General features: G+C 44.3%; 9 protein-coding genes across 27 annotated transcripts; 4 read left to right on the forward strand and 5 right to left on the reverse strand.

Annotated features, from left to right (window-relative positions):
* Positions 1-362: 362 nt before the first annotated feature.
* Positions 363-31,631, reverse strand: slc4a2b (solute carrier family 4 member 2b). 6 transcript variants are annotated; one of them, XM_056433466.1, is made up of 24 exons: positions 31,424-31,631; positions 26,125-26,297; positions 17,155-17,323; positions 16,837-17,051; positions 15,302-15,417; positions 14,214-14,434; positions 11,133-11,266; positions 10,282-10,368; positions 9,565-9,745; positions 9,339-9,474; positions 8,557-8,758; positions 8,356-8,461; positions 8,056-8,240; positions 7,615-7,828; positions 7,305-7,511; positions 6,982-7,130; positions 6,004-6,198; positions 5,384-5,602; positions 4,684-4,773; positions 4,419-4,585; positions 3,610-3,863; positions 3,331-3,500; positions 2,762-2,935; positions 363-2,190 (listed from the first exon to the last, which is right to left on the reverse strand). In XM_056433466.1, the coding sequence occupies exons 2-24, from the start codon at positions 26,182-26,184 to the stop codon at positions 2,110-2,112; spliced, it is 3,732 nt and encodes a 1,243-aa protein (XP_056289441.1). In that variant the 5' UTR covers positions 26,185-26,297; positions 31,424-31,631; the 3' UTR covers positions 363-2,109. The 6 variants fall into 6 exon arrangements, with proteins under 6 accessions (XP_056289441.1, XP_056289439.1, XP_056289438.1 ...); XM_056433464.1 differs by lacking the exon at positions 10,282-10,368 and having other exon boundaries at positions 8,563-8,758; positions 31,424-31,630; XM_056433463.1 differs by lacking the exon at positions 10,282-10,368 and having other exon boundaries at positions 31,424-31,630.
* Positions 31,632-41,713: 10,082 nt separating this feature from the next.
* Positions 41,714-50,216, forward strand: si:ch73-173p19.1 (uncharacterized). Of its 2 annotated transcripts, XM_056434787.1 has the most exons (17): positions 41,714-41,843; positions 42,753-42,859; positions 42,987-43,123; positions 43,286-43,446; positions 43,621-43,779; positions 43,872-44,301; positions 44,527-44,622; positions 45,322-45,412; positions 46,070-46,293; positions 46,404-46,646; positions 46,779-46,877; positions 47,047-47,240; positions 47,323-47,497; positions 47,586-47,742; positions 47,859-48,012; positions 48,382-48,493; positions 48,617-50,216. In XM_056434787.1, exons 1-17 carry the CDS (start codon positions 41,823-41,825, stop codon positions 48,784-48,786), a joined length of 2,730 nt encoding a protein of 909 aa, XP_056290762.1. In that variant the 5' UTR covers positions 41,714-41,822; the 3' UTR covers positions 48,787-50,216. The 2 variants fall into 2 exon arrangements, 1 of the variants encoding a protein (XP_056290762.1); XR_008834155.1 differs by lacking the exons at positions 48,382-48,493; positions 48,617-50,216 and having other exon boundaries at positions 47,358-47,497; positions 47,859-47,947.
* A 2-nt stretch (positions 50,217-50,218) lies between these two features.
* Positions 50,219-56,169, reverse strand: LOC130206706 (ATP-binding cassette sub-family F member 2-like). The gene is made up of 15 exons (XM_056434789.1): positions 56,067-56,169; positions 55,052-55,199; positions 54,694-54,906; positions 54,364-54,546; positions 54,079-54,250; positions 53,737-53,832; positions 53,553-53,655; positions 52,916-53,011; positions 52,416-52,535; positions 52,201-52,290; positions 51,998-52,108; positions 51,853-51,915; positions 51,212-51,340; positions 50,906-51,109; positions 50,219-50,822 (listed from the first exon to the last, which is right to left on the reverse strand). Exons 2-15 carry the CDS (start codon positions 55,185-55,187, stop codon positions 50,703-50,705), a joined length of 1,836 nt encoding a protein of 611 aa, XP_056290764.1. The 5' UTR covers positions 55,188-55,199; positions 56,067-56,169; the 3' UTR covers positions 50,219-50,702.
* Positions 56,170-56,501: 332 nt separating this feature from the next.
* chpf2 (chondroitin polymerizing factor 2) lies at positions 56,502-62,940 on the forward strand. The gene is made up of 4 exons (XM_056434788.1): positions 56,502-57,756; positions 58,539-59,103; positions 59,259-59,441; positions 59,860-62,940. The coding sequence occupies exons 1-4, from the start codon at positions 57,485-57,487 to the stop codon at positions 61,135-61,137; spliced, it is 2,298 nt and encodes a 765-aa protein (XP_056290763.1). The 5' UTR covers positions 56,502-57,484; the 3' UTR covers positions 61,138-62,940.
* Positions 62,941-63,392: 452 nt separating this feature from the next.
* On the reverse strand, positions 63,393-96,754 carry LOC130206707 (SWI/SNF-related matrix-associated actin-dependent regulator of chromatin subfamily D member 3). 8 transcript variants are annotated; one of them, XM_056434796.1, is made up of 15 exons: positions 96,479-96,754; positions 79,940-80,133; positions 76,617-76,706; positions 74,704-74,746; positions 73,309-73,431; positions 72,415-72,540; positions 71,869-71,964; positions 69,358-69,459; positions 68,956-69,117; positions 68,521-68,618; positions 67,829-67,964; positions 66,765-66,887; positions 66,156-66,257; positions 65,980-66,057; positions 63,393-65,713 (listed from the first exon to the last, which is right to left on the reverse strand). In XM_056434796.1, the coding sequence occupies exons 1-14, from the start codon at positions 96,488-96,490 to the stop codon at positions 66,004-66,006; spliced, it is 1,461 nt and encodes a 486-aa protein (XP_056290771.1). In that variant the 5' UTR covers positions 96,491-96,754; the 3' UTR covers positions 63,393-65,713; positions 65,980-66,003. The 8 variants fall into 8 exon arrangements, with proteins under 8 accessions (XP_056290771.1, XP_056290770.1, XP_056290767.1 ...); XM_056434795.1 differs by lacking the exon at positions 96,479-96,754 and adding an exon at positions 86,098-86,228 and having other exon boundaries at positions 72,415-72,537; XM_056434792.1 differs by lacking the exon at positions 96,479-96,754 and adding an exon at positions 86,098-86,226 and having other exon boundaries at positions 63,393-63,530.
* Positions 96,755-98,337: 1,583 nt separating this feature from the next.
* nfx1 (nuclear transcription factor, X-box binding 1) lies at positions 98,338-108,368 on the reverse strand. The gene is given in 24 exon segments (XM_056434424.1): positions 98,338-98,748; positions 98,835-98,939; positions 99,035-99,180; positions 100,351-100,417; positions 100,542-100,679; positions 100,955-101,056; positions 101,152-101,225; positions 101,986-102,216; positions 102,324-102,403; positions 102,479-102,598; positions 102,802-102,910; positions 103,365-103,447; positions 103,550-103,580; positions 103,691-103,788; positions 104,178-104,395; positions 104,489-104,588; positions 104,688-104,827; positions 104,962-105,033; positions 105,385-105,490; positions 105,675-105,752; positions 106,089-106,250; positions 106,612-107,190; positions 107,193-107,531; positions 108,156-108,368. Coding segments are annotated over 24 exon segments (3,273 nt in total). The 5' UTR covers positions 108,175-108,368; the 3' UTR covers positions 98,338-98,672.
* A 1,856-nt stretch (positions 108,369-110,224) lies between these two features.
* On the forward strand, positions 110,225-162,399 carry asap1b (ArfGAP with SH3 domain, ankyrin repeat and PH domain 1b). 4 transcript variants are annotated; one of them, XM_056433744.1, is made up of 28 exons: positions 110,225-110,975; positions 129,214-129,286; positions 131,681-131,826; positions 134,018-134,092; positions 134,541-134,590; positions 134,807-134,936; positions 139,291-139,376; positions 141,424-141,499; positions 142,301-142,387; positions 143,257-143,357; positions 143,496-143,565; positions 145,905-145,992; positions 146,225-146,273; positions 147,935-148,101; positions 150,129-150,262; positions 150,495-150,586; positions 150,670-150,856; positions 151,814-151,899; positions 152,970-153,085; positions 153,168-153,235; positions 153,788-153,895; positions 154,518-154,744; positions 156,764-156,834; positions 158,850-158,928; positions 159,054-159,118; positions 159,659-160,239; positions 161,001-161,138; positions 161,260-162,399. In XM_056433744.1, exons 1-28 carry the CDS (start codon positions 110,850-110,852, stop codon positions 161,332-161,334), a joined length of 3,351 nt encoding a protein of 1,116 aa, XP_056289719.1. In that variant the 5' UTR covers positions 110,225-110,849; the 3' UTR covers positions 161,335-162,399. The 4 variants fall into 4 exon arrangements, with proteins under 4 accessions (XP_056289719.1, XP_056289717.1, XP_056289718.1 ...); XM_056433742.1 differs by lacking the exon at positions 156,764-156,834 and adding an exon at positions 157,431-157,594; XM_056433743.1 differs by lacking the exon at positions 156,764-156,834 and adding an exon at positions 157,431-157,594 and having other exon boundaries at positions 161,016-161,138.
* A 276-nt stretch (positions 162,400-162,675) lies between these two features.
* Positions 162,676-164,697, reverse strand: eef1a1l3 (eukaryotic translation elongation factor 1 alpha 1, like 3). Its single transcript, XM_056433694.1, has 7 exons — positions 164,554-164,697; positions 164,288-164,467; positions 163,910-164,206; positions 163,684-163,834; positions 163,336-163,592; positions 163,017-163,251; positions 162,676-162,938 (listed from the first exon to the last, which is right to left on the reverse strand). Exons 1-7 carry the CDS (start codon positions 164,695-164,697, stop codon positions 162,832-162,834), a joined length of 1,371 nt encoding a protein of 456 aa, XP_056289669.1. The 3' UTR covers positions 162,676-162,831.
* Positions 164,698-166,197: 1,500 nt separating this feature from the next.
* Positions 166,198-199,184, forward strand: fam49bb (family with sequence similarity 49 member Bb). 3 transcript variants are annotated; one of them, XM_056433927.1, is made up of 13 exons: positions 166,198-166,323; positions 166,605-166,724; positions 176,238-176,329; positions 184,703-184,785; positions 186,009-186,130; positions 187,332-187,437; positions 191,157-191,296; positions 193,381-193,458; positions 195,793-195,909; positions 195,993-196,072; positions 196,161-196,287; positions 196,855-196,925; positions 198,400-199,184. In XM_056433927.1, the coding sequence occupies exons 4-13, from the start codon at positions 184,713-184,715 to the stop codon at positions 198,461-198,463; spliced, it is 978 nt and encodes a 325-aa protein (XP_056289902.1). In that variant the 5' UTR covers positions 166,198-166,323; positions 166,605-166,724; positions 176,238-176,329; positions 184,703-184,712; the 3' UTR covers positions 198,464-199,184. The 3 variants fall into 3 exon arrangements, with proteins under 3 accessions (XP_056289902.1, XP_056289900.1, XP_056289901.1); XM_056433925.1 differs by lacking the exon at positions 166,605-166,724; XM_056433926.1 differs by lacking the exons at positions 166,198-166,323; positions 166,605-166,724 and adding an exon at positions 176,079-176,154.
* Positions 199,185-288,358: the final 89,174 nt, after the last annotated feature.

Consider the following 288,358-nt stretch of genomic DNA (forward strand, 5'->3'; position numbering starts at 1 on the left):
CCCATCAAAGATGTTTTATTGCGAAGAGCACCACTTCACATTTTCTCCGTGTCCCACTCCAATCTCATAAACGCCGGCCGGCCGGTTGACCCCCACCCTACCCCAAAACAAAAACTCTTCGGATCTACACGATTCACGTGGATGACCTATTTTGATTTCAAAACGGTGAATTTCACCGAATGGTGACAAGTTTGCAGGTATGATTGTGACTGGTGTCTGCGTGGCGACTCTTCGTGTTTTCACTTATTGCATCTCGGTTGTTTTTTGTATTTGCGGCAAATTTTTCTACATTCTGATATCAGAGATATTTTCTCTTCCTGAAAGTATTTTATTCGATACACAAAAGAAAACACGAGCCAGGATAAATATATAATCTTTTATGCGTCATCAATATTTCAACCTTTAATGTACAGTACAAGGACACATCAGCAACAGCCTTTCAGACCGTCTGCTTTTAAAAATGGACACAATATCGTGATCAGCGTGTTGCTACTTTGACAGATACTTTGGCGAACACAGACCAACGCCACGCCATCCACAGGCACACCGAGCACACGTAGAACAGACACCGACAACGACGTGGACGTGACGTCCGTGACACGAGCGGCAGTAATGCCTCATATTGCAACAGATAAATAACGGAGAGCCGCTTGATTTTTTTTTTTTTTTTAGCATCTTCAAAAGTGCAAACTATTGTCGGATGCAGAAACGCTGGCAGCGTCACGGTCCCAGAGGCAATGAGGGTTTGTGCGCCTTTCTAACGCCAAACGGGCTCAAGGGCACAAAGGCAGTGGGACGGCCGAGAGGCGGGGGTGGGGGGGGCAAGAGGACATTCAGTTAGACAGTCAAAGCTTTAACCAATCCGTGTCACACTGATACAACATGACATCAAACACATGCATGTATATATACACACATATCTTTTAAAGCCGTGCCTCTAGTAAAGCATGAATATTGAGATTGTCTACAGTTTATGTGTAAATTTGGTCGACCAAATTCACGTGTGATTCTGAAATGTTTGAATTTGTCGGTGCTCCATTTTTTTTTGATCGAGAAACATAAATAAGAAAGTTAAACACAAAAAGGAATGTTGTACTTAGACATGTTGTTAATTTAGGCTCCTTCGAGAAATATCGGTACGGCAGGAGACGCGAGATGGCTGAACCGCAGTTTATTGTTCTGATCACTAAACTATTTACACGAGACATTTGGCACTTGGACAAAGAAACCAAATAAATCTGTGATTCCCAAAAACCACACCGTGTGACGCAAACTCTACATCGATACATTAGTGCCCTACACGTGTGCGTGGAGACATTTAGAAGTCTTTAAATCTTCTGTTGTGATCAGAAATACGTTTTCACGTCACCTGAACGGCAACAGTCGAGTAGAATATTCTATGTCTCGAAAAAAGAAGGACTAAAAATAAATCACAGGCAACCGTATGAGAAACAAGCTAAAGCAACATCGATATTCAAGGGATTACAGAGGATGCGACGAGAATAAAAATGATCACATAAAAATACAGTCATTGTTCAGATTTGGTGTCATTAAAAAAAAAGTGCCACGAGCTTAGGGAGGCTGGGTAAAGTGATCAGCTGAGGGGGAAAGAAACACCCCGGTATACCTTTTTTCATTCCTTCATAAGGCGCTTGGTGAGCTTAAAACATGAACAAACAAAAAAATAACTTTAACAGACAAGTGTATTAATATATAAAAGCCTATCTCCCATATTCCCTCCACATATTCAATGTGAATCAGAGCGACCTTTCAGGGCTAACAATTCATCATTCTTGCAAATCTATCTACTGTAAATCACATTTAATTTTCAAGCTCGAGATCATTTAATTTGGAAACTCTTGTCCCCTGAAAGATATAGTTTTAAAAACAGACGAGTGAATGCGCGCTGTCCAGAAGAGCCCCGACAATCTGACAAAAAGCTACTTGAAGAGTTGGAGTAACAACCGACCGGACCGCCGGCACATTGTTCTCGTCCCGGTGGCAAAGACCGGCGAGGGGTTCAAGACTGAAGGATCTCATTGGTTGGTCACAATGCATTTTGGGGTTCACTTCGAGGAGTCCCGTGGCGATGTGAGGGGTCCTGGCGGTTTACACGGGCATGTGCATCTCGGAGTACTCGTCGTGACACTCGCGCTCGTCAAACTTCGGCTCGGCGTCGTCTGCATCCAGCTGGAGGAGGAAGAAGAAGACACGGAAAAAAGGAGACACTCGTCATGAGACATCGTGAATAGATTTTGTTCCTCGATGCGCTCCGTGTAGTTACTCAACTTATGAACGAGATATCCTACATTTCCCAGAATGCCTGAGAAGTAAGCTCTATATCTTTGTCATCAGTGGCACTTTCTATGTCACAATAGAAATGTTTCGTCTATTGTCAAAAGTCAGTGCACAACGACCAGAGGGAAATCATATAAAGATTCCCCAAAACAAAACACATCCAACTAAACTGTAGCAACAAAAAAATACATACAAATAAATAGGTGAACAAATGACATCAATTAATAATGAACTGCTTTGCATGATGATTGGCAGAGCTAGTTCCAGCTAGTTCCTGCTTCCAAAGGTTCCGTGTGATGACTGAATGAAAAATAAAAAACAGTTTGACAATGTATGACGCGCGTGACACTAATATCAACGTCAGTGCCGATCAAGCTGTTGGGCGGATGTGTCGTGTGCAGGAGTTTTGACTTGGACTCTGGTGTGTAAAGCAGCTTATTGCGCCCTCTTGTGGCCAACTCACACACGCAATCTCTCTGGGCGTGAAGATGCGGCTCAGCAGGAACATCTTGACGGGGATGGTGAGGATGAGGACGAAGGGGAACGCGATCGAGGCCTGTGTCGACATGACCGCCCACAGAGCCGCCAAGCACACCACCTGGATGCAGGTGAACAGGTGCATGCGCAGCGTGCGCACCTGAAGGACACGGACACGGTTCATGAAAACTCACCGGCACGAGTCAGAGCAGATCAAAGTGACGTTTTAATGAGAAACAATTGTTCAGAGTTAAACAGTAAACCCAATAGATGATTAAATAACAAATAAATCAACAGTTAAGGTTATCAGTTGCAGCCCGAAGACTTTTTATGCGTTTTGTCCTGATGTTGAATATGATGCTCCTGTCAATAAGATATTCTGGTGTGCAAGAACTTTAACATAATTTTATGAATTTGAATTGATGCAGCTGCTTTCCTTTTTATATCTTACACTGCGACGAGAAGAAATATCTAAAAATCTAGTGAGATTTTCTAAATTAAATCAATATTTCTTAAACCTGAAGCCTCCATCACAAACGACGACACTCCTCTTACCTTGCGTACGTAGGTGTGGTCAGGGTGATACTTCGGAGGCATGAGCAGCAGCATCATCCGCTCCGTCAGCTGGATACCGTTCAGGGACATCACGCCCATGTAGAGGAAGATACCGAACAGCACCGCCAGGGGGATCTGACGCAGCAGGTCTCCGATCACAATGGACATACCTGTGGGGGAGGAAGAAGGGACGGGAAATGAAACGCCGAGCATCCTCGATCGATATCGGCTTCAACAAGTGGAAAGAGCAGCGAGGAGAGTTCGGTGTCCGACACTCACCGACCATGATGGCCACCAGGAGCCCGGTGAGCCTCTGCTCCTTCACCTCCTGGATGCGAGGCTTGTCTCCGGGGGCGACAGCCTTGCTCATGACGGTGAGGGCGTTGACGTGGGTCACCGAGCGAACAGTGGCGGCGGCCATCCACGGCAGGCCGAACAGAGCCGAGCAGCCGCCCAGCACCACGATCAGCAGCAGGTCCAGATGGAAGCCGGAGCCCTTGGTAAGCATCCGCTCCTTCTTACTGACGATCAGGCTGCAGGGAGTCAGGAGGAGCTTTGACATCAATGCCTTCTTTGCACCTCTCAAAATACTGTCGTCCAAAATGTATATAAATAATCTTAAATAAAAGTACAAAAATAAAATGTGTTAAGTTGTTTAACATATTTGAAGACGTTACCAAACTATTTTCTATTTAAATATGATCCTGGTGAAAATGGTTATGTAATGATAATTAATTCCTTCCTTACGCTATTTAAATGTATTTAAATATTTTAACTGATGTTCTGATTCTTCTTTTTTTAATGATTCATAAATATTATTTCTGCATATACACACACAACATATATATACATACATATATATATATACACACATATGTATATATATACATATACACACATATATACACACATTCCATTTTATTATTAAACTTGTGTATCACGTGTATCACACATAAATCCAACTTTAAGATAGAGTTATATCCGTTCAGACATAGAGATTAGTTAAACTCAATCCAAAAAAAAAGGACTTTAAAATGTCCCATCGAGTGATTCTGATGACGATCCTTCGCCGTGAGAGTCGTACTCACGTGGTGATCTGAGTCTCCATGAAGATGAGGATGAAGACCAGCAGCGCGGGCAGGCAGCAGGCGAACATCATCCAGATGGGGAATTCTCCGTTGGTGCCCAGAGGACTGATGACCCAGCCGCGCTTCGAAGGACTCGTCACAGAGAAGCCGTGAGGAACGCTCAGTTTCTGCACGGCGACAGAAAAGAAGGTGATGAGGATGATGATGATGAGTGTCCACGTTGCTGTGTATCTCATTTTTAAAAACGCTAGTATTCGAGCGTTACCTGTGTGTAGGTGTCGTTCATACTGTAGTCCAGCAGCACCATGATGAGGATGGCAATCGGGACGCCAAAATCTCCAATCATCCTGCGCAACTTAACACACAAGATGTGACAGTTTGAGTCCAGCTGTCGGCTTCACCTTCATCGAACTATAATATGAAAACAACCGAGATACTGCGGCTTTCTCATTGTACGATAACGTCGACAGATTTTAAGATTGAACTTTCATGTTTTAACTTGAAACAGAAGATGATGAAGCAATTTCCCCATACGGTCCATTTAGTGGCTGTTGATGTCGAAGGAAAAGAGGAAAACTGTGCGACATGATTGAAAAGCTCCAGAACAGGTGAAATTATTGTTTAAACAATAATCTATTTCAATTTTTAAGCCGACATGGATGACAACCTCTGAAAAGGAACAGTTTAATATGTTGGGAAATACAATACCACTCTCCCGTCTCCCACAGCCTGTTAGCTGAGCTTAGCTCAACGACTGTAAACATTTCTCACTAATCAACGCTATATACTTAGTTTTTGCTTTGCGGAGCATTTCCCAAGATGTCAAACTATTCCTTAAGTGGTCCAAAAAAAAAAAATTCAAGAAAGTTTAACATGACAAACAAAAAGGGAAGATGTGGGTGACTTATTAAAAAAAAGGGGTTAATGCTGGAGAACTGGTGTTTTAAAGTGAATGTGGGTCTCACCCTTCCAGGGAAGAATGCGCTGTTCTTGAACTTGCGCAGGTAGAAAGCAATAAAAAAGGTCCCGGCCATGAGAACCAGAGAGAGCAGCGCGGTGTTGGGCTGCCCCAGGACATCCTCCGTCACGGTGCTGTTGCTCAGCGCCAGTGTGATGTTTCCCGTCGAGGCGTCCCCCTCTGTGCCGTTGAGGGAGCAACTTTTCAGCGGGTGCTCCCTGAAAATCTGCCGGACGACACAGACGGTTCAAGTTATCGCGCAAATATTTCACATTACAAATAAGTGCTCGCATGTACAGCAGCTGCATAATCATTGGTCACTCATTGGCAAACACTTTTCTGGAAAATGAGATTACCTCCGAAGCCAAGCGCCTTTCAAGTCTGTGCCATAAAACTCTTGAAAATAGCAAACATTCCAAAAGCGTAAGCCTGGATAATAGTTCAACTTTTAATCCATTTAACTTTTCAAGGCCAATAAAATTACAAAATATTTCGTTTCGACCCCGAGATTTGAATATCGTCCAAAGATCAGTCCGTTGGGTTTAGTGTCGGGGGCGTGAACTCTCAGAGTGGCAACAGAAACATCTTTTCGTAATCAGGAGTGGTTATTTCGAGTCTCAGCTGTACCCTGGCGAGCTTGACGAAGGTCTCGCAGATGAAGATGAGGGAGATGAGGAAGGAGAAGATCTCCTGGGTGAAGCGCGAGAGGAAGCGAACCAGGAAGCTCCCCTCGAAGCCCACCATGACGATCACGATGACGATGAGCCAGAACCCGATCCAGACGCGGCCGGTCAGGTACTCCATGGAGTTGGCTTTGCAGAACTGTGAGGACCCAGAGACAAGAAACTCATCAACTGGAAAATGTTCACAGCAGGCACGAAAACTCAAACAGCCTCTTACTGAGTGATGAAAGGGATGTTTTAATGTGCTCTGCCTTCTGGTTTGAGCTCAGTTGGAAAAAGGGAGACTTCACATATTTCTTGGACCAATCAGCAGTGAGCAACATTTTAAATTCTTTAAATTCTTGTGACCTGGAACAGTTGTTAAGTAGTTTGCTTTTGTTGCAGTTTGAGTGTTTATTGTAAAGTTCAACATGTTTCTGAAGCACGCTTTTATTTGGTATTTACTGTTCAACACTAGGAGGGAAGCAGGAGCCTGGCTCTGTCCAAAGGCAACACATTACACCGTCAAGTGAAAACAACACATAACCCGTCAGACCTTTAACAGGGGGGTATGTGTCGGACCATTTCTTGGCTTCCACTTCCTGGATTCTCCACTGGCGACCCAGCAACCTCACCATGGCAACAAGACCGATGAGGTCACTGCTTGGCCAAGAAATGGCGCAGAACTGTCGGACTAGAGTTTGTGTACCGATTAAACAAACAAGATCACAGATGTTGGCTGTCACCTTGTGTTTGCTTTGGACAGAGGATAGCTGGTTCCCTGTTTTGTGTATTTATATTTAGGGTACAGATAGAGATCTTATCATCTAACTCTCGACAAAGAATGTGAATACGCCAATTTGTTTAACCTCAAAAGTAATCATGAACTGGATGTTATATTATAGGCTGTTGTTATTGTTCAGAACAGTGTTGGTCAACTCACACTGTAGAAAGCTTCTTCAAAGACCAGCAGGGGTCCGGAGAAGCCCACAACCAGTAGCGGCTGCGCTCCGAGCAAGCAGAAGACCACACCCTGCACCGACGTCGACACGATCAGCTCAGAAACACCAATCAGGCCGTCCGTCTTCTCACCTAGCAACAGACAAAACAACTAATTAACACGGTAATGAAGACCAACCAGGTTTAATGGTCCGTTGCTCCATCATGGAGCGAACCATCAAGACAAAAACATTAAAGGGGGCTTTTAGAAATACGAGACGATAAACTGTGAATCCACAGTAACTCGACTCCCCGCGAGCATCTCACCCAGGAGGCCTCCGAATGTTATGGCTGGAGAGAGGGCGGCAAAGTAGATGAAGATAACGGCAGCCATGCACTGGCTGTTCAGCGCATCCTTGAAGTCACTGAGGTACTTTGGGTAACGGCGCCGCACGTCTCGTACAAGCCCCCCAAAGGGGCGCCTGGTGCGCGCCAAGGGGTCGTCTGACTTTTTCATGGGCGTGAGGAGGGCCTCTGTGCGACGGGAAAGAGCAGGTTATTATTGACATCAACAGGAAGTCATAGGACAACGGCGGAGGTTTCCTTCGATACGGCCACAGACGATGCGATTCATCACCTTTCTCTTCGTGGCTCTTCGGCTCCTTGGCCAGTTTGCCCCCCTGCTCGTCGCGCTTGCGCAGCATCTCCCTCTGAAAGCGTGCGACCGAGCGCAGCAGCTCATCGCTGCCCATCTCTGAAGGCGGCAGCACGATGCTGCAGTCCAGGAAGCTGTTGATGGCGTTCAGCAGGTCCTGCCTGTCGTCGGCCATGTAACCCGCCTCGTGGAATTGCTGGATGGAAATTCAGATTTGGAAATCTAGACTATATTTTTCTTCTAAACTATTGTTTTTTGTTGTCTTTTTGCCAGTCTGTGAAATATAAATCCTTTCTAAAAAAAATTTGATTAAATAAAATATAAATAATGAAAATATTATTGCTTCATCGTTTCCTTGTTCCTTACATTTGATGAGATTTAGGTTTGTGGATAAATATCCCTCAACGCCTACAGCACACTCACCTTGTCAGACATGAGTGTGGAGATGGAGCGTCCTATCTGGTGATAGTCCATGCTGGTGGTGGGGGGTCCCAGCAGAACGAAGAGAAACCTGACCGGTATGGGGACCTCGAGGACCGACTCCAGCTCCACGGCCTCCCGCAGTCGCACAAACGCCATGGTGGGCTGCTCCAGGAAGTCCAAGCTGCCTGGAAGATGGGCAGGACAGAACAGTCAAAAAACAGACAGTACTTCACAGAGTACAAGGGAGTTTAAATTGATAAGATATTTTAAAGTTACACGTGTGTGCTTTTCAAGACTCACCCACAAGGACAACAGTGGCCTCGGCATTTTCAGGGATCTTCTCCAGCAGCTTCAGCTCATGTTTGGATTTGGACCGATGCATGCCGGACAACAACACCGTCTCCTTCTGCAAAGCGAAAGCACCACGAGAAGCACCATCAGGATAACGGAGGACACCGGGGCTTTTTTCTTCTTCTTTTTTCTTCAAGCAAAAAGACTCGCCTGCACCTCGTTCTTCTCCATGTCGACGGTCTTCTCAGAGTTGCCCGCGGTGTGGACGCTGCTCACGAGCGGGTCGGTTACCGACAGTTCGGGCTGATGGCTGTGATTGGCACTGTGGTGGTGCGTCATCATGCTGCCCAGGCTGGCCGCCGAGATGTTCCTGGGGAAAGGGCTACTGTTCTCCTTCTCATCGCTCGGGTGACTAGGGGAGGCGGGGAGAGGAAGAGCGAGGGTGAGCAGGAGGAAGAGAGGCAGTGACAAGCCACTTAGTAGCAGGAAGTGTGCAGCAGTAACAGAAAAGTCAGTCCAATTCTCTTTTATCCTCATAATTACCAGTATGGAATAGTTTTACATGATAATAATAATAATAATCTTGCGATGGTAGATTTATTTGAGTAACAGGCTGCAAATCAGTGTGCTCCTCATCCAATTCAGCTGCATATTACCAGAAGTTGCACAGAGAACTCTTTTCACCTGATCCTGCCGTCTGCTTGACTTACCTTTGGACCATTAATGAACATCAGTGAGTATTTTATCAGTTTTCTATGAATACCAAGTTATGTGCAAATTCAATATAACTTTCTAGCCTATAGGAAGCATTATATTTGACAAATCCCTGCTTTCAAAACAAAAAGAGCTAATAACAAGGTAGTGTGGTAAAGCTTTGCCTCAAACTTACTTGAGACTCTTGGATGAAAGAAACAAATCTATCAGTGAAGCTGAACTCCATCACTAGGTTAAATAATATACTCTAGAGGTAAACGCCTGGTGCTGCAGGTCACCTGTGTTTCAGCAGCAGGGCCCTCAGGACTTTGGCTCGGTCCTCAGCTTTGATCTGGTCAGATATGATCATCTGTTCCACCACCTGGTGGGCGATGCCCGGCAGGGTCTTCTGGTCCAGGTCCAGCAGCACTGCACCTGTGGACGGAGACATACCGAGCTCAGCGGTCTGTGAACTGCGTCGCTGACTCCTTAGACTCCAAAATGTACTCGGCTTCCATCTCTCACCGTGCGAGATGGTCTTCCGGAGCTCCAGCAAACTGCGGAAAGACAGCGAGGCCACGTGAGGTTTCCCCCAGCGGTCGGTCTCCTCCTCAACGTCCTCCTCAAACTTGATCCACCGAGCCGTCTCCTTCCACTGCATCTCCTGGTTCTTGTCCATGGTCAGCTCATTCAGCTCCACAAACACCTGGAGACAACGCCACACGGGAACACCGGTGAGACGGAGCACACACACACCGTCCACACTAAACAACAAGCACGTTCAGCACGTGCCAAACACTAAACCCGAGAGCCAAAGCACTTTGTATTTAGTCAGTTGATTCAAGAGAGCATTTTGCACGTCAACCTCAGAAAACAGACTCCATGCTTACCGGTTTACCAGGTGATTCACTCCACACACACACACTCGCATCTTGTCCACGTCATCGCGCCAGAAACTTTGCATAAGAGTTGCATAAAAACAGCCAACAATATCTTAAAGGCACAATAGTCACAGAAGAGACAAAACTCTTCAGCTTTTCCAGCATCAAATATCTGTTAACTAGTTATTAATGAATAACCATGCTGGTCAGTCAGTCCCCTGCGAGATGAGGACCAAAAACTCGAAGAAAGCTTGTAGAAAGCTCGTAGAAAGCTCTCCCTCAACACAGTACATCGCCTGCATGCCCGTGAAATCACGCCCACACGGATCAAACCTGACTCTGGCCGGTCACCCAGCCTCACCTTCTGGTACCGAGCCATCACGAGGTCCTCGTCCAGCAGGACGCCTTGGAGGCGCGAGGCAGAGCGGTACAGAACGACCGGTACCGACTGGAGGAGCGAGACGGTGCAGGAGAGGACTCAAACACGGATACCACGGGCAGCGGCACAAAGAGGACGGGACCCTCACTTTTACACTCATACCCACAGGTGACTCTTCCTCATCACACTCACAACCTGGCAGGGACCTGTTGTTGACGTGGGCTGCTGTGTATGAGAATGCGTGTGTGTTAATAATACATGGCTCTCTCGGGAGCTCTCGGTGTCTGGTTACTAACGCTTCTCTCTGCCCTCTTTTTCTTTTCCGTGTGTGAAAGAGAAAGATCTCAGTCATTCATTTTTAATCGTCACTCCCGTGACAATGGAGCCGTTGGTTGAACAAAACAAGCAATTTTAAGAGACATTTAAAGAATTGTTGTGGCAGGAATGGAGCATGCAACTTAAGAAATCACTGAAGAACTAGAAAAGAAGATATCTAAAGATAGTATGATTTTTATCAACACTTGAACATGTAACTTGCATTTATTTTTTTATCTATTTACCGATATTTTGTAATTCAAACAATTTATTGCAATCAATTCATTGGATAAAAATAGAACCGAATAATTGAGTAAGAATGATAAGCGATCGCCCTCGTTTCGAGTTGACTTGTTTACCTTTTGATCACAGCTTGCGTCTCAAATGTAACCAACACTAGATTATTCTACCCTTTCTAGGAATAAGTACACTTCCAAAAATAAATTTGGTCACCGATGAGGCTGAAAAACGGGGAAAAAATGGCATCTAACTTGGCGGGTCATTAGCTCGTGCCTCACCTCGTGGGGGGTTCGGTCCTGCTTGCGGCTGCGAGTGGTCGGCTCCTTGTGGTCCTTGCCTGTGTGCACTTGTCCCTTGGTGCTCTTTCTGACCAGGTGTCTGCGCATGCCGGGAACGTCTTCAAAACGATGACCTGGAAGAGAAGAAGGGGCGAGGGGAAGTGTGAGATGTGTTGCCAGACACCCTCACACACTAGTTTTGACCAAAAGCAAAACAGCATACAACTCAATGAAGAAGGCATACACGTAATATAACTGGCCCAGCAGTGAACATGGAGTCAGCCTCATGTTGTGCTTCCTCAGCATGCACACGTTGACCTTACACCCCGAGTTCAACTCTCACAACGGGCCGGGTCAGCTTGCTTTTGTCTCTGTGGTCCCTCTACTGGGAGTAGAGTTACTCAGGCTGGCGTCACACTGAAAAGGACGTGGAGAGACACCGGACGGCACGGACGCAGCATAGAGTGGGAATGATCCCATCAGGTGTAAGAAAAAAAGACTCCCCATTTCCTTACCTTTATCAGAGCTTGAACGTCCTATGAAACAAACCGTGATGCGTTGAGGGGTCTTCATCAATGCTTCAATTCATTTCAAGTTCAGAGAAAATTATTTGTGTCCAAACCTAAGATTTTAAGACATCATATTTTACTAAAAGGGTCTCTTTTCAGGTCGCTTCATGGAGTCTGAGGTTTGGGGGCAGACCCTGGAGTAAAATGAGGAAGGAAGAAGAGGGTTTGTAGTGGGCGTGCGGTGACCGCTGGCACCGCCGTCCGACTACGTGATGCCCTCAAACTGGAGCATGCAACTGTTTTAACGAATCAGGAAAAAAAACATTCTGGTTTTTTTTGGGACCGGCGCATGACCCCGCTGAAGCTATCAGACTGCATCAGTGAGCAGAGGTGGTCATTTGCTCAGGTCGCACAAGAGGGGAAGCAGTGATCTAATAATTCCTATTGTTGAGCAGCAGCCAGAGACAGAGACACTTTCCCAGGATGATTTACGGTGGCAGGATTCAGATAAAAGAGGATAGGATACTCAGCGATGGACCTTTTGGGAGGCTCGACTCCGTCACTAATCCCTATAAAGACCAAAAAGCCAGGAAATATTAAGCCCATACCTCCATCCACAGCTTCTTTATTTTGCCTTTGAGTCTACTTAACTCTCCGCCTCATTTCATTCCACTAATGAATGACGGTTGTTCACTGAGATCCAGGTTTCACAATTAGCCGCCATGTTGGCTTGGGCCGGAGTCCAAGGGAACTCAGCTGACAGCGGGAACGGCTAATTTAATAATGTGGGCCTGTCTGCCGCACTCAGATAAACTGCTGCATTCTCCTCAGGGGTCGGCTCCCTTACGTAAATCTCCCCGGCCCTGAACACAACCCCACGCTGGGGCCAGTGGCTGGGAACGTCACAGGGCAGCGGGGAGCCGACCGCAATGTAGAAGGCACTGGAGGAGGCTCCGGTCCCAATGTTTCTGGAGGAGGCCCCGCCCACATCCCAATATTTCTGGAGGCTCCGCCCACATCCCAATATTTCTGGAGGAGGCCCCGCCCACATCCCAATGTTTCTGGAGGCCCAGCCCACATCCCAATGTTTCTGGAGGAGGCCCCACCCACATCCCAATGTTTCTGGAGGAGGCCCCCGCCCACATCCCAATGTTTCTGGAGGCCCCGCCCACATCCCAATGTTTCTGGAGGAGGCCCCACCCACATCCCAATGTTTCTGGAGGAGGCCCCACCCACATCCCAATATTTCTGGAGGAGGCCCCGCCCACATCCCAATATTTCTGGAGGAGGCCCCGCCCACGTCCCAATATTTCTGGAGGAGGCCCCGCCCACATCCCAATGTTTCTGGAGGAGGCCCCGCCCACATCCCAATGTTTCTGGAGGAGGCCCCACCCACATCCCAATGTTTCTGGAGGAGGCCCCCGCCCCAATGCTTCTGGAGGAGGCTCCGCCTACATCCCAATGTTTCTAGAGGAGGCCCACATCCCAATGTTTCTGGAGGAGGCCCCGCCCACATCCCAATGTTTCTGGAGGAGGCCCCCACCCACATCCCAATGTTTCTGGAGGAGGCTCCGCCTACATCCCAATGTTTCTAGAGGAGGCCCCCGCCCCAATGTTTCTGGAGGAGGCCCCACCCACATCCCAATGTTTCTGGAGGAGGCCCTGCCCCAATGTTTCTGGCGGAGGCTCCCGCCCCAATGTTTCTGGAGGAGGCCCCGCCCCTAAGTTTCTAGAGGAATCTGAGCATCAACGAAGCCAAGACTTGCCGTCTAATCACAACACTCGAAAATACCGTCGGTCCCAAATGGCATCACTACCTGCTCAACATTTGTGTTGAATTGCCACAGTTAGATTCATGTTTTTGGTGAGGTCACAGTGACCTCGAGTCCAGACGGTCATTGAAGCTAAATTTGAATACATCCCATCAAGGCGTCCCTGAGGTACCGCGGTGACGAGGACAGACCGTACGGACCCCAAAACACTGCCGGCATCAAAATACACACAAAATAAACGATGGTGTTCGGGCAAACCACGACCACACATTTGGATTAAATGAAACACTTTAGAGGACCGTATCTTTTGGATTAAATGAAACACTTTAGAGGACCGTATCTGTGGGATTAACAAAAATAAAATGACCAACGGCTTCTGTAGTCTTTGCATTTTTTATCAAGATCCAAGAATCACTTTATACGACCTCGTGTTTATACATCTAAATTGTTTTTACTGCAGAATTTATGATAATAGGTGACAATACTTCATCTCTACAAGCGACTCTTTACAAGTACAGCTAGTCATATGATTGATTGTTAGAATAAAAATAATGATTAACAACCCTACATTTTTCAACCCGTAACAATACACACAGACCAAAGGTTCATTTCATATGGAAGTGACCGACTTTTAAATGTTCTAATGGGTGAAGGAATGCTCTCACTTATTCTCAAGCAAGGCACACAATCTTAACTCAAATAATCGACGCGTATCCTTATTGCCCACCGTGTTAACTAAAGTCCTCAAAGAAACTTCTAAGAACATAAAATCCACCCCGTGAGATTTCCTCTGTACTCACTCTTGATGCCGTCCAGGTCGGCGGAGGCCAGCGTCTGCGCCTCGCTCTCGTCGGTCGGGATGCGTTGGTACTTGGCCTGCTCGGCGCCCGTCATGTTGCCGGTGCGTCTGCGGTCTTGCAGGTCGTAGCCGCGGCTGGCGGAGGACACCCGGGCCAGTGGGACGTGTTCAGCTGGCCCCGACTGGGGGGAACCGCTGGCAGCGTCGGATGAGTCCGGCTTACTAGATAAAGAAGAACATGAAGTTGTTTTGCTGAGAAAATGACAAGTGGTTGTTTTGTTATTTTCTTCAGTTGAGCAAAACATTTTCCACGAGAAAGGTTTTACATGTGAAGTTTGAAACTTCCTGCCACTGAACCGTCAACATTTATCTTCATCGGTTCTTTTATAGTCAATTTATTTTCTTTTTTTCCCCCTGACGTTTGGTAATTTGGTTGTTACATCAATAATATTTCCACACCTTAGTCACCATCTTTTGATTGATTTATTAGAACACACTAATGCTGCTCTCTATAAAAACAGGCTTGCATCTCACAGCAGTCAAAACAAATACTTCAAAACACTTTTTAAATAAACATGATGAACTCACCGTCCTTTAAACATCGGTTGCTCAGAGCATTTCAAAAGAAAGTTTCTTAATTATTTCCCCCGTCTATCAGGATGTTTTATGAAACGGATCCGCTGTCATCAGGCTGCTCTCCAATGGATTTAAGCATAAGGTGTATGAACGCCCAGCCAAGATCAGACCCTCATGAAGTGGAACGGTAAATGTCATAGATGGAGCCTCGGGCTGCTGAGGTGTGTTGCGTCGTCAATAGCGACAGGTGATATATGGGTCTCCAACGTGGGGATTCATCTGGTGCATCAGATCGTGCCCAGCAGGCCCACTGGATGCCTGAGACGTGGTAACGCACAGTGTGTACCTCACCGACCAATCAGAAATGCGCCTGAGCCGTGTCACCCAATCAGAACGTCCGTGAGAACTTTCAGCAACATGGCAAAAACATGCGTTGGTCACAGCAGTTAAAAGCATGGCTATAAAGTCTCTCAGGACGCCTTTCTTTCAGTCCGAGAACTCGACTTAACTCACTCTGAGGAACTTTCTTCAGTCTCCACTCCCACCGCGGACTGCGGCACGATGTTGAGCTCACGGGCCGCGTGCTCTTTGCCCAGTTTGTCCACATGGTCTTCATCCGAAACAAAAAACTGTAGAGGGTATCAAGCAAAGCACTGGTTACTGCAAAAACAACCAACTTCAAACCTTTACCAAGAACTGCAAGTTATAAACACCAGGGAAACCAAACCGCCCTGTGCACCGTAGTCCAGGGGTGAGACTTGAGGAATTGTAACGAATTAAAGAAGGAATTGAATCTTGAAAATCCATTTAGATATTTCCTCTTGAAATCAGGGAACATTTTCTAAAAGACATTTATTCAATGAGCAAAAATGGGACATCTAAGGACGATATGGATATAAAGTCTGCAGAAGAAATGTCGAACGTGCTTTGTTTTCGTTTTCTCATTTATGAAAATACAAAAGTGACAAAATGCCGAACGAACACAAAACTAAGAGTTCAATTAAAGCAAAACAACTCATCTCAATCATATACGACAAATGACTCAGCAGTGCAAAGTTAAATCTAGTCTCATTTTGTGAAGCATAATGACAACCACACATGAAACCCACCGATGAATGATTAAGACGATACTGAAATATTCATAGAGGAACATTTGATAATGCTACGCGAGTGAGCGGGTTGTGTACCAGAGCACATTCCTGAACGCGTATTCACCGACTTCTCGATGTCATATCGGACATTAAAGGTCGCTGTGACCCCCAATTACACATTTATGAGCAGTTTTCATTTTAATTGGACAGTATAATGATACCTAAAACCCAGGTCCAGAAGGAAGCAAGACTACAGCCCAACATATCAAATAATGGTTATTATGGTGTGATGAATAAATAGACATACAGCACATAATGCAGTTAAGATATTGTCCTTCTATATTTTATTAGCTAGACTTAATGGTTGACCAGTACTCTAATTAAACAGATGCTGGTTTACATAATATATTGAAAGAGTTAAATACTTTGCCTCCTTTCCTCTTCATGTTTGTCATAACGCTTTGATTAACTAAACAGATGTGTTTTTGGGAGAGTCGAAGCGGTCGACTGATCTTAAGAAACTATTTTGATTTATTGTCTTTTCTTTTTTCAGTAAAAATGCCAAATGCTGATTGTTTCAGCTTCTCAAAGAGGATTTGCAGCCATTTCCTTTTTTATGATGCAGTAAACTGGATATTTTGGGAGTTTTGGTTGAACCAATGAAACATGTAGCACTCAAAAGAAAGGAAATAAAGACAATTTGACCTATTTTGTGACATTTCGTAGGCAAAACAATAAGATACTCGGCAGATATATTGCTAATCCAAATCATTGTTACTTGCAGTCCTAGTTTTTGTACAAACCTAAAGAATACCGTTTTATATATTTTAATGAGAATATCTTTTTACGCCAAATACAGTGTCAAAAGACTCAATTTTAACCAAAACAAATAATGTGTTAACGCAAGGTCAATACTTTTCCACTCACTTATAAGTCAACTTAAAAGGCGAAGGTTACCTCCACGTCTTTCGCTTTCTCAGACTCAGATGGCGCAGACGTCTCCGTCCCCTCGTCCTCCTCTTCCTCCTCATCCTCGATGGGGCCGCTGCTGGGAACATGGCTGCTCTTGTGATCTTTGTCCTTCCTCTTTTTCTTGTTGCTCTTCTTCCTGCGTCCCTCCGAGGGCAGTTTGGACAGAGGTCGGTGGATGTGGTGAGAGGAGTGACGGTGGTCTGGGGCGAAGATAAAGCACAGATACACAAACATGAGCTACTTCCATGTCAAAAGTTGCTCTGCATTTAGATTTCCCTGGTCAGCTGGCCACCACGTGCTTACATTCAATGTCCTCCTCGTGGTAGTTATGGTGCTGTTCATCAGGGACGGCTGCTGCGGGGTTGAGGATCTGCTGGAAGCGCTGGACCCCCAGGGATTTGTTCAAGTCCCCTTCATCCTCTTCTTCAGGGTGCAGACTCCCGTGTAGTGGTGAGGCAGCAGGAGCCTCTGGCTGCAACACAAATACATTAAAGAAATTAAAACAAAAAGATACATCACTAAATCTGAATTTCAGAGTAAAAAAATAATAATTACAAAATAATTATATGAATAGATGCAGACAAATGGATGTTGCTCTCCTGAAGGTTTCTTCCCTTTTTTCCCCGTGAAGGGTTGTTTGGGAGTTTTTGCTGATCCGATGTTATTTGGTTTTGGGACAGGGATGTCTATGTGTACAGATTGTAAAGCACTCTGAGACAAATTTGTAATTTGTGAAAATGGGCTCTAAAAATAAACTGAATTGAATAATAAAACCCTTATTTTGTAAAATAATCCAACAGATAGGAATTTATTCCCATTACAATTAGTTTAAGCATTTCATCCTACTTCTTTCCACAATAAGAGTTAATTTGTTGTCTTTGTGTAAGCAATTCATTTGTCAAATAGTCCTTCTTCCAAAATAGTGAACAAACTCTCCACTGGAGGCTTTTTTAGTCTGCAGACAGACACACAGACACCGGTTTACTGGTGTGGATTTGAGACGCAGCAGACAGCCTGTCACCAAGACCCCCACCAGAGGGAGCTCTGCTTCTCCAAATCCTCCATAGTCAGGACATCATATGACGAGTCCTTTTCATGCATGCCCTTCTGAATATCTGCCTGAAATTGGACACAGCAGCCATGTGCGTTGATCCGTTCCTCTCGTCCACGCTGCGGCGTGACAGCGGTCACGTGGGTGATATCAGATCTGTTTTCTAGCAGCAGGACGCCGTGCCCTGCTGCGCCCTGCGCTGCCGGAGGGATGTTGTGATAAGGATCGGCTGCAGCGACGCGGCGAGCGGATCCACTCCGGCTAACGGGATCGCGGAGTAGCAACCTCATTGTTGCCATGACTACTGCGCAGGCGCCTCAGATCCTGCGGAGAACCCTTCCTGAGGCAAAAGCTCAGGTTCTCAGGACACCCAACATGCCACAAATTATATATATATATATATGGAGGTCTTCTTGATGGAGTTTTTTTTTGGTATCACATCTGCATAATTGTATCTGCTGCCATTAACAAAACCGTCCCCAAGTTCGTCCAACAGAGTGGCATTCCTTAAACCTTTGAATGAAAGAATCAGAATTGATTTGATCCAATATTAACCTGTATAAACTTTGCCTTAATGTTCAGACCAATGTATAATTTGCAGTGGCAGAAAGCAACTCCAGCACAAGTACCTCCACATTTAACTTCATACTCCACTACTTTTCAAAGGGAAATACATATATTACTTCATAACATTCATCTGACAGCTTTAATGAAGCGTTTGGGACGATGTACTCTTATTTATAAGCTTAGACATTTTTGAGGGGCCATTTTTCAGCAAAATTAGTCAATTTACTTTAGAAGTACAGTTTGCTGATAATACATAATGTTACTTGTTACAGAGAAAATGCACGTTATCAGTAACGATACTCAAGTAAAGGACTACTTTTTCTCACACTTAAATATATTTTTTAAGAAAGTGCCACAGATATGAATCTGGTTGTAATATAATATTAAATCCACTCTTTCTATCTACTTAAATCTTCACGTACAGAACAAGAACTTATACGTATGATGTGAAGCAGCGTTGCAACTTAGTTTTTTCCACTTTTATCACATTAAGCGAATCAAACCCATCAAGACCAGAAAATGTGAATGCGTGTTGGTCCTGAATCCATCACTTACGGCTCGACAGATGGTCGTGAATAAACGGCATGTGCATAGAAAGTGTGAAGAACCGATTCCCATGACCCACATTAACATGCAGATTTATACTCTGAGCTTTTTATTCATGTCACACACAGGTGACAGAAACATAAAGCCCTGCATGGAACTGTGGACAGGCTGAGATTTATGGGTAAAAAAAAAAGAAAGACAGGTCAGCCTTTTAAACACACATTCAATATTGACCCATGTCTCAATTCCTCTTATGGCTTTTATTACCTGACAGATCAACAAAAAAGGAGCGAACGAACTATACGTTGACCTCACCGACCTCCAGAACTAACTGCCAAAGACCAAACAGCCCTTTAAAAGCACAAAACACCCTCTAAGTAGAAGAGCGGCTTTCTAAGGACCTACAAAACAAACAAAAAATATTATATATATATATATATACGAGTAGCTTGAAACAGTTATCAGAAATTGTAAATAAATGAATTCCAATTTCTGTATAAATGAGTCGCCCGATGTCTGCGTCACTCTCTCAACCCTTTCGATATTCAACTAGATGACCGATCAGAATCCAGATGTGCGCCGCTACACTATCCAGCAGTTTATTTTTACAGCGCTCTCATTCATATCTTGGGTTCACAATGAATCCCCAGAGGTGGTATTCTCAAAGAGGTGAGAGAATGTTCCACAACCGAAACCATGTGCAAAAAACAAGCCGAGGGGAGTCGAGGAAAGAAAAACGAAAACTGACCAGACACTGAAGAAAGCTTTGACGAAGAGTTTAAGGGACTTACCTCGCTCATGGCAACGTGAGCTTTATTACAATCAGCGTGTTGGTGGCAACAAGCGTCGCTGCCCTCCAACATGACACGAGTGGAGCACTGACCCTCGAGACCTCTATTAAGACCTGCAGACATCCCTCTCCCCCCCAGCTTATCAAAGCCTCGTGACGCCCTAATCAGAGCCCTATCGGCCAACCTGCCACCTTCACCAGTCTGCCCATTGTACCGGGCAGAATAAACAAGACTCTCGTTCTCGCGTTGAGGACAAACGCCGCCTGAAAGGACACGCCGTGTTTGAACAGCCAGGAACAAAACCTGCCGTTGACATTCATCTCCACATCTTAACTTTGACACATGAAGCCTAAATATTGACCAAGCTGCTCCGAGTTAGTGTACGGGCCTCGAAAGGACAATGCAAATGCATAGGAACTAAACATCGATCAAGTTTGTTTTTAAATGGGATGCATTTTTGATGGCCAATAATGCCAGAAGACATGTTAAGCAACAGGCTGAAATTAAATGAGATTAAAATGTTGCATGCGCCAGAAAACATCGTGAGAAACCTCAGAAGACAAGACACAAGAAACTATTTGACCGGTGAACAAAAATACCAAGCTTAGCAATTCATTAAGCTAATATATATATTTTTTTTTATAGAAATAAATTGGGAATTAGCAGGCCAAGAGCTTCTCATTTTCAAATACCCAAAGAAAGCAAATATTGTAAACCCAATTTAGCAATTTATATTTGACCTGCACAACGCAGGAGAGTATATATATATATATATATACACACACACATATTGGTTGTATTTTTTTCTTCTTCTTTAGCTTAGTGAAATGAGAGAAATAAGAGTTAAAGGAGGGTAAGCTAACATGCTCATAATAACAATCCAAACTTCCAGATGTTTACCATGTTAATTCAGCACGTTAGCATGTTCTAATCAGCACAGAGCACAAAGGACAAATGGTAATTACTTTTTTTTGGGGGGGGGGGGGGGGAAATACTTTGTCATAAGCTAAATAAATACAACATGTTGACCCGATGATGCGCAAGATGGGTTAAGGGTTAAGAGATCACCAAAGTTGTTACAGTTCAACCCCCGGGGGCGGCATGCAGGTCCAAACTATTCAACGGATTGCCATGAAATTTGGTATAAAAGAGGAAAACAAAAAAGGTAATTTTCTTCTCTTTTAACTTGAATCATTATAAGCTTAGTGGTGATAATAAATGTAAGTGGAAGAGTGAATCTTGAAAAGCAAGTAGCGTGCATGTGCCGTGGCGGTGTTGGTGCATCGTGAGGTGGACACTCGACTGTGTGCAGGCTGCAGAGGATCATCCGTGTCTTGGAGGAGGCTTAAATCCCACAGTCAGCATGAGCAGGGTGAAGGTGGAGAGAGGCAGAGGATGTCGTACCATGTGACTGATGAGTCACTGCATTCCTGCATATCTCAAAATGAGTCTGCGAGGAGATCCGGGTGCACGGCGTGCTTCGAGTTCCAGATTATTCTATCGATGCGTCCGAGTTGTAACCCAGTTTTGTCCTCAGCCAACCGTGAGTTTTCGATTATGCAATCTCAGATTTACACAACTTCCCGATTACATCATGAATGAATAAGGCATGTTTGCACTGCTTAAAATCAAATACAAATGTTGACGTCACAGCCTCAGTCAATTTAATCGAGAGATCCTCCAGTCAAAAATAGGTCTCCAATGTTTTTGCTTCCTATTGGGCGACAGATTATGTTTGCATTGAAACGTGGGGTTATCTGCTTTAATATTCAATATTATGCAACAGAGTTTCCAGTAGCTAAACACATAAAGATTATTCTCCCGAGATGGTGTTCTCCCACCTCAGTTTTATCTCGGTTGAAGATGTCGAAGCTCAGTGAGGCGGCAACACGCACGTCACAGGAGGTCTACGCGGTAATAAAACATGACAGGAAGGAGGGGGTGTACACGTGGATCCTTCTATACGATGGCTCAGAGTCACTGACACTGTTGCACTGCAATGTCAAAGACACCATGTTTATTTATTGCATGAAGATATATTATGAGGACAGCAAATGTGGGTGAATGTCAAGACTAGTTGGGGGTTAGGGCCCCTCTAAAGCTCACTAATGAACAATGCATATCTTGATTGTTTAAACCGTGCCATCGATGCTAAGCTAACCAGCTGCAGCTTTAAAGGAGAGACATGATAGTGATATGAAACTTCTCATTCAAAGAAAGCAAAAGTGCAACCTGGTGTTTCTACACTTGAGTTTTTGCACATAAACAAATGTAGATGGCAGGAGGATTCTTTGCCTCTGAACAGAGCCAGGTGTTTATGCTAACCAAACTGTTTGGTAAATATGAAGCTGGAACCAAATGACAGACAGAAGTTAGGTCTTGATCTTCTAACCTAGCGCAGAAAGGAAGTTGGCGCATTTCTGATAATGTGAAACTGTTCCTTTAATGTGACGCAAGCCAAAAAGGTTGAAATCCAATAATCTAGAGCGTTTTCATCTCACTGATTGTTCCGTGATCAAATGCCCTGGAGTAAGACAGTGAATCCCTCCCAGCTTCAGTGGCTCTGCACAGCACACAAACCTTTGCAAAGTGTTTTAAACTGTTTTTCTTTAAAAAGAAACGGGCAATATTAAGAACCCTGCTGTGCTGCTGGTTTCTTAATATTACCCGTTTCTTTTTAAAGAAAACCAGTTGAAACGCTGACCAAAAACCAATCAATTATCCACCTGAGAACAGACTGTAACTAGTGACGCATTAAGATTATATCAGGGCGATTCCCTCGGATTTCAAATGCCTGAGAAAGGTCAATGAGCTGTTGACGAAGTAAAAGTTAATCTGAAACTCAAGAACTAGACTGAACATTCACCAGCTGCATAGTTCGTTTTGAGGTCAACATTATCTTACGAAGCAAAGTCAGAAGAAACAACTCGGTCTACATTAGGGAAAATCTCTATTTGCCAAATGTAGGATAATGTGTAATGACGGACTGGAAATGATAAGAGAAACACAGAAACATCACAAATGGAAAGAAGCCACGTTACGGCGAGTCCTCCATTAACAAACCAAACTCACCTTTACAGAATACAGATAGTCCATCAAACTACACACAGGTGTGTTGCTGCAGCCTACAGTGCAACAAGATAGCTGTGTTTGCTTTTACAATGTCAAAAGCAAAAGCCAGGTATGTCCGCCGCTTTTTTGGAAGGCAACCTGCTTCCCTTTTCAGTCAGCCCTCGTCACGTGACCACGGAAGACATGACCAACTTTACCGTTGAGCTTTTAAATATCTAAACAGGATTGCCTGAACTCTCCCTGAACACACACACACATTGTTGAGGGGATAATTATTAACTTGGTAGAGTTGAAGCCAATAGGACCACCAATAAAAACGCTGCTGTCATACAGCAGACATTTGTATCTTTAGGGAGCTTCTTGGTCATCAGGCTGCTGGCCAGTCTAAATATAGCCACGTCGGACCGTCGTCCGCTGGCAATTCATTCATTACGAATTTCTTAAAGGATGTCATCCAACGCCTTCTGCAGGAGATCGATGAGGCCAAAGTGGATATAGGTTCTTATCCCAGTTGAAGACAATGTTTTGCGTAATGTACACAGCTAAACAAGGAAGATCACCTTGGAAACCGCAGATGGCTGATACAAAGACAAAAGTGTCCAACTTTCTGAATAAAGCATAGTATATGTTGGATTATAAAACACTTAAAAAGTTGTACTTCACATTACACACTACTTATCATATTTCGGTTACTTTGGGGAAATACATCTACAGCTAATGTAAATCCATTATATAAACTACAGAAAAGGGCACTACAAATTATAAACTAGAATGGGCACTCGGTAGAGCGCATACCTTCGCATACCACAAGATTGGGCATTGAATTATGAACATGTTGGCATCAGTTGCATGCCAATTGGATAAAAATTGACCGTGCTATGGTAAAAAGATTTTGACCTTTCCATGACCTTGACCTTTGACCCGATTGATCCCAAAATCTAATCAAATGGTCCCCGGATAATAACCAATCATCCCACCAAATTTCATGCGATTCAAGAAGATTGACCTTTTCGTGACCTTGACCTTTGACCCGATTGATCCCAAAATCTAATCAAATGGTCCCCGGATAATAACCAACCATCCCACCAAATTTCATGCGATTCGGTTTTAAACTGTTCTTGTTATGCGAATAACACGCATACAAATAAATAAATAAATACACGGCGATCAAAACATTACCTTCCGCATTGTCAATGCGAAGGTAATAAGGTGGATTTAAGGGTAAGAAAACAGCAGGATTTAAAATGTTGTTAGTTATGTTTAAAGCCATGAAAAGACCGTTAGTGATAAGACCAGCGGATGACCGATGGGAACTTCCTTGTTAAATAAGTTTACACAAACTACATTAAAGCAGATATGCATTTCAGTGTGTTAAGTTAAAATATCAAAGTACTTTAAAGTTGATCATCTTTTGTTTAGTTTAAGAAAATGCATAGAGATCATGTTACATTAATGAGTTTTAATGCATTTGGCTGGGCCAGAAGAGGTTGTTGAAAGAATTTACATCTATGATCATTTATATATTAGCATTATGAAGGGAGATCATTTAAGATTCCTCTTCTTTATGCTCATTTTCGATAATAGAATATACATTATGTTACATATTGTAGCTTATATGTGGTATTTTGTGAGGAAAGTGAAACACTGAGGGGGTGCTTTTCTATCTCTCTAAAAAAAAAAAGTACTGAATAAATTAAATGCGTTTGTTGATTTAGATATAAACTACTACATAATGTGTTCATGACAGTTTTAATAATATGGAAATTTGGGGAAATAAATGTAATCAATAAAATCATCAAAGTAGTTCAACTTAAGGCCCCTCTGTCTCTGCACCTCTTTCATGGATCAGTAGTTGGGTGTCATATATCCAACCTCTGAAATACTCTACACTCTGTGACTGGAGGAGTTCCAGACGTATGATCCAGCGCTCGTGTTGTGTACGCCCTGCATGTAGATGCAGTTGTGCAACACTGGAAAAGGAAGCAGCTGACAAAATATGCAACGCAAGCATTTCCTACATTCGTAATGCAATGCCACGGTGGTGCTGCCAGAGGACCACCATGAGCCCGTCTACGGGAAAGTTTGACCAAGAATCTGTATTCTTCAGTTAGAAATGATCCCTCTGCAGCACAATAAGATCAACCTCATCAGAAGTCAGGCAGAAAGAGACCAATTTGAAAAATATCTTCTTTTGCTTCAACTGCACTATGAAACATCAACATTCCCTCTCACCTACACGTTCAACCCACAGTATATTAAACTCTTTAATGTGGGATGTTGAGGGGCGTTCAGGTAGAAATCCTTCACTTAACAAAGAACATGAGAAAAGTTGGTCATAAAATGCAATCCTGGTAATTCCTTGAATGCAATTAGACATCATTCCTGGAATTCAATAACCATCACAAACTGATACTATCCAAAATGAGGCTTTTCTTGGAGGCCGGGGGGGTTCGGTTAAGCTTCATTTTCATTATCATCTAAATCATCCTAAAACGAATTTGTCAAACCCCTGAAGCTGGGGAATGTAGTTTTCTTTGGCTGCTGCCCAGCTGCCCTGTAGGCAGCATTTCTATCACATCAATCCCACCAGCAGCCACACAATTATGTTTTTCATTATAAGCCAATATTATTTTAGTTTTTTAACACTGGCCTCCTATCGACTTTGAGAAAAGAGGAAGGGAACCGTTTCTTTCTCCAGTGCTTTGGTGAAAAGGGAAACTCACCAGGAGCAGCTCTCTTTGTGCAGAAGTGTTTTTGATCTATTCTTAACGGTTGTATTTTTGCAGACAGAAGTACTGAAGGTTTCCAGGGAATTGGCTCTAGAATATGACTACATGTGTACACATATAGCTGTGGAGGGAACAGCACTGTCCAAAACACACACTGATGCCAGAGAACACTGAGGGAGCTGATGCAGCATAAATCCTGCACAGGGGAGAATATGAAACCAAGTGGAGGAAAATTAAAGCTAAATAGCGACAGACTCGTGCATGAATAGATAATAAACTGATAATTGTGAGCGTAATCTCCTCCTGAGGCGCGTTTGATGTGGTGTGACCACCAGGGGTGCAAACTCTGCCTGATGCGTAGGTGTTCTCAGGCTGCAGTTACCATCTCATGGGCAGATCGAAACCGTTCACACAAACAAAACAAAAAAATGGCATTAATCCATTAATTAATCCCCACCATGCGAAGCCTGATTTCACCGGACGGATTGAGGCTCTGTGTGTGGTCGCGTGGACTTACACTGTGAATAACCGACGCCACGGCGTCTGTGATCTGGTTGGGCGAGCTGGAATTGCTCATGGCTCCACAGTTGTAGTCGCTGCTGGGGAGGCTCTGGAAAGCTGGTTTGGATCGGTGCGGCTTTAGCCCTTCTCTTTCTCACTGGGACTCAGGCAGCTTTTGGGCAGCATAACCTGGAGACGGATACAGATACGGGGTTAGTCCACGTTAAGATGGAGATTCAAAACATGAGGCAACGCCAGGAACCACTGAATATGAAGTGCAGTCAGAAAGTATAAAGACAGCCGAGCACACACACACTAAATTGCCTACAAAACATTTGCAATCAAATATAAAACTTGCAGTTGGTTGAGGTTACGTTACTTTCTTTCCTAAACTGCAAAACTACGTTTTCAGCCACGCTCTGTGAAGCTTTACTTAGACCCTGCATTTCTTCGAGCTGCATGCCAGCATATTCATAAATGACAACGATAACTTGCACTTTAACCCTCGTAAAGTGACGACTCTATTCGCATGTGCTGAAATGCGTTGCCGGCTAAATACAAAATCGCAAAGCAACAGGCTTCACCGGAGGACCATAATAAGGAGTGATGAACAGTTTCAGGATTTCCTGGAAGACACTCGCGTGCCGTTGAGTCCCCAGACCCACTGCACAAACACAGATGGCCTTAACTGGATGTCGTTCTTAATGGTGCAAACAAGTCGACGTTTTACATGAAGCGACAACGGTAGAAGAAACACACACCAGCACGCTACGTCTTCCTTCATTTCAAACCGTGAGGTAATTCCTCACCGCCATTCAAGGTTATTAACCATTAGAGCCAGATAAGAGCCAGATAACAGTGCTACTGTGCAGAGGACCCTTTGATAAGCAGCGGCACGTGCCTCAGCTGACCTCCACCCTCACCACGCTGGAGCACGACAAACAACCACAGGAATTCAAACGCAATCCGATTTCAGTCGGCCCGAGGAAGAGGAGGAGTTCAGTGAACGGAGATGCACTGCAAGGCGACAATAAAGTCATCTTGACAATATGCTGCAATGTAGCATTTAATGGGAGCAATATAGATCTTGATAACGCATATATTGTCAAAATCTTCTTAATTTTTGTCTTTAAAACAAACAAAAAAGGAAGTCGTTCCGTCTCTTCTAATGTGAAAATATGCCGATTGTCATTGTTCTACAGAAATATAAACCAAATATTTTGGCTTTCAGAATGTTAGTCAGCCAAAACAGACATTTGAAGAAGTGACCTTGGTGTTTTAGGGAAACGTTACAATTGTATAGGCCATACAACAAATGGATCAAACAATAAAAGTGTACAATAAAGCTTGAGTGTTTGATGGCAGAGATCAACACATGTAGAGTGTATGAACTCAAATGACACAGGAATGCTAAACATGACGCATCTAAACTAATTGAAGCAAACCAAACCCTTTGCAGACGCTCCTGTTCCACGTTACAGAAACCTCCTGAGCAGCGGCAGCGCTGACAGAACAGCGGAGTTCCTTCCGTCTGAAAGCACAGGAGGGCCCTCTTTGGTTCACTCCACAGTGTCACAGGAAGAAATCACGTTCTGGCTCTCTGACAGCTGCTATCAAAGAGACGATAAGCCTCTCTACGGCCCGACTACAGTCATATCAATGACCTTGTTGACAGGGAGGGATTTCTGAGAGGAATATTTAACTGAAAACATAAATCAACAAGACATTAAATGCAAAAAGACAGCATCTGCTAAAGAGGCTGTCTTTGAACTGAGACGGCACACGGTTCTGGCCACGCTCTCCCTCTGCTCGGCCAGAAGGGTAATCACTGCGCCAAATGTCGATTGCAAACCAGCAGCTCTTCTATTCAGAACGACAACTTCCACTTGTTCGGGACAATCGAGTAGAGGCAATAAAGGAATTAGTTTGGGTGTGTTCGAGGATCACTCTCTGTAAACCTAGACCCCACCGCTGTGGAAGAGGGCGGGCTACACAGGGATAAAGTTACAGAACCCTGGGATACAGTCAAAAGCTTGGGAACCAGCTTATCTACCTCAGGGCATGGCTGTAATAATACAGAGGACAATCATGATCGAGGCGAAAACAATAATGCCAATTGTCTTGGTGAGCAAGCAGATGTCAGAGCAAAAAAAAAGAAAAAAAAAATCGTCTTCAATGATCTAAACATTCTAGTCTGCAACCGGGCACCATCGGTCGGAGGACTGAATAAAAAGGAACTTGTTGTCTCTTATGCAATAACCGAAATGACGAGAAGGACATGGATGAATGCTGACAGTGTAAGAGGAAGTGAGGACAAGAAGCTCTGGGTTTCCCCTGGAGGAACTTTATCATCTTCTTAAAGTGAACCAGAAGCCCAGGGCCTCACAAACCTTTCCTAAAGTAAGACCCCCCCCCCCCCCCCACTTTTCCATTTAAGATTTAGTCACAGCCTCAAATGTGTGCACGCAGGGCTTTGGGGAAACTATCCTACTGGGAGGAAGTAAATATGAAAACAGGAAGAAGGTGAGGAGGAGCTGCAAACTTATTTTAAAAAAGTAGAAACAGGGAACTTTGGAATTCCTTCGAGCATACATAATGTTAGACTTAAGAAAAAGTGAACTGTAAAACTACATGCGTTTTTAAACTAGACTATTAAAACAAAATGTCTCAATGTTTACCCTGTGACATCACAGGTCAACTCAAACTCAGGTTGTCATTGTCATTGTCAGAGTAGACTTAAGACCTTCCTCTTTGACAGAGCTTATAGTTAGGGCTGAATCAGGTTCACCTGGTCCAGCCCCTTGATATGCTGCTATAGGCTTATAGCTGCCGGGGGACGTTTTAGGATGCACTGAGTACCTATCTCCTCTTTTTTCTCTCCTTAAGGATGAATTTTCATCTCTCAATCACACGTTACTAACTCTGCTTTCTCCCCGGAGTCCTTTTGACTTCACGTCTCATGGGGTCATCGGACCCTATGAGACGGCATAGATCCTATCTGCTGATGGATCATCGAGGTCTGGGTCGTGGAATTCCTGCTCATGACTGCGCCACTGGCCTGTTGAGACTCCGCCCACTGTTGAGACTCCTCCTCCTCCACCGCCATCTGCCTGATGGATCGTGGAGGTCTCCATCGTGGAATATGCCTACTATGAACTATTCATACACTCTGTCATATTCATTGAATGTATTTAAACTCTAAATCTGTCCTTCTGTACACATTACATCTATTGCATCTGTCCATCCTGGAGAGGGATCCTCCTCTGTTGCTCTCCTGCAGGTTTCTTCCCTTTTTCCCCCCCTGAAGGGTTATTTGGGAGTTTTTCCTGGTCCGATGTGAGGTTTTGGGGCAGGGATGTCTATGTGTACAGATTGTAAAGCACTCCGAGACAAATTTGTAATTTGTGAAATTGGGCTATACAAATAAACTGAATTGAATTGAATTGTCCCTCCCACAGAGGGCAGAGTATATAATCAGGTGATGTGTGAAGACGCTACCTTTGACCAAGAGAAACGGTCATCTACAGAAAGAGAAAACCAACGACACTGTCGTTTATGTTCAAACCACAGCTGGATCAGGCCTGTGAGCTTTAGATGTCACACATGTTGGATATCAGGGAGGAAAAACTAGCAGCCAAACACTTGCCCTGAAAGGATGTCCTGAAGAGACTTTAAAGCCTTTGAAAGCTCCTCTGTCTTCATGCATCTAAATGCATCACATTTCCATCGGCTGTCAAGTCTCTCCAGAGAGAGACTTGACAGCCGATAGTGAGTCACCGGCTATTTATGATTTGGAGGAACTAACCTTGAAACCTTTGACTGAAATTGACTCACCAAAATGTAAAAATTTGCGTCACATCTTTAGAGGAAGGTGGTAACTCAAGACAACAAGCTTGTTTGTTTTTTATCAGCATTACGATCTATGACGTGGTGACTCATCTTTTCCGCAGAGTGCAATTATACCTCAAAGTCTCCTTGGTATGTTGTAAATTAAATTTTCCTCATTTTATTTGGAATATATGGCACACTACAGAAACCTTTTATGGACCAGGGTGATTAAGAAGGGCGGAACAAGTCAGACATTAGCTTGGCACTCTGAACACACCGTCTTGCTTTCACATTTGAGAGGTTAAATACATTTTTGGGATACTCCGTCGTGTTTTTCTTCGGGTCATAACAGAGACAATCAAAATAGTCAGAGGGGAGAATTGGAGCCGAGAGAAGTAACGACTCACACTATCGACCACCTCAAAAAGGGCCACGGTTTGTTTATCAGAGATGTCAATTTTCTTCCTCAGCATACAGGACTGAAATGTGACCTTTAAGCTTAAAGATACACAAAACACCCACATAATGACATTAGGAGGAAGGAGGGAGACAGTCAGACGACAGGACGGAGGCCATGAGCCAGACTTAAACTCACAACACCACACGAGTGTTAAGCCGGCGATACACCCGGCCGGGCCCGGCTTCAATCACGTAGCTTGACAACACAGACGCCACGATCATCCACACATTGGATCAAAGAGGGCCTCATTTAAAAAACAGTTAAAATACACACGCTGACATTAAAAAATGTCCAGCCAGAAATAGCAGCTTGATCCCAAACTCCAAGGCCTGTACTTATAAAAAGTAGGACTATGACAGGGAGGACAAGAGTCGTGAAAAGTTTCATTAGAGAAACCCAGATAGTGTCTGGTTCATTTGTTACATTCAAGCTGACAATGCATGTTTATAAAAAGGCATCTTCTTCCCGATTGCGTTAATGAGATAGCTTCCAATGACGTCAAGATAAATCGTGGCCTTCGTGTTTATCTAACAATAACATGCTGTAAGATTCTGCCATGAATTCACAGAAGCATTATCGCCTGTGCAAGATCTGATGTAGGAAGACGCGTGCATGATAAACAGCAATAAGTCAGAGACTGGCTCAACAAAACAAGTGTCACTTGTGAGTCAAGCACAGCATTTAGAGGGCGCATCACTTCTCCAAAAGCATGGCCTTTAAAAGACTCCAATTTAGGATTCATAAGAGTATAAAAGCATCTGCGCCGCTAAAATTCAAGTGGGCTCAAAGTGGCTCGTTTATGGCTTTTTTTTCCTGCTGTGTAACCGGTGGAACTAACTAACAGGAACAAATATTGTAAAATTAAGCCTGGCCACTTAATTGAAAACTAACCCACACAAAACAATTATTTGTATATAAAACAGACAATAAATCAAATAGAAAAAAGTGACATTCTGGCAAATATGACAACTTGAAAACATGACAACTGGACGAGAAGTACATAAATATATCCATAATCCTACCGTACCTTTCTGTGCTCACAGCAGAGAGGCCACCGCAGACATTGGAGTGCAATTCTGAAGTCTGTCGTGAAGTGGGACCCGGGCCTGGTCAGAGTGCAGGGCAAAAACAAACAGGGGGAGAAGGGAGAGATAGAGAGACAAAAGAAACGAGAGTTAGAGATGTTGAGCCGATCGACGAGCCGAGAGCCCTCTCGGACAAACGTGCGGGGACCGATAGCGGCCGCAGCCTTCCTCCTCAGGATTAGGTTTCCTCCTCCAGCCTGCTGACAAGGAGCCATGTGACTCCAGCACCCATTCAAAGCTGAGTCAGAGCACACACACACATTGATCCGTCTGTCACACACACACACACACACACAAACTGATCCGTCTGTCACACACACACACACAAACTGATCCGTCTGTCACACACACACACAAACTGATCCGTCTGTCACACACACAGATGACCTCAACCTTAAGGTGGGAATGTAACCCCAATGATCAATACCTGTGCACATTGTAGCAGTGGGGAGTTTGCATGTTTTAGACCAGAGGACCCCCCCCCCCCCCCCCCCTGCTACCACTTGTGGCCAACTCGAAGAAAGAGATTTTCCTCACTTTATTTAATTATTTTTTTGGAGAAGTAATTAATGAGAAATAAAAGGTTGCGAAGTAAGTTCGAAAAACAAAAAGCATAAACGTTTTTCTCTGCTTTCCACATCTATGAATCATCTCTGCGACATTTGACACCTTTTGGGGAGCCTCCACCCAGAGGTGGAGAACCACTTATTTACCCCTGTCAGGTCTACAACAACAACAGTGCAATAGTCGACAGGCTATGGTGATGGATGTCGCCGCAGGCGAACGTGCTATAAACTAAGATGTGAACACGGCCAACGTAATCGGCAGCACGTTAGCGTTTAGGTTTCACACGGTGGGTTTGACCTGCATGACAAAATGCACCGAGCTAAAAGGCCAACGCCACCGTGTTGACATGCTCACAATGCACGAGGCTGACCACGGTCATCGTCTCAGTTTAGCATACCAACATTTAGGGAGCACTCACAGGCTGATGGGGAATTATAAAATCAAAATGTTATTGGAGTTACGGATGGGTGTATGTGAACTGTATAAAGACTGTGGAGATATATAAATGAAAGGAAATTGAGAACCTACAAGGGAGGGGTGGGATGGAGAAAAGTTAGTGTAATATTTTTGTTTTGCCTTGTTTTGTTTTCTCCTTGTTTTCATCTTATGTTAAAAAAAACATCATCCTTGTGTGGTGTTTCTATAAGGTGATACATTTGTGTATTTTCTTTTTTGTAAAATAAGAGTATAGTTTGTTATTTCAGTATAACAAACTGTAAATTCTTGCTATTTCACCATAAATATCCTGTAAAAAATGTTTAAAAAAAATAATCATATGTTATTGGAATTGCATAATGAACCAAAACCACTCAAGGCCCTAGAAGAAAGGTCAGCGGATCTCTGAAGTCATTAGGATGGGAAACATGAATGTCTGCATGAAATTCCATGGCCATCCATCTGATAGTTATTGCTATTGTGGATCAAAGTTCCATGGCTAAAAATAACATACATATATATATATAGTTGTGCATCAACAGTAAGAGGCAAAAACATGCAAATTGTTGGCTGGTCCTTGAAGATTACATTCAGTGTTTCCCATGTGGAAATACTGCATCTATTCTCACAAGGTCTACTACAACCTTTTCCAGTCCGCAAGAGTGAATCAAACTCATGTTGCGGGCACACAGACAACAGGTGGCCAGCTGGTAATGAAAAGGCTTTTGAACTGAAGAATTAAAGGGTGACATGAAAAGGAGTGCCAGAAAAGCCTGCTTAACCATCACACGCAGGACATTCACTGACCGCTCTCTCTTCAAATAACGAAGACGGGGAGTGAGTCATTGCGTGCTGGCTTTCTTAAGAACATTGGACTACTTGACTTCTCATGAAGGGCATTGCAACAGGGAGATTTTAAACATCTCTAATGCGATGAATAAAGTAATACATTTTCTGAAATGAGCAATGCAAAAGGCATCGTGAATATATCAAGGTCCAAGTGAAAGTAGTGCACATCTATTTTAAAACCGCATGTTTACACATTTGCACAGGATGTTTATTAATTTGTAAATATCTGTATGCAGAAAATCAGTGGGAAAGCAATGTGTCTTTTATGAACTGGTAATGACTTTAGATATCACGGTGGTTGCTCACATTATAAATGTGTGCATCACTTGTTGTTCACCTGGACTATCCGCTTGTACTGGCAGAGTTTTAGGGACGTCCTTCCTTCAAATATAGAATATACCCCTGCATGCTACAGGTTCTTAAGGGAAAAAACGAAAGAAAAACAAACTTGTCGTGCCATGGAGGAATCAACACAAACACACAATTAATCCCACCTAAAGTCATAAAAGACGCCAGATTAAATGTGTTTTGCAGCGAACAAAGAAAAGTCCTGTGATCTAAACAAGTTGTTTTAATACGTTCGCCAAATAACAAGCGCTGCATTCCTCATCAGCTTATATGAGCCGTGGCGCTAAAGAAATACCCAACCTCAGAGTGTGTGTGTGTGTGTGTGTGTGCGTCATCCCTGGGGACTATCGTTTGTCCCCAGGGATGAGGGATCACTGTGGAGTCATTTATGTCTTGCGGGAAAAATAACAGTCAAAGCAACAAACGGCTCAGAGTGAAGTCCATTTCAAAGTCTGGGGCTTTTCTCATCCGCACCACGAGCAGCATTATCCACCGTGGTCGGCCACATTAAGAGCTGCGACTTCACGCGTTCACGGTCGATTGTCGATAGAATAGAAATAGTGTCCCCTTTCATGCTGCGACACGTCATATTATTATAATTGAGCCGCTTTTTAAATAGTTCCAGGTTCATTTATTGTCACCCGACATTTATTGGGGCAAAATGTGGTGAAATAAAGGAACGTGCCCCAGCCAAGACGATGAACTAATTTTTAAAAACATATTTTCTCGTGTGAAAGAATAATTTTTTTTTTTAAAGACAAAAATAACATTTAACGAGTTATTTTACTCAACAGATCGTTTTTATGAAGGGTTACCGCCACTTGGAAATCCTCCCTCCAGCATCCCGTTATTATTCTCTCCCTTCGAGTTTAAACCAAGGGTAGTCCTAGAGTCTAGACATTACGGAGTCACAGTGGTCAACCCGAGATAAACTGTTTCCAACAGGGCATCGTGCATTGTCCTCCGCTCTAGAAAAGAATCAGCCATCACCACTCAGGTATCTTTATACCTTGAGGAGGGTTAAGAGTGGAGGATGCCAACAATACACTTTGCAATGGAAACAAATGTCCTGTGGAAACATTGCTTCTGCCTGCAGCCTCGAAATGTCCTGAAGCTCATCGTAACTATGGAGGAGAGTTTGAATATAAAGGGCTTGGAGGTTAAAGATGATATACTTAAGCGTCAGCTCCTCTAAATAAATAGAGTCTGGCCATAATTTTCGTGTTTGCAAAAAAAGACGAGTGAAATATTGATATTTTTTTGTTGTAAATCCAGACTCATCAGTGGACTTATAGATATACAGACATCAGTGTATTCTTGAGATGCAAAATTAGATGTATTTTTTTTAAAGCCGTTTTTTAAATACATGTCTTTTGAATGATGATAAAGTTGTTTGACTGCAACAACAAAAAATAACGTAACGATATATTGTCTCATAACATTACAAGGATCAGGGACACACACATTTACCTACAATAGGTGTTTGTTGACAACACATATGTAGGTGTATATGTACTAGATCTTCAGGTAGTGTAGAGTGAGTTTATGAGAGCTTTTAGCTGGAAACAGCTGCCTCCTGTGGCTGAAACGTATGAAAGTGGCGAGCGGAACCAAAACGGTACACCTCAGCCATGAAACCAAAGCAATGAGATGCTAAGAAGACTGTCGGGCTGCACAGTCGGGTAACCGTGTGTGCTGATGCTCATGAAGGACAGGTCCGTCAAATCCAAACTATAACTAGAATGGGCACTCGGTAGAGCGCATACCTTCGCATATCACAAGATTGGGCATTGAATTATGAACATTTTGGCATTAGTTGCATGCCAATTGGACACAAATGTACCGTGCTATGGTAAAAAAAATGATTTTGACCTTTGCATGACCTTGACCCGATTGATCCCAAAATCTAATCAAATGGTCCCCGGATAATAACCAATCATCCCACCAAATTCCATGCGATTCAAGAAGATTTTTACCTGTTCATGACCTTTGACCTTGACCCGATCGATCCCAAAATCTAATCAACTGGTCCCCGGATAATAACCAATCATCCCGCCAAATTTCATGCGATTCGGTTCAATACTTTTTGAGTTCTGCGAATAACACGCATACAAATAAATAAATAAATGGCGATCAAAACATAACCTTCCGCATTTTCAATGCAAAGGTAAATATGCTCTTGAGTTCAGCGTCAACATAGAGACGTCCAGAAGTGTTAGGTGTGGTTTATTCTCGCCATAAGCTCAGCAGGGCTGCTCAGGTTTCACCAGCTAGACAAAAGACGGAGCCGCATTCTCACAGAAACACTGTAATTGTGGAGCTTTGACCCGGTGCACTTAATTTACTCTCATGAGACGGGAGTGAAATATCTCCTAGGCTCCCAGACTCGAAACAAAAAAGGCCTAAAAAATAAATTTAAAAAAATCATACAAAAGGTCAAATACAAATCAACCATTATCCATTTTCTGGGAAACGACGTGATGTGATTATGTTTGTGTGGCAAACAACACAACCATACTAGGGCTGCAACAACGAATCGATAAAATCTATAAAAATCGATTATTAAAATAGTTGGCAACGAATTCCATTATCGATTCGTTGTGTCGCGCGATTATTACGGCGCTCAATAAGTCACGGAGTGTAAACAAAGTAGATTTGAGCGCAGAGCGGCGCTGGAGAAACCAGAGCGGAGCGAGAGGGAGAGAGAGACTGAACGCTGCGTTGTGAGAGCCAATCAGCGCTGAGCTGCTCCGCTGTTGATGAATCTAATTGGCTGCTGCTGCTCACATGGCGCTGGATGCGGAAGTCCTTCACGTAGTCGGAGACATTCACGGAGCTAAGTGCGGCTCCGGGTGACACCAGGGCGCTACATGTCACGACGTGTGTGGCATTTCCACAAGAGTATAACGTAGAGAACATGGTTATTTATTCCGTGGCAGATGGCTGAAAATATTTGTCCATGGAGAAAGGCAACGGAGATAAGCCACGCCCCCTCGCCGTATTAGGCGTTTAACTCATAAATAGCCAACTCAGGAGAGTAAAGCCGTCAGTCTGTTTGTGACGGGTTCATCCACATGACCAGTGAACAGGGTTCATGCTGACCAGTGGATCTCCAGGACCTTTCCAGGAATTTAAACCAAATTTCCATGATTAAACATTTAATGAAAACTGTGTGTATACATGAACAAGTGAGAAGATGTAGTATTTAAAATAACAATGAGAATTCCAAAGCATACCGTTATATATACCGTGTAAATTAACATTTGAATAAAACAAATTTGCATTACTTTTCCAAACATTTGGGGATTTTATTTTTTTCAATTACTTTTCTAGGCCTGCTAATAGCCATTTAAAAATGCCATGACTTTTCCAGGTTTTCCATGACCGTACGGACCCTGTTTTGAATAAAGGGTTGAAAATTACAGTGTTTTTGTTTTTTTATCCGATTAATCAATAAAATAATCAACAGATTAATCGATTATCAAAATAATCGTTAGTTGCAGCCCTAAACCATACAACTCAAACTCACACCCACATGGGAAAAGATGACGCCCGACTGTCTTATGCAGTCGAGTATAACTAGATGCTCCAAAGAGACCGCAAACTCTAGGCAGCTTACTGGAGTTTAAAGCGAGAGGGCGGTGGGCCACGCTCTGCAAGGTGTACGGCTAAAGCGCTTAATAGTAATCAAATGCAACTTAGTGGGCTCCAGCAGAGCAACAGCCAAGCAAGGAAACTGAATTAAAAATTATTTTGAAGAGTAAACGCACCTAAAATAACAGTGTTTATGTTAGGTTGAGACGGATCGTTGCAGCATGGTGTGTTTAACAGAACTCTGGGTCTGTTTATCTCCAGAGGGGAAGGTAAAATAAACATGAAGACCCAAGAGGCCATGACGAGTAAAAGAAAAAGCTTATCAGCAGCCTCTTTTCCTTCCTTGTCTTCTGCATGACCAAGCAATTCCCAACAAGAATGCGAGAGACACTCGTCTCAACCCGTTTGTGCCTTCACTTTTTTTTCCCCTCCAGGCAAACAAACCATTGTCGTCACGAATCAGTTCACAATATGTCTGTTCGACAGTTTGCACTGAGGCGAAGGACGACGAACGAGAGCCGAGAGAGTGATCTTGCAGATAAGACGGATCTATCCGACGTGTCAAAGCACTACGAGACTAAAAGAAGCCGAACCGCTCTGGAATTTGAGTGTGAATCGAACAAGGTCAGACACACATTGCAGACTGTACGAGTCCTTGAAGAGTTCAAGTTTTGGAAGACGAAAAACATTGCAGTGTTTTGATTTCCTTTTTTTTAATAATCTCTATACTAAAATCGAAAGATATGTTTTATCCTGCGCGTCTCAACTTTATATCAAAAGTCAAATATCGCCTCAAATAACCTGCGGTGCACGTGGTGATGATATTGGCGAGTCAGCAGACGAGACACATCCTTCCTTCCTCCATGCTGCCAGAGGGCATGTCCTGAGATCTAATAGCCATGTGACAGAAACAATGATTAGAATATGGTTCCCAAACTAGGCTGCAGAGACCAGTAGGGGACATGAAGAGAGTTTCAAATGGGTGCATGGCACACTAATCTACAGGGATGTTGTTCAGTATCTAAATAATTATTGTAATAAAAAAGGAGCATTGAATTTTCGCCATTTCTGTCGTGCAAATGAAACTTTCCAAACTGTTTTACGCAACAACATATATATTGATGTTGAAACTGACATCAAAGAGTAAGATACACTTCTATATGTTAGATTTGACAGGCATGTCCTTCGTGTTCCTGTCACATTACATGTCATAGGGCTGACTCAATATTCCTGCTCACCTGAATCTGAAACAATCCAAGTGTCAGAACACTCAGATTCACACTCTAGTTTTGTTGACTTGTCACAACAGGAAAAGCACAGGTGCAACCAATAACGCAAAGCGTGGCTCAGTTATAGTCATCTGAATGCAGCAAATTAATTATATTCGTTTCACCTGTTTGACAAGTCAAAATGTCTGCCGTCAAAAAAATAAAAAAATTACAGAAAATTTGCTGGTTACAGTTTTTCTTCTGTTTTATATCATTTAAAAATCGAACACTTCCAAATCAAGAGATTTAATGGAAACTGCTTTGGGCCTCTGTTAATTGTTTTATCCATTTGTATGTGGACATTTCAGTTGCATAATTAGTGTGCTCCACTGTCATCTCCAACCGCTATGGTACAATAGGACAAAACAAAAAACTGAACTGAAGGTCAACGGTGTAGGAACGTTATCGATGAAAGAGAGAATCCACGTTGATTTCATCTCGTGCGAAAACAATTGACATTTTTGATGTCGGTCTTCAGTTTTTTAATAACTATAATAAACGTAGACAAGTCGACTCCTCCACGTGACCCATCCCATGTCTACACCGTAGCTACCGGGAGGATGAGAAACGCCTCCAATATGGTCGTGGACATTCTCGTTTATCGCCCAGCAGTCTGCGAGGAAGCTTAACCCACGACACAGTCAAGTTCCAGCACATTTACAGGACTTTCTCCCCTCCGATACCCGATTAACTACCCGAGGAACAACGCGAAGTCATACCGCAGCAGAGGACACTTTCGCATGTGTGTGGCAGTTGGTGGCTGTCAATGCCGCCTCTCGTCACAGGAAGACAAGTCAACAGTTGAAGCCAGTTCATCAAAGCTTTCAAAATAACAATAGCGCAAAGTAAAACACGCGTTTATTCTAGTTTTTCCCCTCAAACAAATCGTTCTCGAGGCTTTCAGGCACGCATACATTCTGGCATATTTACTCACCTCAAACTCTCACTGAGTGACTTGCCAAACCGGCATCAAGTCGGGAAAGAATATGAACGCTTCCACTTCCGGTAGAAAACTCAAATTAAACCTCGACGTGACGAGAGTTCGCGAGGGCGTGCAATTCCCACCACAAAAAAACACATTCTATTCAATAATGAGCTCATAATAATTGAAGGGTATAGACAATATTACATGACAGCATGATACAGTTATTGGTTTATTTCAAAACGGAATGTCACTCTTTTATTCTGAAGGCAACGCTTATCGAATTCCGGTTGTACTTTTGTAAATTCCGGCAATTTCTCGCCGTTTTCTCCGGAGAAGTTGTTGCGCCTGCGTGAATGATTCATGCTGATGAAAGCATGAGGGCGTCTTCTACTGTTAATGATGCCCAGCAGGTCCGACAGAAACAGGAAGACACTAAATGTTAATTTAAGCTGCTAGCAGCGATGTACCCCAGGGCTAATGGCGAGATGCCGGTGTTACACTCTAACTGGTATTCAAACCCACTGGTTACCCTTCGCGTGCGTGCGCTGTGTCCACTGAACAGCTGCAGCAGTTGTCTGCCTCGGTCACCAGATTCGTCACACATTCACAAACGGATTGCTGGAGACGTCTACGCCACATCTCATATCCATTGCGGCGATTACAGTCGTATAAGTGAGCATTACAATCACAACCACGTATGAAGAAATACATTTAAGAAAATGTATGTATGGGAACTGGGAAGATCGCAACGACCTGGATTCGATCTCGAGACAAAATGATAATGAAAACAAAACACATGCCACTCAACGTGTTGCCACTTGTTGATTGTTTAAACACAAGTAATTTAGTGAGTCAGACTTTAAGTCACATCTCTTCTGTGTAAAGGGGACGTTTTGGTCGTCTGTAAAAACAAGTCCGCCAAAGACCTGGACCATAAACAACAGCGCTTCAACACGCTTAAGGTACCAGAAGAAGGTAGTTGAGTTGAATACTCAGATCATGGATCTCAGCAGAAGAAATGGGGAAACTCTCTGAGACCAATACGGTTCTGAATGAGAACATGAAGAAGAGAAGCACCTGTGCGGAAGTGCCAATGGAGACAGATCATGCTAACACTACTGTCGTGACGCCTTCTTCAGCCGAAGAGCTAAAGAATCATCATCAGTTTGAATATTCTCCCTGTGTCCGCGTGGCCAGTGCTCCGGTTTCCTCCCACAACATAACCATGGTGGGTGCTCCTAGTGCTGCAGGTTTTCCAAAAAAATACAACACTGTATTACTAATTGGAGATGATAATTTAAAGTGTCCATTTACCCTATTCATTCTGGGTTTTACTCCTGGTGCACATGTTTCCCAATAATAATAAAAAAGTAGTGTGTTCCTCTGATTAAATGTATACGGTATTAATACAATTGTATTTCATGATGGTGATTATAAAGGATAAATATTGGTATCTGTTTAAGTTGTCTGTTTAATAACCTGAAGCTGATCTATAAAATTATCAATGTTATAAAATACTTTGTTTAGGTTAATGGCTGGTGCTGTAATAAAGGCCTGAAGACCGAACTGACCGACTGAGAGGTGTGAAGGATTATTAAGGTCAGAGGCCAGCTCTCCTGCCGAGAAGCTGTAATTTTATCAAGACATTTTTTAATAAACCTAATCATAATAACATGTTTTCTCTCCTTCACTAATTCATCCTCCAAACTAATTACATTTTTTTTTTTTTTAAAGACCAAATATATCAAAATTCCGCAGGTGCAGCATGCACATAATGTATATGTTCTTGCCCTATGCTATATAGAGCAAAAAAATGCATGCGTCAGTCAACATGTGCAAAGGTCACAGCAATATAAATAGAGTACGAATGACCTCTACTGGTGGTTTACTGCAAAATCTTATCAATACAATGCAAATCCTTTTTTTAGATCATAATTATATTCGGTTTAATTTTTGCAATAATATTTGTGAGTCATGTTTAATAAATTATACTGTTAACGTTCCTTATAACATTAACCTAGTCTATTATGTGTTGTGCAGCTAAATAAAAGGCGCATGACAAATAGGTTGATAATGATTACATTTATGTGAGGGCGGTGGTTGGGGGTTGGGTCTGTCAATCACTGAGAGACTGTCTTGATTTGTTGTCTCAGTGGAACAAGCCCCGCCCCCTCGGCTTTCCGCAGCGTTGATTGGCTGCTTTATTGTTGATGTTCTGTCACTTTACGTGTCAAAGGGCTCGCGAACAGTGTTGCTAGTACAGCGAGTGTCGCTGCACACACTAACCAGGAAGTCAACAAAGTTGAAATTTAATACCAGCGTGACTTTAACGTCCACAAACGGTGAACCGACGGGATGAGTTCTGCTGCCCCTCCGGTGAGCTGCACGGTACCGAGCTGCGTTTGACGTGACGCTGCACACAGATACCAGCTTGCTAGCTTCGTCGGCTAGCTAGCTGTTAGCCTAACGTCGTTTGTTGACACAGACATAACAACGAAACTGGCGTGAGCTGCGCGTGAGCTGGTCATCTGTTAGTTGGTTTAGAAAACATACATTTACTCCAGATTCATGCATTTGCCCTGACAGGGCTAAGTAATGGGTAAACACTTTGCTGACAAATGTTAATTCAGAATGGGAGAGTTTCTGTAGCTCAGATTAAATGAAGGACAAATACAAATAATTGTGGGTGTATGTCAACGTTTAAACACAGTGATTGGTATTGGTAGATAGTATGCACATGAGTTCAAGGTTAAAGACAACTATTAAGCCTTCTCTCCTGTACCTCGTGAAGTCATTGTATTATATATGCATTTAATTATTTATTTCATAACAGCTTTACATGCAAATTGCAGATAAATAGATGAATGATGTTGTACTTTATTCATCCCGCACCTGAGGCAAAACCCAAGGATTTAAAAGTAGGAACTAAAATGGATTAATGAGCACATAACCTGTACACCATAATCATCTTTAATGCTATAGGCAACGTTATATTCCAGTGCATCATACATAAGTTCTGTAAATGTAATGGTGCATAGTGAGAAGTAGTGTTCAGGATTGCACATGGTTATAACAAAATAAATGTAATTAACTGGATAATTAATTGATTGATTTTTTGGTCTGTTATTGGCATCGCTACAAAACGGCACACAGGAGCCGGGCAAACTGTACCCCAGTAGCCATTGGTTGGGCATAATTTATAAGCGAAAACAAACAGCCATGGAGGTCAATCCTTTTTCAGGACATGACTTTTTTTTGCTGAGTTTTGATTTGTTTGTTTTGCAGACGATTGGGGAGTTATTCCTCATTCTCGGTGAGATGGGCTTCTCAGAGGAACAGATCCAGGCGGCTGTACAGGCGGGGCATTTTTCTGTGTCGGATGCAGCTGAGTGGTGAGTTTTCCCAGTTATTATCTTAAACAGTTAACATTCATTAAAATGCTCATATAATTTTCATTCAGTGTCTAAAAGACCACACTGTTCAGTATTAATTCTATATCCCTCTCTCGTTTGTGGACAGGCTCTTGCAGGGTCAGTATCCACGGCACAAGTTGGTCAAGCGGTCATCACAGCCGGCGGAGACGGCGATTTCTGCTTTCAACCTACCCAAAGATGCCGCAAGCACTTCAGAGCATACATCTCCCTCTGACAGCAGAGGTATAGTACAAAGCAGTTTGCTTTTAAGGATAAATAGTCATATAGGAGTTCAATTAACCATTGTAATATCTTTCTCTGTAATCCTGTCATTGATGTTTTTAAATAAGACTTAAAGAAATTAATGGTTTAGGGTGCAAAATTAACTCTTTTTTTCTTAAACAGCATCCCCTTCAGGGATGCTGATACCATCACAGTCGGGCAACCTGTCTCCAGAACCACTACCAGTCGAGTCTCGCATCAAAGAGGACAAGAGCGACTTTGAAGAGCAGCAGAGACACCGCATTGCACAGGAGGTCAGAACGGAGAGAAGGCAAAAGAAACAGGTCAGCAGTGCTGAAGAGAACAACTCCTGGTGCCCAACGGCGTCAACTCAGCCGGACCGTCAACTTTTATCCCACAGAATGAAAAGTGTGCGGTTTGTCAATCTGAGAACTGACATCTTTGTGTGTGTGTGTGTGTGTGTGTGTGTGTGTGTGTGTGTGTGTTCTGTCCGATAGGAGCGTGAGTCCGTGTTGAAGCGGATCGCTGAGGATCGGAGGAGTTTGCAGCAGAAGACCCAGACCAGCGCTGCCACAGAGACGTCTCCTCCCAGTGATCAAGGGCAGAAGCTTGGAGGAAAGATTGCGACTAATGTGGATAACAACTGCGTCCTAATGGTGAGGCTCTGAATATGTGTTTCATTTGTATGCACGTATGACGCAGTCAAATTGTAGTTGTTTAAACCTCGTGTTTTGTTTGTTTGCTGCAGATTCGGCTCCCATCTGGCGAGTCCATGCGCGAGCGCTTCCCAGCCGACGCTCCTCTCCGCAGCGTCGTGGAGCACATCGCCGGGCGCCACCCCTCCCTACCCGCCTTTTCTCTCCTGCAGGGTTTCCCACGGAAACGCTTTGGCGAGGCAGAGCTTGCTTGTTCGCTGCACTCTCTCGGCCTCACTCCCAACGCTGCGCTGTGCATTCAGACCACTCCTCCTGGGGCCCCTCAGGACCCACCGAGTCCTGCCGATGAGCCCTCTCCTTGTGATGTGTGTCCTCAGCCACAGATCCCGGTCCTGGCGGGGGCGGGAGGACCGGACCTTGTTCTCCCTCCTCCGCTACCCAACGAGCTGTGGGAAGAGGCAGTGAATTATGCAGGACTTCCTGGAGGCGGTCCTTCTCTTACTGGGCCATCTCACTTCTGGGGTATGTATCAAATACTGTGTAAAATTTTAATTTCTCACATTACATTTTTATGTACACTTTTACCTTTTATTTAATAATGAACCACGTGTTTCTATGGAGACTTGCATGTCATTCCAAGCCGTGAAAATGCTCCCAACTGTGAATCCCAGAGTGTTGCATTTTATTTAAACTGTGATTTGAATCGCTGTCCGGTCATCATATGACATTCCTGTTGCTGTTCCACAGGCCGAGGCAACAAGATGGTGACTGCTGAGGAGGCTGTGGGCATCGAAGTTGATGAGCAACAAGGAGAAGAGGAAGAGCCGCCTTACATTCTTAACGGTACTGCTCCGTGTCTGGAGTTGTTGCCGACACCTCATCCCTCTTTTTGACCTACATTCCCCCTCTCCTCCTTCCCTCTTCCCTCCTCAACCTGTTTCCAATTATTTATCCACATAGAACTTTATTTTCCTCCGTGCCAGAACAGGATGACGATGGCCTCTGACCTGCAGCTGTTGGAGTAACTTTCATTCAGTGTCATACTTTATGGAGCTTAAGTTCCCCAGTGTACAGGATATTTGACCGACGTCCCCAGCGACGTGTTTCTCATCTTAGAGGCTTTAGGATGGAGCTGAAAGCCCCATTCAGTGAAACATACAGTAGACAGGATCAGACCTGCTGAGCCCCACTAGTGAGAACTGAGCTCCCCAAGTGTTTGGAATCTGGCAGCCAATCATATGCAGTCTTTCAGAGCAGGTGGATGTGATGTAGTATTCTCAAAATGTGCCAGACCAGAGAGTGGGAGGAGCTCAATCCCTGTGGAAGCTTGTAAAGAAAAGAATCAAAAATGTAAAACAAAAGATGCTGAGGTGTGTGAGATGGAAATGTAACTTGTTTTCAGTGTAAAGACAGCAGGTCTAGACTTGAATTATTTTCCTGAGGCTTTTACTGTATTTTTTATCAGTTTGGATGTTCGGGACTATTTTTCTGTGATATCTTTAGTGACTACAGCCGTTACGCTCGTTTTCTTTTCTCTCACAGGAATGCCGCCGCTGCCTTTCTTTCCGGATAATAGGATTCGTGTACACTTTGGGCCCCGGCACCACTGGCCAGAGCAAGGCAATCGCCTCAGGTGGGTGTGCTGACAGAAGGGCGCCGGCGTCAGAACTACACTGAAGTACGACTGTAATACTGAAGTGTTACGGATGTTTTGCAGCTGGTTATAATGAATCTTTCTGAAGATGCCTCTGTTTTCTTTATAGATTATTGTTGGGCTCTGTTTTACTCTAACTGGAGCCAAAATCTATTAATTGGTTGACAGACAATTTGATAATAATAATGATAAAGTAATTTTTTTAAGGTAAAAATGCAAAACATTTGCTTGTTCTACCTTTGGATTTGCTGCGTTTGTTCGATTTCTCATTTTTAAATTGAATATCTTTAGACTTTCAGATTGTTGGTTGGACAACATTACATCATTGTTTGTTGAATATTGTGACATCACCCTGGGCTCTGGGAAACAGTGATGGCCATTTGTGTTCACTAGATAGATAGATAGATAGATATATACTTTATTAATCCCCAAGGGGAAATTTGTCAAAATCTAATCGAGAAAGCAGCCGATAAAAGGGAACATTAGTTGCAGGACTACTTGTACTGCTATCCCAATAAAGTATCAACAGTGACCTGCTCTTTATAATCTATTAATTACTGTTTCTGGCATGTTGGATTGAATAGTGGATGTTTATTAAAACACAGCGTTGGTTTAAAAGACAGTCGTGTGTTTCAGGGAGGGTGCACAGGAGGAGCCGGCAGAGCCAGAGGACGTTGGCGATCAGGAGGCTCCCGGAGCTGCAGGCCAGGCCGCGGTGGAGCGTCTTCAAAGAGCTGCGCAGCAAGAAGACCCTCGTGCCTCCCAGGGACAACCGTCGCCCCCTAAAAAACCCTACAGGGCACCCAGCGTGCCGTCCCTTTGTGCCTTGGCGACCCGCGCAACTGTCCACCTCATGTCTGGTGAGACCCAATAATCGCTCCCAGGTTTCTATTTCCACCAGGAGAACGCGCCTCATTGCTCCAGTTCGCTCACCGTCGTCGCGCTTGGCCCCGTGTCTCCGCTCCCTCAGCTCCCAGCATGCAGTACAGCAGCAGTCTGGCGTGCCTCACCCCGGAGCTCGCGGAGCTGCTGCTCAACCACATGTCCCGTGAGAGGCTCCTGCGCCCACGCACCTTGGAGCTCTTCTTCGGCTGCCCCTTGCAGAAGTTTGTCCTAAACTGCTACCCTTACGCCACCAACGAGCTCCTGCGGCAGTTACGGGTCTTCATAACCCTGAAGCACCTGAGTCTGGTCAACTCGCCTCTCATCACTGGTATGGATGTTCATTTCAGATTGCAGTTTTTGGGGGGCTTTTCAGTTATCAACGTTGCCATGTTAACTCCTGCAATATTTTTCGTCGGAGTGAAGTTTTTGTTCTTTAATCTCCTGAACGTGTTTTGTCCAGACTCTGGGCTGTCCATCGTCTCCGGCCTGCTCAAACTCCAGCACCTCAACCTGGCCTCCTGTAGCAAGCTGACCGACTCCTGTCTGCAGCACATCAAAGGTTCGGCTTTCTACAAACTGTCCTGCAAAAAAGGCTCAGATTGTTACCAGAGAGGATCTAACGGATTATGTAACATCACAACGACGTGCAGGATCCCAACGGAAGCTGCTCGCGGCTGAATCCGTTTTGCTTTAAGGGTTATTGCCAAATATCTTTCTGTGTCTCCAAGGTTTAAAGAGCCTGTGCTTCCTGTCCCTGGACCACACCAAAGTGACGGACACTGGGATGGTGTTATATCTCCAGTCGGCTCCATCCAGTCTCTCTCAGCTCAGCTTGAACCAAACGGCTGTGTCTGAAGCCACGCTGGCAGTCCTGCCCACCTGTGTGCCAAAACTGAGGCTCCTCAGCATCAAGCAGACGAAGGTACATCTGCCGTGTGAACCTACCGTCATGGCGTCAGTTTATCATTTTCTACGGATCTTCTCGTGCCGTTTCGTTTGGTCAGGTCAGTGACGTGTCGGCCTTGGCCGGGCTGTCCAGCCTGCAGACTCTCAACCTGGACGGGACGTGCGTGACCGAAGGCTCTCTGGAGCACCTCGCCACACACCCGGGCCTGATGTCCCTCAGTTTGGCCGGAATCCCCGTAGCGGATGGCGATCACGCGCTGCAGATAATCTCCGGTACTTGATGGCAAGAAACACGAGACACATGGGGTCTGTGGTTAATCAAACTATCTACAAAATAAAAGGGTTTGTGCTTCCCTTCCAGGTATAAAGTTGTCTCAGCTGACCCTGCCTGGACGCCACTCGGTGACAAACAGAGGGCTGTCCTTCCTCTCTCGGCTGTCTCTGCTCTTAGAGCTGGACCTGACTGACTACACGCAGGTCACGGACCAGGGAGTCCGCCAGCTCTCCACCATGAGCAGGTTATTCCCACACGTTGCCTCGCACGCGGGTCATCGCAAAAACATGTCGTTTTATTTTGGCGCGATGCCAACGGGGGGGACACTGACGGGAGCGTTGCGTGTGCGTCGTTGTGTAGGTTGAAGAAGCTGTCGCTAAGCAACACACAGGTGACCGACGCGGGGCTTCCCTCGCTGCGCGGCCTGCAGGAGCTGCAGGAGCTCTGTTTGGACCGGACGGCGGTCACCAGCCGCGGAGTGGCCGAACTCGTCACCTGTCTGCCGCACCTGCAGGTGATCTCACTGCCGACATGTCCGCCAACTGCCGAGCACCGGCGCGGTTCTCGTTGTCAAGAACCGAGGTTAAACGCGGCTACCGCACAGCGCCTACTCATTTAGGGTTCCCTTAACCTAACATTGTGATTCGCCAGACTTCAATGCGGGGCTCAGGAAAGTGTCACCTTCTGTAAAGAGTCATTTTGTGTCATGCAACATATTGTTTTGTCATTTATAAAGCTTACTTTTCATTCCCAGTATTGTGGAGACTTGCAGACAAGTTCATTAGTATTTGGTCTCAATGGAAATATTGTCGAACAATTTAAACTCTTTTTTTTAATTAATATGCATGATATTTTGCTGATGTTTTCTGCCTGTGTGTATTAGGTACTGGGGTTAGCCAGCACTCAGGTGGGAGACACAGTCGTGAGGAGAGGCCTGATCCGCTGCAATCAACTCGTGAAGCTCAATCTCAGCCGCACACGGATCACCGACCACGGTACGGTCCAACTCTGAAATCACCCGTTCTTCATCTGACTCCATCACTCCATCTTTTTCTCACCCCGGCTGACCAATCTCTGTGCATCTTTCTACGTTGGTTTTTTTCCCCTCCTTCCCTCAGGTCTAAAGTTCTTGAAAACCATGCGTCTGGCTCAGGTGAACCTGGACGGCACCGGCGTGAGTCCGATGGGTATTGCGAGCCTGCTCTCCTTCATCAGCAGCATTCGGGCCAGCAACACTCGCAGCGTTCCCGCCGACGAGGTGTCGGACGAGGAGTGGGAAGCCCAGTGAGCGGCGACGCCTCGGGGCCGGTCCACGCGTACCGGACCCGAGAACGTCTGCTGCGGTTCCCCCTTTTTTTTATTCCCGGAAAAACGTGCGGCCATCTGGATTGACTGAAGCTCCCATTTGTTTCAACCGCAGCAGCTCGTGCCGCTAACTAGTCACGCGCTACCAAGTCGGAACCGTAAACGAGAGCCTGGTGTTTATAAACTCGCCCATTAATAACGTTTACACATAGAGAAGCAATCTGCATTTATTTGCGTACACTGCAGCCCTTTTTGTTTCTGGAAAAAAAAGTCCACGTGACAAACGTTAAAGCTTTATGCGCTGCCTTATAGGTTGGCCCTTTTCTCAGCCGACTGGCAGGAACATATTACATGTTGGATATGTCACATATAACACGGCATGTATTCTCAGACTATCGGCCTGATGTGTTTCAAATTAAAACCTGAATAACAAATTCAACTAAATCTTTTTTTTGAAGGATGTGAAGTCAGATGACTTCCGGTAAACATTCTGTCACGTGGTTTAAAAACTAACATTTAATCTTTAGCTGTATTCACGTGATGTCGGATTTATTAGAATACATTTCTAAATAGAATTGAGTTAAAAAAAAAATGTTGGGTGTGTGAATTGGCCCAGTACATGCAGGAAACACTGCACGCCAATTAAGAAAGCAGTATTATAGAGTTAGTGACACCATGAGACAAATTTTTGCTCAGTTTCTCATTTTAGTATATTTTATCAAGAAAGTGAAAACTTTAACCATCCTGTTCGATGCGTAGATCAATTATTACATACTTGGTTGAAGTAGGCATTGTTATTCTGGTTATTAGTTAAAACAAGAAATGTTTCCTGTTTAAAGAAGTTGATCAGCAATTAAGTGGTGATTTAAGTTTCTTGTTGAAACTGAAGTATGTCATGTGAAATGAGGACATGGAAAAAGTAAATTAAAATGAGAAACTGGACATGTATTTGTCCTGGTAGCAGTTTGGCCTTACTTCTGTTTCTTTGACATATTTCCTGTCTGGCAAACGCAGCGTTCCTGTAAGAGCTCATAATGAAGAGCTCAGCACTTGCGACGTCACCTTTATGGATGTCAGTTTCAAGCAATCCACAGATCAGTTTAGACTTTGGCGCATTGGGTTCAGTTGACATTTTAAGAATGGCTTGTGCGTTAGTTATGCGACTTTTTAACAGCCAGCTTCAGGTTCCTGGAAGACTGGCTGAGCAGTGTTCAGTAGACTGGAAGATGAAGTAGGATCTATGCAGCCACGGGGCTCATAAGCCAGAATCCAAAGCAACTTTTACTCATGTCAAGTTTTGTCCTCTTGTTTAGATGTAAAATAGTTTATTTTCCCTAAAGGCTTTTGATTTTTGGATACGAGCACTGTATTCGTTAAGTGTAAGATGAATAATAAAAGTCTTTGGAATCTAAACGTGCTGTTTTTATGTTCCGTTTATTCAGACAAACCTTTATTGCATTACATTGTTAAATAAGGAACTGTTTAAGAACTGCTCTTGTACACAGAAACAAAAGACAACTTTTAAATATCATAAAATGACCTAAAAGCTGCTGCATATGTGATGGGCTAAAACAGAACATTAAGAAAAAATAAAACTTTTCTATGAAGACAGCACAATGGAATGCATCCAAAATACACTGAGATGCTTCAGGTGAAGTCAGCCAATCAGAGTGCAGTCTGAGGTGAAAAGAAAGAGGGAGGGGCAGGGGGAGAATTGAGAGTGTGGCACTGTTAAATTGAAATGGAAATACAGTACAACATGTACAAACTGTCCAATAAGAGATGGTTTCAGTTTGAGTAATGACATTTCCTGCAATGCAAAGCCGGTTCATCGCCTCAGGAGCTTGACGGTCAAATCCATGATACAAGATAAAGGAGTGGCTCAGGGTCGTCGGTTATTTAGATGCCATGCACCTTCGCCTTCTCCAGCTTTTTCTTCAAATGCTCCTTGTATGCCAGGATGTCATGATTCCACTTTGTGATGGTCTGATGCTCGCATACCCAGATCTCCTGAGCCACCTGGAGAGAGAAAGACGACACTGAAGTCCTGCGCCATTTCGGAAGCAACATGTTGAATTAGTGGATGAGTGATCGATATTTACCCGTTGGATTAGCCTGAAGTCGTGGCTAACTAGAATCGTGCCCCCTTCAAACTCATTGATGGCGTCTCCCAGCGCGTCGATGGTCTCGATATCCAAGTGATTGGTCGGCTCGTCGAGGAACAACAAGTGAGGGTTCTGCCAAGCCAGCCAGGCAAAACACACCCGGCACTTTTGACCGTCGGACAAGTTCCTGATCGGACTGACCTGGGGAAAAAAAGTTTAAAGAATTTAAAGACCGGTCCAGACTTTAAAGAAAAAGTACTTCTTTCCCACATCGCATCATCTGGGAGAGTATCCCAATCCTACCTGCTGTTTTCCCGTCAGCCCGTAGCGACCGATGATCTTCCTCATATCCTCCTTTTCTTTGATGTTGGGGTAACACTTCATCATGTACTCCAGAGGAGACAGGTCCAGTTCCAGCTGCTCCGTCAGATGCTGCAACACAAGCAGATACACAGAAGACATTTAGTTTCACAGTAAATATACATCACCCGATTTGTCCTGAAACCAATTGACTTTGAAGTTCACTGTAATGTTCTCTGGTCTAGTCTAGATCAAATGAAAAATGCTTCTTTAAAAAAAAATTATCAAAATCTAATTCTCTCTTCTTCCTAAAAAACGAAATGTTAAGTGATTTAGGTAAGCTAGTAGCAACCAAAAATATGACAGACAACAATCTAAATGCAATTTTAGTGAAACGGGAGGCTTGATGAGCCATAGTCCCGTCTCCCTAAACCCACCTACTTTTAAAGCGGTCCAATCATATGCCAGGGATTAGATTAAAATCCCTCTTGTAACTCAAATAAGTAATTTCAATAATGTCGCAGTACAGAAGCAGAGGACGCTCCACCTTCCGTTTCACTGGGACTTTAAAAAGATGACGCTCACACTACTTTTTAAAAACCCACAAGGGTTTGGAGGTGCCTTCAATGGCCTCCGTGCCTTACCTGGTGATATCTGCCGATCTTGACGTGAGAATGTTTGCGGATCATGCCATCGGTGGGTAGCAGCTACGAAGAGGAAAGGAGAATTCATTTAAATGTGACGCCACCTGCTGGTTGTTGTAGGAGCGTGGGGACCAGCTGGGCCTACCTCTCCCATCAGCAGCTTCAGCAGTGTGGACTTCCCTGCTCCGTTGGGCCCCACCAGAGCCACTCGTGTGTCCAAGTCGATGCCAAACTCCAGGTTTTTATATATGTGCGGCTGTAGGAAACATGACCAGAGTGCGCATGAGAGATGTCTCCGCGCGCCAGTGGCCAAAGCTCCGTCCGCGCTGTAATACCAAGTGAACTCACTGTGTCGTCGCTGTACTTGAAGCTCACGTTCTGAACCATGATAACAGGAGGAGGAATCTTCCCACAGGGATGAAATGAAAATGACAGAGTCTGTGGCAGACAAAGGCAGGCGTTAGTACCATAGTATACATGTTCTCTCAAAAAGTGCATCACTGGGACAGAAGTCTCTGCTAAGAGTTTCCAGACCATCCCGGCCACACCGGTAATCACATTACCTTGTCACTCTCAACTTTTTCAGTCAAGCCTGAGGCCACCATCTTCTGCAGCGTCTTCTCTTTGCTCTGTGCCTGTCGGGCGAGCTTTGCAGAGCCGTGACCAAACCTGGCAATGTAATTCTAGGGAGGGGGTGGAAGAAGAACAATGAGCACAAGTGTTGATGTGGCTGCTGACTAAACGAATAATGAGTCTTTGTAAGATGGAAACCGATGCAACGGCAGTCAAATGAAATGTCCACATTCCTGGAACATTGTTCTCTCTTCAAACTCCACAGCATCAGTAAATGCCCTTTGTGACATTTAGTGGTCACAGAAACCTAAACGATGTACATCAAGAGTGTTTTAAGAACGTCTATAAACATGACAAGAGGCGAGTTTGCTTAGTGAAAACTTGTCAAGCGGGTTCAGAGTATGGATTTGGACTCGTTTCAGAAGAGTCTGCTCTGAACCATCCATTCTGAGCAGTGAAAACATTCCAGAGCACGACGTCTCTCGTTTACCTTCATGTGTGTAATCTGGTCCTGTTCCCAGTTGAAACGCTTCATTTGGTTCTCCTCCAGCTCCTCTCTGGTCTTCACATACTGGTCATAGTTACCCTTAAAGAAAAAATAGATTTGCATAGTCATTCAAAAGGGTGGCAGGAAGACACTCAGTAAATGCCTACATCATGTTTCCCTTCTTTCGTTTTAGCGTAATGAGTTCACATAGCAAACATCACGTAGGATTATTTTTGAAAGACATCCCAAGAGATGCTGAGGCTGTAGAAAAATTGCATGTGACCTGATATTTGCAGACAGTAGAATAATGTGTTATAATGTAAACGAATGTCAGCCAGATCAATTGTACAAACACGTTGTGACTTGTCAGTGACATTAAATGACCGGCAAAGAAGTCAACTTGACCTGGACAACGACCTGCTGATGGAAAAGTGATTTGAAGGGAGGTATACAATTCAGAGTTGAGTCTGCTCTAAAGGAAATGTTGAACTTGTACAAATAATTGTGTTCTTGACAAGGCAATAAACAGCTCCCCGCTGATTGCCAGAAATCTGAATCCTGTCTCTCCCATCTTTATTTGGCACAAGTCTCCATTTTACTTAAAAAGGCATCTTCAGTGGTTTCAGTAAAGTGTGTTTACCGTGTAGTTTTTCAGTTTTTTCAAATTCAGGTGGATGATGTTGGTGCACACACCATTCAAGAAGTCTTGAGAATGTGAGACAAGCACAAGGATCCGCTTGAACCTGACAATGAGAGGAGAAGCAGGATGAGCACCACATATCAACCGTTAGCGACTAAATTGAGGAAGCAGGGGGTGAACTTACTGACTGAGCTCCTCCTCCAGCCACACACAAGCATCCAGATCCAAGTGGTTAGTGGGCTCATCCAGTAACAACATGAAGGGCTTGATGAACAGGGCTCTGAACAAATAAAGGACAAGCATTACAATTTAATCTGAAGGGAAACTTTTCATTGTGAAACTCCTTTTCTGTATACTTTAAACTCTTTAATTTCACTCTTATTATCCTCGTTTTTCGAGATTACAAATCAGGAAGTTTAATGTGCGTTTCATTTTGTGTGTTAAATAATTTGCTTCCACAGATGAGAATGTTGTAAAAATAAAATAAAAAATGAGATGCCTCTGCAACAAAGCACTGTATCTGTACCTGGCCAGAGCGACGCGCATCCTCCATCCTCCACTGAAGTCCTTGAGTTTCTTCCGCTGCATAGCAGGGGTAAAACCCAAGCCGTGGAGAAGACGGGAAGCTCGCACCTCTGCCTTGTCAGCATCCAGCTCCTCCAGACGCTCATACAGCTCCAACAGCTTCTCACACTCGGCTGTGTCGGTGTGAAAGAAAGGCATTTACTCTCAATCAATGTAGCTACAACACAACTATATAGAATACATTTCCCCTTTGCAGTTATTGCTGGGTACATCACATTAAACTCACAGTCCTCATGGGCCAGTCTCTCCGCTTCCTTCTCGAGCATTATCCTCTGTTCATCCACCTCCATGACACAATACAGAGCGGTCTTCTCGCTGGGGGCCATCTCTCGGGACAAGTGGTAAATATCGATGTGCTCTGGAATGGGGACCTCACGATGCCCGATGGCTGACAACAGCATGGATTTCCCTGGACGATATAGTTTAGATTAATTTTGCTCAACATAGTACGCAACAGTAGGCAACATTTATCCCACCACTACTTGGGGGAACTGCTGTATACATGAAAAAGTACAAATGATAGTAGTAACATCATGTGCCAGGGAACTTTTCTTACCTGTGCCATTAAGGCCAATGAGACCATAGCGTCTGCCCGAGTTGAGCTCCAGGCTTGTGTCTGCAAGCAGCTCTTGGCCATGGAAGGTAAGCGACAGGCTGGTTACGTGGACATCCGTGCTGTTCGGGTGGGAGGACAGAACACCGGTCACTGCCCGTGCCTCAGTCTTCGCCAGTTCAAATTCATCCAGCTCCTTTGTCAAATGGACAATACCTATACAAATAAGAGAAAAGAATGGCCAGTTCAAGAGGAGCATATTAACAAGAACAATCTAAGTTAAAATAACTCTGGTATGATACAAGTCGAGGATAAATCTCAACCAAGCCTATATTCTTTACTTAAATATCAGTCTTCTCACCATTGCTCTGTGCTACATTAAGCTGAGTCTCTGGCTGGTCACCCTCCTCATCCTCATCAGTTTTCTTGGTACGCTGGCGATTTTTGGCAGCCTCCTTCTTCTTTGCTGCCTTCTTCTTGGCTAAGTCGGATGGCATGGTTGTGAAAGGCTATTAAACGGCAGGAAAAAATGAGGTGGGGGGGGGGATAGAGACACATTTATTAAAACTCTTATTTCCGAATAATATGTTGTAATGCATGTATATCACATCCAGATGTTGTCGTTTGTTTAATTGTTGGGTTGGGGGGGTAAAACGTATGTAATTCCAACTAGTTTAAATGAGTATATACACATTAGGGTGACAGTGGCTAACGGTAATAGCTCACAGATCGCGCCGCTAGGAGAAGCCGGCCTCATAAAATGTGCCGGTAACTAAACTCCGGGTGTAACGTTTACTAAAATCCCAGCTGACGTAAGAAGAATGAACATTTACACAGTTACCAGTAACATTACAGCCTCGGAAACTGTGATGGTGGAGACAATGCGAAACACCGACGGGCATTTTGATTCCTTCCAGTCCCACCTGCACGTTGGGTCCCTCGCGTTACATGAGAGTACGCCGGATAGCCAACGCGTTAGAAGCTAGTTAGCAGTAGCGGATGCCGCTAAACATTAACGGTCGATTTGTCACTTTGGAGCGGATTAATATTCGAAAATAGCACTCGCACAGTTGCCTTCGCTTCGTAAAATAGGATGTCATGTCACCGTATAGGGGGACGATTTCTAACAAATGTGATAAACTAGCCGCCGACTGCGTTAGCGTCAGCGCGCAAGCTAACAACGGTAGCTGGCCAACTTCAGCTGATGGGCCTGTGCGGCTAACGTGACGCAAGGCCCCAAACTAGCCACGACAGCCTCTGAAAGCGGCAAACACGGCGGTTAGTTTTTTTTAAGCCCGTTCTGTAGTTTTAATATACGCCTGTGTATATCAGCCGTTCGATTCTTAGTTTGTCAGATCCGGTAAAATATATCTTACCTTGATTTTATATAACTGTTCTGCGGGAGCACACCGATGTCTCTTGTCCAATTTTGCCGGGTGGATGTAGCTAGACGCCAAACCCCAGACGAACCATATATGGTCGAAAGAGGGCAGTGACGATTCATATACCCGCCCCCTTCTCGTGAGACTGCAGTAACATTTCCTTTTTGCCACTTAAATTAATCGCAGATACAATTTATAAATCTGTGATCAGTTTATTATCGGCTGGCAATAACTAGACATATGCTTAATTATTATCTGTAACGTGTTCTAATACACCTGACAGTAATACGGTGATGTAACCATGGTGATAACGTTTCTGACATCACACATACTTATATATCGACACGTATTACGAGTTCATACACATCGCGGTTATACGACAGGTTCTTCCTGTATTCTGTTTGGAGCCGTCCATAAACACACCCGGCCCCTGATCGGTGATGCTGCAGCAGCAATAGGCTCAGTCCAGTGATGATGATGATGAGGGTAAAACCGCCCTGAGAGGAACATTATTCCTTTACGAGTGTGTGTGTGCGTGTGTTTGTGTGTGTGTGTGTGGCACTCTTATTTTTTGAGGAAGTCAAGAGACTGAAGAAAATGGACGACATTTGCTGTGCGTGACGGATTTTTACCCGCGTCAACGGTGAAGAAATGGGACGAATTTCGAGGAATGAGGAGACGGATCGAGGAGACACATATCTGCACTTAAACACCGATGCTAGCCCGCTAGCTCTGCTCCCTAATGTTTGGTCCTCCGACTCATAACGTAACCAACATTCAGGCACGGAGCTCAACACTTTTGAGTGCTCTCGTTTCGTTTTTTTATTTTTATTAGACTAATGTAGGTGAACTAAAACGGTTAACTTTACATGGGGACGTTCAGCATCTTGCTACATTAGTTAGCTGACGTTAAAGCTAGCCCCCCCCCCCAAAAAAATACTTCGGCACACTAACGTAACGCTCGCTCAACCGTCAATTAATACCCACAGTTTATGTGACAATGACATCACCCGCGGGGTTCGTTACACCGCAATAAACGTGAATAGTGTGAAGCTATTTGCTATAATTTCGTTCTTGCAAAAACAACAAGTCTTCCCTGCACGTTTTTCAACTTGGGCATCTTCAAAAATGAAGTCAAAGATCAAACAAAGTGTCTTACGTTTGCACAATTTTACAAGGTAACGTTTCCCCCCCAAAAAGAATAGTTGTAATAGGTTGATTATACACTTTATCACAACTATGTCTGGGACTAAAGACATGGACACTACGTGACTTTTGAGGCATTTTTCTCTTCGTGTCAACAGACCGGTCTCCCCACACATTAGCTTCTCTTCTGGCTCACATGTGTTGAGTTGGGCCAGAGAGCTGAAGCTGGGACATTCCTTCCAGAGCTGGCCACGACGTGCACTAGAATGCGTCTTTCCTCTGTTCTGGCCGTGTTCAGGCCTGCGTTGCCTCTTATTCTGGGGCTGTCTCTGGGCTGCAGTCTGAGCCTTTTGATGGTGTCCTGGACACAAGGGGATGCCGATGACTCCTGTGGAGATGAGCTGGGCAATGGGAGACTGTTCACGGGCCGAGGCGATGCCCAGAAGGACTCGAGGGATGGAGCTGGAGACGAAGACTTCCAGCCGCGCATCGTGCCCTATCACAAGGACCCCAACAAGCCACACAAGAAAGTCCTCAGGTGAGTGGCTTTGGTCTGGATTTTTCAGAGGCTGAATGAAGTCCAAACGCCACAATAATGTGCAATGCTCCTCCTCATCAAAGGTAGATGGTTTATATAATGCTGTGAATAGTTTGTGTCAGTGTTATAGTGTTATTACCTTCGCATTGAAAATGCGGAAGGTTATGTTTTGATCGCCGTGTATTTATTTATTTATTTGTATGCGTGTTAATCGCATAACACAAAAAGTATTTAACCGAATCGCATGAAATTTGGTGGGATGATTGGTTATTATCCGGGGACCATTTGATTCGATTTTGGGATCAATCGGGTCAAAGGTCAAGGTCATGAAAAGGTCAACATCTTCTTTTTACCATAGCACGGTCAATTTTTATCCAATTGGCATGCAACTAATGCCAAAATGTTCATAATTCAATGCCCAATCTTGTGATATGCGAAGGTATGCGCTCTACCGAGTGCCCGTTCTAGTTGCTTTGTGCAATGACATGCAATAACATAGCTACATGCAGCCTTTTGCAAGTTGCAAGACCGCTTTGTTAGCATGTGTCTCTTCTGGTCAAATCTGCCCTTGCAATAACTTAAATGATGACTTAGATTTGGGATTACATCGGTCAAATCTTCCATTTCATATCTTATTTCAAATCTGACAGGTGATTATTGGATTTATATTGTATCCTTGTCTCATTAAATCTATATTTCATTTGACTGTGATGAGAAACGATCACCTTTTGATTCTGCTTGTGCTTTGACGTCCTCTTTTTATTTTCACCTCACTTCTTCAGAACTCGTTACATTCACACGGAGCTGGGCATCAGAGAGCGTCTGCTGGTGGGCGTCCTGACCTCCCGGGCCACCCTCAACACGCTGGCCGTGGCGGTGAATCGCACGGTCGCCCACCGCTTCCATCGCACCTTCTTCTTCACGGGCCTGCGCAGCCCGAAGGTGCCTCACGGCATGACCGTGGTCGCCCACGGCGACGACCGTCCCGTGTGGCTGATGTACGAGACGGTTCGCCACCTCCATCAGCACTACGGCTCCGACTACGACTGGTTCCTCTTAGCCCAGGACGACACTTACATGCAAGCGGATCGCCTGTCGGAGCTGGTGGGCCACCTCACTGCGGGTCAGGACCTTTACATGGGCCGGGCGGAGGAGTTCATCGGCGGAGAAGAGAAGGCACGCTACTGCCACGGGGGCTACGGATACCTGCTGTCCCGCAGTCTGCTGGCCCGTCTGCAGCCCCACCTCGACACCTGTCGTAACGACATCCTCAGTGTGAGGCCTGACGAGTGGCTGGGCCGCTGCATCATTGACTACCTGGGTCTCAGCTGTGTGGAGGTGCACCAGGTAAAGAAAGAGACGGACTCACGCACGGGTAGCAGCAGAAACGTGCGTGGGATTTATAAAAGAGAAAGCGGTTTGATCAGTTTACTGACAGAGTTTTATTGGTGGGATATCAATACTAACATCTGTTTTCTTCTCAATGTGTGTGCGGCTCTCAGGAGATGACCTATCGGTACTTCGAGCTCGGGAAAAACGCAGATCCAGAGCGTGAAGACGGCGTCCAGTTTAAAAATGCCTTCACAGTCCATCCGATATCAGAGCCCAATCTCATGTACCGCCTGCACAAACGCTTCAGCCAGATCGAGCTGGAATGGACTTACCGACAGATACAACAGCTGCAGGTCGGTCATACGAAACGCCGCTTTCTCTGTTTTTAAACTCTTCCTCTGATCGGACTGGACCAGTGATGAGTTCTGTGTTGTTTGCTCTCCTCTTCACCACCACACCCAGATCCCGAGCCAAGGCAGAAATTCCTAAGTAATACAATATTTAGTCAGAAAGCCAAGATAAGGGAGTGGGTGTTTTTCTGTGGTACATTCCAGAGTCATCATCCTGAGATGCCTGAGAACCCTTAGCTTGTAATTAAAGTGGCAGCGAATGATAGTTCATTCGCATTGTTTTGACATCACTTTAAATGTGCTTTACACCACACATCAATGACGTAAGCCAGGTAGATGTTTACACACGAGACGGCGGCTTCCTTTTGAGTTTTGATTACACGTGACATATTTCTGCGTGCCTCCCCCCCCCCCCCCCCAGGTGCAGATCAACAACCTGAGTGAACTGACCCCGGAGGGTAAAGCCGGAGTCACGTGGCCCATCGGAATCAACCCTCCCTTCAAACCGAGGACCCGATTCGAGGTCATAAACTGGGAGTACTTCACCGAGGAGCACATGTACTCGTGCGTCGACAGCTCCCCCAAGTGCGAGATGAGGGGCGCGGACCGCGCGGACGTGAGCGCCGTCCTGGAGGTCGCGGTGGAGCGGCTCAACGAGCGCTACCAGCCCCGGCTGCGTTTCCGCAAGCGCCGCCTCCTGAACGGCTACCGGCGCTTTGACCCCACGCGCGGCATGGAGTACGTGCTGGACCTCGCGCTGGAGGCCTACACCCAGAAGGGCCACAGCCAAGTCATCGCCAAGCGGGTGAACTTGCTGCGGCCCCTCAGCGCGGTCGAGATCATCCCCATGCCCTACGTGACGGAGGCGACGCGGGTGCAGGTCATCCTGCCCGTCACCGCCCAGGATCAGGACTACGTGGGCAACTTCCTCGACATGTACGTGATGAACACTCTGGACACCCACGACAACGTGCTGCTCACCTTCCTGTTCATCTACGACCCCTTCGACGCGCAGCGGGTCAGCCAGAGCGACGTGTTCGCCGGCATCAAGGCCATGATCGGGGAGGTGGAGAAGCGCTACGGAGACGTGAAGATCCCCTGGATCAGCGTGAAGACGGAGGTGCCCTCCCAGGTGAAGCTGATGGACATCATCTCCAAGAAGCACCCGGTGGACACGCTGTTCTTCCTGGCCGGCGTGTGGACGGAGGTCAACGCCGACTTCCTGAACCGCTGCAGGATGAACGCCATCAGCAGCTGGCAGGTGTTCTTCCCCGTCCACTTCCAGGAGTACAGCCCGGCCGTCATGTCCCGCGACCAGCAGCCCTCCGCCGCCTCCTCCCCCTCCTTCGCGTCGGAGTCGCTGCGCGACGGCCACTTTGACCGCCACGTGTTCGACGAGGCGTGCTTCTACAACGCCGACTACATGTCCGCGCGGACCAAGATGGCCGCCGACATCTTGGACAACGAGGAGCTGCTGGAAAGCATGGACGTGTACGACATATTCGTCCGCTACTCGGGCCTGCACGTGTTCCGGGCCGTGGAGCCGGCGCTGATCCAGAAGTACGTGCGGCGGGCGTGCAACCCGCGGTTCAGCGAGGACATCTACCACCGCTGTGTCCTCAGCAACCTGGAGGGGCTGGGGTCCCGCTCACATCTGGCCATGGCTATTTTCGAACAGGAGCAGGCCAACAGCACCTGAACGCCTCGCGGTGCCTCACGCGCACACGCGGCCTCACGCGCACAGAAGAATGTGAATCGGTACTTTTTGCGATCCCGACACGGAAGTCACGCGGTATTTGTCAGGAAGAGGAGCAGCGTCGTCTTGCTCATGGACACTCTGAACGTCTTCGCTCACACACACACACACACACTCCACCTCGACCTGACTCACGAGTCCACAACTCGTCTCGTCTAGACTCTCGATGACTCACGGAGGCGTCTCAACGGGACTACTGTTGCTTTGCTTTCCTGCCATTCGCCTTACCGGGAGCCGAGCAACGATATTTATACTTCCATTTTTTCGTTTTGTTAAATACAGGAGGTTGTGTCTGAACGCAGAGACTTGAGCCCGAAAGTCTTTCTGAGTGGAGAGGTTTGAAATAATACTGGGAACAAACTGAAGCCTTTTATTCTATTTTCTAAGAGGTATTAAAGAGTGATATTTCTGTTCAGAGTTGTTTCCTCATTCGTACTTCCCATCAGACGAGAGGAGCTGAAGAAAGGGCCGACATGGAGGGGACATCGTGGGCGTTCCCGTGTCGCATTCAGAATAATAGAATGGAGTCTTTCCGGCTTGCCTCACAGCTCTTCACTGCGGCGCCCCGAGGCGGTGAACAGTTTGTTCCACAGCCCCGCCTCGTCTGACCACACGGAGTCACTAGATCCCCACCCCACCCCGGCCCGGGCCTCCCTGGGTTCTGGCGAGTCCTCTGCACACACACACACGTCTTTGGGGAGAGAAGTGAACCCAGTGCCCAGAGGGAGGGTCTCGTCTGGCGAGCCGCGGGGGCCCCTCGCCGCGGTGGTGCGGGTGGTTAATCTTCACGGCGAGGTGGTTGAATAAGCTGAATGGCTCACTTCACACCGCCTTAACCTCCCTCCCTCACACACACACACACACACACACACCTACAAAACGTCTCCATGTGAGGGTGAAAGGGGCTCTTTCTGCAGTCAGCGTTACGGGGCCTCCACCTGCTCCCTTGTGGCGAGGCCCTGGCGGACAATAAGAAGCCTGTTCGCCGCCTTCTGAGGAACGGAGGAATGTAACCCGCCCATGAGCGAGAGAGTTCCTTTAATGGAGGGGGTAGTTTGGGAGGGCTGCACACTTATTTGCATGATTGGGTCCTGCTTCTCCAGGACCAACAGTTAACAGCATGGAAACAAATATGTGTGTGGGGGAGGGGGGGGGGGGATTCATTTGCTTTTTATGAAGTGGAGTGCTTTTGTGGTGGAATATAATAAAGATGTGGATGTCAAAGGGTGCATTCGAGTAATGTTGCATGTTTGAGAGTTCTCACCTTTACCCAGAATGAAAGAGTCCGGGTCGGTTACCCTCCCCGTGACCTCAGGTCAAAGTATTCATAATAATTACGACTTGCAGTACACAGTATAATATGCGTATAAAGTTCAAGTGAACATTTATGTTGTTTTTAATTGAACAAAAGTGCATTAAGACTGCCCCGCCCCCCCCCCCCCTTGCTTTAAAGCTGCTGACGAGTGTCAAACTATAATCAGGTGAAAACAGATAAAGTGAGACAGATGGATGTCTCCATTAGTTTCTGTGATTGCTTTGTTTATCCAGCACTAGTTCACTGTATCACACGAGAGCACACAACGTGTCGTGTATCAGCAAGAGGTCAAATGTATAACACACATTGCATCAAATGTAGATTTAGTCATTTAAGTCATAATACGCATAAATGAAATGGCTAAAAGAGAAGTCTGCACCCTTGTTCAGTTTTGTCTCATGACTTCATTAAAATAAAAATACAACACAGTTCATGTTTGTGTTTTATGACCTTTAGACGTGTAAACAAGAAGCTTCAACTGCTTCACATCTTTCATCTTTCCTTAATGACATTCATTGTTTAGGTGTTTGAACTATTATTGACTGTTGGATTGTTTCTACAAAATGCTGCATCATCACTCCAAGATAAAAAGGAAAGTATAGCATTAATAAAATAGATATAAACCTAAGCAAATCTTAACTCCATATGTTTTAAGGATCAGTTTTCCAGAAATATAAAAAATATATATAAAATGTAAAAGATTTAGAAGTAATGCAGCGTTAAGAGTTAGTTTAACACATTCATGAGTACATTTGTGCAGCAAAGCACCAAAATAAATCCAATAATTTCCTTTTTCTAAGTTTCTATCATGTGCACAACATGTATGCCTCCACATCAACATGCGTTGAGCATAAAAGGTGAAAGAAAGACACTGGATAACCTGGCATTTACAAACTTTGGCAAGCGCTTCTTTATTTACATCCAGGCTGTCTCACAATGTCACAGCTCTTTTCCCTTTTTATTTCTTTTTTCCTTCTTCTTCTTTTGTGTGTGTGTGTGTAGAGTCACCAAACAAGTGTTGCTGTGAACAGAAATACAGTGTTAGGTATACTATCATCTCCCTGTTGGTGACGCTCGGACAACAGTGTGAACGGAGAGACGGAGCGGCTCCCGCTCTTCACAAACACATGCAGGGAGCAGGGGCAACACATGTCGACAGTATGTCAGGGCTTCAGGAGACACAGTAGTCCAACATCTGTCTGTGGTGCTCTGAGCTGAGGTCACCCAGGAGTTGCAGCTGCGAGTGTCCTCCACTAGAGGGTGCAAGTGAATCAGTGACTGTATGACAACAACGTGAATGCCCTGGCCATACAAAGACAAATCAGGACTAAGATACTACCAATGACTACGCGTTCTCCTCTAATGAGTGCAGTTATTATAACTTAGTCCTAGTAATAATAAAAAAACACAGTTCAGAAAAAAATCACACCTACAGTTAGTTGCTGGTAGGGCATATTCATTTTTGGCAAACAAGTTTCCAGAAGGCATTTTAAATTTAAAAAACTCCTTTAGCTCGTCACACAGACTGCTTATGCCAGCTTTTTAATATTTACACACACTATCTCATCAGATGTATTGATTAATGTCCATGGAGCATGCATAGGCCAGCGGTGCTGGGATCATAGAGAGGGTCTCGCCCCCCCCCCTCCCTCCGACTAAAGAACGACAGCACAGTGCAAAGAAAACCAGAAAAGGTTCCAGCTAGAAACTGACTGCGGAGAAGACCGGACAGATGAAATCTTCCCTCTGACGTTACAACATATACATACAAGTCAAGTGTCTTTTTTAAAAAAGGTGTAAAAAGGAGATCGGTGCAGATTCTATCACGTGTTACAGCTACTGAGATTGAACGCAACGGCCTTTCTTTGTTGCAGCTTCTAGCTCCCACGATAGTAACGGGATAGACCCAAAATAAATCACCCCAACCCAAGATAGTACACAGAGGAACACTAACATTCCTGCCCTACTAATTCAAAACTCATGGAGCTCCCATAATGCACCACAAAACTCAGCCCCCCCTCCCCTCTCCCCAAAGCCCCCCAAAACCAACACACAAATAGTCTGTCATATACTGTACAGTTGGCCCTCTTAAGGGGAAAAACATATGTACATTCACATCTCTAGAATAAAAAAACTAAAAAAAACAGTTTTCTTCTTCAGGTAACCGTTAAAAAAAAACAAGTGTAGAATTGGACACAATCCTGCAGACCTGGGGTTTAGCGTTCATTGCAATAACAGTTTTAGAGTTTGTTTACAAAATCCTGAGGCCTAATTGGCTACAAAAGGCAAACAAAAAAACCTCTGGAACGACCCAGATTGTTCATGTTTGGTGTGACCGCCTTACAAGGGAACGCGTTGCAGTCTGACGGTAAACCCCAGGTGCGGATTGCCGGCCACTTCTATTTCAGTGATCATGTTCTCTTCTTCTCGTTGCAACCTTTGGTAACACCTTCAGGACATAAACACACAAAACACGACACGAGAGGCCGCGAGCGACTTCGACGGAACTAATCAGTCCACGAGTCCCGACATGGATCTAGGCATATTTGTCATTTTGCTATGATTAAGGGGAGGAAAAAAAAGCTATTATTATGACGATCAATACTTGTTTCTCCTTCATTAAAACACTATTCTTATAATCATGTGATAATACTGCAGTTCACTCGTCTAACACTGCTGACTGGTGATTAACACTAGAATGAGACGCCCCGGAGGTTACATCTGAAAATGAATGAATCCGCACCTCCGGGTTATAGATAGACGTGATTCCTGTGTCACAGCGTAATCACGACTTTGCTGGTGTAATTAAAATCAATCTCTCAACACCAAAAACTAAAAAAACACTCTCGTCTAATGAGAAAAGAAAGAAAAAAAAAAAAAAAAAGTCACACTCACAATCAAACAATAAATCGGCTTCAGAGTTGGAACACACGACGTATGAAGACTCGTCCGCGGATCGACGAGTCACATCGTCACATCGTCACAAACTCTTTCGAAATGCCCCCCCCCCCCAAAAAAGCTGCACCGTGTGAGCAGCCGGTTTCGGAGTTTGTCTTGATGTGATTGTGACGTATTTACAAAGAGCAGAGAGTCGCGATGAAGAGGAGGTTCTGTTCACCGGGCCGGTGGGTGTGAGGATGCTCGTGGTCCCCGGGGTCTTGACCTCGCCGAACACGTGCGGTTAATGATGACGTCACGACAGTCCTGCACACACAAAAAACGGTACAAATCTGCAGCGGACGCACGTGTGCGATCGGGGGGGGGCCTTCAGTACGGGAACACCGCTGCAGTCGCGAGGAAAAAAACCTCTTCCTCTAATTTCACATTTTTGCATTTTCTCTCGTCACTCTGACAAAAGAATCTTTTCTTTTTTCCCGCCCTTTTTTTTTTTTTTAGGTCAACGGTATTTTTTAGAGGCAGAAGGCTTCACCAGACGACAGCGACGGTCTCGCATACATCCAAACACTCACGCAGAGCCTCGGGAGGGGCTCTGTTTAGGTGTTGCGGACAGCTAAGGCCTGTTCCAGCTCCTGTCTCCTCTGCTGGATCTGTGGAGGGAAGAGGAGAGGGAGAGATGGGTCACCTGGGCATTTGGAGGCGGAGCTACAACGTTGGGGTGACGTGAGCCGAACAGACGATTCCTCACCTTGCAGTAGAAGTAGCGGCTTACGGCCTCCTGGGACCACGGCTCGTTGTAAAACGCCGCCCTCCTCTCCTCCTCGGGGTTCCCGACCACGTCCGTCATTAACTACAATGAGCCAATGAGAAGGAAACCGGTGACGACGGTACTGAATAACAACAACATTAAAATGACGCGTGACAGGAAGTATCCGGATCTAGTCCACGACAGGTCAAAACCGGATTTATTCAAAGTATCAAAGTTCTTATTAGGTCGCATAATGACTTATATTATATATATATATTATGGTGAAAATTCATTAAAATTTGAACATATATATATATATACATATATATATACACACACATATATTTATATATATATATATACTGTTAATAAGTTTAATATATAATTCATATATATTGAATCTATAATGCTTAATTTTCTATTTCTATTCAAAGTGACTTCCTGCATTTTATTATCCCCCGAACATCCAGAACATATGTCCAAATAAAGGCAGCGAGTTGTTTCAATGGGACTTTAAATTACAAAAGAAAAGACACAAGTGTATGTGTGTGTGTGTGTGAATGTGTGTGTGTGTGTGTGTGTGTGCGTGTATGTATATAAATATCAAACCTTAAGATCTCGGCTCTGGGATTTGAGCCAGTCCTGGATGTAGCCCTTGGGATCTCTGGAGAAACTGAGCATGAAGTCCCTCTGGATCTTCAGCTGGTTGATGGACTCGATGGTCTCATGGATCTGGAAGAGGACCAGTTACAGTACATGAAGAACATATGTGCTATACATCTATATAACTGTTAATAAACAACCATTACAGCTGAGTGATCTATTTATCATGATCATAAAAAATATACGAAATCTAGTAAAACATCAAGTATCAAGTCTCAGAACTAAATCCACAAACATTTGAAAATAAGAAACACACAGTTACTCAGAGCATTATAGAAATAGTGTTCTCTCATTAGGCAACCACATCACACCTAGATGCCACTTGCCGTGTAGGACGCGTTCAGTGGATGATCTGATCAGTTTATAGTTTGTTATCAATATTATCAATAAGGAACGACTTGTACTAGACAGCCAGTACAGTCACCAGACAGTTTATTCTCAGAAAGGTGTGAGTTCTTTATAATGTTAGAGGATATTTAAGTTTTTATCTTCATCAATTCGTGAGTTTTATATTGTAGATCTTGTTTAATCTCAAAGAATATCCAAGTTTTGTTCCTCCTGATATTGACAACTTTAATCTCAGAGATTCAGCGTGTATTTCTCCCCTCTCGTGGCTCTGTTGTTGTGATTGTTTTTACCTTCAATGGCCCTGATTCACTGTCGTTCTCTTTGCCACCACGCTGATGTGAAATGGTAGTAAAACATGTATCCACCACGAAGCAGAATAAGAACATTCTGTGCCAATAGATTTAATTAAATCAGCGATGTCCTTGTTCCTTTCTGCTCACTCACAGCAACAAATGTCAGTTTAAACATTACAATTTTATAGGTTTTGACATAAATCACTCAAACGTGGAGGCCAACCGCATGTGAAACAGAAGGCCGTGAAATCCTTCGCACGCATAAAACAAAAAGCTTTTTTAAACATTTACAATGTCCAGCACCAAAGGTGAATCAATCCAACGTGTCCGTTACTACGGTTGCTACGGTAACACTGTGACCGCTCTCACCTTGTTGTCCAGGGAGGCGATCTCCTGCTGGTTGGCGGTGGAGAGGAGGAAGCTGCTCATCTGGCCCTTCAGGGGGTCCTCCACCTCCACGTCGATGTCGTAGCAGGCCGTCTTCTTCTGGTCGTTGGGATCCACGCTGAAAAATAATGATTTAAACTCCGTCTCAAAACATTCCTGTTTACACTGGCGTTTGATTAAATTAAATATTCCATGGCCTGCTTTTTGTCTTCTCTGTTTATTTATTTTATTGCACCATTTTTTTGCTCTTTAAACTGTTGATATGTTTTGGCCCTTGTTGTTGACAATCTTTTTTAATTGACATCTGTACTGCACTTTGTCTGTGATAAGTGCAATAAAAATAAACTTTACTGACTGAAAAGTGTGTGATGGTGCCTCAAAGATGAGTGAATCCATGTTCCCTCATTATGTCTTTTAATTTTTTATAGTAAAAGTGTGTTTGTGTTACAAACCTTAAAATAATTATTAAAATTCGACTGTCATTGCATATTGTTTGTGACGTCCCATCTTCACCACTTGTGGTGCAGCAGTGGTTAAATAAATGTATAATATTTGTATTTGAAATAATTTGACTTTTAAGTTTAGTAATAAAGTTGATTTAAAAACCAATACAACAAAACTTAATTTTTTTCCAGGGTAAATAATAGTTTATCTGCCTGGAAACAGGAATCTACCTGATGACGTGGTTGATGACGATGGGGTCGGGGGGTAAGAGGAGGTTGGTGAGGCGCTGCGGGATCTCAGAGAACTTCAGCCGAGGGCAGTCAAAGATCTGCAGAGGAGGAAGAACATCTGTGTTCGTCACACACACACACACACACACACACACAATGCCAAAACACATTCATCATGGGGTGTATTAAAAAGTAAGGCTCGGTTAGTTTCCCTCTAAAATATATATATTAAAAAAAAGAAAGATGATACTTGCATAGTAGAAGCCTGATTTGTTTAAATGTGTCATGTGTCATTTGGAAGTTACAGAGGTCAGTGATGCAAGATAGATATTGCTACTCACACTGTCCCAGTAATATCAGATTGTATTTCAGCCACACCGATATGAATATCTATGCAACAACAGCGTGATTTATCGCACGCGGAGAGTCCCGTACCTGCTGGAAGTACTTGTCACAGTTGATGTACTCCTTGTCATGGGAGTCCTGCAGCTTGTTGGTCTTGACGTACTGCCACAGGGCCTGGATGATGCAGGAGCGAGTCTGGGTGTGAATGCCAAGCAGGCGAGCCAAGCGAGGGTCCAGCTTGAACTGGGGAGGCTGCGGAGACGACGGATAATCGCATTACAACACTTCCTGTACAACCGCCCACCTCGGAGCCTTCACATCATCGCATCTGGCGTCCTCATCGCATTCCCCCCCCCCCCCCCCCCGGCCGGGAGACGGATGCGGGGTTCAAAGTGGAGTCTTTAATGCGCTCTGCTGGTTATCAGCGATTGCGCCGCCGCCTGCAGGTTGTCACGATAAGGGCTGATTTATTAGCCGCGTGGCGCCCCTCACCTGGTAGTCCAGCATCAGCAGCAGAGTGCAGCGCACGCTCACGTCGCCCGGCCTCTTCACCTGGAAGCCGTCCGTCTCCTGAGTGGTGGGCGTGCGGTGCCACTGAAAAAGCAAATCGCCACAGGGTGACTACACACCCCAAACTGAGGTGGTTTATTCAGACTGAATGGTCTTTTTCTTTTATTATTCTAGTATCACACTTCATGTTAAAGTGCAATACATGCCCACACATTATAAATGACATATTTATAGTTTAAAATACACACTGTGCTTTCACACGTGCATATCATCCATCAGAGTACAATACACATCTTGCAGGCAGACTGTGTATGGACAATGTATACAAGCATATCCTGTACATAACCCCGCTCTTCGTGTGTATATAAAGCACATTTGAATTTGATTAATGTGTCGTGTGCTCATCGCTGTCAGTGTGAGCTTTAGCGTTAGTCTTATTATGTGTAAAACTCTAAAACAATAACACTTAAAGATGACTCTCCCTGAATTAGATATTATTTTACATTTAATGTCGCAGGGAAATACTTCAAGATGTGAACGTTTTCGGGGGCTTTAATGACGCTGCAGGAGATTTATCACAATGATCAAATGCACAAGGAAGTCATTGAGAGCGCTTGTATGCAGCAGCCTTGATCTTGACCGGCAGCGCATATATATGTCTGTGGTTCAGGTGAGAGGTGAAATATCTGCAACTATGCACAGTGCTGAGAGTCTTAGTCCTTGCGTTTATGTATATATCAGAACCTTCTTTGGGTCTAATTATTTTTTGCGTCTCCATTTTATCTTGAAATTGAAAAGAAAGCACAAGCATACATGCAGTACAGTGGATTAAAGTAACTTGGCATGCAATGCTAAGAGTAATGTTTTCCTCCAACCAATGGCTGATGTAGAACACATTGAGTACTGATTTTTAACTCAAGGTAGAGAAACATTTCTTTTGATGGAAAATCATTCAAAGCGATGCACCCGAGTGCGTTGCCAAAATACCCTCCTAAAAGGAGGAACCTTGAGAAGTCATCATTCTCACTCTGGAGCTCAAAAAGCCCCCCCCCCCGACGTCAATACATATTTTTCAGGATACAAAGTGAAGGACAGCTAATGATTGTTTTTAATTTGTAAAAACTTGTTTTCTCCAACACCTGCCGGTAAAAATCAACCTTGCACAGTTGAAGGGGGTGGGTGGGGGGAGTAAAAACCTGTCCTTTCTGTTGTTGTAGAGAATCAAATTATTTAAGAGTGAGGGCACAACACTCTGTCTGTTCTCTTTTATATAAATTCAAAGAGGGTGTTAAAAAAATAATTATTGGAGCTGGAGACTTGACCTAAATTAAAAATAAGAAAATAACAATTTCAAAAAGGGAAGAGGCCGCATACAAAAGCTCCAATACGGATGGATGTGGTCTCAAACTACGGAGGGACCAGCAGGTTGTCGAGTGCAGGGAAACGAGCCACTTGTGCTTCAGGAGAAGGTCTAATCAGGCAACTTATTAAAAACACCTGTGTGGGCGGACGACCGCTCTGTAATGCAACTGAGCCCTCGTTAATGAAATTAGCTTCACCTGTGATACCACTCCACCTACCAACACCGGTAAAGCTCACTGATCAAGATGTTGTATGAGCTAACAGTGGCTGTCGCCTAATGTTTGACTCGTGGGTCAGAATTGAGGCCCACCTCTCTAACGCCTTCATCCCAGTCGAAAAAAGCATTTAATCACCAAAATATTACAACATCAGAGAGAGAAAAGACGGATGAACGCATCGATGTAGATTTTATATTTGTACGTTTCGGGTCTCCGTGGGAGTCAATGTGGCGGTTCCTGGTCACTTTCAGGCTCACGGTGCCAAATGTGTACGTCTGTTTTCTTCCAGAGTTACATCGTGTGAGAGAGAAAATATTTCTCTACGTTCTGACGCTAAAAGTGTGTTTGGAAATATTGTGGGAATGAGATTACGTTTAAGATCTCCTGCCTGGGAAAAGAAATGAGATTTTTCACTAAGTTTAAAATAAAGTTTTAATGGGATTTAAAAGTTATATAACACCCAGAATGTATAAAAGATGCATAACATACTTTTCTGAAAGTATAAATGAGTAGCTAAGAACTCAAAATGCATTAAAAAGTTTGAGAATGTTCTAATCATAAATATTTCGTCCATTCATTTGAATGCAGACTTATTTTTCTGAGTATTTCTGAAGCTATGAAAGGTATGAATGATAAAAGTAACAGACAAATGTGTTGATGTTTGAATGAAAACACGGGGTCGGAGTTATGTGACAAAATGAAGCCGAGGAGGAATAATAATAAAGAGCGAGAAAAATCCAAATATAAAGAAATGACGGCGCCTGGAGCTGACGTTCATTCGTCTCAAAACCAATAATCATCATCGCGACAAACACTAAAAAGTCTGCAATCATTTTGTCGGAGGACGCAAAAGGTCGTCGACACACTGCAGCTCTAAAGCGAGCCTCTTCCTCTGTGGTCAGGATGAACTAACCTCAACCAGGTGGTTGTCAGGGCCGTAGAGTTCTTTGTCCAGCTCGATCACCAGGCTCTTAAAAAAAGAAGAAAACTTCTTCTTCTGCTTCCCCGGCTGTGAAACGGACAGAGAGGGGCGGTTAATGAATGCTCTACATCAGACACACAAGCATCAGTCTTTGTTTATAGCGACGTTACTCGTCAGAAAACCCACAAGAGGCCAAGTGAGATCAGCAGGAGGGAAAGCGAGACGCTAGACATTCTCAGGGTCCACTTCCTCCGAGCTCGACCAGAAATATTTGAGGTTTTGAGAAACCTAAACGCTTCCTACCGCTGCGAGATGACGTCCTCGGCCTGCTAAGACCATCAGAGCTTTTTCAAGGGAAGCTAAAAACCTTCTGCGTTCTCTCTAAACGACTAGGAGCGGGCACGCTTTCATACTCAACGTGAGGAATAAGATCTCCGTTATTTAAATCATTACTCAAGTTGTCTGTGTGTTAAATACCACAGGTAGGAAGCAGTAAATTAAATACACGCTGTTTATCTTTAGATGAACAAAACTCACGTCGTCGAGCAACTTCCCCTCTACTCGCAGTTCCCACGATGCGATGCTGCCGTCGGAGTCGTCGGCGTCGGGTCTCGCCGGGTTGAAGGTGTTGGAGATGTAAAGCCTCAGTTTACGCTTCTGCTGCTGACACAAGGGCATAGGACAACACCACAAATGAAACAGACGTTTCTCTAAAAGGCGTGTTGAAATGTCACGGAGCAGGTGGCCCGGCTGCATCTCATTAGCTCGATATATATATATATATATATATAATTATTTATTATATATATATATATATATATATAATTATTTATTTATTTATATTTATATATATATATATATAAATATATATAAATATATATAACGGCAGATAAAAAATGGGTTTTAATTCAACAAGAGTCAAGCAAATCATTGATCAGTTCAAGGTGCTTTAACAATGCGTGACAGATGGAAAACAAGACAAAATAAAAGGAGAGAAAATGAAGAGACTAATGCACAAGTTAGGAATAAATACATTAATTAAATAAAATAATAAAATAAATGAGCTACACCTCCGAATGAGTCTTTAGTTTAAAAAAGAAAAAGTATTTTGAATACAAAAGTTCAACAACAGTAACATTTTAAACCACCTTTGTGACAGGATATGGTAAAAATTAGAGTATGTCAAGTAATTGTATAAACATTAAAGTCCAGCAAAGTGAAATTAATAAAAGTGGATATATTTGTTAAAGTTCATGAGGCTTGTAGGAGGAATTTAAAAAGTATTTTTTTAATAAATGTTTGTCTTTAAGTCTCTTTCTCTTAATTTCTTTCTTTTAATATGATTTGAATGAACACTTTGGTCATAAATGGCATTCCAGACGGACGCCTGGAGGCCAGCAGGTCTCACCGGCTCCTGACGGTTCCCCTTACCTTCATCGGTCTCTTCAGGGCTTCCTGGATGTCCACACGTTTGCGCATGATGGTCTGGTCGAGCTTACGCTCAAACGCCAGCAGATCCATGTAGGCCTGAGACTCCGGGACCAGCTCACGGATCTGGTGGAGAGGGGCAGACGTTCAAATCTTTAGACCTCACACACACACAGACATCAGATGAAGGACACAGATTTTCTGAATATCACAAAAAAGGCTCAAACCTCTAATTTCTTCTTTAAGAACCTTTATTATTGGAAACACCTCATGCAGGGCTGTCTGACAGTCTCTCATACATATTGTGTATCAACTTCCCAGCTCCCTCAAAATATTTGTGCCAACTGAGATGGTGTTGTATGCCGTTCTACTCTCATACATACACCTGTGACACAAAACAAGCTGGAGAGCACTCAGGACTTAAAACCTTGTCGTATTCAAAAATATTACAGTACACTGTGCAATATTTTCTCTATGTCCTAGACTTATTTCCCTCAGAAACGGCTGCCCAGTCTGCCATTCATACGGCGGTCCACACCACCCTGGGGACACGGGGGGGATAGAAATGAGATGCAGAGTGTGCAGCCAACCAGCCAGGACTCAGACATTACCATACCGATGAAAGTCCTCGGAGCATCAAGGGCTGCTGCTGCTTACTTACCAAACACACACTCTCTCTCTCCTTCTTCTCCCCTCCCTCTCCTTCTCTCTGTCATGTTTCTCTCTAAATGGCTGCCTCCATTGTTCCCTCCCATTCCTTCGTTATCTCCATCTCACCGTCTTTCACCGGGGGCCGAGGTGCCGGGCGGACGGAAGGAGAGTGGCAGACATTCCCGGTCCCTGACTCATTATCGTGGAGCGGCGCCCCGGTCCATGCCTGCTGCTATCTCACCGTCTGGGTTACGTTAGGGGATAAGACCCGAGCCAAGACGCTCACGAGGCTCCGGAAAGCCTTCGGTGTGCTGGCTGGCCCCCGGGTCGCGGTGAGGTGACGGCACTCGGCACGGGGGCCGAGAACTGAGACCACGGGAGGGAAAGCACCACCTCCGACGGCTCAGACTCACCTGTGGCAATGCTCTCCCGGTTCTACTTGTGGTCGCTTGCCGGATCCCGCCGACTCCTCCAATTTAAATCAACTAGCCACCAATAACAACATCCCTAAAACCTCCCGATTGCTCCCCTCACCCTCTCGCTCCTCATTTAGACATTACACATCATCTTCTGGCCCTCTGCGCCTTCCAAGAACCCCTGACATCAAAAACAGACCATGATTCTTTTTCTATTTTTCTTTCCTGCGCACTAAAAGAATCATACGCATTTTTTAAAAACACACACACACACAGACGTTAAAAAAAACACAGCTACGAAAAGGTAAAAAAAAAAAAGATGTAGCCTCACCCTTTGCGGAAGAATCTTGTCTGCCATTTTCCTTCTCTTAGCACTAGAGAGAGGGAGAGGAAGACAGAGGGAAAGAGGAAAAAGAGGCGCATGTTACTATGGTGACTGATAGCGTAGCACCCAGGCCATCTGCTAAAATGCTGGGCCACATCAGCACCCCAGCATCCCAGCTGTGTGTGTGTGTGTGTGTGTGTGTTGAAGTGATTGTGTGTAGTATCTGAAATGCAGCAGTCAACCTGCAGGAGAGCCTCTTACAGCCAAAAAAGTGTCACATAACTCACCTCTTGCCTGACATGTATTCACTGCACACACACACACACACACACACACACACACACACACACACACACACACACACACACACACACACACACACACACACACACACACACACACACACACACACACACACACACACACACACACACACACACACACACACACAGCAGATTCTTGGATGGTGACAGGATGTGTGTTCAAGAGCTTTTATGGAATGATTTTTCTTTGTGTGAGTGTGTGTATGTTTTAATTCGTGAATGTTTCCGCTGTGCGAGAACATCATTTCAAATGAAGTCTTTTTTTATTTCTCATACTTACCGTGGAGGGACTAAGGACAATAAGACAACCTGTGCCAACGTTGTGGCTTTCGTCAGAACTTTCTCCCTCGGTGACACTGGTCACAAGAATAAGGCTGAAGCTTGCGCCGCTTTTTAAAGTGTCCCCGAGTATTCACTCTGTGGACACCTGTGATACGCGGAGCACCTTGGTGAACGCATGCAAGTGTTGTGTTGTTAGTGCACTGCCTATAAAACACCTCCATGGCACAACACTGCAAAAAGAACAATTAAACAAAGTCAGGGGCTTTATTTTGAAAATATTATGATTAAATTGTATCTTCTCTGTGGTCCTGTTTTAGGATATTATCTACTTAAAGCACTTTTTATCGTGAATTCTGTTTCCTTTGGGCTCAGGTTTGTATTATATGGTATTATTATTTATAATATATGATATTATTATACAGGGCAAGGCTGGCTGGCTGCATATTTACAACACAGACATCTCCTCATGTCTCAGCAACAAAGGGAAGAAGCACATTTTCCAAAATGGTTGAGCGAGGATGGATGGACTTTCGTCGTGGTCTGGTTTTAGTGCAAAATGTTTTGCTCGTCTAATTCTTTTCTTTGCTACTAGGTGAGGGCGATATGCATAAAATGACCAGTATCAGTCATTTTACCTGATGAATAGATGTTGGGATTCAATTTAAACTAATGTAAATATAAATGTTTGGTTAATTCACTATACCTGAACAATGAAGGTGCATGTTGGTTAACAACAATGACCTCACAGAGCTGCTGCAGGAACATACACATCATTATGACGAATACAGAGACATCTTGGTTTATATGGTATATATCGTCATATCTCCCGACCGTAGCTGATGTTCTCTAGATAAAGTAATATGTCTTCTTGCTTGTAGAAGGGGATTTATTTTGCAGTGTAGAGAGATTTCCACTGCGGCGGTCTGTGAGGCAGTGTGTGACATCAGCATGCCAAAGACTGAAACAAGCCTGCTGCAAGGACGGTTGAAAGATCTGGGGATGCATCGCAAAGGAAAACACACATCTGCATCACAACAATCCGCCATTTTAAACTATTTTCTAAAAAAAAAGGGGGAGTTTTTAAGATTTGGATTCTACTTGATGTTTCTGTCCTGGCTGAAACAAACGGGTCCCATCATGCCATGCTCCAGTCCAAAGCATGCACCACTACATGTGTTAGGGACTCAACTACCAGGCCTGAACGTATGGTCGGCCAATAAGAACTCATTCAAGGGAGTGCTGGGATCGGGCGGAAAAAAGGGCGAGGAGTCATCAAACGGAAGAAAATGGACATGCAGCAGAACAAACTCCTACTTTGATCCGAGCGTGGGATCTGATTGGGGCTCTTTCATGTCCATCTGCCTCGCCGGGATCTCATTGGCTCCGGGGAATCCGACTGGCTTCCTAAGAATTGGTGAGGATTCGAAGGTTGTCCGATTAGAGTTGTGGCGAGACACACACTCAAGTACGACGTCAGAGGAGGGAGGAGGAGGAGGAGGGGGGGACACACACACCTGGTGGTTGTGGCTGTTGGAGTGTCTGTGTGTGTTTGGATGTGTGTTAAGTTCAAGGGTCTGTTAGTGGGAGCAAACACTGGGGCGGGGCGTGTGCAGCAGAGGAGGTGCCGGGAGGCGTCTCCTGCCGCTCATCCGAGGGACACGCTCATTCAACAATGTCTCTCTGTGAACCAAAACAATCATGCTTCACACACGCAGACAGACAACACACAGACAGACGGACGCACACGCTGGGAATGTGCGTTGTCACGGGAAGAGGAGGAAACGGGGCGAGCTCGGCTCTGTTGTTCGTCTCTGAATCGCACATGTTGGATGTTGCGGAGATGAAGCGTGATACGACGACCACGTGCACGCCGCTCACACCTTTTTTCCGCTCATTTCCCCAAAAGAAAACCTTTTAGGAAGCAGTCCCCCTGCTCGACACCTTCAAATACCTCGCCTAGCAACGAGAAACCCTGTTTCGTTATCGGAACGAGACCAGCGAAGTACCCAAGCGACCCAAAGAGTCCGAGACCAAACGTCGTGAACGCTTAAAAAGCGAGGTTCGGATGTTCATCTCTATAAATAAGGGCTCATAAATAATGCAGTGCTCGTTGGAAATACAAGATCAAATTGAGGAAATGGGGGAAACGGGGTTTCTCCAGAACAAAAGACCACACTGTTGCAGAGTAACTGAACACCAGCCAAAAACCACTCGGGTGGTTACAGTTCTTGTGCGTCAGTGCACTTTGACATCACTGTTGGGTTTGGTTACAGACCGAAACAACGGGTCTTCATCTCGGTGCTCGAGGTGACTCTCAGATTCCAGAGAATCCAGTTATTACCTCATTTCATGCCACTAAAGATGTGTTTCACCCTCAGCCTCTGCGATACAAAGACGCTCCGAGATGAAACGACAATACTAAGCGACAGATTTGCATAAAAACGATGCGAAATATGATGAGAAAAGCTACGATCAATGCCATCAACTCTGAAAATGAGTATTATAGAAGGCAACTGCAATGCCACACAGATGTCTTTGCTTTAACACGCTTTTTAAGACCAGCTGTCCCTACTTCCTGCGAGGAGAGACACACTTACCGCAGACATAAAAGCCTCTCCATTGAAACCTACACTTTTACCTCACCGTGTGCCGCTTGATGCTAAAGTTTACCAACCCTCTCTCTTGAGAAGTTTCCATTAACTTAATGGGAAAACGCCGCTAATGTACTTTCCAAGTGGCTGAAGCACGCGCGGGACCCACGTCACAGTCCTGGGCCCTTCCTCCAGGCCGCAGAGCGTTTCGGTATTTCGGGGGAAACAAATTAGTAGTATATAAACGTAATTCCTCTGACACGGGGTTGAGTATTCATAGGACTTTATGCAAAGCAAGCATGGAATTAAATCCTATTTATGGCAGCGGCTCTGCGCCGGACGCCGTTTGTTCCGCGGAGCGAAAGTCGCCGGGGCCCGCGAGGTCTCGATGACACCGCAAACACAGGTGGCCCGGCCTCCAGCTGGCAGCGCCGTGGTGTCTGAGCCGGACGGAGCGGAGCGGGCGGCTCGAGCGTCAACTTGTTTGCCAGAGGACACACTCTCTCTCTCTCGCTCTCACAAAGCAACAGAGACACCTGGACGGGTCACCCTGGCCCATCGATCAGAGCCGGGGCCTCTCTGGGGGTTGCGAGACAACATTTCCCCCCCGACCTGTTCGACAAGCCTGCTTAATTGTAAGTGGATCAATCGCACTGCAGATACTGAGAGAATGAAAGCGAGAGAGACGGAGGTCCACTGAGGGCGCGTATTGATCTCCTTTTCTAATGACCAGACCGACCGACCGCACACTCGTCTCCTGACAGACATCCATCCACCGTGTGTGTGTGTGTGTGTGTGTGTGGATACTGAGGATCAGATCCTGAGACAATAGATCGCACTGGTCGAAGTAGCAGAGTGTGAGCGCCTGCAGACAGCAGCATGGACGCCACAGAGATGCTACAAAGAGACACAAAGAGTGGAGGAGGAGAGGAGGCAGGGAGCAAGGCGACGAGGAGCGGTGGGAGAGAGTGAAGAGACTGAGTTGAAATGAAAGCTGAACGGAGACACGCGAACGGTCGTGGTTTCACTTCTCGGCAAGGATGATTTCTGAGATCGATTTCTCGGCGATCGCGGGACCGGAGGGCTGCAAGTTTACGATCGATTACATCATCTCTCTTCTTATTAATCCACGATCGTGTAATGAATATATATTTAAGAAGTATATAGGGAAAAGGCTCTTCATTGGTTTTGTCTGATCAATAGAGTCTAAAATCTAATTTACAATGATAGAAAACAGAGGAAAGCAGGAAGTCAATTTCTCTTTTTTTATGAGCCGAGCTAATAACGCGATGAAACGACGAGTTGTAATAACTTGATGTTTCATCTCGCTGCGTCATCAGCACAACATTTTGCCTATTATCTGTAAAACTAAGTGAATCAGCTGTACTTTGCTGCTGATTAACAAACGTCAGCAAGGTAAGCGTTATAATGCTGACGCCAGCATTCAGGCTGGAGACTCTTGTTACTTTATAAACCACTTTCATGACTGATGAGCCATTAACTATAAAAAACAGTTGTTTGATGACCTTAATGATAATTTTAAATAACCAATAGGTTTATTCTAATACTGGTGCCAGTGCAATACCTACGTTTCTGGAATAAGTTCTTATTAAAAAATCAGTGAACAAACTCCTACAGTGTAAATCTGTTAATGACGTCTTAGCACAAGCAGCCTGAATGACATGAAGTCTAAAAGGAGATTTTGACACAATCTGGAATCGTTGGATCAGAAAATTAACAAAATCCACCAAGAATCTGATACACGAATGTTCATCCCAGCGTTTAGTTGTGGTTCAGATTTTTTATTCATGCTAAAAGATGTTGTGGGTCGATGCCCAGCTGGTCATGACTCGTGACTCGTGACCATCTCCACGTTTGTTTTTTGAAGATCTAAGCCCGACTCGTGAAGTCCAAAGCGACCACAGCCTCCTCGTGATCTCAATCATTCCACGCGGAGCAGACAAACCAGGAGCTCTTCAAACAAGCCGTGCGGGGGGGGGGGGGGGGGGGGGGTTCAAGGTCGGCGCCAGAGGTCGACAGACTCACTTTCTGGACCGGCTCTGGGCCCCCTGCTGCTGCTGCTGGCCCTGCTGGGAGGAGGCGGGCCTCTTGCGGCTGGGCTCCAACGCGGTGGAGGGCAGGCCGGGCCGCACCGCCGGGCTCCCGCCGTACGGTGGGCCGGGGGGGCCCATGGGCGCTCCCTGGTGGGGCATCCTCGCTCCAGACGGCATGCCGGGACGCTGAAGGGGGGAGAAGACGGGTCACGTAAAGATGCATTCTCCATATGATCCTTTGTAGTTGTCAATGAGTGCTTCGAAAAAAATATAACAAAGAGAAAACATGACATCAACTGTTGTGCATTTTCTTCGGATGGGTCACGGTGGGCTGAGGAAACAAACTCGTCGTATCCGAGTCGAGTTTCCCGTCCCGATGTTCAAGTGAAACGCTGCCGCAGCTTCTATTGACACTGGAGCGTCTCCCGACTTGTGTAACGTTTGGTAACATTACTCTCATCAAACAACAGCTGAGTAGGTCAATATGAGAGCACGCGCTAAGCAAACGTGTGACGTCTATTCACGAGAAATCTGTGTTTTGAATCTTTTCCACGCAGCGAACCGGAAATAAAGGGCGTACTAAAACTCGACAAAGACCTGGAGTCCAATGAGGGATCTGAGTGCATGAACTTCTGGACGCTTTTAAAGCTCTGAAAGTGACGCCCAGCGGTGGGAGATACAGTTGGAAATAGATACTAGAGATGCGATCTGCATAATTATGTTTCGTTTCGAGAGAACAACTGCAGTGAGAAGAAGCAGCATTGTTCTGTTTATAACACACACACACACACTCTCACACACACACTCACACACACTTCCCGAAAACAATGCAAACAGTGTCGGAGCCCACAGTCTCACACTTGCGACTTGACGCCTGGGAACAACTGGGGAACTCTCACCTGTGCTTGTCACTCCCATGACAACAGCTGCCTCGGTTTAGTGTCTCAGAGCAGATTGGCTTCATAGAAAGAAATCCTTTGACTCCTTTGGACAAGCACACAGACCTACTGTGTGTGTGTGTGTGTGTGTGTAGAGTAAAAGTCAAATTAGAGGAATTCGTCACACTACTGAAGCTTAAGACGCTCTAATTGGAGCTTTATTGTTCCTTTAATACGTTTAAATGTTCTATAAATTGGTCGCGTGTGCATTTTATCGCAAGGACTATGAAAACACTGCTCCAGATATCATTCACGTCACTTTTTTTTAAGGTTTTTTTTGCACGTTGTAATAACTCGATTTTCGAGACGTCGACATTTTACAATCATTTCGTATATTTCCCAGCTCTCGTTGATATTATGCTAACATTCTGCCAGTTTTTGCATAATTTAGAATTTAATAAGATTATAAGTAAAATCAGGGTACCCTGGGGAGCCAGGGAGGGTGGGGGGTCTCATTAGGGGCCCATGGTTTACGGTTGCCCTGCGGCCGCCTAGCAGGTTAATCCGGCCCTGCGGTTTGATCTAAAACAATGCATCGTATTTCATAAACTCAGTGCAGGGTTGGTATATGAAATCTGAAATCTGGAAGGTGACTTTAGATTCCAGATAAATGAAGTATTTTTAGTAGAAGTATAATGTTTTTCATAAAAAAAGTACCTCAAAACGGTATTAAAATAAACTGCTTGAGTAAATCTATTACGAGCACAAATTGATCAAAAAATATGACAATCATTGACAGTTCCTCAGTTAATATCGAACTATAAATACTACAAAGGATCCTGCAGACAGTTTGGCACATTAGACATTTTAAACCATGAACGATGCCGAGTCTGTTCTCCTTCTTCTTTTTCTTCTTCTCCTACCGCCCCTCTATTTTAATGAAACACATCTAAACCTTGTTTTTTAGCAGAGCCGTGACTTAACGGACCCAAATGTTTAACCACCAACAATGTGCTCTTTCAAAAACCGGCACACAGAAACTGCCGTCTACATTTTGTAACAGAGCGAGTAAAAAAAAACGTTGGCGAGGGGACGGCCGGACTTCATAACCTCACGTCACCCCGACACTTCGTTTGTCGCCTCTCGCTGCAGAACACACGTCAGAGTGGCTCTGTGGACCGTCCACAGACACACAAACGAGGTAATAAACTGCAGGAGAGGAACACAAGAAGAAAAGATATATATCAAACAGGCTCCAAGAAGCAGATGCACGTATTCACGGCGAGATTTAATATCTCAGACCCGACTGAGAGGATAAGACCGACGCATCCGTGTACTCTTTGAAATGGTGACGGGGCAGAGATCCTGTGATAAGACGCCCGAGCAGGCGTCGCTGTCACTCCGGCTGAGAGATCTGCCGGCGAGGGGGGAGGGGATGACGGGGGGGGTCAAAGCAACTGAGAGGGGTCTCCAAAACGGGAGGGGATGAGACAACATATGGCCGAGGGGCCTCCCGCTCCAACGCCATCACCCCGGGGAGATTTAACAGAGCTCGTGTTCGTGCCGTTCCGCTTCCGACCCAAGCCGGACCGCGACGCCCCCAAACAGGCCGGCCCGCCGGGGCTTCTGCTACGAGGGTCTGAGCCTTGAAGATAGCGGAAACATGAACACGTAGCTGGTTAGTGTGTCGGATGAGTTTCCCCTAAATCCTCACTCACACACACAATGTGGGACTTTATAATCTGACCTGCTGAACTGACTCCAACACTCTGCCAGCCAGCCGGCAGGCGGACCTGCCATGTAGATGGATATCTGAGAAGCGTGTTGGCATCTCTGGAGGATTTGAAGAGGCCAAACTTAACCCACACAGGGCTAAACATACAAGTCCGTGGGCTGCAGCACGGAGGGTCCCGTTTAAAAGGCTTTGATTGGAATAAAATCTATTCGCAACTGAGGTTACTCGAGTGGGACGAGAGTCGTGTTTGAAAAATCATATTCAAGGAAGTGTCAGAAAATAGTGGAGAAAAACAAAACAGTTTTTAATTGAAGGAATGCCTGTTTTATGGGATATACATGGAAGAATGAATTTTATTGTGTTATTATTACATTGTTTAAGTGCAACAACTAACAATGTAACTCATGTGTATATATATGTGTACACACACATATATACACATATATATACACACACACATATATATAGTATACATATACATATATATACACACAAATATATACACAGACACAAATATATATATTTCCACCATATATATATATATATCATTAAAGAATGAAATCTCAGATTTGACTCTCTGAATACTAAAATAATACTTCCAGATGTATTTATGGACGTAATACTGTATTTCAATAGGAGGGCTGGGCAATATTGCAGTCTCTGTGTTTATTGAATTCCAGTGGCGACGCCGTGGTGATTTGAACATGACATCTTACCCGTCTCTGTAATGTCTGCTTGCTTTGTGATGAAAAGCACTTTTAAAGAGATTCAACGGTGACCTCTCTCTGTCTAAAAACCCGTTCGTCTGAATCCACGGGACAAATTCAAAACAGTTTTCATGGTGATCATTTCCTTGGTGAAAAGCCATTTCAATGATCATGGCAAGGTTGTTATGAATGTCAACCTTCCGCTGCTGTGAGGACGTTTCCTTCACTTCCTTTGTGTTGGGTGTGGAGGAGGAAAAGAGAAGAGAAACAACCAATTCCACGTTTCTGTCATTGTTGTGCCAGTTGAAATGATCCAGATCTCGAGAGTCCAAGCTGCAGTCGATGTCTAGAAGGTGTCTCATGGACGCGCTCTTTCTACACGTGCGTTTTGCCTTATCGAGGTTTCCCACGCACGCCGCTGGAAGCCTTTTCCTTTTCATCGCGCATGGCGGCCCTCGCTGACCTCCAATGCGCACACGTACGAGCCAGAGAAGTAACACGGCGGCGGGGGGGGGGGGGGGGGGGTTAAGGCCGATAATGAGAGAAAGAGAAGAAGAAGAGGCTTCAGTCGGGCCTGCAGCCCACCCATCGGTCCTCAAAGCAGACCTCGGCCAAACACTCTCCCCCACAACTCACACACTGCAGCTGGGAGGCAGGAACACCACGACCTTCGGTAACCACAACAATGTGTGCATGTATTTAAATATACGTGTGTGTGTGTGTGAATGCATCTCGTCTGTGACTTTAAAAGCTTCACGATGGGGGGGGGGGGGGGGGGGGTAAAGGAAACGTAGACTTTCGCCACAAGCCAGCAAACTGCACCGAATCGTCCCCATGTTCCGTCGTGTAAATATTTCTCCAGTCGGCAGCGTACACAACGAGGAGGGAACCTGCCGCAACGATTACAACAAGAGTTTTCCATCTTGAAAACGTGGGGGGGGGGAGAAAGAGGGGACGGGGGAAGAGGGGAAGGCCGAGCAAAAGGAGAGGATGAAAAAAAGAAGCAGGGGGAAATATTTGGCTTGGAGCACCGACCTCATCAAGGTTAATTGGTCTGCTGAGAGGACACACTCACCCGGCTCATCAATCAGCCGGTCCATTGTTTCCTCAAGTCTCCCCGTAATGACCGCTCCTGTCACGGAGACAATGCCTCATCTCGTTTCGGTGGATAAATCTTAGGACGACACGCGGCAGCGCCGATTAAAGCGCCCGGCGAATCGGAGCCAGAGTCCAGCGGAGTCTTTTCGACCTTCTCCGCGCACTCGAAGGATTCGGAGGCGACTCCGAGTGTCAGGATCTCGGCGATAGCTGGAATTCTGTTAATTTTTTTGTTTAAGGGGTTGCAATGGTTTCATTGTTGGGGCAGAAAAAAATGGTTTAAAAATTCCCACCGCAGCGTTTTGTTGGAGCGAGAGCTCGAAACCCCCCAAAATATTCAGTTTACCGTCATATAAAACAACATTTGAGGAGCCAAAACCAGCCAATATTTTGCTTTAAAAAAGAGAGGAGAAGAAATTGCAGATGCAAAGTGATGATGACAAATCGGTTGAGCTGTAGGAACTTTACAACCTGGGGGTCGGGAGCGATGACACATGTTCAGGCAAAGAGGAGAAGGAAAGGTCACATGATCTGTTTCCCATTTTTTAGGACTTTCTGTTGTTCTCTGTTGCAAACCAAAGACAACTGAACATCTTTGTGTTTCGGACAAAAGGAAACACGAGAAGAACGTCACCTTTAGCCTCGGTTGAGATGGAAAGAATATTTTTCTCCCAAATTCTCCTTTTCTTTCAGTGTAAAAATGGCATATTAATTAATTAATTAAACTCAAACTACATGAAACCTGCAGCATTGTTTTCAGGGGCAGCGACTGAATCAACGCCATAAACCACCTTTACATCCACGCACATCTGTCCACACATCTGCTCAAACTTTCAAGTGCCACTGACTCTGACCTCCTCCCTCAACCCTCTCATTCGTTCGGCTCCTCCACCAAGACAAAAGGGCCGCCGGCTCCGTGTTCTGTGCCGTGCGCTCTGGCAATAAGTTGCTTGACCTCTAACCGCGAGCGACATTTCTCGAGCTCGCCTCGCATGAAAAGGACCGATTGTCCCGCCCGGTGTCCGGGGTTTGGCCGTCTGCACACCACTACGTCCGGTTGTCTCGTGACCTTAAAGGTTCCAGTCCCTCCTCCATCCAGCGGCACGCTGCCCTGCGAGGCTACTCTCACTGTGTTGTTGTGAGTGGGCTGGTCATCTCTCCACCCCCCCTCTCTCTCTTTCTATTTCTCTCATCCCTTCTTTCTGTCTGTGACTCTCTGGGAAGCAGCGTGCTCCTCCGTTAGCCGAAGGGGGAGCTGGCTGCTTTCTGCTGCTATGCTTCTATTCCTACATGCATCCATGTGTGTGTGTGTGTGTGTGTGTGTGTGTGTGTGTGTGTGTGTGAGATTGAGTGTGTGTGCGTGTTAGAAATCCTCTGCTCCCTATCCTTCTTCCTGCTCAGCTCCATCCATCCATGCTGCTCCACTTCTTGTTCTCTCAAGCCATCATCTCTCCTAACCGGCTGGGATCCAGGAGAGAGAGAGAGACAGAGACAGAGACAGAGAGAGAGAGAGAGAGAGAGAGAGAGAGAGAGAGAGAGAGAGACAGAGACAGAGACAGAGGAGGGGTGCTGGAAATAACCTTCACATGGCCAGCTTTACCCAGCTATCTCTCACACACAGACCGCTGCTGCCGCTGCGCCGACTCGTGCGCACACGCACACACACACACACACACACACACACACACACACGCCAGCTCCCTTCATGGGAATGACGGACAGCGCCACTCACCACTCCATGGACCAGGAACTCAAACAGTTTGCTCTTGGTGGCTTTCCTGGCTCCCCCCGCCGTCTCCTCCGTGGCCATTTGCTCAGTCCCCTCCGTCCACCCCGCTATGTCTCCTCTCTCCTTCTTTTGTCTTCCCCTCTCCCTTCTCCCAGCCTCCTGTTCCCCTCCCCTGTTCCACTTTCCTTCTCTTTGTGCTCTCCTTTACAGCACTGCCTGTCCCTGACTCTCTCTCTCTCTCTCCTCGCTCCCCTCTCTCTTCCCTCCCTCTGACTTTATTTTGAATGTGCAGCAGCCGAGCTCTCTCTCTCTCTCTCTCTCTCTCACTGTGTGTGCGCGTCTCGCTCACTTTTTAGATGAGCTGCCTTTCAAGAGCCCCGCACGTCGCTTGGAGGTGGAGGGGAGGGGGCTGTGCGGGGGTCTGGCAGGGGGGTTCCAGCCAGCCCACCCCGCCGCTCCCCCGCACAGCTGTTGCATTCCATTGGTAGATAAGGGCGCGCGCGGCGCGGAGAGGCTGCCGTTTGGTCCCGAACGGGGGCCGGGGAGGTTTGAATCAGTTCCTCTGCAGCAGCACCCCCCCACACACACACACACACACACACACACACTGGTGACCAACCCAGAGGCCATGGTCAACGCACACAGAAACTCTGAGTCTCGAGGCTCATTCTCAAAAGAAGAAGAGGACATGTTTGCTCTTAAAGGGCCACGCTGCATCTCATTACCGCGTGTACCCCTGTGACGTGGTGATGATGACGATGATGATGATGAGGAGGAGGAGGGTTGATGTCTCATCTGAAAAGCCCCCATGGAGGCGGGATTAACGTGTCTTCTAATAGCCCCCACTTCACCAGAGCAGAGGGCCACGTCAAGAGCACCTTCACTTCCTGTGATTTCTGCAGGGTGCACTCATAGGTTACGAGTGTTTCCTCCACTCGCCTCCTTCGCTTTTTTTTGGTACCTTTCACCCACTAGTCGGACCCCGAGGCTGTGGCTACCGACCAGGCCGGGCTGCACGGCAAGGTGACTGTGTCACGTGGCGCGTGCTGTTGGGCTGCTTTAAAACAACAAGGTGAAAGTCACGAACAAAAGGAGGTGAAGAGAGAAGTATAAATACTTATTGAGGCTGATTTTTTTCTTAGGTTACAACGTTTCCCACTCGGTTAACACACCAGCCCGAGCTTGGCCTGTCGCCACAAAGGTCATTACTCTGAAGATTAGGACTCTTTCATGTCTCCTGCTGCTCCGGCCCCCTCCCTCCCTTCATCCCTCCCTCCCTCCTCCCTCCCTCCCTCCCTCAAGCCATCAGATCAGAGGAGTGAAATATTCATGAGGTTATTTGAATGACAAAGAAGGTGAAGTGGGCCAGATTGAAAAAGGGGCTTGGCTTTGTGACACATGAGGACATATTTTCGCTGTTAGTGTTTCCTCTTCCTCTGCCGACATGAAAACTGCACAAAAGTGAGGAGCCAGGTGTCAAAATAAGGGAATTGGCCCTCAAGAGGCGACATAAAGCTCTGACACAACATCCGTCCTTCAGGTATCACGTTAAGACGAGCCTGTTCCTTAAAACCAGAATATGGCACAGACGTTCTTCTTCCGACCGACTCGGAGAGGGAAGCTCTGCAGCTATTGTGTGGACAGCTGGTTAGTGGTTCTGTGACATCTAGGCCAAAGGTCATGACCTTCTGGAGGACGCACCATCCCTCAGAGGCCTCTCAAAGGAGCCACGCTGTTTCCCTACGCATATTATGCGTCTATATCTACGACGTAAAGACGCCGGCGCTCACAGAAAAGTTGCATCTGGAGGAGAAGCGGGAAGATAAGATCAAAAAATTCCTTCACACGAACCCGGATTATTGGAATCGATTCATCGATGAGCAGAAGCTGGCCCCTCTCGTGGGTCGCTGACAGCTTCTGGCTTTAGTTTGCGTGGTGGTGACACCTGGCGGTGAGATCGCGGTACTGCAGCTGTCATCAATGCAGACGTAAGGAACCCAACCCTCCTCTCTGCCGCCTCGATCCACGCCGTGGCCTCAATGTAGTCAAATGAGGCTCAACGTATCCGTCCCCACTGCCGCTGTGCGTTACATTAACCGCGTCGCTCCCGTTTCTCCAACAAAGCCACACGTGGGTTCAACGATAACAAAGAGATCCGGCAGCCGGCTCGGGCGATGCAAAAGAGCGCCTTCAGCGCCGGAGTACCCCCCTGGCGGACCCCCACAGCCTCCTTCACCAAAGCCAGTCAGTCTCACCAAATGGTAATGTCCCAGTGTGTAGCAGACAGGGGGGGTGGGGGGGTAGTACTACTACTGACCGACAGAGGGCGCAAACAGCCAGGCACAGGGAGCTGCTGTCTGTTTGAATGGGAGGAGGGAACCATGTTCAGATCTTGGTTGACACACAGATGTGAAGTATCAGAGGGCCGGGGCATAACTCTCATCAATGCTCAACCGACTTTATTTTCTCAACATTTTCTTTTGGGGAAATTCACCACTTCTTCATTTGGCCACAAGAGGGAGACAAATAACTCGCACTAAGATGAATGCTTTAAACTAAACAGTATGCACAGTGTTTCTAACCTGCAGGACCGGCTGCATCTCATCGAGTGGACAGAGGATCCTAAACCAGAACCCTCCAGTGTGGAAGACTGGATGCGTTCACCTCTTTAAGCCTCTCTAGTAATTTAAGACTGACACAATTCTGGGAGGTCGTGCTTTAAATAATTAATGATATCCATAATTTATTACTTTCTCGATCAAAAGATTCATTGTTTTAGTCTATTAAATGTCATGCTGATATATTCCTCATCAATGTACTCAAGTAATCTGAGGTCTTAAATAGACTAGTTTTTGTCTAAAATCCAAATATGATCAGTTTACGGTTATAAAAAAACAAATAAAACAGAGAAAAGCAGGAAAATATTCACAAATGAAATGCTGGGATGAAGCAATGTTTGGCTTTTCTGTTTGAAAAGGGACTTAACATGTGATGTTGTGATAAGGGGTCACAGATAGAAAAGACTGACAACTATTTTCTATAAGCTACAACAGAAAAAATCTGATCGATCAGAGAAAAAAACGATCAATCAATCGAAGTTAAACAAACAACCCTAACGTCAGATTCAGAGTCAACCCCTGATTGGTGCACGGAACAATTTGATGTAAACTTTCTCCAACTGAGCCCCGCCCACTGTAAACCACAGAGAAAAGCAAGGTGAGAAACATGAAATAACAACACTTCTGTAGCTGAATTGTTATTGTAGAGACATTGATTAATACAAAATAACTTGATTACATGAAAGGATGTTCTGCATTAAATAAAGATCCCAAAGTGGTTGAAATATCAATAAGCAATTAAGTATAAATCAAGTAAGTATCATCGCAGCAGGATTTTGCTTCTAGTTTCTCCAAAATGAGACATAATGAAGCTCATTATTGGGGAGAGAAGCTCGGAGAGGGAGAATGAAGTCGATTGTTTTTAAAGGCTGAGCGGAAAAGGAAGGAAGAGAAATCCATACATTGATGGTTTTGGCCCGTTTCTCTGCAATCGCTCCACAATGAGCCCCGGAGAGGAAGGAAAAACACACGGGGAGAGAGAGAGAGAGAGAGAGAGAGAGAGAGAGAGTACAAAGAACAAACATTTACACCGGTGCTGATGTGAAACGCTCAGTTCCCAGTGGCAGCGTTTACATTCCAGAGACCAGGAACCTGCCCTCGTCCCCGTTATTGTCACAGGCGGATGGGGTGCACGAGGGGGAATATGCACTGAGCTGAAGGCCTGGAGTAAAGTCTGATCCCCTCTCACTGCTGGGCCTCTCTCTCTCTCTCTCTCTCCTCTCCTCTCATCTCTCTCTCCCTCCTCTCCGCTCCTCTCTCTCTCACTTTTTCTTTGGTTTAAGAGCTGCACACAAAACCCAGCTCAAGCAGCTTTGATGCCAGAGCCCTCGGAAAGCTACTCAATGGCCATCAGCCCCCCCCCCCCCCCCCCCATCAAAGGGTCTGCACAAAAGCGCGCAGACCTGCACCCTCACTGAGGGGGATTAAGGAGAAAAGTACATTTCAGGGCCAATTTCTTGCCGCTCGGCATGTGTAATGAAGAGGAACCTATGGGGGGGGAAGAGAGAGGGGGGGGGGGAGAGAGGGGCCTCCCCTGGTGCCTGAGCATAATAGGGCATCTGCTGATAGTCGGTGATCAAAGTGGTTTGGTATAATACCCACAATGCACCGAAACAGGCGCATTGGGTTTTGCACAAAGCGGCCTCGCTGTGCGCGCCACCTGACGTGAGAAGCTGCAGAGTTTAGGGTTTCAGACCTCGGATTCCAGGGCTGGTTTGGGGACAAAGCATCTCTATGCAGACGGCGTTTATGGTTCAGATCCTTGGCTGCTCCCAAAAACAAAAAAAAAGGGGGGAAAAAGGGAGGCATTGTGGGAGCAGATGGAAAAGCCGGAGCAGCGGTAATGAGAACAAGCAATGAGCAAACACTCACCAGGCAACGAGGCCCGAAGCTTTACCTGCTTCGGGGCATTTCCTGTTTGCTGTAGTCGTGACAACGGCATAATCTGCCTTGCATCCACAAGCGAGCAGCCAATGGGGGCGACGCCGACTGCAGCGGGCTTCCAAATTGGAGCAGCAGCTGGTGAACTGAGCGAGATCGACCTACTCCAGAGCCGGAGCCGTAAAAACCAAAAATGAATCCCAGCAGGATGTCGTGAAAAGAAACATCCCTCAAATAAACAGACCCAGCGACCATAGACTGTATACACCCACTCCCTCTCTTCTCTCTCTAGCCCCGATCTATCAGCACCGCTCTGGAACAGGAGGCAGAACCCACAGAACCAGGGCAGGTTGGTCTGTGCCGGGCCGCGTCCAGTCCTAAATGAGTGTAATTATATGTTTACATTTTTTTTGATCCACTCCCTCAGGACCATAAGACCCCGTCCATGTAGCAACTAGAGGCGTTCATGGGGGTTAAAGGCCATGTCTGTGCTCCCTTTCTTACATTATGACACGTTAATATGAGTCATGAAAACAGAATGTGGATGGAAATATCGTTTGTTGCGCAACAGACGGATTATTGTTCCATCCAGATGGCTGTGAAGTGACTTTCTTTTTAATTGGATGATTATCTCGGTGACTTGAGAGTTATGGTAATAATACATAAGGCGGCAACAAATTGCAGACTAATCGATTTGTTGATATCTTCGACCGATCTGTAAAACTGAGATGTGACCAAGACCCAAAGAACCGAGTAGCCGACTAGACCGCAGAGGGCTTTCCGAGTTGCTAGTACTGTACTCACATGTGTGTAGTATGTTCATATAACATTAAACCAATAATATACTGTCAGAACTAAAGTGTATAAACGATATCACATCAGCAAAAGTCACAGACGTACTCATCTATAGCGCGGTGCATTGCCGTTATAGAGATAGTGTTTTTGGTGGTTTGTGAATTTGTGTCCGGATGACACAACAAACAACAACAACAACAACATACGTCACCTCACTCCTCCACTCACAATGTAGAGATGCTGCTCAGTAAATTCAAAACAAGAGAGGATGAAGAGTCTGTGAGGAAGCGTTTAGCTGGTGTCGTGACTCCTCCAGTTCCCGTATTAAACACTACTAATTATCTCACGCTGTAATTGGCGACATCGTTGAGAAACAAATGAAAATCTTAATTATTCAGACTAACTGATAATGGAAAATGAGGCTGTCCCTAAAACAAATAATGTCAAACTGGGAGAGAAGCTGCCAGCTGTGGCATCAACATGAACGCATCATACACCATTGCTGCGTGTGTTTCATCGGGTTATCCCGAAGCCCTCCGACAGTCTGTGGTGCAACATTGAGCGTGAACACGTAAGTGGGTCAACCCGCCGCTCGCTGAACTGTCGCACCATCAGGACCCAGACGGCTCCGATCTCATTAGAGCAGCTCTACATTATGAATGGGAGCAATATGCAACCAAACCCCACCGCTAGTGCTGCAGGTAGATCACAGAGATCCCCAAAAACACGGTTATAATCGGTTGGCACAGGCGAGAAGGGCGCCGTGTTAATTAGGTTACAATCAGTGGCGGTGCGTCCATAGAGGGCGCTAGGGCGCCGCCCCTCTTAAAATTTGGAGATGAAAAAAAAGAAGAAGAAGAAAAAATAATAATACAGCCTGTCAAAAAACATATGCCAAATCATTTAAATAGTAAATATACCGTGTTGACGCGCTAAATGTGTGTGGGAGACCGTCAGCCTGTCAACAACCACTTAAGTTAATGTGAAAAAATATAATATATCGCCACTCATTATCACGGAGAGAAGCCCCGCCCCATTTTCGGGGCTCCGGCCCAACGTGTGTGTGCGGGAGCAACAAACATTTCACGGTCGTTTCGGCAAGGACGGCTTCTCATTGGCGGATGAAACGTGAATCTTGGGGCACAAAAATGTGCGCCCTGGCCAATGACATCGTTTTATTATTTCACGTGACTGGACTATTCGGCAGATCAGAGACCCGTATCGTTCCCTCAGCCAGAGAGCTCCACGGAGCTACGCGAGCAGGTTGCTCACCGGAGCTGTTAGCTGGAGCTCAGTGAGTAATGCGCTGTTTAGTTTCTCCTGTCTGTTGTTCCAAAGTCCTGGGACTGAAACTCTCTGGACTACAACGGGGTGAGGGATCTAAAGAGCTGCAGACAAGTGTAAAGCACGAATCTTGCCGCAGTTATCTAGCTAAGAGCATGGAGCTAACTAGCTAACAGCATGAAGCTAACCCTGTTTGCAGAGCAGCAGAAGGAGACCGAACTGGCATCGAAACACAACGAAGAAGTTCTGAAAAACAGACACATTCCCTCAAGAATAATGGAAACAGGCTGGTTACAGACATGATAGACTTTAACCAGAGAGTTATTGAGAAGTTTGACCACTTTAAAGAGAGGAGGCTACTTGTCTTTACAGTAGTGGGTCTGCTCTGTCACCCAATGTAACATGTGATCTCTTTCTGACTCTATTCTGCTCTGAACCTCTTTCATGTGAGGGTGAACCTCTTTTATTTTGCAAACCTCTGAAACCCAACCCAATGTTCCTTAAAGCCGCTCTGAACCTCTCATGCCCAAAGTTACAGTGTGTTGATAGTTGTTATTGGACCGTGTTGAGCACGCTGTTTTCTTGAAATAAAGCTTTGTTTTTTACAATATTCTACTCAAAACCTCTTGTCTTCTCATTGTTGAGTGCTATTTAAACTGCGCCCCCCCCCCCCAAAAAATTCACCAGCCGCCACTGGTTACAATGCGCTTGATTTACAACCATAAAGAAATCTCTCTGAGGACATGAGTCGGTGGAGGTTCAGAGGGCGGCGTGGAAGTGGCGTTTAAGGGTGGGAGATTGTATGAAATTCATCTTCAGTAGCGCACGGTGGATGTCTGTGTGAAATATGGCAGAGCTGCAGCCTTGAAATAGCACAGTAGGGCATCAGCTGCATGGCTACACTGCAGCACTGTGGATGTGATATTGGGGGATATGGTATTAAACTTTCATCACTTTTAGCGGAGCTCCAACTGATTCATATTTTCATGATTGATAAATAATGCAGATGATTTTCTTCAATATTACATGCAAGAGTAAAGCGAGCGTTACAATTTCCCAGAGCTGAAGGTGAAACAACTGTCCACAACTCAAAAGATATTTTCATGTAGGAGAAAGAAAAGCAGCAAATCGTTGCATTCCAGCAGCATTTTATTTTTTTGGGGCTGTTTTGCCTGAAAATATGATCCAAACAACGACTGAATGATCAAAATAGTTGCTGTTAACTCAACTATTCCTCTAATCTCTCCTCGTTTTAGCTCAAATATTTGGTGAAATTAATAGCTTTCCTGTAAGCTGGTTTGTTTCCGGGGTAACAAACCAGCCATTGAGCCAGCACATTCCTCACCAGCCCCAAAAAAAAGAAAAAAGGAAGCGCTCCATTGTGCGTTTATCCCTGCGAGTAACACAAAACACAAAACCGGGGGGACATTTGATTGGGTGGCTCGGCTATTTAAGACACAAAGCCAAATATGTACATGATCGATCTCACTCTCGCTGCAGCAAAATAAAACCGTGTGGAGAAAAAATAAAGTTTGATAAAAAAAATGTAAAAAACCTCTGCAACTCGAAAGACACAGCGACAGATTGATCTTGACTAGAGGCCCAAACTATATTCCAAACATGACTGAGCAGAGTGACTGGGATGTGTGTGTGTGTGTGTGTGTGGGGGGGGGGCAGGGGCAGGTCAAGCCTCCTGCAGACTGTAAAAGGAGCTGATCCTCTGATCCTCCGTGAGACCTCTGGAGCTGTGACGGCACCTTGCATACTGATGCGGCGGCTCTCCTCCCGCCTCCTGCTGAAGGGAAACTCTGTGCCAGCGGCGGAGTCAGCAGGGAAGACCGAGGATATTAATTAAGATGTTTTATACGCCTGTTTTCATAATGAGTGCCGCCTGTATCGCTGAAAGGGTTCAAGCACCCTCTACGGCAAAGACTTGCTTAAAAAAATGCAAATAAACGTTAAAAAAAAAGAAGCAAATCACAAAACCAGTGCAGAGCAGCTCCAACGCCTCCTGCACAGACGGCGTGAAAGCGAGCAGAGAGAAGAGGAACGAGAGGCCAGTTCAGGGTGATTCACTGTATATTCTATCTCGTAAAAGGCCTTTGAATACAGGAAGGGAGTTGCAAAACAAGCACAAAGCAGCTCTGTGTGCAATGAAAGGGCCGATGCCGTATTCTGTGTCGGCTAATTACGCACCAATGCTATTGCCTGTGTTTTCTTGTTTTCGTAAAGAGCATCAAACCGAAGTGCAGAGGGATGCAGCGCTTTGAAATCAGCAAACAGCTGAGTCACCAAGTCCTCCATAACTCAACAGCTCTGCACATGAAACCAGAGCAGGAACGATAACGAGAGAGAGAGAGATGGAGAGAGAGATGGTGAAATCCGAGAAAGCTTTTAAAATGTGCACAGAAATAAGCAACGACACATTTGCGCGACCTTTTACGAGGGCGAAGGCCTCGTCTAAAAGTTTTCAGCATCCTCTCAGCTTTGACTTTTACTGAGCAAGAAGAATGAGATGATAATATGAGCACAAGAACAAACTTTTCCCTCATGTAATAAATACAGTAAAACAAAAACAACAATAAATAAATACATGTTTTCCTTTATTGCCCAAAATCAGTGAAGAAGATTGACCCGTGTGCTCAATGTGAAGCTACGGCTAGCAGCCGGTTAGCTTAGCTTAGCTACAGACTGGGAGCAGCAGGCCAGCAGCCGATGGCCGGCTGCGTCGACCGGTGCATAAACCGGCATGTCAGCACGCAGCATCCTACCGTGTTATGACTGCATATGGGTTGTGTGTTGAGATATGACATGTGTGCGAGATGTAGCTAAAGGTTAGCTCAATATGCTAACTAGGCCAGCTCAAGTCTTAATACACAGATGTATGAAGTCTCTGCAAGAAAATGTCCACATATACTTTTATTGCAGAGTTTAGTGGCTTCTCTGCGTGGACTTTAAAGCTCCATAAAGCCGCCTACAGCTGGCATATAAAAAAAAAAGGAAAACTACATTTTCCTCTGGATCAGCACAACTAGACCTGGCCTCAAATGGACACCCCCACAATGCCTCTGCTGCTGCTGCTGCTGGGGGACCAGAAACTTTCGCTGCGAGATCCAAAGCGCACGTGCACACTTGAGGGGGCCACTAACGTGAAGCACCATTATATCACTGTGCGAGCCCTGAATCCAGGAGGGGAGGGTGATGGAGATGGAGGGAGGAGAGGGGGGAGCATTAAAGGCATGCGTAAAGAGACGAGCGGATGATCCTCTCTCTCTCTCTCCCTCTTCACCGTGCATCCCGTCTATTACTCCTCAAGTGTCTGTTTCCCACACCAGACAAGGTTAATACAACGCGCTGGTGTGTCTGCGTCGGCTTGAAAAAACGGGGAGGGGTGGTGGGAGGTTGGGAGGTGGAGGGGTGAGGTGCTGCAACTATACAGTGTGCTGTGTGATGATGCAGACAGTAGCCTTACAGTCCCCCTCGAATAATAATATCCACCCCCGACCACATCAATATCCTCCAATACATTGTGCACCGGAATAATCCAAAATACACCGTGAGCTGGAAAATAAATCCTGCTTCTATTTTTCATTTTTTTGTTTGTTGAGATGCACAGTAAATTACAGCTATAGACCAGAGGGAAAAAATAATAAAATAAATAACTCCGGCGCGCACTAATCCGGCCGGCGACGCGCCTGCAGGATAAAGAAAATAGAGAAAGAAATAGTTTGAAATGGTGGATGCGGCCACGGAGCAGCGCGGCGAGGCAAAGTGATGAGGAATAAAACAAACGGTAGCATCCATACCTTTCTCTCCATCACTATGCCCTCTTTTTTTTTTTTTAGGCTACTCAACAACAGGAACTGCCGGATGCGTCTCTGCGCGGAGGTGTCCGGTCCAGCGCGGCGCGGAGCTTCCCGTCACTCCTCAACTTCCTCACGGCTTCTGAAGACAGCAGCGTCCCCCTCTCTCTCTATCTATCTCTCTCTCGCTCTCCGCGATCACTTCCCCATTACTGCACGGCTAGGAGACTTATTCGCACTGGCCTGTGGGACGCCGAGCCGGGGATGGAGCCACAGCCGGGATTGGTGAAGCCTCGTTCGGAAGGGCGCAGGAGCGCAGGCGCGGTCTCTGCTGGAGAGTCGATATAATGAAGAATGACCAGCGGCAGGGAGCGTCATCAAATGATCCTCGGGAGCGGGTTTTCTCTGGTTTTATTGATGAGGGCGCACAGTCCGATGCACGCTTCAACAAAAGGAGTGTGACATGATGACTGCAGGTTATTATTACAATGCGCGCTGCAGGAACAAAGACACATTTTTTCCCTCTTCACGTTCGTCCTCAGTGATGTTGAGAATAAAACGTCTCCCCATCCTCAGCTCCCTAACCGCAGCAAGTTGTAACCGCTTTACAGAGCAGTTATACCCAATATTAAAGATATTTGGGGGCCAGGTTGTGAGAATATAAATCTCCTGGCTGCATTGTGGCATCTATTAGTTATAAACATTTAAAACATTATAGTATATTATTTGTTTTTCAAGCTAGATACATCTTTAAATTTGCATATATGTGAGCTGGAATCCAATTATTCTCATGTGTCAACAAACTTGATTCTTCATTATTACCTAATTTAAAGGATGAGCACCAACAAAGGGGATTTTACAACCTGGCAACCCAAATTCTTATAACGGATCAAAAAGGCATCCAAAAATGATCGATTCTCTATTATTTAAGTTATTAGTTAATCCTGTATGTAATGTCTTATTATATAGTATCTAAAGGGCAGGACTGATTTAGAAAATGTATATGAATAAGCATGCAGGTATTATCAAGATTACATTTATATAAAGAATGTTCTAGATAATTAGTTTTATATGAGAAACATCATTTCCTTTCACGGCACAACGTTTTATATCTATTACTGTTCTCCTGTTAAAGTTCTTTTTTGGGAGTTTCCCAAATCAAAGCTCTACAGACTGTGAAAGCCCCTCGAGGGATGATGGGCTCTATAAATAAAACAGACTTGACATCTTTTAATTTAGGCTGTGCAACTCAGACGTCGCTTGCAGGTGAACTTGGCCTCATGTTCTTGTGTCACAACGGAGCAGAAGACACACAAAGGGGGAGCAACGGCCTCTACTTGTTGCCTGTATATTAAATCTCCTGAAGGCAGCACACACACACACACGGTGGGAATGTCCCTGTGGTGGCCCGTTGCTCACGGATCAAGGAAAAATCAAACGTACGAGACAAACTGAGAGTCTCCGGTCAGTCTTCAGATCTCAACTCTTTAACCCCCTCAGGTTCAAAACCATCACTCCTCTAAGGAGACTCGCTGCCCGCCCACGTCCATCAGCTCTGAAACTGAGCTCACCTATAAATTCCTTGAGGTTTTGCCGAGGAAGAGTTTGCAGAAGAGAGCAGCTCTATATCTGGGTCACCGCCGTGTTCCGAACAAAGCCTCCTTACCGCAGTGCGGCCCACAGACCCAATCACCAGAGCAGGACTGCCGAGGCTTTGGCTCCACACCAGCAGGAAGAACAAAAGACTTCCGTCTGCCTGAAAACGTTCTCCAGCTCCAGAAGAGCCTCGATCTGAAGAAACGTCGACCGGCGAGATGATTTTAGAGCGAAGCCGAGGCGTTCGATACATATCGACAACTGTGTCCTTTGAATAAGGAAATAATTACACTTTTTATTAAATTGGGTCCAACGAGGAACCGGTTGCATACAAAGGAAGCAAAGAAAACACTCGGGGGGGGGGGGGGGGGGGGGCGTGCAAAGCTCAATCAACTTTAATTAATATCTGAATTATCCTCTTCCTCCTCCCTCCCTCCAAGTGGGTGATCCCAAACTTAACCATTTAATTATGAAGCCACATTAATTCTTACTGATATCTGGTGGACACAAATTAAATAAGGTGATTCGGGCGTTTTGGCAGATGTCGACTGATGTTTTACGAGTAGATCCTGAGGTTTCTTCTTCTTCTTTTGGCCTCATTCTAGTCTTGGACATCAAAATAATCGATCACAGGCTCCTCCTTAACCATCTTCGACCAGGTGCCTCCACTGACGGCCCTGGGAGGAGAATCAAGAGTAAAATGAGTCACGAGCCGACTGTAGAACCATGAATGTCTCGGTAACACGGGGGGGGGGAGACTTACTTGCTGCTGTGCTGCTTGATATGCGCGATGGGAGGAGGGGCCCTCGCAAAGGACTCTCTCTCAATCAGGGATGTCAGGGTGGAGTTCGGACAGGCGGACTTCCCCCTGACAAGACAAGCGAAACACCCACGCTCTTTAAAAACACGGCCGACACTTCCATCTGCATTCATTTCATCATCACCGCTTGAACGAAGCCGTACTTTTGGGCGGTGATGACCACGTTGCGTTTGGGCTCGCTGTCGTAGCTCACGCTCTCCACGGTGTAGACCTCGGCCAGCTCGTGGATGATCTTGCGGTGTTCCCGGTTCATCGGTGGGAAACAGTGGCTCCTCTTCGGCTGCTTTCCCTGCAGACATCAGAGGCGCGTTGAGACCGACCGGCATCTCAAAGAGTCAGCGAGCCGCTCCGAGTGGAGCTCGGTGCTTCCGTCGCTCAAATACATCTCAAATCCAACCTCAAAGTGGGAGGTCGGGACCTCTGATGCAACACGCGTCTGAGGCGGAGCGAGATAACACAACGTCTGACTAACGCTCTTGTGGCTGATCCCAAATCCCTGAAGCCTTCAGAGGCTGTTAGCAGCAGATTCACCCCATGGCATTGGCGTAATGTGCGGGTGTCCACACATTTCCAGGCTCGTCGTGAACGTGTAGCCGGTTTCCCTTTATAGTCGTCGACTAAACATGGAGAGTTTGGGAACACGACAACGGGCATAAATCAGAGCCACTTCCTCTTCCACGAGCTGGTTAGCATCGAAGCATCGCGGCAAACATTTGAACAGGACTAAAATAACAGCCTCTCCTCCGGGAGCGTCGAGGCCCACACAAGGAGGCCGAGCGCAGACGCGATAACATCTTTCATAAGCGGACTCGGAGGCAGAGAAAAAGAAGCGCTGCCCCGTGATTCATCGTTCCACAAAGAGATTCAGCTGGTCATAAACAATACATCCACCAAAGAAAGCACAGCAGCAGTGACCTTGACGGCATGCGAGGCTCGACGCATCCAACAAAGATGAAAGGGAACGCGGAGGCCCACGAGGCACCGACTCATTCGGTCGGGCTTGTTCCTGAAGAGGCTTCGGCGTCCTGTCGGGAATCGACAAGCAACCACAGCTGCTTCAGATCTCAGAAGTCCACTGGGGAATTGACCGAGCGCCGAAATGAATGCAAGGTCAGCGAATACATAACGTATCCAATGAATGCCGTGATAATTAAAATGATGCACGTCGTGGGCCGAGACATTGGAAATCATTTTAACGGCTGCGTTTCTTGATTGCGTTAATGAGAAGTTCATGCAGGGGATGAGGCAATAGATCCTTTTAAACGGCTGCCTGGCACTCCTCCGCTCTGTGGTCCCGTGAACAGTTTGTCTGTCATCATCAGGCGGTAGGAATTAAAATGTGAAGGACAGACGTTACGGTCGTCAATGAGCTGGAACAAGAGCGAGCGGTGGGTTCCCGACTCGGCCACCAGAGGGCGCACAAGAGGTCATCAGAGCTGTCGTCGCCCTCTCCTCTTACCTTATTAGCGAGCTCGACGAGATTCTTGATCTCCTCTTCGACCTCGGTGACAAATTTCAGGTCTTTTCTAAAAAATAAAAAAAAAAGAGGGGCGGAATAGAAAACCATCAGTATTTTCTGACCCCGGTAACCAACCGCACAGGTGAAGATTAAACGGTAAGAAATGTGGTGAAACAGCATTGCAGTCGGACCTGGCGTCGTCTTTGAGGCTGTCGCTGTACACAGACGTGGAGCGGGCGTTGAAGGGGTCGGAAGACAAATCGATCTCCAATGCCTCCGCCAAACGCCGGTTCCTCTCCAAGGTCGCGCATTCCTGATCACATTCCAGCCTGAGGGGACAAACGGGATCAGACTTAAAAATAATAATAATCTGGTGAGTTGGATGCCGTTCCACTCTACGTTTGTTTGTTTGTTTAAAATGATACATATGATCACATATCCCCGTTTGAATTATTAACGCAACAACTAAAAGTAATCCCTCATGGTAAACAGGAAATCAATTTCGATGCGGGGGAATATTTAAATGCCGTTTTATTATTGATCAAAAAGAACCCGCATCGGGCCACGCCTCGCTGCGATCCCCGCAGAGTGGAAAGCCCTCTACCTGGTCTGCTTCAGCTCCTTCTTGGTGAGGAACGGGCCGATGTCCATCGACTCCCCGAGCTGCATGTCGGACAGTTTACTGGCCATGGCGATGGCCGTGTACCTGCAGCGCAGAGGATGGAGGCACGCTTCAACCACTTGGGATTCAAAATGTTAAAAAAACAAACAGCTGAAAACACAGAAAGCGCTCCAACTGACCTCTGATATGAAGTGGCGGCCTCGGTGCAGGCCACCGTCTCCTTTCTCCGGCCACACTCGCATTGGAGAGCGACCTGTGGTAGACGACAATTAGACTCCACCGGCAGCGGTGATCGTGCGATGGAATGAAGAGACTTTGAGTCGGCTTCTTGGAAGCAGACAAATGTGTCGCTTTCTTAACCCTTGTGTCGCCTTCGGGTCATTTTGACCCGCTTAAATATTACACCCTCCTGTTACCTTTATATTTACTAACATATTTTACCCTTTGGGTTCAATTTGACGCCAGCAATTAAAACCTCCAGAAAATTATTTGAATTAATATTGTTTTCCAAGTTTAAGTGTGAGGCACTTTATGTTTGTTTGTTGACTACCGAAAGAACACCGACATTAAACATTGAATGGGGTCAAATGAACCCGAAGGCGGCAGGAGGGTGTAATATTGATTCGGGTCAAAATGACCCGAAGGCAACACAAGGGTTAAAGTGTGATGCTGCTTCGCGAGAGGAATTCCCGCAGCTGTGAACGATCTCATTGTTTGTCGAGCTTTTTGAGTTTGGAGGACTGCCACTGAAATGTTATAACTTCATCCAAGTTAACTGTGTACGACAGTCGCACACCAATAGAGCAGATTCCCATCAGAAGACACAGCTGCACTGCGGAGCACCGCCTTCGGAAATTAGGAGATCTGACTTTCGGAAACATAAACCTATTTTTCCCCATCGGGGGGGAAAACTATTTATTATTTTGGAGAAACTCTCCGTGGTGAGAATACGACGGCGATCTGCACAAACGACCCCACATGTCCGCCCCCGGGAGTCCAGCGGTGTGTCGTACCTTGGCGCTGCAGGTGGAGCGTGGGCAGCTGGCGCCCTTGTGGCAGGGGGCGCAGCAGGGGTGGCCGCAGTCTGGACGCGGCAGCGCGCAGGGCTGCAGGCAGCTGCCCCCCCCCAGACAGTCGCTCCGGTGGCAGATCCGTCTGCAGCGGTGCATCTCGCACGGCAGCGTTTTGTGACACGTCAGGCCACAGGAGATGTCCTGCAGGTGACACGGGATGTTGCTGCGTTGCTGCGGGCCGAAGAAAAGAGACGCCGCTTTAAAATCACAGGGAGAAAAAAATAAAGAAAGGTAACGGCAACAAAAAAAAGGAGTCGAGCAGCTCAGGGGGACGTTACCTCGTGCTTTCCCATGCACCATTTCTGAGTGAGGTATGTGCAAGGCGGACACTTGTCTTCGCTGTGGCAGTTGTGGAACACTGAACGACAGACACGGGTTAGGATTCTCATTCACAGTGGAGAACTCGACGTTTGCTCTTTTTCGTTCAGCTCACCCGGGTGGTCGCACTCGTGTCTTCTCGTGCACATGTTTTTGCACTCCGGGGGCTTCGTGCCACAGGGGATGGGCGGGTACAAGACCGTGAGCCCGCAGTGACACGCCAGCTCATCAAAACCTGCAGGACGAAGGAATCGTAGGACGCCACGTGAGGCGGAAATCATGGCACGTCAACGCCAGGCATAACACCACAAAAGAAGAAGAAAAAACCAAGCAACAATTTCCAATTAGGTTGTTTTTTTGTAACTATGTGGTACTTCTGCGAATCGGCTCATGAATACAGTGCCGTTGGACCGCAAAACTAAATCCTGCAGGACTCACTGGACTGCCAGCACGGCTCACAGTTTCCACGGTGACAAGAATCCTGGCAGCGGTGGAGGCCACAGTTGAGCTTGTAGCCGCAGATCAGGGGACACTTGTGCTCCACATTCTGGAGGAATGGAGAGACAGAAACCAGTGACACCACCACCACCACCTCCTCCTCCTCCTCCTCCTGCCCAGCGCCGCCCCAGGAACCACATATTTATTGACATTTTGATTCATTGCATGAAGCGCTTTTATCAGATGTGTGCTGCAAGTTGAAATAGATGCGTGCGTGTCGTCTGACTTGCATGACACACTCATAAAAAAGATCATTGTAAGACTTTAATTCAAGCTTGCAAACTTCTAAATAGCATTGGACTTTACGACGCGGCACAGTTTCACTGAAGTACTGTATTAAAGTGAAGCATTCGTCTACAGTGCCTACGATGAGAATAAAAGCACCAACGTTGTTTTGCCACATGCACCAGCATCTCCACAGCTCTTTTGCCATTTTCAACATCAATTTGATGAATTCTATGTAGAGTTGGGAACGTATAAAGTTCCCATCGGTGAAGACTCACCACACAACACAGCTCGCCGCACTTGTGTCGGCCGCAGGAGCGTTTCTTGTTGCAGCGCTTCTCACAAGTGAAGACGAGCTCTTCTGGAATAGAAAGAGTCAGACGTGAGATGGCAGGCGGCGTACGGCGAGCTCCCATTTATCATCCGAGTGCAGATGTATCGCCGTCGTCTGTTTGTCTCTCACCTTCTTTTTGGATCGTCACACATGGCACCTCCTAAAAAATCAAAAGGCAAAGCATTATTTTGAAGTTCTTTGATGTCATAAATAAAGCATAACTGATGACGGACACAGATGACAACGGTTGTGCTGGGGGCTTCTGCCTGCCTTGGTCTTGGAGCCACAGCGACATCTGACCGTGGAGGTCAGGGAGCAGGGGCCACAGCTGTCCTCGTGGCACAACTTGTCACACAGATGGATGGTGTCTGAAGGAAACAGAGTTATTCAAGAACAACGCACGCGAGATCAACATCACGCGCAACACACACAATACAAATGATGGAGGAAAAACAACAACATGGGGATATGTAAGCAAATGACATATTTAAAAATGTAAATATCCGGTTGAATTCAGAAAGAGAAACTGAAAAGATTAGATCCATAACATTAAAAATGAAATATTGCTACTTGACATGTTAAAGTTTCCCTATCCGATCTCTGGTTAGCTTCAGATCTTGTATGAGGGTAGCTTCACTTCCCACCATTAACCTCTTCCACTTTGTTATGAGCAATGAGTCCGTCTCTAGTGGGAGAGTCTGAGGCACGTCGACGGGAACGCAAACTTGCTGAGTCACACTTTGTGCGCCGCCCTTACCGCTGGAGCCACAGGCCAGGGGTTGGTTGCAGGTCTTTCCACAGGAGGGGATGGCATCAGAGCAGACTCGTCGCTCAGAGTAGCCCAGCTCCAGGAGTTTGGCCAGTGGCGTCTGCCTGCAGGGACACGTCTTCACCAGGCTCGGGGAGCGCGGGCACGGTTGGCACGGGCCGCGGTGGCACTGCAGCTGGCACCGGTGAGCTTCGCAGTTCAGCATCCTGATTGGAGCAAAGCGAGCGTGAGGCGGGGGACGGGAACGGTCAAACCGAAACTAAGCGCCGGGTGGACGTCCTCAGTGAGGTTAGACTTACTTCCCGCATAGTTTTTGACAGGTGAAATGTCCCGAACCATCAAATCCGTCTTTATCCGTGCCGCACAGGGCTTCCCGAGTGGTGACGCCACAGTAGCACACTAAAGACAGACAGGAGACACTTCCAATGAGCTGATTTTAAGACCAGGCAAACGTGCGTCGGTCAGAACATCGTATGGAGCGGGCAGCGCGCCACTCACCCTGCTGAACCTGCAGCTGGCAGGGTTGACATGCCCCACTGTGGCACATCTGGGTGCAGCTGTGTTCAGCACAGTTGAGGAAGGCACCACACACCGCGCTGCACCGGAGCACCGCGCCCTGGCCACAGCGCATCGGTTGACTGCAAAGACAGAGTTCCGTCAATACCACGGTGTCCAAAACCCAGAGAAAGGGAGGCTTTGGGAAACACATCAAGACACAACGTCCAAAGATACGCAGATAGGGAGGCGCGAAGAGGAGTCGAATGGAGCGGACCTGGTCTTCCCACAGATACAGGATCTTGTTATGAAGGCCGGACATTGTGGACAAGGTCCAGGGTGACATAAGCTGAAGGGAGACACAGAACACAGTTTGAACAAAAATAGAGAATTAAATACAGGCTGCGATATTAAAATGATCATATGCAACGAGTAAATACATTTAAAGACTATTCTTCATCACAATCAGGACAACTTTGTAAACAGAAAATGTTCCTTCTTGTTGTAATATTGGTGGAATTAGATTCCCAGCTACGATAAAATGATACATTTTAGGATTTCATCTAATGATAATGAATATCTTTTCAACGTGGGATTGATTAACAACACTACTCCTAATAATACCGTCTGTCCAGGACCAGCTCATTATTTCCCTGAAAACATCATCAAACACTGCCCTCCTGTGATGTTCAAGGCTCACATGTTACAGGGGTGCTTGCAGTCCGCTCCGCTTCTTTTCTTCCCACACATGTCGCCACAGCTGTGGGGAATCTCAGTGCGCTGCCACTCTGGGTTTGTCACTTTACCTGCAGATCAAATGTGGAATATACACAGTGATGACCTTGTTTTTCTCTTTAAGTGAAAGAACGTAGAAATGGGGGAGAATGAAGTCTCAGGAGAACAAAATAGACATTGAATTATCTAACCGGACAACTAATAAATGACTATTCATGAAATGTATTTGACTGCATGAATGAAACGGGCACTCACCACAGAAGCAGGTGTAGGAGGTCGGTTGTTTCAGTGCGACATTCTGGCAGGCCGGACATCGCCAACCTTCAGCTGATTCTGAAAAACACCATTTGCTTTTGTATAAATATCTATTTTTTTATATAAACTTTCCATAATGAGAACAACAGATATTCCCACTGGCCTCAAAACTGCAATGCAATACAATATAGTGTTGATGCAGCAGGAGCGTCAGAGCCTGGGAGCTGTGTGTTGTTGTTCTTTTGTTCACGGGGCGACCGCGTCTTGGTATTGTCCATCCCCACAACAGTGTTATGCAATACAGGGGATTATGCTGAGGGTATTTGACTTTGTAGCCTCTCAGAGACAACCATACTGAGGGGAGTGTGAGTCGGCGCTGATAGCAAACATCCAGATGTATTCTAAGGGTGGTACCGTCTGCCTGAGAGGCCGGGGATCGGGCCCACTTCTTGATGCAGTTCAGGTGGAAGACGTGGAAGCAGCTCAGGCAGCTCCACACTGGGGACATGCACCGGATGACGTCACAGCAAACCATGCACTCGTACTTCTCCTCGGACAGCTGCTCAATCAGACACCCTGTGGAGGGAAGAGTGGAGACAGGAGATCGAGAATTCAACTTCTTTAACCTCAAGAACAGGCAGCTCCATCAGAGAACAGTGATGCGCTGACCACAGTTCAAACCACAGAATACGATCAAAATATGTTCTGCTTAATTACAGGATATTGAGTATAGCAGGATGCACAAATCCTCCTAAATGTAAACTATATGTTTCACTTAATAAGGAGCAAATACAAGCAAAAATGGTTACATTTGTTTTGCATAACTTGGAAGATACTTAATGTGTCATGTATGTAAAGCTTCCACACAAATGTCCTTTTGGATACCGCCAAATGATGGGAAACATCGACTGTGAGTTTCCAGGAGTTATCGTCGAACCTGTCTGTGTCTCCTTGCTTTCTGGCACCTTGTCCCAGTTCCTCTGGCCGGGCCTGTGGTTCTGGTGATGCATTCTACTCCCTCCTCTAGCCTGGAGGGGTGTGTGTCGTCCGGAGCCACGTCCAGCTTTACAGGCAGGATCCTGAACTGATCTGCCATAGCCAGGGTCCTCTTGGACACTCGGCCCCCCCTCGGAGCGCGGTTCCTCTTGAGATGGTAACTTGGGTGGTTTAATTGGTCCTTGGCGTCGGTTTACCTCATGGTGTTTCCTCTGATGATCATCAGGTTGGAAGTCTGGACCCATCCTGCTCCTCTGACTTCTTTCCCTGATGTCTAAAGTAGATTTGTCTCTTTTGATGTTGTTTGACCTCTGGTCATCTACTGCGGTGTTGTTCTCTTTTAAGCGAGTAACCTTTTCAGTTTGTACTCCTCTCTTTTGCTCCTGGCTAAACTTCCGGTTCTTTTTCGCCCCTGCGTCCAGGTCGTCATTGGTTTGTTCAAGATTCCTGCCTGCATCTTCTCTTCGCCAGCTGGGTCTTTCAGGTCCATCATCCATGGGATGTGGCCTAGAATGAAACCGCCAGCACCCCTGTCGTTAGCACTATATGGGCCAAAGTCACCTCCAGGTCTTTGGCAACTGTAGCCATTTACACCTCGATTTCCTTCTCTCCTCCCTCTACCTCTCCCTCGCCTTCCGGCTTCATCCTCTCCCTGGGAGTGAGGATGCTGATGCAGTGCATAATCTGAATTATTGTGGCTAAATGGGGGCTTAAAGCCCTGTTGAAAGTGTCCATATTGTTGCGGAGGATCATAAGTATTCAAGTTTCTGTCGTCGTTGTTGTATCTGGACCTGCCTCGTCTGGATTTCTGTGGATATGTTTTTTGATGTGACGCCCCATCTGGATTGAGGTCAGGTGGGTCTGCGAACAGAAAAGGTTACAATGTTAAAAGCTTGAAGCTTTGAGCTTTATAATCTCATCCAAATGCAGCGGCAGTGAAAACAATGACTCAGTCATTTTCTTCCATGATTCACCGGTCGATTACTGTGTCTTTAAATCAGTCTACAACAGACCAATCGCTATTAGAGCCCAGAATAATATATTAAAATGTACATAATATAATATGACAAACTAAAATCAACTAAATAACGTCTTCACTTCAGGGTTTACTACTCAATTAACCTACAACCCATACGGAGTTTATGTAGCCAGCAGTTATACCACAGGACACTAAAAGTCCTTAACTAAGCCAACAATCATGAATAAATGTCATTGGCTCTGAGTTCCGGTATAACATTGGATTCCAAAGTCAAGTGTCACGTGACGGCACGTCAGTTACGAGAAGCCTGATCACTCTAACGTGAAATACAATCAGCATTCAGCTCGCTAATGTTAGCCAACAACGTCAGCTAAGGTCAGCTGTGTGACTAAATAATGTTATTTGCCAAATAAAGAGTGTGTGACGTTAGAAAGCGCGTTTTTTCGGGCAGTAGTAGCTTGTTTTCCCGCGTTATGGACACGTTATTTCGATATCATGTTAGTTACCTGAGGAGCCCTCAGCCATTCAGATTGAACTCTGGTTATTGCTTCTCACGCGCCACACGTTGGATGGCAACCGTGTCCAGGTGCCCGGCAACAATATACACTTTTCCACTTGTGCTCTGGTTGTTAAAACTGAGACGTAGTCCCTAAAAAAGAAAGCAGCAACAATCTCCACCTCCCTTTAACTTACTTCATCAACACTAGCTTAAAGCTAACACAAGCTATGCTAGCTACAGCAAAGCCGGAACTTCCGGTCAATATTTCTAAAAAGGAAACAGGAAACAGAATTAAATTAATGTAATATTAGTTTAATAGAAATTTGATTGCCTTTTGGTTGTAAAACTATAGTTTCAAGCTTCATGGTTTACTATGTATTAGTTATTAATAATTTGCGTGGAAAAGGCATGAATTAAATTTGACAGAAAACAATGTTAATGAACGGCCACAAGGTGGCGCTCCATGTTTGAGTTATTACAAAAGGGAATAAGGTGGTTTCTGTGGGGGAAAGTCTCAATATATTAGAAAGTACTTCATAGTTTTCCATGTTTCTACGTTTTCTATGATAACTGTTTAAAATGTTGGTAGTTAAAAACTGCAGTTACCAGGCTGCTCGTTGAGTGCACTTAATGTGATTTTATAAGATGTATATCTTTGAGATGAACAACATTAAGCAACTGGTTATAGGATCACGACTCCTGTTTTGAGATTGAGGCTCAATATCTCTAAGATTATGACACACAGCTGTGAAGTTGAAGTAAGTAGTATATTTTACTTTGTGTATTATACATATAAATACTGTAGTACATATGTAGGACATGTTTCGGGGCGGCTTTAGCTCAGTGGGGTAAGAGGGCCGTCCTTCAACCGCAAGGTCGTGGGTTCGATCCCCACTCTCCCCATTAGCTGCAAGTCGAAGTGTCCTTGAGCAAGGCACTGAACCCCCAGTTGCTTCCCGGGCGCTTCACCGCAGCCCACTGCTCCTTAATAACTAAGGATGGGTTAAATGCAGAGAACTAATTTCCCCTTGGGGATTAATAAAAGTGTATATTTATTTATTTTATTTATTATATATGTTTCTGGATGCAAACGTGCTTCCCTTGGGGATAATGACAGTTTAAATTAAATAAACTGACTTTTTAAAAGGACGAACATATTTACCATACAGACAATATCATACTTTGTAGATACATAACATTCATAACATTTTTATTTGGACACCTATGACGATATTTACATAGGCTCATATTCTTCTGATGGCACTCAGGACTATACATATTCTTCTAGTTGTCGCTTCAATTCAAACAAACGAAACATTATGCCGCCCTCCCCTCCTCCTCCTCCTCCTCCTCCTCCTCCTCTGTATATCGTTGTTTCTGCAGTCAGCAGGCCCACAGTGGTGCGGGGCTCTGGCAGTCACAGAGTCTAGATCACGCATGCGCAGTGTGACATCTCGGCCCGGTCAACCCAAGTAGGAGGGAGAGAGCTTCCTCAAGTTGCCACTAATAGTAACAAATTGCCGTAAAATAAATCGTTTTTTTCAAAATAAAATTGTATAGCCGCGTCACGACGACAGCGTTCTACATTTTTTTTGAAATGTTGCTTTTTAACTCCAAATGAACTAACTTAATCGTAGTACAATTTCTACAATACAATAGTAATACAAATACCCCGCAGCCTACTCATGCAGCATAAAGCAATGCCTTATCCTTATCAGTATACAAGGCGTTATCCCTCACTATTTTGTGGAGTCATGGTTCATTCAAGTTTTAAAACACGTGCAATTCAACCACTGGATGGTGACACCAATTGGAAGCTATATTTATCAAAAAGAAGAAGAAAGAAATCAATACAATATAATGTGCAACATAGAAATAAATACATTTAGCAGAGTTACTTAATTAGGATACATATATTATATGAACATGATCAATTCAAACGTTTATTTCAGGATTAACAAACTAAAATGAACCCCATGCGTCTTATTTTGTAAATACTTGCCCGGAAATGAGAGCTTTCCTTCCAGCTAGCTTGACACGGGTTCTGAGAAGCTGGAGCGCGGCGGAGCAGGAGAGAGTGCCAGTGAACGTGTCTGCGGCAGCGTTTAGCTTTAAAAAACACAAACTACGGCGGAAGAAAGGAGGACCAAACCCCGCTGCAGCGAGAGACAACCTCGGCAGAGCATGGACTATGATAAATTCTAAACTGAGGCTGGTATCGGTGGGCTGTTTTGACGACAAGCGGTTTATTGAACATCTGTAGAGCATAATGAGGGCATCCGCTATTCTTTACGGTGGTTTTTCCTCCGAGGTTTAGTTAGACGCAGAGTGACACTCTTTATAAATGCGTCGCTTTTAGACCTCCTCGCAAGGAAAAGACACCGAAGGATCACAGCCCGCAGACATTTTTTTAGTTAATTCCCTCCTCCCATGGCCCCCGGGGAACAGTGAAGTCATTTGAGAAGTCACCGGAGAAGAAGACGCGTCTTAATCATCACGATAGTTTCACGCAGTTTCGCGGGGAAAAAAAGAAGAAATTCGGCAAACCCCCGTCCATCGGCTCGCGGTCGACCCAGACTCCCTCTCCCCCCCACACACCCCGCTTTTTTTCCTTCCTCCTTTATTTTGAAATCGTGCATGGTTTTGCCCTTCTGAGCATTCATCGCCGACCCTCCCGTGGGCATTTCCCCCCGTTAGAAGGATGCCGGATCAAATATCGGTGTCCGAGTTTCTCTCGGAGACGACAGAGGATTACAATTCCCCGACAACATCCAGCTTCACCACCCGACTGCAGAGCTGCAGGAACACAGTGAACGTGCTGGAGGAGGTAAGGCCACGGTGTCAGCCTGTCTGATGATGGATGGATGGATGGATGATGGAAAATTACTATGTTATTTTTCTTTAAAATGCATATTTAAAGGAAATACAACATGTTTTTACACGGTGGAATGCAGTTCATATATAACACATGCTTATTTATGCAATCAACCCCCATATTCAACTGGTGAAATCCCTTTCGAGGCCCTAATACATGATTGTGTTGCCCATCCGCCCCAACAGAACATAAATGCACCTGTTGAGCTGCAGTTGCTGTGAAAGTGTTTTTTTTTAATGTACCTGATGCAAAAATGTACATTTCCCGCCCACACATGTCTAGTTGACGCAGAGCTGGTGCGTGGAGGTGACCTCTTATCCTGTGAATCTGCTGCTCTTTCTTCACAGATATGTAGAGTAATACTAGAGGGGGGTGGGGGGGGGGGGGGCTGTGGCGGTGTAGGGAATAGAAGGATGTGCACTCGGGCCTGCAGCTCTCCATGTTCACTATTACATAACTCACTGCTTCAGAGCGTGCTGCCAGGCTGTAGCAGAGTCTATGGGAGAGAGAGAGAGAGAGAGGGAGAGAGAGAGAGAGACAGACAGAGAGACAGAGAGAGAGAGAGATTCCCTAGTCACTGGCAGTCAGATCTGGATTTAACTGTTTCAGGATTATAGAGATTCCTCTCTCCAATGTAGGCCAGATTGTGTTAAAAAAAGAAAATATCGACTCCAAAAGAGGAAATGTTGTGCAGGAACACTCCCAAAGTCACACTGTGATGCTGTGTCACCTTTTCGCGTGTGGGTGGGTGGGGGGGAGGGGGGTATGCGTTTGTTTCCCACCCCCACCATCCTTCCTGCTGTGATTAAATGGAGCATCGGACCAGGGTACGGACACGCCTTCTCTGCTGTCCGTCGACTCTAAAAGTGTGACCTCATTTCCCGCTTTAAAAGGCATTTCGCTGCAGACACGTATGACCTCAGTATTTAGTGTAATCTGACATGCGAAGCAGAAACATCGAAAGTGACCAGATGGAGTTTATTTGTGACTAAACAACTGTGCAGCTCACATGTAAACATGAAGACGAGCGTGACAGTAACCCGATATGTTTGTTTAAAAGGAAAAAAAATCCAGGCCTTGTCTTCTCAACATCCCAACAGCCACTTCAAATAACACTTTGGGCTATTCATCACTTCTATCTCCAGTCTCTCACAAGCCTATCGTATCATGATAATGCAATTCTTCAAAAAGTCCACCAAAACAGGACCGGGGCCGTGTTTATTCTCAAGCCGGAGCCCACTTTGTGTCTGCTGACTGTAACGAGGGAAAGGCTCGCATCGTGAATCACCTCTTTGGCTCCGCGCCCCTGAACCCAGAGACTGCAGCAGCACAAACGAAAAACATCTGTTCGAAAGGGCCGCCATGTGCGCTGGGCTTCGGCAGCCGCTCTGGAATTTTTTTGCAGAGATCACATGACAGGGACGACCATTACACTGGGACCAGAGAGCGAGCGGCGCGCTCTCGGGCCTTTAAACAAAAGGCAAGATGCCCCCCAAACAGTTCCGCCTGTCTGGTGGCTCGAGCTGGGTCACACCCAACAGACGGCAAACACACAAGCAGACAAGCAGACGGCCTAACGATGAATCCAGTTAGATTAGTGTGTGTTTAATAACATTAGCTTCCCCGTCTGATCCTTGCATAGACATGTAAGGGCTCACTTGCATCACCCAAAACTACTGCAGTGAAGTAAAAAGTGCCCGCCGCATCCTTTTGCCTGAAGAGGAGTTTGACCCGGGTATGACTTAACCCCTCCCCCCCCCCCTGAGTCACTTCCTTGGTATGTTGACGAGGTAAATTATGCAGAGAGTGAGCTTGAATATTTAATGCTGTAACTTGAGGCGGTGAATTGACCTGCAAGTTATCTGGCAGTGCAAAGAAAGACGAAGAAGAAGAAGAAGAAGAAGTGTCGCAGCATCATATCGTCCTTATTCAGCAGTTATTGATCAGTGCACACGGTGACATAGAAGTATTCATGAGGGAGTCACCAGCGTCCACCCCGTGACTTTCCTCTCAGAGGAGCACACAAAGGTGTTTACTGGACGCTCGGTTCAGTGCAACAAATATGGAAAACAACGAGCAGCACAATGGAGATGAAACCTGAACGGTAACACACAGGACACAAGAGATTGGGCCTGTGTGTGTGTGTGGGTGTGTGTGGAAGACCGGAAGCCATGTTGGTATGTGTTGGGGGTTTTATTTTTGTCGTCATCGATGGCGCTAAGAAGTCATTGTTGTATTTTTTTCCCTCAAAAATCGGTGTTTTTTTCCTGCTGGCGAAGTTGGAGGGAAGTTGTTGACGGTAAACTTAATTTCTTCATCCAGATTCCAGAGATTATAGCTGCAACTAAAAGCTATTTTCATTGATTGTCGTAAGAAAAGCAGGTAAATGTATTCCCCATATTCCTGGAACTCAAAGTCTCATTTGTTATCCGTGGTATTCAGTTACCAGCGGTATGAATGAGAGAAAACCAATAAAATCGTTGGATTTTTGACACCTGAAGCCTAAAATATTGATGGAAGCATACGGATGACACGGTTGGTCAGGCGAGATATCTTAACAGCTCCTAACCACGTTGCCATGGATTCCTGTTTGTTCATTCATGCTCCTGGCACTTTATTTCTCTTAGTTTAATTGGCAGATTGCCATGAAATTTGCCCAGCACATTTTGTCTGTCAAGGGAAAAAAAGTTTTTATGACCCTCAGAATTCTTCTGGATCGCCATCCTCAGGGCACCATATCCACAATACTGATACAACCACAAAAATAGGAATATTTATTTGTTTTATTTTGTATTTGGTGACACCCAAGACTTTTGTATTGATGTGTGTCTTGAACATTTTGCCCCTGGGCAGCATCTGCTTTCATCGCCTCTGGTTCTCTGGCAGCTTATAACAGTTAACCCCAAAAAGTCATTGAATAACTTTCTGGACACAAACGATGAATTATTTCCGTTGACAGTGGTAACTATCGCTTTCCTCTGGAAATACACATATGTGGTATCAAATTACCACTTACCATAGTTATACTTACAATATTATATAAAGGCATAAGCTAACACCACTACATAATATATGTAGTGATGCATGTATTACTATATATTATATTATGTATTACTATTTATTATATTTATAGGATAGTTTTTTTTCTTTTGTGGTTGTGGATTTTTGCGGTCTTGTTTTCTCGTAAATTATTATTCCAGCAAAATAATGAACCGTTCGTGGGTTGCAGATTCTTAAACGTGAAAACACCGTTCAAAATCATCTCCTGACGCTACGATCGACTTAATAGACGGAAGATTCATCGATAGCGAAAGAGTTAGTTGCACCTCTGCATCAGCTGATAGCAAACACAAACAATGTTCCTCCACAATAACGACAGCAAAGCAGCAAATCTGACATTAGCGCATGTTTTTACTCCAATAGGATCTTCCGCTTTCTCCGATACAAGTTCATATTAGCATCAGGCACTTGTTACCCCCCCGAGGGGCGTGCATTGTCTCCCTCCCTACCCCACAGATGGCCCTTTACGTCATCGGGTTTGCTTTTCTAAACCACGCCGAGCCACAGCAACAGCACAAGGGAAGCCCTCAGTGCGTTGGCATTCCTTTGAGCGCGCCTCTTGCACCACATCACATGGGCCGGACCAGAGAAATGTTGACTTTACACAGTCATTCTATTCAAGCGTGGCTGGGCTTGACCTAATAGGCAGAAAGGCCTTTTATCTTTTTCATATTTATATAAAAGCCTTTTCAGGCGCAGCATTTTAAAGCCCGAGACGCTTTTGATGCCGTCCTGCATTTGATTTTTAAAAAAGCGGAACGAGGAGTTTTATTCCAAACCACAAGCGTAGCTCATGACCTGAAGTCGTCACGCGAGTTATTCAAAGATCGCAAACATATCTAGTTAATAAAACGTCCCATAAATGTTGCTTTAGGATTTAACGTTCCTTGCGTTCTTTTAGAGGCTTGAACGTTGATTTTTTTCGTCAATTTATGCAAAGTTAATGATGCCTTATTTTGAGAGACGCTGGTCTCAAAGGTGCCCCGTGGAGATCTTAAAGGCGGTGAAGCTGCAGAGAAAGATGTCCATGTGCATGCAGGAATGCATATATGAAAAAAATAGTGCACGTCCAACCGAAGCTGATGGGAACTAGGCCGGTCTTTAACCTCCTCTGCTCCGTCATCTTTACTGCTGGTATATTGTTTGTCTTTTCTTTTCTTGGGGGGGGGGGAGATGGCAGGTTGACCGTACACGCCATACGACAAAGTGGTGTAGATCATCTGAAAACTGGGAGCATGAAGATTGATTTGAGATGAAGCTCAGCCCTGTGTGTGTCAAGTTCTACTAAACCAGGTCAAGGGACCCCAGTGAATATGGCCAGGCCAGTTTTTCACCAGCCAACATTTAGACTACGTCAGAGTTTTATTTAACATCTCTCACGACGAGCTATAGCGTGACACGGTTGGTACCATAGTCTCACGGGATTACCAGTACCTCCGAAACCGAGCCTCTGGAAGACAATCATTTCGGCCAAGGACGTCCAAGTGGAGGAGGTTAAAACCCAAAAGAGCACTTCATGCATATGATTTATGCGATGTGGTTTTCCTCGGCTGAGACGAGTCGTATATGCGGTGGCAGAAATCTGTATCGTGTTCCACTTTCTCTGCGTGGCTCGGCACCGCCGGACGAATCCCCACTTCATTCACCCGCTCTCTTTTATTCACCCACTCAGGCAACAGAGGCCGAGCACCGAGCTTTCAAATACAATGGGGCCGCCGCTGCGTTAGAACTGAAGATTTGTGAAACATGGCCCTCACAGTTCCCAAGAACCCGAGGCGGTGGCGTCCTCACAGACCGGTTCTGTTTGCTGCCGTACGAGACAGAGAGGCAGCAGAGCTTCACTCCTAAGAAGCTCAAACCGGCAACATTTCTGCATGTTTGCTCGAAAAATTGCCCAACCGCTTATTTGGCTCGATGCATTTTCGGTTGACTAATTGTCTCAAAGTTTCAGCTCTTCAAAAACACCGTTAGGAGTCACGGTGTTTGTTTTCCATACAGCCCACGACAGATGAAATGATATCTCATACGTAAATAAAGTTTGCATCCAGTGGCAGCGAGAGGATGTTTCTAACTGCCGAATCACACGTATACTATTTATAATGAACCCAGAAACAAGCCAAAAGTCATGAGTCAGCAATGTGAAGGAAACCCAGTCAACACGTTTGCATGAGGAAGGATAGTTTATGATTCCCAAAAGCATCTTCTTAGGTTCCACATGTTCATAGTTCTAATATTACATTATAAATAGGTAATCATATAGTGAGTTGGTAAATTAACAGACACAGTATCTGTTGAATATCACAGTTTCATGTTTGTCTGGAAAGCGCCTGAGGCCGAGTCATGTGAGGGTTTTATCCGGGTCACATGTAACATCTCGTCCACCGACAGGGAGCCTTTCGTAACACAATGTCTACACAGATAACAGATTATATTAGCTTCTCTTTTTCTTCTTCCTCCCTCACATATTTGTTCATTAAGCCTGTTTTCAAAGCTGATGTGTTTCTCTTTTCGGGGAATATCTTCTAACACCGAATACATCCGTGTAACTTGGTTCACTGATTATTTAGCCTCCGTGGCTCCATATTTCGGACCTCTTTTAGACGCTCCTCCACCAAAAGACACAAACGATGAATAACTCAAAAGGACGAGGGAGTTAAAAAAAAAATCATACTTGGCTTTGCATAACAAAACTTGAGTGCTGGCTATTTAAGGCTCCATCCACCAACAGCTGTGTCAGATGTAATTATTAATGAAGTTATGGCTTTTGTTTACATTTTATTCATCATTTGTCCCCTGTGTCACCAAACCCAGTGACTCATACGGTGTGAGAGAATGGGAGCATTTCTCGTCCCATGGCACCGTTACTCACATGACATCTTGTTCCAGTTAAACCGCACTGGGAGGAAACGGAGCCGTTGAAGTGTCCGTTTCCAAGAAGCGTCGTCAGCGCCCTCTAAATGGTGTTTCAGAGATAACGGTGATGCCAATAATTACCGACCTGCTTTCGCTACCTTCAGTAAAGTAGTAGAACTGACCTATTTTTGCAAGAAAGTGTTTGAGACTGTTGCCTAAGTTCACATAGCTGCAGTCAGAAGGGCTGAAGAAAACCACTTGGCTCCTTTGCTTTGAAGCGTTTGCGTCAACAATGGAGCTATTGTACGAGAAAAGAGTGAAAAGGCCATAAAGAAAGGTTAGAAATTATCAAAAGTTTTGGGAGAATTTCATTTGGCAAACTTCTTTGTTTGGCTGCTTCTTTGTGCTCGCAACTAATTAGCGATAATGCAGGTTAAAGTGCGTTAGCCTGTTAGCTTAGCCTCTGCACCACATGTCATCAGATTGGAAAAAAAGAAAAGAAAAGTAAATCTTCTGGTTTTTCAAACATGTCTTTTTTTAGAAATCCCCCCTTTACAAGGCTTGTAGTGACATCACATGAATGTCAATTAACACCAAATTAGCGGGAAATGCGATAATGCAGGTTAAAGTGCGTTAGCCTGTTAGCTTAGCCACTGCACCACATGTCATCAGATTACAAAAAAAGAAAAGAAAAGTAAACTTCTGGTTTTTCAAACATGTGGAAATCCCCCCCTTTATAAGGATTGTAGTGACATCACATGAATGTCAATTAATCCTAAATTAGCTGAACATGTCTGTGTTGCTTATTGTTATCTGAGACCAGACACAAACAGTTGAATACTCATTTGGGAATGTAATAAAAGAGCATCTTAGGGCGATTGTTCCTTTTTCAAATCACTCTCTATAAATACTAAACACACCTCTTAGCCATTTTCTAATTTGTTCTGTCCCCCGCAGCGGGAGGCGAGACTGTTGTGCTGCCTGTTTGTCGGCTTGTTTGTCGTCTGTGGCTGAAATCTGATAATCGGTCCGTGGGCCACAGCTGTTGGCCTACCTTCCTGCCGCAGCTGCACTGCGCATATCATCAAGGGCTATTAGCCGGCAGCGGATTAGCCCCGGACCAGACTCTGATCCCCCATGCTCGACCCCAGATTTAGACCAGGATGAGCGGGTCAGTGTTCACATCTGTCTGAATCCTTCCTCACACAGATAGACGGCGTTAAAGTCTTCCTCCATCGACAGACATTTTGATCTCTGACGGAGAAATCCAGTGTGCCGACGATGCGGCTACTGTTGCATTTCCATGACAATAGAAATATGCTCGAATGCAAATGTGTGATTATTTTCATAATTTACCTTTGTGTGTATTCTTCGGAAGGAAGGAACATTAGGATGTGTTTTATCGTGCAGATTTAAGTGTTTTTAGTTTCAGCAGTCAGCACATTAACACCCACAGATCCTCCTCCTCCTCCTCTGTTCATCATTTGCAGTTCCTCGTTGTTCTTCTTCTGCGATTGTACGGGCGCAGTGCTAACACATTGTTCTCATCATCTGCCCTGCAGAACCAGGAGGCAGCGTCGTCCTGTGACGCCATGCTGCCTTGTTGTGGCCTGAGGGGTAAACAATGCATCTCTGTTTGTGAGCTTTGATGGTGATTGTGTGTGTGTGTGTGTGTGTCTTCTGCAGCTAAACATGTGATTCAGCCTTTCGATGTTGAATTTGAATACTACCTTTCCCAGAACAGCCGAGTGCATTCAAGCCTGGAGGAAAGGAGGCATTGACGCTCCTTCTGGACAACTTGTTTACATTTTCTCCTCATGCCATTAAATGTCAGTGAAAAGCATGACATCACTTTCTTTTCCACATCCTTGCCAGCGGCCCTCACCGCTCCTCACTCCTCTCTGAAAGTACACGGATGGGGAAAGCCAAGTGGGAATGTATCTTTAAGCTTCGGTTGGACGTCGCAGTAAAAAGGCTCATTTCTGTTCCCCTCCATGTCCAGTTGCTCGATATATCTGAACATCCAGATGGCCTGTGGGAGTGGATACACCTGTGGTTTTGGAATTAGCTGGTCTCCACCCCGGCAGAGTTCCATAAAGTATGAAATTCGAGCCTCGTCTGCAGAAAAACTTCAAGGAATGCTGTAAAGCGCTCCGTCTGTGACTTTGGCCAAGGACTCCCGGCCGAGCGCTTGTGCAGGACCGTTACTCAGAGGCTAAGCAAATACTGTTACTTCTGATTGTGCACTTTTATCAAGGGAGCACATTCTTTGGCAGGTTCTACAACGCGGGCGGCTGGTCGGTAGGAAATTGAGCTTGCGGCTTATCAGCTGATCAATGATCAAACGAAAAAGATTAGAGATCGTAGTTTATTTGAGTTTTTCTTTCATCAGCTGGTTTGTTAGTTTTGGTCTTTTTCCAGCTTTTGAAGTATTGTAGTACTGTGTAATAATGATCAATACTCACTTATTCTTGTGTTGTTGATAAGTCAGATTTTCTCATTTGTTACTGATGACGCTTCAACAAAAAACACAGAAATCTCACTTCAAAGTCCACTTAGTAGATTAAGGCCGCAAGTATTGATTATAGATGTTATTGATTTATGCCTCCATTATTTTCTCAATTAATCGATCTCATGTTTTTTTCCATTAATTGTCAGAGAACAGTCAGAAAATACCCATCGCAGTTCCCCAAAGCCCAAGTGGACATCCTGGTTCGATAAACAATCCTAAGCCAAAGATATTAAGTTTAAACTAAACATAATCCTCGGTTGCAGTCCTATTTGGCTGTTTGAGGACTAAATGATGACTCAAAACCATCATCAATAGATACGATATACATAGTTCCTCAAACCCTGACTGAAAGCTCTGAGGTTTGGGTTTCATATTTTTCAGGAACCAAACAACCTCTCAGCATCTGTTAGTTTTCTCGCTGATGTCAAACACTATAAGAAAGAGGATGCTAGCTATCGTTTAAAAAAAAAAAATCTGCGGGTTCCTGCCACTATCCTCCTGTTAATAGAAGCAGCTCCACACGAACAATGGCTTCCTGAACACAGCACAGATATACGGGTCTGCGGCCTGTTTGATGTTCGGGGGGGAAGTGCAGCCCGATGCAGCCGTGTGTGTGGGAGACATTGTGAAAAGATGCACGTCGCTCTCCAGCACGGCCGTGTGGGCTGAGAGCGAGAGAGCGTCGCAGAGGGAAGTCGCCAAATGAAGTGTGAATGCAACGCCGCTGCTGCACGCTCGGTTTGACTCCTCCGCCGGCCGCACGCATGCGCGCCACTTCCTGCCGCAGAGAGCCGGCTTCATCCGACCGCGTGGCCTCCCCCGAACCCACAAGCAGCTCCATTCTCTCTCCGAGAGTGTAGAGACGGATGCTAATAGCAGGACTAATAGCAGCGATGCATAATGGAGGAATCTCCGACTTCGATTGACTTCTCTTAGTAGCCAAGAACATTAGCAGCTCAAGATGTGTGTAACAGATACAAGTGAATTAGAGCAGCTATCGCGCAGAAAAGTGCCAGCGACTCTTGTTTCATCACATTGGTGTCTCATCGGCAGTCAATGTTCTCTTCAACTTGATTCGTCGTCACGGTAACGTTGTTATCGCGTACACAATCCGGTCGAGAGCAGGGGCCGCTTCGTTTCCTTGTGGTTTGCCTTGGAATTCCTCGTGAAACCTCCGAGCGCCTGATCGGAGGTTACGACGAATGGGATGCGAGAGTCGGCTGCGGGGAAAAAAAGGCGACGCAATCGAAAAGCCGCGCTTCCATGTAACAAAGAAGGAGGAGCATAATGTGCAAAATGTGCTTTCATGATGAAATTATGTTGAGCGAGGTCAAATCAGAGAATGGGTTGCCGGGGTAACGTCGCACTTGGGATCTGATATCAGGCGCCCGGTGGAAAAAGCAAGCGTTGGCATCATTTGCGCTGCAGCTGCTTGAGTGTAATATCTGATTACAGATGTTCAGCTCACGTCACGGTCGCTGTCGATCTGACTCTTCACTACCAACTCAACTATTGGATGGATTGAAATGAAATTTGGTTTTGACATTCACGGTGTCGAAAAAATAATGTGAGTTTGTGGGTTCCTTGTCTTCACAAAGAGGCTCTATGGCAGCCAGGCCAAGTTATCTCATCAGAAGGCGGTACTATCTGTATATATAAATGTATTGATTCAACTAAACATACATTTGATTCATTGTCCTTGGGTGGATCACTTACAGTGTATAAAGCAAGTTGTGTTTCATGTCAGTGGATTTATTTGCTAAAGACTAAAGAGGGATCAGCAGTAATGTATGAGGTGTATTCTAAGGATGTGTACAAACTCTGGTTTGACCCTTTGGAACTGCTTTTCTCATTTTTTGATTCGTTTTCCACTTGTAACACCGGTGTGTCATTGGTCTGTGAAGGAACGGTGAGTAGGTGGAGGGAGGGGTTGTTTAGTGGCAAAGCAAAAAGTATGCTTTGTTTTTTAAGCATCAGCTGAAGTGGCCGAGTGATTGCTCAGCTATCGCTATTGATCGAGAACCCCCCCGTTGAAATATGATGTTCTTTTTGAGCGTGAGGAGGTAGAAAACATTGGCTTTTAAACCTGGAAAGACCATTTCATATGGATTGATATTCGAGATCCTCAATAACTTCAAAACCCCTGAAAAAGAAATAGTCTCTCTTCATCTGTCTAATTTTATTGGCCATTTCAGTGTCATGTGGTCATCCTGATACATCTCTTAACCAAAACCAAAACTGGCAGTCGATCGCTCTCTTTCGTGTGTGTGTGTGTGTGTGTGTGTGTGTGTGTGTGTGTGTGTGTGTGTGTGTGTGTGTGTGTGTGTGTGTGTGTGTGTGTGTGTGTGTGTGTGTGTGTGTGTGTGTGTGTGTGTGTGTGTGTGTGTGTGTGTGTGAAATAGGCCATCTGACCTCAGCTGCTTTTGGAAATGTTACATCCTCTTCTTTTTCCGATCACACTTCGAGAGCTGAAGGCCCAGAGAAAGGGATGTGCATTCGTTTCCTGCCAAGGAAAGAAGCTCCCCACTCTTCCTGCTTGAGTCATGCCACATAGACAGACAGACAGACAGACAGACCTACTTACGATGAATTCTTCATCCAGACAGAAATATTATCACGCTTTATTGCTGTTATTTACATGAACATGTACCCTTTTGTTGTCTTTCTCTGGCTGTATTTTTTATACATGTTCTTGTGTAATTATGAGCCAGAAAGGAAGTGAGAATACTTTTGTGAAAAAGGAAGCAGAAATAAAACATAACGTTGGTGTGGAGGGCTAAATAAATGTCACTTTCCCTCTGAAAAAGCCTCTGCAGATGTGTTTTAGTCTCCGGGGAAGTCATTTTGATATTGTGCCCTTTCCTGTCTTCTTCAAGGAATTGATTAATTAGCATATTATTCTGAGAACTCGGGTGTCTGATTTCTGCCGGGTGAAGAGCCGCAGTGGCACAGTTGAGTCCCAAGTGTGCTGCTTAACAAGCAGAGAGCGGGACAGTTAGTCCGAGCTGCTCCCGAAAAAAAAATCTCCACAGGGAAGAATGTGGAGCCGGCGCGTGAGGCGGCGCGACCACGTCGCCTTGGTAACCGCGCTGCCGCAACGCCGGTGCGATGCCAAATTTAAGTGGTGGAGGAGAAGAGCGAGGTTCGGGGAGCCGGATGGGATGGGTTCGGGGAGGAAACGAGGAAGACGACCAACGCGGCGTGAACGTGACAGGCCAGGGATTTCAAGAATGGATCAGTGGATCAAGAAAAGCTTTTCCCAGAGCCAAAGCGAGTCGTTTTTCTAATTCCTCAGCTGTCAGCGGCGAGCAGTCGGTGTCATTAGACGGGCCGCTGCCGACTCCGGACAGGACGCCGACGAGCCGCTTCCTGCATCCTGTCAGAGGACGGCTGCAGGGGAAACGGAGGGAGGGCTGCTGAGGGAGGATAAGGCCTCGGGCAGGAAGCGTGAAGCTGAGACAGCCACCAGTCAGTCATGCCCAGTCACTTACGCCGAGGTTCTGACCTCCTGGGCATGACTGTGTGGTTGTTTGGGAACCAGGAAGTCCGCCCCCATTAACCCCATCGGTCACACACAGGTCACACTTTAGGGGCTTTTTGGACTATAAAATAATAAAGTAGGGCTGCAACAAGCCTTTTTTCTATTTATCTAGTATATAACAAGTCTGAAAATAGGGAAAAATGGCTTTTATAGTTTCCCAAAAGTCCAAGTTGACCAAAACTACAAAGACATTTAAATTTAGAACCGAGAACAGCAAAAAATTCCAAATGTGTGTCAGTTGTCGTAATAACTGATTGATCCCTGACTCGGTGATCTTTCATTTCAAATCATATGTACCACCTTTCCGTTGCTGTAAACCTTTGTCAAGCTTTATAGAAGCAGGACGATCTCGCCCCCACCAGAGAGAAACCTCCGGCCACAAGTTAGAGGTCGGTGATAACACGATCCATCGCACCGCTTTCCTTTTATAAAGCGGTGCTTCTTTTTTTCTCCAGTCCCACACTTCCTCGGCTTGGAAAGGCCCGGGAGGAAGGCTTGCGGCTCTGAACTTTGTAGCCCCCCTCGCCTCACTGCTTCCTGAATCAATGGATTTAGTGCTAGCTGCACCCCCCTCTTCCTCTGTGGGGACGGGCGGGGCACGCTGCTCCCGGCAAGACCGTCAACCAGGGTGGACCGGCCCCAATGCGGGTGTCGGTAGCCCCCCAGACCGGTCTTGAATCCCGGATCCCTTCTTGTCACCACGCTTTGTGGCTGTGAGTTTTTTTGCCGTCTCATCGTCGTTCATATTTATATGAGTTCATGATTACACTGTTTACTAGAGCACACACCTTCTTCATCTAGCCTCTTCATTAAGCTCTCATAGTGTTCCAGATTAATGCTTTTTACTTTAAAACGTGCAAAACAAATGAAACAATGTTTGCAAAGTCAATGAGAAATTGTGTTTTAAATAGTCGTGATCAGTGGCGGTGCGTCCATAGAGGGCGCTAGGGCGCCGCCCCTCTTAAAATTTTGAGATGAAAAAAAAAAAGAAGAAAAAAATATCATATATCCTGTCAAAAAACATTATATACTAAATCATTTAAATAGCAAATATACCGTGTTGACGCGCTAAATGTGTGTGGGAGACCGTCAGCCTGTCGACAACCACTTAAGTTAAATGTGACATATATAATATATCGCCACTAATTATCACGGAGAGAAGCCCCGCCCCTTTTTCGGGGCTCCGGCCCAACGTGTGTGTGCGGCAGTGAGCAAACATTTCACGGTCGTTTCGGCAAGGACGGCTTCTCATTGGCGGATGAAACGTGAATCTTGGGGCACAAAAATGTGCGCCCTGGCCAATGACATCGTTTCTTATTTCACGTGACTGGACTATTCGGCAAATCAGAGACCGGTATCGTTCCCTCAGCCAGAGAGCTCCACGGAGCTACGCGAGCAGGTAGCTAACGGAGCTGGTTAGCTGGAGGCTCAGTGAGTAATGCGCTGTTTAGTTTCTCCTGTCTGTTGTTCCAAAGTCCTGGGACTGAAACTCTCTGGACTACAACGGGGTGAGGGATCTAAAGAGCTGCAGACAAGTGTAAGAAGCACGAATCTTGCCGCAGTTATCTAGCTAACAGCATGAAGCTAACTCTGTTTGCAGAGCAGCAGAAGGAGACCGAACTGGCATCGAAAACACAATGAAGAAGTTCTGAAAAACAGACACATTCCCTCAAGAATAATGGAAACAGACTGGTTACAGACATGATAGACTTTAACCAGAGAGTTATGGAGAAGTTTGACCACTTTAAAGAGAGGAGGCTACTTGTCTTTACAGTGGGTCTACTGTAACCCAATGTAACATGTGATCTCTTTCTGACTCTATTCTGCTCTGAACCTCTTTCATGTGAGGGTGAAACTCTTTTATTTTGCAAAACCTCTGAAACCCAACCCAATGTTCCTTAAAGCTGCTCTGAACCTCTCATGCCCAAAGTTACAGTGTGTTGATAGTTGTTATTGGAGAGTGTTGAGCACGGTGTGTTCTTGAAATAAAGCTTTTTTTTTACATATTCTAAAAAAAAACTTCTTTCTCATTGTTGAGTGCTATTTAAACCGCGTCGCCCAACTGCGCCCCCCCCCCCCAAAAAATTCACCAGCCGCCACTGGTCGTGATCTCAATATTGAATCGGATTTTGACATAATCCAGCAGTCCTAGGTTCAAAACATGCAGTTTAAATGGTAACTTTATACTTTTTTCAATATTTCTATCGACAAAACTATTAATCAGTAATTTAGTAAAGTCATTTTAGAGAAAAAAAATAAACATGTGATCTACTCTAAACAAGACTCAAAAGCTCTCAAATATCAATTATTCAGCGCATAGTTTATTTTTTTTTAATGTTATGAAAGAATATTTATATAAATCATTATGTTTGAACAGGATGAAATGCCGGAAATGCCTTTTTATGTCTGCTGATGTTTAACATTTGCTAAAGTTTCAAGGGCGTTTATTTCTGACCTCGGTGGTTTCAGAATGTGTGCCATGCACCGCCACCGCCCTTCGCCTCCGTGAAGCTGGCCCTTGACCCCTTTTGGCTCCGTCTCTCAGACTTAAAAGCATTCTGACGCTGACATGTTGACTTTCACAGCACCAATGGTTCCCCGAGATGTTTATCTCGCTCAGCGGAACAACACGCCGGGCTTTATCCTCTGCTCCTTTGACTCGGCGACACTAGATACATCGTCGGCGTGCATCGCTTGCTGTTTTTTGGGGGGGCGGGATGAGATGAGCGGTCGCAGATGTTTTGGCATTGTTACACTTTCTAATCCCCCCTCAGGGGTCGCTGTCGGTTCCTGGCAGATAAAAACAATTCGTTCACTGTATTCAATAGCCGACGGCCTTTTGCAGCGCGGCGTTTGGATACATTATTTGCATCTAGTTGCCACGGGTTTGAAAAGAACGAGTGCCAAGACATCGCTTATACATTGATTTCTTTTCCTAAAAAGCTGAGAGAGAAAACCGTTGTAACAAACCATTTCCCCCAAGTTATATTCCTCACATTCGCGACTGAAATAGCTCAGATTTATTTCTTGTTTATCGTCGTTAAAACATTTCCCGGAGGCCTGGAATGAATGTCCCCGGCCGTGTAATCTGACGCGGTGTGAAGCGTTCACTAAATGAGACTTTGACCAACATCTGAATGGGGTGAGAAAGTGAATCTGTGCGAGCGCGTTAATGTTGCGGATGAACATGTAATTACGAGCACAGACAGAGGGGATGACGGGTGACCCTTGGGTGGCGTCGCCAGTTGCTCTCAACACGAGCGCCACAGAAGTCTCGGCCCGCCCGCTCGGCCTCCGTTTCGTGCTCTTCGTCCTAATCGGCACACGCCATCTGAATAATCACAGATTCACTTCGGAGGCGTTCAAAGTGCACACTGATTCGAGCTGCGCGGCCGGGGGCGGGGTTTCGTGTGTCGCAAAGAGGCGAGGAAAACGCGTCCGGTGAGTAAATGTGTCCGCTTTAACGGGGATCTAATGCGTGACTAATGCACGACGTGTCTCATCATTGAGATGGAGTCCCCTCCGACTCACTGCCGTGACGAAAGGAACGCCGTGCAAACAAAGTCTGCTGATCATTCACTTTGTTGAATGATTCGTAGTTCAGTCACTAACCCGTGGCCTTTGGTAGCGTCTTCAAAATAAAAGAAACTCATAAAATGGCCTCTGAGGATAACTCGGTGATTCCCATCGAGAGGCACCTCACTCCTGTTGTCGGAGAGCAGGGGTCACCTCCTCGGTGACCTCAAGTGTTGCGCTCTTTCATCATTTCATCATTTCCTCATTTCCCGATGATCAGAAGGTTTTCATTATAAAGATGATGTCATATACAGAGACAAGACTGGTCAAGATCCTTTTTTACGATGGACTTTTTAAAATCTTGGCACAAGCCTGTGTGGGTCACTGTTGAGCCACACAGGCACAGGGATAAATAATGAGGCATTGTGGGGAGTCAGAGGGCAGCGGAGTCTGTTTGGAGGAGGGGGGGGGTCAAAGGGCTCGGCCCTGGCAGAAAGGGCCCCGCCGCGGCAAACTACTTCTGCCATAATTGGGGAAGAGCCATGTAAAACTGTCCAGGGGGGGCCAAGGATGGCTTAATTATGTTGTGAAATTTAATCAAGCCCTCTGTTGCGCGTGCTTCTGCTCTTAACCGCCTGACCTTGACGTACCGGTGTTTTCTGTTTTCGCTGGTGTTATTCATCTATTACGAGCAGACGCGGCAGAGTTATGGTTACAGTCCCTCTGGTTAAGGTGAACTGGATGTGAAATGATTGTGCTGTCGGAATAAATTATGGTAAAAAAACGGCAATGATGGCTCACGACGGGTCGTTCCGGTGTGCGTTTGTTTTGCTGTGCACTTATTCTGAGCTTGACTCGGCTCCCAATTATCTCAGCTTTTCCTGCACTAGATGAAATTATAATGGATGTCACACAGACGGCCATAGTATGATTATTTTATATATATATATATATATATAAATAAATAAATGTCTCTCTCTCTCTATATATATATATATGTTTATATATTTATATATATATATATAGAGAGAGAGAAATATAGAAATATATATATATCCATATATATATAGAGAGAAATATAGAAATATATATATATACATATATATATATAGAGAGAAATATAGAAATATATATATATATAGAGAGAGAGAGAGAAATATAGATTTATATATATTTAGAGGGATAAAAATGTGTCTCACAGCTAGAATTAATGCTCGACTTTAATATTGCTGCATTCTCCATTCTTCAGGTCAGGAGGGTCCTGTTGCATTTTATTCCCATATTCCCCCAACAAATAAACATCTTCCTCTCATTTCATCACACCGTGATCACACATAGTAATCAGAAAGATACCACAAGAAAATAACTGCTAGAAATGTAATGAAGGAGAAGGTGCTGTGTTCGCATGCTCCAATGATGTCACTAGATTTAATGGATATGGTCAAATTGAAAAAGGTTTTTGATTAATAACAGCATCATGTGCTTGTAAGAATGGACAGAGAATGTCTCAGCATATTAGAAGACATTTCTTAAATAAATAAATAAATATTAGTAGAGTATTTCAAATGGTTCAAACTATCACCAAACATGTAATCGAGTGACTGTCAGACACCCTTATTGTTTCTTTTATTATTTCAAGATAATATTTAAAGTTTTTTTAAGATTTAGATGAAGTTCAAATAAAACGGCAACAAAAACATTTCACGTCTATAAAAAATAAAATAAGTGTGCAATAAAGAGATTTGGAGAGTGTGTTACACCGATGAGGTAATGGGGGGATGCGGTGCTGTAATGAAAATGAAAGGCAACCAGTTGTTTGAAGAAGATAATTATTAGACTGATAAAGACGAAGACATAAAACTCTCCTTTGAATAAAATGTACTCGTGTTTGGGCTGCAGGCCACACGTGAAACCGCGCAACGGGAGAGATGTGCTCCAATGTGGTGCAACATCAGATGCAGTGGATATTTTCTCTGGCAGGGAGTGAGCTCAGCAATAACAGGAGCGCACGATGAGTTTTTCTTCTCGGCGAATGAAGTCTACGATGATGAATTTTCCTTGTGTTTTTTCCTCTGTGGCGTGTGACGAGAAAATCAGTTCAAGGGTCACACAAGCATTGGCTTTGTCTGAAATGTCTCTGCAGGCTTTTCTCCTAAATATGAATACGCATCATCGTTGAATGAGTAACCTCTGGTGTTATGATCGACGGCAGCTTTGAAGGGTTTTTTAAATGTTGGTATTGGTCATTATTTTAACTCCCGGGTGCTTTGGATGCTGAACTCTTGAGCATTAATCTCTAAACTTTGCAAGGCAGTGAGACAGATACTCCAGCTCCCACTAACAATAGGTCAGCGGCAGAGTTTATTTTTTTTCCAGTATTTAAATATTTCAATGTGAATAAATGTAATAAAGCGCCTGACTGTTACAAAATCCGATCTCCTGCCCATTTATTTTACCTATTGGAGAGGACAAAGGCTTTGCTCCAACAGGCAGCAGTGAAATGATGATGTATGCCACATTCAGGTCAAGCACTGTGCTGTGAGCATGTCCACACGAGCTTCATGGAGTACGCATGCTTTAAAACACCGAGCACATATTGTTGTTCTTTTGACCTGTCGTAACTGTCCTTTCACAAGAATGTGTCCAGTTTGTTTAAAAAAAGCGATTCAGAGGTGTTAAGAGCGTCCTCTCCTCTTCTCTGTTCTCAGGGGCTGGACCAGGACCGGACGTCCCTGCAGAAAGTGAAGAAGTCTGTGAAGGCCATCTACAATTCAGGACAAGGTGAGACAGTCTGTTTCTAAATGGAACGCGCCCCAATGTGCTGCAGCTGATTGTTGGGTTTGTGCTCACAACTCTTTTCAAAGATAAACAAAGAAAAAAAACCCGCAGGAGAGCGCCTGATGTCTTTATTACCTTTAATAATAAATGAGCATTGCTTTAAAAAAAAATTCTTTTGTGGGACAGATGGTGTTTTGTGTGTGTGTTTTCCGTCTGTCCCTGAAAGCAACACCTGAGTGTGTTGTGTTCGTAGGGCTGTGACACGATCCTCAGTAACTTTCCACTGGATACCTCTGAGAGACGCCTCCTCCCTGTAAATTGACAGTTTCAGATCCCACAAAAAAAAAGTTTGTTTGTTCTCCACAGAAGAGTTGACTTTACTCCCGTTTTAACTCTCTGGATGAGAAAGTCACGAAAACAACTGTAACAACTCTTTAGTCGAGCGTCTTATCAGTCATATAATAGTGAGTTACTTTGGTTTGATGTAGTTACAGTGAGAGGAATACTGTGATCTAAAAATAGAAACGAGAGTGGGATGTTTGTACTTCTTGCAAATATAATGAATAGTTGGACTCGGGGCCGTAGCCAGGACGTTAGAAACACAGCAGCCCAAAAGTTATAATCCTCATGATTTCCGTCCTGGTTGATTTGGAGACGCCCGTAGTTACTGACGGTAATGACATCACTCGACTACCAGCTACTTTGAGAGGAATACAACTGAAGAGCAATATCTGTTTGCTGTGCAGCCAAACGAACATGTGTCGACGTAATAAAGTCAAGAATTGATCTTTTTGCCTCACGTCTGAGCTCCCGGGATTTGATATCACGGAGCACTCCAAGCAGCAGGAAACGTTGGGTTTGAATCAGCAGTCATGTAATATAGTAAAGAAAAGCTGGACGCCACCACTACGAATACAAACTACTATATAGAGAGGTTTTTTCCTGAAAGTAAAATTCATGAAATAACAGTTGCAGAAAAAAACTGCTCACCATAAACTGAACCCTAAATTACCTTCGCATTGAAAATGCGGAATGTTATGTTTTGATCGCCGTGTATTTATTTATTTATTTGTATGCGTGTTCCTCGCATAACCCAAAAAGTTTTAAACCGAATCGCATGAAATTTGGTGGGTTGATTGGTTATTATCCGGGGACCATTTGATTAGATTTTGGGATTGATCGGGTCAAAGGTCAAGGTCACGAAACGGTCAAAATCTTCTTGAATCGCATGAAATTTGGTGGGATGATTGGTTATTATCCGGGACCATTTGATTAGATTTTGGGATCAATCGGGTCAAAGCTCAAGGTCATGGAAAGGTCAAAATCTTCTTTTTACCACAGCACGGTCAATATTTATCCAATTGGCATGCAACTAATGCCAAAATGTTCATAAGTCAATGCCCAATCTTGTGATATGCGAAGGTATGCGCTCTACCGAGTGCCCATTCTAGTTTAACAAGTAATTCTTTTTCTGGCCGAGATAAAATGAAAACACAGAGGTCCTGACCTCTTTGTCCTCAGCGGTCACTGCAGCGCTGTTCGGGTGGTGTCTGAGTCTCCAGTCTGCAGCTCTACATGCTCCTTGTCAACCGTATGAACATCACCCCCACCCCCCTCCTCCCCCCATCACTCACTACACCACAAGGACAGATGAATGCGGCTGTTTGGCTGGCGGCTCCTGCAGGGTCCCAGAGACCCCCGCATCGCGTTATGCCGACATGTGCTGTGCATGAAGATGACTCACTGCCGTCAAAAGGTCTCAGCTCCGTTTCTCTGATCACAACTCACGGGTCAAGGTCACACGTGTCTGTTATTGTGTCGCTTGTGTCGATGCGCTGATGAAAGCAGAACTTTGCATTGTGGGATTTGTTGATTATTTCCACCACATCTGTGTTATCGTGAACACAACTACGAGTTCTCGGAAGATCTACCAGCCTGTTTGTTCCATGTGTTTAGAACAATGGATGGTTTATCTCTGAAATGTTTCCGTCACATGTTCTGGTTTCCCCACGTTGGCGTTTGGGATTCTCCTGGTCGAGTTGTAAAGCTCCGTGAGACTTGCATAGAGTCAACTTCACCACTGAACTATACGTAGGTGAAGGTCCTCGCTCACAGGTTGATGGCGTCAACGGTTCCGGTGACACTATCGGATCAGAGGAAAGGTTTCAAACCGGATTATGAATCTGACTGGACACGTAATGCCAACTCTTGGTTCTCCGTCACTATTCGGCGCTTCGGGCACACGTCGGATTGGTCATGCAAAGTCTGGAGGTTTGATAATGGCCTGCAGGATATCCCGATGAGGACTTTGCAAAGACTCATAAGGCTCATCGTCAGACTTTAGGGCAGATGAACTCACCAGGCGTCTGATTTTCTTCTTCTCTGTTTCCAACTCAGACCACGTCCAGAATGAAGAGAACTACACTCAGGCTCTGGACAAATTTGGCAGCAACTTCATCAGCCGTGACAACCCCGACCTGGGAACGGCTTTTGTCAAGTTCTCCTCCCTCACCAAGGAGCTGTCTGCGCTGCTGAAGAACCTGGTGAGTTCAGCCAGCCAGCGCTCCTCAAGGTCCTTCAAATGAAGAGCGTCTCCCACAGACTGCTCTGCATGTGTGTGTGTGTGTGTGTGTGTGTGTGTGTGTGTGTGTGTGTGTGTGTGTGTGTGTGTGTGTGTGTGTGTGTGTGTGTGTGTGTGTGTGTGTGTGTGTGTGTGCACTTTTCCACACGTGGATAGCAAGAGTCAAATTCTATATATTTCTTTTCCTGTCTTCACTTCTGTAAGGGGTTTAGGATTTGGGTTTACGTTTAAGATTAGGATTAGGGTTTAAATTAGGTGGAGAAGGTGAAAAGTCTGCAATAGAATAAATGTAATGATATGAGGCGTTCGCGCCGACCAGTTCATCAATCTCTACACTTTAAAGACGGTATCAAATGTGCTGACACAGTCAGACGCGTCATCGCGGTCGGACAACATCGCTGACCGCGGCTAAATCTACCTCCAAAGCTTTGTGTGTCTTTCCCCCGTCGAGGCTCTTATCTTCCTGCCGTGGATTTCCCCTGACGTTTGTGTTGAATAATGTGTCCTGTTTGAATCCTCTGTGAGTGATTGTTGTTGGAGGAAGAGCCAGTCCGGCTCTCTCCCTCTCTTCCTGTGTGGCTGACAGCGAGATTAGACTCCATAAATACACTTAGCTGCACCAGGAACGTGTGTGTGTGTGTGTGTGTGTGTGTGTGTGTGTGTGTGTGTCCATACACTTTTCTAAACCACCCACCTGTTGGCGCTACCTGCATATTGCAAAAAAAGTCAAATGACCTCCACTCATTCCTCTCTTTGTCTCTCTCTTCTTTTTGGTTCTGTCTCCTAACTCTTGTTTTCCATTTGAAAGCGTTTTATTGAGTGATTTTTTTTTAGACTTCAATAACGGCGCCCCGAGGGCCGCTGGTATGCGCATGCACTCCAAATGAGAATTGACGAATAGTGCTCGTCCTCGATGTCCTACATGTGGTATCGACTTAAATCGAAGGATTTTACGGACACATTTCTCCGGCTTTTCATCATCTTTCTCACTCGGTATTTACTCTTTTTTCTCTCCGTTTACTAGAAGAGAGGGTGAATACTTCCAGGATTGGCTGTTAGAGCACACCGGCAGCCGGCCAGTACCGGATTGATTCTGACACTGGCCATATGCAAGACGGGCACTTAAGAAGCACATTACCGCCCATTAAGCAAAGTTTACTTCCTTGACCCGTGTAGATTTGGCCAACAACAACAACAGGGACTTAAATACTTAGTAGTGTTGTAAATGACCTTGCTGCTCCTAATGGTTAGAGCTGCTGAGCATAACTCTGGCAAGCCGAGCTGTTGCCTTTAACTTTTATGTTGCTGATTTCTTTAGCCGGCAGGCATGAGCGTGAAGGACAAGGCTGCCGTTATTCTCTATTTTTATTATGGTCAACAAATCCCATATATAAACCAAAACTATGCGTTCTATCTTTCAGTGTTGAACAATTCCTGTAAAAAAGCGGCCCACGATAATAAGATATCCGTCAAGAAGGATTCTCTTCTCCTGCTCGAGCGGCGGCAGTAAAATGAGAGATTTTCTAGAGCAAAGGTGTCAAACACAAGGCCCGCGGGCCAAATCCGGCCCGCCGCATCATTTTATGTAGACCCTGACAGCTTGAAAGACATGTGATCCCCTTTTCTTAAAGAAATTGTGAAGAACAATTTCCCGTGCTTTTATTTTGAAGGTTTCAAATTAAATGGATTTATGTGGCAATATTTCTACACTCAAATAATCAAATGCAAAGAGAGTTATTTAATAATATGTTCGAGGAGTTTATAAAGTGTTTCCGGCCCTTTAAGAGGGCAGCCATGATGCTGATGTGGCCCACGGTGAAAATGAGTTCGACACCCCTGTTCTAGAGGGACTGAGAAAACACGACCTCTTTTAGCCACAGGGGCCGCCAAAATCAACACACAATAAAAGTTCCTCATGGTAGCTTTAAAAATGGGTCACTACGATATATTTCGATTTTTTTTTTTGAAAGGCGAGCAATATAGTTTTCAGTATCACTAAACCAACTTTTATTGGGCACTATTTCCAGCTGCTAATAAATACACATTTAGGGTGAGCAAGATGGTGTAAATCTCTTTAAATCCGTTTACCTGTGTTATGATATGTTAGTTGTGTATTCTGCAGCTCTCTGTGCTCTCTGTTTGTCCTCTTGCAGCTCCAGAGCCTCAGCCACAATGTGATCTTCACCCTGGACTCGCTACTGAAGGGCGATTTGAAAGGCGTGAAAGGGGTAAGAGTCACTGTAAAACTGTTTATTTCCCTCACATTTTTTTCCTCTGGATCCCCTTGACTCCGGCACACCCGCATCCCCGTGGAATCGCCAAACAGCGGGACGGTGGAAAATAAATGCCTGCTCAGCACATCTCTCTCTTCACCTCTGTATGTTTCACGTAAGCGAGAAGAGACCGGAGACACTCTGTTTAAAAGCTCAAGCTGTAAATCTTTCACAAGTAAACACTGCCTTTGTGTTGCACTTGAGGCGGGTAACCGGGTCACGAACCGTCGATGTTCTGGGTCCGAGAAGAGACGCGGTCGCTCGCTGGCCGTCCGGGGCATAAATAGTGAGCGGAGTGAAGCATTTGTCGGAACTGGTCGCGATCCAACTCTGCAAAATACCTCCGTCCCCGCCGTGACCCCTTTGTAGTTTGCTGATGCTTGTCCCCCGTGTGTTTCTGCAGGACATCAAGAAGCCCTTCGACAAAGCATGGAAGGACTACGAGGCCAAGTTGTAAGTGGATAATTAAAGCCTACTGTTCTCATCCAACACATGTGCACCATGCAGCTCATTTCAGAGTTGATGAATAATGGATCAAACGCTGTGGATGGCGCACATTTTTTTTTTTCTTACGCACTCCAGAAGATTTTTTTTGCACACGATGCAGAACAACAAACCTGCATGCACGATGTCAAATCAGACTTGTAATTATCGTCTTCTCCGTGTCAGTACAAAGATCGAGAAGGAGAAGCGAGAGCACGCCAAGCAACACGGAATGATCCGCACCGAGATCACCGGGGCGGAAATCGCCGAGGAGATGGAGAAGGAGAGGCGTCTCTTTCAGCTCCAGATGTGCGAGGTAGGTTGTAAAATGGAGCTACAGTTTAGGACCTTTTAGGTTTGCCTCCTCAGCAGCAATCAAGCATCACAGAGGCCCAGCCATTGGCCAAGCCTTTTTAACGGGCAGGTCAGAGGTTAAATCCCCACAGTAAAGCAATGTGCTGTCTAAACATCTCCTTTTATGCTGCTGTCTCATTGTAAATCCTAAAATTTCCTTTGAACAACAAATAAATTCCAATGACAAAAAAATGACAGTTGAACCCTGTGGGGAATTTCTGGTGGGTTACTTTGCTTTAAAAAAAAAAATGTCTCTGGCATTGTTAGACGTGATTAGATGGTAGAAGATGGAGATATTAGATTGATTTTCTTCATGATAATCCAGATGTGTGAAATGCTGTCATTTCATGCCGTGGTTTTGCATTCAAGCCTTCAAACTCATCATGGTCCGTCCCCCAGAACCAACATTCCTGGATCGTACTTCATCTTCTTATGGACACCCGTAGCAACGCAAACCCACCAACGCACGCGCTATTTGTGGTCTGAACACCCACTTCTTAAAATCCTATACGTGCATGTATGTAAAGTCTTCTTCAGAAGCAGAATTTTCACAGGACTTTAAGCTTGAGATTATTTTTTTCTCTCGGATGGTTTGAATAATTTGTAGAATATCTTTAAAACGTGTGCAGCTTCACATGTTGGGATTACAGCAGCCCCGAAAAATACATCAATTCATGAACACGGTATGTACAGCTGTCGGCCTCAGCACTAGAATCTGTGTTTTCAGGGGATATGATTTAGAAAATACAACCCAAAACATCTCAGGACACTTAATGTATACACGTCAGATATAAGATAAGATAAAATAAGATATTCCTTTATTAGTGCCACAATGGGGAAATTTCAGGCTCACAGCAGCGGGTGCACATTAAAGCATTAATAAAAATAAAAGATTCAAATAAAACACAATACTAAATACTAATACAGATATTTGAGCAGCTCGTACTTTTAAGTGTTTTTCAGATGTTTCTCTATTTCTATAAACTTCATCAACGCATGCTGTGACACTGTTTGAGTTGTCTCTGGTATCAAAGCTCAAAGACGAATATTCAAGAACTGACTGTCAGAATAAAAGTGTAAAATAAATGTGAGGTCTTTATGTGCCCGAGAGAACCGGAACAAACAGTTAGAGCTCACTCGCACGCCAGAAAGCCTCTCTCGTGGTGGGCGGTGAGGCCGACGCCTTGTTCTGTTTTACCCTGCGAGGATTCTTTACTCAAATTACATAATGGACCCAATGGCTGTTGCACTGCTGTTGGTCGTGTCAATTATTCAGTCCAGAACCCGCCGCAGCCCTTTTGTGCCCTGCGATGCCGATCCGCCCTCGTCTCACGGTGACTCACCAGGTGTTCCCTTGCCCACAGTTTCCACCTGTGTTCACACTTCTTACTCTGCCGCGGACCTGGTGTTTGATTAGGGTTACGGACATGTGATGATTTCCAGAAAGTGCGAAACACGGGACAAGGGGGAGCAGATAGGAGTGGAAACAAACAGAAAGAAGACTGCAGCCGTGCTCGCAGCTCTGGGAGGCTGTACTGCATGCAGACTTTGTGCAGGTGTCATGTGTCCACCATCCTGGTTTCGCCTTCTAGCATTGCTAATGTTTGAATGAGAGCACGAAACACAAAGAACGGCTTTGGTTGATGGGCAGTGTTGTGGATTAAGAGAAAATCCGCGAAAGTTATTCTGGATTTTTATTTTTATTTATTTATTCTTTATTTCAGACGCCAAGTTCCATATAAAATAGCAGACATACAACTATATAAAAAAGAGAGAAAACAAGAAGATACAACATACAGGATACAGTTCATTAAAAAGTATGAGGACTTTTGTGCCAATGTCGTCTTATGTTCGAAGTAAATCGATAGCAGCTCTTTAGAGGGTTGACCAGAGCCTCTACTATACAGTTCTCAGATTTGTCCAGTCGACACATGAGACCATACATCAATTGTCTCAAGAGTTGTATACTCCTTTTCCTGTGGATAGTCAGAGTGTGAATCTCCTGGCATCCATCATGGAGCCCTCATCTCTAAATGATGTGTGCCCCTCCTAGAAATGCAAAGTTGGTTGGTTGTTATGTTCAAACCAGTTTGGCAAAGTGTTTGGAGAAGCAAGCACTTTTATTACATTTCACCTGTATTTCATATAGCTAAAGATAAAGACAGCTTCCTGTATTTTTATGTAAATGTGGTTCCTGTTTGCATGTGACCCGAAGATACTGAAGATAGCTTTTATTTCATTATCAGCAGCGTCTCTTTCTATGATTCTGTTGGTGACTTTAGTTCCGCTGTATCTAAAAACATGTGTATCGTGTTACACTGCAGTAACTCCAGCATGCACCTTTCCCTTTTACCTAGCGTAGTATCTTTGCCTCACGTCTCTGCCCTTCAACCCTTCGGCACGGTTTAAATCCCCTCCTGGTCCATTCGGGTTTAAAAAAACAAAACATGGCCGAAATAAAATATCAAGTCGATTTCCCCTTTTCAAGCAATCACGTTTGAAGCTAAACTTGTAATATTGTGAGGATTACTGAAGACCGGCTCAACACTTTGTATTATCCGTTGTTGTAGCCCGCCTCCAGTTGATGCCGGGTGCCAAAAACCAATTGTTACTCCCACGTAATATATTAGCACTGACTTCCTCTTGCATTCGCTGCCTCAAGCCCTCATTTGATTTTTTATTTCTCATCCTATGCAGAGCGTTGCATGTTTGTGCTCTGACTGATTTGTTGTGTCCTCACAGCGCTGCATGAGTGCCTGTTGGTTGTTGCCGGGTAGAAACGTCAAACAAAAGGCCGCTTGTTACTGACGCAGCCTCACTGTAAACGGCAGTTAGATGACACTGTGGTTTGGAATCGCCTTAAAAAAGCATTAAAGGTTCGATTATAGGAGCGTAATTGACTTGCTTCTGTGCATATATGATGTGATAGTTTCAGGCCAAGTGGAGTTCTGTGTTCAGGCCAAAAAGAATGAGTTTCTAAAGCCAGATATCTCACCAGCTAATGCTTTATTTAGTCATTGCTGTTGAGCCTCAGAGCTGTCGAACCAACTCCAATAAGAGTTGGTGAGCCGAAGACTTTTCAATGTGACAAAGTTCCTTGATTTACGCTAAATTACTCAATTCATGTTCCAGAAAAAAAGACTGCTTTTTACTAAGATATACCGTTTTCCAGATGTGAAGATGTCTTTGGGTTCTGGGTGGATTAAAAATATATATTTTAAAACGATCAAGAAATTGCATTTTGACTAATTCTAATTAGTTTGAATTAATGAAGAAATATTTTTTTAAATGTGTAAATCATTGCTGTTTGCAGCTTTGTTTTGATACTGCAGTGTAAAAACGACATGTGCTGTTATCCATCTTGCACATTGAATATCGACTAATCTGACCTAGTTCAGTGTTTTGTAATATGATTTACCTGTAAACCAAAAGCTTTTTCTTCTAAAGGTCGTATAATATACTCTACCAACACAAAGAGGAGCTCGGCTAATCACAAACATCAGAGATTTCCTCAATCATCAGTCATCGTGGTGCGCGGGACAGTCGCTGCAGTCGTCTCTACAATCTGTTCATCCCACTGAACCTCATTCTCTCTGTGTGCGTGCACTCTCTCGCTTTCACGCTCTCACGCTCCCTCCCTCTCTCCCTCTCTCCCTCCCTCCATGTTACTCAATCACCATATTACAGGATGCTCTCACTCTCTCACACATTTCCGTGAGGGAAGGCCGGGCTCGGCAGGCTGCACTGTGTGCCGCGCGGACACGCCGGCGATGCCACGCATTCACACAAAAGGGTGCAAACGCGCTCATGCGCCAGCGCTCTCCGAAACACCGGACCCACACTGGGCTCAGACAAAATGTGGATAATCTCCCATCCAACAGGCTCCGTCAGCCAGAGACAGAGACAGCACATGCGTGCATACACACGTGACACGAAGAGCAAATTTAAACTGTACGTTGGCGTCAGAAGCTTCGGAGAGCTTTTGAGTCACAGATTACATGTTGGAGCTGGAAATTGTCTTTAGCTGTGTGTGTTTGTAAAATCCCCGTGCTGTGGGATTATTTTAGATTAAGATGATGTTTTATTTGTTTGTTTGGTGGGAGCCCCGTCTGAATACTCCCCGGACAGCCTGACTGAGCAGACACTCGACAAAGCACTTCTTCTGGGGGCTATTCTCTTTTTATGATGCTAATGTGAAAAATATTCCTCGTCATCATCCTTTTGTAACTTTATTTAGATCAAGGCACACTGGATGGTGAGCTCTCGTTCTGACTTTCAACTGTGAGCTGAACTCTGCACCTCTCTTTGCTTTGCAGTACCTGATCAAAGTAAATGAGATCAAGACCAAGAAAGGAGTGGACCTCCTCCAGAACCTGATTAAGTATTACCACGCACAGTGCAAGTAAGTACCCCCTTAATCCCCCTGAACGCGAATGCGTGACGCTCCCCTGTCGTGTGCTTCACTCGCCCTTTAGTAACGCACCTCCAAACCGGTGGCACATCTCTCTCTCCTTCTTTGCCGCTCTTGATGTCAAATGTTTTTATCCCCTGTATGATTCACAGATCTCGAGGGTGCACCGTCGTGTATATAAACCCCTCATAAATATGCACATGTCATCATACAGCTCCATTCTGCCAGGTAAATAAGTGGGCGTCCTCCGAGCCGCAGCTCACAGCGCTCTGCGAGGGAACGACGGATTCTCTCTGGCTGTTGCTAGGTCCTGTCATAACACCGGGACAAAACAATATACTTCCCCCTTTTTTAATCCGTTCAACCCGGGGCATTGATGGATGGAGAAGCTGCAGCGGAGATGGTTCAGAAGCATAAAAGGAACCGATGAGGAGCAGAGGGACGAGGGAGACTGCTCGCAGCGAGAAAGGAGAAAACATTATAATTCGTACCATCTGAAGCACCGAGTCAGCAAATTAAGGACAGCGATTACTGGGAAATGTGGGTATTTGTCAGCGAAGCCCGAGGAAACATGGGCTCTTACACAACTGTCACCATTGCCTACTATTCATACTAAGTACGAGTGTGTAGTGCGTTCCGACTGCACAGTGTGTGGATTCATGGAGTGACGTAGAGTGTAGAAATGCCCGAATGTACACGAGATTAGCAAGTTTAGTTTACTGGACATATTTAACCGCCCCACAATGCATTGCGGCTCCTCAGACTGTCAAAAGCGAGGTGGGGAGGTAGATGGTAAAAGTCAAACTGTAAGATAAAAAAAATTACGAATGATGAAGAGTGGCTGTGAAGTTCAGTTATTTGTATAAATGCTATAATGTCCAATATGTAATCATTTTAATTTGCCTGAAAATAATCTTGGAAAATATGATTTACATTTGTGAGAAACAATTTATATTCCATATTCGCTTGGCATCGTGGATCGTGACGTGTTGCAGAGAAGTATTACTGGAGGTAACTTCAGTGTTTAGTTGGCACTATGTTAGGGTGTCATTTCAAACGCAGCCGTCGGGGGTGAGATCCCGACAGCTTAACCAAAAAATCTTCAATGCAACAGAAATGATCTAAAATCATCGTTTATTGACAGTTAAAGTGTGTTGCTTGTCATTGAATTTCGATTTATTATCTAACTTCTCCAGACACACGACTTCTCCAGCCAAACCAGTCCTCACTAGCATAATTAAATTGCTGTATGCGTATCAATGCAGCAGAGACGGCAGCGGGCTGTTGCTAGGCAGTTTGCGAGAGCACCTATTTCTAGTGAGCTGCTTCCTCTGCTCATTTGAGAGGTTTTCTGCAAAGATGTCAGAGTCTCCCGTTCCTCTCCCCAATAAACATCATTCATCGTCTTGCCTGAGGCCACATTGCCCTGATCTAGACAACAGGGGTGATGGGCGCCATGTTCTCACGACCGTGTTGTGACAGGTAACGGTAAATACATTCAGAACTATATCGCGGGTCAACATGGCTGAGTCATTCACCTGCAGCATCAGCAAACTATACGCTCTGCAGGGAGTGGGAGGAGAGACGTGGGCGCATATTAAAAGAAAACAAGCCAAGGAGGGAGATGTACCGGAGGAAGTAATGAGCAGAGGAAGGGAGAGATGGACGTGAGGCGGAGAGAAAGAGGTCATTAGCGGTGATTTGCGGCGGCGGCGGCGCTGCATCGCGGTGTGCCGCGCTGACAGATCCGTGATGGATTTCAGGATGTGCTAAGCACCTCTGCAAATCTGCAGCGGCCGCGGCCAGCTGCCATTCCTGTGCCAAGAGCCCAAGGCGCCAGGGGGGAGCCGAGCTATACATTAAACATAAACTGCACCAATCTCCTCTCTCCGCCTGACCTTCACAGTGGCCAAAAGCAGCACGCCTGACATTTGCCAAGTTGTAATTACCTAAAAATTGGACCACTTGTCTCTCACATGTCTTCCAATGCATGTTAATGTCAATGAGATTCACATCGCACCTTTTTTTTGTTCTCCAGTTTCTTCCAAGATGGCTTGAAGACAGCCGATAAGCTGAAGCAGTACATCGAGAAGCTCGCGGCGGATCTCTACAACGTAAATATCTTTATGTACAAAGCTGCTCTGTGTTTATGGACACACGTTTACCTTTAAAAAAAAAAATCTTTCTGAATTCAATCTATAAATTCACAAATCAAGGTCCACTTCCGATGACTGTTTTCAAGGTCGAGAATGACGACGCACACTTAGTACAGTCTGTGATCCCAATAAAAGTAATTGCACGAGCCCTAAAATATATTACTGGAATAAAGTGCCAAGATGACATGCGTCATACTACGTTTTTGGGAAATATAAAGTTAGGCTGTGCTCAGAATAGCAAATTCAGCACCGCCAAACTTTTGAGAAAGACGAGCCTTCGCTGACTCCTCACCAACATTTCTTATTTACAGCGCTGCGATGCTTTCCCCCCCGAAGCAGCGGCTTTATCAGCCTTGAATATTCCTGCAGTTTTTATCAGAGGGGAAAGTAGCACATCGGCAGCACCTGTCACGACTCAGAATCTCCTGGAAACTATAAAAACCTCACATATGCAAAGACGGTAACGCCTTCAGGTCCTCACTCTCTCACAAAAACCTGACACTCGGGAGCAATCTGGGCCGTTTGTGGATCTCCTGTGGGACCGCCGCTCTCTGCTCTGTGAGCCGGCGCCTTTTAAAACCGTGTTTTGGGATGTTTGTTAATGCCTGGGGGGAAAAGGCGCAGTGAGTGAGAGCCTTCGCTTTTCTGAATAGAAAGTATATTTGTAAATGGAGAGGTTTATTTCAGGTTTGATGGGAGGTATTTTTACGAGTGCGACGCACACAAAGGCAGCTGGTAAAGCATTTGTTCTCCCTCCAGATCAAGCAGACTCAGGATGAGGAGAAGAAGCAGCTGACTGCCCTGCGGGATCTGATCAAGTCCTCCCTCCAGCTGGACCAGAAGGAGGTAGGCCGGTCACATGTAAACGTGTAGCAGGTGTAATTCTGAACAAGGCCCAGCCCAAAGCCAGACACACAGGGCCACACACACGGCGCCTGGTTCCCCAGAAGCATTGCTCCAGGTGCCACGCAGACACGCTGTTAGAAACCTCCTCTCACTCTGGCCACTACCGAGTGCCCAGTGCTGTACCATGCTGGTAGCCAGTGTGTGGTCGGCTTTGCTGGTCACCAGTGTTGTGCCTCACTGGCCGCTCAGTGGAGAGCCACTCACTGCCCGACTTAAAAGAACCCATCCCGGGACTTACTTCTAAACGTGGTCTGCTGTGTCCGTACGGGCGTTTTCACACATTCACTTCTCTGCACGACACAATCGTTCCAGTCGTTCACATTGTCATGTCCACCTCCCTTAGCTCCTTTAATTCACGGCACCTACGACATTTAGAGAGTTGAAGTCACTGTTGTTGAGGTTGTTGTTTGGGTCGGGCACGTGGGCGGGCGGGACACTTCTTTTTTTTGTTCTTCCTCCACACTCACCGCCTGCACCGCAGCTGTATCTTTCACACCTCTCCCCTCTATCTCCCCTCTTCTGCCTTCTGCCCGTCTGGAATCAAGTCGAGAAGAGTAAGTCCTGGTGCATGTCGAGCATGCTGGCATCAGTCCGTCGTCCGCCTGCCGGTCGAGTGGTGTGGCCCTTTAGAGGCGTCAGAGCATGCCTTTATGAATGTCCCCGTTAGCACTGTGGTTCTGAGAAGACAGCCTGCGCCTGGATGCTGGAGGATGAGTCGTGTCGTGCGTTTGCGTCCGCGTCGCATGTCCCTCGGCAGCGTCTCGCGACACCCCGTGTGGTAAACATTGGTATTGTGTGCATTCGCACAGGACTCGCAGAGTAAGCAGGGGGGCTACAGCATGCACCAGCTGCAGGGGAACAAGGAGTTTGGCTGTGAGAAGAAAGGCTACCTGCTGAAGAAGAGTGACGGGTAAGCTGCAGACACGGAACGAAAGAAAGGAGAGAAGACGCTGCAGAGCGCCGTTCACGTTGCGTTCAAATTCACAGGAACAAAAAAGACATGACAAGTCCTCTCCTAATGCTCCTCCCTCCATCCATCCCTTCACAGGCTGAGGAAGGTGTGGCAGAGGAGGCAGTGCTCAGTGAAGGGGGGCATGCTCACCATCTCTCATGCCACAGTGAGTTCAACACACACACACACACACTCACACACACCCCCGCGTGGGCATCGGACCGAGGACCGGGTAAATTAACATAGGAAGTGAGGACCACCGTCACACACACACTCACACTGACGGGATCAAAGGGAGAACGTCATGCGGGGAGGTTGTGTTGGGCTCTCTCAGTCTGGAGGCTGCCAGAGTGGGATTGACATAGATGGGTTGTCATGGCAACCCCCCCCCCCCCCCCGCCTCCCGCCCACCCCCTCTCTCCGCCTGCTGCGCCTCGGTGACTCATCTCGGAGCGAGTGCGAGCGGCACCGTCGACGCTGGCACGTCTGCGGGCCGCGCTCTCCTCTCTCGTGCCGCTGCAGCAGCTCCAGTGCGTCTCCAGTGCGGCCGGCAGGAATCTTAACAAATTAATTGCGTTCGGCGCAAAGCCGAGCAGTAGCGGGGGGTTTCGTCAGACGCTCATCTTGGTTGATGAAATGTCATTTAAACTGAGATTTTCTTGATTTATATCGTTGCGGTTTAAAAAGGGAGGTGAAGCTAAGGTTTGTTGTAGCTGCTCGACACTCGAGGATGGAGGCCAAGAATAAATAGTTGCGGTTTAAAAACCCTTTAAATCTATCTGATCTCATAGGATTAGTCGCTCCTCGTTGTCGGCTCTGACTCAGATGAACCTTCCCGACATGCCGAGTGTTTAGTTTGTCATCGTTAGGGATGGGTATCGTTTGGGTTTTTTCCCCGCTACCGGTGCTAAACCGGTACTTTTAAAACGATACCGGTGCCTGAACCGATACTTTGAATAAAAAGAAGCACAAAACGACGATTGACAATGACAACATTAAAAACCTCTTTGGTCGTATTCCCTGTAATAGCCGTTCACATGGAGCACTGACACAAAACGGATATCAGACTGTCGCGCTTGTAGCTCGTAGCTCGTAGCTACGAGCTAGCTTAAACATGGTTATAATGGCTAATTTATTATTTGTTGGCCTACTTTTATGAACGCAAGACTTGCAATCAACGTTACGGTACTAATCTGAGTTAAAGCTGCTCTTGTCAACATCGGTCTCCACGTTCTCAGGGGGATCGTCTCTGAAAAGGTCTTTGAACTTAAACTCTAATCTACAGTCAAATGTATCTATGAAAGCCCGGTTTGTTGTTCTGAACTTCGAGCTATTGCTGAAAAATCTTCATATATTTAAAATAAAAAACGGCCAGTGTTACATCTTTTGGGACAAACTACAACATTTAGTATTTAGCCACATCGGTCTTTATTAAATCAGTCTTTTCATCTCAAGTGAGTGATGACAGTTCATATTTTTGGTTCCGTCTGTTACTTGTTTGATCCCAGACGGTGGCTTCAAGCTAACGGTGTTTTATTCATGTTGACGTTAACGTTTAAGGTCCGGGACAGTTGAGAAACGTCAGTGAGCCGGTGGAGACGGTACACCGGGGGAAGTCACTGGTTGTAACAAGGCGGGGAAGATGAGCTCCGTGCATATTAATGACCGATGTGTCCACGAGTTTGTATCGGTCTCATGTTTTCATAGTTTTCGGGTGTGAGACTTCACTCACACGATGACATCGCTCAGGGGAAGCGCTCGTCTCCGATCCAATATGAAAGGTTCCCCTCGGTTCCGCTGAGCTTAATCTTTGCCCTTTCCGTCTGCTCGCCGTAGTTATTCGAGAGCTTAGGATCACCTCGTTTCCTCCGGCTCCGGTGGCAGCTGAACTCTCGGTGACTCTCGTTGGCATGGCGGGATGCCAGCAGGCCAGCCGAGCTCCACGGCTCATTCACAGCCTGTTAGCATTTCATTAGCACGTGTCCTGGCCCCTCCCCCACCAGTGTGCCAACTGGGCCCATTACTACAGTACACAGCCAGCCAGTCCACTTTATGAATGGGGACCAGAGAGTTCACACAACTCTGTGGCTTTAATTATGTGAAGATTACAATTCCTGAGGTTTCTATTTGGATCGCAGCCATATTGCTGAATAATAGATGCACAAGTTGACACAATTCTACAGTCGTTTTGTGAATTTTTTTGAGCATGTTAATCCTTTATGACACAAATGTTTTACTTAATTATTATATTTTCTACTTTTCTCTGTTTTATATTTGTGTCCATTTGATATTTTGGACAGTTTGGAGCATGTAGCTGATCAAAATGCTAAAGATTAGCTGGTTCCAGCCTCTTTAATGTGATGATTCTTTCCGTTTTAAATTATTGTTGTCATAGATTTTCTGACATTAAATCCATGGAAACAACAATAACTCATTAATATTGTAAATATATTTTTTGTGATTGCATATTTCCTGTGTGACCCTCAATGTGTTGATTCTCCGCAGTCCAACAGGCAGCCGGTCAAACTCAACCTGCTCACCTGCCAGGTGAAGCCCAGTTCTGAGGACAGGAAGTGCTTTGATCTCATTTCCCGTGAGTTTCACTGGATTAGTCGCCTGCACGTTAGCGTGAGACAGTCGGGGAATTCCTGCTGTTTTCTAAACATCAAGGACAAATGAATCTGTGGAAGTGTGACAGACTGTTATTAGACTGCATGTCCAACAGGTGCCACACAGACGAGTGATTTGAGTCATTTCCTGCACGCTGTCTGTTGAAATGCAAGATAAGACATTTACTTACTGAACGTCATTCCTGTATTCAACAGATAACCGGACATATCATTTCCAAGCTGAAGATGAACAGGAGTTTGTCATGTGAGTCTTTATAAGTGACACTGTGACACAAAGGAGCATTTATCATGATTCCTTACGGTTTGAGTTACAGTGTAAGTCCCACACATGCACAGACACATATTACTCCGATTGTAGTAATGCAACACACGTTGTATTGTTTATCAAACAGCACCGTTAAGTTTCATGTACGCTTTTTCCTTCTTAACTAACATATACGAACACGTCTGATTTAGGTTTTACATCAAAGTGAACAATGTTATTTTATCGTAAAGTTATTCTTGAAGTATAATCATCTTAAGTGAAACAATGAGTCATACATGTTTGGGATTACCACACCTGGCTTGTTGTCGTGTGAGTAGATGAAAATACACTTAGTAAAATAGGTCATCCACGGGGCTAACGTCTGATTGGACAAAGCAATTTAAATCATTTTTGTGTAAGTTTATCTGGAAAGATGTCAGCGACTCGCGTCGTTTCCTACTTGTTGTTTCTACTGTCTTCGACTGAACTGTATGCGGTTCAGTGGCATTGTGGGTAATGGAGGCGCCAGGTTTTGACGAGGAAGAAGTGCAAACGGAACATTGTTATATTTCTGGACGATTTTCCCAAAATAATATATGAGGGTCAGTGACTTTAGGGTGGTAGTAAATGTATTATACATCATGAGCTGCTGCTCTGCATCAACTGTCACTGAAAACATCGGGAAAGAAATGCAACTCGTTCGACATTTTGCACTTCTTTGGAATTTCGTGTCGTGCTAATTCAAATATGGAGCTAATATCGGCATTTCAAGGTTTTGTTTGAGCTTCTCAAGGATTGTGGATTTCAAAAATATTCTCGGAAAAAAAGACCTGGAACCTCTCTTGAGACACACTTTGAGCTGAGGCTCTTTTCTGTTGTGGGTCTCGCGTGTTGTCACTGACGGTGAACGCCGTTCCTCGGTGTCCTCTGGGATCCATCCCGCTGCTCCTCACCGCCGCTTCTGTCACGCACCTCCGACCGCAGCAGCTTCAGCAGCTTCACGGGATTCTCCATGAAATATTTAGTATTCCATCGGGCTCCTGCTTGGTGCAATCATGCTCCCCCTCAATTGGAGCTATATTGTTCTGCATAATATAAGAAAACACGCAACCGCTTCGGCTCGGCATCTGTACACCTACGCATCTGTGGATGGAAATATCTCCTTCACACAGAAAGGAAAAACAGACAATCTGACAACACATTGGTGTAGAGGGGCACTTCCTGTCTGGCCTCTGCAGACGGGGGCGCGTGACAATGGCAGAGGAAGCCCAGTGTGTGTGTGTAGGTGTGTGTGTGTGTGTGCGTGTGTGTGAGGGCCGTCATTGGTTAGACTTGTTGTTGGTTCTAGAGAGCGACAGGAAGCCAAGTTTTAAAGGCAGCTACATCGCTGTGTGTGTGTGTGTGTGTGTGTGTGTGTGTTCCAAGTAGATATAAATACAAGCATCTTTTTTTAAAGATAAAAATAGCAGCTGTTTCTCTGATTTATTTATTTTGCCATTTCATAGACTTATCAATTATCTGACTTGATAATCAATATATTTGTGCAGTTGCAGCTGTAGACTCTTCATGTTAGCTCTCGGTGAAATAACTCTGTGAATTCATGACAGATAAAAAAGCCTTGTGTGCATCTAACACCAGCAATGATGCGATCCCTTGTGCAGCTGGATCTCGGTGCTGACCAACAGTAAGGAGGAGGCCCTGCACATGGCGTTCCGCGGCGAGCAGAGCGGCGGCGGCGAGGACGGTTTAGACGATCTGACTAAAGCCATCATAGAAGACGTGCTGCGCATGCCGGGCAACGAAGTCTGCTGCGACTGCGGCGCCTCAGGTGTGTACTGCTGCCGTGCGTGTGTGTCCACAGAGGCTCCACGCGTACACATCCTCCTCCTGCTTTGTGCTGAGTCAACCCTCTCCTTGGTGAACGCTCGCGTCAGCGTTTTCCTTTTTACTTTGCTGTGGACAAATGTTTGAAAGCGCACACGCATCCGGATTTCTTTGCGATGTCACGGCTGCCTTGAACTAGATGTCCTTCAGTTTCGACGGGAACTGAACAAGCTACAAATCCTCCTGCAGCCTTCAACAAACGCGTGTGTGTGTGTGTGTGTGTACAAGCGTTGTTAGCTTTCAGGACACAACCCGATCCGGATCCTCCCCCACATTAGGAAGCAAGGACTCAGCACTCAGGAGTAGTGTAGACATTCAGGCCCTCGGACACTTAGCCCCCCCACACACACACACACACACAATCACACACACTCTTTGTCAGCACACACACACGCACACACACGGCAGCTCACCAAACCACCGACTGGAGGACTTTATGCTCTGAGGGTTAAAAAAAAAAAATTGTCCTCTTTGAGAAACAACATCATGACATCAGATTCTTACATAAGTCACACAAGCGCTCTGTCGACCCCCGCAAGGTGGGGGTAGTTTGTCATGTGTGTGTGCTTGTGTTGCCTCCTCCAGTCGCGTCCATGGTCTCAGTCTAACACGTGTTCCAGATGTGGAGTTTAATCCCAGCTTCCTGTTTTCCTTGATCAAGTGCTCTGACCTGGTTCCCCTTTCTCAACCAATAGCATTACTGTTACTCGGCGGTTGAAAGGTCGTCGTAATGACGCTCCAAGGTCACATCTTTGTTCCCTCTGGTCTCAGGAGAAGGAGGACAACTCCATCTCATTTGATACTCTCCCAGGATCTCCCCCTATACGACGCAGCTCCCCCCTCCCCCCGCCTGTGTCTCAGCGTATGACTCATTCGTTTGTCGAGCTGCCTCCGAGTTCATTTGTCAGACCCAGACAGAACATCCCTCACAGCTCAACACCAACAAAGCTTTTGAAGCTCGCTTAAATCTCCCAGATTGCATCAGAACGGGACGGCGGTCAGCGGCGGCGGTTCAGAGGGCGGTGACTCACCGCGTGCCCGCGCCATTCGATTGGCAGGAGGTTGCGCAACGGGGCTGTAGCTGCCTCCTGCAGTATGATGTCACACGAGGTCACTGTTTTACGACAGTCTAGTGGTCTGAAAGGTCTGCGGAGTCAAGACATGTTCATTCATTTAAAGTTATTTTAAAAGCAAGGGTTATGTGTAAAAATTCACCCGTCTCTTCAGCTAAAATAGTTTTTTTTCAGGTAAAATTATTTTACATGAGAAGTTTACCTAATTTTTGTTTAGTTTATTTTCCTTTTTTTATTCCCACAGAAAGCCATCTCAATTTAGAAAGTGTTGCATCACGTTCGGACAGTCACTGGTATAAATGAGTTTTATAGCACTATATGTATTAAAAACGTTCAACATTGGTGCCTCAGTGGTTTTAAAGTAAGATTCATAGCTTCTGTCAAGGCTCCACATTTTTTCTCTCCCCCAGTTTTACAATCATACAGGAATAAATCAAATGCAGGTGACGCTGAGAAAACAATTTCCCTCCTGACAGAAGCCTTAAAGGACCAGAATACCTCACAGACACACAGCACTGAGAGGAAAGGGAAAGATGGAGTTTACTGCTGAAACACATCCTGCGTGTTGAGACTAAAATACAATTTTCGGGCATTTAGTTGATGGTTGACGGGAGAGATGTGTGTGATGTTCCAGGCTGGACTTGAGTTGAATTTTTACTGACATTTATTTGCATGATTTCTGGCACTTCTTTCTGCAATGTGGAGCTTCCAGTGCTACCTGGCGCTACTTAAATCCAAATCTGTTATTTGATATTCACTTTAGGCTTATATCTGAGGCGTTTATCCAATTTCTAACAGTGTTCTTGCAGCATCTGTCCATCCACTTGTGATCCCGCTGACTACAGCAGCAACCAAATATACTGTCGATGACCTTGTCTCATATTGTCTGTGTCTGTAGATCCGAAGTGGCTGTCCACCAACCTGGGGATCCTGACCTGCATCGAGTGCTCCGGCATCCACCGCGAGATGGGAGTCCACATCTCTCGCATCCAGTCCATGGAGCTCGACAAGCTGGGAACTTCAGAACTCTTGGTGAGTCAGAGAAAGGCTCTACCAAGAGAATAGATAGCTGCTTAGAGGGAGCAGTCCACGCCCTTTACTATTTTCATCTTCAGTGAAATATTAGAAATAATGAAAGAGTAGTGGAAATGCTGCAGAGAGCAGAACTCTCAAGCTCCCAGAGGCCATGTGCTCATCTGCCTCAGGGAGCATCCAAATGCTGTGAATGGGATCTAATGCAGACTTTCTCTTCGTTCTCCACCAGCTGGCCAAGAATGTAGGCAACAGTAGTTTCAATGAGATCATGGAGGGAAACCTCACCTCCCCTTCACCAAAGCCCACTCCATCCAGTGACATGTAAGTACGCTCTGGACACAACGCTGCCTGACATCCGTCTCTGGTGAATATCCAAACAGCTGAATTCCTCTTCTCCGCCACAGGACTGTGAGGAAGGAGTTCATCAACGCTAAGTATGTGGACCACAAGTATGCTAGGAAGACGTGTACGTCCGCGTCGGCTAAAATGATCGACCTGTTTGAGGCGGTTCAGTCCAGGGATCTGCTGTCCCTCATCCAGGTCTACGCAGAGGGGGTTGAACTGATGGAGCCGCTCCCAGAGGTTGGACCGGTGAGTCCTCAATCAAATATCTCCCATATCAAAAGAACATATGTACTCACTTGCCTCACGCGATATCTGGTCATGCAGATGATTTTCGTTTGATGATTTTATTTATCGGCAAGATTGACATCTCTGCTCCAGAAGGTACCTGCAGTAACTGTTTTGGCCATCTGGGGGCAGCAGAAACAAGTTGTGAACACCATATTGACATATTCTTTTTTAACTTTATATGGCAAACTTGTTATTCATAGCATTTATTTAGAGCCATGTGTCTGGTCGCCTGAAGGATGCAAGTCCAGTATCCGCTCTTAGTTGCTCTGTTTTGGTCGCGTTCGTAACAAGCGGTGGACGGTGGAGATGCCGAGCCGGAAAACAACAACACGGGTGATCGGACTTAATCTGACATAAATGGGTCACGGTTTTATAACACAGACGCAGACATGGTGGCGGTTATGAAAAATGAAGTGTACGTTGCAGCCGCGGAATAACAGAGGATGTCGTTTGTTGACAGAAGGAGCTGCTGCTGTCTGACTCACCGAAGTCTGATCTGCTGTTGTCAGTGCATCTGAATGGCTGCTGACGGCACAGTGTCATCCCCCCCCCCCCCTCCCTGCATGGCCACATACAGCCCTCACTCTACCCTATAGATGCCACCAAATATACAGCACATATGTTCCTCACTCCCCCATGTCTATTCCTTCATCTCTCTCCTTTGATGCCGCGTCCAAAGAAATAACATTTAGTTTAGTTTTTTATTATTTACATTGAAATTATTGCGGGATAACTCGCAGGAAATGTGCAAATCTCCACCTTCAAGCCGGCTGAAGTCTTGTTTTAGGAGCCATTTTGTTTACTGCAGCTTGTTTAAAGGCTGAAAGAGTCACAGAGAGGGAGAGAATACAGAATGGATGCTGCCGGAGAGAGTCTCACCGTGGCGTCTGTGCTGTGTTTGATGGCCCCCTGCAGGAATCCGGGGAGACGGCACTGCACTACTCTGTACGGACTGCTGACCAGACCTCTCTGCACTTGGTGGACTTCCTCGTGCAGAACAGGTACATTTTGAAGACTCTTTTTCGCTAAGAATAGAATAGGGAGTTTGGTTAAATAGCCTCCAAAGTGTCTCTGAACACATCAGCGCTTTACAGCTCGCTGATGGAGCAAACGACTGTTTTTTATGCAGACGCGGAGCATCGAACGCCGTGCGTCTGTCTGCTGCGAGTCTTTCTTGTTCTCTGCGTCCGCCGGTCCTGAACGCAGTGGAAGTGCAGAGGAAAGCTTAGCGCTGCACAGCTCAGCTTCTGATTCCCACAAGGCAAACAGAAATGGGTCAAGCACTTGTTCCCTGCCTTAATTTATTCCTCTCTTTTCAATTGTTTACCCACCACTGCTCCGACTGCACACACAAGACGTGGAGCCCTCTTCTTAATGAATAGCCGCGCTCACGCGACGTCATGCTCGGCCCTCATTATTTTACATAATTCTCTCGCCCCTTCCTGAGAGCGACAAGAGATGTGTGTTTCTTTTTATGAGTTATTTAATTTGCTCACAATTCTTTCCTTTTATTAAAATCCCCATTAGCGCTAGTTTTGTCGATTCATCCACACACGTACAGTCAAACACACGTATACACACAACATACCCACATTAACACAACAGACAATATGGCTCATGTACAGAAGTGAAACATTAAACATAAAAAATTAAACCAAACAGAATGTTTTATCACAATTCCTCAAGAATTCATAGCAAACTTAAATAAGAATAAAAACGATTCCTAATCAACTTAAATCAGTATCTGAATAACCTTAAATTATATATCTAACCATCCAGTACTTTCACACATTTAATTCTAAGAGAAAGGGGTATTCAATACATCTCTCGGTTAAATCTTGGTTCCTAAAATGTTTGGAGAGACGTTTTTTTTCTTCACAAACGGCAGATTATAAAGGAAAAAGATAAGATCCTGTTTCCTCTCACGCTGGGTAATAATAACACTTCGACCTGAAGCGGCAAGACTGTGGAAAACACCCTGAGGCATGTAACCTGTGTCCTGACTGTCTGTGTGTGTGTGTGTGTGTGTGTGCCTGTGTGTGTGTGTGTGTGTGTGTGTTTCCTCTCCCAGCGGTAACCTGGATAAGCAGACGGAGTGGGGGAACACGGCCCTTCATTACTGCAGCATGTTCGAGAAGCCCGAGTGCCTCAAGTTGCTCCTGAGGGGCAAGCCGGCCACTGATATCAGTGAGTCACTTCCTCACATTGACGCCGTCCGTATGCACGCACCCAGACTCTTAACTGTTGATCGTCCATCCTCTCCCTTCAGCCAATCAGAACGGAGAGACGGCGCTGGATGTTGCCAGGCGACTGAGGAACCCTCAGTGTGAGGAGGCAGTGAGTACAAGAACGCCCAGCTGGCGGCCGTTGGACACCGCAGTGGAGTTGAACGCTCTCAAGAAAAATACATAATCGCAAAGAATACGGGGCGACTGATTGAATAAAACAAAAAGGTTGCGGAGAAAAGATGTTTGTGGTTGATTGAACATGTTATCTGGCAGATTATTCAGAACACTAGATGGCAGTCAAAGGTTTGGCTGCAGCCTCGAGCAACAGTGACAGCAGAGTGGAAGTAATTGTTGATGTATGGTCATTATTAACGCTAGTATGACCCTGCAGATAAAAATAGATATTCTCTATGCAGTGTCCAACCTCTAATAAATGTATTAGCACATTTAACACATGAGTGATACTGTCTTCTAGTTGTATCTCTGTATACCGGTTAATGAATCGAGACTGAACCCTATTACACTACTTTCTGTCTGTTTATAGATATTTATATTGGCGGACAATTTAATGTCACGCCTTGTATCTTGTTGCTGAAAATGGTTTGGAAGAGTATCTATTTTCATGTGTGTAACTATATATATGTGTGTGTGTGTGTGTTAGCTGGTGCAGGCTGCAGAGGGGAAGTTCAACCCCCACATCCATGTGGAGTACGAGTGGAGCCTCCGACTGGAGGAGATGGACGAGAGCGACGACGACCTCGACGATAAGGTTCGGCCGGAGTATCACATTCAGTTGGACGAGCTCGAATTCAACAAAGACGGAATAAGTAGCACGAAAAGATAGAATTAAAACAATAACAAAAACATTGATTTGGGCCATCCGCCAGACTTTTATATATGTAGTGACAGTAATTCTTGGTTGGGGCCGACATGCCAATTTATACAGCAGCATCAATACAGAAAATGGAGCCTTAAGTAGTCAATGAGGTGGTTAACTAACGAGTAAACATTTCCCGGTCAGCAGATTGGATGATCACATTGGCAATTAAAGGACTAGTTTGACATTTTAGGAACATCTATATTTGTTTTTTTGCAGAGGATTCCATAAAAAGATTGATACTGCTCTCATATGGAGCCACGGCTAGCAGCTGGTTAGCTTAGCTTAGCATAAAGACGGGGAAAAACTGGTGAAACGGCTAAAATCTGCCGACCAGCACCTCTAAAGCTCAGGTAATCCACGCGAAAGCAGAAATGTAAAAACCACCGCCAGAGACTGCATGAACATGGCTTTGATCTCCTCACCTGTCCGACTGTTCCCCGAGAGCACGTCGGGTAACGACGTCAGCTCCGCAGAATCCAAGAGCGGCGACTTATTCTCTTGTCTCTTGCAGCCCAGTCCCATCAAGAAGGACCGCTCCCCGAGGCCTCAGAGCTTCTGCCACTCCTCCAGCCTCTCTCCCCATGACAAGCTCTCCCTGCCGGGCTTCATCAGCCAGAGGGACAAACAGCAGCGTCTGTCCTACAGCGCCTTCACCAACCAGATGTACAGCGCCTCCACCGACCTCACCTCCTCCCCCGTGGCCGACGGGCCGCCGCTGCCACCCAGGAACCTGGGAAAGGTCAGACCGGACCGCTCCAAGTGCTTATGGAACCGTTTACCGACGACATTTGCAGTTGAATAATGTCTAGTTTATATCCGCGACAGTCGTAAAGGCAGGAGATCGTGTTCTGAACTGTTATGTAAATGCTGGAGTGTTTGAAAAGATAGATAGATAGATAGATATATACTTTATTCATCCCCAAGGGGAAATTTGTCTTAACAGTAGCAGCATCAATAAACTAAACACACAAGAATAAAAAATAAAATATAAAACAAAAGATAAAAAACAGGGATGAAAGATATTGATATATACAAGAAGTATACCAAGTAAAATATAAAATAAAATATATATGTATATATACAACATATATGCATACACAATACACAATACTAATGACAAATTAAATTAAATATAAAAATATTAAATATTAAATATAGAAAAGTGCACTTTATTCTGTCAGTTATTGTTTGATTATATTCAGGACGAGATTAGCAGTAATGAATGCTTCGTAATCACTTTGTTTCTTCTTTGCACTGTCAGTTCACACACACACACACACACACACACACATATAAACCCTCCCTGCAGTGGAATGCCATTTGTCCACACGCAAAATTAGAGGGCGGGATACAGGTGTCATTGAGATTGCTTACACAGTAAACATGGGAGGGGAGGGAAGGGAGTCGATGGCCAGACGGGCCCGCGAGTCGTACACTTCATCATTATCCTCGACACCGTGGGCGCGCTGTCTCTGCAGGATTAGAATTAAAGATAACACTTCTTCTGCGGAGCAGCAACGCTCGCAGCTTCAACGCACAAGGTCACGCTGCAACACTTCCATCTCAACAAGTCATTTTAATCCATTCTTGAGTTTTTAGATCTTGTTTTTCCTCAAACAAGAGTCGTGAAATGTCCATCGTTTCAATTGAACCCTGAGTTACCGTCAAGCTTTCAGTTCTCGCATTTCCAGCCGGCGGCCGTCAGATTTTTATCTCGCTAATGAACACAGACTCTTTCTCCAGCTGTTCATGTTTTTAGCTGAGTCGCTTTAAAACGACAGCCCTATACGACGGTTTTAGCTCCATACAGGACAACATGCTAAAAGTCTCTCAGGCATCCAAGACGTGGAAATAAAGAAACCACTTTTGTTTCCGTGACTTGAAAGAGGTCCGCTAATATTCTTGAATTATCTCAGGAATAAAAGTTTAAAACGTACACTACCGTTCAAAAGTTTGGGGTCACTTAGAAATGTCTTTATTTTTCAAAGAAAAGCACTGTTTTTTCAATAAAGATAACATTAATCAAAAATATACTCTTTACATTGTTAATGTGGTAAATGACGATTCTAGGTGGAAACGTCTGGTTTCTAATGAAATATCTCCAGAGGTGTATAGAGGCCCATTTCCATCAACTATCACTCCAGTGTTTTAATGGTACATTGTGTTTGCTAATCGCCTTAGAAGACTAATATCTGATTAGAAAACCCTTGTGCAATTATGTTAGCACAGCTGAAAACAGTTATGCTGGTGATATAAGCTATACAACTGGCCTTCCTTTGAGCTTGAAGTTTGAAGAACAAAATTAATACTTCAAATATTAATCATTATTTCTAACCTTGTCAATGTCTTGACTATATTTTCTATTCAATTTTCAATTCATTTGATAAATAAAAGTGAGTTTTCATGGAAGACACGAAATTGTCTGGATGACCCCAAACTTTTGAACGGTAGTGTACATTATTTAAAAATAGCGCCGGATACAAGTTTGATTTATTTAAAAAACAAGACGAGAAGCCTGAATAAGAGGCTAAACGACAGACTAATGCTAATCTCTCTCTCGGCAGCTGCTGAAGAGCTTCGCGCCATTCCTCCTCCCTTTTCTCTTTTTTCTTTCCTCCCCACTGATACGATTTCATCTCGTTCCTTTACAGTGTGTGTGGGAGCAGCTCTTTTTAAAAACTGGCAAACTGTCGATTTCCTCCCACACTCCTCATCTCGCTCTCTTTTCTTCCTCTTGTTTTGTTTCTCAATTCTTTCAGCTCCACACTTGGCATTCCTCGGCTCTCATTCGCACTACGCCACACTGGCTGGCACCCGACCATACATCAGTGAATATCCTGGTTCTATGTTCTCACTCGGCCCCCGTACAGTATACACCGATCCCTCGGTTGTTTCCTCCTTTTACAGCTCAGGATCGCAGGGTGGTGGTGTTTATTTAAAACAATGGCACCACGTCGGCCAGCTGATACTCCAGTATTATATCGATATGTATATATCGATATAATATAGATTATTTCTCGCCGACATGAATTTGTGTCTCTGGAATCCCGTCCCGCCGTCCTCGAGCTGTAAACTCTTAACCACAGCTGATTCCTCTCTGGCTGAGCTCTCTATTGGCTGCTTTCACCCGACGTTTCTCTACATTAGTGAACACGTATTGCTTTGGGCTCCCATGAGACACACACGGGCTTATTCATGAACAAATCCACAGAGACACCAAACATGTGCGCCTATCCCACGTCACAGTGTCCCGTGTCGTTATTTAGCGTTCCAGTCCTTTCCGTTGTATATTTGTGCCGACGGTTTGTTGTTCTACTTGCTCCTCCTCTCCTCTCCGTGCTTCATCGTCCTCTCTCTGGGCTAACAGAATGACTTTTTTTGTGGTGGCCCGCATCACCTCATGTGTTTTATGTATCGCTCCTCCAGCTCCTCCCCCACCTGGCCCTCCCGCTACACTCACACCGGGAGGCAGCTCCACCCTGTCCAAGAAGAGACCTCCGCCCCCACCTCCTGGACACAAACGCACCCTGTCTGACCCACCGAGCCCGCTCTCTCACAGTCCACACAGTAAAGGGGGCTTGACTGGGGGTGAGACACAAGCACACGTCGGGACAGCAGAGCCGGTTTCACTCGGGCTCGGGCCTGAAGATCCGATATGTCCATCGTCCTAAATTTCATTTTTTAAATCTTAAAAAATTTAAAAAATGTAAATGTCCTGCACTGAAATTAAAATAATTTTAAAAAATAGGTGCAGAAAAATCTTGGAAGAGAACCTTTCATTTTATTAAATGTTCCCAAGATTAAGAGTGAATTTTCAAATGTTTAGAGGGGTGCAGACCAGTGGAGGCCTTTTTGTTTCTCTGTGTGCAGTTCAAAGGTCGTCTGACTCATCTGGTACTTTTATTAATCATTTGGTCTCAAGAAAGCGACATTTATTTTACCATTTCTATTTAAGTTTTGTAATTATTCAGTTTACTGTCACACTTGAAAAGAAGGAACTTTAGATTAATTTTTTTAATTGTTTATTGAAATAGTTGCCGATCACTTTTCTGTCAATTAACTAACATAAAATTACTGTTAACAATTGTTTTTATTATATATTATATTTGAACATTATTTCAGAAAAATTACAGCTTCATGTTATTGCCAGGATTTACTTATTTTGTTAAACTTCAGACTTTATTAATCCCACCAAGGGGCAATTAGTTATGAGAAGCTTTAACACAGAAAAATACAATAACATAAAACACAAAAACATCTATTCAACAATAACATTACAGTTTTACAACCTTGAATGTTGGATATCTCACTGAAAAATGTTCTTCTTCTATACTTTTGAGAGACAATTTGATTAATTAAACCTCCAGAAGTTCCGTGAGTTCACCAGTTGAAACTCTTCCAGACTGCACAGAGAGACATGAGTCTGATGAAAGCATCGTTTTATTTAACTCTGGTTGATCTGAACTGAAAAGTTATCTTGAAACCAGCACTTGGACACAGAAGAAGAAAATCGCACCTCGAGTCATCTTACCTGCAATCTTGTGTTGTGTGTATTTTGACTGTTATTCCACTTTTTATCGTTTGTCTTCTGTGGTGTTTTGTGTATTCTGTGTCAGCCACACAGTAACACCCAATCACTCATTATAATGATGACACTTTATTGCACAACCTCTAATTGAGAAGCTCATAGAAAGCTCAGCCAGGTGACGCCTCCCTCATAATTTTTTTTTTAAACCATCACAGCATGTTATGTAATTCCCACATTTATCTTAAAATAATCTCCTGGTGAGTGCTCTGTTATGGTGTTGAATGATTTGTGTCCTCATCAATGTCGATGTTTTAGGAAGCGACTCCACCCCTCCGCCTGTCAGCAAGATGTCTCCTGTTTCTAACAAGTTTGAAGGAATTCCTCAGCAGCAAAGGTACAAAAAAAAGACTAAAAATCACAGTTTTAAGCTTAATTGGCTTAAAACATATAAATATATTCCAGTTGATGATACAAGCATCTTTTGGGATTCAGTTTTTTATTTGAAAAATATTTTCCCAGCTCTACTTCAAGCAACACAAAGTCGACACTTGGTCCAAGGGTTCTTCCCAAACTACCTCAGAAAGGTACGGTCTCTGTCCGGTTTGACTTCTGCTGCCAGCTGTTGAATTGAAGTCCGTATTAAGGAACCACATGACCGTATTAAGTAACCATAAGACTGTATTAGGTAACTATAAGACCGTATTAAGTAACCATAAGACTGTATTAGGTAACATAAGACCGTATTAAGTTACCATAAGACTGTATTAAGTAACCATAAGACTGTATTAGGTAACCATAAGACCGTATTAAGGAACCACATGACCGTATCACGTAACCATAAGACTGTTAGGTAACCATAAGACCGTATTAAGGAACCATATGACCGTATTAAGGAACCACATGACCGTATCACGTAACCATAAGACTATTAGGTAACCATAAGACCGTATTAAGGAACCATAAGACCGTATTAAGGAACCATAAGACCGTATTAAGTAACCATAAGACCGTATTAAGGAACCATAAGACCGTATTAAGTAACCATAAGACCGTATTAAGTAACCATAAGACCGTATTAGGGAACCATAAGACCGTATTAAGGAACCCTATGCTGCTCTCTCTAGTGGCATTGCGGAAGATTGACACCATACACCACCCGTCTATGGATAAGCCCAGCCTCCCTCCAGAGGTCTTCCAGAAGTCCCCGTCAGCGGCTGAGCCCCCGCAGAAGGCTCCTCTGGCCGACAGGCCTCAGCCGGGAGACCTGCCCCCCAAGCCGCAGCCGTCTGAACTTCCTCCTAAACCCGGAGAACTTCCACCGAAGCCGCAGCTGTCAGACCTCCCTCCGAAGCCTCAGCTCGGCGACCTCCCGCCCAAACCCCAGCTCAAAGACCTGCCTCCCAAGCCTCAGCTCGCCGACATCCCCCCCAAACCTGGACCAGCCGAGCCCTCTTCCAGGCCGCATCCCAGTGAGGTGCAAAGGCCTCAAACGCAACCGCCGCCTCCACCTCAAACTCATCCTCCAGCTCAAACTCATCCTCAACCTCAAACTCAGCCTCAGCCTCCAGCTCAGCCTCCAGACTCACCGTCACCGAGTCAGCAAGCCAATATCGGGACCCCCACCCCACAAGCTGCTGAAGACACCAATGGGACCCCAGCAGGGACTGCGGAGACACCAGTGCCCCTCCCGAGGAAGATCAACACGGTATGAACATGCTTACATTTTTAGTTCAATAAACTTGATTTTCAGAAGGATTTCAATTCATCCATTTTTCAAGCATATAAATCTTTCTAATTGCTTTTTTTTATGAAAGTTTTCCAAAATAAACTTATCTTCTGAAATGAAATTGCGTGTTTGATAGATCTTAGATAACTGATTAATTATTAAGTCTGTCTCCTATAAATGTAATACATGTGATGCATTATGCCTTGTTTTTAGGTTATATTTCCCCAATTTCTCACTCAAAATACACCAGAAACAGTTACCTGATTAAATAAATATATCTACAATCATCCAAGAGGATGCTATATTCCCACATATCCATTTTGATTTTTCAAGAGTATCAGTATCATTTCTGGGCCCAGTGGTCACTTAGAGAACACTCTTATTTTCTTATACTTTGATTTTGATGCCTTTTTTCTTTGTCTCTTTTATATTGTGTTGAGGGTTATTTTAGTTGACCCGATTCTCACCTTATCTCCTCCTGTTACCTTTAACATTATTTACATATTTAGTTCCTTTTTAGCAATTTTAAATAAAACCTATTAAATTAAATTATTATTATTTTTATTTTTTATTTATGTGAAGTGTTGTGTTGTTGTTTGTTTGTTTGTTGACTACATTAGAAGCATTGAATTAATAAAAATTGAAGGTCAAAGTCATGAAAAGGGTGGGAGGTGATTCGGGTCAAAAGGTAAAGTATTCCTCGACACTAAGCTCTATGTTTTTGTTAACTATGGTAACAGATTTTAAATGTCCAGGGGAAGAGCAAAACCCGTCGCGTGAAGACGATCTACGACTGCCAGGCTGACAATGACGACGAACTGACTTTTATTGAAGGAGAGGTGATTATAGTGACGGGAGAAGAGGACCAGGAGTGGTGGGTGAGTCCAGCTCCAGTACTACTCGACTTGTTCTTTAAACCATCTGAAAAGTGGAAGAAAAAAAGAAACATTGACTGCCACTCAACTCGTTTTTTTTGTTTTCATCTCTTTCCACTTCCAGATCGGGCACATTGAAGGCGAGCCGGACCGAAAGGGGGTGTTCCCCATGTCTTTTGTGCACATCCTGAGTGACTGACAGTCAGAGAGACTTGCACTACTAGCCCCTCCCTAAATTGGGAGGTCTTGTAAATAGCTAGCATAACACCTCTTGTCACACGACAAGTGTCCTAAAAGAAGAAGAGAAAAACAACGAAGAAGAAACCCGAGAAGGCTCATCCAAGCTGTACAAAGAATGTGTGTATTCTTCCTTTACCAGTATTATCTTAACCCTATAGCACGGCTGTGACGAAGCCACTCTCAAAACCCTAGCACTTACCTAAAGTCTATGTTTATGCTGTTACTGTGTATATATGTATGTAAATATATATATTTGTGTGTGAGTGTACATGTTTTATTGTACAAAACATGTACCATTGCGCTCTCCGCCGGTCCGATTAGGCGTCGGGGCGGTAGACTTTGAATTTTATCCGTATTGATTTTACTGGCCCTCAAGTAATTATCAGCTTATATTTCTGGGAGGACAAATAAGAATTGGAATGTGAAAGGTCATGTCACTATTTGTCTCTTGCATCCCTGTTTACCACCATAGTCTCCCACTGATCGCCCTGAGATAAACATGTACTCCTTGCTTGCTTTGTGTGTACACGTATGGTTGTTTTACAGTATAGAAACCTGCTGCTACTGCGTGGTGGAATATCAAAGCCTGTGGGTCACTAATTTACGCAGCTCTGAACGCGACGCCATCGCCACAGTCCTTCCACCTTTCTGTGCACGGTGTCACGACTGGAATTGAGTGCTGCGGTCAAAGACGCTCACTTCAGGGGTTTGAAGAGCCACTACGAAGCGGGACTAGATACAATATCCTGTTAAAGCCACTATTGACACGTACAGGAAACCCAAGAGGACGTCTGAGCAATAACATCACGTTAACCTTTTTGTTCACAATTCAGCATCTTGTAAAAAACCTTATGAGCTTGAAATTTGTTAGTCATGTAATATCATTCCATGTTTCTGGATCCTGTACATTTCCAGGTTTGCCCGTGAACCAGAGATGTCTTTAAGGTCGGTGGACTTTGTGAGAGCCGATGTATTTTCACCCATGTTACGGAACCCATTGTATCATTAAAGTGCTGTAAACTGAGCCTCTCGCCTCCCTTTGAAAGCAGTTTACAAACTAATGCATTATTAAATCAGCTTAGTCAGGTAATTAGCATGTTTGGGAGAAGGAGACTACAGTCACGTGGTTTAGATGAGGGCTGCATTTCCATCCTTGAGCTAAGCTAACAGTGGCCTTCAGATGTAAAACATGAGCCTGACACCATGACGCCTTGCAGTGGTTTCAACAAACTACATTTAACACTCAAGACAGAAAGTTCTTCAAATAAGTCTTTATTTTCTCAACAAATTACAACCAAAATGTACCGTTCAGGTCTACACAGAATCTTCTGGATTTAAACACAGGAATAATCAGTTAAACATAAAAATAAAATTAGCTTTTTACAAAATAAAACTGTTCAAAGCAGACATACCAGGATTTACTGGTAAAAACTAAACTTTCACAAACTAAACCCATTTACACACTTGACCTCTTGAGGGGAAGTTTTGACCCTTGGTCCTTCTGCACCGACTTGATGACGCCAACTGCGACCGTCTGCTTCAGATCTCGGGCTGCAAAGCGACCTGAGAAGCACAACACAAGTTAACGCTGCACAAGCTCTCGCACTTTAAGACATGAGCCGGTCGTGGTGGACGCCTCACCCAGGGACGGGTACTTGAAGAAGCTCTCCACACACATGGGCTTGATGGGCACCAGTTTGACCAGAGCAGCGTCTCCAGACATCAGGACCTGTGGATGGTCGTCCAGTTTTTTGCCGGTGCGCCGGTCGATCTTCTCCATCAGCTCAGCAAAGCGACAGGTCACATGGGTGGTGTGGCAGTCCAGGACCGGGGAGTAGCCGGCTTTAATCTTCCCTGGATGGTTCAGGATTATCACCTGAACACACAGGGGGGGAGATTATAGCGACACAAGCACAGAGGGGACTGTAAAAATGTTAAGTCACATGTTCACTGAACCGACCTGCGCTACAAAGCTGCTGACGTCCGATGGAGGGTCCTGCTGGGCGTTGCCAGCTACGTCGCCGCGCCGCAGGTTCTTGGCGGCCACGTTCTTAATGTTGAAGCCAACATTGTGTCCCGGCAGAGCCGTCTCCAGCCCCTGGTGGTGCATCTCAATGGACTTCACCTCGGCTGTGATCTTGGCAGGGGAGAACATCAGGGTCATGCCTGGTTTGAGGACACCGGTTTCAATCTTGCCCACTGGCACGGTCCCAATTCCTGAAGGGACAACAAAAAAAACATTTTAAAGTCAACTCACTAAAATGTGTTCGATTTCATATTCTAGTGGATAAAAGTTGTGATTTCTAACCTCCAATTTTGTAGACATCCTGCAGAGGTAGCCTCAGGGGCTTGTTGGTGGAGCGCGCTGGGGGCTGAATGGCGTCCAGGACTTCGAGGAGAGTTCTCCCGCTTGCATTCCCTTCCCTACGTTTGGATTTCCATCCTTGGAACCAGGGCATCTGAAGAGAAGGATATTAGTTGTGTTCAGAAGGCGCTAGAGTGTACCTAGCAGACATGTTGACCTCCATCTTTACCCTCTGAGTGGCAGTGATCATGTTCTCCCCAGTCCAGCCAGATATGGGAACAAAGGGCACAGTTGCGGCGTTGTAGCCGATCTTCTTGAGGAAGCCGCCGACGCCTCGGACCACCTCGTCAAAGCGCTTCTGGCAGTAAGGGGGTTCAGTCAGATCCATCTTGTTCACACAGACGATGATCTGCTTGACCCCCAGAGTGTAGGCCAGCAGGGCGTGCTCCCTGGTCTGACCGCTTCTCGACACGCCGGCCTCAAACTCCCCTTTAGCAGCAGAGACCACCAGCAGGGCCACGTCAGCCTAAACAAATTAAAAAGGATAATTAAAATGGGTGGAAAGAGTACAAGGAGACATAAAGTGCCAAACTTCTACGCCGCTTACCTGTGACGTCCCGGTTATCATGTTTTTGATGAAGTCGCGGTGGCCAGGAGCATCGATGAGAGTTAAGGAGTATTTTTGAGTGCTGAATTTCAGCAGAGATATGTCAATTGTGATTCCTCGCTCACGCTCAGCTTTCAGCTTGTCCAGCACCCAGGCAAATTTGAAGGAACTCTTCCCCATCTGAGAGAGAACAAAGAAGTCTTACAGCAGGTGTTCCACATTTCTGGAGCATTTCAAAGCAGAAAGTGTCCCCACTTGTTACTCACCAGCGCTGCGGCCTTCTCGAACTTCTCCAGTTTCCTCTGGTCGATGCCGCCGCACTTGTAGACGAGGTGGCCGGTGGTGGTGGACTTACCGCTGTCGACATGACCGATGATCACCAGGTTGATGTGAGTCTTCTCCTTCGCCATCGTTGAATCAAACAAAGTAAGCAGTCGTCTTGAGCCGATATGAGCACACGATGGCTGTTCCAAAGTCTTCAGTTGGATGAATGTGACACAGACACCGCCATGGGGCTTTATATGCACCACCTGGCCCCTCAGGACGCCTGATTGAATCCAGGTGTGCTGCTTAATTAGGCTTAATTAGTGGCTGATGCCTGTTGGGTAAAAAAAGCTGAATATTTGACACTGCTGAATATTAAAATAGCTTCAACACCAAAGTAATTAGATGGACACAGGTGTTGTAAATGTGCAGCATTAGTCAGTTAGCTCACTAATGATCTGAAATTTCCAACAGGTGTGTCCTTGTAGATGGTTGTCTTTGAGGTAAGCTCTCCCTGTATGGAAAATAAATCCTGAGGGCACAGAGCATGAAGATAAACCAGCTGACAGGCAAATTAAATATATATTAAAGAACGAAATGTGAAAACAAGGAGCTAAATATAGATAAGTCACACCTTCACCCATTGTGCTAAACGTGGATAACATCAGCATCATGGCTGCCCTCAAAGGGTTGTAACTGAAACACTATAAACCACTCAAACATATTGCTAAATAATTCTTTGCATTTGATTATTGTTTATTTGAGTTTAGAAATATTGTACATAAAGTTTCTCTCAAATTGAATTTGAAACCTTCAAAAATAAAAGCACAGGATATTTATCTCCAATTTCTTTAAGAAAAGGTGATCATATGTCTTTCATTCACACTCTTAGTACATTACTACAAAATGCATACAAATATAAGTAAAAGAAGTAAAAAGTACTCATTATGCAGAATTGCCCATTTCAGAAAAATAAATTTTTCTGCTGGATTATAATTATTGATGCATTCATCACTTTAATATTGCAGCTGGTCAAGGTGGAGCACTGTATATACACACTGTTTCTTAAACTATGGGGCTGATAATGTATCATGATCTATAATAGTTGATTGATGTCATGTAATATTATAATAGGGATCTGCAGTCATTTAAAATATAAAATACATCTTTATTTCTTTGTTTTTTAATCAAATGGCATGACATGGAAATACTCAGGTAAAGTACAATTTGTATTTCCAATCAACCTCTTCTCAAAGTAAATCGAGCCAGTGGTTTGAAGTGACTCACTCTGGGGTCAAAGTGGAGGGTCAAGTGGCACATTAGCGCCCCCTGCGGCCTCTTTAATGTCTATATCATCTTTTTGATCAAGGGCACTTCGGTAGAGTGAATGAACGTTGAACAACCTGTTAAACATTAACGTCTTTAAACCGTTATAAATCTTAATTAAAGCCGGAGGGAGAGATGTTTTAATAGCTCAATTGTAATCTGATGGAAGTGAACGTTAAAATTCCTCAGCGGGTCTCATATGACCGGGCGGGGTGTGTCTTTCAGTGAGGGAGTCCAGGTTTGTACTTCCCACATCCGCGCTCAGAGGGGGAGCAAACCGAACTCCCCTCTCGTTTGACGGCCACAGTGACGCTCAATAACCAACCCGGAAACAGCGACAGCAAATCGCTTTTCTTCCTCTTCTTCCAGTCCGTACCGCTGGCTTTCTAGCGTGGTATCCAGACGTCGACTCCAGGTTTTTTTTTCCCCCCTTCACGAACATCAAGGTAAGAAACACTGACACAAATACTACTTTATGTCGCCTTTCCCTCCCGTCCTCTCCACCAACCGCCGTCACTGCCCACCGGTTGCCATTCAGTCTGGCTTGTTTTGAGTGTTAAATCTGTTCGCCGGGGGGCAGAATTAGTTATGAATCATAAAACGTGTCCGGCGAAAATCCGACCCACGCGTTTGAAAGTTACCGTGAAATAGAAATACAGCAGTGGAGAATATGCGTTTTGAGTTTTTAAGTTGCATCCTCGATGCTCCGTTAACTTCCCCTTTGCAGAACAACGGTCTCCAGGTGGAAGGGAGAGCTCCCTGCATTTGACCAGATGCTCTGGCTGCTGCTTGGTCCATTTGTCACTGAGCTTTTCTCAGGTGTGTTTGGCCTGCACGAGAGAGACAGGTAATGTGTTCCGTTATCAGCGAACCGTGCGGCTCGGATTGAGACCGCTCGCTGCAGGCAGCAGGGTGCACCATTAAAGGAAATGCACACACTGACAGCTGGTTAGAGCTGGTTTGTCTTATAATGTTTGTTATTCTCATCAACCCATTATAATAATAATAATAATACATGTCACAGGTTTCCAAACTGTGATCCTGGTTGTATCAGTACCATCATGCAAAATTAACCCTGAAATCCAGACCTCCAAACTCTTAAAGCCAATAAAAGTACACAAGTGCTGTCAGTTAATTTAACTTAATTTAATATTGCTGCCTGTCTCTTTAAAAAAAAAGTTGTATATACTGCGGGGTACTTTACTTTATTACATGGTAATAGATCAGGTGTTATGTGCTCTTTTGAGAAGGGTCAAATAGATGTAGTGTCACATTATTGCAATATCTTCCATTTGCATTTCCATTTCCAAGTTGCATTAAGTGGAAAATATTCAAGCGCACATACTTGAAACTTAATCTGGCATATGGGACCTCCCTCGAGTCCACTGTTCAACCCGTCACTGTAATTTCATTTGAAAATAGAAACGTTTTCTCTTTGCATCAGTAGTCTTCACAAAGCTACCCGAGCATGGAAGTGTGTGTTGTTTTCTTTCCGCCCAGTGTCCGCAGAGGTTCTGAAAGTGGAAGTGAAACGTCCCGGAAAGCCGGATTTGATGGTATGTTCGGCAAGTGCGAGTAAGTTGAAGAGTTCACAGACGGATACTGGGGCCTTTTACTCTTCATGACACCAAATCATTTGTTCTTCGGGGAGAAGAGACTGTTGGGGATTTTCTATTTATGGCATGCTGCACTTTCAATGCGTCAGGAAACCTTGAATTACTGAACAGGTCTCAGTCTCTCCGGGCGAACCCAGGATCTCTGTGTGAGATAACGTGCCTCCAGGTTATTTGTGTTGTCCTGTTTTGCAATACGTCTTCCTTATATCTGCCGCCGCACATTTTGAAAGAAGGAAGTATCGCCGTTCTCTGTGTTCTGTAACGGATGGATGTGAACGTCTGCTCTCGCAGTTCCAGTCGGTGTGGACTTGTGCGCGTGTTCTGGAAAAGACATGGCAAATACCTGACTCGTGCCCCAGTCGGCTGTGAGACGTGGTACGACTTGTCTGATGCCCTTTTCTGCAGCAGTGTGAGAAGCGGGAGGATGAAAGATGTCTGCAGCTAAATCTTCCATGTGCCGCGTGGGAGGGGGGGGGGAGATGACAAGTAAGTGAGATCTGGTGTAGAAGTGTTTCATGGGTTCAGGAAGTAACCAGTGGGGTTTGTTTTTACTCTCAAAAGGTTTGCTCGTGGAACAAGCATGAACTGAGGCTGGCTCATTTAGATAGATAGATAGATAGATATATATATACTTAATTAATCCCCAAGGGGAAATTTGTCGTTACAAGTAGCAGCACCAATAAACCAAACACACAAGAATAAAAACAAACACAAAACACAAATATAAAAATAAAAAAATAAAAATAAAATGTATTCCCTCATGAATGCCGGTCTAATGCCGGTAGAGGCACCACCCCTCTTTCGGACACGGCAACATTTGTCGTGCAAACATTAGAAGCCGTCCGGATGAGAAAAAGGATTCTTTAAAAAAAAATCTTTTACACGTCATTATTTAGTTATAATCCGTCGGTGATCTCGCGGTAAAGCTTTTGACTCTCAGTCTTTTTATGAGGATATTGTTGACGCCGATGTTTGCATTATGGGTGCTCGAATAACAACGGGGGCAGAGATGTGGTGCATCTGATTTTTAAAGTAGTCTCTCATTGTGCTCGCATAATGCCCTGCGAGGAGGAAGCCAGACTGTAGCTGAGGCCGATAACATGAGGGCGGTGTCGGTGTAATGGGGGTTAAGGTAAATAATTTAGCCCGTTTCCAGTCATCTTCCTAATGAGTGACCTGTAAGGGCAAAGCTAGTCTGATGGTTTGAATGTCAAACACACGTGCAAACGTCAAGAAATATGGTTCATCTATATGTAAACTGTCCGTACATTAGAGTAAAACCAATTGGACTTCATCTCATTCGGGAATATTGTTGACTTCATTGGAATGTCACAACGTCGCCAAGGGGTCCCGCCCCCCCCCCTTGAACACACCCAGAGCCAGAGAGCCGCCGTCTTCAGGTTGGGTGACTGCAGTTATTCTCGGTATGAGTCTCCTGCCGACGGTCGGGCTGTTGATTGTATTCCCGGCAGCACCCGTGCTAAAACATTGTGTCTCGTTGAGTCGCTGTTGTAACGGCAAATGCACCGTTGTGTGGTTTTGCAGCGTTGTTGTGACATTTCAGGATTGAAACACTTTTAATAGTTTTCACGCCGTCCGCTGCGTGACGACTTCTGTCTTTTTTTAAAAAAAAATGGAAAATGGTTCACCGCGGTGAGAATGTAAGATTGAGCCAATTGAGCTGCCCCCCCCCCCCCCCCCTTTTGTTATCCAGTGCTCGTGTCGGTTGTGCAATGCAGCACAACCAACAGCAGCTTCAGAAAACGACCGGACTTGAACCGACGTCTCCGACCCCCCCCCCTCCCACCCCTCCCTCAGATTTAGAAATCTTTCCGCGTCATATTGTTCGTGTTTACGCTATTGCGTCCACCGCCCTGTGTTACACACACACACACACACACACTGCAGGCGAGGTCAGGTGCTGCGGTCTCGGCCTCGTGCAGAATGGAGCTGTATTGATCCCTCTCTCCGTGGCGTTCTGCTGCTTGTTCACTTCTTTGGATGAACTTCCCGTAAGTGTTTTGGCCCGCTCGGCATTCTGCTCTCACGCCGTCGCTGCGACTCGAGCATCGTTTAGTTTCTGAAACATTTCCTGTTGCCGTTTATTAAATGCATTCGACTTGCAGCAATTTGTTTGGTGCAGTGGAAAATTGTGCCATTTGACAATGAACACACAAATCACATACCTGCCTGCGCTATAGGAGGAATCTAGTTTGCCTCTTGACTGCACACGCTCCCTCTTCCATTGCCACCACATGTCTGTTCTTGTTCGTAAGAAAATCTGAGTTGAAATGATGTTTCCAGAAAGCCGGCCCGCTTCTTCACACGGCTGAATTATTAGAGAGCGGGTATCGCAAACGACATCTCGCTTCAATTTGCAAGTCCACTAATTTATTAGTTAAAACACGCTGGCATAAATAAATGAATGAGCAGAGAAAGATGGTTCGGCAGTGGAGGTCTTAGCTGTGGTGGTTTGAGCTTGCAGCCTTTGGCAGTGGGGAATAATATTGTCTGTGTGTGTGTGTGTGTGTGTGTGTGTGTGTATTTCTCATCTGCAGCGCTGACTGAGCTGGTAGACTCGAGCATTCCTCTCAACGTGTTCACTTCCGTCCTGTGATGTTGGCTTATCCGAAGCCCAAAGAATGCACATAATAATAAGAGTATTTTTTCTTTATGTTGTACTTCTCTTCTCCTCCTGCAGGCCTCCAACAGGATGCGTTCATTTGTTGCGTCCCACATGCAGCAGCAGCATCTTCAATATAAATGTGGTGCAAAAGCAAAGTGGACTTTGCATAGAAATCTCAACACAATGCTTTGAATAATCCACTCGAAAGGAAAACAAGCTGTCACTTTGTGTGCGTGGACACACACACACACACACACACACACACACACAGAAAACCCCTCCGGGCTCAAATCGGAGAGAATCTACTGTAGAGATCAGAATCTGCTGGAGGGTTTCTCTTTTGACGGCAATTAGGCAATTATTTGATTGTTCTGCCGCATTGCAATTAATTATTAAGATAAAATTGCAAAGAACATGGTGGCGTTTTCGTCAGTGTGTTAAACCAGGCATGAGATCCTCTGTGGACACACGGAGCAGGGTGTTGCCACAGATGGCAGATCAGCATGCTAGAAATTCAGATTTTGCAAGAAACTGTTGCCATGCTGCCCACGCACCAAACCGCCATCCTCGCATGGTGTTATAACTACAAATGTCCTACTATTTTTTTGATCGTGTGCTTTCATTAAATCATGTCCTAGATTTTGGAATGGACGTATGAAAGCAGGTCATATAGTCGTAAAGTCATATGTGCTTATTTCATGTAGTTCCATATGTCACGATATTTATCAGAGCTGTAGAAGCCTGGACCAAAGGAGGAGAATGTGCACATTAATATACAAACATGCATTCTTTATTGCCACCACACTTATTATTCATATTTGTAATTTTTCAGATAAAGAATAAGCGGTATACGTGATCATAACGTCCCTCGCAAAATTGCATTCTGGGAGATAATTGCACTGTAGTTGCCCAGCATGGTGTGGACCGGTTTTGAACCCAGCTGAGAGTCATTTGCTGTGACATTTCAGTCCGAGGATCTGCATGTGACCGATCCGCGGAGTTTTCTCTGCTGGGATCTGGTACCTCAGTCGATGGATTTCCATCCTCGGCTCCAGTGGAGACGGGGGGGGTGGGGGAATACAAGTTGTCATGGCAACTTGAGTTTCAATGTAAGTTTCATTCGGTGGCGTAGAAACGCAGCAAGGACTGATTTCTATCCCGGGGTCGCTTGCTTCAGTTTGGTGTTTTAACATGTATTTATTTTTTAAATAGCGACTGTGCAGCTTACATTGAGATCAAGACGGTATGATTAGCTTAGAAAAAGAACATCATGTTATGTATTATTTCAGCTTTTAATATCACAAGAGGTCTGCAATAAATCCTGGGTTGTTAAGTGTGTGGTTGAATTGGAGGGTGGAGTAGTCTGTGGTGTTTCTGATATTTTGTCCACCCCATTTACACCAATGAGGTTTGACTAAATAAACTGTGGACTGAGTGTTTTCTGCACTATGGATCCTATTGATTCCACAGTGGCCTGCTTTACAGTCTGACTCAGGACCAGTCCCACGGTGCACAGCAGGCCCACGCACACATGTCGGCCCCCAGTTATTGACCCCTTCGTGTGGTGGAGTTGATTAAAAACCAAACGAATGTACTCGTTATGTCGACTTATTGTTGCTGCAAACCGGATATGTGGGAGCACAGATTTAAATGTGTCTTGGCCACTCTGAGCTGCTCCGCTCCCTCTTATTAGCAGCGTTGTTGAGGATTCGCAGCCTCTTTAAACGGTTCTCGTATACACAAAACATTTCTGGTACGTACCTTCTGGACACGTCTCTGGGAATGACGAATCAAAACCAGAGAAATAAGCCAGGACGCCAGCGCTGGGTTCAGAGAAAACTACACTGAGCGGTGTTTGTTGGATTGCCTCTGCATCTCACACCGGTTGTCTTGGTAAACAAGAGCATGCTGGGAGGAGTTTATTGAAGTGTTGTTGGTTGTGTGACTCTTCTAAGGGTATTGAAATTCAGATTCACTGAATTTACTCATCTCCCGCGACACGGTCCCTATTTAAACTAGAATGGGCACTCGGTAGAGCGCATACCTTCGCATTTCACAAGATTGGGCATTGAATTATGAACATTTTGGCATTAGTTGCATGCCAATTGGATAAAAATTGACTATTGCTATGGTAAAAAGAAGATGTTGACCTATCCATGACCTTGACCTTTGACCCGATTGATCCCAAAATCTAATCAAATGGTCCCCGGATAATAACCAATCATCCCACCAAATTTCATGCGATCCAAGAAGATGTTGACCTTTTCATGACTTTGACCCGATCGATCCCAAAATCTAATCAAATGGTCCCCGGATAATAACCAATCATCCCACCAAATTTCATGCGATCCAAGAAGATGTTGACCTTTTCATGACTTTGACCCGATCGATCCCAAAATCTAATCAAATGGTCCCCGGATAATAACCAATCATCCCACCAAATTTCATGCGATTCGGTTTAAAACTTTTTTTGTTATGCGAATAACATGCATACAAATAAATAAATAAACTAGAATGGGCACTCGGTAGAGCGCATACCTTCGCATATCACAAGATTGGGCATTGAATTATGAACATTTTGGCATTAGTTGCATGCCAATTGGACAAAAATGTATCGTGCTATGGTAAAAAATGAGTTTGACCTTTCCATGACCTTGACCTTTGACCCGATTGATCCCAACATCTAATCAAATGGTCCTCGGATAATAACCAATCATCCCACCAAATTTCATGCGATTCAAGAACATTTTGACCTTTCCATGACCTTGACCTTTGACCCGATCGATCCCAAAATCTAGTCAACTGGTCCCCGGATAATAAACAATCATCCCACCAAATTTCATGCGATTCGGTTCAATACTTTTTGAGTTCTGCGAAAGATTTTGACCTGTTCATGACCTTTGACCCGATCGATCCCAAAATCGAATCAACTGGTCCCCGGATAATAAACAATCATCCCACCAAATTTCACGCGATTCGGTTCAATACTTTTTGAGTTCTGCGAAAGATTTTGACCTGTTCATGACCTTTGACCTTTGACCCGATCGATCCCAAAATCTAATCAACTGGTCCCCGGATAATAAACAATCATCCCACCAAATTTCATGCGATTCGGTTCAATACTTTTTGAGTTCTGCGAAAGATTTTGACCTGTTCATGACCTTTGACCTTTGACCCGATCGATCCCAAAATCTAATCAACTGGTCCCCGGATAATAAACAATCATCCCACCAAATTTCATGCGATTCAGTTCAATACTTTTTGAGTTTTGCGAATAACACGCATACAAATAAATAAATAAATAAATAAATACACGGCGATCAAAACATAACCTTCCGCATTTTCAATGCGAAGGTAATGATGCGTCAAGTTTTTGTGAAGACAAAGAACTCATCGTGTGACGAGTGGATGCCTCGTTGCTTGAAGGGACACACACACACACACACACACACCTACGCATGCAGGGCCACTTCAGTATGATCCCATTATGTGGGTCTCTTCCCGCAGCAGCACTGAGGTGTTCCTATAAAGAGAGAAGCCACAAACTAGTGATGTTTGTCATTTGCCACAGCCTTGTTAATAATTAAATACAACATTTAATTCTGGAAAGGAATTTCTCGCAGTATTTTCCTCACTTTTGATGGAGCAGGAGAGCTAAAGAAAATCAGCTTGTTGGCTTGCTGACGTTGAGTCTCAGAGAGCCGCTAAGCTGTAAAGTCCTGTGTGAAAAAACAAAAGCATCTCGTCGGGTATTCTTCTTTTGTTTTCCTCAAATTTGTGAATGTATCTAGAGCTAGAGTATGTTTCTGTTCTCTTTAACAGATAAAGTCTATGGAAAAGGGATTCTTAAAATATACAGTTTTGGAGTATAGGTGCCAACACTCAGTGCTGATATAAAAAAGAAAGAAAAGTTCACCGTTCAATCAATGTCCAACTTTCTTCATGACTGAAACGATACACTTGTTTTAATTTCCATGACTCCATCATTCCAAGAATGTTGCCCGTATTAATTTCATGTAGTGAAATGCCAAGTCCTTCGCCTCCCCCTTGAAGGACTAATGCACCGTAACCCCTAAAACCTCATGTGCTTATTCAAGGGAGGATTTGACCTTCTGTTGTGGCCCCCAGCTGTAGGCCTGATGCAGGGCCGGCTCCCATGATGCCACAGATGTCACCCAGTGTCCCCTGTGACATGTCGGCTGTAATGGATTAGGAGTCGTGGTCAGTTTGCATGAAGAAAATGACCCAGTGTCGAGGTTCAGACAAATGAGTCTATTATTCTTCAAATGTACACACAGAAAAATAATGGTTCTTAAATGGTTCTTTAAAAGGCTTTGTGGTTATACGAAGAACCATCACCTACCGAAGAACCATTTTGGAAACGGTGCCTTGAAGAACCATTTTTTAAAGGTTATTTGAGATGCCTTTATAGGTTATTTGATGAACTATTTAAGGGAATGGTTCTTTAAAGAACCTGGTTTGAAAGGTTCTTTGTGGAACCAGAAACGGTGCCTTAAAGAACCATTTTTGAAGTTTCTTTGAGGCAACTTTTATAGGTTATTTGAAGAACTATTTAAGGGAATGGTTCTTTAAAGAACCCTGGTTTGAAAGGTTCTTTGGAACCAGAAATGTTACCTTAAAGAACCATTTAAAAAAGTTTCTTTGAGGCACCTTTTATAGGTTATTTGAAGAACTATTTAAGGAAATGGTTATTTAAAGAACCCTGGTTTGAAAGGTTCTTTGTGGAACCAGAAATGGTTCTTATGATATCACTCTGAAGAACCATTTTCAGTTCCAGATGGCACCTTTTTATTTTTCTGTCTAGTCTGCTCCACGTTTTTTTACCTCTCGAGTACCCCCTTTTATTTCTGTTTTGTTACAGTGTCTTGTCCGATCGTGTTTGCGCCCCAACCGTTTGAAGTGTGATCATAATCATGCATGACCAGCGCCACCACCGTGTCCGTGCATTTGTATGCAGCCCGGGGAGGAGAGCTGCCTTGGGCCGCACAGTCCACTGAGCTTGTTCCCTCTCAACCGGGGCATGTGAACGACTTGTGAAGAACGAGCTCGCGGCTCACAGAGACGGTGTCACACTGATGCGTTTCGAACAAAAAGAAACGTCTGAGAACTTTTCAAAAGCTAAAGCTTTCCTCGGATGAAAATACATGAAACGTGAGCTGATTCGAGTCATTGTGTTACAGCGCAGGAAGAAACCTTTAAATGAATCAGAGGAAGTGTTTCAGGAAGTGGTGTGTTTTTGAAAAACAGAATTATGCGCACCTACTTGTTCCATGTTTCGTAAAAACTCTGCAAATAGTCCATGTTTCACAAGCAAGGTAGGACATAAGAAGAACCCTGTTATTGCATACTTAACATGATTATGTGCAGTTCCCCTTCTTGTGTGATTGTAGTGTGTGACCCACCCAGTTAAAAAGGGAACCTACATTTAAGATGTTCTGAATGTTATCCCACGCAGTGTTCTGTCAGAGCTGTGAACCGTATCTGAGAAGAGGGCACCGGTTGGGTTGGAGCGGCATTTGTTCCACTGATGATACACAAAATAAATCAGTCTTTTTAGGTACTTTAACCCTCCTGTTGCCTTAGGGTCAATTTGACCCCATTCCATGTTTAACCCTCCTGTTACCTTTATATTTACTGACATATTTTACCCTCGGGGTCAATTTGACCCCAGCAATTAAAACCTCCAGAAAATTATTAGAATTAATATTGTTTTCCAAGTTTAAGTGTGAGGTACTTTATGTTTGTTTGTTGACTACCTAAATAGCCCTTTAAATATATAAAAAAGTTGATATTTCTGATATGTTTGACACAGTGAAAAACAGCCTGGGGTCAAATTGACCCCAAAGAACACCGACGTTAAACATTGAATGGGGTCAAATTGACCCTAAAGTAACAGGAGGGTTAAACAAACGAGAAGAAATGTGTGTTTTCAGTGGATTTGTGTGTTTTTAAGAATGAAGCTCTTCATCTGCAGCGTCTCCATCTTGCGTCATGATGCCACAGTTTGAACTAATGTATGCCAAAGACACCGACATCTTGTTTTATTTCAGGGCTGAGCTTGTGACTCATGTTTTGTTCCTGTTGACTCGTGTTTCAGAGGCTGACCTCTGGTGGAGGACTGAGACCCGGGGCCACCTGCCAGGCTGGGCTTCCCTGCTCCTGACTGACCGTCTCACAGCTCCGCTGCGGGTAAGACCTCGCACCAGGTCGCACTCTCAGGAGCGGAGCTCGTTTTTAAAGGACTGTTTTAGGGCTGCAACTAATAATCGTTTTTATTGCTCGGTGTATTGAATGTCACTAAATCCAAGTCCATAAGCTGCGTGTCTGCGTTATATTCACAGCTAGACTGTTGTTCTGCGATCTGCTTTCATTCTCCACTCCACATTACATATGTGTATTTATATGTTCAAGGACATAACTCAGATCTGATCCTAATTTGAATTAAGTCGATGTTTGAAAGAGTAACCGGGCAGAATTCTGTACATTATGCGACGTGCGCTTTTCTCCCATTGTTTCAAACTAATGTGGGTCACAGTGCGCACTGAAGGACTTTGACTCCACTGCCATGTAGAGAAATGCCTCCATTCATTCAGTAACCTCTCTTTCCTTCCACTGGCGCTGTTTTCCATGTAAGTGTCGGCTCAGCATAGGTAGGATGGAAAAAAACCATACAGCTGTTTGTGGAAATATCTAAACACAGGTTGCATGAATTGCTCTTTCATTTTGCCGCAGCTCAGAACATGCAGCTCCTTCCTTTTTTTGACTGACTAGAAAAATAGATGCAGTTCTTATTTTTAACTAGGACACAGTCTGCTTTAGTTTGTGTGTTGCATTGCGCTCTGTGGACATTGCGCCTCAGCTGGAGGAGAGTCGAGCCTTTCCAGAGCTGCCCGCCCCGTGTCCCTTACACTCCTGCAGTCTGATAATGAAGGGACCCGTCACTTTCTATTCATCTTAAAACCTGTAATATCTCTTCACGGCAGTTTCTCTTCAGGTTGATGTCATCGGCCATATTTTACAAAAATCACAACTTTTTTTGTCAATCCTCACCTTTTTATCTGATGTGGAACCGTGGGAGTAGCTTTTGGTGCACCGGTACAAAGTAGACCTGTCATTATGTGAGAGCGCCTGTTGTACACCTATTATAGTCTTAATGTGCCTGCGCAGGAAATGAATTGCATTGTGGGCCATAAAAAAAGAGTTGAGTAATGTAGGTGCTCCCAGCTCAAGGCCAGAGTGTTTATGTAACTCCAGGGCACAGGGTCACCGCTCTGACACCAGACTCAGAGATGCCTTTTGTCTTTATTTAATAGTTGGATACCTTGTGGCGCTCGACGTTTCGCGGTTTTACTCTTGTTTTCCGACTCGCATATTCTAACAATGTGTCGTTAAACTGCACATATTTTATTCAATATTTCCTGCGAACATTAAAAGGATTGTCTTCATTCACCTCATCATGTTCCCCCTCTGCTTGCACGTCCCTCCATCCATGTTGTATTTTCCTCCGTGTCTCCTTGGAGATTGTTACCATGACACACGGCTATCGTTCGAGTGGCTGAGCTCTGGTGCTGGAATGCTGTGTCGTTTTGACAGCTAAGATAGATAGATAGATAGATAAATACTTTATTAATCCCCAAGGGGAAATTAGTCGTAGCAGTAGCAGCACCAATAAACTAAACACACGAGAATAAAAAATAAATAAAATATAAAATATAAAAAACAGGGATGAAAGATATAGATGTATACAAAGTAAAATATAAAATAAATATATATATTTATATATACAACATATATGCATACACAAGCCTCAGGTGTATATAGGATCACTAAGTCAGTGAGGTGTGTGTGTGTATGCGTGTGTGTGTATAGTCTAATGCCAAGCTTCCATGGTGCCCTAGTAAGATTCAAATCTATTCACAAAAATAGCCCGAATGACATGCTATTTTCTCTAGCACGGCGTACGCGGCCCCGTGGCGGCGCAGAGTGCATGTGCTGCCTTTACAGATGGAGAATGGAGCCCAGTTGCAGAGTTTTGTGTGAATATATGTAAAGGATGGATTAGACTCGCTAAGCCAGGGAGGAGGTGTGGTACAGTAGCCTGAGGTGAAGCTTTTCTTGTCTCGCTTGTTGCTATATGATCATAACCGGGTGAATACTGCCCCCTGCTGGTGGCACGTAGTACTGCTCTTCCTGCGCAGAAAAACATTCTTTTAGCTCTAGAGTTAGGGACTCGCCAACTCTCCCTTGTCTGTTATTTTCTGTGACAATATCTAAAAGCCTGCCATTAAATGCACCACAAGAAGTAATATGTTTGGTCTATTCACTCAATTTACCTTTTTTAGAAAGCCTGATAAAATGGTGTGGAAATATCAGTAGCTCCACTCCATGACTCGGCACATGGAAGATGATCTGGTCTCTCTCGACCTCACCCGCCGAGCAGGTAATTTGAAACGATATGTCGAGGTGGGTGTAATATGTAGAGTGGCTTGTTTTATTAGCTAAAAGCTCCCAGCTTCTCCTGGGCTATCTATTATTTACGCCCCTGGAGGGCTGACACTGCATTACTTCCTTCCCTTAAGGAGCACAAAAGGCTGCTGTCATTTCCTCTGCAGACCTACGTGTCACGAAGCCCTAATGTCGGGCAGATTAGTATGAAACGTGGCCATACCATTTAATCTGCAGCAATGTGACGTTCTTCTGACGTGCTTCGTCCTGAAACGGCTGCCTGTGAACACTGGGTGGCGCTCTTACATCACCTTCACCACAAGAAACTGACATGTGGCCTTTGAGTAAGAAATGCATGTTCTTGTGATACTATTCATCCGCGGCATTTGTGCAGCAAGTGATGCTTCTACTGTAACCGTCGCCACTTATCATTTGTATTTGTACATTTGGGCAGAAGCGTTCCTGAAGCCGGCGTGTTGGTGATAAGAACGGGTGACTACAGGGAGTGGTCTCTCCCCGCCGCTCACTCCGTGGTGGCATGGCTGCGTTCATCCTCCAGATGTCACTGCTCACTTTCTGAATGAAGATTCTGGTACTCTTCAATCTGACCCTTTCAAAAAAAACTCCACCGGCCCCGCCCAAAATCCTGTTGGGGTAACACTGTGCGGGAAAATAACAAGCAAACAAAAAAAGGTTTTACGCTAAAGCTCCACTGTGTGTTTCTTACATTTTAAATTGTTTTTTAATTTGGCTCAACACCTACTTACGTGAGGCATTATGCCCCCTGAATGCTCTTCCTTAAATCTCCCTCTGTCAACAGATGGAAGGAGACTTAGGGATGCAGTGAGTCAGAAGGTCAGTCGTGTAATGATGGTTTCGGGGCTGTTTTAGCAGAAGAATGGGAGATCTTTGTTTGAAATGGGTTTAGGAGGAGGCAGCCGCCCTGAGGGAGGTGCTGCTTAGACCAACGACTGAGTCAATATGCCCCCTCCCCCCCCTGAATGATTTCTAAACGCATCCTAGGAAGGAGTCAGAGGACTCTCAAGGGCAGGGCGGGGGGTGCGGGGGCTTCCTCCTGAGACAGATGTTCAGCGGATGGAGCAGAGAATAAAAGTGGAAGATTTTGGGGTGGATTGACTGGCTTTACAGTTCTTTATGAGTCTTGAGATGTATCCGTCACAAAATATATCTCCAGCCTTTTTTGGGAATCGAGAGGCATCTTCACTCTGGATGATCACATCGGCCCCTGTGGCGTTGGAGGAAAAGTCTACTTGCCGTCTTCTTTAAAAAAAATTGTTTTTCTCCCCCACATTTATATTCATTGATCTGAAAATTAACATAAATCCGGGCTGTCGGCATCCGTCTGTGTGTGTTTTGATGGCATGAAGTGGCACTAAGAGCCTCTTTATAGAGCCCGTTTCAATGGAGCCGGCATATAAGCTGACTCTTGTGTATGTGCCTGTTCCCATGGTTTCCAACTTTCATCAGGTGCCGTCCAAAGCGAAGGGGGTTCAGCCGAGGATGAGGCGCTCCCACTTTCATCCTCCTCTGATCTGCTTCTCTGGACAAACCGCCGGTTTCATGTGTTCATTTCTGCTGATTGGGTTCATCGCTGGCTGCAGGGATTTGATGCAGGGTTTTTTTCTTAGGGGGGGGGGGGGTGTATTTGTAGCTGCCTGAGTGGTTGCAGGAGGAAGAGGAGACTGCTGTTATTGGATCGCCGTCAGTTGTATTTATTTAATCATCCTGCGAGGTTTGTTTTGCTAGAATCTGGGTGAGGGGGGCATTAGTTGATGTTTGCAACAATACGGGGCCGTGGCTACGAGGTGATCGAGTTCATCCCCATAAACAAACAAATGGCTGACGCCCCTTTTTTCCTCATCGCCACTTTTAGTCAGCTGGGTAGGATTGGCAGGTGATGGTCTGGGGTTAGGGGAAGTAGGGGGGGAGTAGTTGGGTTGGGGGGGGGGGTATGGTGGGGATCAAGGGCGGAAGAGGGGACGCATGCCACCCCCATTTTGGGAAGTGCTCCCCCTTTTTCTGCCTGTCGACTCGGGCCAGTGTCGGTGAGCTCCGGCGGTTCCATGTCTGGCCGAGTGGGCTGATGCGATGTGGCGTGTCACCGGGGAATGTAGGTCAAGTTTAAAGCTGCCTGACTCTGCTGCGGCGTGACGCCTCGCCATCCGGCCACGCGCGCGCAATAATATTAATTCGCCTTACCTACGTTAGTTTAGATTTATGGCACGGACGGGAAAAAAACCCGAGATGTGCATTTTTCTTTCTAGACATAATCTCAGACATAAACACATCCACCCTGCTGCCTCCCCGCCCGCCTCCACACCCTAGGCAAACTGTCTCAGCCGCTCCACGCCGGAGCCCACGTGACGCCTGCTGTCTGCGCCGGGTTGGGAAGGGGAGGAGGGCGTTGTTTTTCCTCCATAGTAAAGCAGCAGTGCACGTGGATCCTCATGCTGCAGCCGAGTTGTGGAATGTCAGCACTCTCCCTCTCTTACATTAGTAAGCCATCAGCCCGCGAGCAGTTTTTTTTTTTTGCAGGATGATGCCGCAGTGCTCAGCTTCAGCTGCGCCTCGCCGCGTCTTCTATGTGTGCTTATTAAAGGGCAGGCCCAGAGCGGCAGACGTAAAAAGCAGTGCCATCCAGAGGTCAGGCTGCTGCATGGGCGTGGCATTGTTTTGGTGTCTTTATCAAAATCAGTATCATCCTCTCTGCATCATCTGCAATCTGCAAATATTTGGGCTGTTGTTGATTTTTTTTTACTGGTATAAATCCAATTCAATTCAGTTCATTTGTATAGCCCAATTTCACAAATTTGTCTCAGAGTGCTTTACAATCTGTACACATAGACATCCCTGCCCCAAAACCTCACATCGGACCAGGAAAAACTCCCAAATAACACTTCAGGAGAGCAACATTTTGTTTATTTAGTTTATTTATAGCAAAGTGACATCATGTATCATCATATTCATCTGCAATTACATTTTTCTTATTTGTTCATTAATATCAATCAGCATAATTTTATTTTTCTGATCTATTTATTATCTAAAAATAATTATTTGAATTTGCTGAGCTGCACAGAAAAAAAATCCCCCCCGACTCGACTAATCCGCTGTTTTTGGTGCATTACCTCATCTGTATTGATATATGCATGTACTTTCATGCCTACTACTACTACTGTACTTGCTCCTGGCCCAGAGCTCGCTTCTCATTGGCTGCTGCAATGTTTTCAATGGCACCAATTTGGGACTCCATGGATACAGTGAGCTGTCGGGTAGATCAGCTCAGCCAATGGGGGAGCTGCGCGGGCGCCTGCTTGTCAGATTCTGTCCCTGGCCTTAGAAGCAGCTCAGTGGGGGGGTTCAAAACAACAACACGGCTGTCGTTGGGCTCTCTGTGATGCCTAGGACATGCCAACACTACTTGGTACTACTACAGCCACTGAGTGAGGGAGGGAGGGAGGAGGAGGAGGAGGAGGAGGAGGAGGGGGGGAGGAGGAGGGGAGGAGGAGGAGGAGGAGGGATTCTTCAATCTCGCTCTGATGCAGTATCTGTGTACTCAGCCAGCACTTTATCCTCTTACTTACTACGCTATCAGAAAGCAACCAGTTACTCATTCACCAACACATGAAGTCATCTTTAAAGGGAGGTTTGTTTCTAGAAATGATTCTTTGGATGTAATTTGACTGGAAGAGTAGGATGTAAAAAGTTGTAAAGTGTACAAATGTAATCGGCTCTTTTCCTGGTGCACTTGAAGATTCTGTGATGGACTTTTGAAATGCAGACACTCAAATCCCCGTCCGTAAAATGACCTCATTTTAAGCAGCACAAGGGAGCAGCGCCGGGCCGACGTTGAAGCGCTGCGAGACTCGGACTGTTAGCGGTTGAAAGGTGGCAGCAGAGGACCAGAGGAGGCCTGGCGGTGAAGGGCAGTGCCCACATCATGGGGTCAGTGACGGCTCTCGTCCCCTCTGCTTTCCAACTGTGAGTGGCCAGCGCTGGCAAAGTCAGACATTCAGGTCACATTAGTGAAGGGAAAGAAGACGAGGCTGGTCCAGGCAGGTGGGTCTTTGCAGGTGGTCACTGGGTCCAATGAGTGACTAACGGTAGTTACGGCAGCTTTCAAAGTCAATAAACATAAAGAAACAACAGACATATAGACTAATAAAAACAAAGAAGCTGGTTGCAAACTGTTGCGTATTAAATTGAGATATTGAATTGACAAGATGTATTGACATAAAGACAAAGTACTGCATTTAATGATTTTCATTGTCTATTCTTTTAGTGATTTCCTTTTCAATTCATTCATAATTTCTTTGTTTATAAAATATCCTTGACAGTTTCAGTTCAAGGGGGCATCTTTAAATGCTTTTTTCTCTCTCACAATAGTCCCAAGATATCGTCTTTACTGTCCTAGAAGAGAAAGAGAAGCAGCAAACATTAAAGTTGAAGGAGTTGAAACACAGAGAGCGGTGCGGGGGCCGCCGCCGCCGCTCAGCGGGGACGCTGTAGAGGCGACGGCAAAGTCACAGCATGACCGCCCAAGCTTGAACACGCCCGTCATCCTCTTCTTTAACCTACAACTCAATTCAGTTTATTTGTATAGCCCATTTTCACAAATTATTAATTTGTCTCAGAGTGCTTTACAATCTGTACACATAGACATCCCTGCCCCAAAACCTCACATCGGATCAGGAAAAAGTCCCAAACAACCCTTCACGGGGAAAAAAAGAGAAGAAACCTTCAGGAGAGCAACAGAGGAGGGTCCCTCTCCAGGATGGACGGGTGCAATAGATTTAATTTGTGTAGAATGATTCCTTCTGTACACATTTAAAACACAGTAACAACACAATTAATGAATATGACGTCGGCATATTCCACGATGGAGACCTCCACGATCCATCAGGCAGGTGGAGGTAGAGAGGAGGAGTGGGCGGAGTCTCAACAGGGCCATGGCATGGTTGGTAGTCATCATATTCCAGGTCCCTTGAAGGCAGCGTCTCCTGTAGGGCTTTAGCCCAGTTGTTGGGCTAATTAGACAGCCAATCGGCTTCCATCGACTGAAAGAGTAATGACATTTAGTTTAAAGTGTTGGGAGGAGCTCACTGTTCATGCAGCTGCTGTGTAGTCGTGAGTTTTTTGGTTGGTTACTCATTCTGGGTGGAAGTCCACAGGACCGCACAGTGTTGTTAAAGTGCATCCTCCCCTATCTATTGATTAGGTAATCAACATAACGTTTTGATAAGTGAGGAATTTCTTTTTTTTAAGAAGAGGCCAACACAGAGGATTCAGTCTCTCTAGTATCTGTCGGATGAAACGACTTTAAGCTTGGATATTCTTTTTTTATTAAAATTCTACCGATTTAATTGTTTCGTTTACAAATTGTGAAAAGAAAGAAATGTACATTTTAATGTCCCAGAGTGCAACATTGCAAGTCTTTATACTCCTTGTTAATATCTGATTGATTTCTGTATATATTTACAGCTTCATAATCAATGTTTTGCAGACTTTCATTTTTCTAGAATTAAATCCAATATGTAATAAAATGCTTAAGTTTATTATGACATTCTCTTCCACACTTCTGGACAAATACTGTGCTCTTTCTGCTTCTGTACTTATTTTACCAAAGCACATTAAATATTGATATGTTTCAGCTCCAATGATAAAGACCCTGCATTGCACTTCCCCGAACACGTTGCGCTTCTGCAGAGAAGAGAAGGTTATTTCAATGCACACAAGGTCGAATCCACAAACGGACATAAACAGGTCCTCTTTATGTTTCTGCATGACGACTTCCTCTCTAACAGTTTGACGGGGCGTATTCTGTTGTGTGCACTTATACTTGTATAATAGTATCTCGGTTTTCTTCCTTCTATTTCTGGGGATCTTTTCTCGTCACATCCGTTCTGGCCTCACAGGAAACTCACATGGGCTCGGGAGTTCCAAGAGGAGCGCTGGTGGGCACATCTGGGCCACCACTGGGTCCACGCAGACACCAGCGCGGCGGGAGCGAGGTGTCACGGACACGGCCACGTCTCGCCACCTGCTGCCTTCACCGCTGCATTCCTCCAGTAACCGATTCGTCTCCCCTTTCCTCTCCAGGTAGCGTAACATGGGGAACCTCCTGAAAGTTCTGACTTGCACAGATCTGGAACAAGAGCCCAATTTCTTCCTGGATTTTGAAAGTGAGTCTTTTCCAAGTAATTGCTCTCTCTCTCCTGATATTGATCACATGAATTTCTTACCATAACATTATCAACTCTTAAGTCTTTTCATCCCCCCCCCCCCACACACACACACTTATCTTTTACACTATGTTCTTCCCAGCGGCAAGAGAATCTACCGCCAGAGCTTCTGCGCTTTCCATCAACCTGCCTGTTCCATGGTGAAATGTGTGCAGAATATCAATCGGGGCAGAGTTGCAGCAGAGCCCCCTCCTCAAATATAAAGCAGTGCAGTTCAGCTGCTGCATAGCCTAAGGCCCCTCAACGTGGCTTGATCCGGCACTCAAGTGTTCTCACACTTGGCAAACCTAGACTCAGTCATACCTTTTGAGAAAACAATGCCTCATACAGCTCAGCCTGTTTCTAGGTGTTTTTTTATATGAAAAGAACATCACAAGTATGTATCTAACAAGTACCTTTTTTTATGCAACATTTCAATTCAGTTTATATAGCCCAATATCACAAATTACGCATTAGCAGTACCATGGCAGGAGGCGTCAGACACAGCCAGGTCCAACGGGCCGCCTGCCTGTGAGATGTGAAGTCACAAAGACTCTATATTGCAACATTTTCTCTAAATTTACCACATGTTGTTATTTACCTGACATTTCTACCTCAGGGAGGCTCACACCAAATGTATAAATGATTTCAAAATGAATATTGATGATAACGTACAATGCAAAATACCACTTTAAGTAAAAGGAATATAGTGCTGTGGGTGTGAGGTTTTAGACACTTCTTCTGCATGCCAGCAGGAGTTTACAGTCAGCACACTTGGCAAGGTGTTCTTGCTTCAGGTGGTGGGAAAGGTTCATCCTGTTCTTCATTGCCACTTCTCTCAAACCAAAATGATAAAAAAGAAAAAAACTCTGAAACTGAACCTCCTCTACACCCCGAGTTGTTGTGCAGAGAGAGTGTAACCCTTTATGGTCTTCTCTTATCTTGCTCCATTTTCTTCCCCTCAGCCAGGAAAGTGGGTGGTGTCAAAAATAAAAGGGAAGCGCTGGAAAGATTATTTCAGTGAGCTTTCATTTGCATAATTAAAAGTTGCACATTAGACGGTCTATTATATCGGAGGATTTGCGAGAATTCCTCGAGCTGCCTTTTACTGTCTTATTGAGTGAATGTGGATTTAGTCCCAGTCCCATTTGCCCTGTTGACCTTGTGGCCGTTGTCCTCTGCAGACGCCCAGCCCACAGATGCAGAGCGAGAAGTGTGGGAGCAGGTGGACGTGGTGCTGAAGGACGCCAAGGGGATCCTGGACGAGCTGCAGGCGTACAAAGGAGCGGGGCAGGATATCAGAGAGGTACAGCGCGGACACATATCCAGAGGTGGGACAGAAAAGGCATCGCAGGGATGCTGCCTTGGGTCAGAGGGAGAAGGGTCTTCATTCACAGGGTTCGTACGGTCATGGAAAACCTGGAAAAGTCATGGAATTTTAAAATGGTCATTTCCAGGCCTGGAAAAGTCATGGAAAAAACTTAAATCATCAACGTTTTGGAAAAGTCATGGAAATTTGTTATAATCACATGTTCATTTACGCCGAGTTTGAAATAATTAATATATTTTTTAAAGAAAGACGTACGCTCTCAATACGTAACATTTTCTAATTTTTTCATGTTTATGCCGAGATTTCAGTTTGGTCATGGAAATTTGGTTTAAAGTCATGGAAAAGTCATGGAAATCCATTGGTCAAAATGTGTACGAACCCTGATTCAAAGTTACTATTGTTATCAGTCGTGTTTTCAGTAGTTTCTTTATTGTTTGCGTCTCTGTCCTCGTGTCCATGTCACACACCGAGTCAGGTGGTCTTTCTTGGTTTAAAAAAGAAAAGTCTGCCTCTAAGCTCTGGCCTATACATGATGCTCGACACTAAAGACATTTAGCATTTAAATTAAATTTAAAGTATTGGCCTCCCCCTTTTGGTTTCACACAGATCTAGAGGGAACAATAGGCTTCAGTCAAATGTGTTATATAGTCCGCAGATTACAGCCCTCTCACATTTGTTTCCATCTCTTTTATCTGAAAGAAACTGACCTTTTTCCTTTTGAAAAGAGCACTCTCATATTATCATCAGACTCCAGATGGACGGTTAACACACAACAACAAAACAGCAGAACCAACATGTCATCTTTTTTTATTGTTATCATAACTGGCGCCTACATTACCCACAATGCAACTACAGATAATTCGGTTGGAGATTTAGATTTGTTATTCTAGTTGCGGTTAATGTAGCCTTGAACCACTCCTCGAGAGATACGAGGTCTAAGAAGCTTTCTAACTCGCCTCCCCAAGATGTTGTTCTTCTTCTAATCTTGTAGTTTTCATATTTCCTAGACTTTGTTTAGCTCCTTCTGGAGCTCCAAAAGTTTCCATACAACTTTTCCCCCCATGTGCAGTAGAAATCCCCAAGATTTGTAAACAGACTCTGAAGTGCAGTCACAACCTTTTTTTCTCATTTAAGCTTTAAACGAATCGTCTTTTTTGGTGGTGTTTTGTATTTCCAGGCGATCCAGAATCCAAGCGATGAGGCGTTACAGGAGCAGGCGTGGGCGGCTGTGGTTCCCCTGGTGGGCAGACTGAAGAAGTTCTTCCAGTTCTCCCAGAGATTAGGTGCGATTCTGTCTCTTCTGTGTCGAAAAAGGAACATTTTCTTCTGCAGAACAGTTTATAGTGGAACGAGCTCAGGTGTCCTGGGAGGAGTTGCTCAACGTTGCGTGAGACACCGCCGCTGCGAGACACAAACCTGCGATAATTGGAGCCGTCGACAATTCTCGTGCAGTTTATCATTTGGGGCACAAAGTGCCAGACTCGAAACCACGAAGGACGAAGGCGCGACATAGACACAACCTCCTCCATACGTGACCTTAATTGTTTGCATGTGCATTTGCAATATTGACTGCTGAGCTGCAAAAGTCAAGAGACATGCGACACACACACACACACACACGTAGACATACGACACCCCATCCTTATATAAACATGCTTTGAAGCCCCCCACAGTCCAGCCTTTCTCAACATGCTGCTTGCGCTGCACTGTGCACTGACCTCTGCGGGATGGGGCTATAGGTTGTTTCATTAGCATGGATAGAGGGGGGGAGGGGAGACTAGGCTTACTGCTCCCTGATCTTCTTATGACCCTGAGGCTGAGGGCGGTGGGGGATGGAGGAGCGTAGGAGGAGCCCGCCATGCCTTGACGCCCTCAACCCCCGTAATCCCAGTGGCGGTGGAGACGGTAGTCAATGGGAGCAGTGGGCGGCAGAAGCCCGGCGACGGCTGTTATGTAACAAAGTAGGCCACCTCCCAGCCTCGGCCGCCGCTCTATTTTGCTGCCTTGACTCGAGGCTTCAGGGGCCGTGATGGCGTCCGCAGCCGGCTGGCCCGGCGTCTATGCATGAAGCTGAGAGTCCTGAGCGCCACGACCAAGGATGGAGGGAAGATTATGCAATTGGCTTTGCAATTTAATTGAATTTAATTTCTCCTGCTACTTGAAATTAAAATTGGAGATGGACCAATTTACATTTTCTTGCTGAAAAAACAACCTAAAATCCAAGGTGTGATCCTCATCTTGCTTGTTTTGTCAGTCAAAACCACTTCAGTATTCATGTTACAGCACTATAAAACAAAATAGCTATAACCAAGACTCATAAACCCAAAATATATTCATGTTACAGCACTATAAAACAGAATAGCTATAACCAATACTCATAAACCCAAAATATTCACTTAATAGGAATCTAAAACAGAGAATAGCAGCAAAATGATCAAAGGCATTTTTGCTTGATATATATATACACTACCGTTCAAAAGTTTGGGGTCATCCAGACAATTTCGTGTCTTCCATGAAAACTCACTTTTATTTATCAAATGAATTGAAAATTGAATAGAAAATATAGTCAAGACATTGACAAGGTTAGAAATAATGATTAATATTTGAAGTATACATTTTGTTCTACAAACTTCAAGCTCAAAGGAAGGCCAGTTGTATAGCTTATATCACCAGCATAACTGTTTTCAGCTGTGCTAACATAATTGCACAAGGGTTTTCTAATCAGACATTAGTCTTCTAAGGCGATTAGCAAACACAATGTACCATTAGAACACTGGAGTGATAGTTGATGGAAATGGGCCTCTATACACCTCTGGAGATATTTCATTAGAAACCAGACGTTTCCACCTAGAATAGTCATTTACCACATTAATGTATTTTTGATTAATGTTATCTTTATTGAAAAAACAGTGATTTTCTTTGAAAAATAAAGACATTTCTAAGTGACCCCAAACTTTTGAACGGTAGTGTGTATATATACAAACTAATCAGTTATGTAAGGGACATTTTTCTCGCTCGATCTATTTCCTGCATGGACAACATTGTTTTAATTTTTTTTTTACTATTATTGACTGAAACGGATCTGATTCAGAATCAGTCTGGTCCGTCAAACATCGCAGACCAGACTAAAGTCGCACCGTACTCTGACCCTCCCCTCTCGGGGAGTAACGCGCCTCCATGCCCGCATTCTGCTCGCCTGCTCTGCCGTGACCTAATGAGATCAGACATCTCCCCAGTCCCGCCCCGCCCCTCGCCGACTTCCCGACATACTAGAGTGGCTCATTTTCTGAACGCCTGAAAGCAGCTCCATCTTAACGTCTGTTTTGACTGGGACGTAGAGGGGTGGGGGGTAAAAAAAAAAACTGCACTAATAAGCCTATTTTCAATCAGCCGCTCCGCTGCAAACGCCGGCCCGAGCAGATGGGAGTCGTTACTGGATGGCAAACGTGCTCAATTTACTGCGCTGCACTGCCAGCGATCTGTCCGCCTCCTAAAAGTCCCCTCGCGATTACCTTAAGTAGACCGCGGTCTGAATCTGCCCTTTTTTTTTACTCAGTTATGTTGACATGCTCATCGTCAAATGTAATCAACAAGAATTATGAAGTACACTCTAAGTAAATCCACCCAAAGCGCTGGTTTTGGGTGGATGTCGGGGCTCGTCTGCGTTATGTCGTTATCGAAGCCGCTCTTCGACGTCTAGACTGAATTCTGAACGCCGTCTGAATCTATGAATAAAAAATCCTCCCCGGGCTTTCCAGGCGTTTCTATTTTATCTTTTACCTTCTTTTTTTTCCCTTCTTGACCAGACATGTTTGTATAATAATATATATTAGGCGCGTGGATGCTGTTCGCACCATGTCACTTAATCTTTTCCCCATTTTCCTGCCGGTGCTCTTCATGCACGCTTCATTATCGCTCCGCTAAGGCATGGCCCGGGCTTTGTATTTACTTATTGGCAAAACAATGAGTGTAATCCTGCTTGAGTGAAATCTTGTGCATCCCCCACCCCTCCCCCTCCTCCTCCTCCTCCTCGCCCCCCTCTTTTCATGCCAATGAGATAATTAGTCCCACGTCTCATCTGTATCTGAGCAGGAGAGCCTCTCGGCCCCTCCCTCCCCCACTCCCCCAGACTGACACTGGGCCCTGGGCAGTTTGGACACCACCGCTGCCCCGTTATCTGTCTCCGCCTAATCAGGCTGCTTCAGCTGGCGGACGCAGAACTCTGATCACACATCTCACTGCGTTATGATCCACTTTCTGAGCCGTGCTTTGGCCTCATCCATCGGACATGAAGAGCATCTCTCTGCTGCTCCTCCTGACAGTTTCCTTCTCTGAATCAAGTGTGTGAAGACCACATTTGGGATTTTTAGGCTTTATAAATAAAACGCACTTCACATGTTTATATAGAAGCACAGCAGGCCTCGGTTTACTGCGGTCTTTAGGTTATTACACTTTGCTGGGACGACTTCTGTTCTGGCTTGAACAATTAAGACTAACTGTCCAACGCGATGATCACAATCTTGTCGGATGGCATTTTGTGCCAGATAATTATGCATTTTGGCCGCACGTTATTATCATTAGCGATTTAAACTGTTGATTATTTTCTCATTAACTGATTATCATTTAGTCCATAAAATGGCAAAAAAAAACGCCTTCACATATTATTGTTGTTTCCGTCAATTTATTTTACATTTTGTCGTTCTAGCCTTTCAGTTGTGATTATTTGCAGCTATAAATAAATGAAGTGCAGTGTTTCCTCTTTCCTTTGGGCTATGCATCTTTGCATGTACAGCCGATACTTCAGCTTTCAACTGGTTGCTTGAACAACAACGAAACTCCTCATTCGCTCACTGATGACCTGGAAGACCTGACACGCATCAACCAGGTTCAAGGCTCATCCGGGACCTCAGAGGATGATCCTCATGTATTCTCCACAAAAAGCCCGATGTTTCCCTCTGACAGCGCTGCACTTCTAACACCGACATCTCTCGCCTGTTCACAGAGGCGGCGCTGCACAGCCTGCTGGGAGCTCTGACCAGCGAGACATACGACGACCCCACTCAGCACCTGGAGCGGGAGCAGGCGCTGGCCAAGCAGTTCGCGGAGATCCTGCACTTCACGCTGCGCTTTGACGAGCTTAAAGTACGACCGTCTCTTTCTCAAGTGTCTCTATCTTCTTTCCAAACTCGCCTTTTAGATGTTCATTTGAACTCCGTGCGTTTCTCCTGTGATACAAGCCAGACCTCTGAGTCGCCAAACAAGCTGCTGATGTCCTCTAATTGATTTTCGCTCTGCAATCTCAAAGCGAGTGTGCTCGTGAGAAGCATTTAATTAGAATCCTGATACTGCTATTTATAACACGGGGGGGGGTGTGTGAGTGAAATGGCTAATAAGGCGTACAGGAGGGAAAGAGGTCTGCAGATTGTTGTCGTCCTGAGTGGAGTTCTGCATAATGTTGCAGGTTTCTTAGAAAATGCAGACGGGAGGGAATTTTAAAGAACCCAGAAATCACCAGGAATGAAGCGCGGGTGCCGGTCGAATGCCCATTGTCAAAAACATAATTGTATGAGCACTCCTCTGGTTAGACAGTGGGTGAACTGGTTCCCTCGCACCCTCGCTCTTTAGATAGGAAAAACACACCCGACAACCCCCAGGCGATTTGCGCCGACGTCCCAATTAGTGCCCACTACTCCGGCTGGCAAGATAAACACATGAAGGTAGGGGGTGCAAGGTGGCAGGCCAGGCCTATTCATCAATCTTTCACACCCGTCCACGAGCTTCTGACCTAGTTAAAGGGTCTGAGCGGCGTGCGGCCCCTCCCTAACGAAGAAGCCCGTCTCTCCTGGTGCACACACTGGACACAGACCGAGTACCGGTCCATTGTAGCGGGATTAGCCTGCTGCCAGCGCCGCTTTGAATGTGACCGGCTCACACAGGAATGAGGATAATTACCACATGACGAGCGCTCGCTGGTGGTGACGTGTGAAAGGAGCTCTCTGGTTGGCCGTCTTTTGTTTGGAGGGTCCGCGGGGAAACTAGATCACTCATATTTTTTAAAAGAAGTTAAAGTAACATTATGCAACAATTGTACCTTAAAATAACAGCTTGAAGAAAATTGTGGCGCAACAATGACTTTTAATATGGCGATTTGCGGCTCCGCTATTGCCATCGGGGGTCTGTGGGGAAATAACTCCACTATGTAGGATTCTGGAGCCGCCCGATCCGGGGCAGATGTACTTCGACCTGCTTTCTGGCAGTGATTACGCAATGTCATATAGTGCCAGTCTACGCTCGCAGCTCCAGTATAAGGGCGAAGCAAGCGAAGTCTCTTGTAATGAATTACACGTTCCAATGTAAATTATGAATATGTAGCTTTTTGGTGTTGTCAACAATATTGTATTCGATCACACGTACTCCACATTCAAACATTTAGAAAACAACGTATATAGGCTGAAAACGCGATCGGTATTTCATCTAAACTAAATGTTGTCATTCTTTTGGTTATGTTAGCATTCATCTCCGATATCACAATGAATAAAACTATGCAGTCATATTTGTGTAAAATCTTTGAATATTCTTACCTTATCGGTTGACATCATTTCTTGGTTTCTGACCGTCTGGTCATCAATACAAGTGTATGCGAGGCTGCATCTATCGTAACTGTGTATTTACGACACTGAAGTAAACGTTAAATACCTCCAAAACTGAAGGGGGCGCTAAAAGGGAAAAACTCCATTATGGGGCTTTAACTGACTCCTGTGATGTTTTTGTACATGTATTTAATGTGGTTTTTTTTACGTGAGTCTGTACGTTTAAATAATATCAGATAGCTGGCCTACCTTTGTCCTCTCCTAAATGAGACCATGAATACCTTTTGTGTCGGCTTCAGACTTGTTGACCCTCTTGTCACAAACTATAACGATGCAGCGGCAGAAACACCAAATTGTTCCTGACAGGATAAGTGGGGCTGTGGATGTATAGGGGGGGAAGGGGGGGGGGGGGTGAGCGTCAGAGGATTCAAATCCACTTCAACAAATAAAACTGGGATTTTAACCCCCAAAGCTACATTTCTGCCTTGCTGGCTGAAACGTTGCGTCACGGCCATCGAGTGTTTGATCCAGAACCGAAAGTCCCGCTGCGGGCGCCGCCTCCCGCAGACACGGAGAGAAACTCCGTCTCCCCATTAAGACCCGTTTCTGTTTTTATTTGTCTTGTTTTTATTGCAGATGACAAATCCCGCCATTCAGAATGACTTCAGCTACTACCGGAGAACCCTGAACCGAATGCGGATCAACAACGTACCGGTGAGCTCACGGCGTCCTCCTCATCGGTGTTTGTGTAACGACGGAGGCGTTACTTGTGGCGAAGAACTCACAAATTGACAGTTATCAGCCAACTCTAATCATTCGTACATCCCTGTGTAGTTGATTAATGTGCGGTGAATCATCACCACCATATGTGACGGACAGCGGTGGCGTTGACATCAGCCGTCGGCGGAGATGACTGATGAGATTTTATTAATAGAAGCATGTTCTTTTCACCGTTCAGCCTGCAGTTACGTATTCCTTTTAATGTTTCCATGGCGCTGGCCCCGATCAAATGGATAAGTGTGCGTCATGATCGTGCTCCACTCCAGACCTGATATTGATTAAAGCCCATCAGTTCTCATTATAATCCCGGCTGACGAATGGAGTCAGGAAGTGCGTCAGGGAACGTCTCGACGTGAATTCGGAGACCCGCGGGGAGTCGGAAGTGCAAACGTGTCGGGACGGCGGCGCGTGGCGCCACGGAAGTGATTCAAAACCGTCCGCGTGGCTCAAACCCCCGAGAGAGGAAACGCCTCTGGCTCCAGGTCAATGTGGAGGCTGTACAGGAGATGACACCCAAGACAATAAAAGCCCCTAAATTGAGAATGTGATTTCTCCACATGGAGGTATGTAGCGCTGATGATGCAAGATGACATCGCCCAAACGGATCAATCGGTGAGTTACGAGCGTGTCCGTATGCCTTCAGGTTTATAGCTCCGCATCTAAAAGGCAAATTAGCGACCCGTAAGTCAGAGACCTGCCAGTGTCCCCTGAGTTGATGTATTATTTGTGTTTTTAAGTGCCGTAAAACCGGAGCGGCGAACTCGATACTATTGAAGTGTTGGATGTTTCCTGTATTTATTGCTGACGATAGCCTTCAGATGAAACTCAAGGACACGCCCGCTCTCCTCCTGCGTGCTGCACTTCAGATCCACCGCTTCCTTCAGCGGCTTCGGGGACATTAGAAGAGATTCTTTTATCGGTGAGACTGGGGATGAACTGCTGTTGGTTCTGAGCGTCTGACGGGAGGCTTCAGTCTCCAAAGCCCGAGTGCGCCGTCAGGCAAATGGTTCCTGACGCGTTGTCGTCGGGAATCGTCGGCGCCGAGAGACGCTCCGCCTGCCGCCGCATGTTAGTCAGCGCTCAGACGACTGAATCATTCAGACACCCGAGATGAGAAGCATCCGTCCCCGCGGTTACGCAGTCTTTGAGCTCCTGTGTCATCATTTGTTGGAGCATGAATTGGTTTGAAATCTTGGGGAGAATATTCATATTCTGCCAGTGTTCTCATGGTGAGGGGGAAAAAAGGTCAGGAAGTGATGATCTTATTAATTTAAATATGCGGACCGATTTAGAACGGGCTGTTAAGGAGACACCTTGTTCTTTGTGACCCGCCAGGTGTCCTTTAAGTCTGAAACCAGGAGGAGCTGATGTAGTTCATGTCAGTATTTCTCAGTTTTGACTTTATTTAATTAAATTCCTTTTAATGTGCAATCTATTGGAGCTGCACGACATGAAGGAGCGGGACGCCACACAAAACATCGAACAGTTCCATATTTGTTTTTATGTTGCATGCTTCCCAAGGAGGTTTCAAATAACATTTGCTAATTATGTATTTTAATAACAGAGTCGTCATTTCACAGCACCAGCTTTTAAAAGAATGCACATGATAATATAATAATAATAATATACTCTCTAGTGGCAGCCATTCAAATGAAACAAATCTCCACTTTTGTGAATGTGGTCTGAATATTAACACGGTCTATGCCAGCTCAACACACCGACGTCATAAAAATCATGAGGCGGCACATCAGTAAACCGCTCTCATCGACCACGACGGCGTGCTGGCTTGACTTGGCGGGAGAGACGACGGTTCTCTGTAGCCAGAGCCTCGGACCGGTCTTTAAGAGGTTTGACGGATCGGAGACGCTAATCCAGCGTTTTGATTGGTCGAACAGTGGCGGTATGAACACGCACGCTGAACTGCATTTCTCTTTTTATTTCTCTTGTCACTTTCAACTTTTTGTTTCGCAAAAACATGCAATGACAAATGCCAACGGAAGAACAATATAACCCAAATGTAACGTGACGTAGGAAGTGCGTCTGCGTTGAGTTTGAGTCCAGACTTTGAGAAGCCGGGTTTCTCCACGTGAACATGCGACCTCCGTCAGACTGGTCAGGCACAAGGCCGCAACCTATCAGGATGGATGTTTTCATGGCGTCTCACCCCAAACGCAGGCGTCCTCTGTAGCTGGCCCTCACCTTTTGATCTGAGGAGATGCAACAAAGTCATTTTACTCTATTGACATTGTTTTTGTTATGTTTTTGTAGGTGGAGGGTGAGAATGAAGTCAACAACGAACTGGCCAATCGGATATCTCTGTTCTACGCAGATGCCACGCCCATGCTGAAGGCGTTAAGTGACGGCACAACAAAGTTTGTGTCAGAGGTGAGACTCCCGGAGGGAAGCGGTGAACACTTTGAACAGATATGGGGAAAGCATGTGCGTCTTTGTTCTTTCTTTTTTCACAGAACAAGAACCTGCCCATCGAGAACACGACGGACTGCTTGAGCACGATGGCGAGTGTGTGTAAAGTCATGTTGGAAACACCGTAAGTGGCTCACCGCCTCGCTCGGAGCCGCTGCCGTTCTCGTCCTTCACGTCCTCGTGTTTTTAATCCCCGCGTCGGGTCCTTCCAGGGAGTACCGCAGCCGATTCACCAGCGAGGAGACGGTGTCGTTCTGCCTCCGGGTGATGGTCGGGGTCATCATCCTGTACGACTACGTCCATCCTGTAGGAGCTTTCGCAAAGTCGTCCAAAATCGACGTGAGTGCTGTCGCGTTCAGTCCTTCACTGAAGAAAAAGTACAAATCCCACGCTGGGAAAAGTCATTCAAACCCTTCCTTAACCCTCCTGTTACCTTTAGGGTCAATTTGACCCCATTCAATGTTTAATGTCGGTGTTCTTTCGGGTCAATTTGACCCCAGGCTGTTTTTCACTGTGTCAAACATATAAGAAATATCAACTTTTTTATATATTTAAAGGGCTATTTAGGTAGTTAACAAACAAACATAAAGTACCTCACACTTAAACTTGGAAAACAATATTAATTCTAATAATTTTCTGGAGGTTTTAATTGCTGGGGTCAAATTGAGCCCAAGGGTCAAAGATGTCAGTAAATATAAAGGTAACAGGAGGGTTAAACATTGAATGGGGTCAAATTGACCCGAAGGTAACAGGAGGGTTAAGTAAGAATGAGCCAGAATGACGTGGCGGTATGTTGATTGCTATGAGCGGGAGACGTGCCTCTCAAATTAGAATAATTCTGCACTTTATACTTTACCACTTCTCAGCTTGCTCTTTAAAGCTCACAGTGTGTCTCTTCCTCCACAGATGAAAGGCTGCATCAAAGTCCTCAAAGATCAGCCCCCGAACAGCGTGGAAGGCCTTCTCAACGCTCTCAGGTCAGCTCGCGTGGAACTCGACTGGCGTTCCCCCTGTACAGCCCAGCGTGGCATTGATCGTAGCTACAGTTGCGGCTTCCGTGAACGATATCGCTGCCTCTTCGCGAGCGGCAGACGGACCTCTCGGCTCATTTCTCCCCCCCGGCGGCCGGCGGCACGGCCCCGCGACTCATTCTCCTCGCGGTCCGGGATTCAGTCGGCTGTGAGCGCCGTGTGTCGAAGCCTCTCCAGAAAGAGCGACTCCATGTGACACCTCGTCCCCTTTTACAGACTCCCCGATCCCCCCCCACGCCGCCTCGCCCTGACGCTCACAGCTGCTCCAGATGTGAGGTTGTTTCTGCAGCGGCCTCACATCTGTATCGGTCTCCCGGTCGCGTGAAGTTACTCGCATGCAGACGTTTTGCTGGGTTTCATCTCTGAGTTTTGTCGTTTTACAAGGTGGAAAGTAATTAAGTAAATGTGTTAAAGTCTGTACTTTAACACACATAACATACCCGTACATCTTTTTATGATACTTTCTACTTCTACTTCACTCCGTTTCAAACTGTTTACACCCCTACGGCGTTAGTTACCTGATAAATAAATAAACGTACGATCAAAGGCTAAAAAAGGGATTAAAAGAAGATGTATTTCTGTTGTAGGAGTCAAATTATGGAATAATGTTGAAATAGAAGTAAGAATGGTGAACTCCTTTTTGTTTTTTAAGGGAATTATTTATAAAGAAATCCTTGAGTTATAAATGTAATTAAAAACTGATTAATATGGAAGATGTATGTGGTAGTATATATAAATATATTTTGTTTTTTATCTTGTTTATTGTTGTTTTTTTATTTTATTATTTTTTTCTTTATTTTATATTAATTTTCTGATTTATTTTGATTTCAATTTAGGATAGGAATTTATAAGCATTTTTTTGCTTCTACCTATACCTTTTCAGTCTCTCTCTTTTGTATTTTTTTTATAGGATAATATTGTATTGTATTTGATTTGATTGACTGAATAAAAAATACAAACAAACAAACAAACAATAATCTATTTCGTGATAGAGCAGTGATAGACCTCGAGAGAAATAATCCCTCAGAAAGGAAACGCATCCGTCATGGCGTTCAGTATTTGTGAGCTAACGGTCAATAACCATCGAAACTAAAATGATTCATATTTTACAAAAACAATAAAAGCTTTTATTTTCTACTTCTTTTGTATATTTTTTTTACCATAAACGGATAGAAAGATGATTGCAGGTTAATATGCACGCTGATGTTATCGTGTGACGAGACGTTACGATAGAGGGCGGAAAGACGAGCGACACTTTCTGTCCTCCCCAACAACAAACTGCCGACGGCGGCGCTCTCGCTCCCCGACGTTTCCATCGCTGTCTCGACTCGAGCCGACCGCAGAGAGCGAGAAGGTCAAGGTGGTTTATCTCTCTGCGGGGGGTGTGGTCTCTGACGCGTTTGTGCGTTCTCGCCCGCAGGTACACAACGAAGCATCTGAACGACGAGTCGACCAACAAGGCCATCAAGAGCATGCTGCAGTAGCCGCCGCTCGCCTCGCGCCCCGCTGGGGGGAGACGCCACTCTCCCGACGCCACTCTCTCTGTCGGTGCACAGAATGTTTGTGTTGCTTTTCTTTCGTTGATAATGGGGAAAAAGAGCTCCGGCGCCGCCCTCGTTTTCTAACGCAAAATGCTACTGCCGTGACGAACGTCTTTTTCTGTGCCAAAAAGACGTTGCTGGGATGTAAATGTTTTCCGTGAGAGGCCATGCAGCGTTGGCAGCTGGAGGAAGCATCGAGCATCCTCTGGTGTTTTAAACGTGTTTTTCCCTCTATAAGGGACGGGAGTGCTTTGACTTGAACATTTAAAAGAGATATATATAGAGAAGTGTATATTATTTTTGTTTGATTCGTTATTTAATGTTGCATCCGTTGCATGATAAAAATGATGTCTTTATCTTCTATTTAAACAACTAATGGTTCAGTTTAATTTGTCTGCTCTATTGTGCATTCTTACATGTTTCGTTATTGAAATGGTACCTGTCAAAATGAGATTTAAGAGTTCTGGTTTTATATTTTTTATAGGTTTTAATTTGTGCATACGTCTCTTTTTTTTCATAGTTGTGTTGTATTTTTCATTTGAAAACTTTAAACTGTGATGTGTGCAAAATCACAAACAAAAAAAAGTGTGAGTCTGTACTGTAAATAGACAGTATGTTATGGCCGGAGAAATTAAAAGGAGAACTCTTGTTTTCTACAACCCTTCTTGTCGGTGTTCATGTCTTATCTCATGTCGTCTGCAAGAGGCGGAGAGGAAGTGTGTGTTCTCTGGTGAAATACAGTTTCTACCCGTCAACCGCCAGACTGGAGTGAGGGAGGAGGGGTGAGATCTCGCAGCGTGATGAAGAAAACACCACGACGCATACAGAGGCGGTTTGTTTTCAATGACCTCATGTTTCAGGAATAGTTGGAATATGTGTGTCTTCATTTGGTTCATGTATCATCTCATCGGGCCGTTAGGCTCTTTAAACGCTGTGAACCGCTAGCGACGAGCATTTAGCAGCTAAAGAGACTAAAGATTCTTCCCTCTGCAGTTTTTATGGCCAATCGCTCAACAACCGCTTATTTGTGAGTTATTGTTTTTACCCTTTTTGTTTGGATCGATGAGATTGTTGATTACTGCGCTTTAGAGGTGCTGGTAGGTGTTTGTTTCCTTTAACCTAGCGGGTTCCCCTCATTTCCATTCATGCTAAGCTAAGCTAATCGTCTGCCGCCTCTCACGGTTCATATTTATCGCACCAGCGTGAAAGCGGTATGAATATTAACACTCAGTAAGAAAGCGATGAAAATGTAGAACTGAGTCGACTTTAACAAGACCGATTAGTAGAATGAAAGATGGGTTGCTGGAGAAAACGAGACGAGTTTTGTTCTTCTCTCCATTCGCTGCTGATACATATTTCCTGGATGAGCTTCTGTATTTTATAATTTTTTTCTCTGATGGCTCGTTAAGAAACATATCGATGAATGAGGTGAATGACGAGTTGTCCTTTCCCTTTCATCAAAAAGGAAAAAAGCTTTTCTGAATCTAATCTCTTCCCTTCTCTTCCTCATTAAGTCAAAACAGAAACATCCTTCCAGTTCTTTTTCAGTCCACTAACCTTTCTGCTTATTTTAATTTTATTTCTCCTGCTTTCAGCCGTGCTCTAGAGTGAGGGGGGGGGGCTTCTCCTGGGTGGGCACTGCAGCACTATCGGCACGGCGTTGGAGAGCTTCTCAGGGTCAAAGACGAGAGAGGCGGCAGAGTGAGGATGGGTGTGTCCTCTGCAGCATTACTGCGCTGACATGGGAAGGAAGGGAAGGAGACGAGAGGGAGGGAACAAAGTGGTTTAATGTCGGGTGGGTTTTAAAGTCCTTGAGGGAAAAGGTGGTAAAATATGTGAAAGTGCTGCCTCCGTAGCTCGTGTTGCAGTTTCTCTCCAACGAATCAATGCAGCTTCGATGTGGTCGTAGATGATGCTGCAGCCGCAGAAGAAGAAAAGCTGCCCGCTAGTCGGCAGGACAACTTGTTAGTGGGCAGCGATGACCTTGTTCTGACCTCCCGGTTCTGATATTCAGATGGAGAGCTCTCTCAGGGAGGTGCGTTTGAGTCTAACCGGACGGAGAGTCAAGCTTTCTTTTGTGTGTTTGGAGGCGTGTCTGCAGACAAAGAACTCCTGAAAATATTGTGATCGAATTCGAAAAAAGTGCACCAAACGTCCACTTTACACCAAGATGGCTGCTACAGATTAAAACTGAAAGATTCAAAGCGGTGGATTAAAATCTGTGAATATTGCGAACAAATTGTATTTCACTCTCTGCGTCCCTTTTTATACAGCGGGTAAGAAAAGTATTCAGACCCCTTTTTCAATATTCACTCTTTGTTTCCTTGCAGTCATTTGCTGAAATCAAAAAAGTTTATTTTATTTCTCATGAATGTTCACTCGGCACCCCATCTTGACAGAAAAAAACAAATGTAGAAATTTTTGCTAATTTATTAAAAAAAGGAAAACTGAAATATCACATCAGTTTATTTTAACACAGCTGGACTCCAATGAAGGAGGAGACCCATCTCAAGGAAGAAATGGACAGCATGTGAGTTCAATATGAGTCACAGCAAAGGGTCTGAATACTGATGACCATGTGATATTTCAGTTTTTCTTTTTTTATAACATTTGCAAAAACGTATACATTTCTGTTTTTTTCTGTCAAGATGGGGGTGCTGAGTACGTTAATGAGAAATAAAATTAACTTGATTTTAGCAAATGGCTGCAATGAAACAAAGGGTGAACAATTTAAAGGGGTCTGAATACTTTCCGTACCCACTGTATATCGTGATTATCTGATTCCCGTTCATTTCCAAGGCTATTCATACTTGTATGCGATTAATGAAGGTGTGCTGTTCGATGCTGGTGGGGATGCACAATGTGAAGAAGGTGGACACACTGTGCACATCCGACCCCGTCACGGTGCAGCTGTAGCACACAAACGACACACAGAACGAGATGAAAGAGGCACAAACAAAGAGAAATGATGAAATAATTCATTAACAACAGTAATCTGATGGACTAGCTGTTCCTGCTGTTATTCACTTGGAGTTATCTGCAGCGAGAGAGAGACAGACACACATTTTATTCAAGTTGAATCAGCTGTTGTGTTTTTTATTTTATTGGATTTTCAGATATGTTCATCGTGAGTTTATTTAAAGCAGAATAATGACATCCCATGCATGAAACATGCTGCAATTAGCTTTTTTTTGCATTTATTTCGTTAATAAGTGTTTAAATTTTTTTCCGCATTGATCCGTTTGGGAAGCTGATTCCTAAAACGTTCACGTGTGTTACTGCGCATATTAATGGTGGCGTGTTCGTACTCGTTAAACCATCCAGTGACCCCTATACGGAAGCATCTGGATTTGTTATGTTGCTGCACTGGATTTGACACCTGTCTGTACGAATAGTTTAAAAAAACATCAATATAACATAAATTAGTATTTGATTATAAATGTGTTGCTCAGTTGTCATACAGAGAGCGAATAAACCGTCTTTATGAAAATCGAGCAACTCTATCTGCTCAGCGAGGCCACGATATGTTTGAAATCCTCCAGAAACGACAAGAAAGTGGGCATTTTATTTTTGTCAGAACGATGTTCGACCAAACTCTTCACTGTCAAATGTAGAATTATTGATCGGTTATTAAGCAGGTGGGTCGCGGACAGATGAAAATAGTCATCGATCTCATTGTCGACGCGGGGATGACGGGCACAAAGAAGCCGAGGTGTAAACGTAGACGGTATTTCAGCGCATGACACAAACGATTAAAGAAATTGGAGCGATGGAAATGGTTTAAAACGTTTGTCTCCTTAAAAATGAGTTGAATCAGGGATTCATAGAAAGGGGAGAGTTATGACTGGTTATGTTTGCACAAGGCAATTTTTTTTTTGGGGGGGGGGGGCTCCCGGATATCCATTTCTATCTAATTTCAGGGCCATAGTGATATGTTATGCTCATTTGGACACCATCACTGAGATAAAGATGAACGAGTTCAATGTCAAATACATCATTCAATGGAAAAAATATATTCTAATATATATTTATGCAAAGAATAGAGACATGTCGATGGATATTTCTTGTATTTAGAATCTCGCTCAATGGAGACATTTTAACAATCGTTCACAACGACCGACATTCTGTGACTACCTGGACTTACAGGTCACCCCTGAAGCCCCCCTGAAATAGGCCTCACAACGCTCCTGAGTTGAATTTGAGGCCTTGTGTTTTCTGGTTTAAACCCACTGACGCATTGACAGTTTGACATTGGGACTCTTACAGTGAACTGGCATAACTGTCAGTTATTTCTGAGGAGAGAGTTTCTTCTCTTATTCCCCCCGGCAGCCTGAGAACTGTCCGTAAACCACAAGGCGCTAACACATTGCTCATCCGTCTCTCGGGTGAGACAAGTTCACTTTTTTTTCTGAGAAAGACAACGGCTATCCTGTGAGACCACCCTGCCACCCTTTCCCACACCAACACACAGATGTGACCCCCCCCCCCCCCCCAACAGAAATCCCACTTCCTTCTGCACGTTGCTTTAATCGGGGGAGTCTTAGCCAGAGAAACTGAACCCGGCGTGCTGTAATCTCCGTCAGTTGGGCAGATAGCAGAGTTCACTTGGGCAAAGCGTCCGAGCTTCACCAGGAACCGAGAGACGGTGGAAGCGTTGCTTCACACAGGTTCCTCTAAAATACTGCCAACGTCTTGAAGTTATTTTAGTTTTTCGTGAACTTCTGCTCATAATAGTCCTGTAACACAATCTGTGTTGAGGAATTAAGTTTGTTAACGCTCAAATCAAACAAAACCACATTTTGCCTTTTTTGTTTTTGTTTTTGCAAATGACTGCTGAAGGTCGTTCAGATTGAGGTCGTACATGAGTCGGTTAATAGTCAGTCAGGGGTTTGATTTGAAATTATTTCAACAGTCATCTTGAAGGAAAACATACTTATATCTTATATAACTTCATTTATCTCTATTTCAGAATAGAATGATATGGATATATATGTGGGACGTTATTTGGCTGGCCCTGCAAGAGTTTGGGAACCACTAATTTTATATTTAATGTGATATTTAATAAATAATAAGAATCTAAAATAAATATTGCAATATATAGTATTTTTTATTACTTGTTGTCCTCTGGCCTTCTATGTTTTTTTCTATTACATACTATACACCACATTTTCTTTATGACATACTATGTAATCTTTACTATGTTATACTAGTCTGACTTTTATATGACGTAATATACTGTGACGTCTTTATTACGTATTTCATGGCATACTATACAACGACATTTTTTAGGACATACTGAGGTTTTTAATTACATTTACTATACACAATGACACATATTAAACTATGACATTTAATTATACTGATACTATCACATTTTCATAATATTTTCATGACATTCTTCTGATATTTTAATGACCTGCTATACGATGACATGTGTATGACATACAATACTTTTAGTTTGACATGTTTCATGAGGAGTTAATGGAATACTACACTTATGACATTTTATTAGCATACTACTCTATCGCCATGGCTACGTGAGCTTGACGAAGAGGAAGGCCACACAGATTTAAAGTAATGCAAACTATATTTAATTTGAAACTCACATGCAAGAATTATAATGTGAACTGTGTATGCGTGATGGTTTGGAGGCAAAATAAAAAAAAGTAATACCAAACGCAAAAGGGTACGCGATGATGTGAGGATGTTAGAAACAATTTGTATTTTTAAACAATAAAATATCAAGTAGTGTAATTTCGCAAAAATTGTAATCAAGACAGCGCAAATTAATGTAACTTTTTTCTGCTTTCCAGAATTTACTATTTACTATACTGCGACTTTTTTTTGACATACTATGAGATTTGCTTTCCGATTGTTTTTAAACGCTCACATACTTTGAGTCAGGCTGACAGATATTCATTGCGACGTATTTTCTTTTGTTTGCGTTAACACTTTCAATGCCACATCTTTCATAAGTCATGTTTTTGTGAAAACAGATGAAAACAAATAGGATAATCACAGCCTGCTTGTGGCGGAGCAGCTTCCATCCATCACATCTTAATGTGACAAAAAGGGCCCGGAGAACATAAGCAGTGGGAATGAACTTTCACCAACAGACGTGTTGTCTTGGCCAACCTTGTTTCTCAATGATGACGAGGCGAAGATGGGACGAGTTCAGCTTCTTAGTGATGCACACCTGTTCTGGAGTGACAGTTGACGAGGGGCTGGTGCCTTATTGTTCCACTTCTGGACTTTCTGCAAGACGGACGACGGCAACTGGGTTACGGCTCAAACACGGACCCCAACCGAGTCATCGCCCAAAATAATGTCCACCCCAGGTGGTTGAGGACAAACACCCGTACAGACCTCCCCTTTAACTAAGTCTGGAAACTTTCCATCCCATTCCCCTTAATCAGAATCATTTCCTCAAGAAGGAAAATTGTCTAATGTGCTTGTATCTTTTATTTGTTCCACTATAATTTATTTTTTGCCCCCCACAATGAGTCCAGACCCAGTGAAGCTCCATCAGCGCCCCTGTCCTCAGAGCTGGTGTTTTCTAGGTACCAGTGGTGAGGATGCATGGATGACTGAAGAGACATAAATAGTTACACGTCTTGTGTTTCTTTTTAAACATTTTTATGACTTTATTTAGGTTTTTAGTTGTTTATATTTAAGATATTTTATGGCATTTTACAAACATATTTTCTGTCCTTTCTCACTGTCCAGTAAAGTAATTAATAATAATAATAATGATAATAATAACTTTATTTATGTAAGTCCTTTAAAAACAAAGTTTACAAAGTGCTCTACAGAGAAGAATAGAATGCTAAGATACAAATAAAAAATAAAAAACACAGACAAACTAAATTAGTGGGACCAAAGAACTGCATAAAAGGACAACAACTAAGTATTAAACCCTGAATACATACATTAGTTAAATTATTATAAAGTACAAAAGTGATATTAAAATATCTCGCCTTTTATAATGTTCCCAAGTATTTATAAAATCTATAAAGCATTTTAAAAAATCATGTATTAACCACTGACAAACTTGTTTACCTCTTTTAAAGTATTGTTTTTTTAGATTTAGGTTTTCGTAGAAAGTGGTACTGAAATACGGTTTGTTTTTAAAGATTTCTTACGATTTTTGAAGATTACTGTATGATATTGTAAACATTAATATAATAATACTTACATATCTGCTTGATTACAATTAGTTTTTACAGATTTTCCAATAAATTACAATCTACAAAGCTTTAATGATTAACGCATGAACCGTTACTAAGGCATCAGCTACAAGCTTATAAAATACAGCTATAGCTATTCGTCCATTAATCACAACAAAAGTGCTCCGATTCAAATTTTAAGAATAACCTCTAAGATTAAAACCTGACTCGGACATCAAGATTTTTTCGTCCACGTACACAGAACTGTCGTGCCCACATTCACTTCCACTTGCACTTCTGATACACCCTATTGCAATTTTCTCAGGCGGAGGTCCTGAAGGGAGTCAACCGTTTTCTGTCGTTGTGTGGAACCATAAATCATGGCTCAGAGTCCTGATGACTGTGCAACTGTGGTCACGCTCTGCACAGTCGAGGTTCGTCTCCAGCCATCCTGCCACTGAGTAATATTCCCCCCGACCGGCACGGCATTCAAATGAGAGGCCGGGCTGTGTGTGAAATCCTCTGGTGCGGTGTCACCGGGTTATTGTGTGTTCGTGGTCGTCCTGTTCAGGCTAAAAGGTTTTTTATTCTTGGAAACAGGAAGTCTTGTGTTCGACCTTAACACAAGACAAGACACTTGTTATAATCCGTTTGTGCTTTATCGATAAAGATTTGAGCGTTTAATAAATGTTTGATTTAGACTCGACTGTTTCAACTGAAAACAAATCAAACTAGAATGGGCACTCGGTAGAGCGCATACCTTCGCATATCACAAGATTGCACATTGAATTATGAACATTTTGGCATTAGTTTTTCGCAAATTTCATGCGATTCAAAGAAGATTTTGATCTTTTCATGACCTTGACCTTGACCTTTGACCCGATCCATCCCAAAATCTAATCAAATGGTCCCCGGATAATAACCAATCATCCCACCAAATTTCATCCGATTCGGTTTAATACTTTTTGTGTTATGCGAGTAACACGCATACAAATAAATAAATAAATACACGGCGATCAAAACATAACCTTCCGCATTTTCAATGCGAAGGTAACGAGGATGTTGACGTCAACATCGGGCCTCATGCTAAATGCTAGTTAGCAGCGAGCTGAAGGCCCTGATACAGCAGAGAGGAAGTGGCAGGAAGACACAGGAAGTGATGTCACACAGGTGCAGGGAATGTAAAGGAACATAATCTCGACTTCCTTTTCGGAAGCTGCAGCCGGTTAGCTTAGCTTAGCTTAGCATAAAGCCCGGGAACGCGGTGAAACAGTGAGCCTGGCTCCGCCCGAAGGTAAACATAATACCACCAGCATCTCTGAAGCTCACCAATAACTCGTTATAGCTCATAACCGAGCTGTAAAAATAACAAATTGTGGTTTTATGGGCTGTTAGGAGCAGGCTGCGTACTTAGCTGGAGCCGCTGGAAAACTACAACTTAGCATTTTTACATTTTGTCATCTGTGTGAATCAAACAAAACATAATGTGACATACAGCATTCACAGTGTTGGAAGTCATCTTTCTTTAACCTTCTTTCTTTAACCATCTTTCTTTACCCCTCTTTCTTTACCCTTCTTTCTTTACCCTTCTTTCTTTACCCTTCTTTCTTTACCCCTCTTTCTTTACCCTTCTTTCTTTACCCTTCTTTCTTCACCCCTCTTTCTTTACCCCTCTTTCTTTACCCTTCTTTCATTACCCTTCTTTCTTTATCATTCCTTCTTTACCCCTCTTTCTTTACCGCTCTTTCTTTACCCTTCTTTCTTTAACCATCTTTCTTTACCCCTCTTTCTTTAACCTTCTTTCTTTACCCCTTTTTCTTTACCCTTCTTTCTTTACCCTTCTTTCTTTATCCTTCCTTCTTTACCCCTCTTTCTTTACCCCTCTTTCTTTACCCTTCTTTCTTTACCCCTCTTTCTTTACCCCTTTTTCTTTACCCTTCTTTCTTTACCCTTCTTTCTTTACCCTTCTTTCTTTATCCTTCCTTCTTTACCCCTCTTTCTTTACCCTTCTTTCTTTACCCCTCTTTCTTTACCCCTCTTTCTTTATCCATCTTTCTTTAGCCTTCTTTCTTTACCCCTCTTTCTTTACCCATCTTTCTTTACCACTCTTTCTTTACCCCTCTTTCTTTACTCCTCTTTCTTTACCCTTCTTTCTTTACCCATCTTTCTTTACCCTTCTTTCTTTACCCTTCTTTCTTTACCCATCAATCGTTCCCCTTTGTGGCAGCTGTCCCCAATCTGGCCTCGGCTGCTGGCTGGTTGACAATCAGTCAGCAGCCGCTTGTATAAAAGGGCAGCAGAGCTGGAGGGACGGGAGAGTGAGCAGACGCGTAGTGTTGCGGTCTGCTCGGTGTGTGTGTGAGACCAAATAAACATGTCTTTCAAGCAAACCTCGTGGTTCGGGGCTGATCCTTGGTGCTGGAGGGGGAAACCCACAGGTAGCGGCAGCAGGCCTGCTACACCCTTCTTTCGTTATCCTTCTTTCTTTACCCTTCTTTCTTCATCCTTCTTTCTTTACCCTTCTTTCTCGTCTTTATGCTAAGCTAACCTCCATCCTGGCTCCAGCTACATCGGCTAATCATCGTACAGACATGAGAGTCAAAGTGGATATGCTTTGAGATCATGTGATGTGTGCTGCTCTCTGTGACTTTATTATGTTCTGCTTATAAGATGACGGGTTTATTTGATGTTATTAGTCATGAGATACGACGAATTGATGCGTGTAATTGTTCCTCGCCTGTTTTCTGACACCCAAATGATTTCAGAACGGGGTTGATGTTTTCTCCCTTGTTCTCACTCTAACTAGCTGCTCACTCTCGTGGCATGAAAACTAATTTTAAAATTAGAAATTAAATGTATTTCGCATGCGTTTTCTTGTGTTTGTGTCTTTAATGTGTTCACGATATACTCACATTTAGAAATAATCAATGAAATATGTACGTCTCTCCCAGGCCAGAAGAATAATGGAACTAGAGATGAGATTTATTGATTGGAAAATGTTCACTGATCATATTTTCCCAAATCATATATTAGGTAATGGATACTCTCTTTGGACTCTACAGTGTTTCCCTCCAAAGAGTGATGGAGTGTATTTATATTGAATTATCAACCAGGCTGTGTGTGTGCGTGTGAGTGTGTATGTGTGTGTGTGTGCGTGTGTGTGTGTGAGAGTGAGGGAAGGGAGGGTGTGTCAGTGCTGCTGCTGACTTTAGCTGAGAAGCTCCAGCTGCTACTGAGCGTTCACATTACTGTAATCAAGCCCTGTTGGCACCAGTCACGCTGTTCCTCTACACCTCTCCCATGCTTCAGGATTATCTTACTTACTAGAAAGGGGGCATTAAAAGATGTGCGGCTGAAATAAGACTTTTTAGCCAAACACATTTTTGCACGTGGGGTTATAACATGTTATTACCTTCGCATTGAAAATGCGGAAGGTTATGTTTTGATCACCGTGTATTTGTATGCGTGCGTGCGTGTTATTCACATAAGTCAAAAAGTATTAAACCGAATCGCATCAAATTTGGTGGGATGATTTGTTATTATCCGGGGAACATTTGATTACATTTTGGGATTGATCGGGTCAAAGGTCAATGTCAAGGTCATAAAAAGGTAAAAATCTTATTTTTATCCAATTGGCATGCAACTAATGCCAACATGTTCATAATTCAATGCCCAATCTTGTGATATGCGAAGGTATGCGCTCTACAGAGTGCCCGTTCTAGTTGCCCTTGTTTCCAGCACAAGTTCATTTCTTTAAATACTGTAAAGGCAACTACTAGCAGATCGCTTCACCTGCATGGAGTGGAAGTCAAAAGATCTCCCCTGATTTCACGGTGTGATTTCAGGACTAAGATGCATTTTGGTTGCCGTGTGCAGCACCAGCAGCTTCTCATATCTGACCTACAACTCTGCAGGGCGTGTCACACGAGGAATGAATGGAGGCCGGCAACTACAGCTGCAGCTATTTGTATTTAACATTTGAAACACGAGGTGTGACATCACGTCACAATCGACATCCTGTGCAGCGACAATGGCGGTTGCACCAAATAAATATCAAAGTATTCCAGCAAGATTTTTTTTGGCAAAATATCCTTTAAAAAAAAAATATAATAATGGCAAGATCCATTTTTTTGACTCACTCACACACACACACACACACACACACTTGCTGTGGACGTGAGCCTGCAGGTGGTGCAGTAGCATCAGCTTTGGCTCTCAGCGCTGTCTGCCGGCCTCTCCCTGACTGGGAGAAGAAGAAGAGCTGCTGACTGGAACACATTTCCCCCACTGCGCTCTGCAGAGGGAAAACACTGATTCAGCTCTTCTGGGAGAACCCCGTCTCTGGGGTTAGTGGGCCGAGGATAAAGACACCGACGGTGGAGACAGCCGAACCCCATCCTCATCACTCTCTGTCCCATTACAGCCCTCAGTAGAATGGTGTTGACTTGCTGTTGAAGATGGCTAAATCTATTGGCTTATTAATGATGCTGAAGATATTCCTTTGCTCATGCTTTGTAAATTAAATGTTCATTTGACATTATTAGAAGCCCAGGTGGATGTTGATGTCACAACCATCCAGTTGTGACATCAAGTGCAATATTAAGGAGGGTGATCGTGGTGTGTGAGAGCGGCCTCGGACTGAGCTGGGTTCTTCTTCTTCTTCTTCTTGTTCTTGTTCTTGTTCTTCTTCTTGTTCTTCTTGTTCTTGTTCTTCCTAATGCTCTACTTCTTCTTCCTCCTCCTCTTTCTTCTTCTTCTTCTCCTCCTCCTCCTCCTTCTTCTTCTCCTTCCTCCTCTTCTTCTTCTTTTTCTTCTCCTTCTTCTTTGTCTTTGTCTTCTTGTTATTCCTCCTTCTTCCTAATGCTCTACTTCTTCTTCTTCCTCCTTCTCCTTCCTTCTTTTTCTTCTTCTTTTTCTTCTTCGTCTTCTTCTTCTTCCTCCTTCTTCTCCTTCCTTCTTTTCTTCTTCTTCATCTTCTTGTTATTCCTCCTTCTTCCTAATGCTCTACTTCTTCTTCTTCCTCCTTCTTCTCTTTCCTTCTTTTTCTTCTTCTTCTTCTTCCTCCTTCTTCTCCTTCCTTCTTTTTCTTCTTCTTCTTCTTCGTCTTCTTGTTATTCCTCCTTCTTCCTAATGCTCTACTTCTTCTTCCTCCTTCTCCTTCTTTTCCTACTCCTTCTTCTTCTCCTCCTTCTCCTCTTCCCCCTCCTTCTTCTTCTTCCTCCTCTTCTTCTTCTCCTCTTCTTCTTCTTCTTCTTCTTCTTAAAAACCCATCCTCAACCACCACCAAAACCTCACCCTCTCCTGCTACTCCACATGAATAATGCAAGAGGCCTCCTCGATGCTCGCTACCAACATGGCACAGCATGTTTTATTCACACTCAAGTCAGACAGATCTCCCCCTCGCCACCGCCGTGATCCGCGAGCCGCCCGTCGGCCTCAAAGTGCGCCCGCTCGCTCCGTCTCCTTGACCTGCACATCCCCGCGGAGGAGAGCGACCTCCGTTTTTTTTAATGGAAGTACAGAGCTGGAGGTAAATATTTGCATTTAATTCTGGACACCCGGTCGCATCCTGCTGAAATTAAACGTGCTTTGGTTCAGTCGTCCTTTTTCCATTCCGTTGAACCTGCCTTCTCGTTGTCTGCGTTCAAGGTGGCGTCTTTTCTACACTTAGTGGAAAACACAGTGAAATGCCTTTTTCAATTGTGTATCCTGTGTTATTGCATCGCTTGTTCTGCTTCTTTTTTTTAAACGATAACCCTGAGTGAATTCCATTTATGATGACACTTTGAGTCATAAAAGATACATTGGTACCCTTTTTTTTTTTTTTACAGGTCAACCTATTTAAAGGGTCAATAATAAGAGCTCACTCGAGTGGTCGGGTTGTGAAATCTTTTTTTACTAATTGAGCTGCGTGACCTTTGACCTTCTAGAAAATAGCTGAGGAGGGTCTGGACTAAAAATCCATCATTCATCCAAAATATATTAATAGATTGCGAGCATTTAAAACAATATCATTACGAAGAAAGAAGTAACGCCACCAAAGAAAGATTTAGCAATTTTTTTTCCTATTAATGGTTTATGGCCAACAACTTAGAACCCCTGAAAACAGAAGGCACTATAGTCTATGCAGTCAAATAGGATTTGAGATAAGCGACCCCTCCAAATTGGGAGTGTAGTTGGAGGAGTGTGTTTGGATTTCAAAACACACAAAAATGTTGTTTACATTGCTGAAAATAAATATCGATGTCTCGCTCCCCCTGTGCGTCCTGTTGCAACAGGAGGCAGATGATCCAATCCTCTGTGGACATGCGGCTCACCCTGCTCGCGTATTCAGTTTCACTCTTCTGTATATCGCATTTCGGATTCTCACTGCTTCCATGCCGTGTTTTCATACACCCCCACTCAATAATTACCCGTAGCGAATGTCTACCTGGACCGTCCCCCAAAAAACCAACTGTTTTGTGTTTCATTTTTACACGCATGCACCCACGAGTAACCGTCCGTGCTCCTGTTTTGAAAACAACACGCTTGCCTTCCTCTAACAGACGGTGTTGCCACATCAGAGTTCTTCACCCTTATCTGGCGGCCCGATCGCCTCCGCTCATTATCTTACTGCACAGTCCGAGGGGCATGTTTTGGTTACCGACCCTCCGTGGTCACGTCAGCCAGGGACGACAGCGCTGTGATGAACCGTTTCTTCCCCCTCGGGACTCTTGTCTCCGCACCTTTCTGAAGTACTTGATTCATTATCCAGTTGTTTTCCCGCCAGGGCCGAACATTCATTCGACGTCAGGTCCCAGGTTCAAATTCCTGGGCTGTCGGTGCAGGTTTTGATCCCGTTTTGTCCCACAGTCCAAAGTCTCAGATGTCTGTTGTAGACTTTGTCCTGCACTGCGGAAGCAGGTTAAACAGCGAGGACTCACAAAGACGGTACAAAGCCCAACTCAATTACACCGAAAATCCTATCTTGCGTCATCTCTTCTCCTTAGTATGCAGCCCTGGAAAAACGGCCCTTCACCTCTGTGCGGTCCGGTGTCCAGATGGTCCGCCATGACAGCCTCTTCATCCTGGGAAGCGTCTTTAAGTGCTAAGATTGGCTGTTGCAGCATGAATATTGCGTTATTTTATTCTTCTAATTGTATTATTAACACATGCACTTTTATGTCCCAAATCCTGAAAACCTGTAATCTAACTATATTATACTATTTGTGATTTTCCGGTTGCATTTCGGTGAACGTCAGTGATGTCAATGGAATATTATCATTCACGTTACCCACATACAGATAATACTTGTTTTGTTTTGCAACACAGACTTCCATCTGGAGCCGGTGGATGATGATGCTGCTGATCCCAACAACAATGATTCATACACGTTTAAAAGCTGTGGTTATGATGAAAAATGTTTAACTCTTTCACACCTTCTTTATAATAAATTAGGAAAACACTAGGGGATAAAACACTTTTGCCATAGAAATAGTCCCATAAACTGTCTCCCTGTCTGCTGGTATATTTATTTGACATGTCAGTCTACTTAACTTCCTTTTCCTACAAATAAATGCTGGGTAATTATCTGCCCTTTGCTCCTCTTGAATAGCTAATAGTTCTACTTAAAACCCTGAACACAAGGAAAAGTGTAAGAAATGTAATAAACAGGTAAAGTGAGTTTATCTGCTCTAACTTAAGCTGTGAATGCATTATGGACGTATACGTGTCAAAGGTCAAGAGAACTGTCTTCATTTAGGAGAGGGTGATTTACACCTGCTGACCAGGGGAAGATACACTGAACATTGCAGAGAACATAACACCTTTAAAAAAAGTTTCCTTAATGTTTCATATTTACTAGACATCCCTAAAGCCTTTTATCTACTAGAGATAAAATAAAAAACATACTCTTTGAAAATATAACAAATGATGTAACCAAACTAGGTTAAAACAAAATAACAGTCTCATTTTACATTTCCCCTCATTTTATTCACAATACTACGAATAAACACATACAATTCACTTCCTTTATTTCTATTTCTACTTTGTTCATCCCCTTGTTTTATAAAACATCCCGTGGCGCTAACGTTAGCTTTATTAGCTCGCTAGCGCAGTTGAAAAACACGAGCTAGCTGTCGTCATTTCAGCTGCAAAATCATCCGTCGGCTAGAAATAAGAAGCCTCGTCTTGTCGATCTTTGTCTAAAATCAATGACGCATTGATCAACAAGTCAGAATGTTGATGTTAACCTTTAGTATCACCGCTGTAAACTGCATACATACATGAATGGAAAGCTAATAACCACAGAAGTGACTATCTGGCAAATGAAGACACTTTAATTATCTACGTAAAGCAGGTATTTTATCTTTTAAAACGTGATTTTAATCTTTAATTAAAGAAAATACTATCAAAAGATTCGAAAACGGTTTCCGGTATTACTCATAATAGTGCTTTTCTTTTTCACAAAACACGTCGGGATGAACGCTGCCTTGATTATGTTTTTCTTCAGGACTTTGTCCACAGATGAGGCTGTAAAGGGAGACGGTGTCCCTAATGTACGACTACACCATATGACAACCCCATTTAAAGACCCTTGAAGCACTCATTCACGTCTAACATGCCTTATTTTATGGATTACGGATGCTGAAATGCCCTTTACACCCAACAAGGAGACTCCTGGGAGTTTCAGAACCGGCTCTTGCACAAGTTTAGTAAATAAAAGCCTGAAAACAGATGTCGCCGCTCAGATAGCTAACAGGAGGAAGGACAGCGGGCCCAGTGGAGCGGTCCTGGCCGACAGAGGTCATGTTCTGCGGTGGGAGAGTAACTGAGCGCTCGACGTGACCCTCGGTGAGTTATTGTGTGGAGGCGGTCTGGTTTGCAGGGAGGCCCTCCTCAGATCACTTACATCCCACGCTACCTGTGGTGCTCCGGAGACTGTCCTGGGAGGGTAGTTTGTGATAGGTGTAACATGTATGGGTGTTAATAATATGACTGTTCGGGGAGAGCTTCAAAGAGGAAACATGTCGGCCTCAGCTGTAGTCAATTCTCGTGTTTTTTTCATGCGAAAATTATTTAAAAAAGAGGCGCTGCTGTACATCAAGCGCTTTGCCTTTCTCCCTGTGCGAAGTGTTCCCATCATTCACTCAAGGCTTACTTAACCAGCGGAGTGGAGATGAAAGCTTGAGCATTCGAGGACCCCCAAGATCCTTTGATGCCCAACCATGAAGTATGTCTTAGAGCTTTTAGCATTCCTGACTCTGGAAATCAGTCAGAAAGATTTTGTAGTGTGTAGCAGGAGGTCCTCACGCTGAACGCTTCCCCTGAATCGAATGTATGTTGTTAGATTGTTGACCCGAAATGCAATGAGTCAGGTACCGCGCGGCCACAGTGTGTGTGTGTGTGTGTGTGTGTGTGTAATCTCGCCATGCTTGTTGCTGCAGATAGCACAACTGCTGGACGCAAACCGTTTCTTTTGGAGCGTTACGGGTGAAACGGATATTTGTGATAATGTGCAGCCGTTGTGCGTTGTTTGCTCCTGATACAGAACGGAGCCAACAAAACGTTTCTCCTCTATTTTTGAGCGCCGCTCTCTATTAGCTGAGTGCCTTTAAGCCAGTTTCTCTGCTCTCAGCTTTTTGTCAACTCTGCGGAGATTTGGGTAATGGCTTCCGCTCAGCTTAAGGAACAGCTCTAAGTGTGCCGGCAGACTTCATCTCCCTTCCTCCGCAGGCCCCCCTCATCAAAAAGCCCCAGAGGCCGCTCTCCGCTGCCCGCTCGGGCCCTCGTGGTCTCAGCTGCTCGGGCTCTGGAGAGCATCGGGCCCTCTCAGCTGTCTGTTCCCGTCCTGAGCCCCCCCCCCCCCTGCCGCCCCTCTGCTAACCACCGGCAGTCTAACCCCCACCAGGATTGACAGCATCTGTCAGTGTCAGTCATTCAGCGGCTTCTTGACGTGTGACCTTTTGAGACGGGAATGTCCTCGGACTGTAAACACGGTTTGTTTTAATCATTATTACACCGCTACAACAGGAAATTACCATTTGATGCCGCTGTGCCTATCCTCTTTCACCCTTTTATACGACTTAATGTAGAACAATATATCATACGGGAGAGCGCCTGAGCAGATGAATTACCTGCAGTAGCATTTCTCACTGACCTTTCCTTTGAGATTGGTAAAAAAAGAAACGGTGCCGAAGCTTCGCGAGGCCGGCGGATAAGATCGCGCCTTCACCTTTTTTTAAAAATTCGAGGCACTCACTGATCCGCGGGCTCCGTTCCCCTGGCGGGGAAGTCGTTTGTCAAAGACAGATCCCCTCAGGAGCGATGCAGGATTTAGGGGTTTCCTCCGCTGTTCATGGGGCACATTTCCCAGAATCACACTCATTCATGGTGAGTGAAAGCATCCAGAGGAGAAAAGAGCTGCCTCTCGCCTCCATTCAGCAGCCCAGGCCCCTAATCTCTGCCGGGACAGCCCGTAATGAGAAAGGAAGGCCCGACACTCACATCAAGCACCGGCCTCTGTAGTAAAGGCACAGCGACAATAGATAACATTTCATGGTATAACATGGACTGCCTCATCTGTGTGTGCTGCTGGAACCTTTTTAAAACACTTCAAATACCTCACGATTCTTCAACCGCATTCCTTCGTCACGCGGCAGTAATCACTGTGCCATTATAATTGTGCGCGTCACGTGTGGCAGATTTACGACTTTAGTTTTAAACTATAGTTTTACCTTTTAGCAAAATTACCACTGATGACAACATAAAAAACACATGTTTTGCCAATAAGGGATGCTGTTGACTAAATATTGCAGCACAAATATGTGTGGTCCCAAACAAAGACACATGAATGAACATCTACTTTTGTAAAAAATAACTTCGGAATTTAAAATGTTCCCCTTTTTGTGTGCTGCACTTATCTGTGATTATCCAAATCATCTAATTACGCTTATAGTCTCTGTATCGACATGTTCCGGCTCTTCCCCGAACAAATGTTTTGGCATTATTTTATACACATTTCCCCAATTTCTCGATAAAATCTGCGTAATGTATATGAAAGACATGTTTGTGGGTTTAAGGAGCGCTCGGCTGCGCAGCAGGAGTCAGTAATGAATCCTCGGTGGCCGCTGCTCGGTAAAGGTTTTGAAGTTTAACGAGTCTCACTGCGTGATGGAGGAGAGTTTTCTCAGCCCATAAAAGTCTGTCAGTTCAGATTTATCTCCTCCAGGGTTCCCTGGAAATAACTGTGTAATTTTGTACCAATTATGGGGGGGAAATCATTCGTTGTTCACTTTTTTATTGCATTGCTGTGTACAAAGTTCACATATTTCGCGTGTTCAGCTCACCTGCTGAGCACAGACCAGAAGCCTTTCATGGTGAGGCCGGTTCCTCTAATTGGAACGAATGAATCGGAGATCGTTTTCTATTTTCCAGTAATTACCAACAAATTACATAGCTTGTTTGCAAGGAAATTATCAGAAACTTACAAGCACCTTTTTTTGTAATCATTCATCAGAGGCGATCAATATCAACACGTTTGGAGATGCACGATTTTGCACGTTGACAATATGGTGAATTCCTTGCTAAGAGCTAAAATGCTAATCTTGCATACATATAGATTAGGTAATAATACAAATCTGTACAGATCTGTAAAATGCATATTCATAACTAATTGCTTGCTAGTTTTGGCGGTACCGCTCGTCAATATTGATCGATGATAACACTTCTACTTATGTGTTGCCTTTAACGTCAATATGTGCTTTGCATTAGTTGTAAAAACTGTCTGGAGTCAAAACAGCAACATGGGAAAGTAAACACTGCAGCATGTTGGTGGCGTAATGAGGGGCAGTAACAGATTGCCAGGAGGCCGTCTGCAGGATATCTGGCCAGTAAAAACTTCCCACTGGTGCTCTGTGACCTGATCTTCACCTGCAGAACACCAACAAGCTGCCAACCCCAAATGAGTAAAGACTAAAGGGTCCTCTGTCTCTAAAGCAGTTCAGTCTGCTGCAACAGAACTGGTGGCTTACATTTTTTTTTCTTTTTTTCTTTTCGTTTACCAAAATAGCCAAAAAAAGCCAGAGGACGTTTTATAGCCGTTCCTCTCTGCTCTCCTGGTGTTGTTGCTAGGATACAGTGGGTCCAAAAAAATCTGGCTTCGACGAGGTGCACCTGTTTCACGGATTCTGGCACGTTCAGCGTCTCAACGCAAAGGAGGGAGAAGTGATCTGAGCCGCATGGATCTTGGGGGAGTTTCTCTTCTGTCCTGCTTCCTGATGAGGGAACATTAAGCTGAGGACAATCTTCAGGGTGAGCACCTGTGCAGGTGTTTTCATACCGTAGGCTATGTATGAAGTTATTCGTGCTCTCCCAAAACTACAACACGTCCTTCGTCTGCCACAGCTCACGGCTCAGAAGTCAATAAAAGACAAAAGGGGTTTTTAAAACACGCAGCTTCCGTGCTTTTGGGGAGAAGCAGCGCGTCTCCGTTAGGCCCGCGAAGACGGGAAAGAAAAATGGGTCAGCTGCATTATAATTCAGTGATATGTGGGATGTGAGGTGGTTAAAGCACAGAACGTGTGATTATATCACGAGAGGTTCGGCTTTCGGGTAATTGTTCACCAGCCAGCTGGGACCCAACAGCTGCCTGTGACCGTGGGGAGCTCGACTGTACACGCCTCCACAGGGGGAAGCTGTATCAGCATATCTTTAAGACATTCCCACCTATCTCACCTTGCCAGATACTATCCACGAGGAGTAAAAAATCGACCTAATTTACAGAGCTGTCTTGAGGAAAGTGAAAGAAAACAGTTCACTGGGCATCCCGAGAGGATGGGAATAGCACCGCAGCATCACTTTGGTGCCGCTATGTGTGTCAGCCTCCTCCTGCGTGGCGGCTGGGCTCCGCCGTACGAGCGTGCACGTGTCAGACTGGAGCGCCTCCAGCTCCAGTCTGGAAGACGATCAGCTGGGCGCGACAGGGTCCGCTGGGGAACCAAAGCCAACAGCCAATAAACACGGCCGTATCCACGCGCTGACCCGCTGCGCTGCAGAGTGTTAATTGTGCTGTGGGTCATTAGGCTGCACACAGCCATATTTCAAACATGGCCTCTTTGCAGGATTTGACCCTTTGCTGGGCACCCTGGGTAGTACTGGGTGTTGGAGCGCCAGCAACGAACTGACTGGTGTGAGCCAAAATGATCCCCTTCTTCATAAATAATGACGATGATAAATGACCTAGTGGCCGTGTTACCAAATATATACGGCATCAACTTCTTTAAGTTGTTTTTTACTCGCTGCTTTTAGATAGAAATCTTTTCAAGATCTGATAGATATCATTTATTATTATTATATCTTTTTATTATTATTCTAATTTCCTGTCTTTGTGATACATTTTGTTGTATTTGAGCCGTTTTCGATGTAGAGTTTGGACCTCGGGAACTATTCTCTGGTTTGGGAATAGAACATCCTGCTCTATTGGGAATATGCAGTATGCTTCAAACAGCAGCTTTGACTAACATTATTTCATAATCAGACACGAGTGTCTTTAAAAACTCTGCCAATTGTTTTTTTTAAACCCCAAATCTCAGAATTACACTATCTGCATCTATAGGTACCAACATATATATATATATGTAAATATATATATACAGTATATATTTGTCAATATATATATATATATGTCAATATATATATGTCAATATATGTATATATTAGGGCTGTCAGCGTTAACGCGTTAATCTATGCGATTAATTTGGCCGCGTTAACGCACTAAAATATTTTAACGCAATTAACGCAACTTTGTTTACTTCCGGTGTTCGTTGAAGTTTTAACACTCAAACCGCGGCAGTACGGTTTAACACTGTTTCCGTTTTTAAAACAATTATTTCTCTGCGAAAATAAGGAGCATAAATCAGTTTAACTCGTGGATGAATCAGTCGTGTTTCCTCCTGCTCCTCCTTCCTCCCGTCTCCCCCTCTGATACACAGAGGAACGAAGGCGAACGTCGGGTGACGCGGCGCGGAAAGAACTCGTCACACGAAACCTTCAACGTGATTGGTCAATCCGTTTGTCTGTCAACATTTTGGGGAAAAACCAACCAATGAACACTCAGTAAATCACAAAGGACCTCCCACCTCACCGGTGAGGCTCTATAGCAGCCTGTCAGTCAGAGAGCAGAGAACACGGCACCAGGACAATGAGCCTAATTATAGAGCTGAGATTGTTCTGGAATGTTTGATGTATAACACGTGGGGGTGTGTCACATGCAAACGCCTTTAAAAGGTGAATTAATTTTTGGTATTTTTTTTAAATGCCCCCAGCCTCCAGAGGGTTAACGTGACATATGTGAATGTCAGTCAGTTACCAAGGCCACTGGTTCTGCTGTGTTCAATGTTAAAGATGACAGGACCAATGGGGTCTCAATATACTTCTTTTTTTTTTACTAATCTGATGTTTCACTGAAGAAACAATTTATCATCCACAATATTAAATACCTCGCTGGCACTTTATAGGTAGGAGCCTCTTTGAAAACACAGCTCTGTGTGAAGTTGTGTTTTTAAAAAGAATGAACTTTTAACTTGTAACTTTTAATTGCGATTAATGAATTTAAAAATGTGCGATTAATTAGTTACTTTTTTTTAATCGATTGACAGCCCTAGTATATATATATATATATATATACACACAGATAAAACACACTTATGGGGAATTTTCAGCAACTTTTTACTCACTGCATCACAAAAAAAATTATGTTGAGGTTCAGTATTCAGTCTGGATATTCTACTTATAATAATTGCCTTACTTAAAAAACTGATGTGACATTCACTATTTATATTTGTCACCTTTTTTTCCAATTAAGGATTAAACGTTGAAGTAAATATACCCGCATGAGCACCAAAACAATCTTAATGAGCACAAATGTTCCCACAAACAAGTTTTAACACCGGTTTGATAAAACATTCACTTTTTACAACTGTCCAATCTTTCGGTATCATTTCCAGTCCATGGGCTGTCGCACAGGAACTGTCCCAACACATTTCCCACACAGTCAAACATCTTGATGGGGATATAGAGGGATTAGGTTTTCTTAAATTTATCGTGGATTGGGGGCAAAAAAAGGGAGAAAGGTTCACTTGACCCTTTTACCTCGCAGAGAACTCACCTCTGGAAGCCATCACGGTTATTTACGACCCCAATCGGGTCAATGGGCAGATCCATTAAAGAAGATCAGTGAGGCAGATGGGGAGACAGTACAGGGAGACTTCAGGGTGTCGGTCTGTGGCCGGGGCAGATGAGACGTGGGGCGTGTTTGATGGGTGCTGCTGGTGCCCACTGGCCATTTGTCTTCCAGTTTTTGGGAACAACAACTCGATGCCCTGCTGGGAGTCTTTTTGTTGTTGTTGGTTAATGTTTATTTGCTCAGTGGGGCTAAAGGGTTAGTAGTAGAAGTAAAGTTAAAGACAGATAAAGGCCCGCAGCGTCAGACCCATTTCATCCACTATCCTCACCTCTCCAGGGCTTTTCTCCCTAATAGGCTGCAGGTTGGGGTGAGTGGAGGGGTGGAGGGGGGGGGGGGGGACAGGAATGGACTGTTTAATGCAATGATACTGACGCACTTCGTATTGTTAATTCATACGGTTTTATATGACTTGTTTATAATTTAATGCCACAATATTCTGCGACCCTTCCCCTCTATCCCCCGCAGGACTGATCGACACACTGAAACGTACCACAAGCAGAAATAAAACAACGCATCGTCTTAAAAATGGAATATTTTCATCTTGACGTTCCAAAATCACCTGATTACAAGGAAAATAAAAAAAAATGCTTTAATGATTCTACGAAATGTCAAAGTTTTATGCGCTTTTGCTAAGAAATATGTTCTGTAGAACCACGTAAATGTCAAATTTAGATGCCAAACGGCGTTTAATAAAGGCTCTATTGTAAATACAATTACACTTTGTGAAGTATCACAGGAGGCGTGACACTACTGCAGTTTCACGATCTGAATTTGACAATAAGCATCCTAATTTTTACACTGCGACGTGTTGCCGATTTGAATAAATGATGCATTCTCTCTCATTTCAAGGCGATGAAATCATGAAGCAATCATAAGCTAGCAAATAAATCTGTCTGGGTTTTACTACTGCACACAATAACTCATTAACTTCTCCTTCAGATGAACCACTCATGCACCCAGAGGCTCCGAGAGGAGGAAACGTCTCGCTAAAAGCAACAAGCAGGTCACAGCTCCAGCCCGGCCTCGGGAGATTCAATCACTATGTGCCACACCAAGAACGGCTAAATGTGGATCTGGATGCGTTACCTTGTTCAACATCTACGAAAAGCTTTGAAAAGTGTCCTTTGCTTTGCTCCGACCTTCCTCTGGACCACGGCTCCAACCCTGAAGGTGCACATATGAAGACTGGAGCTTTTTTCAGTCCAACATGGCTGCTGCTCTGTGCCCAGAGGTCAACAGGCCTTTCATAACAATATGTGTGCAGCCTCAAAGTTCAGAGGTAATATAGGCAGAGCAGCACGGACTATCAAACATGTGAGGGGTTATTAACACTTTATTCCATGTGTAACCGCTGTGGACCGCTCTCATCCTCAGGCATTGAAATACAGAACGATATCTTTTGGGATATTTAAAGTACAAGAAGATTAAAATCCTTCCCACTTTGCAGTAAATAAATGCTCTAAGTCAGGGTGTCAAACTCATTTTCACCGTGGGCCGCATCAGCATCATGGTCGCTCTCTTAAAGGGCCGGAAACACTTTATAAACTCCTCGAACATATTGTTTAATAACTCTCTTTGCATTTGATTATTGTTTATTTGAGTGTAGGCATATTGTACATAAGAAAATGTATCTAATATTATCACAATGAATCCATTTAATTTGAAACCTTTAAAAAAAAGCACAGGAAATTTTTCTTCAATTCCTTTCAGAAAAGGTGATCACATGTCTTTCAAGCCGTCAGGGGCCACATAAAACGATGCGGCGGGCCGGATTTGGCCCGCGGGCCTTGTGTTTGACACCTGTTCTCTAAGTGTTTAAACTGCAAAGATACATTTGAAACTAGAATGGGCACTCGGTAGAGCGCATACCTTCGCATATCATAAGATTGGGGATTGAATTATGAACATTTTGGCATTATTTGCATGTCAATTGGATATAAATTGACCGCGCTATGGTAAAAAGATGTTGACCTTTTCATGACCTTGACCATGACCTTTGACCCGATCGATCCCAAAATCTAATCAAATGGTCTTCGGATAATAACCAATCATCCCACCAAATTTTATGCGATTCGGTTTAATACTTTTTTACTTATGCGAATAACACGCAAATAAATAAATAAATAAATAAATAAATACACGGCGATCAAAACATTACCTTCCGCATTTTCAATGCGAAGGTAATGATATCGTGTTTTCAGGAGGATGTCACGTTCTACGGCGGGTTTGAATTTCAGTTCAGGTCCGAGAAGAAATCCTCGGTGACATTTTCATTCACGGTTTGAACCTCTGGGGCGAAAAAATCTCGATAAATGACAGATCGGCAACGTCAGAAGACGACGTGTGTGTGTCTTTGTCGTCTGACAGACGCCGAGGAGGCTTGTTGTCGAGTGCCACTCCCACATCCTCTGCTCCCGCTGTGGCGCGAGTCTTTTAACCTTGACTTCTTACACATTAAACGACGTTTCCGTCAGACGGCGCACGGTCCCCTGGTGGTTTGCCTTGATGTCGCAATCAATCTCCTCCTGCCCGCCAACGGGGACCTCTCACAGGGTAGCGCGCAGAAATCAAACACCGAGCAGCTACACCTCCAATCCGATCGCGCCGAGAGGTTCATTCAGTCTGAACATCACAAATTCTGATGTGTATTTATGTTGTTGGGTCTGCGGGAGCAACCAAACGGGACTCGGAGCGGTAGAAAGTTCAGGAAAACAGAATATTGTTTGAAGTGTTCTTAAAATACTTTTTGTTTTAAAGTACTACGTGTCAATTTGTTCCTGAAACAATTTGTGCGGTTAAGGAAAGGTTAAATTAAACAGCCTCTCCTGGATCGGGTCTCGCCTCATCCTTACCAGCATAGATAAATACTCTCTTGATTACGGGGGTCTTTTTGGAGAGCGTCTCACGTTGCTCCTGCCGAGCAGGGTATGATATGGGTGCACATTCCCGCTTGAGGTTTGGCTTTCGATGCCTGAGAGGACGGACTCGTATTCAGGATTCATGCGTCCTCATCTCCTCACCTGCCAACCGGCTCCTCATTCCTCAGCTTACATGGGATCAGTCCCTGGATCCTATATGGAGGTCACTGAGTTAACGTCGGGTACTGCAAGGTGGGAATCTAACGCAAGATTTTTTGCCCCGATGTTACGGTGTCATCCACAATTAGGAGGGAGAACAACCTTAAACTTTCTGAGGAGTCCTATAGAAAGACAGGGTTGGAGCGGACCAGTGGTTCTCAAATGGGGGTACGTGTACCCCTGAGGGTACATGAAGGCACTCCAGTTGGGTACGTGACTTTAATTTAAAAACATTTTTTAATTACCATCCATTAAAACATCCTTTTAAAAGTAGTTATTTAATAAATATTCAAGACAATATAAGTGTAAGTTCATAAACTGAATTGTATATATTCTATATTAAATCAGACACTGATGGTATAACACTGTGTATTACATCTTTTTTTTCAACCCTAAATGCTTTGCGCTGGTCAGGGGGCCCTCGGCTGAAAAAAAGGTTGAGAACCAGTGGAGTAGACCATGACCTCTGACCTCTGAGCAACTAAGAAGCATATTTTCACAGAACCTGAATTTATTTTTGTAAGTCTAGCAACAAAAAGATTAAAGTGAAATACTCACGTTATGGGTGACCTCCAAACACATTTTAAGTCCTTGCTGTCCACAAGAATAGGAACATGGCCTCCTCTAAGTGATCCAGCCCACTGCTTTGTCTTTTAAAAACCTTAATTACACCAGATATGTGACGACAACTGAGGCTGCCCTTTAGTCTTCTGCACAGAATTTCCGTAACATTTGCAGAAGATAAATGTGAATTAGCGTATGTTACTGTCATGTGAACATTAGGAGCTAAACAGATGTCCAGTCGGGTGCCTTGCACTGCTGCTGAGGAAGAAGAAGGGCAATGAGATAACGCCAGGCAGGAGAAAGAGCTCCAGTCAAACCTCAACCGGTGGAAAACATGGAAGTCTGACATTCATGATTCAACACTCATCCAATGTATATGTTCTTCCCTTCAGGATCGAAAGCTTGAGTGATAATTTTGTCGTTGCATTTCATGTTCCCCTTTATTGATTTGTTTTAATGTGTCACAACATTTTTGTGTTCATAGAACAACGTTTCAACCTCAGCAATACAGTACATTATTTTCCTCTCGATTTTAAAAATGCTAATTGAATATCAGCACAAAGACAAGTGGGTAAAAATGCACTTAATCACACATCGTGAATACTAAGCACCCATAATCCTTTGCACAGTGCCATCCTGCACTGTGGAACGTACAAGAGGATTTCCCCTGAAACAGACCTCCCTACAAAGAAAAGAAGTGTTTAAAGTATGTTAATGAGAGCAGGCAGGCTGCGGGTCCATTAGCTACAGCTATTAGTTATCCAATTAAAAAGGATAATTTAGAAAATCAGCATGTTCAGGCATGAATGTTCCAGTTTTCTGAATACTTGGTGAGCAAATCAAGTGCACCAGTGAGGAAATGATCACGGTCTCAGTCAAAAGCACCTCAGACATTAACGCAATATTTTCAGTTAAAAAACTATTACGAGACTGCCGGAGGGGATGCCACGTCTTCCCACTCATTACTGCCGCCGCTTAAAACGTGTTCCAGCGGCGCACATGTTGTGTGTAAATAAACGAATAAGCAGCCATCATGAAGGTTTGGCCTCAGAGTGAGTGTTACCTGATGTCCAGCTCCTGCATCACACTTATATGCTCCATATGTGGTGTGGTGGGCAGTCTTTTATGGAGGCAAGTATAAATATTTTAAATAGTCTACATCAGGGGTGTCAAACTCATTTTCACCATGGGCCACATCAGCATCATGGCTGCCTCTCAAAGGGCCGGTTGTAACTGAAAAAATATAAACGTATAAACTACTCCCGAAGATATTGTTAAATAACTCTGGCATATAACTTTGCATTTGATTATTGTTCATTTGAGTATAGAAATATTGTACATGAGAAATTTCCTCTAATATTATAACATAAATCCATTTAATTTGAAACCTTCAAAATAAAAGCACAGGATATTTTTCTTAAATCACATGTCTTTCAAGACGTCAGGGGCCACATAAAAAACGTGGCGGACCGTATTTGTGTTTGACACCTGTTGTCTACATAATTGTTCAGTTCACCTGAGATAGCGCCTTATTTCTCTTTTCTATTGGAACATTAAAAAGCTCTACTTACTAACGTATGTCATATACACGTCCAAGTATGATTTCTGGGAGCTTCAGAGGTTTTCTGGTATACTGTGTGGTCAACGTGATAATTTGATAAAATAGTGCCAGTGCTTCACCTTTGAATGTTTACATGTCGTAGCACACAGCTGGATCTACTTCCCCTCCTATGCCTCCACCAAGCAGGTTATGTGTTAGGTTAGTCAGCAGGATTATGGAACACCACTGGTAGGAGGATGTAGCATGGGCCGAGGAGGAACCCAAGACATCTAGAAGAGAATCCATATCAATGGGCGGATACAAGCATCATTTTTCCACTTACGGTGTTCAGTCTGGCCTTCTGGGTCTTAACGTTTCCCGTTAATTAGCTGGAGGAACCTAAAGAAACTACAATCTGAAGTGAGTGGAAGTCGGCCAGATGTTGAGGATGTTTCGACCACCGGCGTACAGATCAGTGACACCGGAGGACTTTCAGTCGAGGCCAATTATCCCAGCAGGAAATGAAGGGTTCCCACAGTCTGATGGAGCAGAGTACGAGCTCAACGGCGTCGCTGCTCGTCCCCGCTGTCGCCACCAACAGCTGCTCGTCAGTCCAAGTGACTTATTTTCAGCTTGACTTGATTTTCAAGTGTCTGGCTTTAAAATAAACAGAAATTGCTGTTAAATGTGTGGCTCACTTTAACAAACGTAGATTTAGACTTATTTGTTTTATCCCGTTAAACGGCAAATTGCCTGGACTCATGTCATGTAAAAAAGTATCTCGCTATAAATATGGTGAACATTCACCTTTTACACCTAACTTTTCCTTTTAAAAGTCTGCATTGTGAATACATGGAGTTTAAAAAGTGTCTCATGCTGACAAGTCGCCTCATGGAAAATGTAGGATGCTGTGTCTTACAAGCTCACAGTGACGACTTCAAGTCTCAATATCTCTGCTTCTACTTCATCATTGCATTCAAGAATGCGCTGATATTGGAGAGAGAGAGAGCGAGAGAGAGAGCGAGAGAGAGATCTTTTAATGCAAAACATTCTCTGAAATTATTCTCCGTATGTCATCTTTCAACAGACGAGCAAAGGAATTTAAAGTTCGGGAATCAGGGGTGACCTTGAACGCATCATGAATAAACAACAACATGGTCTCCATCTCCATCATGTAAATGAATGAAATACATAGAAAAATAATGGAAAATAGAGTTTTGAGTCAACTAATACCTAAATAAATGGAAACCAATATATCTGTAAATATATGCAATACTTTGATAGAGTTGATGATGATATAATCATTGACGTCTTTTTATAGTTCATGGGCAAAACACAAGCCAAGCCACAGTTATGGTCCCATAAAGAGAAAGAAAAGGTCTTAAAATGTGAGATGATAAAACGTGCGTTGGTGTGTCTCTTCCTGCCAGTCGGGGAACAAGACACCAACATGAATGTGGAGCCATGTGTGAATCCCCCTCGTCCCACCAGCCACATGCAGACATCTCAGGGCTCCTCTGATAATAGGAGTTAATAAGCACAACAACCTAATTACACTTCATAATGGAGATGACGAGCATGTCTCAATAACACAGAAGGGGGTCCTCCATGAACAATGGGGTCCATTGCTAGTGGGTTGGAGACCTCCCGACTGTGACCCTGACACATTCACCCACATCAAATAACTGCACACAAACACGCGGCTGTCGCTATACAGAAGGAAGCTTTTAGTTTTGTTTTTTAACCATCGAGAGGCCGGTCCACGTGGCGGTTTGTTTTTATTGACGATGGGAAAAGACCGCATGCCACAAAGTATTGTTTCATTCATAAGCCAGAGGTCAAACAAAGGATTTGCACTGTGGACTCATCGCTACAAAATAACAACAATTTAAGAACGCAAAGTTTTGATCCAATAGAGATCTTCGTCGAGTCAACACATGGAGCAGAACAGTGATATGCTGTTAAACATAAACTCTGGTTGATAGGAGTCAGTCTGAACTCGTCACTGCTGGGAAACACTGTCTAAGAATGCTGACATTTACAATGAAAACATATATAGAAAGAGTTTAGAACATACATGGAAAAATATATTCTGAAGAACACCGACTAATGTTGACATACAAACCAGTAAAACATAAAACATAAAACATAAATCCATTAATGATCCAAGAAGGAAACAATTATCACAGAAACTGTGACACAGAAGAAACAGTAAGAAAAATAATATTTACTTTTACACGACTTTAACCCCAAAAATTGAAAAAGGCAAAAAGATGCTAAAAGGCTATTGAGAAAAATAAATTAAAAATCAAACAAGAAAATACTAAAAAAGGAAAAATTAACACAAATATATGGAGTAAACTACGAGGAGAGAAATAAATATGTTCACCTCTCAGTATGAAACAAAAGGAGCATTTCTGAGAGACTTTACCTTCCTTTTAACAATAAACAAGCTATTACCAACATGTTTAAAACTATGTTGACATCATTTTTTTTACTACAAAAGGGGACGACCTCAATCACCAAATGTGATTTTGGTTTGACTGAAATACTTCTCGGAAAATTCCTATGATTCCAAAACTGTAATCTATCAACACGTTCATATTTTCTTCTCATTAGATGTTTCATATCTCTACTCTTAATCACCTGAGTAACTGTGTTCTGTATATCTCTTTCTTCAGCTCTGGGGTGTTTACTTGATAAAGATCTTTGATCAAATTCAATTAAATTTTTTTTCAAAAAGCAATCGTGCAGATCTTTTGTTGGACTCTTACCTTTAGTCTATATTTTACATTAAAAAAGATTTTTTTAAAATGTTCTAACACCATACAATCTGTTTTATTTGTTATAAACCCGGCCAGTTGGAATCGTGCTCCTCCAAAAAAGTTTAGCAAGAAGTGAAGTTCATCATGAGATATGAAACATCTCCACGGAGATTACTGCAGATCTGATTTAAGGCTCTCCGTTTCAAATGTTATCTCTGTTATTTCTGTTCACGCTGGATCAACCGAAAGCTCCTGCACGAGCTGCAGCCAGTGGTCCTGACATGTTGCCGTGCGCTCTGGCCGCTCTGCCTCCGGGCTACGGTTAACAATGTGCCGTTTCATGTCAGGAACAAAAGAGCCAAACTAAATCCTCCTCATATGTTCAAGTTGTGGGATTTCCAAGCCCTCACTGCGGTCATTAGAGCCGCCGCAAAATGAAACTCAAGCCGTACCTTGACTCAGGGATAATGCCAGTAAAATGAGCCGAGCGGGACGTGCTCAGAAATGTGTGCGACTTGGTGTGTGTGTAGTATTTCTATCTCAGGTAGAAATATTTTAGGATTGCATCCTCGGAGTGTAACGTGTTTACCTCGGGGGGGCCATGACGTCCACGCAGGCGTCGGTCATGTGATCTCTGTGTTTCTTTCCCCGCAGCTACTTCGCGATCAGGATATCTGGCTTCCTCGCTGCTTTTTTTCTCAGCTACTGTGTGTGTGTGTACAGAACATTTCCTAACTAGCTGATTTATTGGGCTACACAAACATCATACAAACGCAAACCGCATGTGAGCTAACCCCCTTTCTTTTTTTCTTCCGCAGGGCTACTCTCTTCCGGCCTCTCATTCCCCTTTATAGAAGTATGCAGGAGGTTGTGGGGTCAGCAAATTCATTGCAATGAAGGTGCTACAAGCGGGAGCGACTCGATTGATCTCGGTATGGCGCTTGTCTCCAATAAATTAACCGGCAATCGAGGCTATTTACTTTGGTTGGGGGCCATTTGTGCAGGCATCATTAACCGGCCAAATTCAGGTATTTATGGGAAACGTGTGCTTTTCCCTTATTGAAACTCTTTGTAGAGCGTAAAACTGCAGTGCAGGGGTCCTGCTCAAAATTGCTTTGACTCAGCACCCGGATGATGAACTTTCAGGGGGAAAGTACAATAACTTTTTTAATGAACGCATTGCAGAGGTGGTGTTTTTTCCACTTCAAAAGCCCCTCGTTTCTCATGCGAACGAAAGGCACTTATTGCTCACAGAAGCCTCTGATTTATGCTCGTCTTAATCCATCCGTCACTTTGCAGTCAACAAAGGCCTTCAGTTGAACCGCTGTCATCATTCAGTCCAGATGCCTGAAAACACGGCTAATTCTCATGGAAAACAGTTTGCAGGAGGGAGCACGTTGCACCCACACACCTCCAGATCGGAGCTGTTGCTCGACGCAAACACCCACCGCAGACCCACCACTTCCCCGTCATGCTGAAGCTGAGACGACGCTTCCTCTCTGCTTCAGTAATGATCAGAACGGGAGGCTTTGACAGGGCCGGCCCTTTTCCGCCGTCAATGGATTTCACATGGCTTCCTCTCCGAGAGCCTCCGTGAAGTCATCCGCCAACACTCCACTCCAGGTGGTCGACGCGTCCGCCTGTTTCTGTTCGCCCACGTCACGGCAGCCTGTCTTAGCTCTCCGTGAGCTCGAGCAGAGGAGGTTTCCGTGAAGAGGACGGCTCGGCTCTCAGGCGTCATCATCTGGCCAAACTTCCTTCTCGGTTAAAAACCATGTGTTTGAACAAAGGCTCTGAGAAAGTCCTAACGTCATGGGGAAAGCTATATGTATTCATGTGTTGTAGTTTTTCTTACTGAAAAGCAAGGAGAGTACTCTTCTGGCACATCTGTTTTTAAATTCACCCTTATTTGTTCCAGGCTGTACACATGTTTATTACTGCTATACAGTTAGGCGTTTTGACATTAAGGTCTATGGGATTGACTCGCTGTTGTGGTCCGCTTCAAAGAATGCAGTTTTTGGCATTTTAGCGTCGGTTTTCAGCAACAAGGGACGGTTAATTTTAAGAAACCTCTTCTTGATGTCCCTATGTCTAAATGATTGTTGTTTCTCAAACCCATTCTTCTCCTCACCGACAAAGCCTCGATAGGTAATGCTCCATCATATCTTAAGTAGCGTGTAGTACCATATTGCCCCACTAGAGAGCTGCGCTCACTAAATGCGGGGCGACTAAATAGTTGGATGGGAGCCAGAGCCTTCAGTTATCAAGCTCCTCTTTTATAGAACCAACTTCCACCTTCAGTCCAGGAGGCAGACACAGTCACCTCATTTAAGAGTAGACTCAAGACATTCCTCTTCGATAGTCTTATAGTTAGGGCTGAATCAGGTTCACCAGGTCCAGCCCCTTGATATGCTGCTATAGGCGTATAGGCTGCTGGGGGACGTTTAGGATGCACTGAGCACCTCTCTCCTCTTTTCTCTATACTTATGGATGAATGTTCGTCTTTCCATCACACATTACTAACTCTGCTTCCTCCCCGGAGTCTTTGTGACTTCACGTCTCATAGGGTCCATTAGACCTGGCTGGGTCTGATGCCTCCTGCCATGGCCCTGCTGATGTGCCCCCCCTCTCTCTCTCTACCTCCTTCTGTTTCATGAATTGTGGAGGTCTGGATTGTGGTGCATGCCTGTATACTTATTATACGTATACTCTGTCACACAAATTGTTTGTTTTCATGTAACTCTGTAACGCTTCCTTCTGGTCACATGACATATTTTGCTTCTGTCCATCCTGGAGAGGGCTCCTCCTCTGTTGCTCTCCTGAAGGGTTCTTACCTTTTTTTCCCCGTGAATGTTTTTTTTCTATTTTTTGGGAGTTTTCCCTGATCCGATGTGAGATCCTGGGACAGGGACATTTGTAATTTGTGATATTGGGCTAAACTGAATTGAATTGAATTATGCACCCATCATACTTTGCACTGCGTCGTAATTCATGCTTCTCTCTTTAAAAGTGCTAAATTCTCTTCCAGTGCAGCAACATTATAATCTGTGCATCTTTTGCAAAATGCGTGGTTCCAAAAGTTTGATGACGTGGTGAATATTTGCTAGTTGGTAAAATCCTGTTCCTGACAGAGAGAAGAGGTCCCCGGGGCTCTGTATGATGAGGCATGTACACATTGAGACGCTTTCAGTGCAATAACTCAACCAAATGAACACTAATTTATGATCAGATTATCTGGCCACACAGTGAGTCAAGGCTTCTCCAGTTATCTGAATAGGCGGATGCTGCTTGCTGAAAACACCGGGGTCATTCAAATCTCAAGCCCTGTGGCCCCCAGGGGACGTTTGTCTCTCATCAGTCCCGCTCCATATTTTCCCAGCCCCGGCTTTCCTTTACCGCGTAACTGTTTCTCTCCTGCTTGGTGGGACCTGCTGATGTTGTTGCGTCACGCAAATGATTTACAGTGTGGTGGTTAAAATGTTTCAAATTGGGTGCTTCCACAACATATATACATAGGGTGTATTAAACTTGTCTATTATGTTATATTATAATAAATAATATGTTAATGTGTTTGTTCGGGAGTTGGGAAAGACAGATGTGGAGGGAGATTGTTGTCTTCACTACCGGACCCAGCCCAGGTTTATTTGTGAAACTGTTGGTTACAAATAAATCTACGTGAATTGAACTCTGATCCAAACTCTCTGTGTCCTGTGGGTGTTTGATTACTGAGGTCCAGAGGGTGAGTCTCACCAGCAGTCAGATAGGAGAGAAATACAAGTTTATAAGCGTCAGGACAAGAGATTAGTCAGAATCGACCAAGACAGAAGAAATCCAGCCACAACAACAGTAGTGAGGAAAGATATGTACTTAAACCGGACACCACGGGGCTGTCATGTTTTGGGGTAGGAATAGTGATGTGTGGCTGTGTGTGGAGGCGCTGGCACTTCTGATGAACATACATAACCGATGCCCTAAAAATACCCATCAACACTTGGATGTGTATGCTACTATATATATATGAAACCAGGTGTAAGATGCTCGTATGTGGCACACGTGTGTCTATGTATATTTATCACTGTGAATGTATCTGTGTGTGTGTGTGATATGTACAGTAACATAAGCCAACAGATCGTCTCCAGATTCACCATCTAAACATGGGGAGAAGTCAGCCGTTGCTGTGTAGTGTAGTTGGCTAAGTTGGGACACATCTGTCTAACTGCACAGTCAAAAAACACACACACACACACACACACACACAAGCAAACACACACAGCTGAGATTTATGAAGCTGTTTTTGTGGAATGTGGAGCTGGCTCAATAATTCTTCACACAACTCACACTGCAAGTTAAAAAAGACACAAAAGTGCCAAAAGTGTCAGAACTAAATTTGTGTCAAACGTTGGGTCCAGGTTAAGTGAAGTCAAAGGTCAGTAAAGGGTAAGCAGTGTAGTTCACAACCTGAGAAAAACCCCAAAACGACCAATTACACCGATAAACATCCATTACTATATTACATCTCTTTCAACCGCAATAAATCCCCAATTTAATTACAGTGATAAAAACGGATTAAGTGAATAATAGAATAAATATGTTTGGAAATAAAATGCTCTATTGCACTGATTACCCTCAAAATGATGCCAACTGTTTGATTACAGCAATAAACGGTTGTTGTCCTACCGAGCTGGTCTAACGCAGTTGGTCCCCCACATGCAGCAGGTTTTATTACACAACACAAGTGTCACACACGGCTGGACAACACGCTGCGCTGATAAACACGGGCAGCTGCACTTTCGTGACATTGATGGTAATGTAAGTCGACTGGAAGTTTGCTGGAGCGACAAGTATCATAAGAAACATGACACATAAGCATCGTTTCTAAGATTTTAGGCTATTTAGGGTTAGAAATATTTCAAATTGATGTCCGTCAATCTTTTGGACTTGAACTTCACACGACTGGTGGGTGCGTTGGTTCGTAGGGGGTCAGGGCGCTGTGGAAGTGATGGTCACAGTGTGACCCGTCCCGGCCCCTCGCCTTGCTTGCTGACAGCAGAATGACATCACCGGAGGGGGGGGGGGGGGGGGAGGCATTGTCCTCCTTTTTTGGGAGCGTTGAAACTTTGCACACAAAGGCTGCGCGGCTCTCCTATCTCCAGATCCGAGTGGACGCAGCACTTTTGAAAATCCCTAACAAGATTAAACCATGGCGCAATCAGCTGTCAGTCCACACACACTGGCTGCTTCTCAGAACTCACATAGGATCTAAGCTCCGCTGTTTAAACTGAACACGCAAAGGGCCACATCCACATCGTGGGTCGGATGGAGGAATATACCGATCCACAAAGAGGCCAGTTCCTAGAGAAGCTGTGTTGTTGAGGGGATTTGTTTGAAGTTTGCAAACTGAGCAACAGCGAGAAAGGTCGTGATGCCTCAATGTTTCGGCTGATTAAGAACCCGCATGTAAGAATATGCTTTTAGAGCTTTAGATCTTCAGCAGAAAAAAACAGAAGTCTATCACAAACAACATGTTTTCTCCCCTTCTTTTGTTAATAGTAGCGCACAGTCCTTAGTTATAGAGGCTAAACGTGTCTCTGTTGTCCTCATGCCTGTCTACCGTTTATTATTATACACAGTGTATTCAAATCAATGATTAGTTCATCTACAATTGAATAGGTTTAAATTCAAATATGAGATTTAAAGGTTGTTTAATTACACCAAATCACATTAAATTGCTCTCGTCAAAAGCTAAGAAGGCAACTAGCTAGTTACTGCGAAGCTAGCGTCAACAAGAGCGTTTTTTCTATTACGAAATAAACTATGAGAGCAAGTTCCATAAAAGATTAATATACAATGTAATACATGTACCACCTTATATATGATTCATATCCATAACCATAGAAGCTCACGACAGCTGAACCATATTTAGTCCCCTTTTAGAAAAGTTGTTAACACCAGAAATAGCAGTTAAGCTAACCGCTACTCGAAGCTAACTAGTTAGCTATCGCTGTTTTTCCACCTTGAATGCGTTTAGCTACGGCCTCATTTAATTATATTGAGCAGCACAATGAGTTGCCACGATGTCGATTGATCAGAGTGGACGTTTTTGAATAAGAGATTAGTTACAGTGAGAAGTCACGCAATGCACATCAAAAAGACAAATTCCTGCCTTAATTCTGTCAGTTTACTGCGACTTCCCCGATCTTTGTCTAAAAAGGTATAATTCTTATTTAAAGTTGAAGGTTTTCACGATCGCTTCAAACTATTTCAAGTATCCCTCTGTGTTTGTGTTATGTCTGTACGTTGTCTGTCTTTATGTGCATGTCCATCCTGCTGCGCCGCGAGATTCGCTGGCTACAAATAAATCAAGGCCATAGCCTACAAGGGGGTTCTTTCATTGTCTTTAATTCCTAAGAAATGTCCTTCCTGTGCTAGTACACATAACCCTTGTGCTAATCTCCCGAAACAGATGAGTAGCTGTTGCTGCCGCTGTTGTCCAGATGTGTAGCCTACTTACAGTACTTCAACATTTTTCCCAGAGTACAGCATAACTCAAAGGGAACACGCGATGCGAATGCATTGACGCCTGGAGTCGGGTCTGTTGTCTGTTGTCTGTTGTCGCTGCACATGTCAGGATTTCACAGCCCGCGTCAGATTGTCTGCCCGTGCAGTTGCCGCACGAGCGTCTCTCTGGAATAACACATTGTCACTTCGTCAGGATGCAAACAGCTAATAGCCGTGAAGCCGTTCCTCCACGAAAAGGCTCGCGTCGTCTCGTCATGTGAATTTTTATTTCACAGGCTTCGACTTCTTAGCAAACCCACATGTCAGCCGTCTGTGCATTGTTCAACAACAGACCTAAATATAGAACCAGGACAATGTAAACCTCCTGGCCTGGAACATGCGTCACAAAATAAAGGCATCTATTTCCTCGACTATCACCATGTTCACTGGTTCACGTCTGCTGGTAAAAGACACCATCGTCACCATAATGTGAAATTTAAATGTCTAGATTAAACTTTTAGATCTCATTCTTAGATTTGGGAGGATTCAACCTCCTCAGGGCAGTTTTTAATTGAAAGCGTCTTCCTCAAAAGAGTTTTAAACGAGTGTCTTCAACAATCTGCGTCAAGGCGAAGCCGATTACCTCGATTGCTGTTCAATGCTCGTTGGTTTCCAGGCGACTCGCTTTGTGTTTGTGTGTTCTGAACGTAAACATTGAACATCTGATGACACGCGCGTGCATATATTAACGACATCATGGCATCGGTGGTAATAAGATAAGAGTGGAGACAATTGAGATGATTTCTTTTGAGCAAAAAAAACAGACCTAAATTAAATTAGAATCTGTATCGTAAGTCTAGGACACTTTTCTGACGCGTACTCGGAGACAAAGAGGAGCCGAAAAGCTCAATTTCCTGTAATGCGTGATGTGCGCTATAAAAACCAGCAGCCACAGCAGCACGTGCCGGGCGTCATAACAGAGACCCGACTAATTGATGATCAATTTGTTGGCAAGTGTTTTGATAATCGATTTAATTGTCGCAGCCCTAATTTGCAACTGATTAAAAATATGAAAGATAATTTATATGAATGGGATGTACTATATGGCATTTATAATTTGTATTTAATTTATATAATATTTACATGAATCAGAATCAAAGTTAATGGCCAAGTACGTTGCAAGCCATTAAATAAGGAATTGGACAACAAAGCTAAACAAGTTAAACATAAACATTTGACGACTATGTTTCATGTTCTTGTCCTCAGGTGTAATTTGCTGTGTGAACCGCTTTAACAGTCCAGGTGTGTGTGTATGGATGGATGTTTTACCTTCTGAAAACCATTCTTTATTTTTAAATATCATGACTAGTAAATCTCCTGAACATGCTTAATAAAAAAAAAAAAAAGGCCCATTAAGAGGTTCCAGAAGCTGGTGGAAAGGGGACGTGACATGCTGACTTTGGCTCTCTATATGTACTCCACCTTAATTAAATTATCAATTAAATTAATAAGACATTGAACAATGGGTTTAAAGTAAATGACTTTCTCCTTCAATTTCGGGGCTTAAGACATTTCGGGGAGATGCGCTGACATGAAGTCCTTAATGAGGCCCTCAAAACAATGGGAACACAAATAGGTCATTTTGCCTTAATGAAGATAAATGCTTCCTTTATTCATGGGGGAATTTCCACTGCGAACAAAAGGGTGTCACTTGGCATTTAATTTAACTCGTACACACTCGTCATTTTGAGGCATTTTGAATGTTAACACCAGTCTTTTCCTAGTAATTGCTGAACACTGGTGCTTGAGAAATGCACAGCTCACTGAAATAAACACTATTTTCCACACTGTTCCACACATTTATAACAGTGAACGTTTCTACGGGAAAACACAGCTCTCATTGGAGAAAGAAATAGTTTCCCTGCTCCAGAATTTCAAGTCAGGAGTTTAACCTCAAGAGTCTGGAGGTTAACACCACAGCTGCAGGAGCCTTTTGTATAATTAAAAAGGAAAAGAATGTGGAACAATTTAGGAATACTCCTTTCATTTACATTTTTTGGGAATGTCAATGGGGTTATAAAAGGGTATGTGTTTAGCCTCTAAACATAGTGACATACAAAAATAATGTTAAATGTCCTCTTCTCTCATCTTTTAAAATCCGTGTTGACAAAGCAGATTAAGTAATTACAGATTTCATAACCTCACTCGTGTCACTGATGCTACATTCAACATTCAAGTGACAACAAAACCGATGAATGCACATCTGTCAAATCACTGCAAACAAGTCTTTGAGGTAACAAAGGCCTATCAAAGCACGGACGACCCCTCCGCCCCGCTGACCCCGACTCGGCCGTCTGTGGATGCAGCCCTGTGGGTCAGACTGGTGTCAAGCCGCCCGGTTCAAAGGTGACAATAAGACCAGTGCCGTCCAGGAAATTAGACCAAACTAATTGTCCATCAGTCCACATAAATTACAGTCTAATCAATAGCAAGTCTAGTTTACCCGTTCCAGGGCCATGACACCAGGCGTGGGCGGGGCTCTGGGGGTTATTACGGATGGAAAATGTAATCATGTATGCTGCAGTGCACTGGACACAAAAGCAAATTCCCAATTTAATTAACAAACAAAGACCCTTGAACAAGAAGCAGGCACTGTGGTCGGGTTACAACAAATACAGCTCGATCTTTCGAAAGCAGACATTTCCCAAAGAGGGCTGTTTGTGTCGCATGTTGCATTTCCCCCCCTCCCACAAAAAAAAAACTGAATACCATATCAATTTATCCTGAACATGTATCAACCGACCACTAAATCTGTATTTCACCCAATAAATCAAGTCTCCATTTACCGATCTGCAAAACATTCACTCTGATATATTATAAACTCAGCTTGGCATATCTTTTGTTTTCAGGTTGTACATCTTTTTTATCACACAGATTTACGTCACAGTTTACCTCAATCCACATGGCTTCGACTGCAGCCATGTTCATCATTCCTGCCCGTCCCAGAGGGGAGTCCTGACCCTTGATAAATTGCTCGTTGCCCGGGTTAAATCCCTGTGCCTATGTGGGAATTGTGATTAGCATATTAACATTAGCATATTAGCATGCTTGTTGCTCGTGAACAGTCTACGCGACCCCCCATCCCCCGTTACTCATGCTGCAGTCTGTTTACCTCGGTCAGCAGCAGGGATCGCCATCTGCAGACGGCGAGCGCTCCCTTGGTGAAAGGTTTAGTGCACTTCCTTTGATCAGATGAATCCTCATGCCAAGACCACGCCTTCCTCTGCCTCTGCAGCATTTCCAACCACCCCTGGAGGAAACAAACTATTGATCGACACACTTGATAACCCTGGCTGTGAATCAAGAAATGCCCTGGCGTCACCTCCTTATTCCCGTGCAGAAGACTGTGTCAAGCACGTCACCTCAAAGATGGCGTAAGAGCACTTGAGTCTGGAGAGCCTCTTCTCTTGAAAGTGTCACCAGACGGAAGACTGTAAGAGATTGCAGAAGTGGCGTGGACATGTATGGAGCTCGTGCTTTGACCCTGGACATGTCTGCTTTAAATGTGTTGCTGCTGGAGTTGGTCATTGCTTCTATCTGCTCAAAGTTTTTTTTGTGGCCTTGAAAAGCTGCGATAGAAATACCATCTCTAAGCAATTCCTCTCGGTGTGGAATGCCTATTTTTGGCTCGACTGCTGCGTTTTTCTGCATGAAAAAAAAGAAAGAAAGTCTCATCCTCCTGCCAGCGGTGTTGAGCAGTCCCAGCCAGCTGTGAAGTGCTGCTTTTAAGGACCGTTACTGTATAACATGTGGCCGCCGTCCTTAAATCAAGCTATTTGTGGCTACATGATTACAGTCTAGACGTGCTCCTGCTTTTTAATATGAATCTGGACTCACATCTAAATCCACAGATTATATACACAAGCGGAGCTGTGAAAACATGGAGTCTGGTGCCTTGTCAGTCATAAGAGGGAAAAAAAATCCATCGGCTGTAAATATAAATAATAAATCACAGGATGTTAGGAAATGTTATCATTGTGATCGTTGAAAAGGAATGATGGATTAAAGAAATAGTTTGACATTTTAGAAAATACACTTCATTTCTTGCGCCTCTATAAAGTCCGACCGGCAGCTGATTAGCTTTAGTTTAGCTGAACAGCTGGGAGCAAAGTCCGCCAACCTCCTCTGAGCCTCTAAAGCGCTCTAATTAAAAAGTGAAATCCTTACAAGAACCAAACTTCCTTTGCAAGCAGTTGAGACTCCAGTGGAGCCTGCAAAGAGCACCCAACCCCCCCGCCAATCCACAACGTGTTGTTTTTACACTTAAACCAACGAGGAATAACGTGCCACTGAATGAGGTTTGGACCGACATCATGACATGTGTAACTGGAATTTAAAAAATGTTTATTCCATCTCACTGGTGCAACATATTTCATGTAAAACAGTCAACCTGGAAGTGGGAGGAAAGATCCAGGCAGGGCGAGCTTCATTTTGGTCATCAGCGCTGCAGGATCGGGTTCAAGGGGAGGATGAGGGCGGTGCAGTGAGGGGTGGGGAGCTTCTCAATTCACAGCGGAGGAGAGATTGGAAAAACGTGTCTGTTGTTCAATGAACATGTTCAACGGAGGGACTGTTCGACATACACAGCACCCTCTTATCTTATAGTTGTATCAAATATTGTCATCACTTAAATTTGCATTTCGCTGCAAACACATTTAATGTTTAGCAATTAAATCTTCGGAATAATAAATCTGTTTGTATAAGAAGGATGGAACTAGAAATGATGAAGCGTGAGAACACACGTAATGGCTGAAAGGTAAACGAGCAACATATATTGGCCATATAAACTTTCAATCGACACCGAAATAAATCTGCTTCAACGGGGATTATGTTAAATTTACGGAGGTACGTTTTAGAAACTGGAAGCAACATATTCAGCTCTTCAGCCCCACACGACAGCTCATCCTTCATATTAGTGTCGACAGGGAGATATGAATGAATCACCACGAACATCGCTGATCCCTTCTCGTCTTTTGAAAAGTTACACAAAGTTGAAATGCTAAAGCCAATCAGGGTTGTATTCATTATCTTGAAGCCATGATCACATCCCCTTGTCTGCTCAGTGTAAAAAGGGAAAGTCCATCAATCAAAGTGTCCTTTAGTGGAGTCATGAAAGGCTTGACGTTACGCAAACAGTAATGTGACTCGTTCTACCTCGGAGGGGCCCGGCCAGTGTCACGTTGTCCCTCCGCTCTGAGGTTCGCAGCGGGGGTCTATAAGGACCCGACCAGGATTCCTGCATCAATCTGGAAGTGTCCCCTCGTTCGGAGAAGAGAGGCCTAATGGGAGAAAATGTACCACCTCATCGCCACCTCCCAGGGCTGCCATAATGGAGCATCCACGGTCATTAATGGAGCGTACCTCCCACCTCAAGAGTCTCTATTCAGTCTCTGTCATCATTCACGGCCATCACTTCCTCAGAATTTAATGGTTTTGGAGGTCCCTTTTATCCCATTGTCTCTACGCCTCTGTGTCCCTTCCCCATTTAGGAGCCCGAACTAGAGGACGGGCCTGTTAGTCGGGCGTTGGGGCTGACCTCTGCACCCCTTCGCTGGAGACTCCTTCAGCTTTGTTTTGGGCTTCTGTCCCCCTTGCCAAGGCAAATCAGACCCCAGGCGGGTCATGGAGAGAGGGAGCCACTGGGGGTCTCATTGTCTTCCCATTCACATCAGAGACAAGTGGCCCGGAGTGGACATCAGACGCTCCCTATAGCCACACACACTGAAGGGACAATGTCCACACAAAGTGACAGCTCCTATTGGGAGAGGAATGCATGTGAATCGAGAAGGTTCAAAGAAGCACGTCAGCGAACCAACGACATGGGAATATTAGATAGCCAAGCGCTATTTCTCCCTCTTCCATCGTCTTCACGCAACAATGAGGAAGATTACAGTCAAAATGAATTATTGTAATGTAAAGTTCATCATATCGCATATTGGGAAGGTAGTCGTGTGAAGCTGAAAGTCGCATTTTCCACCTGCTTTCATCAAAAAATGCCTGAGGAAATCAGGAGCTCCACCAGGACTGACCATCACAGGCTGATTATACGTTTTGTGCTTTAGGGGGCAGGAGAGAACCAGAGGAAGAAAACATGGTCTGGACCGCACAGGCAGGGCAGCGAGGTCGGAGCGAGCCTGTGGCTGCAGGGGGGTAAGATTAGGAGGCAGCAGAGAGAGGGCACACGGCCATCCAGTACACATTGCCGCCATGGCCCCGGGCCAGGAGCCGGGGATTAATACAGACTGGAGAGGAGGACTGGCGTTGGCAACCATTCCCGTGCGTGTTCGAGTCATCTTTCTGACGACACTGCATTTGAATGCATGCAAGTCAGGGTGCAGGGATTCATTTAGATGACTGTGACGAAACTCATGCCTCGCTCATTTAATCACAGTTTCATTCAATTACCCTCTTGGACACTTGGCAGGCTTTGTTGATCCATATCAATTCAGGGGTATGTTGCGTCTGTGTTCGCACTAATTTACTGAATTTCCCCTGCAGGCTCTTTTCAGAGCGCCTCATGGCAGCATTTTCTCCCGCCTGTATATCTTCTCATCTATTCTCTAGTGGTAGTGTGGTGAGATTAGAGCACCACAGCCTCCTGTAGATCTGTTGGCCACCGATTCACAGGACATGTCGTTGTTTTGTTCGCCCTGTGACGAGCAGCTCTAGGTTCATATTTGCCGATACCTGCTGAGGGTTGGAGATAGCAGTCTAGAATTCTCCTTCCAGTGTCTGCAAGGGAGGGGGGGGGGGGCTTAAACATCAGAAAACTGGGAATCCATGTAGGAGTGCCAGGTAAATGGGAATTTATTTTTAGACTGCTTCCTATTATCGGCTGTTGATAAAAGAGTTTCTGAGAGGTTTTAAAGGCTAAAATTCCAAATGAATGAATCATCCATAAAATTCAGCGATCGTATTAAAATAAGTATTCAAAGGTGCAAATGTTTTAATAATGATGTGAAGCATGGAAAAATCAATCTTTTATCTCTAACCAGATTTAACATTAGTGGCGGTTGCGCAATAACGATGAGGCGGAGAAGGTGGAGCCAATGACAGCAATGATCCGACTGCTGATTGAATCCAACATGACTTAAAACAAGCTCAACTAACAAATCAGAACAATACATTCACGTAGGAGCTGCCCTCGATCATGTGACGCAGCATAATTCAAGACGATAAGCAGGGAAATGGCATCAATAAGGAATGAATGTATGAACAACTATAAATGGATCACATGTAAATAAAAGAACACATCACTTTGAAAGCTTGGGTTTGATTCTGTTCACCTGCACGCATACAGGAATGTAAGTTAGGTATTAATCCATGTGCACGATGACATACAGCAGCTGGAGCTGCAGGAAAAGGACATGCCCTTACTGGATGAGTATGTGCTCATACTCCCTGTTTTTACTTAGTTAGAGCCAGAGGACGAGCAACAAATGTGCCTTTTTAGAGGTGCAATGTTATTCTCATTGATAACTGACAGTGTTAAGAGGGACATAAGGTCCCCAGCTGGATTCAAACAAGTGGCACTGCAGTCATACTGCAGGCATCTCCACCACTAAGCCACCAGGAAGCTCCAGCTGAGACTCAGGCTTTACTCTCTCCTTAATGGTTCTTAACAAAAGGGAAAAAACGGTACCCCAGTACACCCTGATGACGTAGTTACAAAAAGTCAAGAGGGAAGTCTATTTATAGAATACAGATGTTCAGTTGAGATCAAAATGAAGGCAGAGTCTCGAAGAAGGTTGTGGTCCGAGCAAGGGCGCCGTAAGTAAGGATGTCGGAAGTGGATAAGGGGCCATGCCCTCCCCCACACTTTACGCCACGGGCTGATTTGGTGTCGCAGCTGCTGTGATCCCATTGCAAAATGCTCTCTAGTTATTATCTATGAGATTTTTAAACGATACATTTGCACATGTCTATGCACTTTACTGCATTTTGTGTCTCAGTATGTGCACTTAAAGTGGCATCTAAAAAGAGTCCATAGAGAGTGATACTGTATTTGTGGGGAACAAATAGATATACACTACCGTTCAAAAGTTTGGGGTCATCCAGACAATTTCCTGTCTTCCATGAAAACTCACTTTTAATTATCAAATGAATTGAAAATTGAATAGAAAATATAGTCAAGACATTGACAAGGTTAGAAATAATGATTAATATTTGAAGAATTAATTTTGTTCTTCAAACTTCAAGCTCAAAGGAAGGCCAGTTGTATAGCTTATATCACCAGCATAACTGTTTTCAGCTGTGCTAACATAATTGCACAAGGGTTTTCTAATCAGACATTAGTCTTCTAAGGCGATTAGCAAACACAATGTACCATTAGAACACTGGAGTGATAGTTGATGGAAATGGGCCTCTATACACCTATGGAGATATTTCATTAGAAACCAGACGTTTCCACCTAGAATAGTCATTTACCACATTAACAATGTATAGTGTGTCTTTCTGATTAATGTTATCTTTATTGAAAAAAGTGCTTTTCTTTGAAAAATAAAGACATTTCTAAGTGACCCCAAACTTTTGAACGGTAGTGTATATGTGGCTTAAACTGGATCAATTGCACAGTGTGTGAGTTCGCCCCCTCACCTCTGTGCCTTTGCCACGTCGACGTCATGGAATGTGTGATGTCATCGACAGAGCACACACACGGCACACGCTCTCACCTGGTTTCCGCAGCAATCGAACCACAGCAGTTTCCTCCCTGCTCATGTCGCAAGACGTGTTGAATGAAAGGCCTCGTACATACCTGGAGAACGCGGGGGGAAAAAGAGTGAAAAAGGTTCCGTGCCTGCGATGAACAACAAAAGCTTTTTCTCTAGTTTTGTCTCAAACTGTTTGTGCCTCTGTGACTCACAGCAGCTAAAGATGTAACACCTTTCTCCAGCAGCCTTTTAATACATCAAAGGCTTCGTTTGCGGCTGCACACTCAGGCCCAGAAAAAACAACAACTTGGCAGTAAAAAAAAAAAACTAAATGCATTTAAAATCCTTAAAGAGCTTCATCTTTCACTTACAGCGCCGCATCGACTCATTCAGGGGGCAGAAAGTCAGTAAAGTGCCTCTTTGGCTAATGCTGCACATTAAATGCATCATTAACAGAGTCAACTTAAACTTCCAAGATGTGACTATAGTAAAAAGAAAACACTGTAATCACACACTACATGCATATTACACATCAGTTGATCGCAATCCCCTACTTCTACGAAAATACTTATCTAACAATAACAACTGACTCACACTCACTTACTTTAGACAAATCTCCTAAATGTCTCCCTCTAATATGCCTTTTGTGATCCTTCACCGGGGCTGTAGCCAACACTTGAGAGATTCTGAGATCACGGGTCCTAAATGTTGATTGTTTTTGGGCAGGAGATATTTTTTGTGGAGGAAAAAAATGTGAGTAAAAGTTTTATCTTGTGTTGTAAATGTTGAAAAGTAGATGCAAAAAATAAATGAAGAGGAGGCTCTTAGAAATGGTTGATGTTAAGACACATGTACACAATAAAACATACACATGAATAAATTCAGTCAGAGACAATTAGATTCTGGAGCCAAAGCATACATTTAAAAACAATTGATCATTGCACTGTGAGATCCAAAATACTCAGGTAAGTTATTTACAGACTCATGAGAATAAGTTTGGCTTAAACTCCGGCAAAAGATTTATATGATCGTGGCAGTTCAATAGCACACTTCTTGAGAATTTAGAGATCATAATGGATTGTTTGCTTTATTGCAGAGTAGATGAAAATATTGACATCATACATATCTGGACAGGAAGTATGAAGCTAATCGCAGATGGCTAGCTTAGCTTAGTTTAGCTCAGGCCACAAATAAACCGCCCTAGACCTTGTGTTATTTTTAAACATCCGTTATTGTGCAGACTACACAACACACATAAAACGAAGCATTTAATGAGTTTCAGACGGGCTGATATGTTGATCTGCTTGTGTTTGTATTCTTTGCGCGACAAAAGCTAACAGACGGACTTTGCGGCTTCATACTTACCGTACACAGCGTATAAGGTATCAATCCAATCTCATCTAATTCTCTGCAAGAGACAAATAAGCCGACTTTTCCAAAAAATCTACATAATAATTCTTCTAAACTCCTTTTTTTCTTTTCGAGAGCGCCAAAAAAACCGAACATATTCTAAACAGCAGCTGCGGACAGAAGCTCGACTGTGATCCAGCGGACGGCGCAGAATGCCACAGGTGACTTTTCAGAGGGGCTTTATTTCCAGAGTGCGTCTGAACCCCATCAGTCCTGAGCCCGCGGACAGGATAAAAGGCTGCACTGACTTTGCGCTCTACAATTAAACCATCGCACAAAAGACAACGTTCAATTGACTTTGTCCAACTCTCTTGCGTTAGAAAGAAATACTGTGTAGTGCATGTGGCCACTTAACAGGCTCAGACTGACAAACAGCTGGTAATGGCGGTTAATCAAGAACCTTTTCTTTCTCCGGCGGTTGACGGACCACGCGGTTTGACTTCTAATAACACAGACGCACATTATCCAGACACACACACACACACACACGGGTACGGACGCACACGCTCACTACACACGGCCTGCTCGGCGCACCGCCAGGCCTTATGTGTAACTGGCATGACTGGTTATCTCCATGGCAACGGGAATGTTGGCCATGGCAAGTGCCAAGAGAGCAGCTGGTAGGTAGTGGCAGATTAGTCTCCAAACAGATTTACAGGCAGTCAAGTACTGCATGCCCTTTGAACAGAGGAAGAAATGATAAAGAAGCCATTAGAGGGAAAGTAAACAAAGAAGGGGTCTGTAGTACAACCGAGCGAGTCCGCTGACGCAGAGGAGGAAAAGCCCTCTTCTCGGCGATCTGCCTGGAGGTGTCGGGTGCGAGCGAGGAGCTCGCGGCTCGAAGGCGAGCGATCAAAAAAGAAGCTCCGGCTTTCTGAGAAGATAATACGAGACGGTTTGCCTCGTCTCCTGCTGTGATTCAGCTCCGTGAGGAGGGACTCATTTTTTATTGATTATGTGAAGTCATGAGTCAATTAGAGTCTATTAAGAGGTGGCACGCAAACCACCTGGAGTCAAACTCTGGATTTCAACAATTTAGATTTTGAGAATTCTTTGAGTCAGTAAATGCTAGATTGATGATTTTAAGTTAACAACTAAGGTGTTACGCAATATTTCGATGCGAACGCAGAACACGTCTTGCTGATGAAGGCCATACGAGATGACCGAAAGCTGCAGAACACGATGAGAGAGTGGTCGTCCCGCAACCACAAGGTCCCCGGTTCGATCCCCGCTCTCCTCATAGTTGCATGTCAAAGTGCCCTTGAGCAAGACACTGACCCCCCCCCCCAGTTGCTCACCGGGTGCTTTACTGCAGCGCACTGCTCCTTAATAACTCAGGATGGGTCAAATGCAGAGACGAATTTCCCCACTGCGGGATCAATAAACGTGGACATTGAATTACATCTTGTCGGCTGTTTCCAAGAAGGAACCTCGACCCTCACATTTTGAGCCAAAGTGGGCGACACATCCTGAAAGAAATGTGTTCGTCTTCAATTCCACAACAAACTCCATCTGCTGATGAAGATCGTGTAACGCGACTGGAAGCACAGGAGCAGCTGCTCGGTGGACGTTGTGGTGAAAGGGGTTTTCTCACTTCGCAAATGTGTGAACTGGTCTGTGTTCATTAAAAATCATCAGGACTTCAGCCACACGTATTAACGCCGGCACACTCGCAATGACAGTCTCGAGTGCTCCTCCTCGAAGGGGAGTCTGATTGGAAGTGATGATTACAAATATTTATTGAGGCTTTCCTTGGAGGCGCTGCGCACTAATAGATGACAGAGATTGATGTGAAGTGGAGTTAGGATGACTGCAGGGGCCGACGGAGAATATCTGCTGTCATATTTCAGCTGCAGATGTCCTGAGTGAAGTGAGTCTGGTTGGTTTATTTTGCAGCTCTAGTATGATGTTTACAGATGTTTACCAATGTTTCTCGTCAGTCCAGACTGGGTACACTTACGTCACAGTTTAAGCACAATTAATGGATCACAACAGGATGCATTACATATCAGATGTATGTTCATAAAAATCATATTTTTGTCCAAAATAATGTAAAGCAATGGAGAGGACAATTGGAGAAAAGCAATAAACAGCCACTTTTCAGGCTAAATGTAGACGCACAGAATATTTATGCAATTTAATGTAATTGAATGAATAAGATTGATAAAAGCACGTCAAAATAACGACTTTCAGCTTCATATTTGAGACTGATGTCAAGCAGATGTTGATGAACCAACACAAATCAACTTGTCGTGATCAATGCAGCTGTTTGCATTCTCATATATAACTCAGTGGGACAGTGGCGGTTTGTTTGTTGTGCTTATTGATACATAATTCAAATCTAGAACGGGCACTCGGTAGAGCGCATACCTTCGTATATCACAAGATTGGGCATTGAATTATGAACATTTTGGCATTAGTTGCATGCCAATTGGATACAAATTGACCGTGCTATGGTAAAAAGAAGATTTTGACCTTTTCATGACCTTGACCTTGACCCGATCGATCCCAAAATCTAATCAAATGGTCCCCGGATAATAACCAATCATCCCACCAAATTTCACGCGATTCAAGAAGAGTTTGACCTTTTCATGACCTTGACCTTTGACCCGATCGATCCCAAAATCTAATCAAATGGTTCTCGGATAATAACTAATCATCCCACCAAGTTTCATGCGATTCGGTTTAATACTTTTTGACTTATGCGAATAACACGCACGCACGCATACAAATACACGGCGATTAAAACATAACCTTCCGCATTTTCAATGCGAAGGTAATGAAAGCCAGTGTAGCATGTCATTATGCTACAATAAGCTATACCCACGCCCTCATGGTTTAATGTACTTTTGCACGTACGCAATTGCTTTCATGCCTTTTTAGAAAACGCCAAAACACATTTCTTATTCTGGCATCAAGTGATTTAAATTCAAAGTGAGTCTGTTTCTGAAGTTGGTGTCCATGAAGGAGTTTTATGTCTGCTGCCGCCTCAATTTACTGACTTTTATTGCAGCATTACAGGTATGAGAATGAGCCACTCACATGATTTTGAGGATTGCTGCTCATATTAAATCCTTAGAGGTGCTGATGAGAAGGTCATGATGTTTTTCTGACGCCAATGTAAGATACAACCAGGGCTCTCAAGTGTCACGCATTGAGCGTGACACTCACGCATTTCGGTCTTAAGTCACGCACTCCCGCCACACATCGTATTTCTCACGCTGAAAAAAACTCTCGGCTATTTAATGTTTTAATGTGCCGCAGCGCGCAAACATGAGCCGCGCTGCCCTCACCGTGGAGGAATCAAGCGCTCCCCTGGAGTTCTGCTGTGAGGTGCCACTTATCAGCCAATCAAAAAAATGAAATGGGCTACACAATAGCCAATCAGAAAAAAACCTGTATCTGTTGTATCTGGGTAAGATTTAATTCAGCAACCAATGAAAATAAAGCATCCTGGAATTGCGCGCGACTGACTGATATCCGAAAATTTCGTTCTGGGGGTGTGTGTGTGTGTGTGTGTGTGGGGGGGGGGGGGAGGATGGAAATGTCACTCTTGCCTGTCTTCAAAACTTGAGAGCCCTGATACAACTAATGCATACTTAAACATGCTGCTCCTTCCCCTCCTAATACGATTAAAAATAAACAGGCATGAATAGGAGTGGCACACATGGCACATTTATTTAGTTACAAATTATCTTTTGGAATTGTTCCTATATGATAAACGCCAGTCCACAATGAAGGTTTCTTATGCTGCCAGCGGCGCAGAGCCGTCCATTACCCGTCAGGGAGGGAATGATGATTACGTTGATTCACTTTGACGAGATGCAGTATTCCCAATCCAGTCTGACTCAGTAATATCTGTCCTCGCTAACAAGCCTCCGTTTTTCTCAGAGCTCATCATGTTAACACTTCGGTGCACGCTCCAGCAGCTCTGAACAGATACGGGAGCGTAACCGACAATAAAGGTGGAGATTAAAACACGGCGGAAGTCCGTATTTAGCAGTCAGTGTTCTGTTGGTCGGTGTCAGTGTTTATGGTAAGAGCTCCGAAACACCTTGTTACAGGTGACATTACAAATTTCCCAAAATAACCTCCATTATCTTGACGTCAACATGACATCACCGAGCTTGTGTCAGCTCATAAAATGTAATCACCTTCAGGCTGAGAAGCTACATGCAGCCGAGAAGAAATAGATAAGAGTGAGCAGGATTTGAGCCCCCCGATGAACAATTAGGGACAAGTCGAGGCATGTCGGGCGAGCGCCCCACTCCCATCCTATCAGTGGGTGAGCATAAAGTGCAGCATGAATCCACAGACTGTTGGGAGTTTTTCTCTTTCTACAGAGCAGCAGCTGCCTCCTGCAGCTGCCCAGGGATGCAGCTTGTGATGCAGCTTGTGAAACATCCAACAGAACTGCTCCAAACAAAACACCCCGAAATCAGAACAGGCGGAAGAAAAGGCCACCAAAAGGAGGCTTGCTGCACATGTTAATTTAAGATTTTAGTAACAGAACAAAATTATATTTATTTTTTGAGCACAGAAGTGTATGAATTACTGGATGGGTCTGCAGGGCAAGCCTAGTGGCCTTAGGGTTCAGGGTGCCCTTGGGCCAGAGCTTCTGATAGAATTGTCTTATTGGAAATCAAATGATAACCAAGGGGCACCAAACCTCTGCAGAGTAAAACTATGACAAAGCTAACATCAAAAAGACACATTAAAACGGACATACTCTATCGAAATGAGAAAGAAATCAACAATGACGAGACAGAAATCAACAACAAAGACAAAGAAATCAACAACGACGAGACAGACATCATCCATAAAGAGACAGAAATCAACAACAAAGTGTCATGTCTCGTCGTTTATGTTAAGTTTTAAGTTTTAGTTCTGTTTTCCATGTCCGCTTTTATTTTGTAGTAACTGTCCTCTCTCGTTTCAGAAACTTTATTTCCTTCCCCGGTGTTTCCTCGTTAGTGTGATTGTCTGCTCCACCCCTGATTGTGTCCACCTGTTCCCCATTTCCTCATGTATTTAAGTCTGTGTCTACCTGTGTCTTTTGTCAGATCGTCTTGTCTCTTGTCTCGTCCTGATCGTTCTTTATAGTGTAGTTTTTTGTCCTGGTTTGCTTTTCCAACATAGTTGTGATTTTGTTTTGTACTTTGTTCAAGGCTTTTTCCAGCATAGCTGTGATTTTCTGTTTTCTTATAAACCCTTTTGATTCCCCTGAACATTGGAGTTGTGCTTTTGGGTCCTGTTTTTTGAGTCGTGACACAAAGACAAAGAAATCAACAACAAAGAGACATATATAAACACCAAAGAGATAGATATCAACAATGAATAGACATATATCAACAACAAAGAGAACAAAGAGAAATAAATCAACAATGAAGAGACAAATCATCTACAAAGAGACAGAAATCAACAACAAAGAAAAATTGATCAACAACAAAGAGACAGAAATCAACCACAAAGATACTTAAATCAACAACAAAGATAAATAAATCAACAAAGAGACAGAAACCAACAACAATGAGATACAGATCAACCACAAAGCAACACAAATCAACAAAGAGACACAAATCAACCCCAAAGAGACACAAATCAACCCCAAAAGAGACACAAATCAACCCCAAAGAGATGTTGAACCACCACGAAGAACCAAAAGAACGACCAAGAAAACATTAAACAAATACATTACACACAAAATGACTGAAAATATGCAAAATGACTAGAAGTGACTATAAATGGTCTCTTCTGGGGTCTCGCTCCTCGACGATGTGGGGGTCTTTCAGATGTCTGTGCCCAGAGGCCCATTGTCTCATTTACTTCCTCAGCCTCCGCCTGAACAGTCCACAGAACAGTAGGCGACTCATTGAGCATCAATCAGAACTTTTCAATTAAACTTTTACAACATGGAAACCGACAGGCAAACCTTCTCTAATATAATGTTGTAGCGCGTCGGCTCAGAGACTCACAACCTGATGAAGGAGCTGAAGTTCAGTCTGAGAAGTGCTGAGTCCACACATTCTGGTCTTTCACTGAGAGCATCATGTTGTACAGTCACTGTGTGTCCGACAACATCTTACATGTCATACGTTTGAGAGTTCAAGAACTTTGTCATTTTTGGGAAGAACACTTATTTTTCATCATCACAGGTGAGATAATTAGCTTTTGGGTCCATTAACAGCACATATGTGAGCTGTTATTGTTCTCTAATGCTTCAACGGCTTGAAATGATGCGTTTTAAGATTAGCCGTTGCTCGTCTTGAATTGTAAAAGCCATAACGGTGTTGTTTTGGTTTTATTTGTTCTGATTTTGCGTATCTTACGCCACATGTTGAATGTCATGAAACAAAGAGAAAGGAAGGTTTTCATTTTTTGTGTAAAACAACATCAATTTGAATGAATATCTTCTTTGATTATTTATCAATTTATACGGCTTGAAAGGAGCTGCTGCTGTTGTTGTTGTTGTTGTTGTTGTGAAGCCTACAGAGGGAGAGAGGTATCCCATGGTGCATTAGGATGAGTAACAGTGCTGATCTCAGAGGCCACGCACAATGGAATAGCATGGCGTTATCATTTTACTTTATCATCAACGTATAATGAACGATGTGTAGATTATCTTGTACGTTGTTGAACAGGGGGGGGGGGGCTTTTAAAAATTATTACTTTTATCTTAGTTATAAGAATGCACAAATAATTAGTCATATCTATTCAATTGAAAGGCAAATAATAATAATAATAATAATAATAATAAAAATAAGAAAAATAAGAAAAAAAATTAAAGAAATAATAATCATTAAACAAATATATATTATTATTATTATTATTGAGGAATGGCACAAATAACTTTTCACAGAAAAAACTAACATGGTCTTGAATGAAAAAAAAATCATATTTTCCAAGCTCAGCTATGCAAGAAGCAACATTTCCACACAGTTTAATTATATATTCATGTGAATCCGTGCGTGTTTTTCTCTCAAGTGGAGGGAAAGTGAAAAAGTACAGGCGTCGTGATTTCGGCTGCAGTGGTTAATGGATACACAACGCGCTGCATTCTCCATGCCCCTCGTCTTTTTATAGATGCATTTTTTTTCTGTTTAATGTCTCCTTGCCATTTTCTTTGACATGGGTTAAAACCGAGCCATGTCATTAGGGAGTCAAGAGCATCTCTGTTGTGCCTCTCGGTTATATAATGATCTCCCCGTAGACCTCTTCTGGTGTTGGCGGCGCTCCCTGCCTGCTAACCCGGCCCAGCTTTGGCCCGGCTCCAGTCCAAACAGAACCCACTTTGTCCTCGACTCTGTTTTTGGCACCAGCTGTTAGTGCACGACTCCAGCAGCTGACTCCTTTGTCTCACGTACAGTCGCTTTTTCTTCTTACATCACTTTCTTGTCTTTTGGTTCTGTTTCTCGGGCCTCGCTGTTCCCTCTCTTTCTGTTTTATTTTCCCCGTTTCTCGTTTTTTTGCTCTCCTTTCTCTTGACATTGTTCTTTTTGCCTCAAGCCCCGTTGCCCCTCTCCCCAATGTCTGCAGAAGAGGCTGTTAGTGCTGTGATGTATGAGGGCAGCTGACGCCCACCTGCTTCCAAGCAGTCAGTCTGAAGGGTGTTTTTAAGCTCCACCATCGGCTATTGGCCGTGCACTCGGCTCTACGGATGAATCAATACCAACTGCCACACCTGTTGCAGCTCCCGTAAACACTGGCCACGCTCACTGCCGTTAAACCATTAGTAAAACTGTCTAATGATGATATAATTATATTTCTCTTCTGATGCCAACAATGTGTCATGATTGGTTATTCTTTTACAACTTCATGATAGCCCACTAAAGCTGGATTAAGTCGTATTTCATGGAGGAGGGACAGCGACGTCATTAGCTATGATTAAGAGCCTCAGTAAGTGCTTTGAAACCAAAAAATCATAAAGGAAGGCAATTGGCTTCATAATTGAGAGCCACTGAGAAGCGATTTTCCAATAATCTCCCTCCTGCCATCGGCAGAATCTTCCTCTTTGCTATCTCAGCTTTGCACAGGTAGAAGGAAGGATGATGACCTTCTCCGTGTTGGGAATAAACCACTGGTCCTGACAGGCTGATGAGTGGTCCTAATAGGGCCCCTGATGAAATTATTTCATTGTTACCTTCGCATTGAAAATGCGGAAGGTAATGTTTTGATCGCCGTGTATTTATTTATTGCCTTCGCATTGAAAATGCCGGAAGGTTATGTTTTGATCGCCGTGTATTTATTTATTTATTTATTTATTTGTATGCGTGTTATTCGCAAAACTCAAAAAGTATTGAACCGAATCGCATGAAATTTGGTGGGATGATTGTTTATTATCCGGGGACCAGTTGATTAGATTTTGGGATCGATCGGGTCAAAGGTCAAGGTCATGAAAAGGTCAACCTATTCTTGAATCGCATGAAATTTGGTGGGATGATTGGTTATTATCCGGGGACCATTTGATTACATTTTGGGATCGATCGGGTCAAAGGTCAAGGTCATGGATAGGTCAAAATCGTCTTTTTACCATAGCACGGTCAATTTTTATCCAATTAGCATGCAACTAATGCCAACATGTTCATAATTCAATGCCCAATCTTGTGATGTGCGAAGGTATGCGCTCTACCGAGTGCCCATTCTAGTTTATTTATTTATTTGTATGCGTGTTATTCGCTTAAGTAAAAAAGTATTAAACCGAATCGCATGAAATTTGGTGGGATGATTGGTTATTATCCGTGGACCATTTGATTAGATTTTGGGATCGATCGGGTCAAAGGTCAAGGTCAAGGTCATGAAAAAGGTCAAAATCTTCTTGAATTGCATGAAATTTGGTGGGATGATTGGTTATTATCCGGAGACCATTTGATTAGATTTTGGGATCGATCGGGTCAAAGGTCATGGTCAAGGTCATGAAAAAGTCAACATCTTCTTTTTACCATAGCGCAGTCAATTTATATCCAATTGGCATGCAACTAATGCCAAAATGTTCATAACTCAATACCCAATCTTGTGATATGCGAAGGTATGCGCTCTACCGAGTGCCCATTCTAGTTCACAATGTTTCTGTCTCACAAATGCCGCCAATAAAGGGGCAGCCTTCAGTCGGGGGTGGTGAAGAGGACTAGATCGGGTTTTAAATATCCGCGAAAAGACTCGAATAAAAGAATCAATTACATTTTTAAATGGCACTTTTTCTGAGAACAATGCGGAATTTCAGTCGGCGACGATTTCTATTTCCATCGCAGACGGAAAATGAAGCGGCTCAACGAATATCAACACTCTCAAACATATCAATCAAACATCACCGCCATCACGGCTTTATCATTGTGTCTGTACGTGTCTCAGCATCAGTCGCTCATCGGGTAATTGAGCTGAAGGATATTGATCTGATGTCCAAGCTAATTGTGTGTTGGGGCTGAACAGCCGTTTAACGTGACACCTTTACGTGCCGGTGATGTATAAAGTTTGAATCTCATGCATCTGTCAGATCGGGGCGGCTGCTATCTCTTCTTTCTGTAACGGCTCAATTTGTGCTGCAGGCGTCTCAGCTCGTTGTAAATCGGCAGTGATACGAGCTTCACGCACGCAACACTGCTACTTAAGCGCTTTGAAAATGTGCAGACGGCTTTGCTTTAAATGAACCTCACAAATGAGCCGCTCCTAAATGCTGATACTAGAAACCGTTAAATATCGCATGGTGGCCGTTAAAGTTCCATTTAGACAACACTGCTAAAATGTTAAACCGTTCCTTTAAAGAAATATAAATATTCAAGCTTTTAGAGGCTGACTGCTTTTGTTTAGATTACACTTGCAAGGGGGATTGATCGTGTTATTGATTAGCCGAAGGGGGTACCTGCATATTTAATGTGAAACGTAAAGTAAAGTGTGTATTCGTGTTTCTTTGTGTCCCTAAGAACATCTATAATGAATGCATTACTGGACTTGTGAGCATTAGATATGTTTCCATTGGACTAAAGAGCTGCAGAGGGTCCTCCACTGGGCACAATGGGGCTGGCTGTAGTAGTTCACGGTATTTTCCTTCACAAGAAACCAGTTTGTGAGGCACGCGTTAGCCAGCGGCATGGCTCTAAGTCAACCTAGATCCAGAGTAAAAGGTCAGTTTACTGTTCTTTCATAAGCCCCAGACACTTTGTTGATCGCTGGATTTCATTTAGCGCCACCGGCAGGTCAGTTTTACACTCACACTGTGAAATATCTCAACGTCTAGAGGCACATTTTGGACTGACATTCCCAGAAGATGTATCCGAAGACTTGCCTTCACATCTATGATATGGATTTCCATTAAATATGGTACCTACAGACGTTCCTGTTCTCCACATAATTAACACATATTAACTCTGGTGATCTCTGTGGATTTTATCGAGCACCATCATCAAGTAAAAATGTCAGTTTCAGTTTTAAACATATGACTTTTCCTCTCATTACTGTGTGTTTAGCGCCGCTATGCACAAAGCAGCGTGAGCATGTTCGTAAGATGATAATCACAAACTGTGAGACCACGCCATGTTAAAAATGGTTATGTTGACCAACACCAACGACAGACACTGCCGTTTGATTGGATTTTGACTCCTCCCACATTTCTCCATAACAGACAGGTTTCCATCTCTCGGTTCCTGCTGCCACATTATGAGACTTTTGCTTTTGTTTCTGAGTCGGTTCAGCAGTTGCTCTGCGTGACATCGCCGAACAGAAAAAACAAGCCTTGAATCATTTGGTCTGTGCAGGAGGGATGGACGCCACTTATCAGCCAGAGAGATTAGAGCGAAAAGAAAACTTCAACCGGCAACACCCTCTGCTTTGTGGAGACGCATTTACTACCACGATGTTCCAGTAATGGCTACTTCTCTCTCTCTCTCTCTCTGGCTGTTGGAGCGAGCCGCCTCCGCCTCTTCTCGTCTCACTCAGCTACTACTTAGAGAGTGATGAGGAAATGGCCTGATGTACAGTACCTTGACAGGATGAGGGAAAGTGTATAAACGTGTGGTTGGCGTGTGTGTGTGAGTGTGTGTGAGTGTGTATTTTACAAAAGTCCACACTCAGCTGCCTGTGGAGAGAATTTGCTGTGTAATTACAGAGGAGAGAGAACGAGATAGGGACGGAATAGAGAGTGTGTGTGAAGCTGAGAGGAATGTGCTGATTAATGGGCGATCGAAGGCTGCGTCCCAAAGCAGCCCGCCTCATTACCGTTCGGTCTGACCCAGCACTGCCTTCATTAGGCCTTAAAACAGCCCGTTAAAACACTGCCCGTGTGTGGTATCCTCATTAAAGACACAGATGATGACCAAACAAAGGCCAGATTCCCTTTTGTCAGTTTAAGTCGGAGCGCTGCAGCCAAAAAGAAGAAAAGGAAAAAGTCTGCTTTGTGTTTGGGCTTTGTGAATTTGGGATGGCTTTCACCCCTCTTGTTTTTTTTTTAATGTCCTAACTATAGAGAAGGGAGGTTTGGTTTGGTGAAAATTACCACCAAATGTACAAAGTCAAAAACTTTCCTCAGTTCTGGTGCCGTGGTTCAAACTTCACTCGGCTTTTCTTTTGGTATATTAAGGGAGAACGAATCAATATTTTTGGATCACTTGACGATATAAACATGAAAAGGAACAAGGCAGCTGCCCCCCACACACACACACACTGTTCAGTACCTGCTCAGCACCAAACAGCGAACGGACAAAGGCACCGACACACGTTGGGGTTCTGATGTCATGATCGTCTTATAATGGGGGAATGTCCAAGTTGTTGTGGTTTGAAGATCAGCGAGACGTTTCCAGGGGGGTCTCCAAACTACGACATAACACGTGCAAGAAGTGATTCGGGAAAGACACGAGACCAAGCGGCAGGACGTCTGCAAGAAGCAAGCAATCCAAGTTGCTGATTTTCAGTTAAAAACTGAGGCAGAAAAAAGAAAATGGAGAGAATGATTGGGGAGACGCCTCCCCTGCACCGAGGCTTCAATACCAAACTCAAAGAAGAGGTTTTCAGAATAAATTGCTCTTTCATAACCTTATCGAACTTTCTTTTCTCTTTTTTTTTTTAAAGGGCGCAGATCAAAATGACTTGATTATTGGTCTCTCAGCATTGTCCGCGATGATTTAACACCAGCATCGCAGCCCTTACGTGCTCTGCTTCGTCAAGACTTCAACACCATCACAGACATTCGATCTCTGAAGATTCGGCTGTAAGTGACAGTCTGGCTGAGGATGATTGTAATCAATCGGTGGTAAATTCCTGCTGAGGTCCATCTGCTCATCATAATAGAAGCAGGAAGGGGGGAAAAAAAGCCCAAAGAGTCAATTTGATGCAAAAAGGGCAGTGTAGGCTTTCCCAATCACATTTAAGAGAGTTCAAAGTGCGCTCATTTAGCTTCTTGTATGATTAGCTTTTGTCTGAAAAGCTCAGTCGCTCTTCGGATCTTCGTAAAGTAGCTTTTTTAAATGATGAATAAGCAAAATCTGCCACTGTGTGTCCAAATATTCGCCGCTGATTCTTTACCTGCTCATTCACTGAGAGAGACGACGTTTGAGATCATCCTCTGATCCCTAAAGTGGAACATTTAAACATTTGTGATTGTGCCGACCTTTGTGCGTCGCCGTCGGGTTACATCGACCGCTTGATCAATCGTGCCGCGGGTGCTGTCTGGAGGATATATCGCCGTGGTAACAGAGTCAGCCACGCCAGTCAGGAGAAGGGAAAGACTGACTCATCACGCTCAATAAAACAAAGAGCAAACAACAAGTGCGTCAGGGATGGACGTGCTGCAGCTATAAATGTCAAAAGCATCATTTCCCTGGCAGCGGGGCGGTCGGATCACAACAGAGCTCTCCAGGTGGGATGTTACGATAGAGAATATGTTTCAGCCGGCTGACCTCATTATTATGTGTTCCGTACCTGAATAAAAGCTTTTATGATGACGTGGAAACAGGTCGACGGAGAGACGTTTTAAATTACGTCAATCCTTGTTTTACTTTCACAGTCCAAGGTTGTGCTCAAGCACTTGCAGACTGTTATTTTTGAGTTGAGATTGACCCCTGGGAACTTTAGTGGCCATTGTGGAGCTTTTAATCACTTCACACCGTCTTCCTCAGCAGAGGGAGTTTTCCCACGTGCCATGTCAATGTGGATTCAAAGTTTATATTTTTGGAAGCAACGTTCCCAAAAAACTACTTCATGTATTTTGGTACCTCCATTGCTGATGCATAACAAAACTAAATCTTTAATCAAACTGTCGGCGGTCGGGTTGCATTGTGGGTAATGTGAGATTCTGACAAGGAGGAAGAATAGAAAATACTTCTTTGTTTTGACCCCGAGCGGCAACCTGAGAATCTTAAAAGTGAAACCAATGCGGAAGTACCTCACACTTGCATTCTTTCAAATGGCCACCAGGGGGCGACACCTCTGGTTTAAAAAAAAAGTCTGATTGTATCGTATTTGGTTTTGAAAAAATTACTTCTAACTTGATTCATTACAAACATTGCCAACGTAAGTGTATGGTCTTGAACGCTAGTTTCTTTAATACAGCATGATGTTCATTCAGTAAAGGATGGCCCCTTTAGATCAAGGAAAATTATGGGAGACCGAGCCTTCTGCTCCGCTGCTCCGAGACTGTGGAATGCCCTCCCAAACCAGCTGAGGACACCACAGACTGTGGATGTTTTAAAAACACACCTTTAGAATAGCTTTTCACTAGATTTGAACATATTTTATCTAAACCATTTTTACTTTGTAGCACTTTGAGTTTTGCCCATGCAAATTAAAAAGTGCATTATAAATATAATCTATTATTATTATTATTAAGGTACTCTTTAGGGCGTGGCTATCTTATGATTGACAGGTCGATACCCCGGAGTCTGTGTTTTCATCGTAAAACTTTACCCCCTTGTGTCAAGCTCCATCCTCTCGTGTCCCTCGTGGTTGCAAAAAAACAAGATGGCGACGCCTAAAATGCCAAATTCAAGACTTCACAACTACGTTCCTCACACCCAGTCTATGTGTCTTCTGCTTTGAATTTGATAGTGTTCTTAGGGATTCTAGACTTTCAACAGATTCTGAACATCTTCCCTCCAAGTCGAGACATTTTTTTGTTTTACAAATTTGTATCCGTATTTTATCTCAGATTTAATTCATATTTTAAGTCTCGATTTACTTCTTTTGTCTTCATGTTTGTTTGCAACGTTTCATTTGTCAGCATTTCTACAATGAAGCATGTCTGAACTGTGCTTTAACGTTTTTTGACAAGATCTTAATTTCATATATTTATTTGACTAAAGTTGTAACAGATTAGTTATAAAAGGCTGAAATATTGACACTTATGTCCATTTTAAAACTCAATCATGTCACAATTGTGTCATTTCTCCACAGCGGCCCATAACCAACCGCACGTGTCTTTATCAGAGAAATCTCTGATAAAGCGCCAGTGTATTACAATTCAGTCTTTCTTAAACAGTGAAAGTACGTGTGGGTGGGAGGTTGTTGCTGCTGGGCGTAAAATAAATGATTTTCTTTGTTTTAAAATACCGGATGTTAGGAATCAACTGCTATTACAGTTTGTCAAGAGTAAAGAAAAACAGAAACAATGCCTATAAAGAGACTGTTATTGTTCAACTCAAAGGAAACAAGTAAAACACATGTTGTTGGATGTGTTGCCTGTTTGATAGTCTGTTTGTCAAACTGTCAAACGGCCCGTACTCTATTTGAGGAGAACAGTACATCTCTGATTTGAGGAGAGTACATCTCTGCAGTTGCTTTTAAAACTCCACTTTTAAGACTGTGACTCAGGAACTTTGTGTTGTTTTTGTTAGTTTATTCCATTGCAAGCCTGCTTTTCCACTCGCCACCCAAAAAAAAGCTTTCAAACTACGTGTTGAATTGGTAAAAACATTCACAAATATATATAAAAAAGAAATTATTTTGATCAAATAAAGTACAATGTTAATCTTGTAACTCTGGGGACATAGATGTGTTTATTTTAAAGGGGACGATGGGAGCGGGACGTTGCCGCCCGTCAGGCCTCCCACCTTGTTGTTCATAACATAAATCCCATAATGAGGTCACTCTCAGCTGTTGATGACTAATATTGTGTTCCAGGTGAACACGATTTAAAAACACAAGCGTCGGTCAGAGACGTCCTGTGTCCTCTTTTGGTTTTGGTAGATAGAGGGAGCTCCTCTCTTGTAGTTCCTGACTCTGAACCTCCGAGTGTGACAGTTGGCTGACATTTCATATTGTTTTTGAGGGTCAGTGTGTGTCACACACTCCCCCCCCCCCCCCCCCATCTCCTCAGTAACATGCCGCCCCATCAGAGGAAGTTCAAACAGCATTAATTTCACACCGTATTTGTTTTTTGAGATGAAGCATTTTTTTAAAAATCCCGGCTCTTGCGCTGACCTTCCTCCGGTTCAATTATTAATGAGAGGAGATTGGACGGTCAGCTTCGCCTCTTCTTCTTTCTACAAGTAGCTTTATTTGATTTGAGGACAGTTCAAATGAATGCGCTGCACTCCAAATGGCCATCTGCTCTAACCTTGTTCCATCGACCATAAACAGGCCGGCTCCATCAGTGAAAACCGGTCCTGGCCAAATATTTACTGCTCTTCGACCCCATTTGGTTTAGTGTGTTCTCTGTTTGCATTTCAATGACCCGCGGTCAGTGTCAGAACGATGGCACGTGTGTCCCTGACGAGCTGTCCCCCCTGATAAGACGCCAGCAGAGGAGAAAGGGAACCGAGGCCTTGTGGGATAAGAGCCGGGTGAAGGATGGAGCAAACGCAGACCGGCTGCTGGTTCACACAAGCGCAGAAAAACACATACACACTCCGGCTCTGGTATCAGTCTGCTCACACACACACACACACACACACACACCGCTGCACCGCCAACCAGCTCTCTGATAGTCCCCTTGTCTTGCATTTCCTACCTTTTACCAGCTCGTATAATGTCGCCACTGAAGTGTCGGGAGAAATGCAGCGGGGGAGCGTTTGTTATTCATTGCTTTATTATCTGAACGCCACTTGTCGAGTAGGTAACACCTCCCACCGCGCGCCTCCTTTCCGTCAAGCATGCCTTTAATCCCATATAGCCTCCGAATTATTGCTCATGCAAATCACAAATCGGGGCTCCACAAATATTATTTTTTTCCGGGAAAGAGAGCGAGAAAGAAAGAGAGCGCGCGTGGGGATGGATACGGGAATGCAGTAGTGCATTCTGGGCATTCGCATGGGTGTGTAAGTGTGCGCCACTTTATTTGAATTGTGGCGGATCTGGATTTAGCCGAGGAGGCCGGGATTGTGAGGATTAGGCGGAGAGATTTTACCAAACGCAGGACTCCCTATGTGTAATTCATTTTGGCGTCCTTGAAATTGCTACTGTGAGAAATTCAGCAGCTGCAACAGCAGCACTGAGAGTCCTCAAATAGGCAGAATCCCCCCCCCCCCACCACCCACCCACACCACCACCACATTTCTCTGAAGCAGAATATGAAAGCTGTTGGGGGTGCACATGCAGCGGTTTGGGGGGAGGGGGGTAATTTTCGGGAATTTTTGCAGCTCTTAAAAACATTTGAGCCTTTTTGTGGGGAATGGATGACATATCTCAGTGTGATGCCTCTCAGTGTGCACCCCCCTAATCCTGAGAGGGTGTGTTCACGGGTTGCTCTTCCAGAATTCAAAAACATGCATTTTCCACTTAGTCATGTAGTCACGCAGATTTAAGAAACCAGAGTTCTGCTTTCAGACATTTGGTAGAGAAACTTCCACTGCCGCCTCATTTTGGTGGAGGTAAATGGAATTTAATTTTTGTGGCAATAGAGGAGCGGCCAGGTGGAGAACCATGAAGCACAAACTCCCTGTTTTGCATCAGTCTGGGGACCTGTTTCACACATGAATCCACCCCCCCCTCTCTCTCTCGCCCCAATGCGTGTTTTCAATTGGTTTCTATTTTTTTCATTTTCTTTTCACCGCTCTCTTTCAATGAATCGTTAGTGTTTTAATGATATTGTTTGTGTTCCGTCATTGGAGAGGAGTTTGTGTTTGTACAGTCTTTTATTTTTTAATTTACTTTTAAAAACATGTGATTTTTAACACTTAATTTTGAAAAAATCCCCAAACAAAATCTCTCTCTCTCTCAGTGAAAACAAGGATGAAGGTAAATTCTAACATTATAATGACGTGTTCACATGTAATCTCGTAAAATGTAGTTTCAGTGAGATAACAGTTGTCTGAAGATGTTTTCGCAGCAACATAAATAGATATTAGAGGAGGATTATGAGCTGTTTAACTTCCTAACACTAGCCATAAGTGTTGTGCACCGACAGATATGCTAGAGAGGTTCAGGTCATTTATGTTCGCTTTCTCTCATTCCAGGCTTCCTGATTGTTTTCACCTGTCATCCCACCTGTCTCCTATGCTCATCAGTGTCAGCCCCGCCCCTGATTGGTCCCACCTGTGTCTTGTTACCATGTGCTTAAATTCCCCTGTCTCCCAGTGTTCCTTGTCAGTTCGTCTTGTCTTTTGCCATGATCAGGTCAGGGTATTTTGTGCTCTTGAAAAGTTTTGATCCTCACTACGTGGCGCTTTCATTGCTCACTGCAGAACTGAAAATAAAGTACTTACAAATACTTTATCTCTGGCTCCCGAGTCGCAATTGGGTCCTACTTCCTAAGTGTCTGAGTTCGTAACAGAACGAACTGACCATTATGGACCCAGCCGACCAAGAACGCACGCCGCTTTGGTTGGTACAGGGCGATTTTGATTTTTCAGGAAGGGAAAGCTGGACAAAGTCAGCCAGGAAATACAAGAGCTGAGAGGACGCCAGGCCGGGGTAGGAAGAATTATCTACACAGATGCAACAACTGGTTGCCCAAATGAATAATTTTTCACTCATCAACAGACTGCTCCTCCGGTGACGTCATCCACAGCTGAGAGTTTGCCTGTCAAAACTCCAGCTGACTACCCAGGTCAGGCTGTTTCTTCCCCTTACGGCTGGCTCTTCCGGAGAGATTTTCCGGAGACTCTTCATTGCAGAGCCTTTCTGGTACAGTGTGATCTGCATTTCCAACACAACCCAGCAGCTTTTTTATCTGAGCATGGTAAAGTGGCGTTTATTGTGTCTCATTTAACGGGAAGAGCTGCAGCCTGGGCTACTGCAGAATGGTCTAGAGACACCGAACTATGTTACTCATTGGCGATTTCATAGAGACTATGAGCCGCATTTTGACCACTCATCGCCTGCTACGGAGGCCAGCAGAAGACTGTTTCAAATCGTCAGCTCAACCGTCAGGTGGTTGATTATGCCATCGAGTTTTCGTACAGCAGCAGCGGACAGCGGATGGATTGTTCCGGCTCTTGTGACGCCTTCATGACAGGACTTTCGAAACGATAAAGGACCAGCTGGCTCCATTGGAACACCGGGGATCTGGAATCCTCATCGCTGTGGCCATCCGGATCGATAACCGTCTTCGAAAGAGAGGGAGTCGTCAGGGCGCGCGACGCACACCCGTTGTTATTCCCAGCTTCCAGAATTACGCCTCGGGTTGCGCGCCAGCTGAGGATTTCCAGCTCATGTTACCGGACCATCAGAGGACTACACTCAATCCGTGAACCCATGCAGCTTGGAAGAACCAGGCTTTCGCTGGAGGAGAGGCAGCGCCTGCTCACGGAGGTTGCTGTTTCTACTGCGGCCGCCGGTCATCAACTCGCTTCATGCCGGGAAAGATCGTGCTCACCAGTCAAAGGAGGCGCTGGTGAGCAAGTTTCCGCAGACTTCCCTCCTCGACCTGTTACTCAGGTAGACATTTGTATTAACAATCAGACCATTGACCAGGGTGTGTTAATAGACTCAGGGGCTGACGAAAGCCTTATAGACTGGGGCCTAGTCAAACAGCTAAAAATAAAAACTGTCCCGCTATCTCATCCTGTTAGTGCCAGTGCCTTAGGCGGCCGCTTGTTGTTCACAGTTACCCATTGCACTGAGCCCATACGGATTACTATAAATAAGGACCATACCGAGCATGCAATTTCATATTTTGAGTCGGCTCAGTACCCGATTATTTTGGGGTTTCCTTGGCTGAAGATCCACAATCCTCACATAGACTGGCTTTCAGGGAAAGTTAAGGAATGGGGAGAGGATTGTAAGGGCAGTAACTACTTAACCTGTTAATGCACCAACAGACTCTAGTAGGATCATTATAGATCACCCTGACTATCCTGATCTACAGAAGGTACCTTCCTGTTACCATGATTTAAAGGAAGTTTTAACAAGTCTAAAGCCTTGTCGCTACCTCCTCACCGAGATTTTGACTGTCCCATTGATCTCTTACAGGAGCCCCATTCCCAAGGGAGACTTTACTCGATTTCGAGACCTAAGAGAACAGCAATGGATGAATACATCTCCTCTTCACTCAAATCAGGGATTATCAAGTCTTTCATTAGCGTCCTTCATCGTCTCTCCAGCAGGGGATTCTTTGTGGGAAAGAAAGACGGGTCTCTGAGACCTTGCATAGACTACAGTCCACTAAATGACATTACGGTGAAGAACCGCTATCCTCTGCCACTCATGTCATCTGCTTTTGAACTGCTTCAACGGCCAAGATATTCACCAAGTTGGATTTAAGAAATGCATATCACTTGGTTAGAATAAGAAAAGGGATGAGTGGAAGACTGGATTCAACACTCAGAATGGTCACTATGAGTACTTGGTAATGCCTTTTGGACTGTGCAATGCACCGGCTGTTTTCAAGCTTTGGTGAATGAGGTTTTGCGAATTCTTGAATATTTCAGTGTTTGTGTATCTGGATGACATACTGATTTTCTCCCCAGACGCTAAATCTCATGTTAACCATGTCCGCCAGGTTTTGCAGAAACTACTGGAGAATCAGCTATATGTCAAGGCAGAGAAGTGTGAGTTCCACACAGAAGAGGTGTCTTTCTTAGGATACATAGTCTCACCTAATCATATCCAAATGGATCCTGCGAAAGTCAGTGCAGTATCCCAGTGGCCCACTCCAGGAAAAAGGTTCAGCAGTTCCTAGGATTTGCTAACTTCTATAGGAAGTTTATTAGGAATTTCAGTTCTGTTGCTGCCCCTCTGCATGTTCTGACTTCTCCTAAGGTTCCCTTCAAGTGGACCCCCCAGGCGGATCTCGCTTTCCAACTTCTCAGAGATAGATTCACATCAGCTCCCATACTCACCATTCCAGATCCCCAGCGCCAGTTTATGGTCGAGGTGGATGCTTCCAATGAGGGAATTGGAGGAGTACTGTCTCAACGTTCTGCAGAAGACAACAAGATGCATCCATGTGCTTACCTGTCGCGGAAGTTGACAACGGCAGAGCGGAATTATGATGTGGGAAACAAGGAACTGTTAGCTGTAAAAGCTGCCCTCGAGGAATGGAGACACTGGCTAGAGGGTGCAGAGCAACCGTTTTAGTCTGGACAGATCACAAGAATCTAGAATATATAAGAAAGGCTAAGCGTCTCAACTCCCGTCAGGCCAGGTGGACACTTTTCTTTAGTAGATTCAACTTCACACTCTCTTTTCGTCTCAGAATCAAAAACCCGATGCTTTGTCTCGTCTTGCGATTCCGACCCACTTGCGGTAGAGCCCAAGACCATCCTTCCACTTAACCGTGTGATCGGAGCCTTTTCCTGGCAAGTGGAGTCAGACGTTAAAGAGGCAAATGTCATGAATCCAGCACCTAGCGAGTGTCCCAACAATCTGCTGTTTGTTCCTGAGGCTCTTCACTCCAAGGTCATCCACTGGGCTCACTCATCTGTGCTTTCGTGCCATCCGGGAGTAGCAAGAACAATGTTCAGGATTCAACAACGTTTCTGGTGGCCATCCATGAAGAAAAATGTGGCAGAGTATGTAGCGGCTTGTCCGTGTGTGCGTGTAATAAGACCTCATCTCAAGTTAAGATGGGCTTGCTCCAGCCGCTGCGATTCCCCCAACGCCTTGGTCACACATTTCGATGGATTTTGTGACAGGATTTCCTTCATCCAGAGGCAAGACTACGGTTCTAACAGTGGTTGATCGATTTTCAAAGATGGCTCACTTCATCCCATTGACCAAGCTTCCCTCTGCCAAAGTCACCGCAGAGGTCATGATGAATCACATATTCCGGATCCATGGATTCCCTAATGACATTGTTTCCGACAGCCATCCACAATTCATTTCCGCTTTCTGGAAAGAGTTTTGTCGACTCATAGGTGCCACCGTCAGCCTGTCATCAGGATATCACCCTCAGTCAAATGGACAGTCGGGCGTCTGAACCAAGAACTAGAGACTACGCACGTTGTCTCGTCTCCCGAACCAGACCACCTGGGTGACCACCTCACATGGGTCGAGGTTGCCCACAATACCCTTCCTACGGGCCACAGGTCTCTCTCCATTCCATTGTGTCAATGGTTTCCAGCCTCCACTTTTCCCTAACAACGAGGAAGAGGTGATGGTTCCATCGGCACATGCCATGATCAGACGTTGTCGCAGAGTTTGGGCTGGTGCTCGCCAGTCTCTTCTCCAGTTCAGCTCGGATGAAGGCTGTTGCGGACGTTCATCGCGCAGTCGCTCCCTCCTACAGTCCAGGCCAAAGGTTTGGCTCTCTACAAAGACTTACCACTCCATGTCGCCTCAAAGAAACTGGCTCCGAGATTTGTGGGTCCGTTTCCAGTGTCCAGAGTCATCAACCCGGCGTCGATGCGGCCCAGGACCTTGAGAGTGCACCCAACGTTTCACGTTAGTAGAATCAAGCCGGTGTGTGAGCACACTTGTTCCCGCTCAAGCCCCTCCACCGCCCCAGTTCTTTGAAGGGTAGCCAAGGTCCGTAAGCTACTGGAGGTCCGTAATAGGGGAGGGCAAGCAATTCCTGGTAGACTGGAAGGGTTACGGTCCTGAGGCTAGAAGCTGGATAGCTGCTTCATTTATCGTAGACAAGACTCTTATCCACGACTTTTACAATCAGCCTGGGCCATCAGGAGTTGGCCCTAGAGGGGGTACTGTTGTGCAACGACAGATATGCTAGAGAGGTTCAGGTCATTTATGTTCGCTTTCTCTCATTCCAGGCTTCCTGATTGTTTTCACCTGTCATCCCACCTGTCTCCTATGCTCATCAGTGTCAGCCCCGCCCTGATTGGTCCCACCTGTGTCTTGTTACCATGTGCTTAAATTCCCCTGTCTCCCAGTGTTCCTTGTCAGTTCGTCTGGTCTTTTGCCATGATCAGGTCAGGGTATTTTGTGCTCTTGAAAAGTTTTTGATCCCTCACTACGTGAGCGCTTTCATTTGCTCACTGCAGAACTGAAAAATAAAGTACTTACAAATACTTTATCTCTGGCTCCCGGGTCGTGCAATTGGGTCCTACTTCCTAAGTGTCTGAGTTCGTAACAATAAGCAGCTTATTATACATCATTAAAACCGCTAATGACAAGATCTGCTTCATTCAATAAAAAAACAATCTTTTGATGGTTTGCGCTGGCTTCAGAGCAGTTGAAATGATTTTATTATAGTCTGGAGTCTATAGATCTCTATCTGCCCATATGGATCAAGGATTGGCAGTTAGTATCAGCTGCAAAAGAAATGTGATCGGGACCTCTTAAAGTTACATTTGCTCCCTTCTTTTCTTTAATACCGATCCGAATGCGGACCTCCACACCTGATGCCCAGAAGCAGCGTCTGAAAGATCGCTCAGGTGCCGAGCACCGGGAGCTGCAGGTGTTCATACAACACACACTCGTAAAACATCACTGCACTGCAGTTGTAAGATAATCACGGTGTGTGCTCCAAAGCGAGGCCACTTCGGGAACCATAACAATCTCTCATCGGTGGCGCATCAGAGAGCGATGCTGCCACTATATCTCTCAAATGGATGGATGATGAACTGCAGCATTTCATCGAGCGCCACTCATTGTCAACACGGCCTCCACTGCCGCACCTGCGGAAGAGGGCGATCATATAGTTCCGAGCTGCTGCCGTCCATATTGAGTAACAGATAAAGCCGAGAACAAAGTGTCCCGGCCTGTGTGATGTGTACATTTACAGCGACCTGTTATGTTCCCCTCTGTGGCCCCGCGGGGCAATGGAGCCACAGAGGGGTCTACTGGAAGTTTACTTAACCCATTACAGCATGCAGTGTACAGTAAGAGGATTATATCACCAATCCTCTGATGTCACTGTAAAGCCACAGAGGCCTTAGCTCAGACTGACACCCCCCGGCCCCCCCGTCATGCCTCTCCTGTCGGTCCGGATGGTGCCGCCCGTCTCAATCTGGCAATCAGTTCACAGGTTCAAACCCTTGGCCCCTCAGACCGGCGATGACAGCCGCTTCCGCACATGCTCAGATACTTTGCTTCATTCTTGGGCTGTTGGAGTGGCACATGGGAAACAAAAGGCCATATGTTGTGGTCAAAGGTGTCAAATAAAGCGATTCAGTCATTTGTTCTTTGACGCGAAGGGGCTCCTGTTTGGACTCAGGAGGATTCATCATGGAAATGGACATTTTGTTCCACCAACTAGGGGAAACCGGGCTGGGCTCTTCCATAGGTTTGCAGATATATCTAAGGGGGCGTGGGGTGATAACATAAAAATAAGGAAGGGCTAATGTAATGCGCTGCTGGTGTGCAGGCAGACATCAGAGAAAGAAGAGAAAGAGGTAAAAGAGGTATAACTCACAACTCAGACACAATTAACTTCTGAAAATTTATGTTTTCTTTTTTTCTCGGAAAACTTTTAGAAATATATATATATATATTAATAAATATATGTATAAATATATATATATATATATATGTATAAATAAATAAATATATTTATATAAATATATATAGGAATAAATATATATTATATATATATATATATATATATATATATATATACACACATGTTATCCTGTTCTCAGACCAGCTGTACCGCTCCGTCCAGTCCACTCCAACTCAGCATTTATTTTGAGGTTAAGTGAAGGCTGTTCATTGTGCTCTGGGCCCCAGTGTCTGACTCTTACCTGGGATTAAGTCCCTCTATTAGTTAATGACACTCACACTAAACCTCCTAAGCCTGAACAATAGAAAACATCTCACACCATCAATCAGCATTTCACAATGCTGCTGCTCAGAGAGAGAGCGCCGCGCCGGGCCTCGTATTCTTCAGACGGTAAATGTCGTCTCTGCTGTGACATCTGGCGAGTTTCATTTCCTCCATCTTGCCCCCACATGGCAGACATTTTAAGCAAATGACTTAATGTTAACACGTTCTTCCCCGCGGTGAGTGATCACTTTATTGTCATTAAAAAGGCTTCCTCGCTTTGATGTCTGACGGTGTCGCGCTCACCGGGCAGTAAATATCCAAAGCATGGAGGGAACACGGTTGCGTCGATCTGGATAAGAGTTCTCTCGAGATAACAGTCCGGTCTGACTCGACTGTGCCTGACCCGTTGTGAAACTGTAGTTCAAAGCAGTGGGTCACTCTGACCACATCTGATGGGCGCACAAATTAAGCGAAATGACCGTCCGACAAAAACATCACAGCAGCATGAGCTCATTGTATTCGGCAATGATTAATGGACGTTCCCCTGATATCATGTCCCCCTCGCCGTGGAGGTTCACCTGATCCCGTTCTCACTTTTGACACAGAGAGCACAAGTCAGTGCTTTTGCAGTAAATAATGATGATACAGCAGTTTCTCGACGATATACATTCTTAAAAAACTGACAAACGTGCCAATTAGCTGCAGCGTTCCGCAGTTTAATATCCCCCCGGGCTCTGCTCACGCCTCCTGTGCTTTTCCAAGGTGAGAAGGAAAAAAAGAGAAGAAAAAAGAGGCATGGGAGAGTGTCAACTGTCTTCTGTGGAGCCATTCACAGCCTCTCCTCTACCGCTGGAAAACGTTGGCGAGGAATTCAGGGAATGCGACTTCCCGGCAGAGATCAAAAGGGTTGAACATTAACCGCGCTGAACTCTCCAGCCCTGCAGCGCCGCTACCAGGCCCTGCCTCTCGAGTTCAAGAGTCCCGCCGGAGGTCTGTTGAATGCTCCGCGTCAATAACGGGTACGTCACATGGAGCGGTTACACGCGAAGCCGCCGGGCCGGGTCGTCCCGTCTTTCTGCCGCCCTCCCCCACAAACACACACACACACACACACACATATACTGGGAAATATACAAACCATTATGTGCCCATACGCACCTGCCGCTGCCACTATGAGGCCGAGGAGTGATTGACTGATAGGGCCGACTGAAACTCAAGGATTAGCCCAGAACATGACGGATGGACGTTTTAAATTCCTCTGCAGCAGTTTTCCCACTCATCTAAACTATTAACAGGAACTGAACTCGTCTTATGCAAGAGCTGCTTAACCCGAGGTGACAACTGTTCTCCAGAGGAGCTCTCAACACCGGTTGAACCCCTGCAGTGCTTGAGGCCTGCAGGGGTTTCGCCTCTGGGGTGCCCCCCGTATCTGGGAACTGTCAGAGCGGGCTGCGAAATGAGTGGGCCTCAAGATAAGTCATCAAGATAAGGGCCCATAAGTTTGCGATCTTTGCACCGACGCCCCCGTTTCTTTCAGCTCGACTGCTCACGACTCTGAAAAAGCAGACGAATAAGTTGATGAGCGAATCGGAAAATTTGATTTAGTCCGGTTTAAATACAACGCATTTTTCTTTCGGGCCTCGGGGATACCATAAAAGAAAGGCAAAGTCAGCGCCATTGATCCTGAGAACGAGGCACGCACTCACGCAGCGTGCACACACACACACATAATACAGCCGAGGAGGGATTAGAGTCAAATGCTACAACTATTGTACGTACAGTATCTCTTTGCGGAGGCCTTGGCAGAGTTCCCAGGTAGTAGGCAGCTACTACCAAACAGGGCTTTGGGTGGCTGCCACGCTTTGACAGTGAGGGATGGGGACGAGCATGCAGCAGCTGTGGGTCTCCGTCACAGGGCAGGAACAGGGGGGTAAGAGGGTTCACTGGGTGACGGCGCGGTTGTAAAGGGCTCAACCCGCTTCCTGCTGGGGGGGCCGGGACGGATTTATGATCCGGCAAAAGTAAACGTAAAAGCAGGATGTTCCGAGGAGCTAGAACCTCGGGCGCGGACGTATCTGCATGTGTGTGCCATGCGTTTGAGCATATGCTGAAGCGTAACACGGGTATTAGTCGGAGCATTGTCGGCGCCTCACCGCACAGAGTTAAAGCAGCGGGTTTTTTCGTACGTTGTCAATCTCTGTGGTGGCGTGAAGTAACCGCGTGTTCGCATTAGTCCTAAATCGTATTTCATTGGTACCTCAAACGGGACGCCCAACACCAAGCTGTTGGTTCCCACCCAACAAGAATCTTTGGGTCAATATTCACGGTTGTGTTTTAGCGATTTCTGTTCTTTTGGCATTTCGCTTCAGACCGCAAACATTGAGTGAAGATATCTTTATTCAATTCAATTCAGTTCATTTTGTATCGCCCAATATCAGGGCTTTACAATCTGTACACATACAACATCCCTGTACCAGGACCTCACACCGGATCATGTAGACACACCTGCAGCTCCTTTTATTTACTGTAACAAAGCAACTTGAAATATATATGTACAACTGTGACAGTAAAAGTCAAATTATTGTTTTAAAAGATTAAAAAATACACAACATTTTTTTTTTACAGCAACGAGAGCGAATGTGATTCGTAATCTTCACCTCTGCTTCCTTCACAATTTCATTTTGAATTCCACGTTTTAAAATACGAACAGAAATGCAATCATTATCCTAAAATACATGCAAATCTGATGCATTTTAAATGCAGTTGTGAAGAGGAATTTAATTGAACATGACATTGGATGTTCAAGTCTGCACACTGTATTCATATCGCTACGATTTGCATGTATTTAACGATAATATTGGATGAGAAGACAATCAATGAGTCCCTGCTGCTTCACACTGCACACTCAGTTGGTTTATGATCAAAAGCTCTAACAACACCTTCAGTGGCCCATAAGGGACAGCAGTCGCAAACTCACATGAATATTTGACAACCCATCAAAGACGTGTGAATGGGAAAATGCAAAAGAGGCTACTCATAATTATCAGGGGAGCATTTTGCCCCCTCATTTTAAAGGATTTGTATGAACCTTCAAGGGAACTTTTGCCCTGAGCCCTTGTTAATTACTGACCCTGGCTAGTGTGTGTGTGTGTGTGTGTGTGTGTGTGTGTGTGTGTGTGTGTCTGATTTCTTCACTTATAATGCAGTCTAGTCATAAGATAACTGTCCAAAAGCCACGCTATCTCTCCGATAGATGATGTCTCAGAGATACGGACAGGATTTCACTCAGCTGTGCACTTTGAACCGTCTCCGTGACTCCGATGAAAGCCGAGGCCGGCTTTGAAACTTCTGAATGGGGGAGCGGACTCGGCCGTGACGTTTGTAGTGGGGGGTTTATTCATCTTTCGAGTCATTTTAAATTTCTCTGTGCACGTTTTGCCTCTATTTTTTGGTTGTATTGCATTTCTTTGGAGTTGGCTTGCAGCTTTATTATAGTATATACACTACCGTTCAAAAGTTTGGGGTCATCCAGACAATTTTGTGTCTTCCATGAAAACTCACTTTTATTTATCAAATGAATTGAAAATTGAATAGAAAATATAGTCAAGACATTGACAAGGTTAGAAATAATGATTAATATTTGAAGTATTAATTTTGTTCTTCAAACTTCAAGCTCAAAGGAAGGCCAGTTGTATAGCTTATATCACCAGCATAACTGTTTTCAGCTGTGCTAACATAATTGCACAAGGGTTTTCTAATCAGACATTAGTCTTCTAAGGCGATGAGCAAACACAATGTACCATTAGAACACTGGAGTGATAGTTGATGGAAATGGGCCTCTATACACCTATGGAGATATTTCATTAGAAACCAGACGTTTCCACCTAGAATAGTCATTTACCACATTAACAATGTATCGTGTGTATTTTTGATTAATGTTATCTTTATTGAAAAAACAGTGCTTTTCTTTGAAAAATAAAGACATTTCTAAGTGACCCCAGACTTTTGAACGGTAGTGTATCTTTATGGTTGTTTTGTGTTTCTTTGATGTTGTTTTCGTTCTCCTAGCTGTCAATTGGGTCTCTTGCAGTTGATTTACGTCACTTTTTGGTAATTTGTAGTTTATTTGTGGTCATTTGTAGTTTATTTGTGGTCATTTGTAGTCTCTGGTTGTTTTGAGTTTTGTTGTTGTTCATTTTGAGTCTCTTTGTGGTCATTTGTAGTCTCTTTGTGGTAATTTTGAGTCTCTTTGTGTATGTTTAGAGTCTCCTTAAACTCTCCGTGGTTATTTTTTGTCACTTTATTGTACTTTTTTTGTCGGTTTGTGGTGGTTTTGAGTCCCTTTGAGGTAATTTTCCATCTCTTTTTGTGGTTGTAATTAATTTTAATTGTTTTTAGTTGTTTGAGTGACTTTCCAACAAAAAATGTCAACAGTCACTTCACAAAGACCCTGAGGCCCTAGGCCTGTGCTTGGTAAGCCAATATAATACTCCTTCCGTGATGAAGAATACGCCAACTACCCATCACCTTCTCACTTGTACATTGACTCACAGAAGAGAGCAACACGAATGACGTTGGAGGGTCACGTTTGTGGACTGTGCAGGTCAGGACTCTGAGATGGCCTTCAGCTGGAGATGTGGAGTTATTTCAGTCCATATTAGTAATGAGATGCATACTTGTGTGCACGGCAGAGACACAGAGGGCCCTTCATGTACACAGCATCTCAGAGTCTCCTCCTCTCGGAGCTAACACAGCCAACCATTCACTGTCTGTCACACTGCAGCACATGATCCTCACACCCACAGCCGTCCCAATCAGCCTATTTATGAACGTGGTGGCACATAAAAAAGACATTTCGTCTCGCGGCTGTGACTGCTCACAAAGACGATAATTGATTTATTCAGTTTGAATAATGTAAGCCCCTTCATGAGGTCAAGGGCGTTATTCCCCCAGGGTCATCACAGTGGACACAGTCACTGACTGAGTGTTCGATCATTAAATGGTCCCTCTTACTTGACATTTTGCTACTTCTGCATTAAATCACTGGATAGTAGAAATTAATTTGGGGCTTTGAAGTTGCACTCTGTGACCTTTGCCTTGTTGGGGCCTGAGCTGTCATTTGTGTATTCACATGATTCTATTTTGCTTCTCCAGAAGTATACTCATCCTGAACAACAGGCACGATATTAGATGGGAGATGGCTAAACGTCACTGTGTTGAAAATTACAGGCTTTGATCCAATTGTGGTTTCTGTGTGGAAGAGTTTGAGATGTTTTCTAGATCTAATGTCACATGATCTCTGCCCATCAGATCACTAACCAACGCAGTGGGTGGATCGAGCAGCTGCTTCTCTGTATCCTCGCTGTCTCCACCATGTCTCATATTGCATAAGTCACTGCCTTATCGAATAAAAATTGATGGATTCATGTGGCTGCACATACTATTAAATTAGAAAGTCCTGTGAAGTCATGTTCAACAGTATCTCGAAATCTGTGATTCTCTTATCTGTTCTCAACATGTCTGCCTGTAGATTACATGCTGTCTGAAGTATCTGAGCAATTACTGTAGAGGAATCTGCATCGGTGACCTGGAAACAGGTTACTGAAAGGCAGGTTTACGAAAGACGTGTTGAGCTTCAGTAGTTACGAACTCAAGGTCAATAAATAAACAAAATAAATATGGTTACAACTTCATTAAAGTTGAAATATTTAAAATACTTAATCCTGGTTGACTTGGTGACACCTGTGGTTACCGTGAGCTGCACCTTTGTGAGGAATACAACAGACTCACTTTGTTTGCATAGAAATACAGGAAAATGGCAGAGCTAACCTCGATGACAAAATACACTGTATTTTCTGTGGCTGCTTCAAAATATAAGTCAGTTGAGCACTTTTAATGTGAAGCAGCAGCAGGAGAAGGTTGCATTGGGTGCATTAGCGGTAACTAAGACACAATGAACCATGAAGCTGATATCAATGAGATAAAACTAAAAACAGTGATGCTGGATTACATGCTGCATTGTACTTGTTTATATCCCTTCTGCAATAGTTAACGACGAAAGTAATTACATGAAGAGGGAGTGACTGAATGTAAATACATTGTATGGCTGTTGCAGAAAAGGTGTCGACCATATAGTATCAAACACAGGGTACTAATTTCATAAAAATGTATAATTTTACTGAATCTAACAAATATATAGCTAATCTGTACTTCATAATTAATATTACAACAGTGCTTTATCATATTGTCAATCATTCATTTTATGTTTATCCACCAGTTTGTGGTGCTTCACATTAACATATGACTACACTATATGTGTTATTGTCATTATTTGTTCTGCTTGTAAAGGCTAAAGAGGAGGTGGGAGACCTGTTCCTAGTCCACTCGTGTGTTGTGCCTGAGTCCACAAAGCTGAATGCTTTTATGCTGGTCTGTGGACAGAATACTCCCAAAAGAAACTTCAAAAGACTCGGTCATTATGAATTCTTATTTAGGGGATGGTCCGCTTGATATTTGCAATTCTGATAGCGAATACTTGAAGTGCAGGAAAAGACTGAAGGTGACATATTTGGGGGATGCGGGCAGCGGGCAGCGCTGCTGCTTTTCCCAAATTAATCCTAAAAACGCTGACGCCCTCTGGGGCACCGCTGCCTCATGGGAGTTCATGGAATACCCTTGCAAATAAATTATTCTTGAACAAATTGGTCTGTGTGTTTTGTCGATGCATATTTAATGCACCTTTCTTAATTTGTTATGGTTGTTACTGACCCTGTGGCTCATTATTTTAGACTGCGCAAAAATATATATAGTGAATCGCTAAGAATTAAACATGCATTCCAAGCAAATAGGAAACTGCCGTTTTATTTTTAGTCCACGCTACAAAGAACCTGCTCTACATTCTGCGAATAAGTGACACCAGTAGTTCCCAGAAGTGTCAGTGGGGTGATAAACATGCGGCAAAGTAAAAACAGTAACACCCATGCATATCATGGTCTTCATTCAAGATACTCAGTTTTAAGGTTGCAGAGTAAAGTGGTTTACCACAGTAAATGTAGTATGCACACTGACTTCCTCCTTAAACGTTTATGACACAATATCCTATGCTGTTGTGCAATTTAAATGTTAAAGCATGAGACTAGTATATTTTTACACAATAAAGATAAGTGGCAGTTTAATTAAGCCCCCAAAAAAATTCTTTTCTGCATCTTAAATTCCATCAGCTGTAAATGTGGTTTCGGAAAGCAGCTCTGAGGGATGTTGGTTTGCTTAACCAACATTCACACACCCTCACCGGCTGACTCATTCCCAGGGAGAGACCCAGGTGGGGGGGATGCAAAGAGCAACAGTGACACCCACTAACACAACCCCAGCAGGCAAATAGACAAGCGAGACGTGCCATCCTCTCACGGTTATGCTAGCCCTTAACAACACGCTCTACTATAAACATAAAGGAGGACAAAATGATTCACCGCCTGCAACCTGATCACTCTGTCTTTCCCCTTTCTCATGGCCCTGTCTAAATGTCAGCATCTGTGTAAACGCTATGGCAATTCACTTGTTGGCACCCCGCTGTTAGCGTGGAAAGAGCAGGAGATGAGTGAATCCCTCTCAGTGCATCCTCCTGGATCAGCTGTCAATTACTGTTAAAAAATCATCATTCGTGTCAAAGAGTGTGTGGTTTTTTCGAGGAGCAGGCAGGTGATTTTTGAATGTAAATTTTTCTGTTATGCTGCATAATTAAAAGAGTCTCGAGTCAGACGTGATAATTTTTTCCCCCTACAGTGCAACACAGAAGTTCATTGAGGTTATTGGAGCGATGGAGTGACTGTATACACACTGTGCTGAGAGGAACCGAGAGCCTGGCTGACCGGGGGAGGCCCCATCGCGACAGTATGATTTCTAAATGGCACCTTTATAAAAGCAGCTCTAGTTTTCACAAGCAGTACATATGCATAAAGAGGGCGCCAACTTCCCCTAACCATGACTCAGAGTGAAGATGCAGAACAAAATTAATTAAGCAAAACTGAATTCTTTTCAATACCTGTATTGCTGTACATTTTCCACAGACATGGACGGCAACGTCTGTGTTTTTTCTGGAATCCAAAAATACCGTGATGCGTTTTAAATGGCAGCTACCTTGTGAGAGTGTGAAGTGACTTTCTAGATGTGAAGGTGTGAAATGAGTTTGGTTTAACCTATACGCAGTTGAAGTGACAAAATATATGGTCATAATGCAACCAGTGTCATTTAGGTAAACAAAAACATAGATGTAAATGCATCTCGAAAGTCAGAACCAAGGGAATGGTCATTTCTCAAAAAGTCCTAGCAGGAGGAGCTATTTAGTTTATTGACTTCAATTCACAAAAACAATACATACACACACTATGACATATAGGAGATAAGTAATGCTATGAAAGGTAATGCTATGAAATAACATTTTCATGAGACATGACAGCATGTAGGCCTACTTACATTTTAGTAACAAATGGGTGAATGTGGGTAAATTAATGAATGTAGAAGGACAATAAAAGGGGAAAGGAGCTGGACAAAAATAACAGAAATAACTGGAGTTCTTGGTAAGTTTTGAGATCAGTCAGAAACTGAAATGTCAAACAAACAGGTACAGCACGACCTCAAACAACGCTAGCTAGCTAGCTAGCTACTGCCGGTACTGCACTACCCTAAACTAGACAATAAACACAGCTTATTAAAGCAATAGTTTGACATTTTTGGAAATAAAACTATTCCCTTTCTTGCCAAGAGTTAGATGAGATGGTTGATTCCACGCTGTCCTTTAAATATGTAATAGAGTGAAGACGCAACGAGCTTAGTAGCTTATTAGCATGAAGACTAGGAGCAGGGGGACAAGCTAGCTGGCCTCTCCAACGTTGAGAACTATGCCTGCCAGCACCACTAAAGGTCACAAACACATGATATGTCGTTGGTTTAATAAGCACACAAACGAAAATGCAAAAATGACAGATTGTGTGTTTACATGGAGCTGTGTGGAGTTAGCCTAACTGCTTGTTTGGCAACCAGCTTTGTTGTTTATATTTCTGTTTGTGTGCGGGTTAACAAACAAGATACCACATACAGTAATGACCTTTGGAAGTGTTGCTAGATGTATTTTTAACTTTGGGCAGAATCAGGTTAGGTGTTCCCTCCCCTCCTGTTTACAGCCTTTAGAGTTGTTTATTTTGGCTCAAACAGTTCAACTTACTGCCAATGGTGTCGATCTTTATTTTTTTTCATAACTTCCTCAAAGTGTCGACTAAAACACAACTGGGTTTTTTTAACACAAATATCGTGAGTTTGAGTTCAGGTAATGAGGTAAGATACTTATTCTTCGAGTATTTCCATTTAATGGTACTATACACTTCCACTCAACTATAGGCATATCATTCAGATGAAAATGTTGTACTTCTTACTCAAGTACATTTATTCGTAACTTTATTGACCAGTTATTTTACCTAAATAAATAAATAATAATAATAAATCATGATGTATTATTATAGATGAAGCTACCCCGCAGTATATAGTAGTAAAGTAATTAAAATGAACTCCACCTTTACAAGCTAAACTAGAACGGGCACTCGGTAGAGCGCAAATCACAAGATTGGGCTATAAATATTTTGGCATTGGTTGCATGCCAATTGGATACAAATTGACCGCGCTATGGTAAAAAGAATATTATGACCTTTTCATGACCTTGACCTTTGACCCGATCAATCCCAAAAATCTAATCAAATGGTCCCCGGATAATAATCAATCATCCCACCAAATGTCATGCGATTCAAAGAAGATTTTGACCTTTTCATGACCTTGACCTTTGACCCGATCGATCCCGAAAATCTAATCAAATGGTCCCCGGATAATAATCAATCATCCCACCAAATTTCATGCGATTCGGTTTAATACTTTTTGACTTATGCGAATAACACGCACGCACGCATACAAATACACGGCGATCAAAACATAACCTTCCGCATTTTCAATGCGAAGGTAATTAAAGTAATGCAATGGGACGTTCTGCTTCATGAGCAGTTTGACATTTTATACTTTTCAGTTTTTTCCTATGTTAAGGCTTTATGTTGTCTGCAGTAGATTGAGTTATTTTAGAGTTATAGTTTCCTTTTTTTGGTCACCACTAATGCAAATCCATAGCCCGCAAATCGATACAAATCTTCATCCTATTTGGGGCTCTGCCATGTTTTTCCTAAATAAAACATATGCTGATGGGAACACACACATTGCAAACGTCAGGAGTCTTGTTGAAAGTCTTTATTTCCATGTTTGATAGCCAACAGAGTCACACTTTACATATTGCATTAACTGACTGATGAATTCCAATCACTATTTTGTCAGACGTCCAAATTAAAATGCAAGTAAAAAGCTCAGCAGTCGTGGCCGGGACAGGGCCTGTATCTTAACGCCAGGAATGAGCATGACTCACTTTGATATAGTGCGTTTGAAATGCACAGCGCTTTAAATCTATACAATGTGTGACAGCTTGTATACCGGGGCTTGTTCGGCAGTGTAGGGTGCGCTCGCTGCATTACATTAACTTTCAGTTGTATCATCGTTATTTGTGACTTCGAGCCAAGCCTTTGATTAAAGGCCGCTGTTTAAATCTACTCGGAACTTTATATCCTTTTACTGTGCCTTACAGTACAGAATGTTATTTTAAGAAATCTTTTCAACCCAAACAAAGTGATGGGTTTAAATGAAATAAAAGTGCCAAGCTGGGTACGGAGATCGCTGGAGCATGATTCCTGGAAAGTGCTTTCCCATGTGTGGGCGGGCAGATCAGTTGGACAGGAGCAAGTAGCAGCCTGTGCTGGTGTTTGACTTAGGAGAGGGCATACTTTTGAACACACTCATGCCAAGTTACAGGCACTCAGAGACCTCCCACAGCTGTCTGCAGGTTTTTTTTCTTTTCTTTTTTTACAAGAAGCCTGGGAACGCAGGGTTAGTCGCTCACCTGGAGCATGTCTGGACACTTTTTAATCTGCAGACTCTCTGCTCCAGGTTATGCCAAGTATTGTACCTGTGAGATACAAGAAAATTGGGAAGGAAAGAAGATAAATGAGATAATCTATAGTGAGGGCGGCGGTATTATATTACTTGATGGGCAGATAAGAAAAGGCAGTCGCATACAAACATAAAGGTGCATATTAGTGTAGTCAACATGGACCAGACTGGCGGTCTGAGCAGTTACTTTAATTGAAGATTTGCTGATGAAGACATACTAATGCTTAATGGACCTTTTCTATTTTCATCTCACCACAACCTCACTGACCTTCAAAGTAAAATACTCAGCCAGTCACAGAAAACTGAATTACCTCCTCTAATACCATTAAGTAAGTCAGTTCTACCCTCTGAAATCTGATCTGTGGAGTCACTTATCATGGAAAATACAGTTGCATACTGTATGAGGTTTCAATATCTTAAAATTCAGGATTCAATCGATTAAAAAAAGACAAAAAAGTCTGCTGAAAGTCATTGGTTAAAGAAAATGTTTAGCCATGCGTGTGTTTTACTCGCATTTTCACAGCAATAAAAAGAGAACACGTGCTCTGTTTGGCCTCTGTGTTCATTTTACGAGCTGCAAGTTATCCGCCGGCTTTAGTATCAGAGGTGCCACTGGGTGCTGTCATGGGTTCACAGGGTGCAAATTTGTGAATGAAACTCTTTCCATTTATGGTGCTGGTGGAGTTGTCGAGACAAGAGGAACTTAACTTGATGGTTTCCTCTCTTCGCTTTCAGTTGCTCTGTCTCCTTGTCAATGAATTGTAAAACCACTGAGTTCACTTCGTGTTGCATTTCTGTATTCAGCTGCTCCTCGTGGTAGAGCAAACAAATGTTTCATAAATGTAAATATTGAATAAAGTGGGCTGTCTTGAAGGTGCTGCCTGGAATATCAATGAGTAACCAAAAAGTCTTTGACCTAAACGCTTCTAATAGTTCCTGTTTACACATTGTTCTACTTTTCTAACTCTTCACACTATAGAAGGGTGGCGCCCTTCAAGCTGTGAACACGACCGCATTTCCTGATTAATTATCATCAGTGAGTATGTCGTGGTTTCAGTAGTCTGTGCTTCTCATGTGATAATTGTTTCACATCTGAGTCACAGAGCAACTTTTATTCTCGAGGTTCAGTGAATACAAACCAAACTTTGAGAAACCCTGCAGGCTGTTTGACTCTCCAGATGCCTGAAGACCAACTGGAATCCAACATAGCCATAAAGTTATCTCTGTGCTCATCATGTTGTACCCAGTACCAGTGTTTTATATTACTGTTGGGCCATTGGCTCAAAACAAATCTTCTTTTACAGAAACAGTGACTTTTAGTCAAATAAAACAGCATATTTTATATTACATTATACAAAAAACAAGTAGTTTTAGTAACTTTTTATTAAAAAGTTTAACTGCTGGTGCATTATCTGTGTATTTTCACTAGAGGCTTCCAGCTGCATAGGACCACTGGCTAGTTGAGGTGTCACAAATCCTGCTCATGCTCACTCGTGTTGAACTCAGATTAAAAGAAAGTGTGAAGAAACTTCCCCCTTCAACAAATAAACGTAAAATGTGACATAGTCCAGTTTTAAAAACGTTGATTGTTCCAGCTGGATGGAAATAACCGCTGATGTTAATGATAACGGGCTGAAAGTGTTATAGAAGTGGCGTTAGTGATGTCACTGGAAACCCACGTTGGATTTCAATGCAGGTGAGAAGTCACCTGATTTCTGCAGAATGCACTCTGAGGCCGGTATCAAGGCTCAAGAGGTGTGAACGAGGCCGCATGTTTCTCACCTCTTGGTGTAATATGCAAACAATGCGGCGGCTGCCCAGTCACAGAGAGGGGTTTAGCCAGTGGCAGCTCGTTGAATGGGAGCGAGCAGACCGCTGGCGCTGGTGAACAAACAGAGCAGCCACATCAAAAGGAGAAGTGCGTGAACCGAGGCTGGACCGGTGACTTTGAGGTCAGTCAGTCGGGACATTTGCCTTCACTGAAAAGCTCTGGATGATAGTGAAGTGAATATTATAGAGCAGCCTAAAATGAACCATTTTAATAAATTGTCCCATGGAATATGACCCACTCGTCCCCATTGCAGCAACATGTATTCATCATCAGCTGGTGGGTTATTTGAATGAATGTACTGGAACATAGTTGATATATCATTCAAGAACATTCATTTCAAACACAATTACAAAGTTTTACTTATCTTTTTTTAATAATTTAATTTTACTTTTTCAAAACTGTTCAAATAGAAAAGTGAAAAAGTGGGTTTTTTGGTTGACCTAGTGATAAACCCCCAAATATATGAAACTGGTGGCAATGAGTACATCTATATTTGAAACATTTGGTTTTAAAGGATCTTAAAATAAAAAATGTAAAGACCCAAAAAAGTGGGAAATCTAAAGATAACAATAAAGATCACCATATCTTCCAATTTAGTTTCCAGAAATGACTAAATTAAACTATATTACAAAAGGTCTAACTCCTCTATTTAAGGACAACGGTGGCACCTTTTATTGCTCTCTCCTCTCACCTCCACTGTCTTTATCTTTCACTTCACCTTGCTCCCTTTCGCGAGCCAGTAAAATAGGAGAATGACATGTCAAGCTCAGTTAAATTGACATTTAAAGGGGGTTTATTGAGCCGTAAAGGGCGGCAGCACATTGAGAGCACATGAGACGACTCCACATCATTAACTTCACTTTGTTACACAACCGAAAGTATTCCGTTTCCTCAGACCTCATGTTAAAGTCGCTGAAAGCTACGTACAAAATCCTAAGTATTTATACATAATAATGACTTAATAAGCAAAGATACACAATAAAGGTCACAAAAAATCTTTAGCCATATTTCTTCCTCTCAAAATGTAAGCTAATTTCCATTTGTTCGATGGGTTTCATTCAAATAATGCTAATCTCTGATTGGAGGATGCATGCCATCACAAGTCCAGCCCCCTTTAAGTAAGTGAGAGAAGACAAACAGACAAATTCGGACATTTCTCAGAAGAAATAACTGTTCAAAACGTGGGGAGCAAACTGTGTTCATGAAGGACTGCATTGCTCCGAGTAAGAAACAGTTTTCAGTGCCTTTAAACAACAAAATAAGTGCATTGCAAACTTTAGGAAATTGATTTTCCCTTCTCAAAGCATGACAGATAATACCAATTATGATGTGATCAACAGTTTCTGTTTTTAGTGTGTGCAGACACTAATAACTAGACATCGGAAAAAATCCCTGAACCACTTTACAGAGATGAATGATGAGTGCATTGGTTGTGTGTACACAAGCCTCACAAGTGTGTGTGTGTGTGTGTGTGTGTGTGTGTTTAACCGTCCTGTATGATGTGACACAGTGGTGGGAAACTTAATCATTCTCTACCGATCTGGGAGGTTTGCCGTTGCTCTTCGTTTCCTGGTTGCTGGGTGGGCATCCCCGGCCGGTTCATTCATTACCTGAAGTCATGTAATAATGCTGCGTGGGACGTGAAGCACGACACAGCACGTTCCTTTACCTTGGAAAAGGGAGTGGGAGTTGACAGGTATATTTTAATGAGGTTTGTTTAACCTCCTCGCCTCACGAGCATTTGAATGTGACGAAGGGTTTGAAGGAGATTTGTTGAAAGGTGACGGTGGCAGACGGATATGCAGTCCGCTGAGCATGACTAAGCGCTCAGCTGACCATATCCAACGGGCTCTGCTGGGCAAACAGTGGTGAGTGGGAAGTAGTGGGAAGTCCATAACATGAACCAACACCTGCTCTGTGGTCAAATTTCTTTGTCTCAAGCAATAACTTCCGAGACTAATCAATAACGTTTAGAGGTTGGGACTATTTTGTGACCTTTGGATAGAGCCATGCTGATTTCCAGCTAAGTTTATCGAAGCTACTACGAGAAAGCAAATACCAATATTCAAAAATGTGTGACTAATACTTTAAAACTAGATTAAACTGAAACCCTATAAGATAGTGTTGCCATATAAGACAGTAAACACCACGCCCAAATCATAACCTTTCCTGAAACCCGTGTAAAACCATTAAATGTACAATCACACATCATGAAAAAAGAAAGCTTCATATCTGCATCAAATAACCAAAGATAAAATGTGAGATAAGACAGGATGTTGCAACCAAACAAAAAGGGTAGTCAGACAACCAAATACACCGAGTGCCACGGCGATGACGTCATGAGTTGATACAATTGAAGTCAATCAAATATTCATGAAATTAAATGAGTGGATAATATCATTGAGTGGACACTTAACTGAAGTTCATATCCGTTTTGGACCATTACATTGATAATATTCTTAATAATTTGCAGTAAAGCGTGTTATTAATAAGGTGACACCTCTGTTGTGGTTAGGCTTTTGTAATAAGTGAAGATTTATTGCCCTGTGTGTGTAATTGACCCTTGGGAGGAGTGTGATTAAACACGTGCACACTCTGCAGCTGTAAACAGAGCGCAGCGATGCAGAACATCCAGAACCAGCTTCATTGTAATGTGTACGCTTCACCCGCTTGAAGAAGAAAGAAACACACACATAGTGGTAAATCTGCCAGAGGAAAATATTTATTTAAACACATTTGCAGCTTTTCAAAACATACAATGTAAAAGTAAGAAAAAAGAAACACAAGTTGCCCGCTGGATAGACAAGTAGAATGTATGTGGTTTCATAAACAAAGTGCCTTCCTCTTTCCCCTCGCTGTGGTTGGACTTTATTTACACTGCATCATTTATCCTCGATATATTCAGGACCAAATTATCCTCACCAAAGCAATTATAGATTTGTCAAGTTTCGATTTGAGTGGACTTCTCCACTTTCTTTATCCAACAGAATAAAGATCGAGACGTTTAAACCGAAAAGATATGTACAAATATATATATCAACGAGTCGGAAACTGCAGTGTTTAATACAGAAATCACCCTTTGTTAATTCCTGAACTCTGCACAGAAGACTTTCTCGCTCACTATTACAGCACCGTCTGAAACATCCAGGTGCACAGGTATTTGAAAAGCCCAGACAGGGGAACGTGTCCTGCACATGAACATGATCAGCAGCACTGGCCCTTTAAGAAGACCATCATGGCAGTTGTAAGACTAGGTACTTCCCAACCACAATGCAGATCACCACGGGGGCCCATTCAGGGTGTATCCGTGTCCTCTCAAAGAAAGGGGGAAGTAGATAGTATTAAAAACCATGCAGTGTGTGTGAGTGTGTGTTCCATTAGGACTCAGTGAAACTGAATTCAACACCGACTGCATCCACCTTTGCATCCTTCCCATTCAGATCTGTATCTTCAGTTGTCCGTAAGCGCCACAGCTGCTGTAGAACGTGGGCCTGCATGAGGGTCTGCAGCAGCACCCAGCCTGCAACACAGAGAAAGGAGACGCGTTAGTACCGGCATGACTGAGTGTGAGCAAACTTTCGTCTCATAACGCAGGCAAGACTTTCAACTCTGCAAATGAGCCGCTCCTTTCATTATGAGTTTGGTTGTAAATGTCCTGTGGAAGTCAGATAACAGCAGAAACAGAAGAAAGAAAGGGGATATTCATCTTTATTGTGAGGTCCAACATCAGCGTAAAAACACACATTTACGTGTTAGTATCAGTGGCTTTATCTGGTCAACGGGTTCAGAGAAGATAATGAAGGGACAACGCCTGTGTGGCGTTCAGTGGGTCAAAGTATGTTATCACAGATGTCCAAATAATGTATCACTTATTAATGTATAGATTTGCATTTCAAGTTTACATACAGTTTCGTACTTTTATTTAGCACTTAAGTAGCAGTCAAGAAAATCCTATGGAGTGATATAAAACAACCCGTTTTCACAGACGCCTGAAGGCACCTTCATAGCATCGGTATGAGAAGTACCGGTCCATCAACTAACTCAAATGTAAACTCTTCTACAATATTAAATCAATCAAATACAGGACTGTCATCGAGGAGACATGTTGACATCATGTGTGAAACCAAGAAAACATTCACATATTTTACAATAGGCAGTTTATTAAGTACAACGAGCTCAAACTAAAGCTGCAATAAAAAACCTTAATGAAGGTAATATCTCGAGAGCTGTTGCTCAGACTGGTCAGTTTGAAAAATGTTTTATACTGAGAGGCGTTTCTAATATTTAATATGAGAAATACCTCTCAGTGTGATGCAATACAATTCAAGAGCAGCACGAACTGCATCCAAACCGATAGTAACAGACTGCATTAGCGTAGCCGGGGGCCGAAGCTCTTCATTTAAGCCGTGACGGGTTGCCCACGCAAACCCGAGACTCTCGTTTTAAATGCGGCCTGACGTCTCTGGTGTCTCCTGCGTGGGCTGTGACACACCGGTGAACCTGAGCGCCGAGTCTACGCTCATTTTAGCGGCTCCGAGGCTGTAAAGCACATGACGGTTCAGAGTTGTAAAGCCAAGGGCAACATGTCACTGACGTCGTACCGGAGAGCTTTGCTTTCAACTGGAGTTTCTGTGAAGGCTAAAATCCTCCTCCACTTCCTGTCGCTGCACCGTGAGGTGTGTGTGTGTGTGTGTGTGTGTGTGTGTGTGTGCGTCTGTAGGGGAAAGTCACTATGGAATGTATGTATGCAAAACATGTGTTGAGTTGCCTCACACAACACCAGAGGTTTAATTTTAAGTGAAGGAACCATATTAATGTTATTTTTACATTTCTTCTGAGAACGTTTGCGCAAAAAAAGTTATAATGAAAACTCAGTGAAGGTCACTGTCCCATCATAGGGGCATTGTGTGCTCCACACACATGATGACTTCATTGGCAGTTGAGTGACTGTAAATAAAAATTTAAAAAAGAGAAAAGCAGCGTTGCTATGCGTCAGAGAAATTGTATTTCCAGGGGCCTCACGCTAAATTAAAAGAAATGTAGGCGAGGTCGTAACCAACACGACCCAACTGGCTCCGTGCCGCCTCACGTGATCTCAACACTATTTGTGGAGGTTTGATATCCGAGCGCGGCCCCGCCAAAACTGGCCCGGAGACGAAATCCTGCTCAGTCACATGGACCCTTTAGTGTGCAGCAGCACTTATAGATGCACGCTCATATCTGCGCGGCACTTTCATTTACGCACCGCTGCTATTTATACACGATAAGCAGCGACCAAACTAACTGCCGCTATAAAAAAAACCCAGAGGCCTGCAGGAGAACTTTCATGACATTTCCCGCTGTGACTTTGGTCCGCTGGTGGAAATCCCGTTTCATCTGATGTCGATTAAACCAGGTCACTTGATAAGAGCGGCGCTCGGAGGGATAGTCTCGTCTACACTGGGTCACAAAGGGAACCGGCTGGCTGCCGTCCGTGAAGTATTGGAGCAACACATGACCTGAATCACCGACCGACATTAAATCAAATTTAATTTGACCATTCGGAGGAGGAATTGGAGGAATGTGCACAACAAAAGTACAAAAACAAAAAGGGGTTGGGGGGGGGGGGGGAGGGAATCGGTCGGTATCTTAGGATGCCGTGTCCAGTGTCTACATGCTGGTTTCTCCCCAACAACACATCCTCTCTAAATTAAGCAACCAATTACAATGTCTGACTTTTCTGTCCACCACATCTTTACACAGTTATTCACGCCCTTGTTCATTCTCTCCCTTCTCTCTGTGGTCACCTCCAAATGCATGACACGTCTGCATAGTTTTCTGTTGTCTCCTTGATCGCAGCCCATAAACACTACGTTAACCAGCACCCATTCCAGGGCGATAACATCCTTCGTTTGTCAAAATAAAAAAGGTTCACCTTCGGTCACCATTTTGAACCCTTTCGCAAAGATGTATACACTCTGGAGGAACTGTTTTCGTCTGGACGGAGAGCTGGAACAG

This window comes from Pseudoliparis swirei, chromosome 16, assembly GCF_029220125.1.
Source record: "Pseudoliparis swirei isolate HS2019 ecotype Mariana Trench chromosome 16, NWPU_hadal_v1, whole genome shotgun sequence".
NCBI lineage: Eukaryota > Metazoa > Chordata > Actinopteri > Perciformes > Liparidae > Pseudoliparis > Pseudoliparis swirei.

What these genes read in the sequence shown, in the direction of transcription:
- slc4a2b (XM_056433466.1), bottom strand. Translation starts at nt 26,184, where the DNA reads ATGAGCAATTCCAGCTCGCCCAACCAGATCACAGACGCCGTGGCGTCG. An exon ending in CCTTCGTCAAGCTCGCCAGG is followed by an intron (nt 5,603 to 6,003) that starts GTACAGCTGAGA and finishes GTCGTCCGGCAG; the next exon opens with ATTTTCAGGGAGCACCCGCT. An exon ending in TGAACGACACCTACACACAG is followed by an intron (nt 4,586 to 4,683) that starts GTAACGCTCGAA and finishes GTCGCCGTGCAG; the next exon opens with AAACTGAGCGTTCCTCACGG.
- si:ch73-173p19.1 (XM_056434787.1), top strand. Translation starts at nt 41,823, where the DNA reads ATGAGTTCTGCTGCCCCTCCG. An exon ending in AGAGAAGGCAAAAGAAACAG is followed by an intron (nt 43,447 to 43,620) that starts GTCAGCAGTGCT and finishes TCTGTCCGATAG; the next exon opens with GAGCGTGAGTCCGTGTTGAA. An exon ending in TGGGCCATCTCACTTCTGGG is followed by an intron (nt 44,302 to 44,526) that starts GTATGTATCAAA and finishes GCTGTTCCACAG; the next exon opens with GCCGAGGCAACAAGATGGTG.
- LOC130206706 (XM_056434789.1), bottom strand. Translation starts at nt 55,187, where the DNA reads ATGCCATCCGACTTAGCCAAGAAGAAGGCAGCAAAGAAGAAGGAGGCT. An exon ending in TGAAGCTGCTGATGGGAGAG is followed by an intron (nt 51,916 to 51,997) that starts GTAGGCCCAGCT and finishes TCCTCTTCGTAG; the next exon opens with CTGCTACCCACCGATGGCAT. An exon ending in ACTTCAGGCTAATCCAACGG is followed by an intron (nt 50,823 to 50,905) that starts GTAAATATCGAT and finishes TTCTCTCTCCAG; the next exon opens with GTGGCTCAGGAGATCTGGGT.
- chpf2 (XM_056434788.1), top strand. Translation starts at nt 57,485, where the DNA reads ATGCGTCTTTCCTCTGTTCTGGCCGTGTTCAGGCCTGCGTTGCCTCTT. An exon ending in CCACACAAGAAAGTCCTCAG is followed by an intron (nt 57,757 to 58,538) that starts GTGAGTGGCTTT and finishes TCACTTCTTCAG; the next exon opens with AACTCGTTACATTCACACGG. An exon ending in GACAGATACAACAGCTGCAG is followed by an intron (nt 59,442 to 59,859) that starts GTCGGTCATACG and finishes CCCCCCCCCCAG; the next exon opens with GTGCAGATCAACAACCTGAG.
- LOC130206707 (XM_056434792.1), bottom strand. Translation starts at nt 86,175, where the DNA reads ATGGCCACGGAGGAGACGGCGGGGGGAGCCAGGAAAGCCACCAAGAGC. An exon ending in AGTTCCTGGTCCATGGAGTG is followed by an intron (nt 80,134 to 86,097) that starts GTGAGTGGCGCT and finishes TCCCCCCTTCAG; the next exon opens with CGTCCCGGCATGCCGTCTGG. An exon ending in CCCAGAGCCGAGATCTTAAG is followed by an intron (nt 66,258 to 66,764) that starts GTTTGATATTTA and finishes GGCTCATTGTAG; the next exon opens with TTAATGACGGACGTGGTCGG.
- asap1b (XM_056433742.1), top strand. Translation starts at nt 110,850, where the DNA reads ATGCCGGATCAAATATCGGTGTCCGAGTTTCTCTCGGAGACGACAGAG. An exon ending in CAGTGAACGTGCTGGAGGAG is followed by an intron (nt 110,976 to 129,213) that starts GTAAGGCCACGG and finishes CTCTGTTCTCAG; the next exon opens with GGGCTGGACCAGGACCGGAC. An exon ending in TCGCGGCGGATCTCTACAAC is followed by an intron (nt 141,500 to 142,300) that starts GTAAATATCTTT and finishes TTCTCCCTCCAG; the next exon opens with ATCAAGCAGACTCAGGATGA.
- eef1a1l3 (XM_056433694.1), bottom strand. Translation starts at nt 164,697, where the DNA reads ATGGCGAAGGAGAAGACTCACATCAACCTGGTGATCATCGGTCATGTC. An exon ending in TCGAGAAGGCCGCAGCGCTG is followed by an intron (nt 164,468 to 164,553) that starts GTGAGTAACAAG and finishes GTTCTCTCTCAG; the next exon opens with ATGGGGAAGAGTTCCTTCAA. An exon ending in TCAGCAGCTTTGTAGCGCAG is followed by an intron (nt 163,252 to 163,335) that starts GTCGGTTCAGTG and finishes CTGTGTGTTCAG; the next exon opens with GTGATAATCCTGAACCATCC.
- fam49bb (XM_056433927.1), top strand. Translation starts at nt 184,713, where the DNA reads ATGGGGAACCTCCTGAAAGTTCTGACTTGCACAGATCTGGAACAAGAG. An exon ending in TGCGCTTTGACGAGCTTAAA is followed by an intron (nt 191,297 to 193,380) that starts GTACGACCGTCT and finishes TTTTTATTGCAG; the next exon opens with ATGACAAATCCCGCCATTCA. An exon ending in CAAAGTCGTCCAAAATCGAC is followed by an intron (nt 196,288 to 196,854) that starts GTGAGTGCTGTC and finishes CTTCCTCCACAG; the next exon opens with ATGAAAGGCTGCATCAAAGT.